This window comes from Neoarius graeffei, chromosome 2, assembly GCF_027579695.1.
Source record: "Neoarius graeffei isolate fNeoGra1 chromosome 2, fNeoGra1.pri, whole genome shotgun sequence".
Lineage (NCBI taxonomy): Eukaryota > Metazoa > Chordata > Actinopteri > Siluriformes > Ariidae > Neoarius > Neoarius graeffei.
The window spans coordinates 107,032,607-107,320,964 of record NC_083570.1 but is presented as its reverse complement, the minus strand read 5'-3'; the positions used below and the strand labels follow the sequence as shown (position 1 = coordinate 107,320,964).

The following is a 288,358-nucleotide window of genomic DNA, read 5'->3' as shown; positions in this document are numbered from 1 at the left end:
TCATAAAAATGGTACCTACTGCCATCTGGCAAGGCACGCTGCAATATAGATGCGAGTGGGGAGTCAAACTTTCACGGTTACCAGAGGACCCCCCCCCCCACTGTAACCCTAGCTATGTAATAGGCTGAGGGCTATGGAAATGGAGATCAGTGCCGCCACATGGTGTGGGAAGGACTTTGATTTGATTGATTGTGGCAAAGCAGCTTTACAGAATTGTAATGACTAACATAGCTAATTTTATCCCTAATCTATCCCCAATGAGCAAGCCTGTGGTGACAGTGGCAAGGAAAAACTCCCTCAGACGACATGAGGAAGAAACCAGACTCAAAAGGGAACCCATCCTCATTTGGGTGATAACAGACAACATGATGATAACATTTTTAACAGTTTTAACATGAAGTCTATTTTGTTATGTCAAATATGTCAAATTCATTGAGCAAAACTGTAATAAATGCTGTAAAATGCTTCAAAATGCTCAAAACATTGAAACACATTTGAGTTATTCTAGAATTTGGGGTACATTTCTCATCTCTGAGATAAACCCTTTGTTATTTTCCACAAAACAAATCTTTATTGAATCAGTTTCGAACAATAATGCAAATTATGATAAACTATCACCAATAGCAATGCTTTATATACATTTTAGACCCAATTTATCTATAAAACATTAACTAAATGACTCCCACCCCTCTCCCCACATTACTGGCTGTCTTCAAATCCTGAGTCATACATTCAACTCGAATAAACATGAAATGATTCAGTCTAACAATCTGTTTTTTGGGGCTTATTCTTTTAATTGTTATAAAATCAATTGCATAGAAAGTCTAGTTTCTGTATTATATGAAATTTCAGTCATCCATCCATCCATCCATTATATGAGGAATTGTGCTCCACTGATTGAAAAAAAATGTATTCTCTCCTCTGGATTTGACCCCAAGTTCTCATCTGCATCACATCTGATATCCTGTCTCACAATACATCTAGTGTAGTATGTCTTAGTATGCCTGACCCATTCTTGACATTGCTCTGTTGAAATATCTTGGCATCCAGCATTCATAGCAGCTAGTAATGACGTGATGATGTGGACGGTGGTCATAGTGAAGCTCCCCAAGCGTAAAGTGGACGTACCAAAGTTCCATATTTAAGAGAATATGGCCATGTTAGTCATATGGAAGACAGTCGAATCCCCGAGGACCTCTTGTACGGGGAGCTGGAACTGGGGTTGAGACCTGTCGGCCGACCTAAGTTACGTTTCAAGGATGTCTGCAAGAGAGACATGCGCGAAATTGATTTACCACCTGCAACTTGGGAATTTCTCGCTGTGAATTGAAGCGAATGGAGGACTGTGTGTAATCAGGCAATCGAAGCGGGTGAGCGCAAGCTTAATGCTAAAGCAGATGCAAAGAGGGCAAGGCGGAAGGCTAATACCGGGGTGGCACCAACAACATCGGCATTTATTTGTGAGATCTGTGGCCGTATCTGCCTCTCAAGAATTGGCCTGGTCAGCCACCAAAGAAAGTGTTTGCAAAAGCACTAAGTCATGGACCACGTCCGATGACTGTCTACTTGTATGTCTTGGTATGCCTGACCCATTCTTGACATTGCTCTGTTGAAATATCTTGGCATCCAGCATTCATAGCAGCTAGTAATGACGTGATGATGTGGACGGTGGTCATAGTGAAGCTCCCCAAGTGTAAAGTGGACGTACCAAAGTTCCATATTTAAGAGAATATGGTAATACATCAACCTGATTTTTGATGGCTTTTGTGACCGTACGACGGCCATACATACAAACAATATCTGTGAACCGTCACAGGGAACCTGAGTGCAAGTGTAAGTGCAAGGCAACATATCCTATAAACACTTGACCACCTGACAATGAAATTTGTGTCTTTATGGACATAAGATAGATGGGTTTTTATCCAGCGTTTATTACCTCGCCCAGGACAGAGTCCACCAGGGGCAAGGTATTGTTTTCGGTGGGGTTTCTCCATCCATCCATCCATTATCTGTAGCTGCTTATCCTATTCTACAGGGTCGCAGGCAAGCTGAAGCCTATCCCAGCTGACTATGGGCGAGAAGCAGGGTACACCCTGGACAAGTCGCCAGGTTATCGCAGGGCTGACACAGAGACAAACAACCATTCACACTCACATTCACACTTACAGTCAATTTAGAGCCACCAATTATCCTAACCTGCATGTCTTTGGACTGTGGGGGAAACCGGAGCACCCAGAGGAAACCCACGCAGACACGGGGAGAACATGCAAACTCCACACAGAAAGGCCCTCGTCGGCCACTGGGCTCAAACCCAGAACCTTCTTGCTGTGAGGTGACAGTGCTAACCACTACACCACCCTGCCACCTGGTGTGGTTTCTTTGTTTCTTTATTTCTTTGGTTTTTTGTTAGCAACATTACAAGAAAACAGCTGGACAAATCTTCATGAAAATTTCAGGATAGATGGGCATTGGTCTCAAATAGAACCTCCAACATTTTGAGGGTCATCTGGTCAATGTCATGGTCACCAAAAAGGTCAAAATCATTTCTTTTGCGATATCTTCCTGCATAGATTAGATTAGATTAGATTAGATTAGATTAGATTAGATTAGATTAGATTAGATTAGATTAGATTAGATTAGATTAGATTAGATTAGATTAGATTAGATTAGATTAGATTAGATTAGATAGAACTGTATTGATCCCTTTGAGCGGGTTCCCTCAGGGAAATTAAGATTCCAGCAGCATCATTACAGGATAAACAGAGAATAGAAAATAGAGAAAAAACTTCTAGATAAATTAAATTAAATTAAATTAAGTATTTACATATACAAATAAAAAAAGAATAAGATATGGGGAAGAGAGGAAGGGGGGGAAATAAAATAATAATAATAAAAAAGGGGCCAGCAGGAGAGATATTGCAGATTATATTGCACATTGTCCAGTATTGCTTATTGTTGGGCTAGGCTACTGCTCCTTCCCATCCTCTGTCCTCCTGTTACCCCTCCTCCCCTCCAGAGAGGAGTTGTACAGTCTGATGGCATGAGGGACAAAGGAGTTTTTAAGTCTGTTAGTCCTGCACTTGGGAAGGAGCATTCTGTCACTGAACAGGCTCCTCTGGTTGCTGATGACGGTGTGCAGAGGGTGACTGGCATCGTCCATGATGTTCAGTAGTTTATCCATAGTCCTCCTCTCTGCCACCGTCACCAGAGAGTCCAGCTTCATGCTGACTACAGAGCCGGCCTGCCTGATCAGTTTGTCCAGCCTGGATGTGTCCTTCTTGGATGTGCTGCCCCCCCAGCACACCACGGTGTAAAACAGGACACTGGCGACCACAGACTGGTAGAACATCCACAGGAGTTTCCTGCAGATGTTAAAGGACCGCAGCCTCCTAAGGAAGTATAGCCTGCTCTGTCCCTTCCTGTACAAGTGATTGGTGTTGCCAGTCCAGTCCAGCTTGCTGTCCAGCCACAGCCCGAGATACTTGTAGGAATCCACAGCCTCCACCTCGACTCCCATCAAATTTACTTCAAACCAATTACAAAATTTTCATCTTTCAATTCTGCTTCCATCTGCTTGATATGCTACATGATGGGGTATCTCTTATAGTTTTCTTTCAAACTTTCATTTGTTTGTGTGTGTGTGTGTGTGTGTGTGTGTGTGTGTGTGTGTGTGTGTGTGTGTGTGTGTGTGTGTGTTAACAATCTAGCATCTAGACGGTTGCACCGATTGACTTCAAATTTTTAGGGTAGGTGGGCAATGGTCCATAGATTACCTGATTAAGTTTTGGGGGTAATCAGGTCAAGGTCAAGGTCACCGAAAAGGTCAACCTTTTGGTCAAAATAACATATTTTCCATTATAACTCAAAAACGGTTGCCAATAGACAGATGTTTACTATTATGAGCATATAGGAACTCGCATATGGCCTTTCATTTGGCACAAAGATCTTTGACATTGAGTGACCTTGAAAGGTCAAACTCAAGGTCATGGAATTTCAGAAGTCTGTAACTTGAAAACGGTTGATGGTAGACAGATATTTACCATTATCAACTTATAGGAAGTGCCATATGGGCTTTCAGTTGGCACCATGACCTTTGACCTTAAATGACTTTGAAATGTCAAACTCAAGGTCATGGAATTTCATAGGACTATAATCTGGCAGCTGATGATTGAGAAATATTAGCATTATCAACATACAGTGGTGCTTGAAAGTTTATGAACCCTTTAGAATTTTTGATATTTCTGCGTAAATATGACCTAAAACATCATCAGATTTTTACACATGTCCTAAAAGTAGATAAAGAGAACCCAGTTAAACAAATGAGACAAAAATATTATACTTGGCCATTTACTTATTGAGGAAAATGATTCAAATATTACATATCTGTGAGTGGCAAAAGTATGTGAACCTCTAGGATTAGCAGTTCATTTGAAGGTGAAATTAGAGTCAGGTGTTTTCAGTCAATGGGACGACAATCAGGTGTGATTGTGATCGCGTTTGTGGAAGTGTATCATGGCACAAACAAAGGAGATTCCTGAGGACCTCAGAAAAAGTGTTGTTGATGCTCATCAGGCTGGAAAAGGTGACAAAACCATCTCAAAAGAGTTTGGACTCCACCAATCCATAGTCAGACAGATTGTGTGCAAATGGAGGAAATTCAAGACCATTGTTACCCTCCCGGCAGCACGGTGGTGTAGTGGTTAGTGCTGTCGCCTCACAGCAAGAAGGTCCGGGTTCGAGCCCCGTGGCCGGCGAGGGCCTTTCTGTGTGGAGTTTGCATGTTCTCCCCGTGTCCGCGTGGGTTTCCTCTGGGTGCTCCAGTTTCCCCCACAGTCCAAAGACATGCAGGTTAGGTTAACTGGTGACTCTAAATTGACCGTGAGTGTGAATGGTTGTCTGTGTCTATGTGTCAGCCCTGTGATGACCTGGCGACTTGTCCAGGGTGTACCCCGCCTTTCACCCGTAGTCAGCTGGGATAGGCTCCAGCTTGCCTGCGACCCTGTAGAACAGGATAAAGCGGCTAGAGATAATGAGATGAGATGTTACCCTCCCCAGGAGTGGTCGACCAACAAAGATCACTCCAAGAGCAAGGTGTGCAATAGTCAGCAAGGTCACAAAGGACCCCAGGGTAACTTCTAAGCAACTGAAGGCCTCTCTTACATTGGCTAATGTTAATGTTCATGAGTCTACCATCAGGAGAACACTGAACAACAATGGTGTGCATGGCAGGGTTGCAAAGGGAAAGCCACTGCTCTCCAAAAAGAACATTGCTGTTCGTCTGCAGTTTGCTAAAGATCACATGGACAAGCCAGAAGGCTATTGGAAAAATGTTTTGTGGACGGATGAGACCCAAATAGAATGTTTTGGTTTCAATGAGAAGCGTTATGTTTGGAGAAAGGAAAACACTGCATAAGAACCTTATCCCATCTGTGAAACATAGTGTGGCAGTGGGGGCATGGGTGAGCGTAGGTTTATGAATGGAGGGTGGAGTCGGGGAAGGTGAGTGGCCAAATCGCTACACCTGTTGTCAATTAATGTGTGTTTGTGTGTCTCTTGCAGTGATGGCACTCCATAAAAGGAGTAAGAGAGCAGAGGATGAGAGATTTGGACCAGAGCATGATGATGTGTGTGTGTGTGTCTGAGTGTCTGTATGACTGTCCCAAGTGAGAAAGTATTGTGCTGAAAAGCCAAATAAAAACAAATCTGAACGCTAACAACAGCCTGCTATACTTCTGTGCTCCACCCACATCCGGGCAGCTTTGACAGTGGTGCAGAAACCTGGGAGTGCAGAAGGGAACCCCCCCATGGAGTCCTCACCCTTTAAAGACCTCATCCATGCCCTCACCACGGCACAGCAGAACCAGCATCAAGCGCTGATTGCCCTCCAAAAGGAGCAGGAACAACAGTTCAAAGCTTTGATGCTGGCCCAACAAGAAGACCACCAGGCATTCCGGCACCTACTTACGTCGGCGGGGTCCACGACAGCCACTGTAGCGGACCCTCCCCACCTCACTCTAACAAAGATGGGTCCTCACGATAATCCAGAAGCCTTCCTCGCACTCTTGGAGCAAGCAGTGAAGGCATGGGGTTGGCCAGTCAAGCAGCACACAGTGCACCTCCTTCCCCTGCTGACTGGTGAGGCACAGCTTGCCGCGCTGCAGCTCCCCACCGACAACCGGCTCATATACACGGACCTCAAGAAAGCCATCCTCCAGCGTGTCAGCTGCTCCCCGGAGCAACAGCATCAGCGCTTCTGCTCGCTGCGCCTGGAGGAGGTCGGCCGGCCGTTTGCGTTCAGCCAACAACTCCAGGGCACCTGCTGGCAGTGGCTGAGGGCAGACGACCGTGACACCAAGGGAATTATCAACCTGGTGACACTGGAACAGTTCATCATGCGACTTCCAGAAGGAACGGCAGAGTGGGTCCAGTGTCATTGCCCGGCATCGGTGATGACTTTGAGAAGGAATAATTATCCTTTTCAAACATCAGTTTCAACACATGACTATTATTTTTGTCCCTTGTTTGGGGATACTAACCAATTTCTGATTGTTGCACCAGACTAGTACACCTGTTATTCAAACCTTTTTGGAGCCTTTGGCTGCAATTACAACTTCTGGAATATGTCTGTATCAGCTTTGCACATCTGGATGTTGATATTTTTATAATTAATGTTGCTGAAGCTCTTTTAGAGTGAATGGAGAATTCTGGTGAACAGTGCACAGTGAACGGCTTCTTTGCTGACTGACTGTATTTTGTTCTAAAATGGGGTTGAAGGTAACATGATCAAGTGGGGTTTTTTTCTGCATAGTTATAGCAAATACACAGTTTGGTTAAATAGCATCCATGGCAATGACATAAGGATATTATAGGCATGCTAATGATTGAAATACTGTACATTAACATAATTATTAGCTCATCCAGCTGACAGATGATGAGTTTATGCCATCGTGTGTTGTCCATTGTCCACATTTCACAAAAATCACTTTGTCTCTCTCAGTTCTTCACCGAGTTCTATTCTTTTTGGCAGGAAGGTAAGTCTGCCGAGGGTGCATATAGCTTCTACCCAAATTTGCATAATTGCAGTTAATAATGAAGATATGGAGTAATTAATCAATCCCTAATGAGCAGTTTCCACACAAATCACTTCTTCTCCCTCAATTCTTCACTGATTTTGATTCTTTCTGGCATGAAGATAGGGGTACCTAGGGTGCATATAACTTCTACCCAGATTTGCTTAATTACAATTATTAATGAAGTTATGGACTAATTAAGCCTTAATGAGCAGTTCAAGAAAAATTGCTTCTTCTTGGTCAATTCCTCGCCATTTTCGATTCTTTCTGGTAAATAGGTCAGTATTCCTAGGGTGGATATTGCTTCTATATATAGCTTGTATATAGTGTATATAGCTTGCAACATTTATTGCGCAAGGTGGCCCACTTTAGATTGTTCCTTCTGGACTAGACAGGGCCGGAATGAGCTACACCGTCATTGATGGGCTCATTGTATAGTTCAATAGCAATATGAACACCTTTCATTAGTTTTAGATCATCTAAAATTACGGTGGATTGATATCAATGAGTTCTTATGTTTGGTAATATTCAATAGTTACTCTATAGTATTGATATACAGTGAAAGTGCTGGTTCACTGCTGTCCACCAGGCACCCAGCAGAGTCACACTATAATAATATGATGGTGTTGTTTCTGGCGCATGGCATGCGGTGTCAAAGAAAGGAATACAGTGGTGCTTGAAAGTTTGTGAACCCTTTAGAATTTTCTATATTTCTGCATAAATATGACCTAAAACATCATCAGATTTTCACACAAGTCCTAAAAGTAGATAAAGAGAACCCAGTTAAACAAATGAGACAAAAATATTATACTTGCTCATTTACTTATTGAGGAAAATGATCCAATATTACATATCTGTGAGTGGCAAAAGTATGTGAACCTCTAGGATTAGCAGTTAATTTGAAGGAGAAATTAGACTCAGGTGTTTTCAATCAATGGGATGACAATCAGGTGTGAGTGGGCACCCTGTTTTATTTAAAGAACAGGGATCTATCAAAGTCTGATCTTCACAACACATGTTTGTGGAAGTGTATCATGGTATGAACAAAGGAGATTTCTGAGGACCTCAGACAAAGCGTTGTTGATGCTCATCAGGCTGGAAAAGGTTACAAAACCATCTCGAAAGAGTTTGGACTCTACCAATCCACAGTCAGATAGATTGTGTACACATGGAGGAAATTCAAGACCATTGTTACCCTCCCCAGCAGTGGTCAACCAACAAAGATCACTCCAAGAGCAAGGCGTGTAATAGTCGGTGAGGTCACAAAGGACCCCAGGGTAACTTCTAAGCAACTGAAGGCCTCTCTCACATTGGCTAATGTTAATGTTCATGAGTCTACCATCAGGAGAACACTGAACAACAATGGTGTGCATGGCAGGGTTGCAAGGAGAAAGCCACTGCTCTCCAAAAAGAACATTGCTGCTCGTCTGCAGTTTGTTAAAGATCATGTGGACAAGCCAGAAGGCTATTGGAAAAATTATCAATGAATTCTGAATTATACCAGCAAATTCTGAAGGAAAATGTCAGGACATCTGTCCATGAACTGAATCTCAAGAGAAGGTGGGTCATGCAGCAAGATAATGACCCTAAGCACACAAGTCATTCTACCAAAGAATGGTTAAATAAGAATAAAGTTAATGTTTTGGAATGGCCAAGTCAAAGTCCTGACCTTAATCCAATCGAAATATTGTGGAAGAACCTGAAGCAAGCAGTTCATGTGAGGAAACCAAGTATAATATTCTTGTCTCATTTGTTTAACTGGGTTCTCTTTATCTACTTTTAGGACTTGTATGAAAATCTGATGATGTTTTAGGTCATATTTATGCAGAAATATAGAAAATTCTAAAGGGTTCACAAACTTTCAAGCACCACTGTATGTACAGTATTTGTAACTGTGATGCGTATCTTGTTATTGGTATCGCTGTCACAAGACAATGCAGCAGGCTTGTCGTACTCGAGTCCAACTTGTGCCCTAATTTTAAGGACTCGTTACTTGACTTGGACTTGAGCACTAATGCCTCGGACTTCAATTGTCATTTGGTAAGACTCCACCTAGAGAACGAAGTGACACGCTATGTTCATTGCCCTGTTGATAGTGGGTGGGGCTTGATGAGCAATGAAGAAGCTTTTTATCTGTAGCCTATTAACTACAATGGGGCAGTCGAGCAGTAACGTTAGTCCAACACAGTAGCAGAGACAATTTCATATAAAGGCAGCAGCAGCCACCGTCAAATGGTGCAGGTGGGGTCATGTTCTCGGACTCGACTCGGATCAATAGTGGACTTGTCCCGAAATTTTCTTTAATGACTCGAACATTAAACACTGCAATGCAGTAATTTATTGAGGTGAAATACACAACACTACACAATTTGATGGCTCATTCATGGTGCTATAATATTATTATTCTATTCAGGTTGATTTTGTGCCCCTGCAAACATTTTGCTCATACACTCATCAGGAGATCTGCTTTTAGGCAGTGACTAAATATCTATCTATATATATATTAAAACTCCAAATTCCATGAAAAAAAGAGCTTCTCTATGGGCTTTAGGAAGTAGGGAGTAAGGACATCCTTGGGTGTGCTGGAAACCACTCTGTGACTCTGACTATCTTGTAGATTTCATGAAGGAATGAAACGAGGAGCTCTGTGTTATACGGGCCAATGACTGGTTTATGTGACAACATCCATCACTGAATATTGCTGCACACATTATGATGTTGGCTCCTCTTTGTCCTCTTCACCATATCCATCCTTGCCAGGTTGTTTTGCCAGGTTATAAACCCGGCTTCCTCCACAAAGATGAACACATGGTAGTATTACATTCGTAAATACATTCGTAATCAACTGAAATGGATACCTGTTGTGTTTGGGTTCATTTTCCATCCATCCCATCCATTATCTGTAGCTGCTTATCCTGTGTAGGGTTGCAGGCAAGCTGGAGCCTATCCCAGCTGATTATTGGCGAGAGGCGGGGTACACCCTGGACAAGTCACTGGGTTCATTTTAATTTTATTTACTGTACATTGTATTATCTATCATTTTTACAACATATTTCAAAAGGGTCATGATAGTAATTGTTAAAAAAAATTGATTTTTAACAGTTTTGATGACGGGATGTGTGTCAGTATGTGTAAAATGGCCTCTGAAACATTTCGTGAATTTTGAGTGAGAAAACAATTAAATGCATTTTGTATGAGAGCAATGAGAAATTATTGGCATAAACCGATGTTATAGCAACTGTGCAAAAGCATGTACCATTTTGACCATGTATGACTTTTCATCATCCCATCATAAAGTCATGTCACATGACTTTCAAGGGCAGATTTCATGTCAGCACATCTCTGTCCGATCTCACGGAAAACTCCAGAGCTAAGAATGGCTGCTTTATGAATAAAGGTGGAAAGTGCAGAGAGAGAGAATTTTTTTGTCCCTAATTCTGCAGAGTGGGAGGGACAAACAGACTGTGCTTGTATATAATGCTAAAAAAAATCTTTTTGCATCAGGAGAGAGCCTCAGAGCATCAGACTTTCAACAAAGAAGGTAAAGAGATCTGTTTACCTCATAGAGCAATGTTTTTACAAGCATTTATATGTAAATAAAAACATTGCAGGCATAATTACACAAATCGAGAAAATGTACATGTCGTTTTTACACGTCACGTTATGTTGCACACATTTTCACACGAGTTGTCTTTTTGAATTTTTCAGTCGTGCTTTTGCAGATAATTTGCTTGTTTTCTTTTTTGCAAACAATTCAATTATTCACAAATGTGATTTATTTTCCCCAGACGATCCATTAATTTGAAGATATCATTTAATTTTTTTTACAAATGATTAATTTATTTTTAAAATGATTGTTTTTTTCATATGTTTTTTTTTTTTTACAAATTATTCATTTATTTTTGCATGCAATTTTTTTAAACAAATAATTTGTTCATTTTTACATATATGTTTTATTAATACCTGGTTAGTTTATATTCACCTGTGGGTTTTTGTTTTTTGTTTTTTTTGCAAATGATTAATTTATTTTCATGTGATTTTTAAATTCTTTTTAATATGGGTTTTTTTTTTTTACAAAGAATTTGTTTATTTTTACATGTATTTTTTAAATAACTGATTAGTTTATGTTCACCTGTTTTTTTTTACAAATGATTCATTTATTTTCACATGACATTTTTTAAATTGTTGTTTTTGCATGCAATGTCTTTACAAAGATTTTTTTTGTATTTTTTAATCACTGATTAGTTTATACTGACCTGTGATTTTTTTTTTACAAACAATTCATGTATTTTTACTTGTTGTTTAATTGCATGATTGTTTTAAAGCAATTCACTTTTTCACATTTATATTAAATATACAATATTCTATTCTACCATAAGTTCATTACATGATCTTTTTTTTTACAAATGATGTGATTTTTTTTTTACACGTTGTTAAATATGATGTCTTTATTTTCATGTGTTTTTACACATGATTTGCAAATCACATTTTTACATGTTATTTTTATTTCACTTTTTCATATTATTCACCTGATGTCATTTGATCACACATAATTGAGTTGTGTAATTTCAGGGGGTAATTACATGCTGAAATGGACCTTCACTTGTTTTTTTCAGGTGATGGCGTATTATCCCATAATCAAATGTTAAATGTTATGAGTTGCTGTTCAAGTGTGAAAACAATTCCATGTCTCGTGAGTGTTAATTGTATAGCTAATTATATAGATATGGTTTTGAATATGACGACTGGAATGTAAAACAGTGTTGTGGAGCTGTTGTGGGTCTCAAGGGCATCTCTAGTTGCACGAGCATGCCAGAGCAGATTCCACATAAGATTAGGAGGACCTTAATGGGAGCCTGGAGAAAGGTCAGTCATGAGAAATTGCGCAGGGCTGCTGCTGACAAACTCCTGAAAGCAGCTTTGTTTCACTCGCTGCATTGTTCAAAGAAACAGCAGCCAAGATCTGGAGCTGTCCACCGTGTCCTACAGCAAGATACTCGAGTCCCGCTGCTCACAGACAATGTGGGCTATTGTTTACCCTGAAGAGCTCGACGGTCCATACAGGCTCTTCCTGGACATGAATAGCCCAAGTTTTTAAACTAACACTGACACATTATCAGTTTTAACAATTTCACTAAAGATAAAGAGGGAGAGCCTTCTGTCACAAAGTACTGTTTCAAAAAGTGACCAGGTTCAGTCAGGACTTGGAGAAACACATGTTTAAAAGTGTTTGTGTGTATGATTAAAGTAACGAAAGAAAGAAAGAAAGAAAGAAAGAAAGAAAGAAAGAAAGAAAGAAAGAAAGAAAGAAAGAACATTTATAGATTTGCTAAACAGACATAAAGTGAGTCATTTGTGTCGTCCTTGTGTTGTGGTGAAAAGAGCAGTGTAGTAAACGTGAACAGGACTGAGAGGACATTCCTGGAACTGTCCCTGGTGAACTGTCACTCTGTTTATCAGTGAAGTGAAGAAACATATTTACCACTTGATATGGAATTAATACTGATATAAGTAATGTTAGTAATGTTAGTAATATTAATAATTTCAGTGATGTTAGTGATGTCAGTAATGTTACTAATATCAGTGATGTCAGTAATGTTAGCGATGTTAGCAATGTTAGTAATTTCAGTGATGTTAGTGATGTCAGTAATGTTACTAATGTCAGTGATGTCAGTAATGTTAGCGATGTTAGCAATGTTAGTAATTTCAGTGATGTTAGTGATGTCAGTAATGTTACTAATGTCAGTGATGTCAGTAATGTTAGCGATGTTAGCAATGTTAGTAATTTCAGTGATGTTAGTGATGTTAGTGAAGTCAGTAATGTTATTAATGTTAATAATTTCAGTGACATTAGTGATGTCAGTAATGTCAGTAATGTTAGTGATGTCAGTAATGTCAGTAATGTTAGCAATATCAGTAGTGTCAGTGATATCAGTAATGTTAGTAATATCAGTGATGTCAGTAATGTTAGTAATGTCAGTGGTGTTAGTGATGTCAGTAATGTTAGTCATTTCAGTGATGTTAGTGATGTCAGTAATGTTACAAATGTCAGTGATGTCAGTAATGTTAATTATTTTAGTGATGTTAGTGATGTCAGTAATGTTAGTAATGCCAGCGATGTCAGTAATGTCAGTGATGTTAGTGATGTCAGTAATGTCAGTGATGTTAGTAATGTCAGTGGTGTTAGTGATGTCAGTAATGTTAATAATGTCAGTGATGTTAGTAATGTCAGTGGTGTTAGTGATGTCAGTAATGTTAATAATGTCAGTGATGTTAGTAATTTCAGTGATGTCAGTCATGTCAGTGATGTCAGTGATGTTATCAATGTCAGTAATGCTAGTGACATTAGTAATGTCAGTAATGTTAATGACGTTAGTAATTTCAGTGATGTTAGTAATGTTAGTGATGTCAGTAATGTCAGTGATGTTAGCAATGTCAGTAATGCTAGTGACATTAGTAATGTCAGTAATGTTAGTGAAGTTAGTAATGTTAGTAATTTCAGTGATGTTAGTAATGTCAGTAATGTTAGTAATGTCAGTAATGTTAGTAATGTTAGTGATGTTAGTAATAAAAAAGAAGAAGAAACCTTTATTTGTCACATGCACACTTCAAGCATAGTGAAATTCATCCTCTGCATTTAACCCATCCGAAGCAGTGAACACACACTCAGAGCAGTGTCAGTGATGTTAGTAATGTCAGTGATGTTAGTAATGTCAGTAATGTTAGTGATGTTAGTAATGTTAGTAATGTCAGTGATGTCAGTAACGTCATTACTTTTAGTGATGTTAGTGATGTCAGTAATGTTAGTAGTAGTGTATAACAACACTTCCTTTCTCACTGTGTTTAATTTGACTACAGTGACACTGTGTGAAATAATAACACACTCGGGCTTTACTGAGACCATGAGTGCCACACCACAGTGTGAGTGTGATATTTTTTATGCCAAGATCAAGAGTTATCTTTTAACTTCTTTATCTATTTATCTTACGATTTTAAAATGAAACCTTTTTTTCCCTTCTTTTAGTAACTCCAGTCTGGTAAGAGGACTAAATAAAGGTAAGCATCATTTACCTCAAAGATCATCCATCCATCCATCCATCCATTATCTGTAGCCACTTATCCTGTACAGGGTCGCAGGCAAGCTGGAGCCTATCCTAGTTGACTATGGGCGAGAGGCGGGGGACACCCTGGACAAGTCACCAGATCATCACAAGGCTGACACATTGAGACAAACAACCATTCACACCTACAGTCAATTTAGAGCCTCCAGTTAACCTAACCTGCATGTCTTTGGACTGTGGGGGAAACCGGAGCACCCGGGGGAAACATGCAAACTCCACACAGAAAGGCCCTCATCAACCACTGGGCTTGAACCCAGGACCTTCTTGGTGCGAGGTGACAGTGCTAACCACTACACTACCATGCTGCCCCTCGAGGGTCATGTCTTTCTTATTTTCTTTCTTTTTACAGGAAAATAATTTAGATGTACAAATATGCAGTGAATAAGTATCATTCTGATTTTGATCAAATTTGGAGAAAAGGTCAGCTATAGGACAAGGAAGAATTGATTAGATTTTAATGCAAATCTGGATATGTATGTGGATCTAGGATTTTTTTTTTTTTTGTCTTACCAACCTAACTCAGAAAGTAGTGAACGGATTTGGATGAAGTTTGGTGGGCAGCTTTAGTATTATCCTTGGTTTGAGTCATTTGATTTTGATGTTGATAATATGTGGCTTGGCAGAGGTATGCAGTCTATCAATTGCCCTTCTAGTTTTTAATTGTGACCCAAAACTTACAACCTCTGCTGAGATATGTCTCTATCAGCTTTGCACTAATATTTTTTCCCTGCTCTTCTTGGTAACACTGCTCAAGCTCAGGTTGATTGGATCACTGGTGAACAGCAAATTTCAAATCTCCCCATAGACCTGCAACTAGATTTAGTTCTTGGGTTTGAAGCCCTCCAGTGTAGCTTTGGCAGTGTGTTTCAGGTCATTGTACTTCCATCTTTCCCTCAACCCTGATCAGTTTCCCAATCACTGCTGATGAAAAGCAGCCCTACAACATGATGCTATCATCACCATGCTTCACATGCTTAATCCCAATAAAGTCCACATAAAATTTCAATTTGTAATTCTACAAAATGTGAAAAAGTTTAAAAGATTATGCAAGGTGCGGTATTTGCATTTCACCTTCCCCTCTTAAGAGCCAAGCAGCTCTTTTCTTTATTACTTTGATACCCAATTCCTTTATGTAACTTGGTCTCAGGTGTTCTCAGATACAGCTGGTTTAAAACATACAGGACAATGCTACAAGTGTTCATCTGACAGTGCACAAGTTCACACACACATCACTGATTCCCTTTATAGAAGTGGATCATGTCCTGGCACAAGGTCAGATCGTTCCTGTACAGTCTGTCCCGCAGGAAGCCTCTAGAGCCAAAAGGTGAAGTGTCCACATTCCGGCGTTGTCTCAGCACAGTAGACCTGGTGGCCTTTGGTGTGGGCAGCACACTCGGGGCTGGCGTCTACGTGCTCTCGGGTGAGGTTGCCAGATATCTGTCTGGCCCCAGCATCATCATCTCATTCCTCATCGCTGCTCTGGCCTCCTTCTTCTCCGGACTCTGCTATGCTGAATTCGGCTCCCGCGTGCCCAAGACAGGATCAGCCTACCTCTACAGCTACGTGACTGTGGGTGAGGTGTGGGCTTTCATCACTGGGTGGAACCTGCTGCTCTCCTATGTCATAGGTGGGAAACTCAACTAAAAAAATTTAATAGTTTGACATAATAGAGCTGTGTTATAACTACAGTAAAACTGTAAATATAAGCACAAAACACAGAGTAACAGTGGCGGCTCCTGAATTTTTTTTCGGGGGGGGGGGGCAATTTTCCCCCGTTATGTCTACACGGACCATAAATCTCCACAGGACTGAAGTAAATTGACCTAGGTAGCAAGTCAACTGTTCTACAGAATGTTCTGTAAATAGATTTTGTACTTCAAACTCCATGACCAGCAAGAATTTTACAGACTGTGCAACTTAAGGACAAACAGGAAAGTGCACTTACTGTAACAAAACATTGTAAATAGTTGGCTAACATAACAATAGCAGTTGAATAAATAGATGAGTGGATCTTTAGATCTTGCAATTACTGGTATTTACCAAGGATATTACCAAAGTGCTAACTCTCAGAGCAAAGTGTGGCAAATATAAAAATGCACATTGAAAACATCAAAAGTGAACAGATTCTGTGACTGTGTGTGTGAGTCATGAAGTCAACCAAACCCAGAAAAACACCACGGTGACTGGAGCCCTCAGTTTCGTCTTTGCCTCGTAGAGCTAACTCAAACACTCCACAAAATTTCACGCATTGGGTGAGCCGGTTTAATATGTGCCTGTTCTTGCTCACCTCATTGTTGTGGCGGTGAACTGCTAGCCTGTAGCCCTCATCCGGTTGTGTAGCGATGTTCACGCTCCCAAAAGCCGAAAATTTCAGGCAGCTGCCCATGTGAATCTTTGATGACTCATGTTTTTTTATTTTCTCCGACAAATGATGCATGTCCGAAACTCCAGTGACCGTCCAAGCAGTGTTGTCCGTGGAGCCACCTCCAGGGTGGAAAAGTAATCAGGGGGAGCAGAAAACCACCGAGGCATCCTCGCAGCCAGCTCGCCAGGATTTGCGCTGGGACCATGTTGAAGTAAAACCTCGAGTATATGATTTCCCCCCCTTGTCGAAATTTGTTTTATGTTTAGATTTGGTCGAGGGGGGTCCAGCTTGTTTTGTTGCCAATTTAACTCGATTTGATCACTGACTAAATGGAACTTCTTTTCAGGACCGCACTGAATTGCTTTCCACATCCATTTCACCTCAGAAACTGAGCGGATCGAACGCAACTTTGCCGCGCTTTGCAGTGACGTAAGCACGTTAGGGCAAGCCCCCCCGGAACCCATAGAGATTGCATTGAAGTGTCAGTCAGGAGAAAAAAAATATATTAACATGGGACTCTATCAGTGAACTCTTGGGCGATTTTCAGCATGACTGAAATCGCCCCAAAAGGGGCGGTACTCTAGAAGCAAGACCACCCTGATTGGACAATGATACCCAGAGACCTCGAGCAGCGCTGGTGAAAGTTTGTTTTAAAAAAAGAAAAAAAAATTTTTTTTCCATTTTGGCAGTGCGTCGCCCAATCGCCCTTATGCACCAGCCGCCCTTGCAGAGTAATACAATTAAACTGGGGGGAAAAAAACATTAAGTTTCAAGTATATGTTTTGTAATTTTCACCCTTTTTGCCATAATACAAAGTGACAACCTGAGAATTGTTTACTAAAATGTTGAATACAAATATTTATTTCAATGAAAGTTTATTGTATTTTTAACATTTCACACAGACGTGCACACACGAGTGCTTTTTAACACAATTCAGTGCTCAAGTTTCAATTTATCCAAGTATGTTTTATTCTAAATATTTTTAATTGATCAATTTTTTTGCCTTTGTAAAAAGAACATAAGGATTTAACAAGGTTTTTTAAAGCCTTAAAAGGCTAAAAATGTAAACAGTTGTAAAAAGTAAAAAAAAAAGTATAAAAAAACTGCTAAAACTTTTACTCAGTTTTTTTTTATCCATCCATCCATCCATCCATCCTCTGTAGCTGCTTATCTTGTGCAGGGTTGTAGGCAAGCTGGAGCCTATCCCAGCTGACTACGGGCGAAAGGCGGGGTACACCCTGGACAAGTCACCAGGTCATCACAGGGCTGACACATAGACACAGACAACCATTCACACTCACATTCACACCTACGGTCAATTTAGAGCCACCAGTTAACCTAACCTGCATGTCTTTGGACTGGGGGGGAAACCGGAGCACCCGGAGGAAACCCACGCGGACACGGGGAGAACATGCAAACTCCGCACAGAAAGGCCCTCGCCGGCCGCTGGGCTACAACCCAGGACCTTCTTGCTGTGACACGACAGCGCTAACCACTACACCACAATGCCGCCCCTTTTTTTATATTAATAGATAATAAATAATCTTAAAATAATTTTTGAAAAGATCATCCTGGGTTTTGTTTGTTTGTTTGTTTGTTTGTTTGTTTGTTTGTTTTAGATTAGATTAGATTAGATTAGATTAGATTAGATTAGATTAGATTAGATTAGATTAGATTAGATTAGATTAGAACTTTATTGATCCCTTTGGGAGGGTTCCCTCAGGGAAATTAAGATTCCAGCAGCATCATTACAGGATAAACAGAGAAAAGAAAATAGAGAAAAAACTTCTAGATAAATTAAATTAAATTAAATTAAGTATTTACAAATACAAATATAAAAAGAATAAGATATGGGGAAGAGAGGAGGGGGGGAAAGGGGGCCAGCAGGAGAGATATTGCACTTTATATTGCACATTATATTGCACATTGTCCAGTATTGCTTATTGTTAGGCTAGGCTACTGCTCCTTCCCGTCCTCTGTCCTCCTGTTATCCCTCCTCCCCCCCAGAGAGGAGTTGTACAGTCTGATGGCGTGAGGAACAAAGGAGTTTTTAAGTCTGCTCGTCCTGCACTTGGGAAGGAGCATTCTCTGTCACTGAACAGGCTCCTCTGGTTGCTGATGATGGTGTGCAGAGGGTGACTGGCATCGTCCATGATGTTCAATAATTTGTCCATAGTCCTCTTCTCTGCCACCGTCACCAGAGAGTCCAGCTTCATGCCGACCACAGAGCCGGCCTGCCTGATCAGTTTGTCCGTGAAAAACACCTGTTTTACACCATGGTGTGCTGGGGGGGCAGCACATCCAAGAAGGACACATCCTTCTTGGATGTGCTGCCCCCCCAGCACACCACGGTGTAAAACAGGACACTGGCAACCACGGACTGATGGAACATCCACAGGAGTTTCCTGCAGATGTTAAAGGACCACAGGCTCCTCAGGAAGTATAGCTTGCTCTGTCCCTTCCTGTATAAGTGATTGGCGTTGCAAGGTTGTTTGTTTGTTTGTTTGTTTGTTTGTTTTTGAGGCAGCTTTAGAATCTACAGTAAAACTGCACTTGTGTTTCAGTTTATTCAACTTTGCATTGCGTATCAGAGCTCAAGATTAATTTACAACCCCAATTCCAAAAAAGTCGGAACGCTGTGTCAACTGTAAATAAAAACAGAATGCGATGATTTGCTAATTATGGAAACCCTATAGTGTATTTCATTAAAAATAGTACAAAGACAACATATCAAATTTTGAAACTGAGAAATTTTATTGTTTTTTGAAAAATATATGCTTATTTTGAATTTGATGTCAGCAACATCTCATCTCATTATCTCTAGCCGCTTTATCCTTCTACAGGGTCGCAGGCAAGCTGGAGCCTATCCCAGCTGACTACGGGCGAAAGGCGGGGTACACCCTGGACAAATCGCCAGGTCATCACAGGGCTGACATATAGACACAGACAACCATTCACACTCACATTCACACCTACGGTCAATTTAGAGTCACCAGTTAACCTAACCTGCATGTCTTTGGACTGTGGGGGAAACCGGAGCACCCGGAGGAAACCCACGCGGACACGGGGAGAACATGCAAACTCCACACAGAAAGGCCCTCGCCGGCCCCGCGGCTCGAACCCAGGACCTTCTTGCTGTGAGGCGACAGCGCTAACCACTACACCACCGTGCCGCCCTATGTCAGCAACATGTTTCAAAAAAGTTAGGACAGGGGCATGTTTACCACTGTGTTGCATCACCTCTACTTTTAACAACATTCTGTAAATGTTTGGGAGCTGAGGAGACCAATTGTTGTAGTTTTGAAAGAGAAATGTTGTCCCATTCTTGCCTGTTATACAATTTCAGTTACTCAATAGTTCAGGATCTCCTTTGTCGTATTTTGCGCATCATAATGCCTCAAATGTTTTAAACGGGAGACAGGTCTGGACTGTGGGCAGGCCAGTTTAGCATCCGGACTCTTTTACTACACAGCCATGCAGTTTTAATATGTGTACAAAGTGGTTTAGCATTGTCTTGCTGAAAGAAGGAAGGCCTTCCCTGAAAAAGATTTTGTCTGGATGGCAGCATATTGCTCTGAAACGTGTATATATCATTCAGCATTAAAGGACCCATGGCAGGGTGGTTTGTTGATGCTTTAAACGGGCTCGTGGAGGTTTCCGGATGTTATATCCGCAGCCTTTCTCGAAATGAACCCTCGGCACGTAGATATAGCCTCCTGGGAGAAAGCCCCATTTCAGCCCTTTTCCCAGTGCGTCGTTTTGCTAATGAGAAGCATGGAGGCGGGGAAGGGTAGAGGGTGGGGGCGGGCCATGGGGGGAGGGGGAGGGGCTTGACCAAGCTGCAGGCATGCTACCTGTGTGTGAACAGTAGCAATGGCAGGTCAAGCAACAGTCCAAGCTTTCGCTTTTGACCCGGAGTCCGACCCTGGTTTTGTAGCGCAGAGTACCTGGCTAACTGCAGGAAGCGGTTAGCTGCACAGCTAATGTAGCCATTGCAAGGCTAATGCACCGATTTTAAAACACAGCAAAACGACTTAACAGTTATACACTTACTTGTTCGGTGTTTGTGGCTGATGCGGCAGGGATGCTTGGTACGGACCCAGGCTTCAGTGACAGTTGATGTGCAAAACCTGCCCTGCACTGTCCCAAGTTGTGGAAACATTCATCAGGAAAATGCTTCCGACAAACATACACTGTCTTAGGTAGACTCGATGGTGTATTACTGGAGTAAATAAAATTAAGCCACTGCGTCTTCAGGGGCTCTCCCGTCGGCAGTAAAAACAGACTCCTTTCTGTGTTGTCACATCCATGTACAGCGCAATTTCCATGTTTCGCTCGCTTAGGTGGTGCCATGTTGTTGTGTCCTCTATGGTCTCCTCACTACAAAATTGAAGTGACGTATCTATGGTGGCAACTTTTGAGCTGGGTGGGCAATCCATACAGTGGGTGGGAATCCAGAGGGGGGGCGTGGGGATCATCTCCCTTGCTGACGTAATAAAGGGAAGAGCCTATCAACACGCCATTTTGACACGCCATTCTCAAATGTTGACAAAGGGTGGGCATAGTTTGGTTTACACATTATGACATTTCTAGCCACTGGGGTGACTTAAGAAGGTCAGAGGAACTCATTTTAACGTTAAAAAACCTCAGAAAGTGAAAATTTCATGCCATGGGACCTTTAATGATGCCTTCCCAGATGTACAAGCTCCCCATGTCATGTGCACTAATGCCCCATCATACCATCACAGATGCTGGCTTTTGAACTGTGCGCTGATAACAATCCAGATGGTCCCTCTCCTCTTTAGCCTGGAGGACGTGGTGTCCATGATTTCTAAAAAGAATTTCTACTTTTGATTCATCAAACCTCAGGACAATTTTCCACTTCGCCTCAGTCCATCATAAAAGAGCTTGGGCCCAGAGAAGGTGGCGGTGTTTCTGGATATTGTTTATATCTGGTTTTAACTTGTATTTGTGGATGCAGTAATGAAGTGTTTTCACAGACGACGGTTTTCTGAAGTGTCCCTGAGCCCATACAGTGATTTCCACTACAGACGCATGTCTGCTTTTAATGCAGTGTCGCCTGAGGGCCTGAAGATCACAGGCATCCAATGTCAGTTTTTAGCCTTGTCTCTTGCATACAGAGATTTCTCCAGATTCTCTGAATCTTTTAATGATATTATGGACCATAGATGATGTGTTTCCCAAATTCGTTGCAATTTTACATTGAGGAATGTTATTCTTAAACTGTTGCACTGTTTGCCCACGCAGTCTTTCACAGAGCGGTGAACCCCACCCCATCTTTACTTCTGAGAGACTCCGCCTCTCTGGGATGCTCTTTTCATACCTAATCATCTTAATGACCTGTTGACAATTAACCTAATTAGTTGTTGTTGTTTTTTTGCATTACACAACTTTTTCAGTCCTTTGTTGCCCCGTTCCAACTTTTTTGAAATGTGTTGCTGACATCAAATTCAAAATGAGCATATATTTTTCAAAAAACAATACAATTTATCAGTTTCAACATTTGATATGTTGTCTTTGTACTATTTTCAATGAAATGTAGGGTTTCCATGATTTGCAAATCTTCACATTCTATTTTCATTTACAGTTTACACAGCATCCCAACTTTTTTGGAATTGGAGTTGTAATATGATCCACTGAGAGTTTATTGTTTACCACAAAAGCTCAACAGTTGGGTTTCTGAGTCAGTCCAGTTTTAAATATGATGACTTCTGTACACAATGTGATGTTTTGGTAAAAGCAACATGTTCCTCTTCTTCCTGACGTAGGTGCCTCCAGCGTGGCCCGAGCCTGGAGTGGCACATTTGATGGCATGATTGGAAATGTGATGTCAAATTACTTCAGCAAACATGCAGCCATGTACGTGCCAGGCTTGGCTCCTTACCCGGACCTGTTTGCAGCTGGCCTCATTATGCTTCTCGCTGGTATTGAAAGCTATGCCATGTCTTCTGTTACACAGAGTCTATAAACCAAGGGGCTGATATCAGTTCTTCTGTGCCGTAGGTATTCTTGCATTTGGTGTGAAAGAATCAATGACTGTCAACAAGATCTTCACAAGCATTAACACACTGGTATTGGCGTTCGTCATCCTCAGTGGCTTCATCAAGGGGAAACTGGTGAACTGGTACATCAGCAAGGAAACGTTAGTGAACGTCACAGCAGAACTTGAGTAAGCCTGAACTCCTGAACTGCTCTAAAGATAAATAAAGGACATAAAGAAATCACCATACACACATCTGCACTGTTGACTTTACAGAAACCTGACATCCACACTGAACGTGACCTCTGAGTTTGGGCATGGCGGGTTTTTCCCCTACGGCTTTGAGGGCACGCTGGCTGGAGCTGCGACTTGTTTCTATGCATTTGTAGGGTTTGACTGCATTGCAACTATGGGTAATTTTAATGCATATTCTGTATGCAGTGTGTGCTGCGGTTTGAGAAAACACTTCACATGGGAACATTTTGACATTTTCTACTAAATGAGGTCATTCATGAAATTTTAAACACAAGCCTTGTCACCACTGTTTACTCGGCTGATTACAGTTGTGAGATAATGGCTGACTGATTCAGTACATTTTCTTCATTTGCCTGAATATCTCATATTATTGATTAGAATTCAACCAATATTATATTATATTATATTATATTATATTATATTATATTATATTATATTATATTATATTATATTATATTATATTATATTATATTATATTATATTATATAGACCTGAGTGTTTTACTGGGGAATACGCCACTTGTGTTTCTAATCTGAGCTCCATTCGGGACATGGAGAACCAAAAACCTGTCACTCGTGAGGAAATCGATAAATTGTTTTGATAAATTTGGGGACTTTTTGTTTGTGAATGTGTCAATATAATAAAAAGAAAATCACACATTGGCTTGAAGATATGAAGTTTATCTTCTCGTGTTGAAAAACGCGCATTTTTCATATGAAATACATCATGGATTTGAGTGACATATTTGAGAGTTATTCCACGAAATCAAGTCGTACATGAGCTGATAGCCGCCGAGGCACGTAGCACCGAGTTGGCTATAAGTGATGTACGATGAGATTGAGTGGAATAACTGTTTTATTCTATCCACATTCACTGGATTTTGAGAAACACAGCATTTTTATTTTTATTTTTTGCAAATTCGATAAATAAAAACTTTATACAAAACATCCGACAAAAACATTTCTGCTTAGAATGTAAACAAATCGGCAAAATGGCAGTAGCAATTTGTGAAAAATGCGATGATAATAATAATAATTATTGAAAAATAAAAAAGATATGTTCTTACTATCAAATACTCTTATTCCATATTTTGTTGCTTTTTTTGTATTGTTTGGGGTTTTGTTTTCGAGTAGTTTTTATTTCATCCTCATTTGATTCAGCAACACGCTCCACCATTTTGTTTTTCTCTACTCACGATATATGAGCTGATAGCCTAGTAGCAGAGTAGTCAATAAGAGTGCACAATTGTTCATATCCAGTGACTGTGGATAGAATAATTCCTGATATTTCACTTCGATGACGTCACTCCCAGTGTTTTCCCACTAATGAGATGTGAGTTTCAAAATGGCGAACCGGTTCAAAATTAAAATTCTTTTGATTAGCTTGTAGATTTTTTTGTGGATGTGTCCATATAATATAAAGAACATTACACGGGGGCGCAAAGATATGAAGTTTATCTTCTCATGTTGAAAAATATATCACTTGCTTGCTTCACTCACTCATGATATATACATTCACCACTCTAAGATCAGCTTCGTATCTTCTCGCCACTGTGTAATGTCCTCTATTTATTAATTATATATAAAGTGGACATATAAGCACAAAAACATGCAGAAATAAAAATTAAATGGAAAAAAATTATATTTAGAATCTAATAATAACAAAAATGAAGTAGCAATCAACAACTGTTTTGTTAAAATTTTAATAAAGAAAGATTATTTTAATGATGAATTTTTAGATGCATATTTTACATTGGTTTTATTTTATATTAATGTTGAAATTGCATATTTTTAAAAATTGTAATTCATTCCTCAAGTATCAACCTATCCTCATCCCTGTCTTTGACGGCCAAAATATGATCTCTATGTTTTATGTTTTACACTCAAATTGAAGTTCATTTTTTAATTCCCTCTGCCAACTTTGTTGAAGGAGGTTATGTTTTCACCTCCATTTGTTTGTTTGTTTGTTCCCAACATAACTCAATAAGTAGTAACTGGATTTGGATAAAATTTGGAGGAATGGTGAGCCATGGGCCAAGGAACAACCAATTCAATTTTGATGCAAATCCAAATATGTGGCTTGACAGAGGTATGGACTCCACTGAGTGCCCTCCTAATTCATTATAATGATTTATTATTAATACTTTTTGCATTTATAAAAAAGGAGTTATAACTTTGCAACTCAGACTGTTTACAAATTGAATCTGTAAGGCATTGTTTTGGTGAAATCTACTTCAAGTACAAGTCTAAAATATAGCAAAGGTAGAAAAACACATTTCTAAACTTGAATGGCACTCGGTAGAGTGTATACCTCTGCCAAGCCACATGTTAGCAACATCAAAATCAAGTCAATTAAACCTAAGATAATACTAAAGCTGTCCAACAAATTTCATCCAAATCCGTTCACTACTTTTTGAGTTACGTTGGGAACAAACAAAAAAATCCTGGATCTGCAAACATATCTGGGTCCTGGATCCACATACATATCTGGATCATGGATTGACATACCTACATGGATTTGCATCAAAATCTAATGAATTGTTCCTTGGCCCATGGCTCACCTTTCCTCCAAATTTCATCTAGATCTGTTCACTACTTTTTGAGTTATGTTGGGAAAAGTCAAACAAACAAATGGAGGCAAAAACATAACCTCCTCCAACACAGTTGGCAGAGGTGAAAAAAACCAAAAGCATTTTTGACTATTTTGCCAGAATTCAGCTACAGTGACATCTGATATATTTTCCCAGACCACCACATATACTACCATTCAAAAGTTTGGGGTCACTTTGAAATGTCCTTATTTTTGAAAGAAAAGCACTGTTCTTTTCAATGAAGCTCACTTTAAACTAATCAGAAATACACTCTATACATTGCTAATGTGGTAAATGACTATTCTAGCTGCAAATGTCTGGTTTTTGGTGCAATATCTCCATAGGTGTATAGAGGCCCATTTCCAGCAACTCTCACTCCAGTGTTCTAATGGTACAATGTGTTTGCTCATTGCCTCAGAAGGCTAAGGGATGATTAGAAAACCCTTGTACAATCATGTTAGCACAGCTGAAAACAGTTTAGCTCTTTAGAGAAGCTATAAAACTGACCTTCCTTTGAGCAGATTGAGTTTCTGGAGCATCACATTTGTGGGGTCGATTAAATGCTCAAAATGGCCAGAAAAATGTCTTGACTATATTTTCTATTCATTTTACAACTTATGGTGGTAAATAAAAGTGTGACTTTTCATGGAAAACACAAAATTGTCTGGGTGACCCCAAACTTTTGAACGGTAGTGTATAACACAAGAGTCATTAACTCCAGTATTGTTTCATTAATTATTTAATGAATACCACCCTACCGTGAATGGGCAAACAGAAAACTGTCATCATTAGGAATATCTGCTCAAGAATACATGTAAGGAGTAAAACACTATTGGGCAGAACGAAATCAATTATGGATTGGTATGACACCATTACCACCCAGAAGAATGACAAATCTTACTTTTTATCCATTTATAGTTATATTTTAATGCTGTGGAATGATCTTCTAGCACGTGATTACCCGTAATCAGTCACCAGCATAGCATTTTTTGTAACGTTACTAAGAAACTGGAATTTAGAAACTTCTCTGACCTCAAGACATTTCCGAGCCTATCCTAGGAAAACTGGGCATGACCTGGGAATACATCCTGAATACATCTTTTTAGTTTTGATTTGCATTATTTTCGTACTGTTGAAATATCTTGATCATTGTGGTAAATTGTGAATGTGTTATTGCAGGCGAGGAGGTGAACAACCCTCAGAAGTCCATCCCGCTGAGTATCGTTTTTGCACTGCTCATCTGTTTCCTGGCTTATTTCGGCGTTTCAGCCGCTCTGACGCTAATGATGCCCTACTACTTGCTGAATGTTCACAGCCCTCTGCCAGTCGCCTTCGCCTATGTGGGCTGGGGCGCCGCTAAGTACGTCGTTGCTGTGGGATCCCTGTGTGCACTTTCTACTTGGTAAATAGGATTATAGGAATTCCTTCCTGAATCATACACATTTGAATTTTCTCATTGGATAGCAAAGGAAACAGTGAACTGTGTAGTTTAAGGGACTGGGAAACAGTAATAAATGTAAAAAAAAAAAGTCCTTCCCATGCTAGGACCTGGCCTTCCCAGGCAGTCTCCCATCCCAGTATTAACCAGGCCCTTAAGGTGCATCGGGCAGCACCGATCTCTTTTTCTATAATCCTCAGCCTCTTCCATAGCTAGGGTTACAGTGAGGGACTGGGCTTCTGGTAGAGTTTGACTCCCTATTCATATCTGTATTGCAGCAGGTACTATTTTCATGAGGGTCTTTGGTATGACCCAACTCACAATCTCGAGGCAGACACACTAACCATTAGCCCAACTCGCAGTGTACTAATAAATGAGTGAAAGTGAATCGAGTTTATTTATTTATTGATGTAATAATGACTCAGTGTGTGTACAGTTTGCTGGGATCCATGTTCCCGATGCCTCGAGTGATCTTCGCCATGGCTAGAGACGGCCTCCTGTTTAAAGTGCTGTGTAAAGTCAGCTCGAGGAAAAGTCCTACCATAGCCACCATCGTCTCTGGATCTGTCGCAGGTCAGGAAAGAGACTCTGAAAGAAATTTTTGGCACTGTTCTCTAAAATTATACCACACTCACAAATATGAGTGATATTTTGAGTGTCATGACCTTCTCACATCAATAGACAGAAAAAGGTCGAAAAAATGAAATGTGTGCTCTGCTTTATCCTCAGCTCTAATGGCGCTGTTATTCGACCTGAAGGTGCTGGTTGATATGATGTCAATTGGGACTCTGTTCGCCTACACACTCGTGGCCATTTGTATTCTCATACTGAGGTTAACATTCCAGCTCAGTGACTCGGACACACACTTGTGATTCAGCAGTAATTTTATTCAGATTTTAATGTTTCTTTTGTCTTTTTACTCAACCAGTTCATTTCTCTTCAGGTACCGTGAGCATGAATCTGCACAGAATGAAATAAACTTCATTTCAAATGCAAAGTTTGGATTTTTAAAGCCTCCGTCATACCCAACCAAGGAAACCTCAAACACTGTCAACATCTGCACCATGTTTATCAGTATGTACCAGAACCCATTAAACAGACTCATATTTACACACATAACACTATTAGATACTTCAGCGACTCTGTGTAAAATGTAAATAAAAACGGGATGCAAAACCTTTTCAACTTATATTCACTTGAATACAACATGAAGGCAAGATATTTAACATTCAAACTGAGAAACTTTCTTGTTTTTGCAAGAATACACTCATTCTGGATTTGATGCCTGTGACACATTCCAAAAAGTTTGGGACGGGGCAACAAAAGATTGGGAAAGTTGTGGAATGCTCACAAAACACCTGTTTGGAACATTCTACAGGTAAGCTGGTTAACTAGTAATTGGAAAGAATCAGTCATTCATAAGCAAAGATGAGGTGAGGTAAGGTTCAGCATTTTGAGAAAAATTGCATGGGCCTAATAGTCTGACAATTTAAGAACAATGTTTCTCAATGTACAATTGCATTTAGGGATTTCACCATCGACAATCCATTGTACCATCAAAAGATTCAGAGAATCCAGAGAAAACTATGCACATAATGAGCAAGGCTGAAAACCAACACTGAATGCCCGTGACTTTCAATCCCTCAGGTGGCACTGCATTAAAAACCAATGTGATTGTAGCATAAAGGATATTACTACATGGGCTCGGGAACTCTTCGGAAAGCTGTTGTCAGTAAACGCAGTTTGTTGCTGCATCTGCCATGCAAAGCAAAAGCCATATATATCAACAACATCCAGAAATGATGCTGAATTCTCTGGGCCTGAGCTCAACTGAGATGGACTGATGCAAAGTGAAAAAGTGTCTGATGAGTCCACATTTCGAATTGCTTTTGGAAATCATGCATATTGTGTCCTTTGGGCTAAAGAGGAATAGGACCATCCAGATTGCTACCAGCACAAAGTTCTAGAGCCAGCATCTGTGATGTAGTATCCACGGCATGGGTAACTTGCACACCTGTGACGGCTACATTAATACTGAAACGTGCATACAGGTTTTGGAACAGCATACAGCCATGCACATGATGTCTTTTTGAGGGATGTCCTTGCTTATTCCAGTAAGTCAATGCCAAGCCACATTCTGCATGTGCTACAACAGCATGGCTTCATAGTAAAAGAGTGTGGGTGCTAAACTGGCCTGTCTTCTTCCCAATGAAAATGTGTGGTGCATTATGAAGCCCAAAATATGATACCGGAGACCCCGGACTGTCATATATAAAGCAAGATTGGGAAAGAATTTCACATTCAAAACTTTAGCAATTAGTGTCGTTAAAAGAAAAGGTGATGTAACACAGTGGTAAACAATTTTTTGGAACATGTTGCAGGCATCAAATACAGAAAGAGTGTATATTTACAAAAAACAATAAAGTTTATCAGTTTAAACATTAAATAGCTTGTCTTTGTATCATATTAAATTGAATATAGATCTAAAAGGATTTGCAAATCATTGCATTGTCTGTGAAGATTCTCAGTCATCCAGGTCATAGTAACTGTGGGTGGTAAAAGAGAGCAACTGGACTTGCTTGAGGAATTCTTGAAGATGTTTCACCTCTCATCCGAAAGGCTTCTTCAGTTCTGTCTGACTAGTAACACCCTGAAGCAAAAACTGGTCCACCCTAAGGACAGAATACCCAGACACAAACAGGACAACGTAGTGTATGCTATTCAGTGCAGTGAGGAATGCACGGACGTATATTGGGGAAACTAAACAACCGCGCCACAGGCGTATGGCTCAACACAGGAGACCCAGTTCCTCAGGCCAGGACTCTGCTGTCTACCTTCATCTTAACAACAAAGGACACTCATTTCAGGATTGCAATGTACTCATTTTAGCCAGAAAGGATCGTTGGTATGAGCGAGGGGTTAAAGAAGCCATTTTTGTCAACCTGGAACGGCCATCACTGAACAGAGGTGGGGGTCTAACGGCCAATTTATGCTGACAACCCAGTCCTCGCAGATAGCGTCGCAGACAGTGTCTGCGTAGCCCCCCCACCTTCGCAGACGCTCTGCGCGCACCTCCCAAAAATTGTGACCACCGCAGAAGCCTCGCAGACAGCGTCGCAGACAAGAGGGCTCTGATTGGTCCACTCTACATCCGCTGTACATGCACTTCCGCTTCCCTACTTTCCCGGTTTGGTTTGTTTTCACGACTGGCATTTTTAAAAACACGAGCAAAGATGGAGCAGCATGAAGAGCGGTTGATTGAGGAAGTACGTACACCTATACGACTCCAGTTCTAGTCATTATAAAAAAAAAGTTCTAGTCATTATAAGTAACCGGAGGATAAACACTCCACTAACCACACCCACCAACTACTCCTAGCGACTTCGCGCCCCCTTGTGTTGTGCCGGTGAATAACATCGCGCACGCCTATTACTCCCCGCTCAACGATAAATTACAACTGTCTGCAAAAAGCTATCTGCGAAAGCCTTGTCGCAAGAGCATGCAGAGGCCTTAAGACATCATTTATCAGCCACCTACAATGCAGTCCTTGGCAAACTTCCCAGACAACTGAATGCACACCAAAACCCAGCTGTCTTCAGTGACTCACAGGAGGACAGAGAGAATCAGCATTCCATTGATCACCTTAACGGGCAATCCACTGATCACCCTAACGACTCTCGAGGCTGTTCACATCCAGCCCCCAGTGACCCACACCAACAGGATGACTCAACGACACCTTAGATGAGCTTTTCATCCATGAGAGGATAAATAGAGATCTTGCAGTCACGTGACTGGAAAGTACACAGCCGCCATCTTGTCGGTAAAAAACACCGCTGAATACTGCTGCACTCGTGTACAGAATGGATCAATTTCAAACGACGGACTACACGGCTCATTTTTCTAATGAACAGATAACTAGATATATGTCTAAAATAAATGATCTACAGATTAGTGACCCTTATCGATTACCGGACGTAGTTTTCACGACCGTGTCAGTGGATTTTGAACTGCCAGCGGAATACCCAGACGTGTATAATTACCTCATCAACTTTCCCTCGCTGTTCAGTGGTGAAGCACTGCATGCTTATAAATCTCTGGACAGTTACCTTTACAGAAATTCAGGATTTGTCAGCGACTCAGATGTGGCATCTTGTAAACAAGAAAATAATCCTCATTGGACGGGTAAGTCACTTAAGTATTGAGTATAGCACTGACCAGCCGATTATAGACTAGAATAAGGTAATTCCAGCTGTAATTCCAAATCGTCCGTCTTGTTTACCATGGATCTGGCGTTGGAGAGGTAGAGGCTTGGCAGTGGAGATTTGAGTGGCTGTTTTCTGAGCTTAGTCAACAGGCCGGCTCTGCCTGCAGCCTCGCTTTTGCTTCCGCTCCCGACGCCGCCTCCTTCGCCTGCCAGACCCGATAACAATCCACGGAGACCCCGCTGGTCTCGCTATCTCGTCCGGAATGTTGTGCATGCGATGGAAATCGCTACAAACCGTCATTTTCTGCTGGAAACCAATGTCCAGTAAGTCCATACGGTTGTAGTGGATATTGAAGTCCAATACAGACGAATAACACGCAAAAATACACACAAAAAAAACATAAAAAATGTGCACAGGTAGGGAGAGCTTGTAGCCGCAGCCGTTGTAGTAGAATTGTATATAGTAGGGTTTTCCAGAAGAAAAGGTAGAAGTAGAAGCAGAAGTAGAACCAGAAGTAGAAGTAGAAGGCGGAAAATGGCGTTTGACTGACAAGATGGCGTCTGTCACAATCTGGATCGGCTGTGACGTCACATGCAAGTGCTCCATACCTGATATTCCCTACTAGTCAGACAGAACTGAAGAAGCCTTTCGGATGAGAGGTGAAACGTCTTCAAGAATCTTCAAGCAAGTCCAGTTGCTCTCTTTTACCACCCACAAATCATTGCATTCTGCTTTTATTTATGTCTTACACAGCGTTCCAACTTGTTTGGAAACAAGGTTGTAATTTATTCAAATAGATTACAATTGCCTTGGCTTGATATTTTAATTCTCACAACTTACTGTTATTCATTCATTCATTTATTTATCCTAACCACTTTATCCTGGTCAGGCCCACCTATCCTGGGATTACTGGGTATGAGTATGGGGAATACCCTCTGGATGAGATACCAGTCCCAGATCTCAGGCCACTATGCACTCACACATGCATATGTCTAAAGTCCTTCCCACACCATGCCCTCATCTTCCCAGGCAGTCTCCCGACCCAGTACTAACCAGACCATTAAGGCGCACCAAGCGGTGCCGATCTCTGTTTCCGTAGCCCTTGACCTCTCGCCTATAAAGCTAGTGTTGCAGTGGGGGGCTAGTCCTCTGGTAACCGTGAGAGTTTGACTCCCCACTCACATCTGTATTGCAGCATGCCTTTTTTATGATGGTCTTTGGAGTAGAACTCGCGATCTCCTGATTGAGAGGTGGACACACTAACCACTAGGCCAGCTTGCGGTACACATGTATATGTCCCTAGGGCTAATTAAGAGCACTAAATTCACATGCAAGCATGTTTTTGGGAAGTGTAAGGAAACTGGAAACCCAGAGGAAACCCTTTCAGACACAGAGAGAACATGCAACTGTCAGGTGTCAGGTGAAACACATGGACAAAAATATCTAGAAAATGAACCATACCTTGGTAAACATGGAAACATCCATGAACCGCAAAGTAAAGGTGACAAAAGCAAGACAATGAGTTCTACCAAAGACAAAACTTATACAAGTGCTCATGAAATGACATCGTGACTCAACTTTGTGTGATTACCATGAGTTGCTGAGGCTGATGAGAAACATAGTTCTGTGTCACTACTGGTGTTAATCTGACAGCAGCTCAGCTCAGGATGAGAAACTGTAGACTCTAGGGTGCTTACTGTAACTGTATAGCAAAATTTATAATGTGCACACAATTCATGTGTTTGTTTTACCTCAAATATTTTCAATCAGACATGTTTGGTGTCTGAATTTTCTTTTCCATGCTTAGGCTAATGTAATGTAGCTAAAGCTATGGTCACACTACTGCTCGTGATGGACTTGTGAATACTTGGTGATGAAAAACTGGTAGCATCAACACCAATCGTGCGATGCGTGGTGAATATTCTCCAAGCTTTGCGAGTTGTTTTTTTTGGTGTATATCCGCCTCGTGAGTGGCCAAAAATGTCATGAAAAATTTCAATGCATACAGTACATTTAAATTTGATGGCAATGTTTTTGTTTTGAACATTTTCCGAAGCTCGGGGAAGCATCGCCACCAAATGTGTCATTTTCATCGATAACCCATCGCAAAGCATCGCGAGCTGTCATGTGACCATAGCCTAACAAGTAATGTAGTGTGTCTCAACCAAAATTTTCATTCAGATTTCAACTGTATAGCTTCTGCCTCCAAAATTTGGGTGGCGTGTACGGGGAGGTGGAGTCATATTATACGGTGTTGAAAAATGTTTCTGGTTGTCCAAGATGGCCACCACCATAATGTTACATTGTTCAGCTACAGATTGAGGTTTTGTTCATAGAAGACAATAATAATAATAATAATAATAATAATAATAATAATAATAATAATACAGAGTGTAATTTAAGAGTCAAAATGATGTTTTATTGTGGAGATTTGTTAAGAAGTTTGTCATGTCACTCTCGGTCTGGTTCTCTGCAGTCGTCATGGTGGTGGTTATGACCCTCCTGCTGTCCAAAACCATTGCATCACTACTGCTGCTGGAGGTCTGGATTCTGGTGTGTGTGTCTGTGATCCTCTTCATAATGGTCCTGTGCATACTGCTGATCTGGAGGCAGCCTCAGAATCCCACTAAAGCAGCCTTCATGGTGAAAACACACACACATCCTTACAATCCAATTTAAACCTCATTAATAAAAAAAAATTAGAACATATTCCAATGTGGCGGCACGGTGGTGTAGTGGTTAGCGCTGTCGCCTCACAGCAAGAAGGTCCGGGTTCGAGCCCCGTGGCCGGCGAGGGCCTTTCTGTGCGGAGTTTGCATGTTCTCCCCGTGTCCGTGTGGGTTTCCTCCGGGTGCTCCGGTTTCCCCCACAGTCCAAAGACATGCAGGTTAGGTTAACTGGTGACTCTAAATTGAGCGTAGGTGTGAATGTGAGTGTGAATGGTTGTCTGTGTCTATGTGTCAGCCCTGTGATGACCTGGCGACTTGTCCAGGGTGTACCCCGCCTTTCGCCCATAGTCAGCTGGGATAGGCTCCAGCTTGCCTGCGACCCTGTAGAAGGATAAAGCGGCTACAGATAATGAGATGAGATATTCTGATGTGACACTACTTAATAATTAGCAGCCCTTCAGTTTTGGGGGGCTTTTTGGTGTTTTTTTTTTTCTTTTTTAACCAACCCAATGACCAGAAGTCACTTAGGTGGCCGACAGGAAGTTAAAGTAACCAGCAAATTCATGTCCTGTGTCTTTTCCCCTTCAGTGAGTTGGATTTTTGTATTTGGTCTACCTGTTGCTTTAGCTGAAAAAGCAGAAAAAGTGTCTCGAAGGAGCAAAGAGTCATAAAATCGTAAATCTTATGGCAAAACTGTAGACGTTGCCAGCTTTACTAACTACACGAGCAGTCTATCCCCTTGTACATGCAAATTAGTGTATCATGGCTTCAATTTTAGAGTTTTACATACAGTAGATGCTTTAAGGGACAACTACAGTGGACTTTCTGAAGAATGTACTGTGAATTTTCCAAAACGTTCTCTACAGGTGCCTTTTCTGCCTTTACTTCCGGTGGTGAGTACATTCATCAACACTTACCTGATGGTTCAGCTTGGAGGCGCCACCTGGATTCGCTACGCCGTCTGGATGGCTGTGGGTAAGTAAGTCCTGGAGTGGCATTAGGATTTCAGAGTTAGTGGTTACTCTGTGTTTCTAGTGTTAAGACTGTAATATTTACCCTGAGAGGAAACAGTGTACACTACCGTTCAAAAGTTTGGGGTCACCCAGACAATTTTGTGTTTTCCATGAAAAGTCACACTTTTATTTACCACCATAAGTTGTAAAATGAATAGAAAATATAGTCAAGACATTTTTCTGGCCATTTTGAGCATTTAATCGACCCCACAAATGTGATGCTCCAGAAACTCAATCTGCTCAAAGGAAGGTCAGTTTTATAGCTTCTCTAAAGAGCTCAACTGTTTTCAGCTGTGCTAACATGATTGTACAAGGGTTTTCTAATCATCCATTAGCCTTCTGAGGCAATGAGCAAACACATTGTACCATTAGAACACTGGAGTGAGAGTTGCTGGAAATGGGCCTCTATACACCTATGGAGATATTGCACCAAAAACCAGACATTTGCAGCTAGAATAGTCATTTACCACATTAGCAATGGATAGAGTGTATTTCTGATTAGTTTAAAGTGATCTTCATTGAAAAGAACAGTGCTTTTCTTTCAAAAATAAGGACATTTCAAAGTGACCCCAAACTTTTGAACAGTAGTGTAGATCTGCAGATCTTGAAGTGTGTATGGATTTACCATCTACAGGATTCCTGATCTACTTCGGTTACGGTGTGAGGAACAGCGTCCAGAAACAGAGGCTGCTGGGAAACATGAGCAATGTGGAAACGACAGGGGAACTCCCCTAGAAAGAAGTGATCAATGGATAACACTCAAAACACCAGCAGATTATGATATTGTGCTTTTGTAAAAAAATTTCATTTTTTTGAACAGAGCTGTCGACATGATGTGTTTTGATAATTGATGCTTTATGGACTGATTTATTGAAAATACTCACCAAAGGAAAAAAAAGGACAAAGCTTTATCAAAATGTACTGTAGTAAAGTAAAGTGTGTATATTGTTATCATTATAAAAAAACATTCCTGTATCATTATCCAAGTTGTTTTGGAAACCATCATAAACATTTTAAATAAAACTCGACCATGAGTTCAGATCTAAGCAAATAATCACTGGCATGCTTCATGAAAATTATGACAAAGCCCAACAGGGTTCTTACTAAACCCACTTTAATGCTTTAAACCAACAAGAAAGTAAGCACCGAACCCCAACTGCTCCCCACTGTTTATACTTCAACACACACATATACCGTATAAACACCCAGACACACTTTAACCAAAGAAGGGTGTCAACTGGAACAGATGGCAAGAACAACACATGAACAGATGAAACTACACATGAACTACACATGAAAAATGCCCTGAACAGATTGTTGGGCATTTTCACGGTCTGTTTTTCTCCAGCTGGGTAAACGTGAGCACTTCCTGAGTGAAGCCTGAGGAATTTGGAGTGTAAATGCTGTCTTTGAGAGCAGGAATGTGTGTCGAGCCTGTCTCACTTCACTCTCAGTCTGCCTTGCATGGAGAAAAACTGACAGAATTAAAAAGAGGTTTTGTGTGTTATTTTTTGTGGGCATTTCAGTGTTATTTTGTGAAAGCGGTGTATCATGAAGCTGGTTGTGGTGGTGTTTTCTTCCCTGCTGGTCTGCACGTTGCTTTTTCAGCTGGGTGAGTGTCTCACTGGCAACATCAAAATCCTATAGCTAAATTCAGACTTATTCCAAAGAATCCTTGTATGGTATTGTAGAAAGGTCTTAGGCACATACTGTGGACTCAAAACAACTGAAAAATAATGAAATGGGGGAAAAACGATAAACCGTAATAAGTAAGCCATAATAAATGAAAAAGTCAGTATTTGGTGTGAGATGACCCTTTACTTTTTAAAAAAATGGTAGTTTCAGGTACAATGAGTGCAGTTTTCTAAGGAAATGAGCTGTAGGTTTTACTGAGCATCTTACAGAACCAGCCACAGTTCTTCTGGACACTTTGACTGTCACACTCGCTTCTTAATTTTGCACCAAAACCCAGTAGCCTTCATTATGTTTTCTTTTTTAATCTGAAAAGTGCTCTCTTATGTAATATGCTGCTCAGATACAAACATTTTTTTTCTGTAATGTTTAATTTTGTGCTGGAAAATGAACATTTGGACTCTAAAATGTTTTTGTACTGACTCGATAATGTAAAAGTCATAAAATAGAAATCTATAACAAAGTTTGTATGGAAAAAAATAGGGTACCTAAGACTTTTGCACAGTACTGTACTATAACTAGATTTTTCTTGATGGTAATAAGACAAAAAGCAGCTTGTCGTGTTATTGATAAAATGCTAACTCCTCTGTCCTGAAAACGGAGCTTCTAAACACGTCCTCAGCTCCTGATACAAGACACAGACAGACAGACAAGACAGACAGACAAGACACAGACAGACAGACAGACAAGACAGACAGACAAGACACAGACAGACAAGACACAGACAGACAGACAAGACACAGACAGACAGACAGACAAGACACAGACAGACAGACAAGACACAGACAGACAGACAAGACAAGACAGACAGACAAGACAAGAGACAGACAGACAAGACACAGACAGACAGACAAGACACAGACAGACAGACAGACAGACAGACAAGAGACAGACAGAAAGACAAGACACAGACAGACAGACAAGACACAGACAGACAGACAAGACAAAGACAGACAGACAAGACAAAGACAGACAGACAAGACAAGACACAGACAGACAAGACACAGATAGACAGACAAGACACAGACAGACAAGACAAGACACAGACAGACAGACAAGACAGACAGACAAGACACAGACAGACAAGACAAGACACAGACAGACAAGACAAGACATTCCCTTATTGATCCCTATGAGAGGAAATTCAGAAGTTACAGTCGCTCAAGTACAGAGTAAAATATAGATAAATGTAGACTAAGGAAAAAAAGAAGCAAATAAAATAGAATAAAAACAGAACTAAATAAGGACAATTGCTCACAAAAGACAGCAACAAACAATAAGAAATGGAAGTGGCACTACATGCACTAGTGATGTGTATAACCCACTGGTGTAGAGCCGTATAAAGTGACACAATGAAGTGAGGTAGCAGTAAGTGTTCTGAAACATAAGTGGTGGAACTGTAAACAATAATAGTACAATATGTGATAAGGTACATGATAATAGTGCAGATTTTTTAAAAAAAGCGCAATTTGGCAATAGAGAATAAAACAGCCTCAATGAGGAGCATACCTTGGCTCATACTGGCCAAGATACCCATAAAATTGTAAATATGACAGGTGGCACCACCAGCTTGATGACTTTTATGCACACCCACCTGGGGAACATTGTTTGTAAGTTTGATTGACATCCGATCAATCCTGTAGGAAGAGTCGTGATTTTTGTAAGTTGTGGATGGACAACGGATGGACGACAGACGGATGACACGTGATCGCATAAGCTCATCCAGCCTGCCCTGCAGCCAGATGAGCTAAAAAGGGCAAAATACACAGAATATATACATGTGTGTGCTGTGTGCAATGTTCCACATGAGTCCAGTGCAGGAGAAAGTGTTTGTGTGGGCAGCACTGGTCAGCATGATGGCAGTCTATATTCTCCACTGTGATGGCAGTGGGCACAAATAAGCATCTGAAGCGCTCAAAAAAAATCTCAAAATATGAGAAAAAAAAATCTCAAAATATGAGAATATTTAATTTTGAGTTTGAAAAAAACAGTAGAAATATCATGTGTCTCTCAGTCTAGTTCAGTCCGCACAACCACAATCATGGGGAAGACTGCTGACTTGACAGTTGTCCAGAAGATGACCATCGACATCATCTACAAGGAGTGTAAGCCACAGAAGGTCAGTGCTGAAAAGGCTGGCTGGAAAAGGTGCACAAGCAACAGGGATGACTGCAGCCTTGGTAGGATTGTCAAGAAAAGTTGATTCAAGAACTTGGGAGAGCTTCACAAAGAGTGGACTGAGGCTGGTGTCAGTGTATCAAGAGCCTCTATGCACAGACGTCTTCAGGAAAGGGGCTACAACTGTTACATTCCTAATATTAGGCCCCTCCTGGACCAGAGACAATGTCAGAAGTGTCTTACCTGGGCTAAGGAGAGAAAGAACTGGAATGTTGCTTAGTGGTACAAAGTCCTCTTTTCAGATGAAAATAAATAAAATTTTGCATTTCATTTGGAAATCAAGGTCTTAGAGTCTGGGGGAAGAGTGGAGAGGCACAGAATCCAAGGTGTTTGAAGTCCAGTGTGAGGTTTCCACAGTTTGTGATGATTTGGGGTGCCATGTCATCTGCTGGTGTTGGTCCACTGTATTTTATCAAGTCCAAAGTCAATGCAGTGTCTACCAGGAGATTTTAGAGCACTTCATGCTTCCATCTGCTGACAAGCTTTATGGAGATGAGTTCCTTTTCCAGCAGGACTCAGCACCTACCCACAGTGCCAAAACTACTACCAAATGGTTTGCTGATCATGACATTACTGTGCTTGATTGGCCAGCCAACTTGCCTGACCTGAACCCCAGAGAGAATCTATGTGGTATTGTCAAGAGGAAGATGAGAAACACCTGACCCAAAAATACAGATGAGCTGAAGGCTGCTATCAAAGCAACCTGGGCTTCAGTAACACCTCAGCAGTGCCACAGGCTGATCGCCTCCATGCCACGCCACACTGATGCAGTAAGTCATGGTAAAGGAGCCCCAACCAAGTACTGAGTGCATAAATGAACATACTTTTCAGAAGTCAGACATTTCTGTACTGTAAATCCTCTTTTGATTGATCTTAGGAAATATTCTAATAATTTGAGATACTGGATTTCTGATTGGGCAGCATGGTGATGTAGTGCTTAGCACTGTCACCTCACAGCAAGAAGGTCCTGGGTTCAAGCCCAGCAGCTGACGAGGGCCTTTCTGTGTGGAGTTTGCATGCTTCCCCGTGTCTGCGTGGGTTTCCTCCGGGTGCTCCGGTTTCCCCCACAGTCCAAAGACATGCAGGTTAGGCTAATTGGTGGCTCTAAATTGACCGTAGGTGTGAATGTGAGTGTGAATGGTTGTCTGTGTCTATGTGTCAGCCCTGTGATGATCTGGCGACTTGTCCAGGGTGTACCCCACCTTTCGCCCGTAGTCAGCTGGGATAGGCTCCAGCTTGCCTGCGACCCTGTAGAACAGGATAAAGCGGCTAGAGATAATGGATGGATGGATTTCTGATTTTCATGAGCTGTAAGCCATAATCATCAAAATTAAAACAAAAAAAAGGCAAGAAATATTTCACTTTACATGTAATGAATATAGAATACAGGCAGTGTTGCCAGATTGGGCGGTTTTAAGTGCATTTTGGCAGATTTGAACATGTTTTGGGCTGGAAAACGTCAGCAGTATCTGGCAACACTGAATACAGGGCTCGAAATTTGCGGTGGTCCGGTCGCCCGAGGCGACTTAATTTGTCATTTGGCAGGTAATTCCTGTCACTAGCCAGCCCGGCTGGCTAGTTGAAAATAAAAAATATATATGAAGCGAAGATTCAGACTAGGGCTGTGCGATATATTGAATATACTCGATATATCTCCGAAAATTCTGTGTGGGATATGTAAAATTATTATATTGTAACTATCGAGTATTTTATGGTCATCTGCCAACCTGAGTTTGTTTCGTGTTTGTTGCGTTTGTTTAAAACCTTTTCCGGTGGTTTTCTCCCTGTCCCTCAGGCAGTAACGTGAGAGGCTGCCTAAGGGTAAAAAAAAAAATAAAACAAAACAATAATGTCACACACTCGCCAACCAATCCCGGGTGACATCTTGGTGCTGAAAGGAACTTGCGGGAAGATTTTCTAGTTTCGGTTTACAGCGCTGACTCGGTTCGTGCAATCGCTGGTGTTGCATCGGCTACCGTGTAAGCTCTGTCAATTTCAGCGACAAATTAAAAATGGAAGCGGACAAATTGGTTCCTAAAAGAACTAGTAAGGGGTCAGTCATCTGGCATTTTTTTGGATATCGTGAGGAGGACGTGGAACAGCAAATGCCAGTTTGTAAAGTGTGCAAAAAAAACCTGTCATCACGAAAGGCAGCAGCACTACAAAGCATGTTGGGCATGTTTTGGGTGCTATAGTCATGATAGTAAGTATATTTGTTTTCAATACTCATACACCAAGTTGCCAAGTTTTCCAATATATTATTATTTGTTGATATTATATTATGGTGCTCTGTGTTGTTCTCATTTATGTATTTAACAACAGTATCAAAATACTCGGGTCTTGAAATAAATGCACATTAGTCATGAACAATGGTAACTACTCTCTTTTGCATTATTTTTGACAGGAGTAAAATTCATACATGAACAAATTTTGGTGAGTTGATTTTGTTTGGCGAGTTACTTTGGAAGGTAACTAGTCCGGCTGGCTGATGAAAATATATATATGAATTTCAAGCCCTGGAATATATATGAAAGTTTACCTTTTTGATTTAAATTATGAAAAACAATTAACTCTTTCATGATATTCAAATTTTTTGAGATGCACCTGTAATAGAAAAACTATAATAGGTATAGAAGCAAGAAAGAAGGTTCTGGGTTCGAACTTCATGGCTGACTGGGTCTTTTCTTTATGAAGTTTGCATGTTCTCCTCATGCTTGTGTGGGTTTCCTCCAGGTGCTCTGGTTTCCTCCCATAGTCCAAAGACATGTGGATTAGGTCAACTGGCTACCCTAAATTGCCCATAAAGGTGAATGTGAACCCCAGCTTGAACATGAGGTGGGCTGGGATTGGTTCCATCTTCCACCACAACCCTGACGGATAAGCAGGATGGATAATGGATGGATGGATGGATGGATACTATATGCAAGATGATATCATTTGAAGGAAGCACTGCATAAAAGGCATTCTTTAATCAATATTATTTTCTTCTTTTAACCCAAACCTCAAGACCTTCATGTTGCTTGCACACAAATAATACAATATACTGTATAAGGAATAAAACACTATGTGGGATGTGCTGTAATAGGAAAATGATCAAGGAAAATGAAGTTATAATGTGATGTGGCCCGATATGAAGTAGAGTTACTGTTACTGTCTGTGAAGATTCTCAGTCATCCAGGTCATAGTAATTTGTGGGTGGTAAAGAGAGCAACTGGACTTGCTTGAAAATTCTTGAAGACGTTTCACCTCTCATCCGAAAGGCTTCTTCAGTTCTGTCTGACTAATAGGGAGTATCAGGTATTTATCCTCTCATGGATGAAAAGCAATCCTAAGGTGTCATTGAGTCATCCTGTTGGCGTGGGTCACTGGGGGCTGGGTGTGAACGGCCTCGAGAGTTGTTGGGGTGATCAATGGATTGCTGGTTCTCTTTGTCCTCCTGTGAGTCACTGAAAACAGCTGGGTTTTGGTGTGCATTCAGGTGTCTGTGAAGTGTGCCAAGGACTGCATTGTAGGTGACTGATAAATGATGTCTTCGACCCCCACCTCTGTTGGCACACTTCACAGACAACTGAATGCACACCAAAACCCAGCTGTTTTCAGTGACTCACAGGAGGACAGAGAGAACCAGCAATCCATTGATCACCCCAACGACTCTCGAGGCCGTTCACACCCAGCCCCCAGTGACCCACGCCAACAGGATGACTCAACGACACCTTAGGATTGCTTTTCATCCATGAGAGGATAAATACCTGATACTCCCTATTAGTCAGACAGACCTGAAGAAGCCTTTCGGATGAGAGGTGAAACGTCTTCAAGAATCTTCAAGCAAGTCCAGTTGCTCTCTTACCACCCACAAGTCACTGTTACTGCATGAAAGTGGATTATTTTCCTATAACCTCATGTCCTGAAGTGTTTTATTCCTTTTACACCACAACAAAAAGGTAACAATTCCAAAGTTTTATTTACTAAATCTCTATAGTTATGAAACCAGTTAGTTCAGGATATTACTTAAATCGTAGCAGATATAAACAGCCATTCCCTCACCAGCCTCTCTTTTTTCCTCTTTTAAAGTTAAGACAAAAAATGCAGCTTCTTACGTTCCTGAGAAAATGGAAAATGGAAACATCTCTGTCCTGAAGACATTACAGTTGACTGTTACAAAATGCTGACACTGGAGACTCTTTCCATAAATGTTAAATCTTCTTCTTCTTTTGGCTGCTCCTGATCAGGGGTCGCCACAGCGGATCTTTCATCTCCATTACACCCTGTCTTCCACCTCCTTCTCTACCACACCTGCCACTTTCATGTCCTCTCTCACCACATCCATGTATCTCCACTTTGGCCTTCCTCGTTTTCGTTTGCCTGGCAGCTCCATCCTCAACATTCTCCTTCCCACATGCTCTGCATCTCTTCTCAGGATGTGCCCATACCATCTCAGTCTCATCTCATCTCATCTCGTTATCTCTAGCCGCTTTATCCTGTTCTACAGGGTCGCAGGCAAGCTGGAGTCTATCCCAGCTGACCACGGGCGAAAGGCGGGGTATACCCTGGACAAGTCGCCAGGTCTTCACAGGGCTGACACATAGATACAGACAACCATTCACACTCACATTCACACCTATGGTCAATTTAGAGTCACCAGTTAACCTAACCTGCATGTCTTTGGACTGTGGGGGAAACTGGAGGAAACCCACACTAACACGGGGAGGACATGCAAACTCTATACAGAAAGGTCCTCACTGGCCACAGGGCTTGAACCCAGACTTTCTTGCTGTGAGGCGACAGCACTAACCACTACACCACCGTGCCGCCCCAGTCTCATCTCTCTTAGCTTAATTCCCAAGCTCTCCACATGTGCTGTCCCTCTGATGTGCTCGTTCCTTATCCTGTCCGACCTTATCACTCCCATCGCAAACCTTAACATCCTCAACTCCGCCACCTCCAACTTTGCCTCCTGTCTCTTCATTAAAGGAACAGTCCACCGTACTTCCATAATGAAATATGCTCTTATCTGAATTGAGACGAGCTGCTCCGTACCTCTCAGAGCTTTGCGCGACCTCCCAGTCAGTCAGACGCGCTGTCACTCCTGTTAGCAATGTAGCTAGGCTCAGTATGGCCAATGGTATTTTTTGGGGCTGTAGTTAGATGCGACCAAACTCTTCCACGTTTTTCCTGTTTACATAGGTTTATATGACCAGTGACATGAAACAAGTTCAGTTACACAAATTGAAACGTAGCGATTTTCTATGCTATGGAAAGTCCGCACTATAATGACAGGCGTACTAACACCTTCTGCACGCTTCGGCAGCGCATTGATACGGAGCTCAGATATCAATGCACTGTCGAAGCGCGCAGAAGGTGTTAGTACGCCTGTCATTATAGTGCGGACTTTCCATAGCATAGAAAATCGTTACGTTTCAATTTGTGTAACTGAACTTGTTTCATGTCACTGGTCATATAAACCTATGTAAACAGGAAAAACGTGGAAGAGTTTGGTCACATCTAACTACAGCCCCAAAAAATACCATTGGCCATACTGAGCCTAGCTACATTGCTAACAGGAGTGACAGCGCGTCTGACTGCGTCTGACTGACTGGGAGGTCGCGCAAAGCTCGGAGAGGTACGGAGCAGCTCGTCTCAATTCAGATAAGAGCATATTTCATTATGGAAGTACGGTGGACTGTTCCTTTAAGGGTACGGTATCCAATCCATACATCACAGCTGGTCTCACTACTGTCTTATACATCTTACCTTTCACTTTTGCTGGGACTTTCCTATCACAAATGACTCCCAAAATCCTTCTCCAACTGCTCCACCCTGCCTGCGCTCTCTTTCTCACCTCACTATCGCAGCCCCCATTTTCCTGCACAGTTGACCCCAGGTACTTTAATTCACCAACTTTCTTTACATCTACTCCTTGCATCTTCACTACACTCTCATCCCCATTCTCACTGATGCACATGTATTCTGTTTTGCTACTTCTCACCTTCATTCCTCTTCGTTCCAACGCTCCATCTCTCCAAACCCAACTCAACCTCCTTTCTACTTTCACCACATATCACAATATCGTCCGCAAACATCATGTTCCATGGTGACTCTTGCCTCACTTTGTCTGTCAAGCTATCCATCACTATGGCAAACAAAAAAGGACTCAAAGCAGATCCTTGATGGAGTCCCATCTTCACTTGAACCATTCACTTGTTCCAACTGCACACCTCACTGCTGTTTCACTGTTCTCATACATGTCTTGCACCACTCTAATATACTTCTCATTCACTCCACTTTTTCTCATACAATACCATAACTCATCTCTCGGCACTCTATCGTATGCCTTCTCCAGGTCTGCAAACACACAATGTAGCTTTCTCTGGCCTTCTCTGTACTTCTCCATTAACATTCTTAAAGCAAAAATTGCATCCGACGTGCTCTTCCTTGGCATAAACCTGTACTGTTGTTCACAGATTGCTACCTGTCTTCTCAATCTCGCCTCCAATACCCTTTCCCATAGCTTCATGGTGTGGCTCATTAATTTTATCCCTCTGTAATTACTGCAGCTCTGTACATCTCCCTTATTCTTGTATATTGGGACTAGCACACTCTTTCTCCATTCATTTGGCATTTTCTCATTTTCTAGGATGTTATTAAACAATCTCGTTAGGAACTCCACAGCCGTCTCACCCAAACATCTCCAAGCCTCAATCGGGATACCATCCGGTCCGACTGCTTTCCCAGTCTTCATTCTTTTCATGGTTGCCCTCACCTCATCCTTACTAACCAACTCTGCTTCCTGATTTGCTGTCTCCAATGAATCTGACCTTTTCTCTCTTGGATTCTCCTCATTTAATAAATCCTCAAAGTACTCTTTCCACCTTCTTAATACACTCTCTTTGTCAGCACATTTCCATTTACATCTTTCATCACTCTTACCTGCTGTACCTCCCTCGCTTCCCTGTTTCTCTGCCTAGCTAGTCTGTACAGGTCTTTCTCTCCTTCTTTGGTCTCCAGTCTTTTATACAACTCCTGGTATGCATCTGCTTTTGCCTTCGCTACCGCTCTTTTTGCCTTCTGTCTCGTCTCTCTGTATAACCGCCTGCTTTCCTTGTCTCTCTGATCGTCCCAATTCTTCTTTGCTAGCCTCTTCTCTTTTATATTTTTCTGCACTTCTTTGTTCCACCACCATGTCTCCTTGTCTTCCTTCCTCCTTCCCGATGACCACCCTAGCACCTTCCTTGCTGCCTCTCTTACTAGTACAGCAGTAGTATTCCAATCTTCTGGCAGACTTCCATGACCACTCAATGCTCGTCTCATTTCTTCCCTAAACTCCTTCTGATGTTCAGCCTCTTTTAGTTTCCACCACTTAATCTTCGGCTCCGCTATTTCACGCTTCCTCTTTTTCACTTTCAAGCTCATCCTGCACACGACCACTTGATGTTGTCTAGCTACACTCTCCCCTGCCATCACTTTACAGTCTCCAATCTCCTTCAGGTTACCTCTTCTGCAGAGTATGCAGTCCACCTGTGTAGATCTTCCTCCACTTTTAAATGTCACCCTGTGCTGCTCTTTCTTCTCAAAGTATGTATTGACTATTGCCAAATTCATCCTTTTTGAAAAATCAACCACCATTTGCCCTTCCGCATTTCTCTCTCTTACACCATATCTGCTCATCACATCCTCATCTCCTCTGTTTCCCTCGCCAACATGTCCGTTGAAATCTGCTCCTATCAGCACGCGCTCCTCCCTCGGTATACTTTCTACCACTTCATCCATCTTTTCCCAGAAAGACTCTTTCTCTTCATTCTCATATCCAACTTGTGGGGCGTATGCACACACAACATTGATTACCACTCCTTGAATCTCCAACTTCATGCCTATCACTCTGACACCCTCTTCACATCAATCACACTGTTGACCAACTCCCTTCAAAACAATACCAACACCATTTCTCTTTCCATCAACTCCATAATAAAACAACTTACATCCATCTCCAATGTTCTTGGCCTTGCTTCCTTTCCACCTCGTCTCCTGCACACACAAAATGTCCAACTTCCTTCTTTCCATCATACCTGCTAACTCTCTCACTCTGCCAGTCAATGTTCCCACATTCAGTGTTCCTACCCTCAATTCTAAGCTTCTTCCCTTCCATCTTTCACGCTCTCTCCTAACATGCCTCCCCCCTCTCTTTCTCCTTCTCCGTTTTGGTGCAACAGTAGCACACTTTTCACCGGCACCCTGTTGACCACCAGTACCAGAGGCAGTCGTTGTTAACCCGGGCCCCGACCGATCTGTTATGGTATTTCTCTTTTCATTCCACATGTTAGATTTGGCACAGTTTTATGCTGGATGCCCTTCCTGACGCAACCCTCTCCAATTTATCCGGGCTTGGGACCAGCACCAAGAGTACGCTTATACACCCCCAGTGGCTGGATTCTTTTCATAAATGTTAAATAATCTTCATATCAACAATTTCCTTGGGTTTTTTTTAAAATTCATTTATTTGGAGCATTTGCTGTACAAATTGCTAAGAATGGGCTGTTACTATAGAAACGATAACATATTACAGCAAGCTGCTGAGCACCTTCTGACCAATCAGAATTGAGAATTCAACAGCTCTGTGGTATACAGGTTTAAATGAAACAATAACATGATATCCTATAAACATACAGTAATGAGCCAAAAGGAGCCGAAGCCAGCAGGAGACAAGAAGATGAAAGAGAAGGTAAAGGTGAAGAAAGAGGCCGAGAAAAAGAACAAATCCACATCAGTCAAAATTAAAGCCACGCCCCCAGCCAAGCCTCTGCCATACCTGAATCGAGTAGTGGGGAAGGGGAAGTTCGAGAAGGTGGGGAAGACACTGTCGGTCCCTGCAGGGGACAAACTGGAGCTGAGGTGTAAAGGCAGTCGTGTGCAGTGGGACGTCCCATTTTACCTGCAGGAGGACGATGAAGGACGACTCAGGTACGTGACTGCTTGCAATAAGTATTCACACACACACCAACACCCCTCTCCCCACCATTTCTCCAATTTGTAGTTTTATAACCAGGAACTGAAATGGACTTAATTTGGATTTTTACCATTTGGATTATGTGTAACATTTGAAGGTCTGAAATATGTTTAGACTCTGTCAGGATGCAGGGGAGAGCAGGGAACGCAGACTGGCAAACAAATCCAAAACGCTAGACAAAATTGAAGTCGAGGGACAGGCAGGGGTTGATCAGTCGGCAGACAGAGTAATAAGGGCTAGACTAAAGAGTAGCGAGAACAAGACAATAACGAGGGTCGAGAACACAATAAGGCAGGCAGAATAACAAGGCTTGGTATGACAGGTAAGACACTGAATGATACTTCGCGTTGAGTGAGTGTGGGAGAGGTGTTTATAGTTTATATAGCATGAGCTGATTAGCCAGGAAATGAGTGACGGGTGTAATTAATAGACAGGCGATAGAGGGCGCTGTGGTTCTTGGGTGTTGTAGTTCAGATCGGCCATGTTTGTAGTCTGACTGGAAGTGGCGCTCTCTATCATGTTACTGACACTCCACAATTGTGCATTCATAATTTATTTGATATCTATATATATACATCCATCAACTATAACATTAAATCCACTGAGAAGTGAAGTGAATTACACTGATTATCTCATGACAATGGCATCTGTCGAGGGGTGGGATATATTAGGCAGCAAGAGAACAGTCGGTTCTTGAAGTTGATGTGTTGGAAGGAGAAAAAATGGGCAAGCGTCAGGAGTGACTTTGACAAGGGCCAAATTGTGATGGCTAGATGACTGCATCTGAGCGTCTCCAAAATGACATATCTTGTGGGATGTTCCCGGTATGCAGCCATTAGTACCTACCAAAAGTGGTCCACTGGACAACTGGTGAACCAGCAACAAAATTTGATGCCTGCAACTCATTCAAAAATATAAAATAAAAAGTCTGGACAAAGGCATTATTACCACTGTATGATATCGCCTTTTCTTTAATAACACTTTTTAATCGTATGAGATCTGAAGATACTAATTGTTGCAGTTTTGCAATTGAAATTTTTGTCCACTCTTGCTTGATACAAGACTTCAGCTGTTCAACAGTCCGTTATCGCCGTTGTCTGATTCTCCTCTTCACGATGCACCATACATTCTTAATAGGAGACAGATCTGGACTGACAGCAGGCCAGTCAAGTACAAGCACTCTATGTCTACAAAGCCACACTGTTGTAGCCCATGCAGAATGAGGCCTGGCATTGTCCTGCTCAAATAAGTATAGACTTCCTGGGAAGAGACACCGCCTTAATGAATACATCTCTCTAAAATCCCAATATACGCCCCAGTATATCAATGGTACCTTCACAAACACACAGAAGAGCGACTGTAGCACAAACTGCTGAAAAAGTTAATACTGACACCTTTCTGTTTTAGCCAGCATTAACTTATTCAGCAGTTTGTGCTACAGTAGCTCTTATTTGGGATTGGATTATATGGGCTAGCCTTTGTGCCCCATGCGAATAAAGTGCGTTTGTCCCCACCAAACGAATAAAGATTTATCCCAACAACAAGCGATTTGTGTCTAAGGACATTAAAGACATACAGTGGTGCTTGAAAGTTTGTGAACCCTTTAGAATTTTCTATATTTCTTTATAAATATGACCTAAAACATCATCAGATTTTCATACAAGTCCTAAAAGTAGATAAAGAGAACCCAGTTAAACAAATGAGACAAAAATATTATCCTGGGTCATTTATTTATTGAGGAAAATGATCCAATATTACATATCTGGGAGTGGCAAAAGTATGTGAACCTTTGCTTTCAGTATCTGGTGTGACACCCTTGTGCAGAAATAACTGCAACTAAACATTTGCAGTAACTGTTGATCAGTCCTGCACACCGGCTTGGAGGAATTTTAGCCCATTCCTCCGTACAGAACAGCTTCAACTCTGGGATGTTGGTGGGTCTCCTCACATGAACTGCTCGCTTCAGGTCCTTCCACAGCATTTCGATTGGATTAAGGTCAGGACTTTGACTTGGCCGTTCCAAAACATTAACTTTATTCTTCTTTAACCATTCTTTGGTAGAACAACTTGTGTGCTTTGGGTCGTTGTCTTGCTGCATGACCCACCGTCTCTTGAGATTCAGTTCATGGACAGATGTCCTGACATTTTCTTTTAGAATTCACTGGTATAATTCAGAATTCATTGTTCCATCAATGATGGCAAGCCGTCCTGGCCCAGATACAGCAAAATAGGCCCAAACCATGATCCTACCACCACCATGTTTCACAGATGGGATCAGGTTCTTATGCTGGAATGCAGTGTTTTCCTTTCTCCAAACATAACGCTTCTCATTTAAACCAAAAAGTTCTATTTTGGTCTCATCCGTCCACAAAACATTTTTCCAATAGACTTCTGGCTTGTCCACGTGATCTTTAGCAAACTGCAGACAAGCAGCAATGTTCTTTTTGGAGAGCAGTGGCTTTCTCCTTGCAACCCTGCCATGCACACCATTGTTGTTCAGTGTTCTCCTGATGGTGGAGTCATGAATATTAACATTAGCCAATGTGAGAGAGGCCTTCAGTTGCTTAGAAGTTACCCTGGGGTCCTTTGTGACCTCGACGACTATTACACGCCTTGCTCTTGGAGTGATCTTTGTTGGTCGACCACTCCTGGGGAGGGTAACAATGATCTTGAATTTCCTCCATTTGTACACAATCTGTCTGACTGTGGATTGGTGGAGTCCAAACTCTTTAGAGATGGTTTTGTAACCTTTTCCAGCCTGATGAGCATCAACAACACTTTTTCTGAGGTCCTCAGAAATCTCCTTTGTTCGTGCCATGATACACTTCCACAAACATGTGTTGTGAAGATCAGACTTTGATAGATCCCTGTTCTTTAAATAAAACAGGCTGCCCACTCACACCTGATTGTCATCCCATTGATTGAAAACACCTGACTCTAATTTCACCTTCAAATTAACTGCTAATCCTAGAGGTTCACATACTTTTGCCACTCACAGATATGTAATATTGGATCATTTTCCTCAATAAATAAATGACCAAGTATAATATTTTTGTCTCATTTGTTTAACTGGGTTCTCTTTATCTACTTTTAGGACTTGTGTGAAAATCTGATGATGTTTTAGGTCATATTTATGCAGAAATATAGAAAATTCTAAAGGGTTCACAAACTTTCAAGCGCCACTGTAATCAATAAAAGGAAAGTAGCTTTTAAAAACAAAGATGCCGTCAAATGCAAACAATTGGCAAGGGTTTTAAAAAACAAACTAAGGGAAGCTAAACAAGTGCACAGAGATCAGCTGGAGGAAAACTTCAAAGAAAAAAACCCTAAAAGAGACTGGGACAATATGAAAAAAATGACTGGAATGTCATCCTCCAACAAACCCATTGTGCTGGAAATGAACTCATGTTTGCAAATGAATTGAATGACTTTTTCTGTAGGTTTGATTCTTCCTCCCACCTCAATGACTGTGAAAACATAGTAAAGACCATTAAACTGTCCAACTCCGACAGAGTTCTTTTAACTGTGGAGGAGGTCAGAGGTACCTTCCAGTGCAATAATACAAGGAAAGCCTTAGGGCCTGACCACAGCAGCACACTCATTCTAAAAACCTTTGCCAGGGAATTAGCTCCTGTATGGCAACCCATTTTCCAGCAGTCTCTAGACACCCATCATATACCTTTAGCATGGAAAACATCCCACATTAAGCCTATCCCTAAAAAGAAATGTCCTAAGGAACATAATGACTATCGGCCAATAGCTCTTACATCAGTGATCATGAAGTCACTAGAGAAAATCATAGTTCAACATCTAAACAGACAGATGGGGGGGCTTCAAGACCCATACCAGTTTGCATACAAACAAGGCCGTAGCACAGAGGATGCAGTGGTTACACTGGTACACATCATATCTAAACATCTGGACAAACCCAACACTTATGCCAGGGCTCGTTTCCTTGATTTTTCTTCAGCGTTCAACACCATTCAGCCAAACATACTTCTGTCCAAAATGATTAAGTTTCAGATAAACCCATACATTATCCACTGGTATTTTTCTTTTCTCACAAATAGTGTCCAGCTGGTTAAGGTAAACGACACACTATCTTCTCCCATTACCACCAATGTTGGAGTTCCCCAGGGTTGCATAAGCTCCCCTAGGTTGTTTACCCTGTATACCTCTGACTGTACCACCAATGTGCCTAATCAATATCTTCTCAAATACTCAGACGATTCCACATTAGTGACTCTTTTCACAAAATCCGATGATCACACTCAGTACCAAAGCAATGTGGATTGGTTAATTGAATGGTGTGATAATAACTACCTCATCATTAATACAGTGAAGACCGAGGAGGTCATTTTTGGAAAACCACCCAATCTCCAACTACTTCCAGTAAAAATCCACAACTCAGACATCACTCAAGTCCCATCCTACAAATACCTGGGTGTCATGATTGACCAAAATCTGACATGGACCGATCACATAGACTTCACATGTAAAAAAATACAACAGCGCATCTATTTCCTGCGAAGATTAAGATCCTTTGGGGTTAGTGCCCAAATAATCTTTTTATTTTTTACTTCTGTGATCCAGAGCGTTATGCTTTACTGCAGTACAGCTTGGTATAGTAGCCTCTCTGTCACAGATAAAGCTAAACTCCAACATCAAATTAAAATCTGCTCTAAGATCATTGGGCTGCCCATAGCACACCTTTTCCAGGAAGCCCACAATAAGAGTATGCTCAGACTGGCCACATGCATCTCCACTGACGTCACACACATCCTACACCAAGAATATCAATTATTACCCTCAAATAGGCGTGTCAGAGTTCCCTTCTTCAACCGCAACAGACTTAAACATTCCTTCATACATCAATCAATTATTTTGTTGAATCTGCAGTCTTAATTGACTGTATGTAGTGCAATCATTCCATAGAGAAAATTGTCCCCATGTTATGTATGTATGTATGTATGTATGTATGCATGCATGCATACTGTACAGTACTGTTTGTGCAGTATGTATGTATGTATGTACAGTATTTATACTGTAAGTAGGTCTGTGTCTTTTGTCTTGCTATATTTGTAACAGGCTGTGGGCTACTGTGGTCCCAGGCTCCATGTTTGTTTGTTTGTTTGATGGTGCTATATGCTCCACATGCATGGCACTAATGTGCAATAGTCCTGTGATGTTATATGTATGTCCTGTTTTTTTTAAAACGAGTCTTGTTCAGGGATGCAAAATGAATTTCAGTGAAAACTGACAATAAAGTAGATATCGTATCATATCGTATCGAATCAATGAGCCTTCGACACCCATGACCTTGTTGCTGGTTCACCGGTTGTCTTTTGGATCCTTGGACCACTTTTGGTAGGTACTAACCACTGCATACCAGGAACACCCAACAAAATGTGCCATTTTGGAGATGCTCAGACCCAGTCATCTCGCCATCACAATTTGGCCCTTGTCAAAGTCGCTCCTTACGCTTGCCCATTTTTCCTGCTTCCAACACATCGACTTCAAGAACTGACTGTTCTCTTGCTGCCCAATATATCCCACCCCTTGACAGGTGCCATTGTAATGAGATATATATCACATTTATTTTACATGCCGTCCACTTTGTATATGCAATTACAGGGCATGACGTATATTACAGGGCATGACATATTACTCACATGATCACATGTGAAACATATATGATTTTTCCATAAAGGATGTCCTTGTGATTTATGATTTTTGTTGTTGTTGATTAGGACGCTGCAGTATGATCGATACGGCGTGCTGATTTTAGTCAATTCTTCAGGAGTCGATACAGGAGAGTACACCTGCTACCCGCTGTACTGCGAGGACTCAGACTGCAGGAAAGAGTACGATAAAGCCCTCAAAGTCTTCATCTTCTTCCCTGGTAATGTAAATATTACACTTTAAATGTGTCCGGCTGTGTAAAATAGTGCTGTTAGGAATGACATCATGTCCTGTACAGTGGTCTAAAGTTACAAGCAACCAAACTATAATTGAAAATGAAGCTCCATTGAGTCCATGGGGACACTGAGTCCTGTGTGTATGTTATAAAAGCTTCCTGAATTTTTATTAGTGGAAATGCATATGAGTAGTGAACATAAAATGTGAGTATGCTATAAAACGCTTACCAAAAATGTATTTTAGCATCAGCAGCTTTTTCTGTCGGATACATCTGATTGAAAAATGTTGAAAATATTTAATGTAAAGCAAATATATATCATAATTTAACATCATTTTCAAAATGTATAGTTATTTTTCCATCTATTTTTTGATATGCCAGCTTTTCAATTTCATAATATCCCCAAAATCTGCAATGTTTACATTTCCTAATTTACTATTACTCTCACACTGCATGACATTTTGCATATTTCTGTTTAAAAATAATAATAAAAGGTTATATTTTTCTTCAAGAAACCATGAAAACATACTGTCCTTTATTATAAATTGAACTCGGAGCTGACAATACATTTTATTATTTTTAAAGTTTTAATCATTAACTAGGGGCGGCACGGTGGCGTAGTGGTTAGCGCTGTCGCCTCACAGCAAGAAGGTCCTGGGTTTGAGCCCCGGGGCCGGTGAGGGCCTTTCTGTGTGGAGTTTGCATGTTCTCCCCGTGTGGGTTTCCCCCACAGTCCAAAGACATGCAGGTTAGGTTAACTGGTGACTCTAAATTGACCGTGAGTGTGAATGGTTGTCTGTGTCTATGTGTCGGCCCTGTGATGACCTGGCGACTTGTCCAGGGTGTACCCCGCCTTTCACCCGTAGTCAGCTGGGATAGGCTCCAGCTTGCCTGCGACCCTGTAGAAGGATAAAGCGGCTAGAGATAATGAGATAATTAACTATGACATGAGTTTTCTACTTTTCTTTTTAAATCAAAACAGCTATTTTTTCAGCAAAATTTCTATATTTAATTAACAATAAATTAAGTCAAGGATGTATATAATAGATAAGATGCAACATATATACCGTATGAGATGTTTTCATAATTTTCTTCTGAATTTATTGTATCTATAATTAATACGTTGGCTTTTTGTCATCTGACAACTTGTATAAAGTCATAATGTTTATGTTCCTGTGTATTTTCACAGGAAATTTGTCGATTTTAAGTTTAGTAAGCAGATTTTAAAGGACATTTTTCCTTTGAAAGTTAACTGAAAGCACATGGTCCTTCACCACAATTCACTTTGGAACATTGTTTTTTGAATATAAAGTGCCTTTCATTAACTCTCAACTCTTACAGAAGTCTCGTTAAAGTGTTTGGATGTGAATACAAATAATAAAACGTCGGGTGTCCCTTGTGTCAGACCCTCAGGAGCTCTTCGTGCCATCATCAGATTATTACAAGGTTATCCATCTCAGAAGTAACTGGCCCACAGTGTTACCGTGTCAGGTCACAAACCTGCAGGCCAAAGTCACCCTGCACCGTGAGTTCCCGCCCGTGGAGGTGAAGGTGGACGGATCTGAGATCTCATATGATGTGACACGTGGTTTCACCATCCACAGACCCAAAGCGTATCATGCCGGTTCTCTGTACTGTGTGGCCAGTGTGGGGACCCTGCGACAGAGCTCCATCAAGTACATGCTCATCTACGTCCACTGTGAGTGCACGACCAACACATCCTACACATCTAACACGTCCAACATGTCTAACAGAGCCAACACAGCCAACATGTCCAACACATCCAACATCTTGAACACATAACACGTCCAACGTGTCCTACATATCTAACATGTCCAACATGTCTAACACATCCAACATATCCAACAAGTCCAACATGTCTAACACATCCAACATATCTAACACATCCAACACAGCCAACATGTTTAACAGCTATAACACGTCCAACACTTCCAACATGTCTTACACATCTAACACGTCCAAGATGTCTAACACATTTAGCACATCCAACATATCCAACATGTCTAACATATATAACACATCCAACATGTCTAACACATATAACATGTCCAAAATGTCCTACACATCAAAGTGTCTAGCATATCAAACATGTCCAACATGTCTAACACATCTAACATGTCCTACACATCTAACATGTCCTACATATCTAGCATGTTCAACATCTCTAACACATCGAACATGTCCAACATATCCTACATATCTAACACATATCAAATATGTCCAACATGTCCTACATATCTAGCATGTCCAACATCTCATCTCATCTCATTATCTCTAGCCGCTTTATCCTGTTCTATAGGGTCGCAGGCAAGCTGGAGCCTATCCCAGCTGACTGCGGGCGAAAGGCAGGGTACACCCTGGACAAGTCGCCAGGTCATCACAAGGCTGACATATAGACACAGACAACCATTCACACTCACATTCACACCTACGGTCAATTTAGGTGGTGTTTACATTAGACCGTATCCGTCTCGTTTTCGTCGCGGATGCACTGTCCGTTCACATTAAAATGCTGGGAAACGACTCCACAGGCGGAACAACTTGAATCCGCCAGGGCCCACGTATTCAACCCAGTTCGTATCTGATCCGGTGGTGTGTAAACATTGAGATACAAGGAAACGCAGTGCTGAGCTCTAGCTGACGTCGTCATTGGACAACGTCACTGTGACATCCACCTTCCTGATTCGCTGGTGTTGTTCATGCCACGTTGGCCATGTGACGCGACTGCTGAAAAACGGCGCGGACTTCACTTCCTGCTATTGTTTCTGCCTTGTATCACCTTTTTGTTGTCCATTAAAGAGTATAAAAGTATGAATATAATGCTTTGCTTTGTCATTCTTAATGTTGTTCATGGTAAGATGCAAATACTGCCCATTGTGTAGTTATGACTGTCTTTAGGCTTGCCATCCTTCCACTTGCAAGTGGTGAGTGACTTGCGCATGCCCGATATGCACTGGGATCACACACACAGCGGCTCAGTCCCGAATCACTGCTCGTGCGCTTCACTCGCGCGCTCTGTGAGCTGCGCAGGGCCAGAGTGCGCACCCTCCAGAGGGCACTCGCTGTTCAGGGCGGAGTGATTTGGAGCGCAGCCGCTGAGGAGGAAGCGCTGAGCCGCACTGACACATTTCAACTTATGTGCCGTCTAATTAGTCATGTGATTAGCGTATCCGTGTGTTGGCGTTGCTGTATGCATGCGAATCGTGTATTGGCGTTGCTGTGTGCACGCGAATCGTTTTAAAAACGTTAATCTGATGATCCGCTGATATGGTCTAATGTAAACACCACCTTAGAGTCACCAGTTAACCTAACCTGCATGTCTTTGGACTGTGGGGGAAACCGGAGCACCTGGAGGAAACCCACGCGGACACGGGGAGAACATGCAAACTCCACACAGAAAGGCCCTCGCCGGCCACGGGGCTCGAACCCGGACCTTCTTGCTGTGAGGTGACACCGCTAACCACTACACCACCGTGCCGTCCCCATGTCCAACATCTCTAACACATATAACATGTCCAACATGTCCTACACATCTAACATGTCCTACACATCTAACATGTCAAACATGTCCAACATGTCTAGCATGTCCTACATGTCTAACACATATAACATATCCAAGAAGTCCTACACATCTAACACATCCAACATGTCCTACACATATAACATGTCCAACATGTCTAAAATGTCCTACACATTAAACATGTCTAACACATCTAACATGTCCAACATGTCCTACACATCTATGTCCAACATGTCCTACACATCTAACATGTCCAACATGTTCTACATATCTAACACATAACATATCAAATATGTCCATGTCCTACATATCTAGCATGTCCAACATCTCTAACACATATAACATACCCAACATATCCTACACATCTAACACGTAAAACATGTCCAACATGTACTACATGTCTAACACATATATCCAAGATGTCCTACACATCTAACACATCCAACATGTCCGACATATATAACACATATAACATGTCCTACATATCTAGCATGTCCAAAATGTCTAACACATATAACATGTCCAACATGTTCAACATGTCTTACACATCAAACACATCCAATGTGTCTAACACATAACATGTCCAACATGTCCTACACATCTAACACATCCAACATGTTCAACATGTCCTACACATCAAACACATACAACGTGTCTCAAACATATAACATGCCCAACATGTCCTACACATCTAACACATCCAACATGTCCTACATATCTAACATATATAACATGTCCTACATGTCCAACACATCTAACACTTCCAACACGTCTAACACATATAACACATCCAACATGTATAGCGCAGCCAATATGTATAGCACATCTAACACGCCCAACATAGCCAACACGTCTACCATGTCCTACATATCTAGCACATCTCACATGTCCAACATGCATAGCACATCGCACATGTCCAACATAGCCAACACACCAAACACATCCAACATGTATAACACATCTAACATGTCCAACGCATCCAACACAGGCAATATGTGTAGCATATCCAACACGTCTAACACCTCCAACACATATAGCACATCCAACACGTCTAATAGATAAAGCAACCCACATTTCCTTGTATTGAAAGAAAACAATACAGTTTAGTAATTCGAGGTAGTTTTGTAATGTGGTTGAAATTATTCAGGTTCTAATTTCTTCTTCTTTGAGGAAATAATCCATATTTTGTATATGCAATCAACTCCAGAATTATCGGCAAGCAAGAATAAATATATAAAAATTATTTACACGTCTTGGATCATATTTACAGTTTCAACATATATCTACAATATTTATTTGTTTGTTTATTAAATTATGTTCTCAATTATTTTGGCATTTTTGGGTTAAACATAAATTTAAAAAACACTTATTTATGTATTTGTTTGTTGAGATATTTATAATAATTTTTGCCTGGTACGCGGCTATGGATGCCAGTAATTCTGGAATTGGCTATAGGTTGATTGTTTGGATTTTTTTTTTTTACTTAACTGTTTGCCTTTTACATTAAAGAGTCATTAAATTTCAGTTAAGCAGAAACTAATTCATTATTGTTAGATTTATAAAGAGTAACAATGAAAGTTTTTGAAACTATGATTTCCTGTAAAAACCGTAGAGTTGTCGATGACCCTGTGATCTTATTCCCCTGTCTGGTCCAGACCCGGCTACTCCTCCTGTCCCTGTGATCCAGGCCTCAGCTTCCTCAGTGGCTCTGGGTGTGAACCTGCAGCTCTCCTGCACAGTGGTGGGAGAACAGGGCGTGGTGGTGGACTTCACGTGGGAGTATCCTGGACAGAAGGTCAGTCCATAGAATGATGGCTCATACAGGAAACATGCTGTGAGTTGTAAACAGCAGTGTATGGGACATGTGCATGTGTGTGCTTGTTTTCAGATCGGCCGGCCACTCTACACGCAGGAGACTGTGCAGACGGTGCAGGTGGACGGACTCAGCCGGCAGCGCTCTCAGTCAGTCCTGCAAGTGGATGAAGTGCGGGAGGTAGATGAGGGAACCTACGCCTGCACTGCTCAGAACCTGCAGGGGTCTCGCTCCGTCTCCACCAATGTCAGCGTGCAGAGGAAACGCAAGCCCACCAAACCACACACAACCTGAGAGCTGCACAAAAATCACAACTCATCATTCTTCTTTCATAGGACAAGATGTCACCCATGTTAGGTGTCCAAGAACCACCAATTATCCAAAATGAAATTTTAAACAAAAGGTACAACAAACGAACGTCACATAATTGAGACCTGTAACTCCGCCCAAAATCTTTTTATATGATTTTTTATCTGCTTTTATAACTTTTTTCGCCCATTTTCACCCAATTTGGTCACCAGACATTTCTCACCCACTATCCAGCTCTCTCTGATCCCAAAACAGCTCCCAACTGGTGAGGCTCAAGGTTCACACGTGATTCCTCAGACACACATGAGGCCAGCCGACTTTACCTTCTGTTCGTGCAGCATCACAGAGAAACGTAACACACTCGGAGGAAATCGCTCTCTGCCTTCTTCCACATACATCAACTCACAGACACTCATGATTGGTTAGTGTCATTTTGATTGACAGGTGAGAGACAGCCTGCTCTTCCCATTCAGAGACCACGGTTAGTTTTGCTCCTTTGGGATTCAAACTTGTGATCTTCCAAACTTTTTGACATATTTGGCCACACTTGCTTTAAGATTTTAAAAGGGTATAGATGAGAGATGGAACAAAATGTCTCGTCGTCTTCCGCTTTATCCGGGACCGGGTCGCGGAGGCAGCAGTCTAAGCATGGAAGCCCAAACTTCCCTTTTCCCAGACACCTCGGCCAGTTCCTCGGGAAGAACACCGAGGCGTTCCCAGGCCAGCCGAGAGACATAGTCCCTCCAGCGTGTCCTGGGTCTTCCCCAGGGCCTCCTCCTGGGGGGACATGCCTGGAACACCTCCCCAGGGAGGCGTCCAGGAGGCATCCGAAAAAGATGCCCGAGCCACCTCAGCTGATTCCTCTTGATGTGGAGGAGCAGCGGCTCTACTCCGAGCTCCTCCCGAGTGACTGTGCTTCTCACCCTATCTCTAAGGGAGCGCCCAGCCACCCTGCGAAGGAAATTCATTTCGGCCGCTTGTATCCGCGATCTTGTTCTTTCGGTCATTACCCAAAGCTCATGACCATAAGTGAGAGTCGGAACGTAGATCGACTGGTAAATTGAGAGCTTCGCCTTTTGGCTCAGCTCCTTCTTCACCACGATGGACCAGTAAAGCGACCGCATCACTGCGGAGGCTGCACCGATCCGCCTGTCGATCTCACGCTCCATCCTTCCCTCACTCGTGAACAAGATCCCGAGATACTTAAACTCCTCCACTTGAGGCAGGACTTCTCCACCAATCTGGAGAACCTGGAACAAAATGAAAATTCTAAAATTCAGGACACACTGGGCCAAAAATATTTTTAAAAATCTCTTTTTTTCTTCTATTTTGTTAACTACATCTACACTGTGCATTTCTGTTAGATATGCGTAAAATATTTCTGACAAATATCATGCATAAGGCAAAGAATGTTGACGGCAATGAGGTCCATTTTTTTATTTAGTTATGATATAATTTGTGCTTTGGCATTAATGAATTTTCTTTTTCCCTTTTTTCTTTATCTTTTTTGCTGTGTTTTGTTTTGTTGTATTCTGGATATGAAGCTGGAGCTGTGTCTAAGTGGTGTATGAGACCTGTACTGATTATCAGTTGCTCATGTTACATTGTGAAATTAACTTTGTAGAAAAATGAAACATCCTCTTTTTTCTGAATCACATGATTTGATGAAATATTTTAGAAAACATTTTACAATAAAAATTTTGGATAATTTACACTTTACCATACTGCTGGAACTATGTTATATATAGGGTGAAGGAAGTATTTAGCCTGTGCCAAAACAAAAACAGTAAGAGATAGAAGGGTTAGGGGTTAAGGCCTCGGGGTTAGGGGTTGGGGTTAAGGGTTAGGGGTTAAGGGCTAGGGGTTAAGGATTAGGGGTTGGGGTTAAAGTGCATATCACGGGTAAATTCAGAAGCAAGATCAATGTAATTCTCCTATTTTATATTAAACTTTGGTCAAATATCTGTCACATTTTGCATTTTGTGCAATTTTTTTACCTTGCGCAATACCAGAAAAATTCAGTTGAAATCAAGCCATTTGAGGCGAATTGGTCCGCCTCTGAAAAAACTTGCCATTTGGATTTCCCGGGAAACATTGATTTTCGTGACGTCGCGTGCGGGACGCCTCCCTCTGAATCCTACGTCAGCGCTGGTTTGTTTATGAGAAAACGACCTGGTGGTTTTCTGCAAATTTCTTCATTACCGCGTAATTATTAAAATGGTTAACAGATGTATCGTAGGAGGGTGTAGCAACACCAATCTTGACGGGATTAGCACTCATCGTTTTCCAAAAGACCGGACAATGAGAGAGAAATGGGAGCGCTTGGTCTACACAGGCTGTGCACTGAAACCGTGCAAAGCTCACGCAGCCTGCTGGCGCTTCCGCAGGTGACGTCACGAATCTGGCTCCAGACTCCCTTGGGATTTTTCCAGACGCATTTTATTATTTTATTTTTTTCTGCTGTAGACAGATGGCCTTGTGCAAAATTACCCTTCTGGATGAGTGTGTAAAGGGACATTCTTTCATATTAAAAAAAAAATGAAATTGGTCCAGAATATGCACTTTAAGGGTTAGGGGTTAAGGGCTAGGGGTTAAGGGCTGGGGCTAGGGGTTAAGGGCTAGAGTTATCCCCCATGACATTTCTGAATATGCCGTACGGTAAAGTGTAAAATTTCCAGTTTTAAGTCTGTTTTTGTCTGCTCTCTGCTATCATCTTTGCCATTTTATAATGAAAACTAGCACTGCATAATTATGTAAAAAAGGATGAATAACAAATATGTAGATATTTTACTGGTGTTACTATCCAGACATTGAGGATAATAACGGTATAAACGCTTCACGGCCAGCAGGGGGAGACAAAGTACATCTGATGTGAGCTCAATTTCCATTTCTGCCTCTTAAATTAAGCTAAAACTAAAGTATTTATATATGTTTTGTACTCAGACACTTGATTCTAGCTTCTTACAGCTTCTTACAGGGGTTCTAGCTGAATCTGTTTCTGAAAAGGGAAACCAAAGAAGTCTTAATTAACCATTTTATCTCAGTGTGTACATGTTTTTGTCTAAATATCTATTACTAGTTTATAATCAAAGTGGCTCCTTTTAAAGTAGAAAAAACATTAAATATTCTTATTTTCATCAAACTTTGTGTGTCTCTTTGGTCCTATCACTAAAGTATGGCTGATTATCGTACACCAAAGCACTGTTGAATTCTTGTTTCTGATTGGTCACAAAGTGTTGATTAGTTTTCTAAAGCAGCAGTTCTGACCATAGTGCAGCTTCATATCACAGGTTTATAAGACATTATACTATATTTCTATAGTAATAACTCTTTCACAGGGACTCGTATGGCAGATACAAATGTGTGTAATCATCGGGATGGTAATGTATCCTGTAAGGAGTCTCCAGTGTCAGCTCTTTGTAAGAGTCAGAGGTAAAACTGTAGCTTTAAGGGATAAGATTTCTTTTAAATGATTTCTTCAGTACAGAGGAGTTTACACTTTGCAATTTCTTGCTAAATGATGAATTTGTTTTCTAGTGAAGGAACAACTGTCTATCATGAAGTGATAACAGGAATTAAGTATTTCACAGATGTTCCATAACACAAAATGTTACTATAAATAGATAAAAAGTATAATGTGTTCTTTAATAAATTAATAATGTAATCATTGTCATATTGCTGCGGTATAAGAGGATGTGTATGAAAATAATCAGCTTTGGGTTGGAAAGGGTGCCTCTGTTTAACACACCACCACGTCGTTGATTAATTTCTAATTACAGCACAACATGGAGTGGTTTCTTTCTTTATGTAATGCACCCTCAAAATCCTTTTTAACTACCTTAGCCACAAATATTGCACAAAACATTTTAATTGAGCTAAATAAAGTTAAAAAAGAGACCCCAATATTTTAATTAGTTTATGATTCACTGAAGGCATGCTGTAACCTGAATCTTACTGCATTTTTTAAGGATTTTCCGAGACCAACTGGTCTGGGCAATACAATCACAGGCCCCAGAGTCCATGCAGCTGCACCGCTGCGGCATATTCTGTGATGCAAATTGCCGCATTACGAATCCTCGTTTCAGCCAGCATAATATCAACATAGTTAATGCAGTGCCAAGTTACCATAACTTCATCGTAAGTATGGTAAAATACTAAAATTACACTATGAGTTTAAGTTATTATTTTATCAACTTTCATAATATTATGTATTTTAAGAAACAGTGAAAAATAAGAAATAAGAAAATCTTCAATTTTATTGCTCAATGTGAAACATAGTATCAAATAACTGTATATTTAGTCTTTAATTTGGAAATTGGAACAGTCTTGACAACCCAACTTCAATATTTCTTAAACATTCCAATCCAAAGAAAACAGTCTTATGAATTTGGACCAGCAATTCAAGCATCTCCCATAATTCAATTTCAGTTTTACCTTTCAGCATCAATCTAACATAACTTGGTTTAAAATTTGGTCTCCCAGTGAAGCTGGTTTGGCATTGACTAGGAGACCAAATCTGTTAAAAAACATATGTTAAAAATGCTCTGTATATATTATGTGCATGAACTTTTTTTTTTTCCTGTTTTATTACTGAAAAAAAAAATGAGGCTTTCCACAGAGAAAATATGCCCTTTGCATTCAAATAAATCAATGGTATTACTTCAGATAGATAGATAGATAGATAGATAGATAGATAGATAGATAGATAGATAGATAGATAGATAGATAGATAGATAGATAGATAGATAGATAGATAGATAGATAGATAAAACTTTATTGATCCCTTTGGGAGGGTTCCCTCAGGGAAATTAAAATTCCAGCAGCATCATGACAGGATAAACAGAAAATAAAAAGTAAAGAAAACTTCTAGATAAATTAAGTATTAACATATGTAAATAAGGGCGGCACGGTGGTGTAGTGGTTAGCGCTGTCGCCTCACAGCAAGAAGGTCCGGGTTCGAGCCCCGTGGCCGGCGAGGGCCTTTCTGTGTGGAGTTTGCATGTTCTCCCCGTGTCCGCGTGGGTTTCCTCCGGGTGCTCCGGTTTCCCCCACAGTCCAAAGACATGCAGGTTAAGTTAACTGGTGACTCTAAATTGACCGTAGGTGTGAATGTGAGTGTGAATGGTTGTCTGTGTCTATGTGTCAGCCCTGTGATGACCTGGCGACTTGTCCAGGGTGTACCCCGCCTTTCGCCCGTAGTCAGCTGGGATAGGCTCCAGCTTGCCTGCGACCCTGTAGAAGGATAAAGCGGCTAGAGATAATGAGATGAGATGAGATGAGATATGTAAATATAAAAAATAAAATATGAAAAAAGTCCAGCAGGAGAGGTATTGCACATTATATTGCACATTGTGTATATATATATATATATATATATATATATATATATATATATATATATATATGTTGCTTACCAGCTGAGAGGTCCATATGGTGAAATACCGTGACCGAGGTCTTGGGCCCTCTGGGCCAAGGTCAGTATTCAAGGCCGAGGTCAAGGTATTTCACCATACGGACCGACCTTAAGCTGGTAAATAATATATTTATTTTTTTTCTCTTTACCAAATTCTAACAGAAAACGAGAGGGCCCGAAAGGGAAAACCGAGCCGAGCCGCCATTTTGAATCCTCATTCACGGCTGTAATGAAAATGGCTTCCTCCTCGGTATACAAGTGCACTTCCATGGCAGGAAAAAAAACTACATTTTGCCGCCTATGTAGTCCCATATTTATACAAAATTGAGTCATTCAGGATTCAGCCATGTTTTTGCTCGGCGTTAGCAACAGTTACAGGTTTTTAGCTTTCTCCTGAAATGTTTTCTTTTATTTCGTCTTCCTCAGGGTAGTAAAACTTGCTTTCGCTGTGAAGACTGTCGTTATCGCTATCCATGCTGTAAAATTAATGCTATTCTCCTGAGAAATGCGAAAATAAATGTTGACAAAAATTGCTACGATGTTTGTTGCTGTTGTGAACGTAACCGGGGTCCGTAACTGGGGTCCGTATTGTAGGATACGGACCCGCTCGCCAGCCAATCAGAGCGCAGGATTTGATGGAAACTGGACCATGAAAAAAATAAAGCATATTATTATATATGGATAAAGATATATTATGTATGGATATATTATATTGCATATTTATACTTCAGGTAGATATTTATGTAATATTTTCAGGAGATATTTAATAAATTTTCGTGTATTATTTTATCATAATTATAATTTTATCATTTTTAGATATTTTATAACTTTTAGTATTACTTCAGGTAGATATTCAGACAGTATTTTCAGGAGCTATTTTATAACTTTTAGTGTAATTGCTTCTTGTGACCAGCAAGAGTCGCTGTTTCGTTCCAAGTGCCAGTCAGCCTCCTACACTGTGATTGGCTGCACTCACTGTGTTTGAGAGTTGTCAGGGAAACATGAATGGCAGTTGAACCGTCCATTCATCGCCGTGCTTTTTAATCTTCTAGCCAATCGGAGATCAAGGGGTGGGGTTTCAGCTCAGGCTGAGTCCTGAGTTTAAATGTCGGAGAGGGAAAGCGAGAGAGAGAGACTCTGACTGTGGAGCCGCTCGGATGTTTGTGTTGGAGGGAATATTTCATTTTTGATTTTGAAATAAAAGGCAATAAGGAGCTAATATATCACGAGAAAGACTTTAGGTTCATCATCAATCGATAATGGTGAGTTATTTTGTTTTTAATTGACGTACTTCCGGTTTTGCATCTAGCTTTAATCTATATGCATGAAAATATCTAATTCGTTTTAAAACTTCATTTTAATTAAATGGCACAAATATTCATCATTTTTTATAGATCAATATCAATAGGCTAACCTCCTTTGTGTCTTTCAAAGATTAAAAGAAATATATTTGTTGTTGTTGTTGTTGTTGTTTCTCATCTTCATCAGATTATTTGCTCTCAACACGTTTTAAAGCTACACAGCCTTTCAGATTTTTCAAGCGTAGGTCATAAAAAGAATTTTCCCTGACTGTTTAGTGAACCGAAAACTACTGAATGCGAATCACAGACTTCCAATTTTATTTATTTTTTTTAAACAGAACAATTAATGAATTTAAGGCCATGTGGCTCTAAATTCACCACTATTTTTTTTCCTGCTTCACCATGACACAGTTCAAGATACTAGGTCATGCATCACGTGGTGGGCTTTCCCCGTTCGCACAAGGCATTGTCAAGTCAAGTTTATTTGTGTAGCGCTTTTAACAATAAACATTGCAGCTTTACAGAATTTGAACGACTTAAAACATGAGCTAATTTTATCCCTAATCTATCCCCAATGAGCAAGCCTGTGGCAAGGAAAAACTACCCCAGACGACATGAGGAAGAAACCTTGAAACGGGAACCCATCCTCATTTGGGCAACAACAGACAACATGACTATAACATCAGGCCAAAAAAAAAAAAAAGATACTGTGTTTCAGGTAACGTGAAATACTAAAATAAGGTCGGTAGGTAGGAAAAAGTTTTTTTTTTTTTCTTAATTTTTTTTTATTTTGTTCGAAAAAATTAACACAAGTAAACATCTTACAAAATAATATTTTGGCACAGAATCCTTTATACCACACATCATAATAAAATAAGTGTTTTAAATCTTTAAACGAATAAAAAAAAAAATCGCAAGAGTTCGAGTTATGATCTACGGAAGCGTATTGCTGCCACACTCAAAAAAAAATTGGCTTAGAATCAAGTAATTACGTGAAAAGATATTGTTAACAAAGTTATCACGTTTTTACAATATATTTATCATGTAATAACATAACATCATGTAATTTCATGATACGAAATTATCACGTTATTTCATGATATTTTCATGTAATAACATGAAAACACCTTATCAAGAAATAACGTGAAAATAACGTCCTAGGCTAGGCTACTTCCATTAAAAGCAGACAGCCTAGCCTACTGTAGAACTTAGGTCGAGCAAAAACACCGAGCAAAAACATGGCTGAATCCTGAATGACTCCTATTTGTATAAATAGGGGACTACATGGGTGACAAAATGTAATGTTTTTCCCTGCCATGGAAGTGCACTTGTATACTGAAGAGGAAGCAATTTGCATTACAGCCTTGAATGAGGATTCAAAATGGCGGCTCGGCTCGGTTTTCCCTTCCTCCTTCAGTATACAAGTGCGCTTCCATGTTTATCCAGGAGGGCTGATAGAAGTGGCGAAACATTTTACTTTTTATCGTTTCTTTCACAACTTGAATGCGTTGAAACAAAAAAATTATGACAAACTAACGCCGCTTACACTAAAATATCGAGGGAAATTTGTAATAAAAACTTTACGGTCGGCAATTTCACCGCCGAAATTCTCGGTCGGTCGGGTTACCGGAAACACACTTTTTTTTTATTTGGCCTTAACAGTTTTAACATGAAGACAGTTTCGTTGATGTTATAAACTCTTCATTGATGGAAACTTGAGTGCAAAACTGTTCATGACAACTGCAGTCCTAAAGTTAGCAAGTCAACTGTAGTCCTCAGCCATAAAAGCATTACTGTAAGAGTCCAGAGCATCCTCCAGGTGTGACTTTCAACTGTCCACATGGGGCCGTCCTCCACAGGAGTGATGCGATGAGACTCCAACCAGACACAGGGCACCAGGTTGGATCAGGCAGGTCCGAGGAGAAGAAGTAGTCAGCATCTCGATCTCAGGATTGACATGTAACTCAGAGGGATAGATATTTTTTGGGGGGGGGAGAAAGAGAAAACACAGGTTGTTAGATATTTTTGTATCCCATTGTGGGATACAAATTTGAAACAGAAGAGAAAAATGGAGGACGTGAGTGTGCGAATAAAACGTGAAAGACTGACTGCAGTAATGGAAAGAAAGCGAGAAGAAAAGATGTTTTGTTTATATATGAAGGAAAGGAAACGCAGGACCAAACTAATAAATATCGGTAGTCAGCGAGCACCTCGGTGTGATCAGCTGTTCGTTTAGCGACAGAATGATGGAACTGTCAGTGCACTCTCAAAGGTAAACCTGCGCGTGCGTGCACACAAACACTTCATCTGCCTGCTTGACTGCGCAAAGCGAGCGACTTCATGCATGTTATTTGTTTTAATCCCCTCAAATTAAATAACTTCCCAGTCACAGAATGGCCTGATATTTTGAGGGATATTACAGAAATAAACATGTATCACAATGACCAAATTTCAGAGGGAACTAAATTTCACTGATTTTATGAAATCGAAAGGCCGTCTCGCTTTAAAGTGAATTATTTGGGATTTTTGTGGAACCGAGAACAACAGCACCACCAACCAGTGTAAACTAAACAAGTGAGTAGGAAAGCTGGGGCTGATTTCTTTCTAACCCAGACTGTAGATTCATCAGTAACAGTCATGTCAGGTGATTTCACAGAGTGACATGCCCATTCTTGCCAACTGCTTGAGAATGAAAAGCAGTGGCTCAGATTATGTGATGCACTCGTGCCCTTCTAGGGGGTCTGGGGGCATCCCCTGCCCCCTGGAAACTTTTGAATAAAACAGTGTAAAATGTGCATTCTCCTGCATTCTGAGTGCCATGTTTGAAGAAAGTTAATCGAGTAATCTGACCAACCAACATACTTCACAAAATGCTGCTTCTCACCTTGCGTCGGTGCTGGATGATCCGACGACCAAGTCACCTTGAACTTGTTGTCATAGCGAATCTTTTTTCCTTCGGAGTTTTCATTGTTCGTGATCACCAGAGCATGTTTGATTTTTGCAAATATATGTGAGCTCATTGCTGATTGCCCAGAACCAGATTGCCTAGAATAGTGCAGTAGATTAGATTCAACGGTGTCATTTTGCAGAGTACAGGTACGAAGCCAGTGAAATTTGGGGGGTGGGCATCCATGGCCAATCACGGTGGTGTAGTGGTTAGCACTGTCGCCTCACAGCAAGAAGGTTCTGGGTTTGAGCCCAGTGGCCGACGGGGTGTGGAGTTTGCATTGTTCTCCCCGTATCTGCGTGGGTTTCCTCCGGGTGCTCCGGTTTCCCCCACAGTCCAAAGACGTGCAGGTTAGGATAATTGGTGGCTCTAAATTGACCGTGGGTGTGAATGTGAGTGTGAATGGTTGTTTGTCTCTATGTGTTGACCCTGCGATGATCTGGCGACTTGTCCAGGATGTACCCTGCCTCTCGCCCATAGTCAGCTGGGATAGGCTCCAGCTTGCCTACGACCCTGCACAGGATCAGTAGTTATGGATAATGGATGGATGGATCCATGACCAATAGACCCTTCCCACTGACGTCACCGGAAACCAGAAGTAAACAGACCCTGCGCCATATTGGAAGACCAACAAACTCGTGATCAGGGGGAAATAACGGCAGCGCGCGGAATTTAAACCCACGAGGCACTTGATTCATCATAAACCTACAATGGTAAACTTTTGTGCTGTGTTAGGGTGTTCCAACAAAGCTGATGGGAAAGGTGAAAAGAAGTTGTTCTTCAGAATACCAGCTGTGATTGAGACACAAGGGGAGCAAACTAAGGAGCTTTCTGCCAGGAGACAGAGAATAAGTGCATTACTGAGTGTCTCTGAGCGAAGGAGAGCCTGAACGTTGCAACCTCCCTATTGGCTGTTTATTGGCTGTTTGTAAAAATGTATCAGTTGTTGCCCTTCCCACGGGAATCATCGCAGACTCGAGAGACGAGACCTGACGAGTTAGTTCGTTGGTAGCAGAACAAAATGTCTGGACACAAATCGGGTTTTCAGAAAAGGAAAGAAAATAAACAGAGGGTCGAAAATACAAAAAAGGAGGCAGAAAATGCAAAACGAGTTTTAAGGTAGGACAAATGGTTACTTTTCTGAGGCAGCCCGCCGTGGCTGCAGGCTTTCAGTTGTGTCATTGAATGGTTACTTTTCTGAGGCAGCCCGCCGTGGCTGCCTGCAGGCTTATTGATTATAGCTCATTTAGTTAAAATAGTTTATCTAAAATGTTTATAGTTATGTGATGGTTGTCCTCAGTATTCGAACTATGCCGATATTTTCGGGGGGTCCCTTTTTTTCCCTGGGGGGTGCTTGCACTTGTTTCGGAGCGCGGATCTCCAAACACATGAGAAGCCTATCTTACGCACATATCACGCAGACTCCACACCTCCACACACGCATCGCGTCTGAAGTCATAACTCATCAGGGGAAATCGTGTCCGCATTGGCATGTTCAAAAAACAACCTCGCGTCAACAATGATACCACACGCAAGAACAAAAAAAACAGTCAGGCTACTCAACAACCAACCTGGCAGCAGCAGTCGTTGTCATATCGGTTTATTTTATCTTTGATGTAAACACAACACTTCGGATATGCAAATGCTTCCCGTTACACACGATTGCTATGTCAATAAACATCATTTTGCCAATATTTTAGAGACACCCCCCCCCCCCCCCCCCCCCCCCCAACATTTCCCAAATCATGTTTTCAAGGGATCTCATGTCTGTTTCAGCGGATCTCGGATCCCCCGAGTACCCCCGTAGTTCGAACACTGGTTGTCCTGATTTAGACTGGTGTGGTTTTTTGTTTTTTTTTTGGGGGGGGGTTGCGCGATGTTGCACCCGGGTCCAGATTAGGGCAGAACCGGCCCTGGCTACATTTCAGGTGTAGTTTGTTTTATGTATGTATGTATGTATGTATGTATGTATGTATGTACTTGCATAGATGTGTACTTGGTCTTCCAATATGGCGACTACCAAAATCTCGCGGCGCGGTGACGTCATAGGTTCGAGAAACAACCTTGGGTCCAAAGGGTTGCTGATTCAGTTCCCAGGACCAGCAGGAGAAATGCAAGGGACGTTGAGTGAATAAACAGCACTTTCTCTTACCTCTGTATCATGGCTGAAGTGCCCTTGAGCAAGACACCTAATGCCCAACTGCTCCCTGGGTGCTGTAGTATCGCTGCCCATTGCTCTGTGTGTGTGTGTTCACTGTTTAAGATGGTTGAATGCAGAGGAGGAATTTCACTGTGCTTAAGTGTACACGTGACCAAATAAAGACGACGACTTCTTGAAATGCAGTTAGCATCTAACCAGAAGTGCAGAATAGAGTTTTATTTACAAATTAGTGCCAGAAGTAAGTACTGCAGTCACAATATGCATCCATCCATCCATTAGCCGTATTATATGGGCAAGCTGGAGCCTATCCCAGCTGACTATAGGCGAGAGGCGGGGTACACCCTGGACAAGTCGCCAGATCATCACAGGGCTGACACACAGAGACAAACTCACATTCACACCTACGGTCAATTCAGAGCCACCAATTAGCCTAACCTGCATGTCTTTGGACTGTGGGGGAAACCGGAGGAAACCCACGCAGACAGAGGGAGTACATGCAAACTCCACACAGAAAGGCCCTCGTCGGCCACTGGGCTCGAACCCAGAACCTTCTTGCTGTGAGGCGACAGTGCTAACCACTACACCACCGTGCCGCCCTACAATATACAGATATGCCTGTAAATATTTAACTGCAGGGGAAGCCATGGTCTATTAGTTAGAAAAGCAGCTTTGGGACCAAAAGGTTGCTGGTTCGATTCCCTGGACCAGCAGGAATGGCTGAAGTGCTCTTGAGCAAGGCACTGAACCCTCAACTGTTCCCCAGGCTGTTCTGAGTGTGTTGTACATCATTCTGGATAAGAGCTTCTGCAAAATGGAATGTCATGTTTACAGAGGAGTTTTGGTTCTCGGCTTCACGTAATATGACTATTTGACGCCGTATACTTGTATCCCCTGTACTGAAATCAGGAGAGCGAATCCAACCGTGTTCGCTGATTATTTTGTACTGTGTTATTTTATTTTGTACAGGTTGAAGTCGGTACAACAGACTAAAAACTCTGCTCGCATGATGTCGGGAAACTGCCGGTGCTTTTCTTTTTGAGTCACGGGAAAGCGGTCAGGCGCTTGCGTTCTTTCTTTCTTCTGATCGGTTTCCCACTGGATTACTCATGAATATCAATCAGATCACTTTTATAGGGATGTTCTCTCGCTGTTTCTGATGGAGGATTCAGCAAAATTTTCCATCCGCTAGTTTTGATGTTATGATTCACAGGAGACTTTGAAGTGAGTTTTACCTACTTATTTTTTTCAAATCGAACTGATTCCTGTAAATAAACAATTATTTTAGAATATAACTGGAGTTGTTTTGATGAAAAATATTGAGATCTTAGTGGTCGGAATGAGATTTAAAAAAAAAAAAACGGAAGTCAGAAACGCGAGTGTCAATTTCGAGTCAATTAATTGGTTGTCAGCTGTCCATCACTAACGATGATGACTGCTTCATTAGGATGCACAGAAATGCAGATGGGCTGTGAGGCCCACACCAGAACGACAGTGTCGCCCACATTGGTGGCACGGATGGCCCGGCCAAGCCGCCACGGAATGTCTGGCCTTATGAACTCTTGTATACTATTCTCCTCTCCTAATCAACTGCCTTGCACAGTAAGGTAAGACAAACAATATCGTGCCCCCATCGTGTTATCTCTCTGGACCTCCAGACCTGATGCCAAGTGGTGCACAAAAGTGCCACAGACCTGATGGGTATGGAAGTTGCCCCGCAGTGACAACTAACTTGCCAAGTGATGCAATCCGTTGGCCATTTGCGTGGTTCTTCCGCATGCCATCTGGTGGTGCGCATTGACCCTGTTGGGTTCATCTGCTACATTGCCCTGAATCAAACTGATTCCTGTAAATAAATAACTATTTTAGAATATAACTGGAGTTGTTTTGATGAAAAATATTGAGATCTTAGTGGTCGGGATGAGATTTAAAAAAACCAGAAGTCAGAAACACGAGTGTCAATTTCGAGTCAATTAATTGGTTGTCAGTTGTCCATCACTAACGATGATGACTGCTTCATTAGGATGCACAGAAATGCAGATGGGCTGTGAGGCCCACACTAGAGCGACAGTGTCGCCCACATTGGTGGCACGGATGGCCCGGCCAAGCCGCCACGGAATGTCTGGCCTCGTGAGCTCTTGTATGCTATTCTCCTCTCCTAAAACGGCTCGGCCGGGCCATCCGTGCCACCACTATGGGCGACACTGTCGCTCTGGTGTGGGCCTGACAGCCCATCTGCATTTCTGTGCATCCTAATGAAGCAGTCATCATTGTTAGTGATGGACAGAATCCATTTTTTAGAACTAAAATCAACAGGTGGTATTCACCTGTCAAAATCGGTAGAGTTGGCCAGTATGCACGCTCACTAGATTTGGGCGGAACTTTTTCAGACGTCATCAGTAGCGACTGAGAAGGCGAACGTGAAATACAAATGTGAATACTGAATGTGAATGAGGTGGAATATTTACACAATCGTTCCGTTTTCCCCAAAATGCCTTTGGTGGAGAATGTAGAAGCAGATAGACGAAGCACACATCACATCATCTAATCAAAGTATAAATTACACTTAAGGACCGAGGTGGACAAAGTACCCAAGTTCATTACTTAAGTCAAAGTACAGATCCCACTGGCTAAATGTTACTCCGATGCAACTGAAAGTTGCCCAGTCAAATTTTTACTTAAGTTAAAGTACTGAAGTACTTTCTTTTAAAAATACTTAAGTATTAAAAGTACATTTTCTGTCAACGCATCGTTGTATTATTGCCACAACGCTTACAAAACCTAATGCCGTTACCAAAGATAGAAATGTGAATTCACAAAATGAACGCATGCTGTGCCATCATGGTGGTTTAATGTTAAGCTAGCTAGTCAGTGAAGCTCCACCTGACATGCTAGCAAACTCTTTTCAAACTTGAAATCTTATTGGGTAGCTAACGCTACTAGAAAATAAAGATGTTTATTTGGCAAGATTATGCTAAAACATTTCTGAAAGAACTTCAGATAAGTTAACGTTATTCATGTTGGCGTAACTCCATTTTTATACATTAACTAGCTGTGTGTTAACGTTAGTCGTGGACAAGGCTACGGCAATTTGGCAGGCAAATCTATAGAAAGTCATTTGACTAACCAGACCGCATAGCTATTGTAACGTTATCACTAGCTGTAAACGCACAGACAAGCTTTCTCTTGGGATAAAACTTTTACAGACCTCGATATGCTTCCGCAGGTCGGACGGCGAGTTTTTGGAGATCATGATGTGGTTCGTTTTCGGCAAACAAAACAAACATTTAAAATGAAATTAATCTTTAATGCTTTAAGAAAACTGAAACATGGGTTCATGGGCCATGAGTGTGTGCGTTCCCCAGAAGAACCGCCTCCTTCCATTCTACCATCAACTGATCGTGTTCAAATAAAGCTGCTGAGAAATCACTGAACTTGATTTTATACGGTCTGTGGACGTGACGTGACCCTAGTGATTACTGATCGGCTGTCTCAGTGTCACCTGGGGAAAAAATCAATCACGTTTTAGAAAAGAAAAGGAAAAAAACATCCACGTTCAAAGCTGCTTCATAGTAACGAGTAACGAGGACCTTGATAGAAATGTAGTGGAGTGAAAAGTACGATATTTGCCTTTCAAATGTAGTGAAGTTAAAGTCATAAGTTGCCAAAAAAATTAATACTCAAAGTGCACTCAAGTACAGTACTCAAATGTACTTCGGTACTGTCCACCTCTGCTTAAGGACAGATGACAGAACTGTAAGTTTAGGTTCCTTTTTTTTTTTTCAGGGGTGAAGGGGGGGTTTGGGGAAAACTGTTTGGAGAAAAAACACCATGAACCCTGTAGAGCATTACAGACTTGTAACACTTTAAAAATTCAACTCAAATGATTAATGTAGCTGTTGATCTGCCTTGAAGTGTGTGTAGGTGCGTGAGAAAAGAAAGAGGTGGAAAAGAAAGCTGTAATGGCTCTAATCATTAAAAAAACGGATAAAAAAATACAATAATGGCGCACGTGTGTTTAGCATCTGAATAACTGGATCTTGCTCACTTACAAAATAAATTTGTCCTGTGATCATGAAGGTGAATAATACTAAAAGAAGTTCCTGGTTGCGGAACCGTCGTAGTGATTTGCTGACGTGATGTATGATCGGTCACTTAGCCTCAGGACAGGGTGAGGCGAGGCAAGGCGAGGCGAGTTGAGTCAGTGAGGATTTTTACAACCTCGGAGATTTCCGTGTTGTCCACGTCTCTGGAACAGAGTTGTTGTTTTTTTGTTTGTTTTAGCAAGTAATCCTCCTCAAACTTCATAAACCTGATTAATAGATGCAGAAAGATGCATACAGAAATGGATCATGATTTCGGTGTTAATAATTGGTTGCCTAATAATGAGTTCATGTTGGAAATTACACAGTCCTTATAAACCTAAAAGTGTCATTTTAATCATAATTTTTTTTTTTTAATTAAAAGCATCTCATCTCATTATCTCTAGCCGCTTTATCCTGTTCTACAGGGTTGCAGGCAAGCTGGAGCCTATCCCAGCTGACTACGGGCGAAAGGCGGGGTACACCCTGGACAAGTCGCCAGGTCATCACAGGGCTGACACATATGGCCCTTTTCCACTACCCTTTTTCAGCTCACTTCAGCTCGCTTCAGCTCACTTCAGCCCGACACGGCTCGCGTTTCGACTACCAAAAACCAGCACGACTCAGCTCGCTTCAGCCCTGCTTAGCCCCTAAAACTCGCACGGTTTTGGAGTGGGGCTGAAGCGAGCCAAACCGTGCCGAGTGAGGCTGGGGGCGTGAGCAGACACTCCCCTGTGCACTGATTGGTGAGGAGGAGTGTCCTCACACGCCCCGCGAGCACGCTGGGATCTGTAAACATCGTAAACCCGGAAGAAGAAGAATTACGAATTACGAGAATTTCTGAAGCCTTATGCGCCTCGCCTCATCTATACGCTCTTGCCAGTATCTGTTGGCGTTGTCGGTGACAACAAGCCATAGAACCAAGACCAGCAACACTAACGACTCCATGTCCTCCATGTTTATTGTTTACTATCCGGGTCGTGAGACTACCGCTTAAAAGCTCACTGATGTCACTGTTTGCGCCGCCTAACGACATCACCTGACGTCCACCCACTTTCGCTAACTCCACCCAATGTGTCCACCCACTTCCAGCCAGCACGGTTCAGCGCGGTTGTAGTCGAAATGCAACTCCAACAGCCCCGCTCAGCCCGACTCAGCACGGCACGGCTCAGCCCGACTCAGCCGCGTTTGTAGTGGAAAAGCGGCAATAGACACAGACAACCATTCACACTCACATTCACACCTACGGTCAATTTAGAGTCTCCAGTTAACCTAACCTGCATGTCTTTGGACTGTGGGGGAAACCGGAGCACCCGGAGGAAACCCACGCGGACACGGGGAGAACATGCAAACTCCACACAGAAAGGCCCTCGCCGGCCACGGGGCTCAAACCCGGACCTTCTTGCTGTGAGGCGACAGCGCTAACCACTACGCCACCGTGCCGCCCTAATTAAAAGCATGTTTGATTTAAAAAAAAAAAAAAAACTCATTCCTTTTGTGTTGGATCATTATCATTAAAGAGATCTGTTTAAATCTGGTTCCTTTTATCATTATGACTGTGATTTTAAATGAGTTGCTGTAATCAGAACAACAAAAGTCGATTATAATTTTTTTTTTTTTTTAAACAGCCTTAGTTACCGCTACAGGTTACTAATTAACAATTATTCGCAGAAGGTGAAGTGGATATCGGTGAATAATAACGGAGATGAAGTCGAGGTTATTATTTAAATAATGCTGAGTGGTATATCAGATATATTCCATTCAGCTAGCATGATATTGAACGAGTCGAAGACAAGTAGCTGAATGGAATATATCTGATATACCATGAAAACAGCAATTATTATTATAATTATACATACACATCCCTTTTGGGTGTTCAATGCGTCTTTCTCTTTCAAATTTCTCTCAAAATCTTCCATATTTAACGAAGCAAATCTGGCAGCCATGTTTGTTTGCAAATTGTCACAGTCGTTCACTTGCTAGCATGGAAGTTTTACATCTCCGACATGTGACAACCCTGCAATATCGTAAACCATATCCAACGCTCATTCTCCATTGGGTAGAGTGACCTAATACACACAGAGTGGTGCTTGAAAGTTTGTGAGCCCTTTAGAATTTTCTATATTTCTGCATAAATAAGACCTAAAACATGATCAGATTTTCACACAAGTCCTAAAAGTAGATAAAGAGAGCCCAGTTAAACAAAGGAGACAAAAATATTATACTTGGTCATTTATTTATTGAGGAAAATGATCCAATATTACATATCTGTGTGTGGCAAAAGTATGTGAACCTTGGCTTTCAGTATCTGGTGTGACCCCTTTGTGCAGCAATAACTGCAACTAAACGTTTGCGGTAACTGTTGATCAGTCCTGCACACCGGCTTGGAGGAATTTTAGCCCATTCCTCCATACAGAACAGCTTCAACTCTGGGATGTTGGTGGGTTTCCTCACATAAACAACTCGCTTCAGGTCCTTCCACAACATTTCCATTGGATTAAGGTCAGGACTTTGACTTGGCCATTCCAAAACATTAACTTTATTCTTCTTTAACCATTCTTTGGTAGAACGACTTGTGTGCTTAGGGTCGTTGTCTTGCTGCATGACCCACCTTCTCTTGAGATTCAGTTCATGGACAGATGTCCTGACATTTTCCTGTAGAATTCACTGGTAATTATAATTCAGAATTCATTGTTCCATCAATGATGGCAAGTCGTCCTGGCCCAGATGCAGCAAAACAGGCCCAAACCATGATACTATCACCACCATGTTTCACAGATGGGATAAGGTTCTTATGCTGGAATGCAGTGTTTTCCTTTTTCCAAACATAACGCTTCTCATTTAAACCAAAAAGTTCTATTTTGGTCTCATCCATCCACAAAATATTTTTCCAATAGCCTTCTGGCTTGTTCACATGATCTTTAGCAAACTGCAGATGAGCAGCAATGTTCTTTTTGGAGAGCAGTGGCTTTCTCCTTGCAACCCTGCCATGCACACCATTGTTGTTCAGTGTTGGACTCATGAACATTGGCTAATGTTAGAGAGGCCTTCAGTTGCTTAGAAGTTACCCTGGGGTCCTTTGTGACCTCGCCGACTATTACATGCCTTGCTCTTGGAGTGATCTTTGTTGGTCGACCACTCCTGGGGAGGGTAACAATGGTCTTGAATTTCCTCCATTTGTACACAATCTGTCTGACTGTGGATTGGTGGAGTCCAAACTCTTTAGAGATGGTTTTGTAACCTTTTCCAGCCTGATGAGCATCAACAACGCTTTTTCTGAGGTCCTCAGAAATCTCCTTTGTTCGTGCCATGATACACTTCCACAAACATGTGTTGTGAAGATGAGACTTTGATAGATCCCTGTTCTTTAAATAAAACAGGGTGCCCACTCGCACCTGATTGTCATCCCATTGATTGAAAACACCTGACTCTAATTTCACTTTTAAATTAGCTGCTAATCCTCGATGTTCACATACTTTTGCCACTCACAGATATGTAATATTGGATCATTTTCCTCAATAAATAAATGACCATGTATAATATATTTTTGTCTTATTTGTTTAACTGGGTTCTCTTTATCTACTTTTAGGACTTGTGTGAAAACCTGATGTTGTTTTAGGTCGTATTTATGCAGAAATATAGAAAATTCTAAGGGGTTCACAAACTTTCAAGCACCACTGTAGGATAAGCAATATGCTAACAATATTGCATGCTGTCAAACCAAATGAATGAAACCCGCTCGAAGGGATTAGAACACGTTTTCATTCCTTCGAAAAAGTGTCCTGTATGGATAATAATTCACGATATTCACTGAGCCTGAGACAGATAATTGTTTTAGTGGCCTATAAATACACAGGTGGTGATATATATATATATATATATATATATATATATATATATATATATATATATATATATATATTTTTTTTTTTTTTTTTTTTTAAATTATATTTAAAACATTTTATTTCAAACTTGGGCACTTTCACACCAAAGGTTGCCTTTTTCAAGTTTAGCTTCTAGGGTCATAAAAGTAAACTAAATGTGACATAATGTTTCACTTTTGTTCACTGTTTTTGTCTGAGGGTCAGAAAGAAGCTACAGTCAGTGGTTCTTCCATCCTATCATTATTGTGGAAATATTAGCCATTTTTAACATGTTTTTGACAGAATCTGCAGTCCCAAATTAAATTTTAAAATATTGCATTGAGTATTAAATAATTTCTGTCCCATGCATGGCTGAGCATGCTGCTTCCTTATATAGGGGGTGAGTCAAGAAATGTCCATTCCAAATTTCATGAAAATCGGTAAATTCGTTTGGCCGCTATGGTGATTTAACTGAATCATGGCATTCCGTGTTAAAACAAATAAAGTGATTGTCCTTTCCTGAACAACATGAGTAACTGATAATGTGTTGTGCATTATCAGTCTAGAATAACATTTAAGAAATTGTTTTTCATCACTGTTTTCACCTCACTTTCAATTTGAACTGTTATTAAGCAGGTAGTGAGTTTTTCAGCTATTCGAAATCCTGATGTAGAATCTGCGTTAAAAATCTGTCCTCTCCAGAACTTAGGATAATCTGTAAAACTTGCCTCAGTTTTATGGAGAAATATTCTTACTGGATTAATTAGGGCCCAACAATATAAAACCAATGAGAAACTATCGCATTCAAATGCATGGTTGAGATACATACATAAAAATGTTGTTAAAGGGGATGTCCTCTCCAGAACAGGATATTTAATATCATAATAGGCATATTTTGACTTTCAGATCAGACATTCTGTGTTCATGGGAATTTCATGGTCAATTATGGCCATTGGAAAATAAGTAGGCATAGTTTTGGTGTTGTTGTGTTTCACTGTTATGTGTTGTTCAGTCACTACGTTTACATGCACATAGAGAGAATCGAATTTCTGCCGTTGCTCGACTGAAATCGAAGTTCAAAATGCCTTGTATACACCTTAATTCGGCTGAAATTGAACCGAACTTGATTTCTCGGAATCGAGCTACACGACCTAGTTTATGCGATTTCTGCCGAGCTACTTTGTGCATGTATACCCTATTGAGCTAGTTGTCGAGCTACTTCCGGAAGTGACGAGACCACAAGCGGGAAACACAACAGCCTCGGTCGGCATGACAACGGCATGAATCTTTTCTTTTTGTGGCATTGTTTGCACTGTTAAAATTTAGCTCACTTACTGTATCACCAAATACATCTGTACAGCTGTTGCATAGCTGTGAATTGTGTACATAAACAAGTCATTGTATTTGTGTGTGTGTGTGTGTGTGTGTGTGTGTGTGTATATATATAATATATGTCCAACATCTGAAGAATGTCAATAAAAACAAAACAATTGAACTTTTTGTGTGTTTATTAAGACATAAGTTAAATTGTAAGCAAAAAAAAAAAATTTTTTTTGTAAGCAAAAAATGGACTTTAGAAAAATATTATTGTGCAAAATAAGTTGTCTTACAAAACAGTGGTCTGCGCCGGACAGTTTGTAGCCATACAGTCTGTTAGAGCAAGCCTAACAGCTTGAACACGGAACTGCTAGTGTTGCCAGATTGGGGGTTTTAAGTGCATTTTAGCGGATTTGAACATGTTTTGGGCTGGAAAACGTCAGCAGTATCTGGCAACACTATAGCTCTTCTTCATGACGACAACCGGAAGTGTACCAACACGATGGGGCGTGTAGCGCCACGTGTGGCTCGAGTGCACAATGCACCTTGCACAATAGCCCGATTTCACTTGTGCATGTAGGATTGGATTTCTCTGGCACCCCTGCTGGGACCCTTTGCTCGATTACCAACAGCAGCTCGATTTGGACGTGCATGTAAACGTAGTCACTGTTATTTGATAAAAAGTGAAGTTTTTGTAGCATTAGGCCTTCTTGACAGGTTTTTCTACTGATGTGTAGGAAAGCGAGAATAGACAGATGAGGAACTTCTGAGATTGAACTAGGTGGCAATTTGAGAGAGAACTTTCACCTCAAAGTTACCATCTGGGGACTAGTACTAGTACAAACAAAGACCTGTCGGTCAGACAAGTCAAATAATTTGGATGTAAATGTGCCCAGGTTACAATATTGGTTAATTTTCTGAGAAAATTAAGCGTTAAAGAAAAATGTCCTCTCCTGAACAAATGCCCAAGACTCCCAACACTATTAATTCTCTCTCACTGACTAGATGTTAAATGTTTGCTCTCATCAAATGCATAGTTTAACATATGAAATTTGTGGCTCCAGGTGTTTTGGATGTAAATTGCTAACTTGTATGTTAAGTACTTTTAGGATAATAAGGATAAATAAACCTTCATTATTGTAAAGGTCCAAGAAATAATATAATGGTCCAAGAAACTGTGCAAAAGGTTCTTTTTTCAATCAGAAAACTTATTCAAAATTGTTGCCATAGTTTTCCTGAGTAATTTTTCATTTGAAAAGTGATGTTAAACATTCTGTCCTCTCCTGAACAGAAATATGGATCTTGTGACCTGATTTGATTTGCGCGGTGACCGGAAAGTAGATACAGTATGAAGTTGAAATTTTCTAGTCACCTACCAGATTGGTGTATCTTTCTAAAAAGGCATTTTAGCTGATTTCCTGGACCTATTTCTCATTTCTAGCTCTATTGATATGTGAAGTGACTCCTAAAATAGACTGAAAAAATTCACCAAAAACTAGATTTTCCAAAATATGTCCACCATTGATGGATATTTTGGTGTCTCTTTGTTCCATTAACATCTCTGCAATAATTAGGTGGAATGTAGGGGACCCAATCCACCAATTAGGCTTAAATCTGAATGATAATGTAAAAAAATCCAAATTTGTGAATTTTACCTTCCTGCTATGTTAAAACTAATAAATTTTGGAATTTGAAATGACTTGTAGCCTTGATACTTGAGGTACATGTTACCCAATATGTATTCTGTGGAATTCAGGATGGATTTTTGCATTACATTGAAGTTCATTTTCAACTGTTTTTGGGACTTTTAAGGCAACCTTTGGTGTGAAAGTGCCCACTTCAAAAGTGGCGTAATTAAAGGCGTGGTGTAGATTTGTCACTTATCTAGTCAAGTCAAGTTTATTTGTATAGCGCTTTTCACAATAAACATTGTCGCAAAGCAGCTTTACAGAATTTGAACGACTTAAAGCATGAGCTAATTTTATCCCTAATCTATCCCCAATGAGCAAGCCTGTGGCGACGGTGGCACGGAAAAACTCCCTCAGACGACACGAGGAAGAAACCTCGAGAGGAACCAGACTCAAAAGGGAACCCATCCTCATTTGGGCAACAACAGACAGCATGACTATAACATTAACAGTTTTAACATGAAGTCAGTTTCGTTGATGTTATAAACTCTTCATTGATGGAAACTTGAGTGCAAAACTGTTCATGACAACTGCAGTCCTAAAGTTAGCAAGTCAACTGTAGTCCTCAGCCATAAAAGCATTACTGTAAGAGTCCAGCGCGTCCTCCAGGTGTGACTTTCAACTGTCTACATGGGGCCGTCCTCTACAGGAGCGATGCGATGAGACTCCAACCAGACACAGGGTACCAGGATGGATCAGGCAGGTCCGAGGAGCAGAAGAGGTCAGCATCTCGATCCCAGGACCAACATGTAACTCAGAGGGACAGATTTGGGGGGTGGGGGAGAGAGAGAGAAAACACCAAGTCACATAAAATCCTTTGTTTTGAAATCGATAAAATGAATCACAGTTCCGCCTTGCCGTTTAATAGTTTTAGACCAAACTTCATAGCATCTTTAATGCTTTTAGGAACAGCATTTTCTTTCATCATTTGCAAATCTTCCTCACTTATGGTGACGAAGCGATCAGCCGCCATTTTGCTGAGTCGCTTGAGGTGATTATCGAGAAATAGTCCAAATTTCTCAACCAGTCAGCACACAATTTTCTATAATCATCTGTGTATTTATATTAAAAGACATATCTCCACCAAATTAAATATGTTTTCACCTCCATTTGTTCGTTTGTTTTTTTTTCGAAATGTAACTCAAAAAGTAGTGAACGTCGTCATCATTGTTCCTCGGTGGCATCGGAAACAGCCTTGGAGTGCTTCTGCTGGAATCGTGCATCCAGTCGTCGCAGGAAGTCAGTCTTGATCATCATTTTCCTTGCCTGCTGTATGTCAACAGCAAGCAGCTTCTCCACTCTATTCCACACTTTCCTTGGAGCCAGAACATCAAATAGCACCTGTTTCTGGAGGTTGTTATTATCCAGTCTGCACACGTGCAAGATATTTCATATGCTGCATCACACAAAAATCACGGATGGGTGGAGTGTCTGTGAGCAGGGCCGTTGACAGCTTTGGCTGGGCCCGGGACAAAATAATCTGAGTGCCCCCCCCCCCCCCCCCCCCCCACACACACACACACACACATACGCGCGCACGCACATCGCCACACAGCAACCACCCACACCCAACCCCTCTTTTCACAGTCTCCATTCACTCCAACCCTTAAATAACAGGTATTCCAAGCCCATTAAAACAGTCAACCATTTTATTTCAACATTTCAACATATTTACAGTTTGAACATTTCCTTAGTCTGCAACTATTCAGGTGCGAAATGCAATGCGCCGGACTTTTGCTGTGGCAAAGTCGTCAATAAGGTCATTGAAGTCCAGCTTCTTTGCAAGTTCGCGCTCTATAGAGAGCATAGCCAGCCCATTGAGCCTCTCCTGTGACATGTTTGAGCGCAGGTAGTTGATAAACCAAAATGATTGTTTACGGGATGGAACTGGGCCTCAATGAGAACGGAGTTATGGCTTTCCCAAAATCTGAACATAGAAGCATCATCACTAGTCACACACGGACTGGCCATTGGGAGTAGCAGGAGTGGTGGGCCGGTGGTTCAGCGTGGGCCGGTGGAGAAAAAAAAAAAAAAAAAACAGTTGCGCGCTGGCCTTTAATATGATAAGCAATGTTAACAGTTTCTTTAAGAAACTGTTAACATTGCTTATCATATTAAAGGCCAGCGCGCAACTGTTTTTTTTTTTTTTTTTTTTTTTTCCTCTCCGCCAGCCCACCGGGAAAACTCCCGCTACTCCCGATGGCCAGTCTGTGTGTGCCACTAGTGATGTGTACAGTGAGTTTTTCAGTGTATTTTTTTTTTTGTCTTGTTTTTCATAAACATCCTTTCCGTACTCGATTTAGAATGTTACAAAAAAAATTGACACCCTCCCAACCACGTAACATTAGCCTATCTGATCTGGGGGCTGACACGTTTATTACGGATAAACCAAAAGGATTACAACATTCCCTGGATATAGAACTGGACCGAGAAGATTTCAAAATCTTAACGTGTAAGCAACAACAATAAAACAGAGGTTGTTTTATTCATTTAGGGCTTATTAGGCTACTTTCATTAATTGCGCTTTTCATACAGGCCTATCATTTTTCACTGGAGCAAGGGAATTGTTTGAAGAGTATCCAGTCTAAGCGAAAGTTTAATGTTTTGCAACAGACTAACCTCAAAACACCCCATTTATAGCCCATTCGTTACATTAAACTCTATCTAGCTGGCAATTTCACATGCCGTCGTATCTACACAGGATGATTTCCAACAAAATAAGGTTTAATTAACAAGAGGCAGCGTTCCACGGGCTTTCAGCTAACCGGAGTCCAGCTCAGCGCAGCTCAGCAAGCGTGCCTAAAACATTTGGATATGATTGCGGGCCAATGTGCTATTCTTTGCTTCATTGAGATATATGCAACACAGTGTTATTAAACCGATATGTTTATGAAATAATTCAATGCCCTGTGCATTTCAGTGTTCACTCAGTGTACCCTGCTATCCCCTACTTTATAATTATGAATGGCGCGTCGCGCGTGCTGGGGTTACATTACGGGGCTGGAAAAAAGTTATCTGTGTCTTACCTGGCTCAGCTGCCCCACTGCCTTCACCACCTGCTGCATCATCAAATCAAATCAAGTCAAGTTTATTAGTATAGCGCTTTTAACAATAAACATTGTCGCAAAGCAGCTTTACAGAATTTGAACGACTTAAAACATGAGCTAATTTTATCCCTAATCTATCCCCATCATCTGAATCTTTTCTAAAATATCTATGCAGTGAGCCCCTGAGGCTCTTGGCTTCTTCATCTCTTTTTCTCTTTTCTTTTCTTTTCTTTGCTCCTGACTTGTGCATGTTGGCAAACGGGCTCACACGCTTATTGTCGAAGCGTTATGATGGAATAGTGCCGTGTTATTTGGTGCCTTAATCAAAGACCAAACCATTTCTGCATTAGGGGTGGTAGGTGGGTTCTTGAATCTATTTTCGAAGACAATAAAGGCAAAAGAACCAGAAATCATTCATTGAATGCAAATATAGCACATTTTTCTCCCCCAAATCAACACATTTTGAAATGAAACAGAATGATTAATGGCATCTTCATGAGGGACCAGTTCTGGGCCCCCCCTCATGCCTGGGCCCGGGACAAAATACCCGGTTGTCCCCCCCTGTCGACGGCCCTGTCTGTGAGGGCACGTAATCTCTCATTTGATATTCTGAAACTCCAGCTTCCGTTCCTTCACGTTCTGCCTGATCCAGAGCATTTTTTTCGTTCGTATCCTCCCCGAACCATTTTTCTCAAGAACCTATGCCAGATGGCTTCAAGCTTGTTCAGCTCATTCTCTGTTATGCCGCTTTTCCACTACCAACGCAGCTGAGTTGGGCTGAGCCGTGCCGTGCTGAGTTGGGCTGAGTGGAGCTGAGCGGGGTTGTTGGAGTTGCGTTTCGACTACAACCGCGCTGAACCGTGCTGGCTGGAAGTGGGTGGACACATTGGGTGGAGATAGCGAAAGTGGGTGGACGTCAGGTGATGTCGTTAGGCGGTGCAAACAGTGACATCAGTGACCTTTTAAGCGTTAGTCTCACGACCCGGATAGTAAACAATAAACATGGAGGACATGGAGTCGTTAGTGTTGCTGGTCTTGGTGCTGTGGCTTGTCACCGACAACGCCAACAGATACTGGCAAGAGCGTATAGATGAGGCGAGGCGCATAAGGCTTCAGAAATTCTCGTAATTTGTAATTATTCTTCTTCCGGGTTTACGGTGTTTACAGATCCCAGCGTGCTCGCGGGGCGTGTGAGGACACTCCTCCTCACCAGTCAGTGCACAGGGGAGTGTCTGCTCACGCCCCCAGCCTCACTCAGCTCGGTTTGGCTTGCTTCAGCCCCACTCCAAAACCATGCGAGTTTTGGGGGCTGAGCAGGGCTGAAGCGAGCTGAGTCGTGCTGTTCTTAGATAGTCGAAACGCGAGCCGTGTCGGGCTGAAGCGAGCTGAAGTGAGCTGAAAAAGGGTAGTGGAAAAGGGCCATTAGTTCCCATGCTTGTATGCTGTACAAAAGCTTTGATCATATACAGGTGGTTAGGAATTTCATTCTAGTTGCTAACTGTATCCGTCTGTCAGTCAGAATATGTTTCAGTTCATTCCATTTCTGGTATGCTGCGCCGATTCTAGTGTGTAAAGATTGTACTGTATGGTACATTCAGAGTTGGTAATGGTGTATCCTAAACACTTAGAACTCCTGACGTTCTTGAGCTTGTTTGAGCCAATGTTAACCAGACTCGGCAGCTCCAGCAGATGTTTGTCCACATTGAAGACCATTGTTTCAGTTTTGGTATACGAGATCTGCATCCCAAACCGTCTAAAGGTGTCATCATAGATAGTGAGCATGTTCTGTAATTCCTCTTGTGAATTGGCAAATATAACCCAGTGGTTGCGTTAGACTTTTTCATTGTCCATCATTTTGACGGACAGGGTCGTAAAAATTCCGTCATTGTCCATTATTATCTGTCATTTTATTTTAACTTTTAAATGACAATGTATATAGGCTATAAATGCTATATATTTAATAACTTGTGTTTTCATGGACTCATTTTCATTTAAAAATTAATTCACAGAACAAGCTTGTATTATTTAATCATTTATTTATGTATTTATGATGCAAAAAGATGAACAGAGATTCTGACGTTCGGTCACTTGTGAACCCATTTTCCCTCCGCTAAAAACATTGCGGCTGTTGTGCCTTAACGGGCATATGAACAATGTTATTTTACAACGTAGCAAGACAATTGCAGTTAAAATATGAACAGTCCACTACAACGATTTAAGTGACAATCTAATTTGACCCGTTTGCGTGAGCTCAAACCTTCCTTCTGGCCTGCATGGATTTAAATTGGGAGCTCGCTTGTGCATAATCAAAGTCGTCAATGGAGACTGCTGCCGAGGCAATTGTCATTAAATTTTGCGTCTTTGCCTCGGACAGACGACTTCTCATTGACGTTTTAATTTTATTCTGAAGGCTGAACCCGCGCTCTGCTGCGACACTGGAGACTGGAATAACCAGCGCCACTTCAGCCAAAGTTCTGAAGTCGGGAAACATTTCTCCCAGGGAAGTGATCAGAAGCCGGCAAGAGCCTCCGAAAGTTGGATTTCCCGACCCTGCTAGTACTCTCTTCATAGGGAGGAAATCCTGCAGCATGCGGTCTTTCTGCACCAGTGGTGCAGCTGCACCCCGCGGAGCCTGGAACCTGACACGGAAGGTCTTAAATAAAACGAAGTTATGTTTAAATGTTAGTTTGTCTACCCGTGCTCTCATTAAAATGATAGTTTAGCAGATATTCGAGCAGTGATGTTCCTAAGCTTCCTAAGCTTGCTGGGGAAGAATACAATAAATCGACATTTGTTTCATTTTAAAAACAAGAAAACAGCTAGCCTAAATGAGCGCTATTGCATTAAGACGTACAGGCAGGGAAACGACACAAACAACCCAGTGCATCTCTTTTTTAATAGCAAAAATGACGTGTCTTCTGCAGAGAAGGGAAACATTAATCCATCTCACTGTGCTAGTGGTTAGAAAAGTGAGAGCGCGGTCAGGAGCGCGATGGGGGGGGAACAGCCTTGCGCAGTGGCTACAAGTATATATGAGTAGACTGCCGCAACGTCGGCTCAGGTTGAAAGTGACGGCAGTGAAGACTATGTATACTGTATGTAAGAAAACTCTGCCACAACTTGCCAATCATTTCAATTGTGTGTTTCATTATGTTTTATTATTGTTATTATTAGGCTATTATTGTTATTGGTAATGGTAACGGTAAACATCCGTCAAAATGGCCGACGCCCTTCAGATTTTTCCGTCATAGCTAAAAAAAAAAAAATCCGTCAATGACGGACAATTGTCGGTTAACGCGACCTACTGTACGATAACCTGATCGTCAGCATACAGTAGCTCGGTGACTTGTAAATGTCCATATGTCGGCGCTTTCTTCCGAAGTTCTCGAGGAGACACTTCATTGGGTACACAGTAAGTAATCTTGAAACCTGCTTTAGGGTTTAATTTCAATATTTCATTTCTGGCCACTCTTGCAACAAAGTCCATGTAGACGTAGAAGATCGTAGGGGACTCCAGGGCACCCTGTCGGCATCCTACAAGAGTTTCATACAAGTTGCTCGATCCTTTTAATGTATGCTTTTGTACCAGTATATAAGGCACACAAAATTGCTATGAGGCGCGGACATCTTAATCGAACAGATTTGGATGAATTTGGTGGAAAGGTGAACCATGGGCCAAGGAACCAGTGTTGTAGTCGAGTCACTAAACCTCGAGTCCGAGTCCAGTCTCAAGTCCCCAGTTTTCAAGTCTGAGTCATTTAAAAAAAAAAATTTCGAGTCGAGTCCACTACTGATCCGAGTCAAGTCCGAGAACAAGACTCTATCCGCACCATTTGACGGAGGCTGTTTCAGCGCCATTAACATTAGTTTGTTCCTGAACATGACGTATGAACAGGTGAATGTGCTTCTCTTTGTCGGGGAGTGTGAAGTATTCTGTCGGAGATGGTTGGGAGACGAATGTAAGTGCAGAAGATGTGTTTTTATTAATACAAGTGAAGACGGTAAACAATCCAGAATGGCAGGCAAAATCGTAAAACGGTGAAACAGGCAATAGGTCGAGCGAGGTACAAACAGGCTATCAAAGATGAGAAACAGGAAATCAGGGATCAGGAAAGCAAATCAGGTTCGGTAACGTGGCAGCAATGCAACTCAATACTTCGCAAAGTAAGTGTGTTTTCACAGTTTTTATATCCGCATGCTGATTGTGTCTTAATCCTGTGCAGGTGCGAGTTGTTTACTGTGTGCGCACTGTCTGAAATGCGCCCAGGAGTCTATCTGATGCATGCACCAAGGTGCACAGGTGTGATACTCTTGCACGAAATTAGTACAAAAATTAATGTAGATATAAATATCGTGGGCGGCACGGTGGTGTAGTGGTTAGTGCTGTCGCCTCACAGCAAGAAGGTCCGGGTTCGAGCCCCGTAGCCGGCGAGGGCCTTTCTGTGCGGAGTTTGCATGTTCTCCCCGTGTCCGCGTGGGTTTCCTCCGGGTGCTCCGGTTTCCCCCACAGTCCAAAGACATGCAGGTTAGGTTAACTGGTGACTCTAAATTGAGCGTAGGTGTGAGTGTGAATGGTTGTCTGTGTCTATGTGTCAGCCCTGTGATGACCTGGCGACTTGTCCAGGGTGTACCCCGCCTTTCGCCTGTAGTCAGCTGGGATAGGCTCCAGCTTGCCTGCGACCCTGTAGAACAGGATAAAGCAGCTAGAGATAATGAGAAATATTTTGTGCAAAATTATGGCACGTTATAAAAAAATAAAGGCAAAAATCCGAGTCCTCGTCTCCAATTTACGAGTCCAAATGCAGTTAATGTACGAGTCTGAGTCATCAGTACTCAAGTCCAAGTCAAGTCATGAGTCTGTAAATTTTCATGTTAAAACTGTTAATGTTATGTCTGTTATCACCCAAATGAGAATGGGTTCCCTTTTGAATCTGGTTCCCCTCGAGGTTTCTTCCTCACGTCGTCTGAAAGAGATTTTCCTTACCACCGTCATCGCAGGCTTGCTCGTTGGGGATAGATTCGGTATAAAATTAGCTCATGTTTAAAAAGTCATTCAAATTTTGTAAAGCTGCTTTGCGACAATGTCTGTTGTTAAAAGCGCTATAGAAATAGACTTGACTTGACTAAAATTAGGGCACGAGTCGGACTCGAATCCGAGTCCTGGAGTCGAGTACTACAAGCCTACAAGGAACAATTTATTAGATTTTGATGCAAATCCAGATATGTATGTAAACATCTGGATCTTCTAATATGTGGCTTGGCAGAGGTATGTACTCTACCGGTTGCCCTTTTAGGTGGGGTTTACATTAGACCGTATCAGCGGATCATCAGATTAACGTTTTTAAAACGATTAGCATGCACACAGCAACGCCAATACACGGATACGCTCGGCTCCGCAGGCATCCTGCGCTCCAAATCACTCCGCCGTGAACAGCGAGTGCCCTCTGGAGGGTGCGCACTCCGGCCCTGCGCAGCTCACAGAGCGCGCGAGTGAAGCGCATGAGCAGTGATTCGGGACTGAGCCGCTGTGTGTGTGATCCCAGCGCATATCACTTACCACTTGCAAGTGGAAGGATGCCAAGCCTAAAGACAATCATAACTACACAATGGGCAGTATTTGCATCAGTATTTGCAGTATTTTCATACTTTTATACTCTTTAATGAAAGGTGATACAAGGCGGAAGTCCGCGCCGTTTTTCAGCAGTCGCGTCACATGACCAACGCCAGCGAATCAGGAAGGTGGATGTCACAGTGACGTTGTCCAATGACGACGCCAGCTAGAGCTCAGCACAGCGTATCCGCGTATTCTCAATGTTTACACAGCACCGGACCAGACACGATCCGGATTGAATACGTGGACCCTGGCGGATTCCCGTTTCCCGGCGTTTTAATGTAAACGGACAGTGCATCCGCGAAGAAAACGAGACAGATACGGTCTAATGTAAACTTGGCCTTAGTTTACTATTAGACACTAACGAGTTTTTTACTTGCACTAAGAATCTGGTGTTTCCACTGTATATCCTTCAAAACTCCCAGAAACTACATATTTCTGGAAATCAAAATAACTTCCTCTTCGCCTCATGATATTGTTTTTCTTTTCAAAGTAAAGACGCTGAAGCGGTTTTAATAGCTGGATGAGTATCATTGAGAAACTCACTTTACACGTCCCTTAACGTGCTGCTACGCAGCTCAGTGAAAGGTGCCGCTGTTTGTTCTTGTTGTCCACGCTGGTGGTTGTGAAGTATTTACCCCCCACATACGCACTCGCACCAGTCCTCACCCGAACACTTTTTCACTAGTGTACTGGAGTCTATTTGCTTGTTGTCGTTTGCAGTTTGGCCGAGATCAGTGGTGTTTGTGTCGCCGCTTTCGATGCCCAGGACAAAAGGGACTGTTGAAGTGTTTTCCCCCTACCGTCCAGTTACCATGGAGACCAGAGGCCACTTCATGACCTTTGACGTCTCCAGCCATGGTGCTTTGTTGACAGCTAGGGGGAGCCACTTCAAACATGTAATAAAGAAAGGAATGAAAATGCTAAGACGAAGAGATTGTTAATGTTTTTAATTGTTGACTTACCCTCAGTATCTCGTGTTTGCAATCTGTTGCAATTCTTTATACCACACAGCTGGTCTGATTGTAATCAGCTAGAATGTGTTGATTGATTTTTGAATAGCAGTAGCCACAGAATTCAAACCAGAGTAAAACCACAATAAATATCTTCATGATTCAGTCATAGAACTGTGTGTGGCAGACAATCCTCATTAATCTAGACATAATAATGTACAAATCTTTTTTTTTTAAATAGTTATTTAACAAATAAAAAAATATGTAATAGTTTACTGTGAGGCGATGTTTATTTTTATATTTATTTATTGGAAGGAGTCTCCAGTGTTAGCACTTTATAGCAAACAGTAAGGAGTAGGTTACGCTTTCTGGATTCTCAGTAATGTGACAAGCTTCATTTTTTTTTCTGTTAATTTCAAGACAGAGAAAAAGAGAGGGTGGGGAGGGAACGACCGTTTACAGCTGCTATAATGTCAGTGAGAACAGGAACTAACTTGTTACATGGATGTTCCATGACATCAAGTGTAACTACAAACGGTTAAAAAGTGCAACAAGTTGTTCTTTTCTAAAATAAAAGCAGTAATCATTGGAAAATTGATGTTTGGGGGGGAACCACTTGAGGGATTTGCCGTTTTCGGGAAAAAAACAACAACTCCGTTTTAGGGTGCTAACGCATCGCACCGTCCTGTTGATTATTTTCCTATTACTGCTCACCCTGGTATGTTTGATTTATTAAATATGGTGTGTTTAAGTGAGGGATCAGTTAAAAGCATGGTAGATTTCAGCGTAGACTTGGATTTGCTAATGAAACTGCAGAGCTATAATAGTATGTTAAAGGTAGACTGCCTTTCAGATTTTTTAAGTGTAGGTCATAAAAAGAATTTTCCCTGACACCTAATTATTTTTGTTGAGTGGACCGAAAGCTGCTGAATTTGAATCACAGACTTCCAATTTTATTGGGTTTTTTTTTAAAATAGAACAATTAATGAATTTAGAGCCACATGGCCCTAAATTCTCTGCTATTTTTTTTCCGGCTTCACCATGACCCAATACAAGATACTACATCATGTATCACGTGGTGGGCTTTCCCCGTTCACGCAAGGCCTTGTGGGATACAAATTTGAAACGGGAAAGAAAAATGGAGGACGCAAGTATGCGAATAAAACGTGAAAGACCGACTACAGTAACGGAAAGCGAGAAGAAAAGACGATATGTTATATACGAAGGAAAGGAAACGCAGGACCAAACTAATAAATATCGGCGGTCAGCGAGCACCTCGGTGTGATCAGCTGTTCGTTTAGCGACAAAATGATGGAACTGTCAGTGCACGCTCCAAAGGTAAACCTGTAGATGGCAGTAATGCAACACTCACTGTGGATGCCAGCTGACGTAAAACCCAAAAGAAGAAGGTAAACCTGCGCATGTGCACACGGACTTCCTCTGTCTGCTTGATTGTGCGAAGCGAGCAATTTCATGCACGTTATTTGCTCAGGAATCCCCTCAAGTTAAATCACTTCCCAGCCACAGAATGACCTGATATTTTGTGAGATATTACAGAAATAAACATGTATCACAACGACCATTTCAGAGGGAACTAAATTTCACCGATTTTATGAAATCGAAAGGCCGTCTAGCTTTAAGTACTTAGCAAGGCAATATGATGCTCGTCCTTACATCCTGGTTCACAAATGCGGAGGCATCAAATCCTAACTTCGCTTATATTTACAAAATACAATTAAGTTGGTCAGTAAAGCTATTGGAAATCTTTTCTTTGTACTTTTGTCAGTTAAATAAAGGTTCATGTGAATTAACAAATCACAGATTTTGGTTTTAATTGCATTTTGGAAAATATCCCAATTTTTCTGGAACTGTGGTTCGTAGTTTATTACTGTCACTTTTTTTTATTTATGTGATGTTAGACCGAATGAACCCAGTCCTATCTCATATCAGTTGATGTATTAGTACTTATTTTGGACAAACATAAGAGGTCAATTTGATGCAAATTCCTGAGCTGATTTTTGTTCTCGGTCTCTGGTTAGTGTTTGCAGTCAGTATAATGGTGCACAGTCTGAGTGCTGAGTGAATGCTGTAATGTTGGGGATTGATATAAATGGGAAAGCAGGATGTGTGTAGGAGGGACGGATAAAGAAAAATGTGGCAGAGATACGTATTGTTGACCTAATACAGAAATAGACTGAGAATCTACAGTAAAAGTCTGAAGAAAGAGAAGGTGAGGAGTCAGTAAGGCAGAAATTTGAGATGGAGAGGATTGCAAAGGCTGGAGTAACATCATCTTTTCCCTATAGCCTGCAAGGGCTGTAAGGGCACCATTGATGACATTTTAACAGTCCATCATTGGTGTGTCTTGAGCATTTAAACTTGGTGGACCCCATCCCTCTCCATGCTTGATCAATGGACAATTTAGAGCCACCAATTAGCCTAACCTGCATGTCTTTGGACTGTGGGGGAAACCGGAGCACCCAGAGGAAACCCATGCAAACTCCGCACAGAAGGCCCCCATCAGCCATGAGGTTTAAACCCGGAACCACTGTGAGGCGACAGTGCTAACCACTACACCACCGTGCTGCCCAGAGTAACTTCAGAAGAGTCATTATTACTACTTGCCTGCACTCTTGGATGGAAAGGTACCAAAAATAAAGGCACTTTTCATCATCACTGGAGAGTTACCATCAACCATATGCATCCTTCACCTGGAAATTTCCATATAGCGTACCCTGTTGGTACCCCAACAACAAGGAAAGTTCAGTTAAGTACCTTTATTTCTGAGAGTGTATGCAGGGTTGCCAGTTCCAATTCAAGCCCAATTCCAATAACCTAAAGTCTGAGCCTCTCAAACTGTATGAAAATCCAAAATCAAAGTTCGCTAACAGTCTAGATGAAGCCATATCTGACCTTCATCCAGTCCTGGCAAACTATGATCAGTTCATCCAGTCAGTTCAAGAGATCTCCAGAAAGCACATTCCACGTGGATGTCGGGAGTACTGCATACCTGTTATATCGGCTGACCATTCCTCGCTGTACAAGAAATACTCAAAGCTGTTTGAGGAAGATCCCTTCTCAGAGGAAATGCTAACTGCAGGGGAGTTGCTTATGGCAGCATTTTCAGAGGAACTGAGAAAATCCTGGCAAGATTTTCTCGAGAGTGTAGATATCACATAACAGTAAGAAAGCATGATCAAATATAAGGAAAATTAACATTGACACCCCCCCCCCCCCCAGAAGACGACACAGCACTCTAATGTTACAGCTAATCAGATTGTTCATCAACTACTCCTGAATTACAAACGACCACACAAGAAACGCTATAAAAGCAGCATGGTGGTGTAGTGGTTAGCACTGCCACCTCATAGCAAGAAGGCTCTGGGTTCAAGCCCAGTGGCTGATGGGGCCTTTCTGTGTGGAGTTTGCATGTTCTCCCCATGTCTGTGTAGGTTTCCTCCAGGTGCTCCGGTTTCCCCACAGTCCAAAGAATCTAAATTGCCCATAGATGTGAATATCTGAGCTGCGGTCAGACATGAGTGGTATGGCGGCTGCCAGCGGTGCCTTTGTATGCCTTCGATTCAGCCATGTTCAGCTGCGTCCTTTGTAATTCAGCTGCAACAAAGGATGATCAGCCACTCCAAACTTCAAAAGGAGTCTTTGGCAACAAGGCGACGCAAAATCTATCTGGTTATTTCACAGCAAGGAATTCCAGTCAGCTATCAACTTCCTCAAGAATGGCAAAGCAGTTGGCCTTGTTGACATTTGCACAGAACAGATTAAACATTTTGAGCAGATTACTCAAGATTGGCTACTCTTGCTATTCAACAACTCTCCCAGCTACCCAGAATATGGCAGAAGGCTTGTGTAATTGCTGTCCTCAAACCAGGAAAAGACCCCAATGAAGCAAAAAGCTACAGACCATTCTCCCTGCTGTGCCATCTCTTCAGGCTCTTTTGCCGCTTTTCCACTACAAACGCGGCTGAGTTGGGCTGAGCCGTGCCGTGCTGAGTTGGGCTGAGTCGAGCTGAGCGGGGCTATTGAAGTTGCATTTCGACTACAACCGCGCTGAACCGTGCTGGCTGGAAGTGGGTGGACACATTGGGTGGAGTTAGCGAAAGTGGGTGGACGTCACGTGATGTCGTTAAGCAGCGCAAACAGTGACATCAGTGATCTTTTAAGCGGTAGTCTCACGACCCGAATAGTAAACAATAAACATGGAGGACATGGAGTCGTTAGTGTTGCTGGTCTTGGTGCTGTGGCTTGTTGTCACCGACAATGCCAACAGATACTGGCAAGAGCATATAGATGAGGCGAGGCGCATAAGGCTTCAGAAATTCTCGTAATTCTTCTTCTTCCGGGTTTACGGTGTTTACAGATCCCAGCATGCTCGCGGGGCATGTGTGGGCATGTGAGGACACTCCTCCTCACCAATCAGTGCACAGGGGAGTGTCTGCTCACGCCCCCAGCCTCACTCGGCTCACCTTGGCTCGCTTCAGCCCCACTCCAAAACCGTGCGAGTTTTAGGGGCTAAGCAGGGCTGAAGCGAGCCGAGTCGTGCTGTTCTTTGGTAGTCGAAACACGAGCCGTGTCGGGCTGAAGCGAGCTGAAGTGAGCTGAAAAAGGGTAGTGGAAAAGGGCCATTTGAGTGCCTCATCTTGAGCAGACTGGGCCCAATCACAGAACATCTTATACCAGAGCAAGCAGGTTTCTGGCCTGGGAGATTACACACAGCCAAGTGCTCAGTTTACCTCAGCATATCAAGGATGGTTTTGAGAAGAATGAACCAACCAGCATTGTTTTTTGTTGATCTGACAGCTGCCTATGATGCTGTGAACCATTGGCTACTTCTCCACAAGCTTCATGACAAAGGACATCCAAGTGCTCTTAGAAAACAAATGCTTCTATGTTGAGCTAAATGGTAAACGTAGCAGATGGAGGAAACAAAGAAATGGTCTACCTCAGGGTAGTGTTCTTGTACCTGTGCTGTTTAACGTTTACACCAATGATCAGCCAGTGTTTCCAGGAAGAAGCTGCTTTATTTATGCTGACAACCTAGGCATAGCAGCTGAGGCCGCTCACATAGAAAGATATAGAAGTCACCCTTTCATCAGCCCTTGACAAAGTACCATAAGGAGAACCAATTTAAGTCCAAACTGCCAAGACCCAAGTTAACTTATTCTACCTCTGTAACCATGATGCTAGGAGGAAGCTGTCCCTGACATGGAACCGTGTCTCCTTGAAACATTGCGATTGCCTTGTCTACCTCAGAGTCACTCTGGATCAAACACTCTCCTGCAAGCAACATATTGAAAAAGTAAAGGGTAAAGTGGGGACATGAAACAACCTCTTCCACAAAGTGGCAAACTTGTCATGAGGTGCCAGTGCTTCCACACTGAGGTCTATTGCCCTTGCACTATGTTACTCTGCTGCACGATACGCCTATAATGTCTGGGAGATCATCTCACACAAAGAAAGTAACTACAGCCTCTCATTACCACTGCAGATGCATTGCTGACTGCCTAAAGGCCACAAATGTAGACAGCTTGTGTGTCCTGGCCGACATTGCTCCACCTGAAGTCCGCAGATCAAGTCCGCAAGTAGAACTGAACACAGCAGGCAAGTTGAAGATGCCCGCCACCCTCTTCTGTCATCACCTAGCCCGAACTGGTTGAAGTCAAGGAAGTGCTTCCTCCACACAGTCTGGCCACTTTCACAACCCTCTCAAGCAACCAGAGAAAACGAAAAAAACATCACTACGAAAGCTGCCAATTCCATCCAAAGAACAGCTGCTACCTAGTGATAGAACAGAATGGAAGACCTGGAAGTCCCTTAACAGACTTCACACAGGGGTGGGATGGTGCAAGTATAACATGAATAAATGGGGCTATACAGAAGACACTGACTGTGATTTGTGGAACAGCTGGGTAATCTATGTCCCACCTGCTAAGATGCCCACTCCTAGATGACCAATGCTGCCTGCAAGATCTGATGGCAGCAAACGAAAAAGCTCTTCACTGTGCAAGAACCTGGCCGAACCCTTAACTGAGCAAAGATTATGGACACGAAAGAGAGAGACTCCAAAATCATGACTACTGTTCTCAAATACATAGAAAATATTACATGGTGGCATGAAGATATGAAGTTTATCTTTGAGTGGTGAAGGTATATTTCATGAGTGATCTAAGCAAACGAGAATCCACCTTTTTGGTGAAGTTGCTTCATTTCATGCTGAAAAAATGAGAAAAGTCCAACCTTTTAATAGAAATAAATTTATTCAGAGAAAAACGTCAAGAAATTTATTATTTTTAACAAAAACTACATGTGCCACTATTATTGGCACCCCTGGAAATTATAGTGAACAGTGTAACTGAAGCATGTTTCCTATTTAAATTGTACTTTTTTGAGTTGATTGGCGTGTGTAGGAACTTTCCAGCTGTAATCTATGACTTCCTGATTAACTGGGGTACAAAAATGAGGTGACGCAGAGGCCTTTAGTCATCCATCAGTATGGGAAAGATAAAAGAACAAAAATAGCTATAAATAGATTATAAAAATAGCTGCTCGCCTGAAAATGCCCATTTCTACTGTTGGGACAATAATAAAAAGAAAAATGTTGGACACCAACTGGAACTGTTACAAACTTGCCTGGAAGAGGAGCTAAGTTTATTTTGGCCCCATGTACAGTGAGGAGGAGGGTAAGAGAGACCAAAAAAATCCCCAAGGATCACTGTTGGTGAATTACAAGGAAAATAAAAAATTTGGGGTTTCCAAGTCTCCAAAACGTCCATCAGACTCCACCTCCATGCCAACAGATTATTTGGAAGGTCTGCCAGAAAAAAAGCCTCTTCTGTCAGTTGTCCATAAACATAAGCACCTGAAGTTTGCAAAACACTACTACAACTTTGACTGGAACCAATGAAGCTTTTTGTCAGTAAACACTCAAGGTGGGTTTGGTGTAAAAAGAAGGATGGCTATAAGGAAAAGTACCTAATCCCAACTGTAAAATATGGTGGAGATTTGGGGCTGTTTTTCCTCCAAAGGCCCTCATTGGATCTTCCAGCAGGGCAATGATCCAATGTCCAAATCAACACACACAGTTCGCTGAGCACAGAATCAAGCTTCTGCCATGGCCATCTCAGTCCCCTGAGCTGAACCCCAGTGAAAACCTGTGGGATGAGCTGAAGAGGAGAGAGCATAAGAGAGGCCCAAGGACCCTGGATGATCTGGAGAGATTGTGTCAAGAGGAATGGTCTCGGATGCCCTGCTCTGTATCTCCAGCCTTCTAAAATGTTATAGGAAAAGACTCAATGCTGTTTTACTGGCAAAGGAGAGTGTACAAAATATTAAATGCAGGGCTGTCAGTAATAGTGGTACATGTGTTTTTGTCAGGGCTTTGAACCAGAATTTTTTTCCTATTGGCTCGTTCCGAACAGAAATGGAATTTTAACGTTTCCGGTTTTGGGTTCCACCATTAAATAGACGTTCCCGAACCGGTTAGAACAAAAAAATTTCGTTCCCGGAACGGTTAATTACGTTCCCTGTCAGCTGTTTAACAAATGGCTATAAAGTTATGTCTCTGTCTCATCCGGCTTAAGCCAAATGTAGGCTAATTCTTTTACAACCTTCATTAAATAAGACAAGAAATAATTCAAAACAATTATTTCAAATGTTGGTGATTTGGATTCTCAGTATGTCTTCCCATCTACACAAACAGAAAAAGTGCCAAAAATGAAAGAGAATTCGTTTAGTGTGTTACCAAAGGCTAGTCGGGCCCTATAGAGGGTTCCCGCATGACGTCACCACGCCGCGAGATTTTGTTAGGCGCCATATTGGAAGACCAAGTACACATCTATGCAAGTACATACATACATAAAACAAACTACACCTGAAATGTAGCCAGGGCCGGTTCTGCCCTAATCTGGACCCGGGTGCAACATCGCGCAACCCCCCCCCCCCCCCCCCCCAAAAAAAAAAAAAACACCAGTCTAAATCAGGACAACTATCACATAACTATAACTATAAACATTTTATATTTTAACTAAATGGGCTATAATAAATAAGCCTGCAGGCAGCCACGGCGGGCTGCCTCAGAAAAGTAACCATTCAATGACACAACTGAAAGCCTGCAGCCACGGCGGGCTGCCTCAGAAAAGTAACCATTTGTCCTACCTTAAAACTCGTTTTGCATTTTCTGCCTCCTTTTTTGTATTTTCAACCCTCCGTTTATTTTCTTTCCTTTTCTGAAAACCCGATTTGTGTCCAGACATTTTGTTCTGCTACCAACGAACTAACTCGTCAGGTCTCGTCTCTCGAGCCCGCGATGATTCCCGTGGGAAGGGCAACAACTGATACATTTTTACAATCAGCCAATAGGGAGGTTGCATCGTTCAGGCTCTTCTTTGCTCAGACAGTAATGCACTTACTCACTTATTATCACGTGGAGACGTGATAGCAGTCCACCTTCCCGCTCTCTCCATTCAGTCAGCGAACGTCACACAGGAAGTGAACCCCAGCGGGTCATAGAAACTTGCGCAGAAGAAGAATGGCTTTTTTATGTGTAGGCTACGGAAACTTTGAGGAACGAAATAAAAACCGGTATTAACCGGTTACCATTATTTTTAATAAGCGTTTCTGTTCCGGAACATAAAAAATAATAAAGTTTCTGGTTTCGTTTCTGTTCCATGTGAAATAGAAAAAGTTCCCGGTTTTCGTTCCTTGAACCGGTTCAAAGCCCTGATTTTTGTTGAAAATAATAATTTATAGATGAGGGATTTGTTTTTCTCTGAATAAATGTTTCAATTAAACATTGGATTTTTCTCAGTTTTTCAGTGTGAGATGAAGTGACTTCACTAAAAGGTGGATCGAAGTATACTTCAAGTTCATTTTATTAAGTATACTTAAGTAAAGTTAAAGTATATTTTCTTAAGTGTACTTTTGTGTACCAAGTATACTGATATCAGTGTACTTGCAGTATACTTGTAAGTCAACTAATCTAATACTTTTTGGGACTAAATTGGCCCACTTTTAGTTTATAAAAAGTATACTTTAAAGTGCACCTGACCCCCAAAAACATGTTTTGTTAATTTCCGCCATATTGAGTTGAATAAAATGACAGATTTACTTCACACATCGCGCGACAGAATAGTAAGAAACATGGTTTTGAATGGCCCGCCACGCAGATAAATCGATATCACGGCGAGGCAACCCACGGCCGAGGAAGAAGGCGGATATGATGTCACATGCAGAACCGCTGACAGACATTTTCTCAACTTCTCGTTGTTCACCAGTGCTTTGCAAGTGAATATTTTTTGCGTCTGAGTGGTTTATTTTGGTGAATATGCCTGCTCGTTGTGTGGCTGGATTTTGCTCCAACACCAGTGAAGCCAGGTATAGTCTGTATATACCTTTCCCAAGGATCCCATCAGACGCGAAGAGTGGGCAAAACAAATGCGCCGGACACGGGAACTGTTTGTGTAAGTATCAATATTTATAACAACAAAATGATATTTTCATTTGAAAACAGATCTCATCTCATTATCTCTAGCCGCTTTATCCTTCTACAGGGTCGCAGGCAAGCTGGAGCCTATCCCAGCTGACTACGGGCGAAAGGCGGGGTACACCCTGGACAAGTCGCCAGGTCATCACAGGGCTGACACATAGACACAGACAACCATTCACACTCACATTCACACCTACGGTCAATTTAGAGTCAACAGTTAACCTAACCTGCATGTCTTTGGACTGTGGGGGAAACCGGAGCACCCGGAGGAAACCCACACGAACACGGGGAGGACATGCAAACTCCACACAGAAAGGCCCTCGCCGGCCCCGGGGCTCGAACCCAGGACCTTCTTGCTGTGAGGCGACAGCGCTAACCACTACACCACCGTGCCGCCCTTGAAAACAGATACTCCAAAATATTTATTATATGTAGTAATCCTGTTATATTGTCACAAATTACAGATTGAATGAAGTATGAGGTATTTTTCACATGTATTCTGTGTCCGAGTCGGAAATCTCGCCTTCTGCAGGCAAATCTCCAGATACGGCTCAAAACGATAAGGCAAAATGCCACCCACTGCTTCGTCTTCATGTAATCCGACATGTCTAGTGTCCACCTCAAAAAGGGCCTCAGTTTCTGAAGACTGGTCAGAAAATCGCTCTGTTTCGTCGGCCATAGCTGCATAGAAGGCCGAGCAGTCGTTCTGCATGTGACGTCACGGCAAATATGGCGGCCACTGACAGCGGCTTGGTGCTTTGGCCAGATTGATGCAGCTGCGCACAAAGAGTTTCGTTCTGTTGGTGGTTAGTTCTGTCATGAAAGTCATCAGTGGTGTTTGTAGTTTTATTACAGAAACCTATTTTAGAACATAATTTTGCTGTCAGGTGCCCTTTAAGTCTATGAGAAGTAAATTGAGTATACAACAAGTGTTTTTTTTTTTTGTTGTTGTTTTTTGTACTGCAAGTATACCACAAGTAAACTTATAGTTTACTAGTTCTGTACTTGTAGTCCACTCTTTAGTTTACAAAAGCATACTTCATAGGATACTGGAAATATACTACGAGTTTACTTGTTTTATACTTCTAGTCCACTTTTTAGTTTACTAAAGTATACTTTGTAGTATACTGGAAATATACTATTGGTTTACTTGTTACACACTTCTAATCCACTTTTTAGTTTATAAAAGTATACTTTATAGCATATTGGAAAAATACCATTAGTTACTGGTTATATACATCTAGTCCACTTTTTAGTTTTGAAGTATACTGCAATTACCCTTCTAGGTATACTATTAGTTTTCTAGCCCGAACCCTTACCTCATGCACACTACCAGTAGGCAACTTAAGTGTTTTGTACCTTAAGTTACAATGAAGTTATAAAGGAAAGAATTCACAAAATAACAGATACTCAGGATTAAGAGCATATTCATTTTCTTTAAAAATCAAAATTTAAAGTGCATATCACGGGTAAATTCAGAAGCAAGATCAATGTAATTCTCCTATTTTATATTAAACTTTGGTCAAATATCTGTCACATTTTGTGCAATTTTTTTTTACCTTGCACGATACCAGAAAAATTCAGTTGAAATCAAGCCATTTGAGGCGAATTGGTCCGCCTCTGAAAAAACTTGGCATTTGGATTTCCCGGGAAACATTGATTTTCGTGACATCACGTGTGGGACGCCTCCTTCTGAATCCTACGTCAGCGCTGGTTTGTTTGAGAAAATGACCTGATGGTTTTCTGCAAATTTCTTCAACATTATCGCGTAATTATTAAAATGGTTAACAGATGTATCGTAGGAGGGTGTAGCAACATTACATTCTTCATCCAAAAGTGAAGTAACATTGCGCTCAGGTGACAATTCCATATTTCAGTGCAAAATCGCTAGCTGCTAAACTTGGTCTACACAGGCTGTGCACTGAAACCGTGCAAGCTCGCGCAGCCTGCTGGCGCTTCCACAGGTAACGTCATGAATCTGGCTCCAGACTCCCTTGGGATTTTTCCAGACGCGTTTTATTTTATTTTTTTCTGCTGTAGACAGATGGCCTTGTGCAAAATTACCCTTCTGGTTGAGTGTGTAAAAGGACAGACTTTCATATAAAAAAAAAACACGAATTTGGTCCAGGATATGCACTTTAAAGCAACATTGTATGAAATGCCAAAGTATAAAAACATGGCAATGACAACTGAAATCGACATCCAAGCTCTAAATGAAAAAGAAATTTAAAAAAAATTAATTATCCCACTCAGGAGAAATTAAAAAAAAAAAAAAAACTAAGTCAACAATGCTGAAGCACAACTACAGGGCAAGTCCACTTAAACATAAGGCGCAAATATTTGAATACTTTATTACACTTTTTTGTTAAGTATATCTTGATCAAAAGTTTTAGTATAAGCTTAATGTATTTCAACTTTTCTATATACTTTTCAGTATAAGCCAAGTATACTTATGTGTAACTTTATGTCTAAGTAAATAAAGCAGGGGTCACCAAACTTTTTTTTTTCTCTGGGGGCCACATTGTCGTTCCTGACTGTGATGGGGGGCCGGGGTCGGGTCAGCTATAGACCCTTTTCAGTCACGTGACCTTCGTAAACGCCACCGCCATTTTGGACATGTAGTGGACTTCGGCTCGAATCAGTTTGAATGCGAGGAAGGCGACAAACGAAAAACATAAAAGAAAAAGGAGCGAGATGCAGAAAACACCTTCACTATCCAGCGACGTAGGGCATTTACAGGGCGAGCAGAGGGAGAGGTATTTGCAAAAATTGAGGTTAGCAGGCTTAGATAACGACGTTTACCTGCTTCCACCAGGATTGTTCACTGACGTACGGAAGTACACGAAGCCCTCGTCTTTACCTGACTTCGGCCCACATGATCTGTATACCTATGTCGTTAAAAACCCATCGCCATACACATACACGCCAACGTCCGAGGTTCCGGAGCGCGCTCCGGCTTGCTCCAGGAGTGCTCCGGCCAAGGTTACGGAGCGCGCTGCTTAATTTGAGGGCAACCTCGGCTGGAGTGTGCTCCGGAACCTCGGCTGGAGCACTCCGGGAGCAAGCCGGCGCGCGCTGCTTAATTTGAGGGAGAGCAAGCCAGAGCGCGCTCCGGAACCTCGGACGTTGGCTCCGGCAGCTATTTATACTGGATCCGGTGTAAATAGCTGCCGGATCATAATTACAGTAAACTAGTAAATCCAGGAAAGGAAAAATTTGAGACTGAAAGGTTTTAACAGTCATCCAAATGACTGAACGTAAACATTGCTACAGTAGCATACCAGCTACTTGTTGACATTAGCTAGTCAACAATAGCTACTACAGAAGAACAAAGAGGTTACAATGGGTTATTTTAGCCTATTTGGTTACACACTCGCCGCCACAGAATGTTAACAGCAATGTAATGCCTTTTCTGGCTAATTTTATTCGTCTTACCTCCAACAAAGTGGTCACTACACAAGCGTTGGTATGCCGAGGGCTGCCAATCTTTCCTGTTAATGGCCGCTATCCATCTTCTCCGTCGGGATCCAATAAAATGATAACCCTTGCCTTGTTTGTTGATGGTTACTACATCCAGGTGCACAACAATATAGTGGCATGATGGAAGTCTTGCTGAAAGTAAAAGCTTTCTTTGCTGCCGTTCCTCAATGTTGGCTGTGGTAAACTACTGGTAGTACATATCCAAAATGGCGGCCGCGTTTGTCGTGACGTCACGTGAAAAGGGTCCACATAACATAGAATTGTATGACCCAGACAAATATGACCACCAGCAGGCCTCATTGTGTAGTAGAGATTACTAGCCTGGCACAGCCATCCCCACTACTATATCCCCACTACTATATCCTCCACTACTATATCAACACTACTATATCCCCACTACTATATCAACACTTGATTCCTGGCACATATTTGTTTATCTTTACTAGTGGTTTGCAAAAGTAGTAATCAAGTCTTCACACTTTGTTTTAATTTGAAATACCACAGATATTCCATTTATTTATTTTCTAATAAAAATAACATCAAAGCTGTCAAGGTAAGAAACATCTGCCTATTTGAGGTGATTGACACTGGCAAAGGTGAGTGGAAAATTATAAATTGTAGGTAGGCCTGTTGATATTATTAATAATAATTGTGTGCAGCACTTAAGGTCAAATAAATAGGCCTATAAAATAAATACATTTTTAAAATCAGTGAAATTATAATATGAGCAATAGATCACAGCAGTTGTGCTGTGTCCTGCACGTCATTGCTCTCATCCATGGCCAAAGCAAAAAACTCGAATTCTGACACTTTCTCATTCAGCTGGTCATACACGTTGTCCCCCAAATCTTCGGTTCGCCTGGTCATAGTAGGTGCGGAGAGACTCACCGCGTTGAGCGCATCCTTCTTGTCGGGACACACCTCCTCGGCCACAGCAAGCATGCATACTTTAACAAAGTCCCCATCAGTAAACGGCTTTCCATGGGTAGCTAGTAGGTGAGCTGCCTTATAGCGAGCTCGGACAGCAGCCTGGTTGATCTGGGTTTGGTGAAGGAATACATTCTGTTGTGCAGCCAGTCCACGTTTCATCCTCCGAATCCTGTCTTCTCTTGTTTGCCCTCGCAAACTAGCATACTCTTTGTGGCGGGTTTCGTAGTGATGACGCAGATTATATTCTTTGAAAACCGACACACTTTCTTTACATACAAGACAAACTGCACGGTCCTTACACTGAACGAAAAAATAATCGGTGGTCCACTGTTCTTTAAAAACTCTGCACTCTGTCAGCTTTTCGCTTACCGCTAGCCATTTTACTGTCCTGAACACTGACAGTTCTCTGCGCGTGCACTGCCTGTCACTGCTTGATCGCGAGCATATGACGAAAATTCGGAAAATATGAATAGTTCATTTTATAACTAAATATCAATTTTAATTGATAAAATCAACAAAATACAAGATGCAGACATGTTATTATTTGCCAAAAAGCAATTTAAAAAAATAGGCCATGACCACTTTTGGGGATTGCCTCATAGGGCCGGTTCAAGTGGTGGGGGGCAGAGGGGCTGGGGGGCCGGTCGAAGGGGGGTGGCGGGCTGGAGTTGGCCCGTGGGCCGTAGTTTGATGACCCCTGAAATAGAGAGTAAACTGAAGGCATCCTCTATTATTTTTAGTTTAAACAAAGTATACTAGAAGCACACTTGAATAAACTACTTTTTTGGAAAGGTTGGTTTGATAATGTTTTATTTACTCCATCGAGTTAGCAAGACGATAGCTGACTAGCAGCTAGCTAGCGGAGTTTGAAGGAAAAATGCCAAGGAAATCACTTTAACGAATCACTCTAACTTGAGTATTCTTTGTTTTACAAGCGGATGCTAATGTGAGGTAGTTGATGCACACTTGAACGTGAGGAAAGTCAACAAGGTTGTGTTAAAAAAATGTGTGTGTACACAAACGGGTATCTTGGTTGCATCACTTCCTGTTTTGCCTTCAGTGCTTGTAGCCTTAGCTAGTTACTTTTTGTATTTATTTATTTTTACTTTTAGGGTTGTTTTAAAATCAGGGTTCGCAAGCTAAAAATCACATTTAACACTTATTATCTTCAATATCAAAAGGCTCGACTAAATAAACTTGGTTGTTTATTGTAGCCCTGTGATAGCTCTATTTACCATGCAAAAAACAATTTGGTCATAACGTTATTTTTGGTGAATGTATGGCAATATGTGTCATATTTAGCAAATTTACTCATGTCATTTAGAAAAAGTGCTTTTTTGACCACAGGTAGCTCCAAAAGGGATGCACTTACATCATTCTTTATGGACCCTTTTCACATGACGTCACGACAAACGCGGCCGCCATTTTGGACGTGTACTACCAGTAGTTTACCACAGCCAACATTGAGGAACGGCAGCAAAGAAAGTGTTTATTTTCAGCAAGACTTCCATCATGCCACTATATTGTTGTGCACCTGGATGTAGTAACCATCAACAAACAAGGCAAGGGTTATCATTTTATCAGATCCCAACGGAGAAGATGGATAGCGGCCATTAACAGATTGGCAGCCCTCGGCATACCAACGCTTGTGTAGTGACCACTTTGTTGGAGGTAAGACAAATAAAATTAGCCAGGAAAGGCATTACATTGCTGTTAACATTCTGTGGCGGCGAGTGTGTAACCAAATAGGCTAAAATAACCCATTGTAACCTCTTTGTTCTTCTGTAGTAGCTATTGTTGACTAGCTAATGTCAACAACATCATAGCTGGTACGTTACTGTAGCAATGTTTACGTTCAGTCATTTGGATGACTTAAAACCTTTCACTCTCAAGTTTTTCCTTTACTGCATTTACTAGTTTACTGTAATTATGATCCGGCAGCTATTTACACCGGATCCAGTGTAAATAGCTGCCGGAGCCAACGTCCGAGAATTAAGCAGCGCGCTCTGGCTTGCTCGCCCTCAAATTAAGCAGCGCGCCGGCTTGCTCCCCCTCAAATTAAGCAGCGCGTGCCGGCTTGTTCCCGGAGTGTTCCGGCCGAGGTTCCGGAGCGCGCTCCGGCTTGCTCGCCCTCAAATTAAGCAGCGCGCGCCGGCTTGCTCCGGAGCAAGCCGGAGCGCGCTGCTTAATTTGAGGGCGAGCAAGCCGGAGCGTGCTGCTTAATTTGAGGGGGAGCAAGCTGGAGCGCGCTCCGGAACCTCGGCCGGAACACTCCGGGAGCAAGCCGGAGCGCGCTCCGGAACCTCGGACGTTGGCGTGTATGTGTATGGCATGGCGATGGGTTTTTAACGACATAGGTATACAGATCATGTGGGCCGAAGTCAGGTAAAGACGAGGGCTTGGTGTACTTCCGTACGTCAGTGAACAATCCTGGTGGAAGCAGGTAAACGTCGTTCTCTAAGCCTGCTAACCTCAATTTTTGCAAATACCTCTCCCTCTGCTCGCCCTGTAAATGCCCTACGTCGCTGGATAGTGAAGGTGTTTTCTGCATCTCGCTCCTTTTTCTTTTATGTGTTTCGTTTGTTGCCTTCCTCGCATTCAAACTGATTCGAGCCGAAGTCCGCTACCTGTCCAAAATGGCGGTCGCGTTTACGAAGGTCACGTGACTGAAAAGGGTCTATACCATAAAACACATATTTGGTTCCATATCATTGGAAACATAGTTAAGTTTTAATGTTGAATGCCAGTAAGTTTTCAGACTATTTTGATCAAATTAGTATGGAATTGTGTCAAAAAAATGTCCTCTCCGAGACAGCTAATTTTTCGATATAAAATAACATATCTAAAATGATTATTTTCATCCTAAAATGTGGTCAAGATATTGGGACATAAATATTAGAGACGACTAACACAAAGCTTGCAGCCTTATTAGGGGTGGCATGGTTCACAAAAGTCGCGGTTCGGTACGTATTGCGGTTTGAGGTCTGCGGTTCGGTACGTATTGCGGTTTTTTTTTTTTTTTTTTTAAATCTTAAGTACTCTGTATTTGGGCATATAGCCTACTATTTACCTTAAGTAAACATAGTTTAGGATACAGCATTTAAGAGAGGTTAAAATTATAGTTACAATGAAATAATCATGCACAAACTGAGTTTGAGTTGACATAAGCACATTTTATGAACAATCTCTGATGAAAAGCCAGGTAGTATTTTGAAACAGCAAGAGGGAAGACATGGATGATTTCAACAGCTTTTTTATTTACTACAGTATTTATACAAAGTGTCAGGAGTGTTTGCTGCCATGTTGTGGCATCTAGAGGAACCAGGTGTCTTTTGTCACATACAGAGTTTTCATAATTGGAAGAAATAAAAATGAGTTCTTAAAGCTTACTTTTGAACAGATGTGTGTGTTAAAACTTAAACTTTTATGTGGCGACCGACCAACCACCTATATACAAAAACCGAATCAAAAACTCTTCTAATCCCTGAGAGTGAGGATGTATTTTTTCACTTGAAATTAAAGTGCAGTGTTTTGAAACGTATGGCTGGATTTCTTATCTAATCTTAAAGTGCCACTGTATTCTTAGAACGATTTATAACAAAATACACACACAGCCAATATAAAATATTGCAATAAAACCAATCACTGCACTGTTTAAAACAAACCTCCCCTCCCCTCGCCGGAAAAAAAAAAGGGATTCCGAATTCCCTTTACTGTCTATCTGCGCATCTCAGAATGACACAGGATAATGGGCGAACTAGATTTTTTTTTTTTTTTCCGGCGCCGCGGTACGCCGGAAATCCGGCGCGGCGCCGGAACGCTATCACCCCTATTCGCGCGAAAGAGAACCACGTGGTTTCATACGGGCATTCGGCTTTTTTTTTTGGCGAACGTCTTAAATGGGGTACCGCGGTTTATATGCGTATTGCACCGCAACAGGCGTATCGTACGGTTCGGTTTTTTTCCCATAAGCGTGCCAAGCCTAAGCCTTATATTTAAAAGCACTATGGAAGTAGTGGATTCTGAATTGTCCAAAAAAAAAGTCCTCTCCGAGAATCACTTCATTTGTTTCTCCCAGCCCTGCTTAAAGCTACACTTAATCTTGTTATAATACAAACTATTACACATGCCTATGTTCATATGTGTATTAATTTCCAAAAGTGCAGATCTGATAGTTGTTTTTTTTTTTTTTTTTTATTAGAATTTTGGACCCCTGTGACACAAACTTTGTACCCTGATTGTAAAACAACCCTTTATCTTAACCTTTTTCAGCACATTTCACTCGCGTAAAGATAAATTTGCTAACCGTCAGCCAGCTAGTAGGTATTATGTGTTTGTCCACAGTGTATGTGTGTGTTTTTTGTTTACAAAGCCAACATGGAGCTTCCATTATCTTGCAGTCCTTTATCCGTTCAAATGTTAAAAGAAATCCTTTACTCAAGGATTTCTTGATCATTGACACTGTAAGATTGAAAGCTAGTATGCTAAATACCCAAATAAGCAGCTCAGACTAGCAGCTCGATCTGTTTTAAGGAAGAAAATCATACACATTGCCAACGACATCACTTCAACTAAAGTAGTGGGTTTTTTTTGTCTTTTTTTTTGTTTTTCCCCCCGCTGGACCTTGGATACACACATCTAGGATGTGAGGAAAGTCGACAAGGGTGTGTTAAAATCCCCGAGCTAACATCCTTGGTGACTTGTCAGTTTCTCGTTTACATCACCATCATGGAGTGTATGTTTCCCGACAGAAGCACGCGATCTAGCGTGAGTAACTTCCACGTGTGAATATTACATAAGCAGGAATGTCAGCGTGAAGGATTATCACCTGTGTAGTTCATGTCCTCAGGGCTTTTAATACAGCACCAAACTAGACATTATCACATTCCTCCTCTAATCACAGGGTTGTGCGACATTACTCTGTGTACTTAGCCAGTGTGGTGATTAGTTCTAGGCCAAGGCCACTGCTGAGATACTTTACCAGTGCTGGTAAACATGTGTGTTATTAGATTTATTTTTAAAAAATAGCACTTCAGAACTCCGAGTATCAGCTGATCCGATCCTGATCCTCTTAGTCACCGAGTGACTCGATTTTTATCCTCTGTTGGCAAATTACAGTATGTCGAACATCAAAGGCATAATTGGCGACAAGTTGTGTCCTGTGTTCATGTGCAAGTTCTCATGCTCTTGTCATCGTGTCAATCAACACAACACGCAGCTCTTGGCATGAAATCAGTGAATCAGAAGATGCGTTAGATCTGATTCAGGTATTGGCGTCGATACCGATATTTAGAAATGTCAACATCAGTCATAAAACACACACGATTGGTTCTAATGACTCCTCTGAGCAATGCTATTGGGTGTGTGGTGTGACGGTTCTTCAGTTCCACACTCACAACTTTAAGTTTCTACCTGCAATTACTTCCCATGTACTGTCTGCCTTGCAAAAATGGAAGAAAAACTTCTCACCATGGTATTATCTTTTCCTGTCATCTACACCCTCTCATTAAAGGTGAAGAACATTTTAAAATGCATATCCTGGACCAATTTTTTTTTTTTTTAATATATGAAAGCATGTCCCTTTACACACTCATCCAGAAAGGTAATTTTGCACAAGGCCATCTGTTTACAGCAGAAAAAAATAAAATAAAACGCGTCTGGAAAAATCCCAAGGGAGTCTGGAGCCAGATTCGTGACGTTACCTGCGGAAGCACCAGCAGGCTGCGAGAGCTTTGCACGGTTTCAGTGCACAGCCCGTGTAGACCAAGTGCTCCCATTTCTCTCACTGTTGCCCCTTTTCCACCAAAGCAGTTCCAGGGCTGGTTCGGGGCCAGTGCTTAGTTTGGAACCGGGTTTTCTGTTTCCACTGACAAAGAACTGGCTCTGGGGCCAGAAAAACCGTTTCCAGGCTAGCACCAACTCTCTGCTGGGCCAGAGGAAAGAACCGCTTACGTCAGCGGGGGGGGCGGAGTTATTAAGACCAACAACAATGACAAGACCGCGAAAGATCGCCATTTTTAAGTGACGAGAAGCAGCAGCTGTACAAACGCGAAGTCATCCATTATTATTATTGGTGGTGCTGCTGCTGCTTCTTACGTGTTGTTTTTGCTTCGATATTCGCGCCAAGGTTTATGCAAACGTAGCGACGTAACTGACGTATACAGCGACGTAATGACATGGCTTCCCTTAGCACCGCGAGCGATGGAAAAGCAAACTGGTTCTCAGCTGGCTCGCAAGTTGAACGAGTTGTGAACCAGCACCAGCACTGGCCCCGAACCAGCCCTGGAACTGATTTGGTGGAAAAGGGGTCTTTTGGGAAACGATGAGTGCTAATCCCATCAAGATTGGTGTTGCTACACCCTCCTACGCTACATCTGTTAACCATTTTAATAATTACGTGATAACGTTGAAGAAATTTGCAGAAAACCACCAGGTCGTTTTCCCATAAACAAACCAGCGCTGACTTAGGATTCAGAAGGAGGCGTCCCGCACGTGACGTCACGAAAATCAATGTTTCCCGGGAAATCCAAATGCAATGTTTTTTCAGAGGCGGACCAATTCGCCTCAAATGGCTTGATTTCAGCTGAATTTTTCTGGTATTGCGCAAGGTAAAAAAATTGCGCAAAATGGGACAGATGTTTGACCGAGGTTTAATGTAAAATAGGAGAATTACATTGATCTTGCTCCTGAATTTCCCGTGATATGCACTTTAATGCTTGGAAAGAAGAAACTGAGCATGTTCAAGTCTCTGGTGATTGTACATGCATGTAGCTAGTAGTTAGCTTGCTTTGCTAATCTGTCAACGAAGCAGAGGGGAACCGTCAGGGCTTTCTAGGTGTTCAGAGAAGGCCCAAACTTATCAGCATTTCAAATGTTGTACTGAATTTCTTTCAAAATTTCATTATAATTATTCTCTTCCAATTCGGCCTCATTTTCTATCAAATTTGCTTCAGAAATGAAAGGGTTACTGACTGTCCTGAAAACATTAAAATCAAGTTCTCCAATGAGATTTTTTTTTTTTTAATTTGTTGTGTCTAGGCTGAGAAGAGTTTAGAGCTGCTCACACATTGGTTAGGACTTCATTGCCGGGACAGAAGGCCATGGCAGTGTAGCATGGCATGCAAAAGTTTGGGCACCCTTATTGAAAATGTCTGTTACTGTGAATAGTTAAGTGAGCAGAAGATGAACTGATCACCAAAAGGCATAAAGGTAAAGATGAGACATTTCAGCGTTTTCTGCAAGATTTGTGTATTATATTTGTTTTTGTACAATTGGAGAGTGAAAAAAAGAAAAGGAACGCCATGCGAAAGTTTGGGCACCCCAATACATTTGAGTTCTCGGGGAACTTTTACCAAGGTTCCAGACCTTAATTAGCTTATTGAGCTGCGGCTTGTACAAATTCTTTGTTCAGAAAGGTCAGATGATGCAGATTTCAAAGCTGTATAAATTCTCCGACTCCTCAAACTTGTCCCTAAAATCAATAGCTATGGGCTCCTCTAAGTAACTCCCTCGCATTCTGAATAATAAAATAATTGATGCTCACAAAGCAGGAGAAGGCTACAAGAACGTAGCAAAGTGTCTTCAGGTAGCTGTTTCTTCAGATTGTAATGTTATTAAGAAATGGCAGTTAAGAGACGGTGGAGATCAAGGCAAGGTCTGGAAGATGAAGAAAACTTTCTGAAAGAACTGCTCATTGGATTGCTAGAAAGGCAAATAAAAACCCCTGTTTGACTGCAAAAGACCTTCAGAAAGATTTAGCAGACCCTGGAGTAGTGGTGCACTGTTCTACTATGCAGCGACACCTGAACAAATATGACCTTCATGGGAGAGTCATCAGAAGAAAACCTTTCCTGCGTCCTAGCCACAAAATTCAGCGTCTGAAGTTTGCAAATGAACATCTAAATAAGCCTGATGCATTTTGGAAACAAGTCCTGTGGACTGATGAAATCAAAATAGAACTTTTTGGCCACAATGTGCAAAGGTATGTTGGGAGAAAAAAGGGTGCCAAATTCCAGGAAAAGAACACCTTTCCAACTCTGAAGCATGGGTGTGGATCGATCATGCTTTGGGGTTGTGTTGCAGCCAGTGGCACAGGGCACATTTCATTGGTCGAGGGAAGCATGGATTCGAATAAATACCAGCAAATTCTGGAAGCAAACATCACACCATCTGTAAAAAAGTTGACATTAAAAAGGGGACGGGTCCTACAATAAGACGATGATCCAAAACGCCTCAAAATCTACAATGGAATACCTCAAGAGGCACAAGCTGAAGGTTTTGCCCCGGGCCCTCACAGTCCCCTGACCTAAACATCATTGAAAATCTGTGGATAGATCTCAAAAGAGCAGTGCATGCAAGACAGCCCAAGAAACTTGTAGAACTGGAAGCCTTTTGCAAGGACGAATGTGTGAAAAATCCCCCAGGTAAGAACTGAAAGATTATTAGCTGGCTACAAAGTGTTTACAAGCTGTGATACTTGCCAAAGGGGGTGTTACTAAGTATTAACCATGCAGGGTGCCCAAACTTTTGCTTCAGGCCCTTTTCCTTTTTTGTCATTTTGAAAATAGAAAATGAAAATAAAAAATTTGTTTTTGCTTAAAATGCCTTTTGGAGATCATTTCATCTTCAACTTGCTTAACTGTTCACAGTAACAGCAATTTTGACCAGGGGTGCCCAAACTTTGCATACCACTGTATGTTTATGTCAGAAGTGACAGATGAATTAACCAAACAGATTTTGATTTATAGTAGGAGGGATCAAAAATGTATAACCCTAGGCCTTCTCGAAGTTCAGCATGAGCTTAACCACGAGTCGGCGCCGTCAGCGCAGCAGTGGAGTCACCTTCCAGCCAGTGCAGCGTTCGTCAGTAGTGTTGGCAAATGCTAATAAAGCGGTCAAGCCAGCGCTATCGAGAGCAAGTAGCACAGGCTAACGACTGAGAAACTAAGATTTCTGTCTCCAGACTCTTCTTGCAAGCTCACTACGGTATTTTTCACTCCGACTTAAGTATTCATTTCTCTGCGTAATTTACGGGGTTACTTTTACAATCAACATCGACAGCTACACACAACAGAGCGACCTGGCAGCCTGCTGCTAATCCCGTGCAAAATCTTTTGCCCTGTTGCTTTTTTTGGTGTCTGGCTAAGTTTTGGCTGAGCCAAAGTTACGGTTCGCCACTGCAGCGAAGCATAGTATATAAATCAAGCAGCCAGTTTTGACACTGATTAGGACATTTATTTAATTTGTGTTTAACTAGTTAGCTTTAAAAGCTACACTATATGGCTAAAAATATGTGAACACCTGACCATCTCATGGTCCACCGTATCTGGTTCTTCCCCAAACTGTTGCCACAAAGTTGGAAGCACATAACTGTATAGAATGTCTTTGTCCTTGTACGCTGTAGCGTTACAGTTTCCCTTCACTGGAACGAACAGATCCAAACCTGTTCCAACATGACACTGTTCCTGTGCACAAAGCACAGAGCTCCGTGAAGACCCGACTGAAGTCAACACTGCTGAGCACCTTTGGGATGAACTGGAACTGGATCCTTCTCACCCAACATCAGTGCCTGATATAGTCACTAATGCTCTTGTAGCTGAATGATCTCAATTCCTCACAGCCACGCCCCAAAGTCAAGAGGAAAGCCTTCCCAAAAGAGGGGTGGAGCTTATAATAAGAGTAAAATGGGAACTGAATCTGGAATGGCCTTGTTCAATAAATTTTGTTTTTTTTTTCGCGGTCCAAATCCTGCGCTCTGATTGGCTGGCGAGCGGGTCCGTATCCTACAGTACGGACCCCAGTTACGGACCTCTGGCGACTCGCTCGTTCACAACAACAAACAACATAGTAGCATTTTTTTGTCAACATATTTATTTTTTTAAAGATTTATTTATAAGATTATCAAAAATCTTATAAATTTTTGCCAGCATTTCTCAGGAGAATAGCATTAATTTTACAGCATGGATAGCGATAACGACAGTCTTCACAGCGAAAGCAAGTTTTACTACCCTGAGGAAGAAGAAATAAAAGAAAACACTTCAGGAGAAAGCTAAAATAGGGGACTACATAGGCGGCAAAATGTAGTTTTTTTCCTGCCATGGAAGTGCACTTGTATACCGAGGAGGAAGCAATTTGCATTACAGCCGTGAATGAGGATTCAAAATGGCGGCTCGGCTCGGTTTTCCCTTTTGGGTGCTCTCGTTTTCTGTTAGAATTTGGTAAAGAAAAAATAAATATATTATTTACCAGCTTAAGGTCAGTCCGTATGGTGAAATACCGTGACCTCGGCCTTGAATACTGACCTCGGTCATTTTCACAAAGGTTTATCCATATAATGTGTTTCTCATTGGAATTAATAAAAATTGCACACTGTACAGGCCACGCCCACAATTGATAACAGTTGTGGTTGCGAATTGCTTGTTGCTTGCTAACGTATGGTATGTGATACATTTGTATGCGCATATCTTAGGCAGGGCTTTGAACCGGTTCAAGGAACGAAAACCGGGAACTTTTTCTATTTCACATGGAACAGAAACGAAACCAGAAACTTTATTATTTTTTATGTTCTGGAACAGAAACGCTTATTAAAAATAATGGTAACCGGTTAATACCGGTTTTTATTTCGTTCCTCAAAGTTTCCGTAGCCTACAAATAAAAAAGTCATTCTTCTCCTGCGCAAGTTTCTATGACCCGCTGGGGTTCACTTCCTGTGTGACGTTCGCTGACTGAATGGAGAGAGCGGGAGGGTGGACTACTATCACGTCTCCATGTGATAATAAGTGAGTAAGTGCATTACTGAGTGTCTGAGCAAAGAAGAGCCTGAACGTTGCAACCTCCCTATTGGCTGTTTGTAAAAATGTATCAATTGTTGCCCTTCCCACGGGAATCATCGCGGGCTCGAGAGACGAGACCTGACGACTTAGTTCATTGGTAGCAGAACAAAATGTCTGGACACACATCGGGTTTTCAGAAAAGGAAGGAAAATAAACGGAGGGTCAAAAATACAAAAAAGGAGGCAGAAAATGCAAAACGAGTTTTAAGGTAGGACAAATGGTTAGTTTTCTGAGGCAGCCCGCCGTGGCTGCCTGCAGGCTTATTTATTATAGCCCATTTAGTTAAAATAGTTGATATAAAATGTTTATAGTTATAGTTATGTGATGGTTGTCCTGATTTAGACTGGGTTTTTTTTTTTTGGGGGGGGGTTGCGCGATGTTGCACCCGGGTCCAGATTAGGGCAGAACCGGCCCTGGCTACATTTCAGGTGTAGTTTGTTTTATGTATGTATGTACTTGCATAGATGTGTACTTGGTCTTCCAATATGGCGCCTAACAAAATCTCGCAGCGCGGTGACGTCATGCGGGAACCCTCTATAGGGCCCGACTAGCCTTTGGTAACACACTAAACGAATTATCTTTCATTTTTGGCACTTTTTCTGTTTGTGTAGATGGGAAGACGTACTGAGAATCCAAATCGCCAACATTTGAAATAATAATTGTTTTGAATTATTTCTTGTCTTATTTAATGAAGGTTGTAATAGAATTAGCCTACATTTGGCTTAAGCTGGATGAGACAGAGACATAATTTTATAGCCATTTGTTAAACAGCTGACAGGGAACGTAATTAACCGTTCCGGGAACGAAATTTTTTTGTTCTAACCGGTTCGGGAACGTCTATTTAATGGTGGAACCCAAAACCGGAAACGTTAAAATTCCGTTTCTGTTCGGAACAAACCAATAGGAAGAAAATTCTGGTTCAAAGCCCTGATCTTAGGATATGTGATCATCTAACTACACCCCACACATAAATACAGTATTAACGTTTCTTCCAAAGACACTCACCGGCCACTTTATTAGAAACACCCAGACAAACCCCCGCTGTTTCATGCAAGTTCTGTAATCAGCGGATCCCTCGACAGTGCGTAAAATCATGCAGATACAAATCAAGAGCTTCAGATAATGTTCAAACATCAGAATGGGAAAAATTGTGATCTCATGGTGAAGTGTGACTGACTTTCACTGTGGTACGGGTGTTTTGGTTTCAGCCAGATGGACTGGTTTGAGCATTTCAGAAACTACTGATCTACTGGGGTTTTCTCACACAGCAGGTCTCAAGAGTTTACACGAAATGGTGCGAAAACCAAAAAACATTGAGTTGAGTGAGCGACAGTTCTGCGGGTGGAAACAAACGCCTTGTTGAGAGGAAAATGGCCAGATTGGTTCGAGCTGTTTTTTTTTTTTTTTTTTGCCAAAAAGGATATAATAACGAATATAATCACTCTTTGCAGAAAAGCATCTCCTTATGCGACAGCAGAAGAACACATTGGGTTCCAGTCCTGCAGCCAAGAACAGGAATCTTAGAATCAAGAACAAGATCCTATTAAAGTGGCCATTGTGTGTAAATGTAATAAGTGACGATACAAAAGGACACCATATCTACAAAAGCAGACGTTTCTCCCTGGCCCAGTTAAAGTTATCTGATTAGAGAGCTAAAATTGGCCTCGGATTGCACAGGGCCTCGTTTAACAGCTGAGGTGAAGGTCTCGAACTAGATCAGGATTAGACGGATTTGTCTCTTGTACACACAAACACGCACAATGAGACACACTTACTGCTTTTCGATAAGTTTATCTGTTGAGAGAAACGTCTGACATTGGAATTAAAGACTTGGAGGATAAGCTCATTCTACGCTTCCACTGAACATTCAGTTTCTAAAATTACAAGACGTTGAGCAGGATATCATTCTGTACCTGGTTTAGTAATAGTCAGGTGACTCGGGAGTGCATACTCTTGAAAGCGAGCCACTCTTTGCTCCGATTTCAGCGAACTAAAAACACACACGATCCTAAAATAGACTGACCGCTATTGTTTGGAGAAAGATTTGCTGTTGAAGTTATTTGCTTCAGAGACTATTGTTCATTGAAAAGGTGAAACAAACCCAGCTGTATTTTAACCTTGGACTATTCAAACGTGGAGTCGGGTGACATTTTAGTTAACCTTGACTTTTTTTTTTTTTTCTTCTCAATGTGCAAGGTTTGGTTGCAATTATAACTTTGATACCTTTCTCTCAGATCCTTCCTGCATCACATAATCTGCTTTGTGGTCAAACAGGCTGTAATATTGCACCCGCTTGGCAACGAGTGTGTTTACAGCTTCAGACAAAGCCTTTATTATTGCTCTGATGTCCCGAGATTTCTCTCTCGGAGCAGGTTTGCAGGGCACATCCTGAGGTCAAGAGCCAAACTTAAGAGCTGCTTTTTATAGCCTCATAAATACAACCCCGATTCCAAAAAAGTTGGGACAAAGTACAAATTGTAAATAAAAACGGAATGCAATAATTTACATATCTCAAAAACTGATATTGTATTCACAATAGAACATAGACAACATATCAAATGTCGAAAGTGAGACATTTTGAAATTTCATGCCAAATATTGGCTCATTTGAAATTTCATGACAGCAAGACATCTCAAAAAAGTTGGGACAGGGGCAATAAGAGGCTGGAAAAGTTAAAGGTACAAAAAAGGAACAGCTGGAGGACCAAATTGCAACTCATTAGGTCAACTGGCAATAGGTCATTAACATGACGGGGTATAAAAAGAGCATCTTGGAGTGGCAGCGGCTCTCAGAAGTAAAGATGGGAAGAGGATCACCAATCCCCCTAATTCTGCGCCGACAAATAGTGGAGCAATATCAGAAAGGAGTTCGACAGTGTAAAATTGCAAAGAGTTTGAACATATCATCATCTACAGTGCATAATATCATCAAAAGATTCAGAGAATCTGGAAGAATCTCTGTGCGTAAGGGTCAAGGCCAGAAAACCATACTGGGTGCCCGTGATCTTCGGGCCCTTAGACGGCACTGCATCACATACAGGCATGCTTCTGTATTGGAAATCACAAAATGGGCTCAGGAATATTTCCAGAGAACATTATCTGTGAACACAATTCACCGTGCCATCCGCCGTTGGCAGCTAAAACTCTATAGTTCAAAGAAGAAGCCGTATCTAAACACGATCCAGAAGCGCAGACGTCTTCTCTGGGCCAAGGCTCATTTAAAATGGACTGTGGCAAAGTGGAAAACTGTTCTGTGGTCAGACGAATCAAAATTTGAAGTTCTTTATGGAAATCGGGGACGCCGTGTCATTCGGACTAAAGAAGAGAAGGACGACCCAAGTTATCAGCACTCAGTTCAGAAGCCTGCATCTCTGATGGTATGGGGTTGCATTAGTGCGTGTGGCATGGGCAGCTTACACATCTGGAAAGACACCATCAATGCTGAAAGGTATATCCAGGTTCTAGAGCAACATATGCTCCCATCCAGACGACGTCTCTTTCAGGGAAGACCTTGCATTTTCCAACATGACAATGCCAAACCACATACTGCATCAATTACAGCATCATGGCTGCGTAGAAGAAGGGTCCGGGTACTGAACTGGCCAGCCTGCAGTCCAGATCTTTCACCCATAGAAAACATTTGGCGCATCATAAAACGGAAGATACGACAAAAAAGACCTAAGACAGCTGAGCAACTAGAATCCTACATTAGACAAGAATGGGTTAACATTCCTCTCCCTAAACTTGAGCAACTTGTCTCCTCAGTCCCCAGACGTTTACAGACTGTTGTAAAGAGAAAAGGGGATGTCTCACAGTGGGGAAACATGGCCTTGTCCCAACTTTTTTGAGATGTGGTGTTGTCATGAAACTTAAAATCACCTAATTTTTCTCTTTAAATGATACATTTTCTCAGTTTAAACATTTGATATGTCATCTATGTTCTATTCTGAATAAAATATGGCATTTTGAAACTTCCACATCATTGCATTCTGTTTTTATTTACAATTTGTACTTTGTCCCAACTTTTTTGGAATCAGGGTTGTAACTGCTTTTCAGTGGTCAAGAACACAACTGTACGAGTCACCAGCTCTGATGTGCTGCTGACTAAGGCTACTATCACATGGTCTCGTATCTTGCCATGTAAGTGGCGTGTGGGTCAAACGCCAAGAAATGAGGCGTATTTTGTCCGAAATTAAAGTCCTATGACGTACACGGCATATGTGTGGCGTTCCTGTGGTTTGTATGGGGTTCAAGGTACGTAAAGTTATGGTGTACTGAGGCGCATGTGTGGCATAGCCATTTCGTTGGTGTGGCGTTTCGTTCTTACGTGTGACATTGCTTCTGCATACCTGCGGCGTTCACAGGTGGGTATAAAAGGGGGCCCCCATGCTGCGTTCGTTGTCGTTAGTCACAGTCAAGAAAGCATCGTGCCAGCAAAGAAGTCAGGACCCAAGAAGGTCAAGGGAAGAGGGAAGACATCAGCTGCATCCACCCAGCCAGCCCCGGAGCCACCTTCATCAGACACGTCAACTAAAGTGTTCACACAGTGTAATAGGTGTTCGAGCAACATTTCCGCTGCGTCACTGCTGCGTAGCTTTCGTTTTTATGGAGTACACGTCATGTACGTATGACGTATCAAAGCTGCTACGGATTTTTAAGTGCGGACTTAGAAATGCGCCATATCCTGGCGTACAAAGAGTTTGTGTTACGCATCCTAGAGTATTTAACCTTGGACACCAATGTGTGAACCAAGCAGAAAGCTCCAGAGTCATCAGTGTCTCTGAGCGACTGAGTCTCTGTTTTTGAGATGTGAACGTATTAAAGACCCACTGACAGTCATTTTGTATTAATTTGTAAACAAACGATATATGACTCCAAAGATAAATTCTGGTTTTAATTCTTGGTTTAACTGTCCGTTTTAAACATCAGAAGTAATTTTAAATTTCGCGCAGGGAGATTGACCTGGATATGAACTGGGCTCATTCAGAGATGCCGGAAGTGACGTCACATCAGTGTGTCGTTTTTGTTTACAAGACACTATGTTGGTTCAGTTCTCACAAGTCTTGTGATATTGAGCTGTGGTTTTGTTGTGATTTCCTTGTGTGAAAAAGTTAAATGGCGTCTAACCGAAAAGGGATTATATGTGTGGCTTACAGGTGTTCTAACACCACGTCAGAAGGAGTGAAACTCCATTCCTTTCCTTGGAAAAAACACCCTGAAATAAATAGCAAAAGAGTGGGTAAGAAACATTTCCAAAACAGGTGCGAACTGGAAGTCAACAAAATGGTCACGTCTCTGTTCAGCACATTTCGAGGAGCACTGTTTCACTTTGTCGTCCAGAACTCGAAGAACGTTTGATCCAACTTATCCACTGGTGTTGGAGGAGTCGGCTGTGCTGACGTTGTTTGACAGGCCCGGGCCGAATCAATCTGTCAAAAGAGAAACAGATGACAGCAGACCCCCCGAAGGGGCGGTCAAAAAGCAAAAGTCCGGTGGTGCCTTTGCCAAAAGAGAACGAGCCAGGGTACGTGGCTATGTGTTGTTATTCAATACATGTATGTTTAAAATTTGTTGTAACGTCACAAATGCGTCTTATACCATTGCATATTACTTATCAATAGGCCAAAGCAGCTAATACCAGTAATGTACAACAACTGAAAGGCCAATACCTTGTTTCTTAGTTAGGATAACATACATGATATATGTGTGGAGTGATAGATACAAGATGTCATCCGGCATGTTTTGAAAGTTTGTGAACCCTTTAGAGTTTTTGATATTTCTGCATAAATATGACCTAAACTTCTGGTAGCTACTGTATCTAACATGATCTAACAGGAGCTTAGACATGATGTTTTTTGGAGTGGGACCAATAGTGTGACGTGACCAGGACCATATGTTTAAGACATTATGCTGTTTAAACCGAATCTTTAATAGACGTGAGGGCAGACAATCTCGATAGCTTCCCTGCTTCATGTTTTGTTTTCATGCAATCCAGAACGACATATACTGATGTGACGTCACTCGCCCTAGCGGCAAAAACGGGCAAATGGCTCATGGCGCTTGTAGAAGCCGGGGCAAAAAACACAAAATCGGCTCTAAAATTCTTGATTTTCTACAAAGACGACCCTTTATTCAAGTTGAGTTTTGGATATTTTATTTCACGATACAGCAATAAAACAATAAATGCACATATTACGTGGTGTAAAAAGTTGTGTCAGTGGGTCTTTAAACTGTGACATTTTAGGAATTTGGGGAGCAAAATGTTTATCGGACGTGCAGTAACTGCAAAGTTATGTTGTTATCATAGTCATAATCACGAAGACACAGAGAGCAGGTTACACGATTGAGTGAAAATATGAAGTTTATCTTCGAGTGGTGAACATATTCGTATGTGACCCGTAGCAAACGAGTGATATATTTTTCAACACGAGAAGATAAACTTCAAGTCTTTGCACCGTGTAATATTCTTTATATTATATGGACACATCCACAAAAAATACACAAGTTAATCAAAAGAATTTTAACTTTGAACCGGTTCACTATTTTGACAACGTGCGTCAAGTCAGCGGGAAAACACCGGGAGTGACGTCATCGGAGTGAAATATCAGGAAGTAGGTCACTCAGGTTCGCAATGTATTTCATATGAAAAATGTGAGTCTTTCAACACGAGAAGATAAACTTCATATCTTCAAGCCAACGTGTGATTTTTCTTTTGATTATAGAGACACATTCACAAACAACATCCCCAAATTGATCAAAACAATTCCTCGATTTCCTCACAAGTGACAGATATGTATGTTATTTACCAGCTGGGAGGTCCGTATCGTGAAATACCGGGACCGAGGTCTTGAAAGTACTGACTGAGGCCCTCTGGGTCGAGGTCAGTATTCAAGGCCGAGGTCACGGTATTTCACCATACGGACCGACCTTAAGCTGGTAAATAATATATTTATTTTTTTCTCTTTACCAAATTCTAACAGAAAACGAGAACGCCCGAAAGGGAAAACCGAGCCGAGTCGCCATTTTGAATCCTCATTCACGGCTGTAATGCAAATGGCTTCCTCCTTGGTATACAAGTGCACTTCCATGGCAGGAAAACCCCTACATTTTGCCGCCTATGTCGTCCCCTATTTATACAAATAGGAGTCATTCAGGATTCAGTCATGTTTTTGCTCGGCGTTAGCAACAGTTACAGGTTTTTAGCTTTCTCCTGAAATGTTTTCTTTTATTTCTTCTTCCTCAGGGTAGTAAAACTCTTTCACTGTGCACACTGTCATTATCGCTATCCATGCTGTAAAATTAATGCTATTCTCCTGAGAAATGCGAAAATAAATGTTGACAAAAAATGCTACTATGTTTTTTGTTGTTATGAACGAGCGAATCGCCAGAGGTCCGTAACTGGGGTCTGTATCATAGGATATGGACCTGCTCGCCAGCCAGTCAGAGCGCAGGATTTGATGGAAACCGGCCCGCGAAAAAAAAATAGAGATTTATGTCCCAGATGGAGCTTGGATGAAAAATGAGTGGCGTATTTTCCCAGTAAAACACTTGTCCATATAATATACATTTATTCTATCTACAGTCACTGGATATGAGCGATCATGCACTCTGATAGCCTAGTAGTAGAGCGCCAATTAGCTCATATACCGCAAGTAGAGAAAAACAAAATGGCGGCGCGTGTTACCGAACCAACCGAGGATAAAATGGGCGGCACGGTGGTGTAGTGGTTAGCACTGTCGCCTCACAGCAAGAAGGTTCTGGGTTCGAGCCCAGTGGCTGACGCGGGGCCTTTCTGTGTGGAGTTTGCATGTTCTCCCCGTGTCCGCGTGGGTTTCCTCCGGGTGCTCCGGTTTCCCCCACAGTCCAAAGACATGCAGGTTAGGTTAACATGGGGCCTTGCAGGTACTTAACCCCTGACTGTTCCCCGAGCGCTGTAATGTGGCTGCTCACTGCTCTGGGTGGGCGTGTGTGGGACATTCCACCAAATGGGTGCCATTTGCTTGTTGTACCACTCCCAAATTAAACTTAATTTGTTATATCTTTTCAACACTGATTATAATAACACACGTTTAACTATTCAAAATGTGTATTGGTCAACCTCAGGCTACGTTATTTATTTTTTTACAAAGTTTGGAAGTCAAAGATGGCTGCATACTCTTTATACTGTATGAGTAACAGGACTGAAAGTAACAGGACTGAGATTTTAGCCTAGGATTAGCTAATACATGGAATTAAGCCACATAGCGTCATCGCTAATAGCATGACCACACTTGGCACATTCTAGTGATTTTACCAAAAATCTGTATTTTTAAAATAAACAAATATCATCTAAGAAATAATTTAAGTAACAGGACAGTATGTTGACATTGACCTTATCAGTCAAAGTTAAAAAATCATCAAATATACAGAAATGTAAATGAGAGAACTAACTTTTGGTCTTCCCATGGCCTTCAGAAGACACAACTGATGTAACTTCCTGTTGAGCATGTGATTTATGGAATGTTCCAAATTTGTCAGATGGGGTAATATGTTTGGGTAACAGGACTGAGTGAAAACCCAGGGGCACGACTAAAATGTGTATTTTAACTACGGTATTGTGGATTTCTTATGAAAAAAATATATTTAAACCATGGATAGGATATGGAGTCACACAACAGTACAAAAGAAATACTGTTTCTGAAGGATTTTAATCATAATATTTCAGAGTTAAGTATAAAGTTAGAGTGCAGGGACGGGTAACACATGCTATTTTTCAGTGTTTTAGGTAGTTTTTATTAATCCTTACAATTATATATCTTAAATTTGAAATCAGATCAATGTGCAGGACATTCTGCATAATAAGGAACTGTATTTTAAAGTACATTTTTATGTGCATTTATACATATAATTTTCTAGGGACGGAAATGGCACCGATTCGGTGGAATGGCTCGTGTGTGTGTGTTCACTGCTTCAGATGGGTTAAATGCAGAGGATGAATTTCATTGTGCTTGAGTGTGCATGTAACAAATAAAAGCGTCTTCTTAAAATAAAAACTCTACTAGAAAACAAAACCCCAAAAAATGCACAAAAAAAACAACAAAATATGGAATAAAAGTATTTGATGGTAAGCAGGTATCCTTTTTATTTTTCATTATTATTATAGCATTTTTCACAAACTGCTTGTCATTTCACCAGCTTGTTTACATTCTAAGCGGAAATAATTTTTCAGACGTTTTGCATAAAGTTTTTATTTATCAAATTTGCAAAAAATAAAAATGCTCTGTTTTCTCAAAATCCAGTGAATGTGGATAGAATAAAACGGTTATTCCACTCAATCTCATCGTACATGGATGATAGCCGACTCGGTGCTACACGCCTCGTCAGCCATCAGCTCATGTACGACTCGATTTCTTGGAATATTAAATATATGATTATAGCATATGAGTTGCCTTTGAATTTTTAAATGGTATATATGAGTGAACGTAGCTAAAGTTAGACTGTTGACTAAAATTTTCAGTTACTCTTGGAGAGAAGTAGCTTACTTTTGATGTAAATGCATTTGAGTGAAGTTAAACTATACTCTGAAAGAAGGACACTAGTTTTGAATATGACGCGGTACGCGGTGGTCCGGACTACCGTTGTGGTCCGGACCATGCCGTTTTCAGGTGTGGTCCGGACCACCAAGTTCAGAAGACAAATAAATTTTAAATTTTCAGCTACTTCTTCCCCTAATTTAGAATAAATTCTTTCCTTTGCCCTTTCTTCTGTTGCTTTGTAGTCTCTAGCACATTTTTTCTTATTCCTTAGAAGCTGTTCATAACCACCCTGAGACATAATGACAAAAGTTGGTAAAATTATTTTTCACTTCCCTCGTGGCAGCTCCCGCTTTTTTACATGCGTTAGAACTGGTATCTTTTATTGCGCGTGTGTTTTACGCATGCATTTCTCTTCCGGTTTGAGAAAAAATAACAAATGATGTACGACTTTGTAAAAAAACTCGTATTAAATGACAAACACAGTATGATTTTGGTAAGTTTTTATTTATATCGTAATATAATACAGCATACGGTGAACCGGACCACAATCCAGGAAAAATAATTAATTAATGCCCTCGTTTTGTATGGAAAATACGGTGATCCGGACCACCGCGTACCGCGTCATATGCAAACATAAGTCTTTCTGGAAAGACGCGTGTTGAATAAATATTTTGATATACTAGGATTTTTAAATATTTCTGGACAGAAATGTAGTAGTTTACTTTTGATATATGAACATTTCTATGAAAACTTGGACAGAAGTCCACTACGTTATTTTCGATATACTAGAATTGAGTATTTTTTTTAATAGATCCATAATAATTTATTTTATATACTATATCAGTATTTGACATAACTATGCTAGTTTACAATTGATAGACTAGCACTTCTGTGTATATTTGGATAGAATTGTACTAGTTTACTTTAGATATACTATTATTTAGAAGTGTACTCAGAAATGTACTAGTTTACTTTTTATAGTAGTGTTTTATAAGTATACGTCGAGAGATATGCAAGTTTACTTTAGATACGCTAGCATTAAGTATATTTGGTGAGAAATATACTAGTTTACATTTTAGATACTAGAATTTAGAAGTATTTAGGACAGAACTGTGATGGTTTAGTTTTGATATCAGCATTTCTGTGTATATTTGGACAGAAGTATACTAGTTTACTTTCGATACGTTAGTAGGCGTATCAGACGCTCGCTGGCCGTGCTGTGAAAATTGTCCATGCATACGCTCATCTGAGTGTCCAAATCTGTCATTGCTTAAATCTTGAATATTTTCTGTCGTGAATAGTGTCATTTAAAAAGCTTATCTCTGCTTTCCAAAAAAATGTATCTCATTAAGACCTGTTCAGTACTTTGGGACGAATGGCAGGTTGAAGTCGGTACAACGGAGTAAAAACTCTGCTTGCGTGACATCGGGAAACTGCCAGCGCTTTTCTTTTTGAGTCACGGGAAAGCAGTCAGTCGCTCTTCTAATTGGTTTCCCACTGGATTACTCATCAGTATCAATCAGAGAACTTTTATTTCTAGGGACGTTCTCTCGCTCTCACCGTTTCTGATAAGATATTCAGCAAAATTTTCTGTCTGCTAGTTTTGATGCTTTGATTCACGGGAGACTTTGAAATGAGTTTTTGTAGCTTTACCTACTTATTTTTTCAAATCTAACTGATTCCTGTAAATAAATAACTATTTTAGAATATAACTGGGGGCGTCACGGTGGTGTAGTAGTTAGCGCTGTTGCCTCACAGCAAGAAGGTCCGGGTTCGAGCCCCGTGGCTGACGAGGGCCTTTCTGTGTGGAGTTTGCATGTTCTTCCCATGTCCGCGTGGGTTTCCTCCGGGTGCTCCGGTTTCCCCCACAGTCCAAAGACATGCAGGTTAGGTTAACTGGTGACTCTAAATTGAGCGTAGGTGTGAATGTGAGTGTGAATGGTTGTCTGTGTCTATGTGTCAGCCCTGTGATGACCTGGCGACTTGTCCAGGGTGTACCCCGCCTTTCGCCCGTAGTCAGCTGGGATAGGCTCCAGCTTGCCTGCGACCCTGTAGAACAGGATAAAGCGGCTAGAGATAATGAGATGAGAATATAACTGGAGTTGTTTTGATGAAAAATATTGAGATCTTGGTGGTCGGAATGAGATTTTAAAAAACGGAAGTCAGAAACGCGAGTGTCAATTTCAGTTCAGTGAATGTGAATTGTTTATTGGATGTGACTCGCACAGTTTTTTCAAGGTTTGCCTTGAAAGCTGTGAATATTAATTGAAATAATCATTTTTTATTTTTTTTGTGGTGCGGTTTTCATCAAATCCTGCGCTCTGATTGGCTGGCAAGCGGGTCCATCCTATGGTACGGACCCTGGTTACGGATCTCTGGCGACTCGCTCTTTCACAACAACAAAAAACATGGTAGCAATTTTTGTCAACATTTTATCTTTTTTATAAGATTTATAAGATTTTTATCAAAAATTTTATAAAATTTTGCCAGCATTTCTCAGCATAATAGCATTAATTTTACAGCATGGATAGCGATAACGACAGTGTTCACAGTGAAAGTGAGTTTTACTACCCTGAGGAAGAAGAAATAAAAGAAAACATTTAAGGAGAAAGCTAAAAACCTGTAACTTGCTAACGCCGAGCAAAAACATGGCTGAATCCTGAATGACTCCGATTTGTATAAATAGGGGACTACATAGGCGGCAAAATGTAGTTTTTTCCTGCCATGGAAGTGCACTTGTATACCGAGGAGGAAGCCATTTGCATTACAGCCGTGAATGAGGATTCAAAATGGCGGCTCGGCTCGGTTTTCCCTTTCGGGCGCTCTCGTTTTCTGTTAGAATTTGGTAAAGAAAAAAAAAAAAAATATATATATATATATATATATATATATATATATATATATAAGTGATTCCACGCTTATGGGTACTGAAATGGGGACATGAACTTATTCACCTAAAACCATTTCTTTTTTTACCATCAGGTCACAAAACATGTAATCTTTAATGAATGATATGTTAAAAGATAACTTTAATTTTCTGAGATGCAATAAAAACATATTTATATGCCAAAGTCAAGCCTATGAGTTCCAAAATGATGTCTGTTACATTACTTCTGTTACGATTGTCCATCTCGCGTCTGTTACAAATTAATTACAATCTAGCTATATACCATGTTAATCTTATTGAAAGAATGTGTATGTTTATTCTACTACACATGTTTATTAATTATATTTGCTAAAACGTCACCTTCCTATGTTTCAAAAAGTAATTGTACATTGTTAAAATTGAGAATATATATGTCCACAACACTTCTGTTACGTTCTGACTTTGGCATATAAATGTTTTTATTACATCTCAGAAAATTAAAGTTATCTTTTAACATATCATTCATTAAAGATTACATGTTTTGTGACCTGATGGTAAAAAAAAATGGTTTTAGGTGAATTTTTAAAAATAAGTTCATGTCCCCATTTCAGTACCCATAAGCGTGGAATCACTCATATAATATTATTATTATTATTATTATTATTATTATTATTATTATTATTTACCAGCTTAAGGTCGGTCCATATGGTGAAATACTGTGACCTCGGCCTTGCATACTGATCTCGGCCCAGAGGGCCTTAGTCAGTACTTTCAAGACCTTGGTCACGGCGATACGGACCTTCCAGCTGGGAGGCATAGATAGATAGATAGATAGATAGATAGATAGATAGATAGATAGATAGATAGATAGATAGATAGATAGATAGATAGATAGATAGATAGATAGATAGATAGATAGATAGATAGATAGATAGATAGATAGATAGATAGATAGATAGATAGATAGATAGATAGATAGATAGATAGGGCCCTACTTTTGAGTAATACAAAGGCCTACAGAGCACACGGGTTACAAATCTTTAAATTTTTTTTATTTATTTATTTTTTAAATCGAGTGCACTGATTTAACATTTTAACCTAATTTGCATAATTTGTTTTTACTAGTTTTTCAAACTTTGTATTCAGTATACAACCATCTGTGTGCCTGCCAATGTCCATGCAAATATCTTGAAAAACAGAAACGTTATTAAGAAAAAAACATTTGATCTCATTGGTTAATGAGGCCCATTATGGGCCATGTGATTCTCGTACAGAATATTACGGCAGTTTTTGAAAAATTAAGCCGGGTTTTTTTTTTAATCTTTGATTTGTTATATCTGAAGAACGGATAAATATATTTTAATTCTGTAAAAAGTATGTTGTTCTGCATTCAATTCTGAACTCAATGAGAGCAGGTTCAAGCAATTTGGACTGAATTTGAATTTTCATCTGATACGCCGAACACTAGCCTAAAGGGGAACTGAAGTCGTTTTTAAACTTTAAGCTTTATTTCTTAATTAACATGTTCTTCAGTTACGTTTTCTTTTTCAGTAACCTTATATCTTGACTCGTATTGGCAACTAATCGCAATTAAATATTATACTTATCGGCCTGTTCGGTTTTTAGCCGTGTTGAATTTAGTTCGTTTGGTCGACGGCAGGCGGCGCTTATCCGCGCGATCTTCACGAGACTTGTGCGAGACTTCGAAACGTCAAGTGTCAGCCAGGTGTCAGTGCCGCCATTTTGAAAACTGTTTTCCAAACGAAATATCGCACAAAAACGAGTTTAAATGATGATTACTCCCTACTTTTTTCAAACTTTCCTGATCGCTATCAAAACAAACAAAACTTCTGGCTTGATTACGTCAGCATTCGAAAGAGGGCGCGCGTGTCTTTTTCCGCTGTCTGTTTTACTTCCGTCCTATGACGTCTCGCACCGGTCTCGACGAATCTCGTTTACCGACATTGCTTTGACATGTGGGCTGATATATTACATACAGTTGTGCTCATAAGTTTACATACCCTGGCAGAATTTTTGCTTTCTTGGCCTTTTTTCAGAGAATATGAATGATAACACAACTTTTTCCCCACTCATGGTTAGTGGTTGGGTGAAGCCATTTATTGATAAACAACTGTGTTTTCTATTTTTAAATCATAATGACAACAAAAAACATCCAAATGACCCTGATCAAAAGTTTACATACCCCAGTTCTTAATACCGTGTATTGCCCCCTCGAACATCAATGACAGCCTGAAGTCTTTTGTGGTAGTTGTGGATGAGGCTCTTTATTTTCTCAGATGGTAAAGCTGCCCATTCTTCTTGGCAAAAAGCCTCCAGTTCCTGTAAATTCCTGGGCTGTCTTGCATGAACTGCACGCTTGAGATCTCCCCAGAGTGGCTCAATGATATTGAGGTCAGGAGACTGAGATGGCCACTCCAGAACCTTCACTTTGTTCTGCTGTAGCCAATGACAGGTCGACTTGGCCTTGTGTTTTGGATCGTTGTCATGTTGGAACGTCCAAGTACGTACCATGCGCAGCTTCCGGGCTGATGAGTGCAAATTTGCCTCCAGTATTTGCTGATAACGTCCTGCATTCATCTTTCCTTCAACTCTGACCAAGTTTCCTGTGCCTTTGTAGCTCACACATCCCCAAAGCATCAGCGATCCACCTCCGTGCTTTACAGTAGGAATGGTGTTCCTTTCATCACAGGCCTTGTTGACACCTCTCCAAATGTAACGTTTATGGTTGTGGCCAAAAAGTTCAATTTTGGTCTCATCACTCCAAATTACCTTGTTCCAGAAGTTTTGAGGTTTGGCGTAAATTTTTGTTGGTCTACCTGACCGTGGTTTGGTTTTAACAGAGCCCCTGATTTTCCATTTGTTAATCACAGTTTGAACACTGCTGACTGGCATTATCAATTCCGTGGATATCTTTTTGTATCCCTTTCCTGTTTTATACAGTTCAACTACCTTTTCCCGTAGATCCGTAGACAATTCTTTTGCTTTCCCCATGACTCAGAATCCAGAAACGTCGGTGGCTGGATGAAAGATGCGAGAATCTGTCTGGATCCCAGAAACTCTCTCAGCTTTTATGCACACACACTGATTACAAGCGAACAGATGGGCAATTCCATGTAAATGTCAACCTCACCATGCAAAAATAAAGCAACAAGTAATACATCAAAACCACTCCCAGAGATATCACCTAGGCCTGTATTTTACAGATGTGAATAAGTTGAACCAATTTGTCACAAGAATTGTTCCCTTCGCCTTCACTACTTTAGCTAATGACACGAATAACTATGATCATGTACAATTCTATATTATTGCCACAAGCCACAGAAATGTATGCTAAAATCCACAAAACAGCAAAACAATAGCCATCCTAAATATCATTTAAGAACTTTGATAGTTTTAGCTGATATTTAGAGAGTTTTTCAAAGGGTTATGGTGGTTAAATTGCTGATTTTCTAAACATATGCCATGTCTATTTCAGACGCGTCACATCCATAACAGAATTTCGTCACATCCATAACGCTGACTTTTCCTTCCGAAACTCTGCATGAAATACAAAATATTTTAAAGATTTTTTAATATTCACCTTGGACCCCTCTATCAAATGGATATCTCCATTTCGACATTAGGTTTACAATTTCACAGAGTTTGATAAAAATGTACAGTCACCCAAGAAAAGTGATACTTTTTCTGTCACATCCATAACACATCTTTTATTGGCGTTTTCTGGCATGCCCTAGATGTACTATGGGAATTGTTCTTGTTCTATCACTTCTCCAGTATGGTACAGCCTTAAAATATGCAACACCTGTTTAAATACTGGGAGACGATAAAACATGCACTGGGTCATTTGTTGCCATTTTGAGTTCAAGTGTCACGTCCATAACGCTGGAATTGCTCAGATCACAGGTGAGGACGCTACCTTTAGTAGCCATTCAAACCCATTTGTGTCAACTTCTGCGCATGTTATCAGGCCAAAATCACCAGGGTATGTGAACTTTTGATCAGGGTCATTTGGGTAGTTTCTGTTGTCATTATGATTTAAAAAGAGAAAACACAATCGTTTGACAATAAATGGTTTCACCCAACCACTAAGCATGAGTGGAAAAGATGTTTTTGTGTTATCATTCATATTCTCTGAAAAATGGTCAAAGAATCATAGATTCTGCCAGGGTATGTAAACTTATGAGCACAACTGTAGCATATTTCACTCATAACTTGCTATAGCAGCGACAAAATATGTATCAAAAATGCGTTCCTATGTTTAATAAAATGAGATAAATAGAAATTAATGATGCATTTGCCTTCAGTTCTCCTTTAAGTATATTTGGAGAGAAGTCGAGTCATTTTTTACTTGAGATATATTAGTATTTTTAAGTGTGCTTGGAGAATAGTCCAGTACATGCCAATTAAATCTTTAGATTTCTTTTAGGTGTGCTAGTGAGTATTCTTTGATGAACCTGATTTCTGGTACACCAAGTACTCCGATCTAATCGAGACAAGTTATGTCCAGTACCTACGCTTTGTGGATTATATAATGCACTCGGGGGGGGGGATGTGAAGAATTTTAGTTGGAGTCTATTTTGATTTTGATGTAGAAAAATGTGAACTTGACCAGCAGCCAAAAATAAAATGTATTTCCCATTTCCTCATACTTGGCTTGATGTATCACAAATGGCTGTCACGGCTGCAAGATCGGACCGGCCACGTCTTAACGCTGAGAGCTTTTATTTCAGGTCTGTGATTTCTGAGGAATTCTTGGTGGGGTTTTTTTTTTCTTATTTTTTTTTCCAGTAGTTTCCTCAAGCGTATTGCATTTGTGAGTCTGTTGCATTGAGGACGCCAGTCTGGCTCAAGGAGTTACATCTTCTCTTTGGTCAGGAATGTAAGATGGGGCAGGTTCGGACTCGGCTAACCCACCACACACACAAAGCATCCATCCATCCATCCATCCATCCATCCATCCATCCATCCATCCATCCATCCATCCATCCATCCATCCATCCATCCATCCATCCATCCATCCATCCATCCATCCATCCATCCATCCATCCATCCATCCATCCATCCATCCATCCATCCATCCATCCATCCATCCATCCATCCATCCATCCATCCATCCATCCATCCATCCATCCATCCATCCATCCATCCATCCATCCATCCATCCATCCATCCATCCATCCATCCATCCATCCATCCATCCATCCATCCATCCATCCATCCATCCATCCATCCATCCATCCATCCATCCATCCATCCATCCATCCATCCATCCATCCATCCATCCATCCATCCATCCATCCATCCATCCATCCATCCATCCATCCATCCATCCATCCATCCATCCATCCATCCATCCATCCATCCATCCATCCATCCATCCATCCATCCATCCATCCATCCATCCATCCATCCATCCATCCATCCATCCATCCATCCATCCATCCATCCATCCATCCATCCATCCATCCATCCATCCATCCATCCATCCATCCATCCATCCATCCATCCATCCATCCATCCATCCATCCATCCATCCATCCATCCATCCATCCATCCATCCATCCATCCATCCATCCATCCATCCATCCATCCATCCATCCATCCATCCATCCATCCATCCATCCATCCATCCATCCATCCGCTTTTCAGTGTTCTGATTTTTCAGCTAAAATGGTCGAAAACTTATGGTGCAATAAAAACGTGTCATTCAAGTAGGTGTGAAATTGAGCTAACATAAACAGTTTGTGGAGCTAATGTCAACCGTTTGTTACCAACAGGTAGAAGAAATCTCCATTTTCGCTGTGCGTAATATTTTGCAAAGCAAAATCTGAACCAAGAGGGAAAGTTAAAGGTCAAGCGGAATTGTATAATCAGTTATTTAGTTCGAACATAATGCACAAAGGAAAAAGTATACGTTTGTACATCTGGAGGACTAACTATGATGTCCACTGGGGGCAGAACATACCTCACCAGTGCTGGAATACCTTCTCTGACCACTTCCTGTGATTTTTGGACAACAAGGTAAACAGTGAAAGATGAAGATGGCTCGTCCGTGGGATAGAGTTGGACCTGATCCAGCTCCTTCTACCTGAAAATCGAGCCAAAAGTCCAGGTGGAGTGTGTTTCAGCCTGGATAATTGTGTTTAATGTGGCGTTTCACGTTATGAGGCGTTGTCTGGGTTCGGGGTAGGCCCATGGGAGGAGTTAGAGAAGATCCAGCTCCACCCGCTGGATTTTTAATTCCGCAGTGAGGACTGTCTCAAAGATGGCAGGAGTTAAGGAGACTATGATAATGTGATGCTATTGTAGGTGGGATGTATAGACGATATATCAGGCTACAGTCACAACAGTGGATGGTGTACAGTGCAGGCCATAATTATTGGCACCCTTCCTAAAAGTTTGCTTTTCAAACAGTAAGAGAAACTATCTTTCGTTCTAGCAAACACATTCTCAGATCAATAAAAACGTCTTCCAGAAAATTTATGACGTTTTAGTCCGAGCGTTCGGACCTACGGTCCATCACCAGGGACAGAATGGAATGTGTGCTTACAAGTATATGTATTGTAATGTATTTTTTTTTTTTTTAGGTTTGGAAATGCACATTCCATTCTGTCCCTGGTGATGGACCGTAGGTCCGAAAGCTCGGAATAAAACTAAAAAAAAAAAAAAAATGTGGAAGACATGCTTTTATTGATTTAATATGATTCCCATATACTAACAAACTTTGGAAACACATTCTCATTCGAATTTTACTTCAAAAATATACGTGCCCAATGCGTTGACATGTATAGGGAACATTTTTTTAAATATATGCAACTAAGTGGTCAGTCTTTATTAATTTGCGCTAGCGCAAATCGTTACTCTCACTCAGGATCTTTCTTCTTTTTTTTTTATTCTTATTATTATTCTCCTAACATTTTTTTAGGATGCTATTTCTCCCTCAGTTTTCAACCAATCATCACCAAATTTCGAAGAATACCTTTGGGCTGAATTACGTTGCTATGACTTTTGGTACTGTTCCGGATCACTGATCCGGAATGAGCCATGAAAAACGGGCGCTTTTTTTTCCATCACTTGGAACCCTGTCAATTTTCATGATTCACTCAGTGTTGTGGGTTTTTTTTTTTTTTTTAAATCCCTCACTGGCCGAAAGGCCTAAAGGGGAATTATGTCGTTGCGATGTCCGTCCGTCCATCTGTCCGTCCCAGGAAGGGTGCTCACCTTCTGAAATCAACTCTTCCCTCAACTTTTGGAGGAATTTCACGAAACTTGACAGGATTCTTTGTTGCATGTTAGTAATACGCATATTGCAATTTCATTCAATTCAGTCGCATTTTACCAGACTTATGGCCCTTGATTTACCAAACTTGTACTTTTGACAATTTCACAAGGGTGTATTAAGAACTTGTAGCATAGAGATATAGTTGCCAGCGGGGGATATTGTGCTCTCGAAGCACTCTTTTGTTTTGTTCAGGGCGACAGGGCACAACTTTTCCTCACTAAGCGTCATTTCTCTATCTCTTACCGTTCCAGATCTGGGCAATTCCATGTAAATGTCAACCTCACCATGCAAAAATAAAGCAACATGTAATACATCAAAACCACTCCCAGAGATCTCACCTAGGCCTGTATTTTACAGATGTGAATAAGTTGAACCAATTTGTAACCAACCTAATGTGTCACTGTCAGTCTTTCTTTCTTATAATGTAAACCCCAAGCTAAAATCAACTATGATCATGTACAATTCTATATTATTGCCACAAGCCACAGAAATGTATGCTAAAATCCACAAAACAGCAAAACAATAGCCATCCTAAATATTATTTAAGAACTTTGATAGTTTTAGCTGATATTTAGAGAGTTTTTCAAAGGGTCATGGTGGTTAAATTGCTGATTTTCTAAACATATGGCATGTCTATTTCAGACGCGTCACATCCGTAACGGAATTTCGTCACATCCATAACGCTGACTTTTCCTTCCGAAACTCTGCATGAAATACAAAATATTTTAAACAAAGATTTTTTAATATTCACCTTGGACCCCTCTATCAAATGGATATCTCCATTTCGACATTAGGTTTACAATTTCACAGAGTTTGATAAAAATGTACAGTCACCCAAGAAAAGTGATACTTTTTCTGTCACGTCCATAACGCATCTTTTATTGGCGTTTTCTGGCATGCCCTAGATGTACTATGGGAATTGTTCTTGTTCTATCACTTCTCCAGTATGGTACAGCCTTAAAATATGCAACACCTGTTTAAATACTGGGAGACAATAAAACATGCACTGGGTCATTTGTTGCCATTTTGAGTTCAAGTGTCACGTTCATAACGCTGGAATTGCTCATCTATAGGGTACGGTGACCTTACGTCCCGGTTTGTAACAGCTAGCTCAAATTACTGTGATTTCTATCTAGTTTTATTTTTGTCATTTGCTTTCAGTTCCCGGGAACTCTGTTCCCTTTAACCGTGTTCATCATATTTAGATCCCGAGATATGATGTTGCATGCAGCACAGTGGTGCAGTGGTTAACATTGTTGCCTCACAGTAGGAAGGTCCTGGGTTTGGACCTTGTGGTTGATGGGGCGTTCTCCCCATGCCTGTGGGGGTTTTCGGTTTTCTCCAGGTGCTCTGGTTTCCTCCCACAGACTTTGTCAACTGGCTACTCTAAATTGTCCATAGGTGGCTATCGGTTTGGAGGTATGCTTGGGTACTAAAGCTCAAATGTGGATCATGACATTGGGTGAGTAAGTAGTAATGATGTGCACATATAAAATCTCTTTGCCACCTTGCACAAATCCAGTAATGGATATAAAAATAGTATACACAAGTAGTTAAGCATACCATTTAAGCACAATTAGGGCTGTAAGGAAAAGATTCATAAATCCAAAAGAGCTGGAAATTTACCAGGATTGGACTCATGAGCACACTGAACCCCTGGACATTGAGGAAGAGGAGGTTAGTGAAGGAGAGGAAGAAAGAAAACAAAGTTTGACGTTTTAGACTGCAGTGTTTAGGTGATTTCTTATGGTTATGTGATTTTAAGTTGCAAAGTCAACTATTAGATTCCACTTTCATAACACTCTTGTTTAAAGTGTTGCAACAAAGTTGGGTGTTTAACTCTTTTTGGGGATATTACTCAGCATGGTTGGATAAACAGGTCCCTCCTGAAAGCGTTTGTCAGAACTGGACCTTCACCAGCACTAATTCTGAGTATTCAATCCAAACTGATATTGCAGGTGACTAAACATGTTCCAGAAGGTGTGAATGGCTTTTCTTGGCACTATGGGCCTCACTTTCACACACAGACAGAAGACGACGAAGAGCAGGTTGTGTCCCCCCCGTATTTATAAACTGCCAAAAACTTGGGCTTCTTGTTGTTGTTATTCAACCCCAATTCCAAAAAAGTTGGGACAGGGGCGTGTTTACCACTGTGTTGAATCACCTCTATTTTTAACAACACTCTGTAAACGTTTGGGAACTGAGACAACCAGTTGCTGTAGTTTTGAAAGAGAAATGTTGTCCATTTCTTACGTGATATACAGTTTCAATTGCTCAACAGTTCGGGGTCTCCTTTGTTGTATTTTCTGCTTCATAACGCACCAAATGTTTCCACTGGGATACAGGTCTGGACTATGGGCAGGCCAGTTTAGCACCCGGACTCTCTTACTACGGAGCCATACAGTTTTAATATGTGCAGAAAGTGGTTTGGCATTGTCTTGCTGAAAGAAGGAAGGCCTTCCCTGAAAAAGATTTTGTCTGGATGGCAGCATATTGCTCTGAAACGTGTATATATCATTCAGCATTAATGATGCCTTCCCAGATGTACAAGCTGCCCATGTCATGTGCACTAATGCACCTTCATACCATCACAGACGCTAGCTTTTGAACTGTGCACTGATAACAAGCCAGATGGTCCCTCTCCTCTTTAGCCTGGAGGACCATGATTTCTAAAAATAATTTCTACTTTTTGATTTGTCAGACCTCGGGACAGTTTTCCACTTCACCTCAGTCAAAAAGACTAAAAGAGCTCGGGCCCAGAGAAGGTGGCAGTGTTTCTGGATATTGTTTATATCTGGTTTTAACTTGCATTTGTGGATGCAGTAATTAACTGTTTTCACAGACGATGGTTTTCTGAAGTGTTCCTGAGCCCATACAGTGATTTTCCACTACAGACACGTGTCTGCTTTTAATGCAGTGTCTCCTGAGGGCCTGAAGATCACAGGCATCCAATGTCAGTTTTCAGCCTTGTCTCTTGCATACAGAGATTTCTCCAGACTCTCTGACTCTTTTAAGCCAGTATCTCACTGGGCTGCGACAAATTGCGAACGTTATTCGCAAGAGAGTTTCAAAAGTATCTTGAAACATTGGCGGGGCTTCTCAATTTTCTCGCATGAGTCGCAAAGTGTCGCTCTTTCATCGCTGAAATTTTGAACATGTTCAAAAAAATCTGTGCAACAAAATTTCTCACAAAATAGCCGCAAATGCATCGCTGGTGTCGCAAAGCCGTCACGAACCCTTCTCAACTCAGTTTCCGTGAGACAGGAAGTGCGAGTGTCCCTCGCTGGGCTGCGACTAGTTGGAGACACAACAATTGTGATAAAATATGCGAATATCAATTCAGTGTGATTCCAAGTGAAAATTGTCGCTAATTCGCATATTTTATTGCAATTGTGTTGTCTCCACCTAGTTGCAGGCTGTCGCAGTATGGACCATAGATGATGTGATCCCCAAATTCTTTGCAGTTTTACACTGCGGAACATTATTCTTCAATCGTTGCACCGTTTTCCCTACGCAGTCTTTCACAGAGCGGTGAACCCCTCCCCATCTTTACTTCTGCGAGACTCCGTCTCTCTGGGATGCTCTTTTTATACCCAATCATCTTACTGACCTGTTGACAATTAACCTAATTAGTTTTTTTTTTGTTTTGTTTTGTTTTTTAGCATCGCACAACTTTTTTTTTTTTTTTTCAATCTTTTGTTGCCCCTGTCCCAACTTTTCTGAAACGTGTTGCTGACACCAAATTCAAAATGAGCAAATAGTTCTCAAAAAACATTAACATTTTTTGTTTCAACGTTTGATATGTTGTCTTTGTACTATTTTCAATGAAATATAGAGTTTCTATGATTTTGCAAATCCTCACAATCTGTTTTTATTTGTTTTACTTAGCGTCCCAATTTTTTTGGAATTAGCGTTGTATATTTTCCATCAGTTTGTCAGACGATTGGTACAGTGATGTGACATCATCATCATAGCACATCATGTTTTTACGCTATTGACTCGACATTTTTAAGACCCCTCTGGAGACACACGTTTGGAGCTCGGGCTGCACAACGTTTGTTTTGTTTTGTTTTTTTAATCAGTATTAAATTGCTATAGTGCAATTCTAGCGGTGGGGAAAAGTTACGAAATTGTTGAAAATGTCACTTGTTAGTGTTTTATATCTGGAAGAATCACACCACTTTCATGATTCAGCATAGTTTTGGTTATAATACTGCAGGCTGATCATAAATGTTTCATGTCATGTGACTCAGATTGCTATGTCAAATTGTTATATCCCTTTTATTTGCTTGGATCACATCCCTGATTGTCTCTTGGTGCCTGATCCGTCTCAGTTGTCCTACGTTTCTTTAAAATGATCTGTTAAAAATGGCATCACGAACGTGTTGTCTTGATGTATACTGTTATGTCGGCTTTCTCAAAGGAGGCTGGTACTTTACACGAATAAACGTGGCGAAGAACTGACTCATTTCACAAAAGGAGGCCATTTGACTGACCGTGCAAATGACCAGTCAGCTTTATCTCCGACTGAATGTTTGGAGGATTTATATGGAGTTATGACGAACTGATTAGATTTTGAATCGATCCAAACGGGGTCAAGGTCAAATACCTGAAAAAGATTTTCTTCAAAACTAGTGCGTCCTTGCTGTTGAGGCCGACAAATTGGCTGCAAAGAAGCACTTGTTGGCAGCAGATGCTTCCCAGTCAACGCCATCGGTATCGAGTTCTACTTGTTTCAATCCAGTGATTTTATATCTTGCTCTGAAAAAAGCTCCTTGTGCTGCAGCATTTTGTACCAGTGTACAGATGTGTGCATCTCCAGAAGTATGAAGAGCCAATCAGATTCCAACCTGGAAGACCCTGAAGCTTGTGGCCAGAAAAGTGTAAAATAAATAATCACATGCTTTTAAAGCTGAAACTACATGCATACAAACAAGGGAAGCCATGGCCTAATGCAGCAGTTCCCAAACTTTTTTGGCCGCGCACCCCCTTCTATACTCCAACCAGGTTGACGCACCCCCAGTTCCCCAGTTTCAAAAAACACACACTCTCTTATAAAAGGCAGCATCTTTAATCGTGCTAAAATGATAACGAACATCGTTTGCCACACCTGCAGGAAACCACAAAAGTGAAAAAAAAACACCAAAGCTTTCTTACAAAGGCAGCACGTCGTGCTCGAATGAGAACATCGAATCACATTAACATATTATGCGCTCTCGTATTTGAATTAGATAGAATTTGATTGAAATGTAACAGTTTTAAAACGTTGCAACACGGTAAATGCGCAAATTCATTACAAAGGGAGATCACATCGAGGCATGTAGTCTACCAGCCAGATATGGGGAAAATATATGATTTTCATCCGAGTTTAAAACACTAGCAACACAACCCTGTCATTACAAGGTTATGAAAATGAATTGAGAATGCATTTAATTTGCAAAAAAGTTAACATATAATAACAGTAAAAATAGCAATGATAATTATGAACATATGCATTTTAAAGAGATACAACAATTAAGGAGCATATCAGGAACAGATAAAGAAGAGGATCCATCTGATTGTGAAGTGCAGCGCTGGCGGCTCAGTCTGCAGCGAGAGACAGACAGACAGACGGTGGGTGGGTCAGTAGGCTATATAGGTCCTATTTTCAGTAGCAGTATATATTTTTAGCAAGATCAATGCCATTTGGCCAAATACATACCAATATTAATGCGACGGATGGGCCTGAACCTTGGCACAGAGCTCTCCGATGTTTGGGGTAATTGAAGACAGTCTCAGCCTCAAATCTTTCTCAACATCTCCCAGTCTTTGCCGATGTTTAGTTTTAATTGCTGCCAAAGAGGAGAACCCAGCTTCGCACGGATAAGTTGTTGCGAAGAGCATCAAAACTCACAAGGCCTGTTTTGCCAGGACTGAGTATGATGCAGTCCAGAAATCCACAAGTGCCTTTCGCTTGAACTGCAACTGCAGCGCTCCATCTGTTGACAGTTCGATCAGCTGTTCCTGCTGGTGAAACGTCAGCTGCGGGACAGGGAGGGAAACTTCAAAGGGGTTGCGAATCCAAGCTTGAGATGCATCCATAGGTGGGAAGTATTTCCGTAGCTGCTCGGCGAGAGAAACCCTATCTGTTGGGGTTTCTCCTCCTTCATCCCTGATTTCTGGTGGCGCATTTAGTTTTGCCGATTTCAACCAGTTGAGCATCGCGAATGAATAAAGCCACAAACTACTGCAGAACTGTTACGGTGTAGAAGAGTTAAAAATCGCAATTACATTTTTTTAATCTTGCGCACCCCTGGGGGTGCGCGCACCACACTTTGGGAAACCCTGGCCTAATGGTTAGAGAAGTAGTTCTGGGACAACAAGGCTGCCAGTTTGATTCTCTCATCATCACTTCCTACTTGGCTCAATAGTGGCCTCAGGGCGCTTCTGTCTGAATCGCTGATCCAGCGGTCGCAAGTAGAATGCTTTCCTGAGCTTCGTCCTCCTAGCCTGCCGGACGTCAATATCCAACGGCTTCTTGATCCTATTCCAAATCTTTTTAGAAGTGATTGGATTGAATAAAACCTGTTTTTGAAGTTCACTATTGTCAAACCAATAGGGGCAAGTCATAGCTTAATGGTTAGAAAAGCAGCTTTGGGACCAAAAGGTCACCGGTTTGATTCCCTGGACTAGCAGGAATGGCTGAAGTACCCTTGAGCAAGGCACTTTAACCCCTAAATGCTCCCCAGTCTGCTCTAGATAACTGTGTCTCCTAAATGCCATTAATGTAATCAAGCCTACATATGTGACCTACATACTTTTAGATGTTGTAAATAACAGAAGTCATGAATTCGGAGGTTGTTTGTTAGAAATCTTAAAGCGAATTTAATGTTCCGAAACCACCCTTTTTTTTTTTTTTTTTTTTCCTTGTACAAAGCAACAATCATTATGTTGATTGACCGTGTGTTTTCGAACCATAGCTGATCCAAAAGGCCATAAATTGATGGAAAATCAATAAGCTCAGCCAATTTTCATGGAATCTGCCGAGACTGATCCAGAAGATCCCGAAGCAGTGCGTGACATCACTGTCACAAATGTAACAATCCCGGTATCAATTTCGTTCCCGTGCGCAACAGTGGTTAGACCAGTCTCGATGCGGAATCACGTTTTGGAGAGAATTCTGATAGTGATTGGGGTTCTTGTATATCGGATGAAGGTGCAGACAATTATCAAGGGTATTCTGGAGGAAATGGTTATCTTTTTGAGCCCCCAAGACAAGAAACAGATGCCAGTTCACGACAGTCCCGCTCACCGCCGATAGCGCACCACCAGCCAGAGAGAATTGGAAACACAGATTGGTTTGTGGATTTTTATTCTAAGCTGGCCACTGCAAAATATAGGGAAAATATTTACATGTACCTCAATAAATGTGGAAATATAATCTTTAAAACGTACACTTCAGTGTAATTATTGAAAGAAAAATATGAAGTGGGTGATGATAAGGGAATCGACGAACTGTCCAAATGTCAGCTCAAATGTCATTTTATGAAATAAACGGGTTTCTTTTTTGTTCCAGTAATTCCCATGTGGTCATTCTGGTGGTGATGAACGCTTGATGAATCAGATTTTTTATATTATTAGTAGGCGAGACGAAATCTGTCCGCTTCGTTTGCACAGACCTCACCCACTGTCGCTTTAGATTAGTGCCATTTCTCGGAAATTTGTGAACTGAATGTCCTGCTGTATATGGGTTTGAGCATCCAAACACAACGCAGTGCTTTCACATCGGTATTTCAATATCCAATTTCAGCGAGCATGGAGTCAAATGAACCAAAATGACCCAGATAACCGGGGTTCCATGTGTGACGACGTGCAAGATTAGCTCTGGGGCAAGGCTGCCTTTTTCCGGGATCCGGATGCTGTGATTTATTGATTAGTTTTGTGCTTGATGATAAATAATTAATAATATTTTTCCCCCTGCTTTATGAATTCATTTTGGTCGTTGCTAATGATATATATTTCATTTTAAGGCATTACAGTAAAGCATTACATACACTTTAAAGCTCCAGTCCAGGTCATCCTCAACTTGTTTGAGGGTCCATATTCTTTCTTCAGTCTCTCCGACTGGGAACCTTCTTGAGTTCAAAACCCATTTTCCTTCGGAAACCACGCCATATCACTTCAACTCTAAGTTCATATTCCGAAATTTGGCACACTTGAACGCTACATCGCAGGTGTGACCGTACACTAACACCGTAGTTAAGAATTTCACTCGAGTTACGAGCCGTGTACGCTAATCAGTCAGGACTTGTTTTAAGTCCTTCCATTGCTGGAATGCAGCACCAATTCTTGTGTGAAAGGAAGATGAGGTGTTTTCAAAGCTAATGATGGGATATCCAAGGTGCTTGAAGGTCCTGGCGTCTTTGAGCTTGTTTCCCACAAGATTTATTAGCCTCGTCTGTTTCATTAATCCTTCAACAACGTCGAATACCATTGTTTCAGTCTTATCTGCGATGGATCCAACCCGAGAATCTGACAGATGCACCTTTTGCAGAAATGTTTTCACTAATTTGACCGGATCGCTATGGATTTTCACAGGGGCGTGGAGCACGCCGAGCCCTTTCCGAAGAGGGCAGCCATGGCCCGCTATGACCAGGGCTCGGCCCGCTATTCACCCCCGAAGCCCCGCGTGAGCACGACTAGCCGTAAACTTTGGCTGGAGCCAGGGCTCACACGCATGCTGGGATTTAAAAGTTCATAACTCGTCCACCAAAAGTCCAAGCCCCACCACCTCCCTCTCCCCGAGACCTTTCGAAACAGCCTGCTATGACCGTGGCCATGGCTCGGACCGTTATTTGCGGCGAATTTCAAATTTGACCTCTTTCTGGAGCACTTTATTGGTTTGACCTAGATTCTTTGTCTCGGGTCACGCTATACAAAGCATCATGAGAACACAGGTAATTGGGTCAGGCAAGCATCACTGCTCACCCCAGGTTGTCGGATCCTGAACCACTGGTTTGTTGGTTGAGCATGGCTATGGACCCTTTTCACGTGACGTCACGACAAACACGGCCGCCATTTTGGACGTGTACTACCAGTAGTTTACCACAGCCAACATTGAGGAACGGCAGCAAAGAAAGTGTTTATTTTCAGCGAGACTTCCATCATGCCACTATATTGTTGTGCACCTGGATGTAGTAACCATCAACAAACAAGGCAAGGGTTATCATTTTATCAGATCCCGGTAGATGCTGACCGACGGAGAAGATGGATAGCGGCACACCAACGCTTGTGTAGTGACCACTTTGTTGGAGGTAAGACGAATAAAATTAGCCAGAAAAGGCATTACATTGCTGTTAACATTCCATTCTAGTTTACTGTAATTATGATCTGGCAGCTATTTACACCGGATCCAGTGTAAATAGCTGCCGGAGCCAACGTCCGAGGTTCCGGAGCGCGCTAGCTCGCGGCCGGCCGGACGTTGGCTCCGGCAGCTATTTACACTGGATCCGGTGTAAATAGCTGCCAGATCATAATTACAGTAAACTAGTAAATACAGTTTTCTGCATCTCGCTCCTTTTTCTTTTATGTTTGTCGCCTTCCTCGCATTCAAACCGATTTGAGCCGAAGTCCACTACATGTCCAAAATGGCGGTCGCGTTTATGAAGGTCACGTGACTGAAAAGGGTCTATAGCCCATGTCGCCAGCTAGTGGTAAAGTAAACAAACGCCCCATGACCGACGCCAAGTGGTGCACATATATTTCTGACCGATGCACATGCATCGGTCTGGATCCGTCCCTGCTTACCATATGACGTCTGCATTCCAAATCATTTGAATGTCTCATCCTCTCTGGACCAGCAGGAATGGCTAAAGTTCCCTTAAGCAAGTCACCTAACCTCCAACGGCTCCCCAGGCTACTCTGGGTATGTTGTATGTCGTTCTGGATAAGAGCGTCTGCTAAATGCCTGAAATGTAACGTAATGTTGTGTGATGCTCTATCCAGAAACCAGGAACAAGCGCTAGTGCCAGATCTTCTCCTCAGGCGCTGTTAGATCTTGCCGGTACGTCCTTTTCCAGCACCCTGCTTGTGCCGTGGAGAAACATCCTGAGCGAACAGGACTATCTTTCTGTTTACGTTGCTGTTTAGAATGAAGTGTTTTTTCCACCAGCAGTGTGTCATTTGATCCTGTGGATGAACACGTACGAGTGAATGCAAGAGGATAAGATCAGAACAACATCCTCGGTCCTTTTATAATACTAATGATTATAGTACATTAGCAGAATAAAGCACCTTTCATGAATCCCAAGCAAAAGCTTGAAAAAACAAAACAAAAGCCATGTTTCATAGATAATATTCAGAATCGGCCTCCTGTTGCTAATCCTGCATCCACGAACAAGGAGAACAGGTCCTGCCACACCGGCGGATAGAATGGCGCGCTTTCAAACAAAGGGGCCGAGAAAGTTAGATAAGAGTAATCCGAGACGCTCGTCGGAACAGGGAAGTTTCTCAGGGAATTTTTCGAAGCCGAGAGCGACAGTAGCTCTGCAAGATTAATGCGACAGCAGAACGTTTAGAGGCTGGGGAAGTGTTCGGAAACTGCGCTGAAGAAGGGGCAGGTATATATACACACACACAGAGCGAGCGAGAGAGAGAGAGAGAGAGAGAGAGACAGACTAGCAGGGGATCGGACTTCTCAGACTTCACACAGACGACACAATCTGCTTCAGGTAAACGCACCGTCTTAGATTTAATTTTCAACTTCAAATTTAAATCCGTGTATACAAGCTTGCTAATGGGAACTTTTTTTTTAATTTACAAAGCTCTTTTTGTACAACATTTGCTCTGTAAAGCAGATCTATGAAGAAAAGCGAGGCAGAATTGTACATTTTATACATTCGGTCTGAAATTGATAGTGATAATATATTGACATGATTTAATAAATAGTTTAACAGTGATGTGTTGGGTATATGTGTATACAGGACACCTTCTGTCTAATTCAAAACTATTTCTTTATTTTTATTAATTAAAAGACACTTCTTCATGTCTGCAAGTAATGATGGATGTCGTTTCTGTTTACTTATTTGAGCGGTTCCTGACATCATACATACGGATTACTACAGGTCTGGAATAGGGCGCTTTTATTATTATTTTTTATTTATTATTTTTTTAATTTACTGTTTGACGCGTTAAGAAGCAAGAAACTCGTCCGCTAATTAACTTTTGACGAGGACACCTGTTAATTGAAAAGCATTCCAGGTGACTACCTCATGAAGCTGGTTAAGATAACGCCAGTGGCGTACGAAGCGTCAAGGTAAACGCTGGATACGCTGAAGAATCTAAAATATGAAACGTTTTTTGGGTTTTTTAACACGTTTTTGTTTGCCGCATAATTCCATACATGTTATTTCATAGTTTTGATGTCCACTACGATGAAAAGCCTACGAACGAGTAGGGGTAAGGGTGCACAAACTTTTGACTGGGACTGTATATGTGAAACTTTCTGCTGGCTTGCTGGAGTGTACAGAGCCTCTGAAATCTTATTCATGTATTTATTCCCTTATGTTGACTTTCAAAGCAGAGAGAATGGACGCGAATTTGTTTTAGCACTCGAGAAGCTGATTTGCAAGTGAAATGATCTCGAACATTACGTTTCGGTCACAGATGCCAGACTACAGCATGAGGCTTATTGACTCGTTTCCCTAAACGTCCTCTGACGTCTTTGTAATCCATGTATCAGGAGTTATAAGCAGTGTAAAAATGTTTACTACAGAGGGCCGCCTCAAGTTCAAGCGTCATTAATGTGACAGGCAAACAAGCTGAGCATCGCTGAGGGAGTTGGTTGATATTTTGAAACGCATGCATGCATGTGGAGTTGAGGTTAGACATTTACATACTGTAGCCCAGTGTTTCCATGACAGTAAAGGGGAACTGAAGTCATTTTTAAACTTGCTTTATTTCTTAATTAACGTGTTCTTCAGTTACGTTTTCGGTTTTAGTAACCTTATATATCGTGACTCGTATTGGCAACTAATCGCAATTAAATATTATACTTATCGGCCTATTCGGTTTTTAACCGTGTTGAATTTAGTTCGTTTGGTCGACGGCAGGCGTCGCTTATCCGCGCGATCTTCACGAGACTTGTGCGAGACTTCGAAACGCCAAGTGTCAACCAGGTGTCAGTGCCGCCATTTTGAAAACTGTTTTCCAAACGAAACGTTGCACAAAAACGAGTTTAAATGACGATTACTGCCTACTTTTTTCAAACTTTCCTGATCGCTATCAAAACAAACACAACTTCCGGCTTGATTACGTCAGCATTCGAAAGAGGGCGCACGCGTCTTTGGACAACCCCTGTGTCCGAAACCGCTCCCTACTCACTATATAGTGAGGACGCCGTTTTGTAGTGCTGTCCGAAACCTTAGTGAGGATTATTTACACCCTGTATAGTGCACTCAAAGTATCCCACGAGAAGTAGTATACAACGATGGTCACTAACCAAAGCAATATATCCCATCATGCATTGCGGTCGCGCTGAAAGAAATCAAATTAAAAGTCTGAAATGTGATTTAATAAAAGGCAGCGGCGAAGAAGAAAGAAAGGATTCAGCCTTGATTTAAAAGAACTGAAAGCTGCAGGTACTTTGTATTGATTAATGTGGGAAATGCGCTCAGTATAATATGGATTTATCACACAAACACGCGTGTATTTATTATTTTGAAACCCACCAGCCGACTGATCTGGCACGTTTTAATTGTGCGACAGTAATGGCGTAAATACCAGCGCGACGGAGTAGTGTCCGAAAGAGTTTTTACATTTTACCAATGAGCTCACTGTATAGTCCTCTATACAGTAATTCCCTATATAGGGAGTAGTGAACGAGCGAGCGATTTTGGACACAGGGAATGTTGGCAGACATCAGTCACTTTGACTTCCGCTGTACGTTTTACTTCCGTCCTATGATGTCTCGCACAGGTCTCAACGAATCTTGTTTACGGCCGTTGCTTTGACATATGGACTGATATATTACGGAGCGTATTTCAAACACTCATAACTTGCTATAGCAGCTACAAAATAGCTATCAGAAATGCGTTCCGATAAAATAAAATGTGGTTTATATATAAAAAAAGGAAGTATAAAAACATTGTCCACCCTGAAGTAGATTATTTTCTATTCACAGCACATCCCAAAGTGTTTTTTGTTCTTCTCACATCAGCAGAACTACTGTCCAGACCGTGGTGTTAATCAATCAATTAACCATCCACTTCTGACCAATCAGAATCGAGCATTCAACAGCGATGTGGTATAAAAGGTGTACAGCAGTTTATCGGTGTTATAAAATGTGGAGTTACACGTTTCTAACAGAAGTTACAAATTATCAAGACCTTTGTATAAATAGAGGATATTACACAGTTGCTTCTCTCACTCGTGATATATTTTTCAACATGAGAAGAGCAACTTAATATCTCTGCGCCACCGTGTAATATTCTTTATATTATACGGACACATCTCATCTCATCTCATTATCTCTAGCCGCTTTATCCTTCTGCAGGGTCGCAGGCAAGCTGGAGCCTATCCCAGCTGGCTACGGGCGAAATATACGGACACATTCACCAAAAAAAGAAAATTACGCAAGTTAATTAAAAAAAAATTTAATGTTGAACCGGTTCGCCATTTTGAGAACTGAAAACACTGGGAATTACATCAGAGTGAAATATGGGGGATTGTTATCCATACAGGGCACTTTTTTTATGGAATAAAAACGTTTTCTATTCCCTTCTAGCGGGTTTCATTTATTTGGGTCGATAGCATGCAATATTGTTACCATATCGCTTATCCTACGTTAGGGCTGTGCGATATATCGAATATACTCGATATATCACCGAAAATTCTGTGTGCGATACATAAAATTATTATATCGTAACTATCGAGTATTTTATGGTCATCTTCCGACTTGCGTTCGTTTCGTGTTTGTTTAAAACATCTCTCTGTCCCTCAGGCAGTAACGTGAGAGGCTGCCTAAGGGTAAAGAAAACAATAACGTCACGCACTCGCCAACCAATCCCGGGCAACATCTCGGTGCTGAAAGGAACTTCCGGGAAGATTTTCTAGTTTCGGTTGTGTTGCCAGATTGGGCGGTTTTAAGTGTGTTTTGGCGGGTTTTGAACATATTTTGGGCTGGAAAATGTCAGCAGTATCTGGCAACACTGCGATTTCCTGGTTCCGGTTTACAGCGCTGACTCAGTTCGTGCAATCGCTGGTGTTGCATAGGCTACCGTGTAAGCGACAAATTAAAAATGGAAGTGGACGAATTGGTTCCTAAAAGAACGAGTAAGGGGTCAGTCACCTGGCATTTTTTTGGATATCGCGAGGAGGACATGGAGCAGCAAATGCCAGTTTGTAAAGTGTGCAAAAAAAAAAACCTGTCATCGCGAAAGGCAGCAGCCGGAATTCTACACATCTGAGAGGCAGAGCCAGAAAACATTCAGTTCAAAAGTGTGCAAAGAGAAAAATGATGTTTTGCAGATCTCTCTCTTCTCTCCCTCAATCTCTCTCTCTATTGTGAATGTTCCAGTGGTTCTCAGTAGTCAGGTTAATAGCTTGGAGATCTATTTTTTTAAATAATTTAATGAAAGAGCACTTTTCTTATTTAGGCTAAATGTCTCAGTGTCGAGCTTGCACTTTATTGGTTTGAGCTCTGAGCAGCTCTGTATTGTGTTGCCCCTTTGTTGCAATTTCCAAGATTGTTTTTGCAGTTTGTGCCACATCTTTGTTGAATAAAAATAGTCTTATTTCAATTCAATTGTGATTAATCACCAACATGACAATTTAAAATGTGTTGTTGAAACCCACCTGTAAAGTTAACCAAGAATGTTATTTAATCTGCAGGGATTGTAGTGAAAACAGTAAAGAGTAAAAGTTAGATTTCATGGGGTCCTTTAGAGCAGATTTAAATATATCGAGATATATATCGTATATCGTGAAATGGAGAAAATGTATCGGGATATTCATTTTTTCCCATATCGCACAGCCCTATCCTACGTGTATTACATCACTCTACCCAATGGAGAATGAGCGTTGAATACACTACCGTTCAAAAGTTTGGGGTCACCCAGACAATTTTGTGTTTTCCATGAAAAGTCACACTTTTATTTACCACCATAAGTTGTAAAATGAATAGAAAATATAGTCAAGACATTTTTCTGGCCATTTTGAGCATTTAATCGACCCCACAAATGTGATGCTCCAGAAACTCAATCTGCTCAAAGGAAGGTCAGTTTTATAGCTTCTCTAAAGAGCTCAACTGTTTTCAGCTGTGCTAACATGATTGTACAAGGGTTTTCTAATCATCCATTAGCCTTCTGAGGCAATGAGCAAACACATTGTACCATTAGAACACTGGAGTGAGAGTTGCTGGAAATGGGCCTCTATACACCTATGGAGATATTGCACCAAAAACCAGACATTTGCAGCTAGAATAGTCATTTACCACATTAGCAATGTATAGAGTGGATTTCTGATTAGTTTAAAGTGATCTTCATTGAAAAGAACAGTGCTTTTCTTTCAAAAATAAGGACATTTCAAAGTGACCCCAAACTTGTGAACGGTAGTGTATGGTTTACAATACCGCATGGTTGTCAAGACAACATGTCACGCATCGGAGACGTAAAGCTTCCGCGCTTGAGTGCGCGACCGTGAGAATTTGTAAACAAACATGGCCGCCAGGTTTGCTTCGTTAAATACGGAAGATTTTGAGAGAATTTCGAAAGAGACACGTTGAACACCTGAAAGGAATGTATATAATAATAATAATATCGTCTGGCGCTTTTTTCGTGGTCTATCAGATATATTCCATTCAGCTACTCGTCTTTGACTCGTTCAGTATCGTGCTAGCTGAATGGAATATATCTGATATACCACTCAACACCAGCCAATATTATTTAAATATGTCACTCAGATCCGTGATCTATTTCATATGCAAAATGCAAGTTTTTCAACACGAGATGATAAACTTCATATCTTCAGGCCAACGTGTGGTTTTTCTTATTATATCAACACATTGAGAAACAAAAAGTCCCCAAATTTATCAAAACAACTCACTCATCGATTTCCTCACAAGTGACAGATATGTTATTTACCAGCTGGGAGGTCCGTATGGTGAAATACCGTGACCGAGGTCTTGAAAGTACTGAGCGAGGCCCTCTGGGCCAAGGTCAGTATTCAAGGCCGAGGTCACGGTATTTCACCATACAGACCGACCTTAAGCTGGTAAATAATATATATATTTTTTTTTCTTTACCAAATTCTAACAGAAAACGAGAGCACCCGAAAGGGAAAACCGAGCCAAGCCACCATTTTGAATCCTCATTCACGGCTGTAATGCAAATGGCTTCCTCCTCGGTATACAAGTGCACTTCCATGGCAGGAAAAATACTACATTTTGCTGCCTATGTAGTCCCCTATTTATATAAAATTGAGTCATTCAGGATTCAGCCATGTTTTTGCTCGGTGTTAGCAAGTTACAGATTTTTAGCTTTCTCCTGAAATGTTTTCTTTTATTTCTTCTTCCTCAGGGTAGTAAAACTCGCTTTCGCTGTGAACACTGTCGTTATCGCTATCCATGCTGGGAAATTAATGCTATTATACTGAGAAATGCGAAAAATAAATGTTGACAAGAATTGCTACTATGTTTATTGTTGTGAACGAGCGAGTTGCCTGGGGCCCGTACCGTAGGATACGGATCACGAAAAAAAATAGAGATTTATATCACGGTTTTGATTCTCCATGTCCTGGATGGAGCCCGGATTAAAAAATACGAGTGGCGTATTTCCCAGTAAAACACTTTTATCTTCATAATATTATAACGTGTATAAGAGAGTTGAATGAACACGAGAAGCACCGAGTTATGGATGTGAAGTGTCTGAAAGAGACCTTGGACATGGATTTTTGAGCTTTGATGCTAGTTGAAATATAAAAATTAAAAATGTAGAGATTTAGATGTAGAGTGGCTGGAAAAAGTGATTTTTTTTTTTTCTCCTCAGTGCACACAGTTTAAAGTTCAAATTTGCATGAACTTTTATTATTGATAAACCACTTAATCATTAAATATTGAATAAATAAATGAGGAATTTTTTTTTCAGAAAGGAGTGATGACAATCAAATGATAAATTATTACCAACATAAAAATACTTTCATATTTAAATTAATGTTAATATTTAACTTGTACGGTTTACAAGTGCAGGTTCTTAGCAAATAGCTATTACTAGTGTCGTAGTACTTGGGTTCGGTCTCAAGACAACGTTTTGAAGGTCTTGGTCTTGTCTCGTCTCAGTCTCAGACATAGAGGACTCTGGATTTTCTTTCAAGACCACAACCGTGGGGATTTCACTAAACTGCCTGTGCATTGTTCGATTTATTTGTTACGTCGCAACCAATAACGTGACTCATTGCTAATTTGAAATTTTTCTTCTTGTTAACGTATGTTGCCCCTCCCCCACCCCTTCACATCTGGTTCTGGTCTTGACTCGGTCTCGCCCTGCCTCGGTCTCGGTCTTGACTCGGTCTCGCCCTGCCTCGGTCTCGATACACTCTGGTCTTGGTCATGACTTGATCTCTGTTTAGGTGGTCTTGATTGCAACACTAGCTGTTACTCTGCTATATGTAATAAATGTTAATTAATAACCAAAAGTACGTGAAAGAAAACCAGTCAGAAGTATTGTCGTTTTACACAAGCCTCGAGATTTTCGTGTGTGATTTGAGTGGTATATAAACGTACTAATCCTAATGCATTGTTGTCACTCTAAGGGTTTAGGTTAAAAAAAAAACCCATTATATTAAATGATCATCACTTTCATTAGTATAACAGGCAGTTTATTTATATGTGAATATAAGAGCCAATCTGGCTGGTTGAGTTCCTCTCTGTTCTGCTTATCTCATCTGTACGGCTCGTATTAATGATTACCCAAGCTGTAATGTGAGGAATGCCATTTTTTCCCCAGCACTTATCTTCCTCTCTACCCATAAAGAATGCATCTCTCCACTCCAAGCTTTCCAGACGCAGTGAGAAAGACAGACGGACGTTTACTTATTTCTGTACAACCGCTAAACAGAAAGAAAGATGGTCAGATCAGCCTGCTAAGCTTCTTGATACAATATACAGAAACTCTGGGATAAAGTTTGGAAATGAATCTAAACTTTTGAGGTTCAATTTTTTACAAGTAATAGCTGTGTAAGCCAATCAGATGGCGTGAGTAGGTACGAATGGAGCAAACAAGGGTGATGTGGTTTAATTTACATGAATTTAAATTAGAAATAGTAACCCTGACCTTAACTTTATTACTTGTATCTTTTCATCGGACCCTAGTTGCGTGTGTTTAGACGAGTTTGCAAAAGACCATGTTAGCACTTTACACTGCACTGCCTTTCTGAAAAATAGTTTAAACCAGCATAAACCTTCTTGTTAGCATGGATTTACTCGTTTCTATCTATCTTTAAATATTTAGTTGTTTATTGATATGGTTTTCCACAATTTTATCTACAACTTGATCACCTGCTGATTCTCAGCCACCAGCTAGCTCTATAAATACATGTCGACCACTGTATGCAGCCACCATTATACTGGGACCAGTCCATGACATCAGCTACCATTTTTTAAAAGTTTCAGAACTAACAATTAGATATTTGAGATCTCTAGTTACATTACACTTTTGAAATAGTGACACAAACATCTTTGACGGAAAATATTGAGAACTGATTGGTTGGGAGTTTGATTGATGGAGCGTATTGTGATCCAACGGGTTGGGAGTCTGGTCGGCTGAACGTACTGCGACCCGACTGGTCGAGAGTCTGCTTGACTGAACGTATCGTGACCTGACTGGTCGGGAGTCTGGTTGGCTAAACGTATCGCGACCCGACTGGTTTGGAGTCTGCTTGACTGAACATATCACGACCCGACTGGTTGGGAGTCTGGTCGGCTAAACGTATTGCGACCTGACTGGTCGGGAGTCTGCTTGACTGAATGTATCGCGACCCGAGTGGTCAGGAGTCTGCTTGGCTGAACGTATCGCGACCCAACTGGTCAGGAGTCTGCTTGGCTGAACGTATCGCGACCCAACTGGTCGGGAGTCTGATCGGCTGAACGTATCGTAACCCGACTGGTCGGGAGTCTGATCGGCTGAACGTATCGTAACCTGACTGGTCGGGAGTCCGATCGGCTGAACGTATCGTAACCCGACTGGTCGGGAGTCTGATCGGCTGAACGTATCCCGACCCAACTAGTCAGGAGTCTGCTTGGCTGAACGTATCGCGACCCGACTGGTCAGGAGTCTGCTTGGCTGAACGTATCGCGACCCAACTGGTCAGGAGTCTGCTTGACTGAACGTATCGTAACCCGACTGGTCGGGAGTCCGATCGGCTGAACGTATCGTGACCCGACTGGTCGGGAGTCTAGTCGGCTGAACGTATCGTGACCCGACTGGTCGGGAGTCTGGTCGGCTGAACGTATCACGACCCGACTGGTCGGGAGTCTGCTTGGCTGAACGTATCGCGACCCGACTGGTCGGGAGTCTGGTCAGCTGAACGTATCGTGACCCGACTGGTCGGGAGTCTGGTCGGCTGAACGTATCACGACCCGACTGGTCGGGAGTCTGGTCGGCTGAACGTATCGCGACCCGACTGGTCGGGAATCTGCTTGGCTGAACGTATCGCGACCCGACTGGTCGGGAGTCTGGTCGGCTGAACGTATCGCGACCCGACTGGTCGGGAATCTGCTTGGCTGAACGTATCGCGACCCGACTGGTCGGGAGTCTGGTCGGCTGAACGTATCGCGACCCGACTGGTCGGGAGTCTGGTCGGCTGAACGTATCGCGACCCGACTGGTCGGGAGTCTGCTTGGCTGAACGTATCGCGACCCAACTGGTCGGGAGTCTGCTTGACTGAACGTATCGCGACCCGACTGGTCGGGAGTCTGGTCGGCTGAACGTATCATAACCCGACTGGTCGGGAGTCTGCTTGGCTGAACATATTGCGACTTGATTGGTTGCGAGTCTGGTTGGCTGAACTTGTTGCGACCCGATTAGTTGGGAGTCTGCTTGGCTGAACATATTGCGACCCAATTAGTTGGGAGTTTGGTTGGCTGAACATACCGCAACCTGATTAGTTGGGAGTCTGCTTGACTGAACATATTGCAACCTGATTGGTTGGGAGCTTGCTTTGCTGAAATACTGTGACCTGATTGGTTGGGAGTTTGATTGACGACTTATTATGAGCTGATTGGTTGGGAGTCTGCTAGGACATTTAGGCCTATGTTCACACTGCAGGCTGAAGTGACTCAAATCCGATCTTTTCGCCCATATGTGACCTGTATCCGATCTTTTATTGACAATATGAACGACAGATCCGATTTTTTCAAATTCGACCCAGGCCGTTTGGATATGTGGTCCTAATTCCGATTCCTATCCGCTCTTTTCATATGCGACTTCAGTCTGAACCGCCAGGTCGCATTCATCCGACTTACACGTCATCAACAAGCCACAAACGTCACTATTCTGCGCTGAAGTAGGCGGCGGGTCTCTCAAAAAAAGTTACAACAACATGGCGCATAATCGCGGGCGCAGATAGAGGGTGGGACTCGTCCCACCCAGATTTAAATTCACCTCGTTCGGTCCCCCCACTTATAGGGAGGAAAAACGTCTATGCTGTCTTTCTTTGCATAAGGCAAACCTCACAGAAAAATCAAAAGACTAATTACCATTCGGTTTATTGAGGTGCACAGCAGTGTATACATAGTTGCAACAACTCACATAAAACAAAACAAAGACTGATATTCGGTTGGTTGAGCTGTGCAGACTGCACAGGTTGCGAGCTCGAGCTTGGTTGCTATGGTTACTAACAACAAGTTTGACAGGCATATCGGGGTTGGGGTTGGTTTGCTGGCAGCTTTGTCCCCCCCCAGTTCAAAAAACGTATCTGCGCCCCTGCGCATGACATCAATGCGAGGGACGCTTCGGGCTGTGAAGGTTCTGAATCTTCTCAATGGAAGGACGCAGAGGTTAGGGAGCTGATTTCCATTTGGGGGGATGCAGCTATTCAAGCTAGATTGGATGGGTCATACCGCAACCGGGCGGTTTTACTTCCGTAAACACTGGCCATGCTCACTGCGTGTGACGTCGTCGTGTCCTGCAATGCGCATGCGGAACACTTTTAGGTCGCTTTTCGTTCATACTGAGGATCACATACAAGTCGCATATATTTGTTAATGTGAACGACCTCACAAAAAAATCGGAATTGAGCATTAAGCCTTGCAGTGTGAACGTAGCGTTACTGTCCATGCTATTTACATTGGTACTACACAGTATACACGTGTCTGTCTCGTCTTTTTTTTTTTTTTGACATGAACGATCAATGCACTGAATAAATGTGGAAAACACGTGGCAACCATCTTTATATACATATACACATAGCTGGTGTACAAGACAAATACATCCCAGACCCTGCTGAGAAGCATGAAAGTGTGGTTTGTAGGCTCTGTTCAGAACAGCACCACGAATCAAAGTGTGACAGGATGAAGTCCAGAATGATCGATTGTGTGATGAAGTTTCAAAGCCTTAACCACTTAAGCTGCCAGGAACCATCCACAGATTCAGACTCGCATTCTGGCTCTATCACTTTTACTGTATGATTCATAATAGACCTCGTGTTTTATGATGAATACCTGAATAATAAGTTGAGTTATGCGACAGAGATCTGTGATCACTACACCTGGCACGTCAGTTATCGGTTCTTATCACCTTTCAGTTATCTTAATAGCAGAGATATTTGAACAGCAATGATGGTCATTAACAGATGCTGAGTGTGTTTTGTGCTTTTCTCATACATGCCTTAAATCAGTTTTCTGTTTCAACTTAATATCGTAGGCATGCAGAGTAAACGCGGGTGTCTGGAAAACTTACTCGAAAACACAATCCATTTCATTAGACTTCCTTTGCGCAGTAATGGATGTGCCGTGTAACTGCCAGAGCTTCACTTTGCTGAAGTGTGAGGTGATGTAGAAGGATAAGTGCTCCTGTGCTTTCACCTGCACTTGAGTAATGAAACATGTGGAACTCTGCTCCTGTCCAGATTTCTCAACATGTTAATTAGAAAAGTGGTCATGCATTTCATCATGGAGCCTTTTAAACCACTGATGTGGAGTTTTGATCCTTGAGTTTTTCAGTAATACAATTTTTCCAGGGAAATTTGAGATACCAAGCTGACCACAGAGTTTTTGTACAAAATATTTCATCAATGATTTGGGATTTTTGTGTGCGTGTGTGTGGGGGTGGGGGGGGGGGGGGTGGGGGTGTTCTCTGGATATTATTAGTTTTGGACGAATATATTCTTTATTGAGTGATCTATATTCATGAAGCTGTGCTAAATGTGCAGATATACAAAATAGCCAGATCACGCAAAACTGTAATATGCAGATCTCGAAAACACCCACACTTCTACTGAAGCATCTAGGGTTTGAATCTTTTCCTTGTTTGTACTGTATTATAAGTAGAACTCAGATCCAGTAATCCTAACAAGCTGGGAAATGTGAAAAGAAGAAATTCGCTGTACTGTAATGCGTATGAGACAAAAGCTTTCTTAATCTTTCTTCTTCTATAGTTTATCCATTTAGATCCATCACGATGTGGAACAGCCATCTGAACAAGTCAGTTCCTGTTCTTTCTTGTGTTAAAACATAAATCAGGCTCGCTGTCTTGAAGAAAAAAAAAAAATACAGCCTTTTACAGAGAAACCAAAAAGTTGCAGCTTTACCTCTGACTGTTAAAGTCTCTAGACAAATTACCTATGTTAAAAAAAAGCAAAAAAAAAAGTTGGTACAAACAGTTTTGCATCACCATAATTGAACAGTTGATAATTTCAACACAACAAAGTTCTTCCCGTGTCAGGACCTGGTCTTCCCAGGCAGGCTCCCAAAGCAAGTACCAACCTGGACCTGATCTTCCCAGGCGGTCCCCCGTTCCCAGTAACCAACCAGGACCTGGTCTTCCCAGGCGGGCTCCTGAAGCAAGTACGAACCAGGACCTGGTCTTCCCAGGCGGGCTCCTGAAGCAAGTACGAACCAGGACCTGGTCTTCCCAGGTGGTCCCCCGTTCCCAGTAACCAAACAGGACCTGGTCTTCCCAGGTGGTTCCCCGTTCCCAGTAACCAACCAGGACCTGGTCTTCCCAGGCGGTCCCCTGTTCCCAGTAACCAACCAGGGCTTAGTCTTCCCAGGTGGTCCCCTGTTCCCAGTAACCAACCAAGGTCTTAAGGCACATTGGGTGGGGCCAATCTCCCTTTCTATAGCCCTTGGCCTCTCACTTATCATGTAGCCAGGGTTACGGGGGGTGGGGGGCTGCTGGTCCTCTCATAACCACAAGAGTTTTAAATCCATACTTTCATCTGTGTTATGGCACCTCACCCCAGATATCTTGTTGGCTCCTTCGATCTTGAAAGATCATGGTGATCTGCGCCAAGGGTCATCCATCAGTTGTCGAGTTGCAGCACCTAGTATGACTGTATAGCCGATGCGTGAGCCGCACGGTCTGCTACAGTTGCTGCAGGTGAAGTTGCTTGGTCGGGTGTCTGCTGATGCCGTCTGAGCATCCTCTCCCCCCACCGGGTCTCTCTCCTTTCCTCGGCTTCCCCAACGACGGCCTTGGTGGTGGACCGCCAGCCGGCGTGGTCTGAGGCTGCTGTCTCCAGGTCTGCGGGGTTGAAGCCGCCTGCCCTCAGTTCGCGCTTGTGCACGTCCTTGTAGCATAGTGCGGGTCGTCCTGTGGGTCTGGAGCCTGTGGCCAGCTCACCATACAGCACGTCCTTTGGGATGCGGCCGTCATCCATGCGGCTGACGTGGCCTACCTAGCACAGGCGTCTCTGGGTCAGCATGGCAAACATGCTGGGCATCCCTGCCTTGGCCAGGACATCGGTGTTGGTGACACGGTCCTGCCAGGTGAAGGCCCAGATATCAGTAGGTACCATTTTTTATGATGGTCTTTGGTACAAGTAGAACTTGCGATCTCCTGGTCAAGAGGCAGACATGCTAACTCAACACAATAGAATTCACATTAAATCTATAGCGAATTAAAAAATGACTAATGCTCATACTCGTTCATAAGTTGTTCATACGTTTCTTTTAACACAATTGCACTTTCTCACTTTATACAAGTAGTATACAGTACTTGTAATCTGGTGTCACCCTGCTGAGGATGGGTTCCCTTTCGACTCATGTCCTCTCAGGGAGTTTTTCCTTGCCACCATCACCTCTGGCTTGCTCATTAGGGATACATTTATAAACGTAAAATTTATATCTGGAATTGATTTAGTTCTGTAAAGCACTATACAAATAAAATTGAACGGAATTAAAATAACATGCTATTTTTATATCGTTCAGTTGCGTGTAAGGAAAACAAAGAAAGCCTCAGAGTGGTGGAAGTGAGATCATTTTAGCTGAAGTGTCCCAGTCGCAGAAAATAACAGACTTTGTGTTCGAGCATCCTTTATGACAACCTCCAAGAAAGAGTGTTGATTTATCTTTAACACAATCAGCAAACATGGTGCTGTTATCTTGGCTACTTCAAAAACACCATTGCAGTACTAGCATTCTTTTAGTAATGTACGTGGGCATGTGTCTTAGTTTTGTTTTTTGTTTTGTTTAAACAGTATTGTGATTTTATATCAATCTGTATGAGGTAACTATTGTTAAATTGAAGATTAGATATGTGCTGATGCACTGTATAATCAGTCCTCTGTAACTATCTCGAAGCGCTGTCTCGACCAGGTGAGTCAGAACAGTAACCTGGGTGGCATGTGACTGTTCAGGTTCACTGTAAAGACACGAACATTTATAGACAGGCTGATGCACATGCATGTCATAACATCTTCGATAACTACATAGATTAAAGCCTCACATCCATCAGGTTCTTGAATAAGCGACTCTCTGGCCGACAGGGTGGCGTTGTTATTGTTGTTTGTTCTTGTTGCCTGGTTGTAGTGGATAAATGAAGAGAGACGGACGCACAACGAAACTACCCATGCCGAGTATCGCCGTCATGACCTTGTTGATTCTAAGGGACGGTATGACAGCAACACAGTGAAACTCAGCCAGCATATAAGGGTACAACACGGCACAAGTTTAACCCTTTCAGTTTTAGCGTTCACACTTTAAGGCTGTTTTTAGGGAAATATAAGATGTACGTCACCTCCAGATCGTGTGACGTTCTTACTCTAATTTAACAGAAATCATTTCAGTCACTCTCTCGCCAAAATCCCAAATGAAGAAAGTGAAAAAAAAAAAAATTGAACACGTTTGCGCTTTTGAAACTAAAAACTGAAGATTTTTTAACTGAAGATAGATGTCTTCTCAAATCAGCTACATCATGCATAAATTTTCTTGTTAAGAATTATTTTCTATAATTTGAGTATTTTGTTTCACATTTTAGACCTCAACGTTAACAGTTGTTTGTTTTTGCTAATCCAGAGATAATCCAAAAGCGGCAATCCAGTTGCTTTTACTCAAGGTGGGGGTCACAGCTCTAATAATCCGGATCCGTTTGTATGTAATGTATGCATCCAAAGGTTATGGAACAAAAATGCTTGTTTGTTTGTTTTTATAAACATTATTTTAATAGCTCTGGAAGGCAACATTATTTTGAGGCCTTTATTACTAGTTAATGATGTTATACTCGAAGTTTGACCCCCGTTTTACCCCAGTTTGGTCATGTCTCAGTTCCTGGATGGCTGGAGCATCGTCAAGATTCAGAAACGAATCTCATGGTCTCTCACTGACGGAGCGTTCATTTTGTTTTTCCTTTGCATCACTCAATAGCATTACACTAGCTAGGCTAGCTAACTAACCAGAAATTGTAACTGGATATTATCCGGTTCCGATAGAGTGTTTTTGTAAATATAAAACTGCACAATGTTAAAATATAAGGGTCAATCCATGTGAAATCACCAGAGGCCTCGCCACTGACCATCTCAGATTTGCTTCATACTTTCTGGAAATATTGTCAGTGTGCCCAATAAAAAGTGTACAAAATTCTAGGCTCGTACCTTCATTAGTTTCTGAGATATAGGGGCTTTAAAAAAGGAGCGTGGCCCCAATTTCACTGTTAGAACGCGTGCTACAGAAAACGGACCTAACTTCCATAAGTCATTACTTTTAAACTATTCATGCAAGATACATGAAATTTTCAAGGATTGTTCTTCAATGCCAGACGCCTTTAAATACTAAAATAGAAAGTTCACAGTTCAATATTTGCCAAGTTATGGCTTGCTGAAAATAATAAAAAAAAATGTGCTTTGGAGCAACTTTGACGCCCCATGTCTCCACATTAAAGCACACCAGATCTTTCAAATTTTCTTATTTATTACTCATGTTCTAGTACTCTTTAGGCAACTAGGTATGTGTTCAAAAGAAATCAAACTTTCTGATTTATTAGGCTTTAAAAATTAAAAAAAAAAATTTGCGCCTATAAATCAAGTGCATATTACAAAACGTATGACAAGGTCTACCATAAAAACAATTATACCATTGGAAAGAGCTTGTTTTGATTAGCAAATGCACAAAATATGAAGTTGGTACCCTAAACCAAACTATAAATATTAAGGTATCAAGTACGGCATGTTTTACGATAGACGGAAATGCTGTTTTAAGGCATATTATCTACTAGCAGACAAACTAGCAAAACATCATTTCATTGCCAAACACCAGAGTGGATATTTGAAGGAAAATCTGTCAGCGGATGAATGTATTATGCTTTTGGATTTTGCCGAAAACTATTCGTTCTGTGTACAGGATTCTGCCCAGGGATACCACTGGGACAGCAGCCAATGCACTCTTCATCCATTTGCAGTGTACATTAGAGCAAAGAATGAAGATGGTACAAAAGTAACGAAATGCATCTCTATCTGCATAATAAGTGACTGCCTTAAGCATGATACAGTGGCCGTGCATGCATTCTTAAAAAAGGTTTTACCATATGTATACCATTTACATCCCCAGCTGAAAAAGGTCATTTACTTCAGTGACGGATCAGCAGCCCAATACAAAAACTATAAAAATTTCACAAATCTAATAAAGCATGCAGACGATTTTGGACTTTTGGCAGAATGGCATTTCTTTGCCACTTCTCATGGTAAATCACCCTGTGATGGTATTGGAGGCACTGTAAAGTGCTCAGCAGCTCGAGCTAGCTTACAGGCAGTCACGAGTGATCACATACTCACCCCATCTGATCTGTTTTTGTGGGCAGAAAAACATATCAAGAACAGCCATTTCATCTGGGTTGGTACAGGGGAAGTTATGGAGAGTGGAAAAGCATTGGAGACTAGATTTTCAAGGTCAGCTACTATTCCTGGAACAGGAGACAACCACTCATTCGTTCCAATCATGTCCAACCAGCTGCAGGTCAGCAGGGTGTCAGGTGGTCCTAGCTTCATTGTGGATATGAGTGGGGATCGGCTACAAGTAATGCATAAAACCCCTGTTAAATCAGCAGTCTCTCTGGCAGATAATTCCTGGTAAATATGTCATATGTTTGTATGACAGATAGTGGTGGATAGGCAACATTCATGCATTATCAGAGGAGGAACAAGATGTACAAGTAACATTTATGCATCCTCATGGTCCCTCTCAGGCTTACAGCTGGCCCAGTAGAGAGGATAACTGTTGGGTCCCTCTGGTGCATGTCATGAAAATCATTGATGCCCCACTTACATCAACTGGCAGGCAGTATAAACTTCCATCTGATGTGGAAAAGCAAATCAATACACCGTTTAAGCGCTTCAAATAAAGTAGTTTTAAGGTTATTTTTCCTACACTGTAGGTTTGTAATTGTATTGTACTATGCCTTAAAACAGCATTTCCACCTATCGTAAAACATGCCGTACTTGATACCTTAATATTTATAGTTTGGTTTAGGGTACCAACTTCATATTTTGTGCATTTGCTAATCAGAACAAGCTCTTTCCAGTGTTATAATTGTTTTTATGGTAGACCTTGTCATACATTTTGTAATATGCATTTGATTTATAGGTGCAAATTTTTTTTTTTTTTTTATATTTAAAGCCTAATAAATCAGAAAGTTTGATTTCTTTTGAACACGTACCTAGTTGCCTAAAGAGTACTATAACATGAGTAATAAATAAGAAAATTTGAAAGATCTGGTGTACTTTAATGTGGAGACATGGGGCGTCAAAGTTGCTCCAAAGCACATTTTTTTTATTATTTTCAGCAAGCCATAACTTGGCAAATATTGAACTGTGAACTTTCTATTTTAGTATTTAAAGGCGGCTGGCATTGAAGAACAATCCTTGAAATTTTCATGTATCTTGCATGAATAGTTTAAAAGTAATAACTTATGGAAGTTAGGTCCATTTTCTGTAGCATGCATTTCAACAGTGAAATTGGGGCCACGCTCCTTTTTTAAGCCCCTATATCTCAGAAACTAATGAAGGTACGAGCCTAAAATTTTGTACACTATTTATTGGGCACACTGACGATATTTCCAGAAAGTATGAAGCAAATCTGAAGTGGTCAGTGGCGAACATTTTTCTAAATCTGGTGATTTGGTGCGGAATTACCCATAACTAAAGGTTTTGTGAAGAACGTTAGAACAAATGGGCAAACTTTTCAGAACAAAAAAAAAAAATCCAAGTAGCTAGAATCCTTAATCATTATCCCTGTCTCTTAGACACTTTTTTTTTTTTTTAAACTACAATTTGAAATTAAGCATTTGGCCTGAAGCCACTGGATGTTGGTCATGATTGATCTAGACCTCATAACCTGAAGATACTTTGAGTGACATACATTTGTGATCAATAAACTGGTGACGACCTACTGGTGTGTGACGCTTGCATACCCTGAAGCTATTGATTTAGTTTAGATCTATTCTCCAAGACAAACCATTTTAGGATTCATATCAGCATGTTTTACTTTTCCCTTTAACATCAATCAATCATGTGATGCCTCATTGGCTCTGGAAAGCCTTTTCTTTGCAGCGTCGGCATCCCCACTGCATTGTTTACCTCGTCGAACACACTACAGCCGATCAATACCAGTGGCCTTTTTCTTGCCGAGGGTCAGCAAATCAGCCCGGGTGAACTGGCAGCTGATTGACCAGCACCATGTGCAATGAGGCAATGAGTTGATGTGTTGATTTCTTAGAGAACCGTGCATAGACCTGCGAGCTTCAACGTGCATCATTTCTTGTGTGGAATTTTAGTTGAACTTATCAGTCAAGGTGTCCCAAAGCTCGAGGCCAAATTTCCAGGGAAGTCTTGTACTTCAGAACGAAAACAACATGATGTAAAACAACACCAGGAAATGAAATGGAGATATTTTTCTAAGAATCTGACACCAGTAGGTTGTGAAGCAGTTCTGGGCAGCAGGTTTTAACTTGTATTCTTGGAAGCATGTGTGGAATTTGAATGACTTCAGGCCCCACTAAACTTCAGGTGCTTCTCGTACATTGGGCCAGTGGAATCTTCTTGTGGTCATGGAACATCTCAGGGAGGAAGCTTGTTTGAGAATATTAAGAATTTAGTGAGACATTGAGATAAAGTGTCGATGTATGAATTTCACAGGTGGCACACACGGGCAATTCCATGTAAATGTCAACCTCACCATGCAAAAATAAAGCAACATGTAATACATCAAAACCACTCCCAGAGATATCACCTAGGCCTGTATTTTACAGATGTGAATAAGTTGAACCAATTTGTAACCAACCTAATATGTCACTGTCAGTCTTTCTTTCTTATAATGTAAAACCCAAGCTAAAATCAACTTTGATCATGTACAATTCTATATTATTGCCACAAGCCACAGAAATGTATGCTAAAATCCACAAAACAGCAAAACAATAGCCATCCTAAATATTATTTAAGAACTTTGATAGTTTTAGCTGATATTTAGAGAGTTTTTCAAAGGGTTATGGTGGTTAAATTGCTGATTTTCTAAACATATGCCATGTCTATTTCAGACACGTCACATCCATAACGGAATTTCGTCACATCCATAACGCAGACTTTTCCTTCCGAAACTCTGCATGAAATACAAAATATTTTAAACAAAGATTTTTTTAATATTCACCTTGGACCCCTCTATCAAATGGATATCTCCATTTCGACATTAGGTTTACAATTTCACAGAGTTTGATAAAAATGTACAGTCACCCAAGAAAAGTGATACTTTTTCTGTCACGTCCATAACGCATCTTTTATTGGCATTTTCTGGCATGCCCTAGATGTACTATGGGAATTATTCTTGTTCTATCACTTCTCCAGTATGGTACAGCCTTAAAATATGTAACACCTGTTTAAATACTGGGAGACAATAAAACATGCACTGGGTCATTTGTTGCCATTTTGAGTTCAAGTGTCACGTCCATAACGCTGGAATTGCTCACACCAAGTTCTGCTCAAATCATTGTCTTTGAGACCGAGACTGCATCTGAATACTCGGTATGAGCTAACGTCGGTTAAGTACCTACTACACGACCGTTACAGTAGTACATTCTGTGAGTATGTGAGGAAATACTAAAGGACACAATTTGGATGTACTCCATCACCTTACTCATCCTCTGACCCAGATGTTTACAGACTATTCTATGGTTTCTTCTCCAGTTGTTGTTTCTGCTTCTTCAGTTTCTTCTCCTTCCCCTCCAGTTGTTTCTTCTTCTTCAGTGGTTGTTTCTTCTTCTTCAGTGGTTGTTTCTCCTTCTTCTTCAGTGTTTGTTTCTCCTTCTTCCCCAATGGTTGTTTCTCCTTATTTTCCTTCCCCTCCAGTTGTTTTCTTCTTCAGTTTCTATTTCTTCTACAGTTGTTTCTTCTCCTTCTGTTTATTCTCCTTCGACAGGTTTCTTCTACAGTTGCTTCTTCTTCTTCAGAGCTACATTACATTAATGGCATTTAGCAGACGCTCTTATCCAGAGCAGCCTGGAGAGCAGTTGGGGGTTAGGTGCCTTGCTTAAGGGCACTTCAGCCATTCCTGTTGGTCCAGGGAATTGAACCGGTGACATTTTGGTCCCAAAGCTGCTTCTCTCACCTTTAGGCCATGGCTTCCCCACAGAAAAGCTACTGTAGCACAAACTTCTGAAAAAGTTGATGCTGGTTAAAACAGAAATCTGTCAGCATTAACTTTTTGAACAGTTTGCGCTACAGTAGCTCTTTTGTGCGATTGGACCATATGGGCTAGCCTTCGTGCCCCATGCAAATCTACAAGCCTTCAACATCCATGACCTTGTCTCCAGTTGTCCTTCCTTGGACCACCTTTTGGTAGGTACTAACCATGCATACCGGAAACACCCCACAAGATGTGTCATTTTGGAGACGCTCAGACCCAGTCATCTAACCACCACAATTTGTCCAAGTTGCTCAGATCCTTATGCTTACCCGTTTTTCCTGCTTCCAACACATCAACTTCAAGAACTGACCGTTCTCTTGCTGCCTAATGTATCCCACCCCTCGACAGGTGCCATTATAAGGATATATAAAATCATCTAAAATGCTGAATAATCTTATAATTGATTGATTATAATTCCATAATAAATTGTTCATACTGGAGATGTATTTACTTGCTAATGCAAGTTTGTTTGTTTGTTTGTTCTTTGAAGTGTTTATTAGAATCAGAAGTTTGAGCAAAGAATCTCAGTTTTTAAAGAGTTCAGCCACATCGCTCAAATAAATAAATCACCTGAAGAGCCCAATTATTGTGCTCGAGTTGAGGTGACTGTAATATTTCTTCCAAATCAGAAAACAGGATGCGTGTAAATGCATACACGTGTCTTTACATGTCTGTGCACGAAGCATTAAGAGGACAATAAAAGTGTACCATCACTCCATCTCTCTCTCACTCACACACACACCGAGACAAACATGAATCACTTCATATCTGTTGTGTCAGTCAGTCCTGACGCCGTCTCGTCTCTCGTCACTGTATCTCTTCAACTGGACATGCTCTACTTCGAACAGTGTCCCCGTGAACTCATTTCCCTTTGCACACCGACACTTTATCCACACTACAAGTACAGACCTGATTCACTCTCAGGCTCCATTCAGGACATGTCCAGAACGACTGCACTGCATAAGTGCACAGTTTCACACACTGAGTGCTCCGAGTTCTCTCATGAATAAAGTCATGAAGCATCTTTTTGATCTGGCCACTCTAATGTCCTTCCTCTTGAGCCATTTGTTCTGAGAGAGTTTCAGTTCTCACACGGAGACTGCACTGGGCTCCAAGTTCCAAAAATCAATCAGTATTTCCTTATCCGAACTGAAATAATGCCAACACGGTTCCACAACGTACTGGTTCTCGTTCGTTGTTGGCCGTGTGACGCTGGGATATTGTGCAAGGTTGCAGTAAGCACATGGTGAAGTTCAGTCTTCAGCTAGAGAACGGTACTTATGTCGATTACATTAGCGAGAGAATGTTACTTCTCGGATATTAACGAAGGAACATGGGACATTAGCAAGAGAGAGCAACTTGGCTAACATTAGCTAGAGATTTGTTACTTAGTTGACATTCTCTAGCTAATGTCAGCTACGCAAGTACTGTTCTCTAGCTAATGTTACGAGGATGCTACTTAGCTGACATTAGCTAAACATGTTACTTATCTAACATTAACTAAAGAATGATACCTATGTGACCAAGAACAGTATTTAGGTAGCTTATATTAGCTAAAGAAAATTTCATACCTGACATTAGCATTTTTTTTTAGCTAATTAGCTGACATTAGCTAAAAACATGTTTCTTATCGAACATTAACTAAAGAATGATACCAATGTGACATTAGCTAGAAGAGTACTTGTGTAGCTTACATTAGCGAGAGATTACCTACCTGGTGCTGGTGAGATAACATTACGTACCTGACATTAGCTAAAGAACAGTACTTATGTGGCTTATGTGGCATTAGATAGGGAAAATTACCTACTTGGTTCTGTGAGATAGCATTACGTACCTGACATTAGCTAGAGAATGCTACTTAGCTGACATTTAACTAGAGGACAATACTTTTAGCAAATGTCAACTACGGAATGTTACCAATCTGACAATTAGTAAACAATGCTACCTATCTAGCATTAGCTAAAGAACCATACTTATGTAGCTTACATTAGCGAGAGAAAATTACCTGCCTGATACTGGCTAAATAGCATTACGTACCTGACATTAGCTAGAGAATGCTACTTAGTTGACATTAATTAGAGGACAGTACTTTTTAGCTAATGTCAGCTATGGAATGTTACCAATCTGACAATTAGTAAACAATGTTATCTAGCTAGCATTAACTAAAGAATGATACCTATGTGACATTAGCTAGAGAACAGTACTGACAGTGCTGAACGTAAATGAGTGCACCCCCTTTGAAAAGTAACATTTTAAACAATATCTCAATGAACACAAACAATTTCCAAAATGTTGACAAGACAAAGTTTAATATAACATCTGCAGGGATCGAAACGGGAATTTGGGAGCACTGGTCCATTTGGACCAGTGCCTCTCAGAGGTACTGGTCCGTATTTATAATTACAAATTTCAAGCCGATTTTATATATTTATTCATATAATACAACCATATTGTACATGAGTGATCAATTTCAACTGTCTATAAACTTCTTCCTCAATCATCTCCTTATCACAATCTTCGAAACCCTCATCCAGATCATCATCATCATCTATCGGGTCATACACCACATCATGCTGCGCCTCCTCATCATCTTCATCTTCCACCTCCTCATTCTATCTCTCCTGGGGCTCTACATCTCCTGCCACATACTCCCTCTCATCACCTGCAGGCTGCTCTGGCTCATCATCACCCTCCTCATTGGCATTGATGTCCAACTTCCTCCTCTTTGGAGTCTTGGTGTCCTTGAAATTTGGCCTCCTTGAGGTTTTCACACCACACATCCATTTGTAAATAGCTGGTTCTTTCGGCTCATTCTGATTCCTTGATGGATTGGTGGATGATTTGGGTGGAATGGTGGATGACTTCTTGTGAACACTCTTGAATAAGGGCCACATACTTGTTGAGCGATATCCGTTTGTTTTGACAGCTGTCAGAAATGTCAAGCCAAGGACTTTTAAACGTCGCGGGGGTCTAATCTATCTGACCAATAGCGGTTCAAGTTACATTTGTCTTCACGGGCAGCAACGAAAATGAACGGGAAGAAACGAAACTTCGCGCAGCCATGCTGCATGTAGCGGTGTATACTGTGCACGTAAACAATATGGCGGCGCCCGCATCTATGCCAACTTGACAAATGTCTCACAAAATCTATTGAAATTATCGTAAAAAACGGTAAAATAGACCAAGTTCTGCTTAAAATGGGCGAGAATCATTGATAGAAACCATCGAGGCAGTGAGTAGTTTGATATATATATATAGCGTGGCGAGCCAGTCGCCCACTCGGTCGAGTACATGTTGTCACTAGTCGCCCGTACCCTTTCCAACTCGCATTGGCGAGTGGGCGACCGCCCGTTTCGATCCCTGCATCTGTTTAACTTATAACGTGAAAGTAAGGTTAATAATATAACTTGGATTACACATTTTTCAGTTTTACTCAAATTAGGGTGGTGCAAAAATGAGTGCACCCCACTGAAAGTCTCTGGAGCAAAGTTAATTGTCGACTACAAATGTCTAATTTAACAAGAATGCAATCACAAGTGAGTCTAATTAGTCATTTACACAGGTGTCCAGTAGACAGTTGACTATAAAAGGGTGTTATTTAAAGAAAACCCCTCCCCATTTCATGCTGTCAGCAATGGCACCACATGGAAGAGAAATGAGACAAGACCTGAGAGAGAAAATAATATCTTTCCACCACAAAGGTGAAGGCTACAAGATCAGCAAAGCAAAAGTCGTACAAAAATTTAAGAAAGATGGAACTGCAACCATCTCACAGAGACGTCCAGGTCGTCCACGGAAGTTAACACCTCGACAGGAGCGTCTTCTGATGAGAAGGGTTGAAGAAAATCGGCATGCAAGTTCACTGCAGTTATCTAAAGAAGTAGAAAGCCAAACTGGGGTGACTATTTCCCGTGACACAATACGGCGTACACTGCAGAGGAATGGCATGCATGGATGCCGTCCACGAAAGAAGCCTCTCCTAAAGCCCAGGCACAAAAAAGCCCGCCTAGAGTTTGCCAGGGCCCATGCTGACAAAGATGAAGACTACTGGGACTCTATACTCTGGAGTGATGAGACCAAGATAAATGTTTTTGGAACTGATGGCTTCAAAACTGTACGGTGTCACAAAGGTGAAGAAAACAAAGAGAAATGCCTGGTGCCTACAGTGAAACATGGTGTTGGCAGTGTCCTTATGTGGGGCTGCATGAGTGCTGCTGGTGTCGGGGAGCTGCATTTCATTGACGGCATCATGAATTCACAGACGCATTGCTCTATCTATACTGAAAGAGAAGATGCTACCATCACTCCATGCCCTTGGTCATCGTGCATGTTTCCAACATGACCATGATCCTAAACACACATCTAAGGCCACTGTTGGATTTCTGAAGAAGAACAGGGTGAAAGTGATTCACTGGCCAAGTATGTCTCCTGATCTGAACCCAATCGAACACCTACAGTGTGGGGAATTCTGAAGAGACAAGTTGAGCATCATTCTCCATCCAGCATCCAGTCACTAAAAGAGGTCATTGTTGAAGAATGGAAAAAGATTGATGTTGCAAAATGTCGCCAACTTGTTCATTCCATGCCTCGAAGACTTGGTGCCGTCATTAAAAATCATGGAGGCCATACAAAGTACTAGATGTAGTAGTTTTTGTTGTGGGGTGCACTTATTTTCGCACCAACCTAATTTGAGTAAAACTGAAAAAATGTGTAATCGAAGTTATATTATTAACCTTACTTTCACGTTATAAGTTAAACAGATGTTGTATTAAACTTTGTCTTGTCAACATTTTGGAAATTTTGTGTTCATTGAGATATTGTTTAAAATGTTACTTTTCAAAGGGGGTGCACTCATTTACGCACTTTATGTAATTTACATTAGCGAGAGAATGTTGCCAATCTGATAGCTAGAGAAAATGACCTACCTGATGCTGGCTAGATAATGTTACGTACCTGACATTAGCCAGAGAATGCTACTTAAATGACATTTACCTATCTGACGTTAGCTAAAGAAAATTACTTACAGAATATTACCTACCTGACAGTACATGCAGAATGCTTTTCAGCCGTTTTCTAGAGATTAGCTGGCTGAAATTTGCTAGATAACATTACCTGTCTAACAGCAACTTTTCCCCCACTGTACAGTAAAGTGAATTATGTTGCATCATGCTGTGCAAAAGTCTTAGCCCCCTATTTTTTCATACTAATTGTGTTATAGATTTCTATTTTATGGCTTCTACATTGAGTCAAAACATTACAAAAACATTTTAGAGTTCCAAACATTAGGGTTTTTGTTTTCCAGCACAAAATTAAATGTTACAGATAAAACTTTGTATCTGAGCAGTATATTACATAAGAGACCATATTTCAGATTAAAAAACAAAAGAAAACCTAATGAAGGCTACTGGGTTGGGATGCAAAATGAAGAACTGTGGCTGGTTCTGTAAGATGCTCAGTAAAACCTACAACTCATTGCCTTATAAAACTGCACTTATTGGACCTGGGACTTTTTTTTTTTTAAGCAAAGGGTTGTCTCACCAAATATTGGCTTTGTTTCATTTATTACAACTTACTGATTATAGCTTTTTTTTTTTTTTTTTTTGATGTTGAAACATTTCATTTCATTATTTTAAAGCCATTTTTGGTCTTCGGCATTTCTTTACACGTGCTTAAGACTTTTGCACAGGACTGTACATCTTTGCTAGATGATAGAAAATTAAATACAAACTGATGGTAAACCCGTGAATGGGACTTGAGCCTGTGGATGACAAGTTTCACTGATAATAAAACTGAAAGTATTTCAGATTGCATATTACAAGTAGTGAACATTTGAACAGTCCAACTCAACTATTTATACAAACCGGTGTGTTTCTGACCATTTGGGCCGACGTTAGTGCCGTCAGTCGACAAACAGGACAGTTTTGGATCATTTAGGTCAAGTTAAGCATGAAGCTTTTCCTGAATGAAGTCATTCGGATTCAATCAGAGGCTCTTTCATTCAGACTAACGTGCACGTCCCAAACCCAAATGGAAAGAAAGCATTCATTGCTTTTCACTCACTGACTGCAGATGCAAAAGCTGCTCAGTTGATGAAGATGAAGCGTAATTGCCCAGCTCAAACAGGAAGCACTTGTTTTTTAGGTGCCACCCAACTCCGTGAGGGCAAATCGCCACGCTGAACTAGACTCATTAACGGTGACTCAAGACGAGTCTCAAGAAATTGCTCAAACTGGGTCATTATATTATTGTTGAACACATTTGCAGGGCTGGAAAAAGGATTGAGAAGTTATACTCAAGTGGGTCAAAAATGTTCTCCGTTACAAGCATCATCCAGCAAAAGTGTACAAGTTGCTACTATTAAATGTTCATGTATTAAAAAGTATATACACTACCGTTCAAAAGTTTGGGGTCACCCAGACAATTTTGTGTTTTCCATGAAAAGTCACACTTTTATTTACCACCATAAGTTGTAAAATGAATAGAAAATATAGTCAAGACATTTTTCTGGCCATTTTGAGCATTTAATCGACCCCACAAATGTGATGCTCCAGAAACTCAGGCCCTGTCCACACGGCAACGGATTCAGGTGAATCCAATACAATTGTTTATCATTTTGGCCTGGCGTCCACACGGCACCGGCGTTTTGGGTGCCCCAAAACGCAATCTTTTGAGAGCGGGTTCCAGAGTGGAAAGATCTGGCAACGTTGCCGTTGCGAAGTCATCTGGATGAGTAGAACGGATTTGTTTACGATGACGTCACAACCACATGACTGTGAGTGCTTCACGCCGGGTAGAAGTGTAACGAACTCGATGCGAGTTGTCAACAAATCCTATAACTTGGTTCATGAAACGCGCTTACAAAATATTTTCACTGTGAATATATATTGTGTAATGGTGCAAAGTGAGAGAGAATAGCCCTTAGGGCAGAGTCAATCCCGCCAGCAAAAATAGGGAAAAAAAGGAGCGATCTCACCTCTTCAGATGTTGGTTTAAGTCCTACAATACATTCCTCAAAAAGGGCGTAGAAGAACAAATTAATCCATCAACATGTAGCATTCAATTTATTCCGGTCCATTAAAGACGCCGCCTTCCGCGTAGAATCATACGTCATCCTCGCCGCCATATTGGATGGGTCAAAGCGGAGAATAAAGATGCCTCATTCATGTGCTGCGTTTAACTGTACCAACAGGTTTACCGTCCAAACGAGATCACATGGGATTACCTTTCACAGGTGAGACTGGAAAAATACTTTTCATTGTATTTGGTCATTATAACGTAATTTTACGAACAGATTTTTCTGACTTTGTGGCTAATATGAAGTCTCGCGCATAATAGTTTATGCGCATGTGTCCTTACTACTTCTATTGTTCTGGTGTCTCCGAAGGGACCGTATTACAGCGCCCCTAGAGGTGTGGCATGTGTATTGCATCATTTTCAGCAAGCATTGCGTTGCCATATGGACCTGATATTTTACTGATCGTTGTCCAGGTGGACGCGATATTTTTTTAAATAACATCTCGTTGCCGTTGTCGTGTGGATGTAGCCTCAATCTGCTCAAAGGAAGGTCAGTTTTATAGCTTCTCTAAAGAGCTAAACTGTTTTCAGCTGTGCTAACATGATTGTACAAGGGTTTTCTAATCATCCATTAGCCTTCTGAGGCAATGAGCAAACACATTGTACCATTAGAACACTGGAGTGAGAGTTGCTGGAAATGGGCCTCTATACACCTATGGAGATATTGCACCAAAAACCAGACATTTGCAGCTAGAATAGTCATTTACCACATTAGCAATGTATAGAGTGGATTTCTGATTAGTTTAAAGTGATCTTCATTGAAAAGAACAGTGCTCATCTCATCTCATCTCATTATCTCTAGCCGCTTTATCCTTCTACAGGGTCGCAGGCAAGCTGGAGCCTATCCCAGCTGACTACGGGCGAAAGGCGGGGTACACCCTGGACAAGTCGCCAGGTCATCACAGGGAAAAGAACAGTGCTTTTCTTTCAAAAATAAGGACATTTCAAAGTGACCCCAAACTTTTGAACGGTAGTGTACGTTTCACAATTTCAATTACATTTTCATGTTTATTAAAAAAAAAAAAAGAATCTCCAAACCACACCAGAACGTCAAGGACGTAGGAGCTCATCTGGCCTGCCATCAAAACAACCATGACTCCCAAAACATCACACAGAACTGAAATGTGACGATGTGAGAGAGGACCAACCTCCACGGCTAATGGTCTACAACAGGAAAATCAACAAAGGACAAAATTTTGTTCTTCCCGAGGAAAGATCAACCCAAAACATCGATGAGAAATGAGAGAGGAGATGCAATTCTCCTCAGAACAAAATGTGTTAAGTTGACCTACTTATTAATTTGTTAGCAAAAATTTGACAATACAATGACTAAGTGTTGTACAGAAGGTCTAGTTCTTTCAAATAAAACAAATCAGAACTGAAATCAATTGAGAACTGAGGGAGGTGATACGATTTAACTGGAAATAAACAAGGTTGTAAACAAATTGTTTACAACAAGAAAATCAAACTACCAAGTTTAGTTCCAAGGAAAGATCGACCGAAAACACCGATCAGAACTGAATTCGCATGATAAATGAGAGAGGAGATACAACTCTAATGAGAAGTCTGGAAACTCGTTAAGGTGACCTAATTAGCATCTCAAAGTTTCATTCAGTTGGTTGATTACTAATCTTAAAGTTCTTCTTACACACAACTGAAGAAATTTTCACTTATGACGTTTCAACATCTTTCTTAGTTGACATCTCGATCACATCTAACACTTAACGTCTCTGGCCACCGCCAGATGGTGTACATGACCGAGAAATCAGCTGATCCCATGTATGGCTGAGTTGGAAACCATGTGATTGACTGGGGGGGGGGGGTCAAGATGATCGACTAGCTAGCATGATGGTGAACGAGTCGATACTGATTGATCACCTTGACCCCCCCCCCCCCCCCAGTCAATCACATGGTTTCCAACTCAGCTGATCCCATGTATGGCTGATTTCTAGGTCATGTGCACCATCTGGCGGTGGCCAGAGACACCAAGCGTTAGATGTGATCGAGATGTCAACTAAGAAAGACATTGAAATGTCATAAGTAAGTGAAAATTTCTTCAGTTGCGTGTAATAAGAACTTTAAGACCTAATTAGCAGTTCGTTAGCAAAACAAATTGACAATACAATGACCAAGTGTTGTATAGAACATCTAGTTCTTTCAAATAAAACAAATCAGAACTGAAATCCATTGAGAACTGAGGGAGGAGACACGATTTAACTGAAAATAAAAACTGTAAACAAATTGTTTACAACAGGAAAAATCAACAAACAAATGACCAGGTTTTGTTCCTCAAGGGAAGATCAACCTAAAACATCGATCAGAACTGGAATTGGATGAAAACACGTGTCTGTAGTGGAAATCACTGTATGGGCTCAGGAACACTTCAGAAAACCATCGTCTGTGAAAACAGTTCATTACTGCATCCACAAATGCAAGTTAAAACCAGATATAAACAATATCCAGAAACACCGCCACCTTCTCTGGGCCCGAGCTCTTTTACGATGGACTGAAGCGAAGTGGAAAATTGTCCCGAGGTCTGACGAATCAAAAGTTGAAATTCTTTTTAGAAATCATGGACACCACGTCCTCCAGGCTAAAGAGGAGAGGGACCACCCGGCCTTTTATCAGTGCACAGTTCAAAAGCAGCATCTGTGATGGTATGAGGGGGCATTAGTGCACATGACATGGGTAGCTTGTACATCTGGGAAGGCATCATTAATGCTGAATGATATATACGTGTTTCAGAGCAATATGCTGCCATCCAGACCAAATCTTTGTTAGGAAAGGCCTTCCTTCTTTCAGCAAGATAACGACAAACTGCTTTCTGTACATATTAAAACTATTAAAACTGCATGGCTCCGTAGTAAGAGTCCGGGTGCTAAACTGGCCTGCTGCAGTCCAGACCTGTCTCATAGTTAAAAAATTTGGCGCATTATGAAGTGCAAAATACAACAAAGGAGACCCCGCACTGTTGAGCAGCTGAAATTGTACATCAGAAAAGAACAGGACAACAACATTTCTCTTTCAGATCTACAGCAATTGGTCTCCTCAGTTCCCAAATGCTTACAGAGTCTTGTTAAAAGTAGAGGTGATGCAACACAGTGGTAAACACGCCCCTGTCCCAACTTTCCTGATATGTAATGCTGACATCAATTCAAAATGAGCATATATTTTTCAAAAAACAATAAAATTTCTCAGTTTCAACACTTGATATGTTGTCTTTGTACTATTTTCAATGAACTATAGGGTTTTCATGATTTGCAAATTATTGCATTCTGTTTTTATTTACAGTTTACACAGTGTCCCAACATTTTTGGAATTGGGGTTGTATTGTTAATCAGTAATAATTAAAATAAGTTAGCGCGGATCGTGGCGAATTTCTGTTCGGGTATTTTCGTGACCACTCGGTGCGTGACGTCATTTAAGCCAAACAAACCGCTTAAATTGAGTCCACTTCCATTTACTTACATTGCCATTCGGCTTGAGTGCAGACGTGCATTTGGGAATTTTCAAAGAAAAAACATGCCTTATTGTTGTGCAGTGAACTGTAACAACGGGACCGGTTCAGGAAGAAGTTTTTACATTTTTCCAAGAGAGGAGAAGAGGCGGAGCGAGTGGGTTGGCTTTTTCCGGAAGAGGAGACGAGGCAGAGAGAGTGGATTGTGCAAGTGAAGCCAGAGGGTTGTTTTTTTCCGGAAGAGAAGAAGAGGCGGAGAGAGTGCATTGTGCGCGTGAAACAAAATCAAGTAGTCAAAGAAGAAACGGAGCAGCAACGCTCAAGCTAAAAGGAGAAGATTGGAGGTAAACATTTTTACTTTTGCTTGCAATTGACAAGTCAAGAATCCTGAGGGATCCTGTACAATCATTGTGGAAATGAGACAAAGGGATATTTCCTCGCTTAGAGTAGGCTATAAATAGTATAATGCCGTGGGTGTCAGGCTAATGTGGCCTACCGGCACACTGTCCAGTAATCGTTCCCTATATCCACTAGGGAGGGTGGTTTAATTATTCTTCAGAAGGGTTCTTATTTAGTATTACGACGAAATAACCAGGATAAATCGTTTGGGTGCGAGTCCTGTTGAGGTCCGGCGTCACCGCGATCAGAGTCGGCCAAGTCGCTGTCCGATTCCGAGGCTGCACGGTCAAACCAGTGAGCCACATTCACCGATTGCTCCCCAACGGCCATAGGTTCATATGGTTTCACCTCTCAGTATTCAATTTGGAGAGTTCCTACTTCAAAATCGCTATCGCTTTCAGACATTTTACACAACCTCTCACGACCAAAGTCCGTACACGTGTGCTCGGTTCGCAAGTAAACACAGAGCTGCTCCCGGTCTGTTTGGCTTAAATGACGTCACGACGACGGTCCCCTGGCACTGAAAGTGCGCACAAGTGAGATGTAAACAAACCTTCGGAAATTGGGCAAAACAGTATATTTTAACCGTTTTATTCAATTTTAGGGTGCAGATTAGACATCAGGAAGATTGAATTCGCTTTTTGGGTCATTCTTCTAGACAATAAAGTTGATATTCTACGTTTCACCTCCAACCGTTGCCTATGACCTTTAAAGCAACTGCAGTGTTTCTCTGGGGGGGGAAATAAATCAAAGTGTGCTGCTCATCCTCATGACTCACGCTACAAAGTTTCATGAATTAATTAGAAGTAAAATATCTAAAAATCAACCAGTATTTGCTTGAATTTGACTTGCTGTCTAGCAAATTAGATTAGCACCTGAGACCTATGCTAGCATTAGCAAAGGAAACAGGCTAACTTTGTTTAATATTAGCAGTTATTGTTAGAAAATGAGTGAAACGTGTTTTTTTTTGTTTGTTTGTTTGTTTTTTAATTAGAGCTCATGGGAGGTCTAGGCCTCATTTTATACGAGTCTTTGTTTACTGTGGTAGGTCCAGGGCCGCTTATCCGTCTTCACACAAAGCGCTAACTACGTTGTGTAGCATGAGAAGAGAGCAGATGATGAATCAGCACAATTCTTGATTTTTCTTTTTTTTTTTTCGCAGTTGATGAATTTGATTGGATGCTAAAGTGAAATGATTGGATGTTTTGGAGTCTGTCATCAGTTGGATGAGAAACGAGAGCCTTGAGATTTGTAATGAGTGTTTTGAAGGTATAAAGAAAACAAACTAATCATTTTTTATGAACAAAAGAAACCAAGTATTCATTTAATGTACAGTATAAAATTTGGCAAAATAATATTTGCTAATTACTTCATAGGGATCCTGCTATGTCCGAGGGGTACAGTTTTTTTTTTTTTTTTTTTTTTTTTTTTTTTTTTAAGCTTGATACACACGTGTGTGTGTGTATATATATATATATATCTCGTCTCATCTCATTATCTGTAGCCGCTTTATCCTGTTCTACAGGGTCGCAGGCAAGCTGGAGCCTATCCCAGCTGACTACGGGTGAAAGGCGGGGTACACCCTGGACAAGTCACCAGGTCATCACAGGGCTGACACATAGACACAGACAACCATTCACACTCACATTCACACCTACGCTCAATTTAGAGTCACCAGTTAACCTAACCTGCATGTCTTTGGACTGTGGAGGAAACCGGAGCACCCGGAGGAAACCCACGCGGACACGGGGAGAACATGCAAACTCCACACAGAAAGGCCCTCGCCGGCCACGGGGCTCGAACCCAGACCTTCTTGCTGTGAGGCGACAGCGCTAACCACTACACCACCGTGCCGCCATATATATATACACGTATACATATATATATATATATATATATATATGTATGTGTATATATATATATATATATATATATATATATATATATATATATAGTGTGTGTGTGTGTGTATATATATATATATATATATATATATATATATATATATATATATATATAAATAATGTGTGTATGTGTATATATATATATATATATATATATATATATATATAGTGTGTGTGTGTGTGTGTATATATATATATATATATATATATATATATATATATATATATATATATATATATATATAATGTGTGTATGTATATATATATATATATATATATATATATATATATATATATATATAAATAATGTGTGTATGTGTATATATATATATATATATATATATATATATATATATATAGTGTGTGTGTGTGTGTGTGTATATATATATATATATATATATATATATATATATATATAAATAATGTGTGTATGTATATATATATATATATATATATATATATATATATATATATATATATATATATGTGTATATGTGTGTGTGTGTGTATACACATTATTTATATTGCATAGGCACAAGCGTTTTACTGGGAAATACACCACTCGCATTTTTCATATGAGCTACATCCGGGACACAGAGAACCAAAACCATGACATAAATTGCTGAATTGTTTTGATAAATTTGGGGATGACTTGTTTGTGAATGTGTCGATTTAATTAAAAGAAAATCACACATTGGCTTGAAGATATTGAGTTTATCTTCTTGTTGAAAAACTTGCATTTTTCATACAATATACATCACAGATCTGAGTGACATTTAAATAATATTGGCTGGCGTTGAGTGGTACATCAGATATATTCCATTCAGCTAGCATGATACTGAATGAGTCAGACGAGTAGCTGAATGGAATATATCTGATGTACCATGAAAAAAAAGTCAGCCAATATTATTATTATTATACATACACACTCTTCATATCCGCATTCTCGAAGGCCAACGCTAGTTTACACATGACTCTGCGCCATCAGTGCGGCAGTGAAGTCACCTTCCAGCCGGTGTAGCATTCATCAGCAGTGTTGGTGAATGCTAATAAAGCAGTGCTATCGAGAGCAAGTAGCACAGGCTAACAACCAAGAAACTAAGATTTCTGTCTCCAGACTCTTCTTGCACGCTCACTACAGTATTTTTCACTCAGACTTAAGTATTCATTTCCCTCTGTAATTTACGAGTTACTTTTAAAATCAACATCGACACACAACGGAGCGACCTGGCAGACAAAATTCTCTTAAAATCTTCCGTATTTAACGAAGCAAATCTGGTGTCCATGTTTGTTTACAAATTGTCACAATCGCTCACTAACACGGAAGTTTTACATCTCCGACGTGTCTCTTTTCCAGTTTTTATGTCCGTTGGTATGTTTTTCTCTCATAAATATGCGTGAAGAATATCGAATGAAGTTTTTGTTGCCTTTCAGGTGTTCAATGCGTCTTTCTCTTTCCCAGCGAACAAAGAAATACTTCTATGCCTGCACAGCCGAAAACACTCTCAGCTCCAACATGTTACATCATGTTGCCTTGACAACCATGCAATATCGTAAACCATATTCAATGCTCATTCTCTATTGGGTAGCGTGATGTAATACATGTAGGATAAGCGATACGCTAACACTATTCCATGCTATCAAACCAAATGAATGAAACCTACTGGAACACATTTTTATTCCATTGAAAAAAAGTGTCCAGAGGTATAATAATTCCTGATCTTTCACTGCGATGACGTCACTCCCAGTGTTTTCCCGCTGACTAAACACGCGTTGTTAAAATGGTGAACCGGTTCAACATTAAAATTCTTTTGATTAACTTGTGCATGTGTCCATATAATATAAAGAACATTACATGGTGGTGTGAAGATATGAAATTTATCTTCTGGTGTTGAAAATATATCGCTCGCTAGCGTCACTCACGTGTGATATATGCATTCACCATTTCATATCTTCACGCCACTGTATAATATCCTCTATGTACTTGCTGCATATTGAGGACTGGAACACTTACCAACAGAGTGAGGACATTTTGGCTGGTCCTCACTTCTTCAAAGGGCTGTTTGAGGGTTTGGACTTCAGTTTAGGGTTTAGGTTTGAATAAGGAGCTAGAGAATGCATTGTCTGTGTGTGTGGGGGGGGGTGGTACTCCTACAAGGAGGAACAGTTGCGTGCATTGTGAGTATTCTTACTTTTATGGTCTTGCAGAGGCAATAGACTATATTTATAGAGCAGAAGAGAAGAGAGGGATCAAAGTGAAATCAATACACAGCTTTAATGAGGTGCTCAGGAAAGCTGAGATGGCGTGAGAGAGAAAGCAAGAGAGGGGTAGAAAGCAGTGGAGGGATCGAACTCTGTGGGGACACCTGGGTCGTCTCCTCAGTAATAAGTTTCCCCGCTGTGACTGAAAGAGAAACTCGGACTACAGCCGAGCGAAAGTCATTGCACAAGTTCAAGCTCAACTTCTGTCTGAATCATACACAGCCTCGTGCTCGGATACATTTGTGGAATTTTTTTTTTTTTTTTAAAGGTTCTGGGTTTGTGTGGGTGTTTATTATATAAGTAAGGAAAATCCATTTAAGGTTGTGCTGTTTATAGGAAAATAAACTCAACAAAAACGGTGGTGATGGAGAGTTACTCTTACCACCTCGAGGTTTATTTTCTAATAACAGCACTTCACAAAGTGGTATTTTATTTAAAATAACTATCTAGCTAACAGTACATTGTAATTTATATCCATTTAATGCTTCTTCCATAACTGTTGAATAAACTTCTCCTTACAAAAGCTACAGCATATCAGAACAACAAAGATATATTTACAGTGTTTGTCCTGTTTTGGGGTTTTTTGCATTACAAGCTGGAATTAAAATGGATTTTTGGAGGGTTAGCACCATTTGATTTACACAAGATGCCGACCACTTTTAAAGGTGCACATTTATTTATTTATTTTTTTGTGACACAAATAATAAGATGAAAAAACAGAAATCTGGAGTGTGCATAAGTATTCACCCCCTTTCGTATGAAGCCCCGAAATAAGAGCTGGTCCAACCAATTCACTTCATACCGTAAGTCATATAATTAGCTGATTAAGAGCCACCTGTGTGCAATCAAAGTGTCACATGATCTGTCACATGATGTCTGTATAAATCAACCTGTTCTGGAAGGACCCCGACTCTGCAACACTACTAAGCAAGCAACATGAAAACCAAGGAGCCTCCAAACAGGTCAGAGACAAAGTTGCGGAGAAGTATAGATCAGGGTTGGGTTATAAACAAATATCCCAAACTTTGACTATCCCACAGAGCACCATTAAATCCATTATAGCAAAATGGAAAGAATATGACACCACTACAAACCTTAGAAGAGAAGGCCCCGCCCACCAAAACTCACAGACCGGGCAAGGAGGGCATTAATCAGAGATGCAACAAAGACACCAAAGATAATATTGAAGGAGCTGCAAAGATCCACAGCGGAGATGGGAGTATCTGTCCATAGGACCACTGTAAGCCATACACTCCACAGAGTGGGCGGGGCTGTATGGAAGCGTGACCAGAAAACACGTTTGGAGTTTGCTCAACAGCATGTGGCAGACTCCCCAAACACACGGAAGATGATTCTCTGGTCAGATGAGACTAAAATTGATCTTTTTGGCCATCATGGGAAACGCCATGTGTGGCGCAAACCCAACACCCTGAGAACACCATTCCTACAGTGAAGCATGGTGGTGGCAGCATCATGCTGTCGGGACATTTTTCATCTGCAGGGACAGGAAAGCTGGTCAGGACTGAAGGAAAGATGGATGGCACTAAATACAGGGCAATTCTGGAGGAAAACCTGTTCGAGTCAGCCAGAGGTTTGAGACTGGGACGAAGGTTCACGTTCCAGCAGGACAATGACCCTAAACATACTGCAAAAGTTACACTGGAGTGGTTTAAAGGGAAACATTTAAATGTCTTGGAATGGCCTCGTCAAAGCCCGGACCTCAATCCAATTGAGAATCTGTGGCATAACTTGAAGATTGCTGTACACCAACACAACCCATCTAACTTGAAGGAGTTGGAGCAGTTTTGCCTTGAGGAATGGGCAAAAATCCCAGTGGTAGATGTGCTAAGCTAATGGAGACATACCCCAAGAGACTTGCAGCTGTAACTGCAGCAAAAGGTGGCTCAACAGAGTATTGACTTTGGGGAGTGAATACCTATGTACACTCCAGATTTGTCTTTTTATTTTAATTCTTGCTTGCGTCACAAACAATTTTCATCTTTTAAAAATGGTAGGCATGTTGTATAAATCAAAAACGGTGCTAACCCCCCAAAAATCCATTTTAATTCCAGCTTGTAATGCGACAAAACAGGACAAACACCAAGGGGGATGAATATTTTTGCAAGACACTATTATTCAGAATGGATTGTGGCATATCATTGTGAATAAGTAGTCACTACAGAGGTGTAAATAAACACACTGCTAAAGTTGCCATCGCAAAAAATTAAAATCAACATCCTCCTCACCAATCAGATTCATTACATTAATGGCATTTAGCAAACGCTCTTATCCAGAGCAGCAGTAGGGGGTTAGGTGCCTTGCTCAAGGGCACTTCAGCCATGCCTGCTGGTCCAGGGAATCAAACTGGCAACCTTTTGGTCCCAAAGCTGTTTCTCTAACCTTTAGGCTGTGGCTTCCTCAACAGTACTGTGGTATCTGACTTCTCATCTCATTATCTCTAGCCGCTTTATCTTGTTCTACAGGGTCACAGGCAAGCTGGAGCCTATCCCAGCTGACTACGGGGACAAGTCGCCAGGTCATCGCAGGGCTATCTCAGACTTGTTTCAAACAAAAAAACAAAAAAAAAACATGCTTTTTCTTGATTTTTGCCACATCACTTGCCCCACCCATTTTTTTCAACAACTTTTTCACTCCTGTTACTATACATCCATCACAAGCACTCTTAAAACTAATACCCTCTGATTACGAATGGTGTTCTGGAGATCTACCTTCTTACTACCAGGGAATTTAGAACAATCTAGAATTCAAGACCAAAAAGTCTTAATGAAAGAGGTTTGTGGTGGTGGTGATGGAGAACATTCACACGGACCACACAGTTAGCAGCAGAATGTAAACCATAGGAGGAAAACACCATTCTCTCCATGGCAGGAATTTCAATGAGCAAGTCCATGAAAAATAAAAGGGACGAGAGGTAAGATAGTGGGTGGGCTTTGATCGCTTCCAGCCATAAAGTCTCTCTCATCGTGAATGTGTGGGAGATGTGTTTGCTCTCGAGTTCAAACATTTTAGCGCAGTGGCCATGAGGGCATTCTGCAATCTGGGGAGGTTGTTTGATGTATAGTTGCGAGTAAATCTCGGCCTTTTGAGTACGCGCTGCTGCTTGCAAATGTACACGTGGCCTTGCGCTTTTGTTTTTCTCGTTATGTGGGTGCCACTGCTGATTTTGATTTCAGAGGTCTTTACCACCTACACAGCTGTAGGAGATCAAATCCACCCACATTCTGCTGCCCAGGTTCTCGCTTACCTAATAATTACTTTTTTTTTTTTTTGGAGCACCTTACCTTACCTCACACCCATGGATACATTATGATAATACAGAAAAGCATTTCCATGAGAAATCCATACCTCACATCCTTGGTTTGAAAGGGACCTCTGGGGTCAAGTGTAACTCCAAGAATACAAACCCTGGAGGGAGGAAGTGGACAGGGGTGGTACCTTGGATGCAAAAGACTGAAATGATTAACCTTCTAAACCTTCTCCATTTTTGCTGTTAATACATATACACTTGGTATATTAAGTCAGGACTGGAGTTATAGAACATTCTCACCATACATCCAAGGAGTATCGGTTCTTCATCAGTTCCTCATATCCCTTTACCTTTGAATTTCAGACTTCCCATTGGCGCTACCTGATCCTATAACCAATGGCAACAGTCCAGGCCCTGCCTTTGACCCGAGATCCCAGCACCATTTATTCAGCATCCTCTCTGCCATCTGCTGACTGTGTTATGGGTAGTGTGGGCAGTCTAATCGAGAAGCACGATGAGTCACCCGACAAAGGCAACAAGGCTGTTCCTCAGGTCCCACAGCGGCAGAGCAATGGGCAGAACAGGAAGGGCTTCAGCCAGAGAGAGCTGCTGAACTACCTGAACATCACCAGGAAAGAGCCGAAAGCAGGCAAACACATCGTCTGCAGCAACTCATCCATAAAGAGGGAGCATTCCAGAGAGGAGGAGAACCTCTACGCCAAGGTTTATCATAAAGACGGTAAAGAGGTGGACCTGGGGAAGAACTCGCTCCCGATAGGCGGCAAGTTTGACAAGGTAGGAAAGGAATGAATTGATTGGGGGGGCAATGCAGTTATGACCGGTCAACCTGTTGCATGGAGACTAGAGCAAAAATTATTCTAGTTAAAAAGATACTCTGATGCTCGAAGAAATCTTAACCCTAATTTACCATAGAGCAGAAGGTAAAATGTAGATGCTTTTGAAGACGTTGGTTAGTTTATTTCTATTCTGGTCTGTTCAGTCAATTCCTTATTAGATTCACAATCACTTAAATAATATTGAGTGGTACCTCAGATATATTCCATTCAGCGAGCATGATATTGAATGAACGAGTCGAAGACGAGTAGCTGAATGGAATATATCTGATGTACCATGAGAAAAAGCCAGCCAATATTATCATCAGACGTGCACGTTCCTTTCGGGTGTTCAACGCGTCTTTCTCTTTCAAAATTCTCTCGTGTTTAACAAAGCAAACCTGGCGGCCATGTTTTGTTTACAAATCGTCACAGCTAGCGCGGAGGTTTTACGTCTCTGTTGCGTGATGTCATGTTGTCTTGACAACCGTGCAATATCGTAAACCATATTCAACGCTCTTTCTCCATTGGGTAGAGTGACGTAATACACATAGGATAAGTGATATGCTAACAATATTGCATGCTAACAAACCAAATGAACGAAACCCACTAGAAGGGAATAGAACACATTTGTATTCCGTCGAAAAAGTGTCCTGTATGTATAATAACTGTTATTCCACGAAATCAAGTCGTACATGAGCTGATAGCCGACAAGACGCGTAGCACCGAGTTGTCTATAAGCCGTGTACGATGAGATTGAGTGGAATAACTGTTTTATTCTATCCACATTCACTGGATTTTGAGAAACGGAGCATTTTTATTTTTTGCAAATTCAATAAATAAAAACTTTATGCAAAACATCCGACAAAGTCATTTCCACGTGGAGTGTAAACAAACCGGCAAAATGACAGGAGCAATCTGTGAAAAATGCTGCTATAATAATAATTCTTGGGTGGTGGTGGTGGGGTGGTTTGTTTTCGATTAGAGTTTTTATTTCGTCCTTTGCCATTCTGTTTTTCTCTACTCACGGTATATGAGCTAATAGCCTAGTAGTAGAGTAGCCAATCAGAGTGCACGATTGCTCATATCCAGTGAATGTAGACTGAATAATTATATTTATTTCACTGAGCCTGAAGCAGATAATTGTTCTCGTATAAATACACAGGGTATTTTTTTTTTTTTTAAATCTTATTAAAAAAACGTTCAAACTTCAAAAGCGGTGTGCAAATGTAACAATGGCGTGGCGCAGACTTGTCACTTATCTTCGCCAAGTCACAAAAAATACTTTGTTTTGAAATCGATAAAATAAAATCACAACTCCACCTTACCTTTCAATAGTTTTAGACCAAACGTCGTAGCATCTTTTTAGTGCTTTTAGGAACAGCATTTTCTTTCATCATTTGTAATTCTTCCTCATTTACAGTGACGAAGCGATCGGGCGCCGTTTTGCCGAGTCACTCGATGTGATTATCAAGAAATAGTCCGAATTTATCAACCAATCAGCATGCATGATTTTCTATAATCACCTGTGCGTTTATACTAAAGACCTTTATGTTTACCTTGGTCATCTTAACTTTTAGAGAGTGTTCGTATGACGCTAACGCTACCATTTAACTGTAACATTTGTACCGCGATGCTTTTACAACTTGAGAAACTAATGGAATGGAATAATCAAGGCCTTACGACAAATTTTGACCGCGAGTTGGTCGAGTGGTTAGCTTGTCCACCTCTCGACTGGGAGATTGTAAGTTCTACACGCAGTCGGGTCATACCAAAGACCATCATAAAAATGGTACCTACTACCATCTGGCAAGGCATGATGCAATACAGGTGTGAGTAGGGAAGTCAAGCTCTCACGGTTACCAGAGGACACGCCCCCTACTGTAACCCTAGCTGTATCGGCGAGAGGCCGAGGGCTACAGAAACGGAGATCGGAGCCACACCCATACACCTTAGAGTTTGTTAGTACTGGGACAGGAGACTGCCTGGGAAGACCAGATTCTGGCATGAGAGGGACTTCGAATTGGCCGACGCCAAATTATGTGCCAGAATTGTGTTTCCAATTTCATCCACCTGCTCAGAGAATACTTTCCAGAGATCGTAAATGAAATGAAATGTCCAATCTGCTGCATAAAAAAGCAAGTAAATCGTTCTAAAGGGATTTTCCATTATAACTGAGCAGCTACTGCATCAGACCATAGTAACTCGCATCAACTCTGCAGGTCTGTGCAGCCTGTCTGGCGCGTGTCCGAGTACATTTAGCCCTGGGCTCGGACACTGGAGCAGATTTATTGAGTGTGCAGTACGCAATAAAAAACGAAATACAGACTCATTCATGTCATTTGGCATAGTTTCAGGACATGATCTCTCGCTGTACAGTAATCTGTTAAAAATGAAAATGTTCTCATAGCCGAGACAATAATGGACTTTCCCCCTCCCCTATCCCCCTCCAAAGCCTCGTTTCAGGTCGTCTGCCTTTAAGCCAGTGACGCCAAAGAGCTTTAGCTCCATGCAGAACCTTCACCCGTCCAAATCCGAGGAATTGATGAATAGCAAGCACTCGTTCTACTCCAAGACGGCATCCAAATCTCTATCCACATCTTCCTCGTCCTCTTCGCCTTCACAGGTTGGCACCAGCGCCAACAAGGGCGTCCTGGCAGTGCCCCATGAAGAGGAGACAACCTCAGACTCGGGCCATAACTCTATGAGCAGCCTGCCACCGTACCGCCCTCCGTTCCGCCCCCACCTGGGGCAGATCAGCGCCTCCATGGGTCATATCGAGCACATCGGCTCCCTCGAACAGACCTCAGCGGGCAGCAGTGCTCTGAGCATGGCCCCTGATTCCTACGAGCTCTCGCACTCTTTGGAGGACGTGGTGAAGGACCTGGAGGAGCGACTACAGGAGAAAGAGCACGAACTGTGGCAGATGAGGAGGAACCTGGATGAGAGCGAGGATGCCATTGCACAGGTGAGGGGATTATTACACATGAAGGCTGAGCACGTACGAGTAGAAGCAGCTGCATACTGAACTATACGGAGTTTTACAAGCTCACCGAGGTCTTTCAGAAATATTACAGCTCTAGGACAGTTCAGGAGTCCGAACCCTGACGAGTGCCAGAGAGAAATGGCTTTCGAGTCTGGTTCCTCTCAAGGTATCTTCCTCATGTCAGCCCTAGCTTGCTCATTAGGAATAAAGTCGTTTTAGACCCGTTTAATCTTTTTAGGTCAAAATTATCTTTTTCTCCATTCATGGAAAAAAAACCGAGGTGTTGGTTTGACTGTTTTTAGCCAAAACCTCTCCAAAACATTCAACAGCTTTCTTCAAAACATTCTGGATGTCTCTTCCCCCCCCCCCCCCCCCAAAAAAAAGGTTTTGGAACCTTCCTCATAGATTCAGGAGCTGTCTATGAAACATTCTAGAACTTTCAATAGATTCTGGATCCTTTTTCTTAAAAAAAAAAAAGTAGGAACCTTCTCCAAAACATTCTGGAATCATTTTCCACAAGATTCTAGAACCTTACTCATAAAATTGAGAACCTCAGCTTCTGAAGGGTTGGTTTGTTTGTTTGTTTGTTTGTTTGTTTGTTTGTTTGTTTGTTTGTTTGTATGATTTATTTATAAGACTTGCACAATAGTCCTCACAGATAAGAAATGAGAAGAATACATAAGACATTGAAATGGTGAGGATACACAATAGTGACAATACAACCCCCCACCCCCTCCCGGATCAAACAAACAGCTAAAGCAATTTGACACAGACAGAAAAGAAAACAAAAAAACAAATAAAAATAAAAAAAAAGGAAAAAACACAACAACTGGCTGTTAAATGCTAGCAGTGGCATATTGTAGAAAGACAAGCTTATACTCGTACACTCTCCCTCTCTCCGACCCTTCAACTCTCTCACCCATATCTACTCACGTACACACACACACACACACATAAGCACATCCACTTGCATTAGGTGAGCAATGTAAAGACTGTAAATAAGTAAACAAAAACATATAAAAAATAAACAAACACACTGCAAAAAATGGCCTTTCAAAAATAAGAAATAAAAGATTAAAACAAGGGGTGGCACGGTGGTGTAGTGGTTAGCGCTGTCGCCTCACAGCAAGAAGGTCCGGGTTCGAGCCCCGTGGCCGGCGAGGGCCTTTCTGTGCGGAGTTTGCATGTTGTCCGCGTGGGTTTCCTCCGGGTGCTCCGGTTTCCCCCACAGTCCAAAGACATGCAGGTTAGGTTAACTGGTGACTCTAAATTGACCGTAGGTGTGAATGTGAGTGTGAATGGTTGTCTGTGTCTATGTGTCAGCCCTGTGATGACCTGGCGACTTGTCCAGGGTGTACCCCGCCTTTCACCCGTAGTCAGCTGGGATAGGCTCCAGCTTGCCTGCGACCCTGTAGAACAGGATAAAGCGGCTACAGATAATGAGATGAGATGAGATTAAAACAAAGCATATTTGCTTGAATCAGGTGAAAAAATCTGCCAATGGAACTAGTCAAATTTGACTTGATAAGATTTCTTAAAGTAAGATGAAAAATCTAACCTGTTTTTAGATGAAATAATTCCAAAATAAGATTGGGGAACTTATTACGCGAGATCTGATTAACTCAAAATAATCAAAATAGTTCTTATAACAAGATCGTACTTCTTACATTTAGCCATTCAAGTCATTTTTATTTATTTCATTTTAAGGGTATTTCACTTAAATTCATGACAAAGTCTCAGCAGTAAAAACTGAATTGAAGATAAATATACTAATATTAGGATTGTTAAATTCTACAACTAAGCATTGCTAGCTTAAAAGATTCTCCTTTTGGGACCTGTAATTAGTAAAATACTCTAGATATGAGACCAGAGACTATCTTGAATCAAGTTGACGACACGTGTAGCATTGCAATAAGGTTTTTTTTTGTTTTTTTGTTTTTTTCCCCATTTCAGCATTCAAACATTAAAACATCTCTTAAGATTCCACTTCCCCAGGACCTCAGGCACCAAAAATAATAATAATAAAAAAAAGTCTACGCATTTTGACTTAGTGCTTACACAACGCCAAAGCAACAGTGCATTTTGGGGGCACTGACTATTCATGTGTACGAGGGGTTTACAAGATCAGGCACAAAAAACAACAAAAAAAAACACTGAACTTGACTCGCAGCATTCCAAAAGACCTCACTAAAACGCCCTCCACTCACGCAAACTTTTTGAAGGCACTTGTCCGGTCTAGAATATGTACAGCATCTAGAAGGAGCTCAATCTGAATGACTGAGTAAACAGTCGCAGTAAACTAAGATTCAAAGATTTCAGTAAAGTTCATTTGTTCCCAAAACAAGCATACTTTTTTTTTCTTGAAACAAGATGAACCGCATTTGACAAATGTCCAAAATGTACTTACTTGTTTTAAAAAAACTTGTTTCATTTTCAAAGGTGCTCCAAATAAGACTTTTTCAAGACATTTTGTCTATACAAGATTTTCAAGATGGACTGTCTAAAAACTAGCCTTTCTAGCTAAATGAGGTTTTGCTTGTTGGGCAATTATGTCTTATAATAAGAGTGGCTAGATGTTTTGACTTGAAAATAGACAAATAAACTTCCTAAGATTTTTATTTTTTGCAGTGCAATATTAAAATAAATATATAAACCAAGAAAAAAATGAAAAAAAAAAAAGAGTAATGCTACATGCTGCTAATATGTGCTACCAAAAGGCTAGTTGAAACAGGGCATTGGTGCGTTGGTGGAGCGACTCAATCAGTGGTGGCGGTATCTAGTTGTTGAGACCTAATGTGCTCTAAGAAGGGCTCCCAGACCTTACTAGAGGAGCCACGCAAAGAGTACTTAATTTTTTCCAGAGTCATAAAATGAAGAGCATCCCTAATCCATTGAGAGTGGGAGGGGGGGTGAGAGTTCTTCCAATGTAGCAATATGTCACGCCTCGCTAAGAGTGAGAGAAAGGCCACAAGTTCACAAAAGTAGGATGGTAATGAATGGCCAATAGGTAGGACACCAAACAAGGCAACCAATGGTGAGGGACAGATGTTGGTAGACGTGATAGCTGAGAGAGTGTCAAAAACACCCTTCCAGAATGGCGCAAGGACAGGACAAGCCCAGAACATGTGACCAAGACTAGCCGGTCCTAAATGGCACCGGTCACAGCTTGAATTTACACCTGGGTAAATACGAGCTAGTTTACTTTTGGACCAATGAACCTTGTGCACTACTTTGCATTGTAAGACTCCACGCTGGATACAGACAGAGGATGAGTGGACCCATCCCAGAGCGTGCTCCCACAACGCAGGGCCTATCTCTATATTCAGATCAGCCGACCAAGCAGTGCGTAGGGCATCAGAAGCTGAAGGTTTGTGCACAAGAAGAGTGTAGTAAATCCTTGATATGGTACCTTTCCGGTAAGGGTTGATTTTGAGGATGGTGTCTATAAGCGTGGGAGAAGGTATGGTGGGGAAACTGGGAAAACGGTTCCGTACAAAATCTCGTATCTCCAAGTACCTGAAAAAGTGGGTTGAAGGCAAGTTCTAGGCCTGTGTTAACTGACCAAAAGAGGCAAATTTACCATCAATGTAAAGATGGTTGAAAGATAAAATTCCTTTGTCTCTCCAGATCAAGAAAGCATTATCAATAATGGATGGATGTTTTTTGTTTTTTAATTATTTTTAAAACCACCCACCCACACCCAACAGGAACCTTCTTTTTAAAAAAAAAAAAAAAAAGTTAAGAACTGTCTTCAAAACATTCTAGAACCTTTTTCCAAAATATTCAGGAACCTTCCTCATAGATTTTTGAGGACCTCCTTCAATAGATTCTGGATTCTTTTTCTGAAAAAGTAGGAACCTTTTTGGTTTGACCATTTTTAGGCGAAACATTTTACTGACGTTTTGAATAAATATAAAGAACATTTTATAACCGATATACAAGAATACATCTCTAATACACACAGTCTTTTACTGGGAAATATGCCACGTGTGTGTGGTTTTTTTTTTTTAATTATCCAAGCTCCATCCGGGACATGGAGAACCAAAACCGTGACATGAATCTCTGTCACTCGTGAGGAAATCAATGAATTGTTTTGATAAATTTGGGGACTTTTTCTTTGTGAATGTGTCGATATAATAAAAAGAAAAATCACACGTTGGCTTGAAGATATATATGTTGTTTACCAGCTGGGAGGTCCGTATCGTGAAATACCGTGACCGAGGTCTTGAAAGTAGAGGGCCTCGGTCAGTATTCAAGGCCAAGGTCACGGTATTTCACCATACGGACCGACCTTAAGCTGGTAAATAATATATTTATTTTTTCTTTACCAAATTCTAACAGAAAACGAGAGCGCCCGAAAGGGAAAACCGAGCCGAGCCACCATTTTGAATCCTCATTCACGGCTGTAATGCAAGTGGCTTCCTCCTCGGTATACAAGTGCACTTCCATGGCAGGAAAAAAACTACATTTTGCCGCCTATGTAGTCCCCTATTTATACAAATAGGAGTCATTCAGGATTCAGCCATGTTTTTGCTCGGCGTTAGCAACAGTTAGAGGTTTTTAGCTTTCTCCTGAAATGTTTTCTTTTATTTCTTCTTCCTCAGGGTAGTAAAACTCACTTTCGCTGTGAACTGTCGTTATCGCTATCCATGCTGTAAAATTAATGCTATTCTCCTGAGAAATGCTGGCAAAAATTTATAAGATTTTTGATAATCTTATAAATAAATCTTATTTAAAAAAAAAAAAAAAGATAAATGTTGACAAAAAATGCTACTATGTTTGTTGTTGTGAACGAGCGAGTCGCCAGAGGTCCGTAACCGGGGTCCATACCGTAGGATACGGACCTGCTCGCCAGCCAATCAGAGTGCAGGATTTGATGGAAACCGGACCGCGAAAAAAATAAATTGTTTATTTTCTTGTGTTGAAAAACTCACATTTTTCATACAAAATACATCAGGGATCTGCGTGACATATTTAAATAATATTGTCTGGCTTTTTTCGTGGGATATCAGATATATTCCATTCAGCTAGCACGATACTGAACAAGTCGAAGACGAGTAGCTGAATGGAATATATCTGATGTACCACAAAAAAAAAGCCAGACAAAATTATTATACATACACATTCCTTTCAGGTGTTCAACGCATTTTTCTCTTTCAAGATTCTCTCAAAATCTTCCACGTTTAATGAAGCAAACCTAGCGGCCGTGTTTGTTTACAAATTGTCACAGCCGCTCACTCGCTAGCGCGGAAGTTTCATGTCTCCGATGTGTGACGTCATGCAATATTGTAAACCATATTCAATGCTCATTCTCCATTGGGTAGAGTGACGTAATGCATGCAGGATGAGCGATATGCTAACAATATTGCATGCTAACAAACCAAACAAATGAAACCTGCTAGAAGGGAATAGAACACATGTTTTTATTCCATTGAAAAAGTGTCCTGTCTGTGTAATATTTCCTGATATTTCACTCCGATGACGTCACTCCCAGACATGTGTTGTTAAAATGGCGAACTGGTTCAAAATTAAAATTCTTTTGATTAACTTGCGTTTTTTGGGGGGGTTCCCTGTTTGTGTCCATATAATATAAAGAACATTACACGGTGGTGATAAGATAAACTTCATATCATTATAAACTTCATATAAATAAAAAAATTTATTTATATATCCTGGTAACTCAATTTTCCCAAAGTCAAACATGCACAGAGTTTTCGTGTCACATTAATGAGTTCAAAACATCCACTGACTCAAATCGAGGAACCCAATGAATCCCAAAAATCATGTGAGATTAGAAGAAGTGGCGGGGCTTCAAATTCAAACACCTGCTCAGATCACTCCAGGTTAATATACTAATCGGCCCATCTCCCATTTTCTTGAGGAGAAAGTGACTGCTGCTTGGATGTATTTGTAAAAGTGATCACTCGTCCTGCAGGTGTTTGAGGGGAAGCAGCGGCTGTGGGAGAAGGAAGTGTCCGAGCTGAAGCAGCTCTACACCACCAAGCTGCGTCAGGTATCCCAGCAGTCTCAGCGCTCCCAGCGTGCCCTGCAGCTGCAGCTCTACAAGGCTCAGCACGAGCGCAGCCGAGTACAGGACGAACTGAATATGTTGCATCGCAAATACCAGAGCCTGCAGAAACAGGGCGGGTCTGGGCGGAGCCACGACTTCCAACCACAGCTGGAGGAGACCCAATGGGAGGTACATGCTCAAATCTGAATAGCAAAAAATACAGATTTGTAAAAATATAATGATTTCAGAATTAAACTTGAAGCCCCTGCTTGGGCAAACTTGTGTAGCTTGAAAGTTTGTGAACCCTTTAGAATTTTCTATATTTCTGCATAAATATGACTTAAAACATCATCAGATTTTCACACAAGTCCTAAAAGTAGATAAAGAGAACCCAGTTAAACAAATGAGACAAAAATATTATACTTGGTCATTTATTTATTGAGGAAAATGATCCAATATTACATATCTGTGAGTGGCAAAAGTATGTGAACCTCTAGGATTAGCAGTTAATTTGAAGGTGAAATTAGAGTCAGGTGTTTTCACTCAATGGGATGACAATCAGGTGTGAGTGGGCACCCTGTTTTATTTAAAGAACAGGGATCTATCAAAGTCTGATCTTCACAACACATGTTTGTGGAAGTGTATCATGACACGAACAAAGGAGATTTCTGAGGACCTCAGAAAAAGCATTGTTGATGCTCATCAGGCTGGAAAAGGTTACAAAACCATCTCTAAAGAGTTTGGACTCCACCAATCCACAGTCAGACAGATTGTGTACAAATGGAGGAAATTCAAGACCATTGTTACCCTCCCCAGGAGTGGTCGACCAACAAAGATCACTCCAAGAGCAAGGCGTGTAATATGGTTAGTTTTTTTTTCTTTTTTATCAGACATCTAGTTTTAGGTTTGTTTACCTGACATGTTTCGACGTACGTAACTGTCGTCTTCCTCAGAGTGTCACCGGATGTTGTTGGTGACGCATCTTATCAGCTGATGTTTCTGAAGGCGTGACCTTCTGTCTGGATTGACAGGTCGGTCACGCCTTCTACTGTCTGTTCGTCCCCTGCAAGATGGCACTGCAGGTGTGGGAGAGCATGTATGCTCCCTCATCCCGGTTGATGGTCCTCGGGCTTCGCTTTCGGATCTCCATGGCCTCCCTGATCCAGCGCTGATGTTTGTTATCTTCTGTGCGGATGACTCTGGCATTCCCCCAGTCCATGATGTGATTTTCCCTTTTGCAGTGATCTGTTATGGCTGACTTGTAATTTTCCTGTTGTGCCTTTTCTTTTATTGTTCGGGTTTGTCTTGTAGCTGTCTCCTTTTCGCACTCTTTCTTATGTTCATTTTTCCTTGTGGTGAAACTCCTTCCTGTCTCCCCAATGCAAGTTTTATTGCATGATTGGCATGGAATCTCATATATGGTGTTACATTTGTTGTCCGGATGTATTCTGTCTTTGGGATGAACCAGGATCTGACGGAGTGTTGTGTGTGGTTTGACAGGTGTGTTAATGTTGTATTTCCTCATTGCTCTTTGAATGCGTTCCGTTATTCCTCTGGTGTATGGTAATGTTATTACTCCCCTGTGTTCTTGTTTGTTGCTTTGTTTTTTCTCTTTCTTCTGTGTTTTATTGTTCTTGACCTGTTCCACCCCTTTGGATATTGCCCATTGTGGATATTGACATGCTTTCAGTGCGTGTTGTATATGTTGTTCTTCCTGTTCTTTGTCCTGTGGATCTGTAATTATTGCTGCGCATTCATGTAATGTTCTAACTACTGATATTTTGTGCATTATGGGGTGTTCGGAAGTCCAGTTTAAATATTGGTCGGTGTGTGGGGGTTTTCTGTGTACTTTTATTTTGATGTCCCCATCTAATGTGTTGTATTTTAAGGTCCAAAAATGCTATTGACTGCTCCGTTTCCTCTTCATGTGTGAATTTTATGTTGCCGGTATTGTCTATGGTGTTAAGATGGTCGGTGAGTTGTTGAGTGTATCCCGTCTTCACTTTTTCCAATACATCATCCACGTAACGTTTCCAGAGTGTTGGCCTGTATTCTGCCGGTATTGTAGTGAGTACTTTCTGCTCCAGATCTTCCATGAAAAAGCTGCACATGATGGCTGATAGTGGGTCTCCCATGGCAAAACCTTCCTTCTGTCTGTAAATTGTGTTCCTGAACTGAAAGTATGTGGATGTGGCGATGAATTGAAGGAGCTGAGTGATGTCTTGTACAGTGGGGTTTGTGCGTTTCTTGAGCGTCCTGTCTGTTTTTAATCTGTCTTGTACTACCTGTATAGTGGCTTCCGTGGGTGTTCTGGTGAAAAGAGATATGACGTCGTGTGATATGAAAACTTCGTCTTGCTGCATTTTTATGTTTTTTAGTTCTTCTGCCAGTTGTTTTGAGATTTTGCAGTGTTGGTCTGTGAGTCCTAGTAATGGTTTAATTATTTCAGCACGTGCTTTTGATAGGTTGTATGTCACTGAGCCAATGCTATCTACTATGGGGCGTAATGGTGTTCCTGGTTTGTGTATTTTTGGTGTGCCGTAAATCCTGGGGATGACGTTGGCTGTGGGTACTTGGTGATTGTATGCCTGTTTATCTATTTTATTTTCATCGAGTAGCGGTTTGAGTAGTACCTTGAGTTTCTTTTTCTTGTCTTCGGTTGGGTCTTTTCTTAATTTCTCAAAGGCGTTGTCACTGAGTAATTCCATCATCTTTTGTTCATATTCATCGGTGTCCATGATAACTGTTGTTCTGCCTTTATCTGCTGGGAGGATTGTGATGTCTTTATTTTTTGCTAATGTTCTCATGGCTTTAGCTTCCTGTTTGGTGATGTTGCTGGGTGGTGGTTTGGCCGTTTTCAATATGCCAGCTATTGCATTTCTTAGTGCTGCTTTTTGTCCCTGATCCTGTATTTTTTCACATGCTAATTCAGTTGCCAGAATGAATTCATCGTGTGGTATGTTGTTCGGTGTGACAGCGTAGTTGAGTCCTTTTCCTAGTATACTGCGTTCTGCTTGTGAGAGTTTGTACCTTGATATGTTGTGGATCCATTTATCGTTGATGTGTGCGTGCTCCGGTTCTGCCTTCTTTCTCTGTGTGATGAGTTTGTCCAGTTTTCGGATTTGTCGGGTTTTTGTCTTGGTGAATTCCTGCTCGTGTATGTCTGCCAAATGTCCGTGTATTGCTATTTCCATGTCCTTGTTCTGGGGAAACCGGCGCTTGAAAGTTTCCGTCTCCCTGTGTAGTTCGCTGTTGATATTTTTGAGTTTGTCAGTTGTGCATCGTATTCATTCTTTTACCAGAGTCATCCGCACTTTCCTGATCATCATCTCCGCGTTTCTGGTTGGAATCGGGTTCTTGATATTCAGGCTGGCCGGTATGACTTCTTCATCCCGGCATCACAGATTGAACCTCAGGTGGTTCCTGTAGCGTGCCCATTCTCGCGTCAATCTTTCTAGGCGGCGAAACTCCTTGATGCTTTTATCTCCATAACTTATTCTTAATCTCTCGATTACGAGATTCCATGCCAATCATGCAATAAAACTTGCATCGGGGAGACAGGAAGGAGCTCCACCACAAGGAAAAATGAACATAAGAAAGAGTGCGAAAAGGAGACAGCTACAAGACAAATCCAAACAATAAAAGAAAAGGCACAACAGGAAAATTACAAGTCAGCCATAACAGATCACTGCAAAAGAGAAAATCACATCATGGACTGGGGGAATGCCAGAGTCATCCGCACAGAAGATAACAAACATCAGCGCTGGATCAGGGAGGCCATGGAGATCCGAAAGTGAAGCCCGAGGACCATCAACCAGGATGAGGGAGCATACATGCTCTCCCATACCTGGAGTGCCATCTTGCAGGGGACGAACAGACAGTAGAAGGCGTGACCAACCTGTCAATCCAGACATGAATGTCACGCCTTCAGAAACATCAGCTGATAAGATGCGTCACGAACAACATCCGGTGACACTCTGAGGAAGACGACAGTTACGTACGTCGAAACATGTCAGGTAAACAAACCTAAAACTAGATGTCTGATAAAAAAGAAAAAAACTAACCATATCTAATATAAGACATAATGAACGTAATCAAGAGAGAAAGGTGTGTAATAGTCGGCAAGGTCACAAAGGACCCCAGGGGAACTTCTAAGCAACTGAAGGCCTCTCTCACATTGACTAATGTTCATGATTCCACCATCAGGAAAACACTGAACAACAAATGGTGTGCATGGCAGGGTTGCAAGGAGAAAGTCACTGCTCTCCAAAAAGAACATTGCTGCTCGTCTACAGTTTGCTAAAGATCACATGGACAAGCCAGAAGGCTATTGGAAAACTGTTTTGTGGATGGATGAAACCAAAATAGAACTTTTGGTTTTAAATGAGAAGCGTTATGTTTGGAGAAAGGAAAACCCTGCATTCCAGCATAAGAACCTTATCCCATCTGTGAAACATGGTGGTATCATGGTTTGGGCCTGTTTTGCTGCATCTGGGCCAGGACAACTTGCCATCATTGATGGAACAATGAATTCTGAATTATACCAGCGAATTCTAAAGGAAAATGTCAGGACATCTGTCCATGAACTGAATCTCAAGAGAAGGTGGGTCATGCAGCAAGACAACGACCCTAAGCACACAAGTCGTTCTACCAAAGAATGGTTAAAGAAGAATAAAGTTAATGTTTTGGAATGGCCAAGTCAAAGTCCTGACCTTAATCCAATGGAAATGTTGTGGAAGGACCTGAAGCGAGCAGTTCATGTGATGAAACCCACCAGCATCCCAGAGTTGAAGCTGTTCTGTACGGAGGAATGGGCTAAAATTCCTCCAAGCCGGTGTGCAGGACTGATCAATAGTTACTGCAAACGTTTAGTTGCAGTTATTGCTGCACAAGGGGGTCACACCAGATACTGAAAGCAAAGGTTCACATACTTTTGCCACTCACAGATATGCAATATTGGATCATTTTCCTCAATAAATAAATGACCAAGGATAATATTTTTGTCTCATTTGTTTAACTGGGTTCTCTTTATCTACTTTTAGGACTTGTGTGAAAATCTGATGATGCTTTAGGTCATATTTATGCAGAAATATAGAAAATTATAAAGGGTTCTCAATTAACTTTCAAGCACCACTGTAGATCAAGACCTCATCTTAGCTTCATTCTTACTTGCCGTGGGTTTGATGTTCATAATGCCTGGATGGATGATGGAAAGTATTTACATGATGAACACGCTTGTGTATAGGTGTGTCAGAAGGCAGGCGAGATCGCCCTGCTGAAGCAGCAGCTCAAACACTCGCAGGCCGAGGTGACTCAGAAGCTCAGTGAGATTTTCCTGCTGAAGACGCAGCTGCGTGAGACTCGTCATGAGCTGTGCACCAAAGACAGCCAGCTGGACATGCTGCAGGTGGCGCTCCAGGCCGCACGTCGCAAGCATTCCCTGGTAAGAGTGGTTGGGAATGATGTGGACTCTTAGAATACCATGATGATGGTTCTCATTTCATTCTTCTCTGAAAACATCTCACTTTTTTGCAGGGGAAGTCACTGCAGAACCTGTCCTCCCACCAGACCCCCGGCGAAGATGGCGGGACGAGCAGCGCCACAGAGGACCGTCTCCGTGCCGAGCTGCTGCTGGAGCGGCGTCAGAGCGAAGCGCAGGCCTCAGCCTTCGAGGCGGAGCGCAGCACGTGGCAGCTGGAGAAGCAGAAGGTGCTTCGCTATCAGAGAGAGCTGCAGGCCAGCTACCTGGAGATGTTTCACAAAAACGAGAGCCTGGAAAGAGAACTGCAGCAGCTCCGAGGAGGTGGGGCTGGAGCTGTGGTGGGCGGGGCTCCAGCAGAGCCCTCAGGTCTTCCCTGGATTGAAAGGATCGAGTCTTCTGAAATCTGAACCTGTGTATACGTGTAGTATACAGCAAGTGTGTATAATGTGTATATCAAGAAAATGTACAAAAGACTCTAAAAGAGTGAAACTATAAAAGCAACATTTTCTTAAAATATTTATATCTATACGAATGTTTTGTTTGTGAAACAAAATACGAACGATTATTCCACAAATGGGGTGTGTGCCAGAGGATTCTGCTTTTTTAAAAAGGGATTTCATTTTCTTTTAACATCCTCTCAGAAGACTTAACACTTGCGTTCCATTCACAATGTTTTATTTCATATATTTCTACCATAGTTTTTTCAGACAAAAGTCCTCTTCGATCTGGGTTTGTTCTAGCACAGGAGGAGGTTTGATGTACATTGTGATTTGAAAAGGGAATCAGACTGACACATTCGTTGGAATAAAATATGTAAATTTCCTCAAAGTATCACTAATATCCTGGATAAACACGTCATGTGCCAGATATCCGTTAGCTGATGCAATAAAATCATCATGACTAAACACGACTCTGTCCATTAAAATTCAATTATCATCAGGTTCTTTACCTTGATGTTCTTGGAGAAACACGTAGAACTGTACAACAAGTAGTTTGAAGCAGAACCACAAGCTTATTAACGTCAACACGACTTCAAAAATAATTCTGAAAATTCAAGGAACATCAAGGATTTAGTATCTTCAAAATCTTCCTCAGATTCAGGAGACTTCTCCAAAACATTCAACAGCTTTCTTCAAAACATTCTGGATCTCTTCCCCCCCCCCCAAAAAAAGGTTTTGGAACCATCCTCATTGATTCAGGATCTGTCTACAAAACATTCTAGAACCTTCGATAGATTCTGGATCCAAAAAGTAGGAACCTTCTCCCAAACATCCTGGAACCTTTTTCCACAAGATTCTGGAACCTTATTCATAAAATGGAGAACCTCAGCTTCTGAAGGTTTAAAAAAAGTGTGTGTGTGTATATATATATATATATATATATATATATCCTACCAGTGGCTGGATAATGCAGGACTGACAGACAGCACAGAGGCACTAATCATGGCAGCACAAGAACAGGCCATAAGCACAAGAGCCATAGAGGCCAGGATCAACCAGAGTAGATCAGACCCAGGATGCAGACTGTGCAAAGAAGCCCCTGAAACAGTCCAGCACATAGTAGCAGGGTGTAAGATGCTAGCTGGATCAGCGTACATGGAGAGGCACAACCAAGTGGCTGGGATAGTATACAGGAACATCTGCAACCAGTATGGAATAGAAGTACCCAAGTCCCAATGGGCCATACCACAGAAGGTGGCTGAGAACAACAGGGCCAAGGTTCTGTGGGACTTCAGCTTCCAGACTGACAAACAGATCCTGGCTAACCAACCGGACATAGTGGTGGTGGACAAAGAGCAGAAGAGGGTGGTGGTGATAGATGTGGCGATCCCAGCTGACGCCAACATCAAAAAGAAGGAACGTGAGAAACTTGAGAAGTATCAAGGGTTGAAAGAGCAGCTGGAACGGATGTGGAAGGTCAAGGGTTGCGTGGTCCCCGTGGTAGTGGGGGCACTTGGGGCAGTAACCCCCAAACTGGGAGAGTGGCTCCAGCAAATCCCAGGAACAACATCTGAAGCCTCATTCCAGAAGAGTGCAGTACTAGGAACATCGAAGATACTGCGCAGAACCCTCAAACTCCCAGGCCTCTGGTAGAGGACCTGAGCTTGAGGATGACATGGATACCACCCCCCCCGCTGGGGGTGAGAAGATTTTTTTTTTTATATACACACACATTATATAAAATATATATATATATAGTGTGTGTGTATATATATGTTTATATATATGTTTATATATATGTATGTATGTATGTGTGTATATATACACACGTGTGTGTGTGTGTGTGTGTGTGTGTGTGTGTGTGTGTGTATACATATATAATGTACAATAGAAAAATTTCACTCTGACACCCAACTTTTGAACATTTATTAATTTATTCTCGACAAACGTTTCGGCCTTCAGCCTTCTTCAGTGTCAAAAAAACAACATGGTGCTATGGGCGTGGTCTTATATACACAAATTGAGTTCTATACACTTTAAAATAAAAGACAAAGAAAAAATAAACTATTAATTACACAATTTAATAATTCAATATTATTAAAATTTATTAAAAAGAATGCGATTTTTAGATTTATATTCTTTTCGCTTGTTTAACCCATAAGGGGCTAAAGTAAACAATTGCGACATCCAGTACGCTTCCCTATTTAGAAGCACGTTGTCTAAAACTATCTTGACCAGCGTTAACTATTGTTTCTATACAAATGAATTCAAAATCATTCAAATTATGGGGAGACTGATTTAAAATCTTTGGCTACTTCACATGTTTTTTGTTGTTTTTCATACTAGATTTATGGTTACGAAAACGTACTTTAAACTCCGTATTACAAGAGCCAACATATTGGAGATTACATTTACGGCAAGTTGCTAAATATACTGTATTGCAGGAAGTACAAGAAAGATGTTGGCGAATTTTGTATTTCCTTCCGGTTATGGAGCTGACAAAAAAATTTGACTCTGCGAAAAAGTTATTACATAAATCGCATTTTTTGCTACACCTAAAGCAACCTTGTTCACGCCCTTGATTATTGACTTCTGTGTCACCACGCTTGAGTTTAGAAGGCGCCAGAATATCCTTAAGATTTTTTTGGCCTTCTAAAAGCCGAAATAATACTACCCTCTGGAAATACTTCTTGCATTAGAGGAATGCAAAAAGCTGAGATTGTTCCCCAAAATCTTACCAATATCTGGAAGGTTAGGGTTAAAGTCAACAACCAAGGGCGTAACCTTACGCTCAGGCTTAATTGCCCCAGGCTTAAGTAACTCACTCCTAGGGAGAGAAGCTACTTGATCAAATTTACCAGAGACCAGGTTAGGGTCATAGCCTTGATCTACTAAATACTTCTTGTATTCTGAATTTCTGCGGTTAAGAAAGCCCTCATTAGAACAGTTACGTTTGAGATGCAACGCAACGCTATAGGGGATGGCGCGCTTGCAGTGCTCAGGGTGATGACTAGTGGGGGGGAGATAGAGGTGACTGTTGGTAGGTTTCGAATAGACATCTGTCTGAACGAAACCATCAACTAGGTGCAGGGTCAGGTCTAATACGTTGAGCTTTTGCTCAGAAAAAAACAATTCAAATTTGATGGTAGGGTACAACCCGGTAATGTAATCCGTAAATTCATGTAATTTATCCTGACCGTGCACCCAGATGTCGACTATGTCATCTCTATAGTGCAGCCAAAGCAAGGGTTTGATCGCATAACCATTTTTAGCTAGGTTATCGATCTCACCCATAGCTATATCCGCACAGCTGCAGGCGTTCTTGGGGCCCATAGCAGTACCCATGCATTGCAAAAAATTAAACTGACCAAATTGTGAGTTATTGTGTAAAAGGCAAATTTCTACTGCTTCCAAAAGGCATTCCGTAGAGGGCTGCAGGACTGTTCTAGAATCAAGGGCTTTCCTAACCGCAGTTAAACCTAATGTATTGTCGAAATTGGGGAACATAGAAATTACATCCCATGATACTAGTAGGGTATCTGAGGGAAAAGGACCTGCCTTATTGATATTTTCAATTTTGTTAAGCAAATCAGTAGTATCCTTAACAAATGATGGTAGCCCTTGGGCAAGATGCTTCAAATGGAACTCGGTAAAGGCAGATAGTCTCTCTATAGCCGTGCCACAGCACGAAGTAATAAGACGTGGTGGGTTATCCGGTTTATGGGTTTTAACATTACCGAAGGCCACACCTGGTTTGGCCTTGATGTCTATAACCCGCTGGGCTATATCAAGACTAATCTGGCCTTCACCGTGCCATTTCTCCCCCCATTCTTTAACCTTCCTTAAATGTAGATCTGTAGGATTGAAATTAAGCTCCTTATAATGAAGGGGATTCTGTAATTGTCCCAGCATCTTACGAGAATATTCAGACTTATCAAGCATTACGAACCTAGAACCTTTATCTTGTATCCGAATAAATTCTATGGTTATCCAATTTGAGTTCATTTAGCGCTAATCGTGCTCCCTTAGATAGATTGTCCTTAGGTTTTCTAAAGTTCTTAGGATTAAATATACCGTCCTTGACTTTAGCGAGGATGAGTTCCAGCTCAGGATGACTGGAGGTAGGTGGATTTCACGTGCTCTTCTTAGGAACTGGGAACTCCTTAGTGTGAACATCCTCAGGGTCTGCACTTTCCTTTTCTTTATTGTGAAGGAACACTTTCAACCTCATCCTCCTTTCAAAGTTGTCCTAGTCCTCCTGGACCTTGAGCCAGTTGACATCCTTCGGAGTAGGGCAGAATGCTGGACCCTTTCGTAACAACTTCGCTTGTTCTTCCGTCAGCGGCTTCTCACTCAAGTTAATTGCTTCCAGATCCAATTTGTCTTCCGACCCCAACTCAAGAGTAGCGCTCCTCTCCTGTGCCGAGTCTGCGTAATAGAACCTCCCTACTCGCTTCTTCGATCTACGCCTTTTCCTCAGTCTGAAACGTCGAGCCTTTCTCTTCGCTCCACAGCCAGTTCCACGTAACCTTCCACCCTCGTCCAAAACTGTAGTTGTATGTTTAAATGAAATGGCTTTAGCCAATTTGGTTTTCTCCTTATTCCTCAGATGGTCCTGTAACTTCCGAATCTTGATACGAATCCCATGCCAAATACTGAGTGCTGTGTTGTAGTCGATGCTCTGAAAAGCTTCTTTTCGTGTCTCTTGCAGTAGGCTCTGTAATCTTGAAACTTCTATCTTGACCGCGCCCCAAACCTCACGGCGAATAATGCTGGATGACTGAAAAGTCTGCTGTTCACAAAATTGCTTTAAGCGCTCATCGTGGCAAACCAAATTAAGGTTGCAGCACATTAAAAGTCCTGAAGGAACAATGTTCCTAGAAATACAATCTTGCAAGAACCGTAGATGGTGTTGATAAAGACAAAGAAAAAATAAACTATTAATTACACAATTTAATAATTCAATATTATTAAAATTTATTAAAAACAATGCGATTTATAAATAGGGAAGCGTACTGGATGTCGCAATTGTTTACTTTAGCCCCTTATGGGTTAAACAAGCAAAGAATATAAATCTAAAAATCGCATTCTTTTTAATAAATTTTAATATTGAATTAAATTGTGTAATTAATAGTTTATTTTTCTGTCTTTTATTTTGAAGTGTATAGAATTCACAAATTTGTGTATATATAAGACCACGCCCATAGCACCATGTTTTTTTTTTTTTTGAGACACTGAAGAAGGCTGAAGGCCGAAACGTTTGTCGACAATAAATTTTTAATAAATGTTCAAAAGTTGGGTGTCCGATTTAAATTTTTCTATTCTACATTATCTATATCTACACTGCTGGGACCCGTGGTATCCTTTGGATCCTTTTGGACAGACTGGTTGTTGGCTGACAGAGAATTTTTTTCCTCTCTCTCTCTCTCTCTCTCTCTTTTGTGTGTGTGTGTATATATTTTATATATATATATATATATATATAAATAAAATGCGCATATATATAAATAAAATGCGCATATATATAAATAAAATGCGCATATATATAAATAAAATGCGCATATATATATAAATAAAATGCGCATATATATATAAATAAAATGCGCATATATATAAATAAAATGCATATATATATATATATATATATATATATATAAATAAAATGCGCATATATATATAAATAAAATGCGCATATATATATATATATATATATATATATGCGCATTTTATTTATTTATATATATGCGCATTTTATTTATATATATGCGCATTTTATTTATATATATATGCGCATTTTATTTATTTATATATATGCGCATTTTATTTATATATATATATGCGCATTTTATTTATATATATATGCGCATTTTATTTATATATATATGCGCATTTTATTTATATATATATATATATATATATGCGCATTTTATTTATATATATATATATATATATATATATATATATATAAATAAAATGCATATATATATATATATATATATATATATATATATATGTTTTATATATATAAAAAGCGCACACACAGTGGTGCTTGAAAGTTTAACCCTTTAGAATTTTCTACATTTCTGCATAAATATGACCTAAAACATCATCCGATTTTCACACAAGTCCTAAAAGTAGATAAAGAGAACCCAGTTAAACAAATGAGACAAAAATATTATACTTGGTCATTTATTGATTGAGGAAAGTGATCCAATATTACATATCTGTAATTAGCAAAAGTATGTGAACCTTTGCTTTCAGTATCTGGTGTGACCCCCTTGTACAGCAATAATGGCATAAATATTTCCGGTAGCTGTTGATAAAAGTCTTGCACACCAGCTTGGAGGAATTTTAGCCCATTCCTCCGTACAGAACAGATTCAACTCTGGGATGTTGGTGGGTTTCCTCACATGAACTGCTCACTTCAGGTCCTTCCACAGCATTTCCATTGGATTAAGGTCAGGACTTTGACTTGGCCATTCCAAAACATTAACTTTATTCTTCTTTAGCCATTCTTTGGTAGAACAACTTGTGTGCTTAGGGTTGTTGTCTTGCTGCATGACCCACCTTCTCTTGAGATTCAATTCATGGACAGATGTCCTGACATTTTCCTTTAGAATTCACTGGTAGAATTCATTGTTCCCTCAATGATAGCAAGCCGTCCTGGCCCAGATGCAGCAAAACAGACCCAAACCATGATACTACCACCACCATGTTTCACAGATGGGATAAGCTTCTTATGCTGGAATGCAGTGTTTTGCTTTCTCCAAACATAATGCTTCTCATTTAAACCAAAAAGTTCTAGTTTGGTCTCATCCATCCACAAAACATTTTTCCAATAGCCTTCTGGCTTGTCCACGTGATCTTTAGCAAACTGCAGATGAGCAGCAATGTTCTTTTTGAAGAGCAGTGGCTTTCTCTTTGCAACCCTGCCATGCACACCATTGCTGTTCAGTGTTCCCCTGATGGTGAACTCATGAACATTAACATTAGCCAATGTGAGAGAGGCCTTCAGTTACTTAGAAGTTACCCTGGGGTCCTTTGTGACTTCGCCGACTATTACACGCCTTGCTCTTGGAGTGATCTTTGTTGGTCGACCACTCCTGGGGAGGGTAACAATGGTCTTGAATTTCCTCCATTTGTACACAATCTGTCTGGATTGGTGGAGTTCTTTAGAGATGGTTTTGTAATCTTTTCCAGCCTGATGAGCATCAACAACGCTTTTTCTGAAGTCCTCAGAAGTCTCCTTTGTTCATGCCATGATACACTTCCACAAACGTGTTGTGAAGATCAGACTTTGATAGATCCCTGTTCTTTAAATAAAACAGGGTGCCCACTCACACCTGATTGTCATCCCATTGATTGAAAACACCTGACTCTAATTTCACCTTCAAATTAACTGCTAATCCTAGAGGTTCACATACTTTTGCCACTCACAGATATGTAATATTGGATAATTTTCCTCAATAAATAAATGACCAAGTATAATATTTGTGTCTCATTTGTTTAACTGGGTTCTCTTCATCTGCTTTTAGGACTTGTGTGAAAATCTGATGTTTTCGGTCATATTTATGCAGAAATATAGAAAATTCTAAAGGGTTCACAAACTTTCAAGCACCACTGTGTGTACACACACTAGTGTAATCACAAAAAATTAGAATACCATTAAAAAAAAGTTAAATTTTTTTCATAATTTAGAAGGTAAACTTTCTTATATTCTATATTCATGACATGAAAAGTGAAATATTTAAGGCCTTTTTTATTTTAAATTTTGATGATTATGGCTTATAGCTCATGAAAATCAGAAATCCAGTATCTCAAATTATTAGAATATTCCCTAAGAGCAATCAAAAAAAGGATTTACAATATAGAAATGTCCAACTTCTGAAAAGTATATTCATTTATACACTCAGTACTTGGTTGGGGCTCCTTTACCATGAATTACTGTATCAATGCGGTGTGGCATGGAGGTGATCAGCCTGTGGCACTGCTGAGGTGTTATTGAAGCCCAGGTTGCTTTGATAGTGGCCTTCAGTGTATCTGTATTTTTGGGTCGGGTGTTTCTCATCTTCCTCTTGATAATACCCCATAGATTCTCTAAGGGGTTCAGGTCAAGCAAGTTGGCTGGCCAATCAAACAGTAATATCATGGTCAGCAAACCATTTGGTAGTAGTTTTGGCACTGTGGGTAGGTGCTAAGTCCTGCTGGAAAAGGAAATCAGCATCTCCAAAAAGCTCGTCAGCAGATGGAAGCATGAAGTGCTCTAAAATCTCCTGGTAGATGGCTGTGTTGACTTTGGACTTGATAAAATACAGTGGACCAACACCAGCAGATGACATGGCACCCCAAATCATCACAGACTGTGGAAACTTCACGCTGGGCTTCAAACACCTTGGATTCTGTGCCTCTCCACTCTTCCTCCAGACTCTAGAACCGTGATTTCCAAATTAAATGCAAAATGTACTTTCATCTGAAAAGAGGACTTTGGACCACTGAGCAACAGTCCATTTCTTTCTCTCCTTAGCCCAGATAAGACACTTCTGACATTGTCTCTGGCTCAGGAGTAGCTTGATATTAGGAATGTGAAAGTTGTATCCCCTTTCTTGAAGATGTCTGTTCGTGATGGGTCTTGACACCAGCCTCAGTCCTCCTTGTGAAGCTCTCACAAGTTCTTGAATCAACTTTTCTTGACAATCCTCTCAAGACTGCGGCCATCCCTGTTGCTTGTGCACCTTTTCCAGCCACCCTTTTCAGCAATGACCTTTTGTGGCTTACCCTCCTTGTGGAGGGCATCAGTGATCATCTTCTGGACAACAGTCAAGTCAGCAGTCTTCCCCATGATTGTGGTTGTGTGTACTGAACTAGACCGAGAGATACACTGTGTTCATACTGTTTTACTCAAACTCGAAATGAAATTTCTAATATTTTGAGATTTTTTGTTTTGTTTTTGTACTGTATGCCATACTGATTAAAATTAAAATAGAAAAATGCTTGAAACATTAGTTTGTGTAATGAGTCTATAACATATTTTCACTTTCTTAAATAAATGATGGAAAATATTGAACTTTTTCACAATATTATAATTTTTTGAGGTGCACTAGTATATATATATACACACACAACCCTGATTCCAAAAAAGTTAGGACAAAGTACAAATTGTAAATAAAAACAGAATGCAATAATTTACAATTCTCAAAAACTGATATTGTATTCACAATAGAACATAGACAACATATCAAATGTCGAAAGTGAGACATTTGAAATTTCATGACAGCAACACATCTCAAAAAAATTGGGACAGGGGCAACAAGAGGCTGGAAAAGTTAAAAGATACAAAAAAGGAACAGCTGGAGGACCAAATTGCAACTCATTAGGTCAATTGGCAATAGGTCATTAACATGACTGGGCATCTTGGAGTGGCAGCGGCTCTCAGAAGTAAAGATGGGAAGAGGATCACCAATCCCCCCAAGGCCAAGTTTACATTAGACCGTATCTGTCTCATTTTCTTCGCGGATGCACTGTCCGTTTACATTAAAACGCCGGGAAACGGGAATCCGCCAGCGTCCACGTATTCAATCTAGATCGTGTCTGGTCCGGTGCTGTGTAAACATTGAGAATACGCGGATACACTGTGCTGAGCTCTAGCTGGCGTCGTCATTGGACAACGTCACTGTGACATCCACCTTCCTGATTCGCTGGCGTTGGTCATGTGACGCGACTGCTGAAAAACGGCACGGACTTGCGCCTTATATCACCTTTCATTAAAGAGTATAAAAGTATGAAAATACTGCAAATACTGATGCAAATACTGCCCATTGTGTAGTTATGATTGTCTTTAGGCTTGCCATCCTTCCACTTGCAAGTGGTAAGTGACGCGCATACCCGATATGCACTGGGATCACACACACAGTGGCTCAGTCCCGAATTACTGCTCGTGCACTTCACTCGCGCGCTCTGTGAGCTGCGCAGGGCCGGAGTGCGCACCCTCCAGAGGGCACTCGCTGTTCAGGGCGGAGTGATTTGGAGCGCAGGATGCCTGCGGAGCCGAGCGTATCCGTGTATTGGCGTTGCTGTGTGCAGGCGAATCGTGTATTGGTGTTGCTGTGTGCATGTTAATCGTTTTAAAAACGCTAATCTGATGATCCGCTGATACGGTCTAATGTAAACCCCACCTAATTCTGCGCCGACAAATAGTGGAGCAATATCAGAAAGGAGTTCGACAGTGTAAAATTGCAGAGAGTTTGAACATATCTACAGTGCATAATATCATCAAAAGATTCAGAGAATCTGGAAGAATCTCTGTGCGTAAGGGTCAAGGACGGAAAACCATACTGGGTGCCCGTGATCTTCGGGCCCTTAGACGGCACTGCATCACATACAGGCATGCTTCCGTATTGGAAATCACAAAATGGGCTCAGGAATATTTCCAGAGAACATTATCTGTGAACACAATTCACCGTGCCATCCGCCGTTGTCAGCTAAAACTCTATAGTTCAAAGAAGAAGCCGCATCTAAACATTATCCAGAAGCGCAGACGTCTTCTCTGGGCCAAGGCTCATTTAAAATGGACTGTGGCAAAGTAGAAAACTGTTCTGTGGTCAGACGAATCAAAATGTGAAGTTCTTTATGGAAATCAGGGACGCCATGTCATTCGGACTAAAGAGGAGAAGGACGACCCAAGTTGTTATCAGTGCTCAGTTCAGAAGCCTGCATCTCTGATGGTATGGGGTTGCATTAGTGCGTGTGGCATGGGCAGCTTACACATCTGGAAAGAAACCATCAATGCTGAAAGGTATATCCAGGTTCTAGAGCAACATATGCTCCCATCCAGACGACGTCTCTTTCAGGGAAGACCTTGCATTTTCCAACATGACAATGCCAAACCACATACTGCATCAATTACAGCATCATGGCTGCGTAGAAGAAGGGTCCGGGTACTGAACTGGCCAGCCTGCAGTCCAGATCTTTCACCCATAGAAAACATTTGGCGCGTCATAAAACGGAAGATACGACAAAAAAAGACCTAAGACAGTTGAGCAACTAGAATCCTACATTAGACAAGAATGGGTTAACATTCCTATCCCTAAACTTGAGCAACTTGTCTCCTCAGTCCCCAGACGTTTACAGACTGTTGTAAAGAGAAAAGGGGATGTCTCACAGTGGGAAACATGGCTTTGTCCCAACTTTTTTGAGATGTGGTGTTGTCATGAAATTTAAAATCACCTAATTTTTCTCTTTAAATGATACATTTTCTCAGTTTAAACATTTGATATGTCATCTATGTTCTATTCTGAATAAAATATGGCATTTTGAAACTTCCACATCATTGCATTCCGTTTTTATTTACAATTTGTACTTTGTCCCAACTGTTTTGGAATCGGGGTTGTACACACACACACACACTTTATTTATAAAAACACATTTTAATATCAGGAGCGATCTTAAAGATTCTAGAACTGTTTTGAAAAAGATTTCAGAAACTTCCTCACAGACTCCAGAACCTTCTCCAAAATAACATTCAACAACTTTCTTCAAAACGTTCTGGAACCTTCCTCAGATTCAAGAGCTATCAACAAAACATTCTGGAACCTTCCTCATAGATTTGAGAACCTTCTTAAAGTTTTTGGATACTCATCTCATTATCTCTAGCTGCTTTATCCTGTTCTACAGGGTCGCAGGCAAGCTGGAGCCTATCCCAGCTGACTACGGGCGAAAGGCGGGGTACACCCTGGACAAGTCGCCAGTTAACCTAACCTGCATGTCTTTGGACTGTGGGGGAAACCGGAGCACCCGGAGGAAACCCACGTGGACACGGGGAGAACATGCAAGAACAAGGCCCTGGCCGGCCACGGGCCTCGAACCCGGACCGTCTTGCTGTGAGAAGACAGCGCTAACCACTACACCACCGTGCCGCTCAGTTTCTGGATCCTTTTTCTTTAAAAAAAAAAAAAACCACACACCATCAGGATACTCCCTCAAACAAACAAACAAACAAACACATACATTCTCGAACCTTCCTCATAGGCTCAGGAGCTGTCCACAAAACTTTCTAGAACCTTTTTCCAAAAACATCCTGGAACCTTCATCGATTTGAGAACCTCATTCCTTTTTAAAAAGAAAAGTGCTGCCAGGTAAAACAAACATCACCCGGTAGCACTTGTGATGAATATGAAGGAAGATGATATCAGGAAAAAATGATTTTGACCTTTTTGGTGACCTTGTGTGTGAACATACTTTGCCAATAAGCATGGTTCTGATTCTCAGCTGCTCTCAGCCAATCAGAACACACCGTGCTGGACAACTGTTACACTCTTACAGCATGATGACATAGTGGCTACCGCCTCTATATGAACCAGTAGCCACAAAAGCCTTGACTGGATGGCCCCCAAAATGTTGACGGTTCTATTTGAAACCAATGTCCATCTATCCTGAAAAGTTTCATGAAGATTGGTCCAGCCGTTTTCCCGTAACATCATTTACAAAAAAAACAAAATTAACAAACCCCACCAGAAACAATACCTCGTCCCCTGGTGGACTCCGTCCTGAGTGAGGTAATAAATTAGGTGCCATCTTCAAAACATTCTAGAAGCTTTTTAAAAGGTTTCTCAGACCCTTCCTCACTGACTCTGGAACCTTCAAGAAAGATTCCAGGAACTTCTTTAGAAGATACTAAAAAGTTCCTCAAAGATTCCGGAACATAAGAACACCTGGTACATTCTATTCAGTCATTCCCCCCACAAAGCAGACAGCGTTTAAGGAGGTTGGGTCTGCATTCAGCAGAGTGACTTATAGTCTGAAAATACACCACATGATCAGTGGGTTTCTATTAAAGTGAGTCAGAACTCAGGAGTCGTCGAAAAAATAAATAAATAAAATCCTGATTTACAGGAATTTAGCATCCAGGCCAGGTCTCTGCATTCAGGCTTCTTCTCTTGTGTCATAAGGATTGCTGCTAAATGCACTAAAGCAAAAAAGGAGAAAAAAAAAAAAACCTCAGTATTGATTTTCATTCCATGGTTCAGCAAAGTGCAGCGTAGGTAAGTGATGAGTCATGGGTGGACTGTCACACGGCTGGAAATCAAAAGACAAACAGCAGGACAGATGCAGGTCTGGGCTTCAGAACAGCGCTGGTACTTTGTACAGACACAGATTATTTTTAGCCCCGAGTGAAAAGGATGCATGACTCAAAACCTTCATAAGTGAAAATTAACAGGAGTTGCATCACAGCATTATCCATGAGGAATCATTCAGACTTTTCCACACGAGCTGTATTAGCATTTTCGCCTGAAGGGCTCTTTTAACGCAGGACTATCCTGCAATCCTACAGAGGCACATGAATGTGTTGGAGGAAAGAAAGCAGAAATGTCCTGCTTTAATTTTGATGTTTGAGTCAATATGAGAGATAATACGGTTTCGTCAGGCTTGGCTAAAAGAGAACGGCCAAGAACAACGAGAAAACTGGCCATAAGCGTAATGGATTTTGCAAAGGAACACACATGCTCCAGGGCTGAGCAGAAATTGCTGAATCAAACTTTTGCTTTTGAAACACATCCTGACTTAGGACTAATGTGGCGGTACAGTGGTGCTTGAAAGTTTGTGAACCCTTTAGAATTTTCTATATTTCTGCATAAATATGACAAAACATCATCAGATTTTCACACAAGTAGATAAAGAGAACCCAGTTAAACAAATGAGACAAAAATATTATACAACCCCGATTCCAAAAAAGTTGGGACAAAGTACAAATTGCAAATTACAAATTTTATTTACAAATGGTAAATAAAAACGGAATGCAATGATGTGGAAGTTTCAAAATGCCATATTTTATTCAGAATAGAACACAGATGACATATCAAATGTTTAAACTGAGAAAATGTATCATTTAAAGAGAAAAATTAGGGGATTTTAAATTTCATGACAACACCACATCTCAAAAAAGTTGGGACAAGGCCATGTTTCCCACTGCGAGACATCCCCTTTTCTCTTTACAACAGTCTGTAAACGTCTGGGGACTGAGGAGACAAGTTGCTCAAGTTTAGGGATAGGAATGTTAACCCATTCTTGTCTAATGTAGGATTCTAGTTGCGCAACTGTCTTAGGTCTTTTTTTGTCGTATCTTCCGTTTTATGATGCGCCAAATGTTTTCTATGGGTGAAAGATCTGGACTGCAGGCTGGCCAGTTCAGTACCCGGACCCTTCTTCTATGCAGCCATGATGCTGTAATTGATGCAATATGTGGTTTGGCATTGTCATGTTGGAAAATGCAAGGTCTTCCCTGAAAGAGACGTCGTCTGGATGGGAGCATATGTTGCTCTAGAACCTGGATATACCTTTCAGCATTGATGGTGTCTTTCCAGATGTGTAAGCTGCCCATGCCACACGCACTAATGCAACCCCATACCATCAGAGATGCAGGCTTCTGAACTGAGCGCTGATAACAACTTGGGTCGTCCTTCTCCTCTTTAGTCCGAATGACACGGCGTCCCTGATTTCCATAAAGAACTTCAAATTTTTGATTCGTCTGATCACAGAACAGTTTTCCACTTTGCCACAGTCCATTTTAAATGAGCCTTGGCCCAGAGAAGACGTCTGCGCTTCTGGATCGTGTTTAGATACGGCTTCTTTGAACTATAGAGTTTTACCTGGCAACGGCAGATGGCACGGTGAATTGTGTTCACAGATAATGTTCTCTGGAAATATTCCTGAGCCCTTTTTGTGATTTCCAATACAGAAGCATGTCTGTATGTGATGCAGTGCCGTCTAAGGGCCCAAAGATCACGGGCACCCAGTATGGTTTTCTGGCCTTGACCCTTATGCACAGAGATTCTTCCAGATTCTCTGAATCTTTTGATGATATTATGCACTGTAGATGATGATATGTTCAAACTCTTTGCAATTTTACACTGTCGAACTCCTTTCTGATATTGCTCCACTATTTCTCAGCGCAGAATTAGGGGGATTGGTGATCCTCTTCCCATCTTTACTTCTGAGAGCCACTGCCACTCCAAGATGCTCTTTTTATACCCAGTCATGTTAATGACCTATTGCCAATTGACCTAACGAGTTGCAATTTGGTCCTCCAGCTGTTCCTATTTTGTACCTTTAACTTTTCCAGCCTCTTATTGCCCCTGTCCCAACTTTGAGACGTGTTGCTGTCATGAAATTTCAAATGAGCCAATATTTGGCATGAAATTTCAAAATGTCTCACTTTCGACATTTGATATGTTGTCTATGTTCTATTGTGAATACAATATCAGTTTGAGATTTGTAAATTATTGCATTCCATTTTTATTTACAATTTGTACTTTGTCCCGACTTTTTTGGAATCGGGGTTGTACTTGGTCATTTATTTATTGAGGAAAATGATCCAATATTACATACATCTGTGAGTGGCAAAAGTATGTGAACCTTTGCTTTCAGTATCTGGTGTGACCCCCTTGTACAGCAATAACTGCAACTAAATGTTTCCAGGAACTGTTGATCAGTCCTGCACACCGGCTTGGAGGAATTTTAGCCCATTCCTCCATACAGAACAGCTTCAACTCTGGGATGTTGGTGGGTTTCCTCACATGAACTGCTCGCTTCAGGTCCTTCCACAACATTTCCATTGGATTAAGGTCAGGACTTTGACTTTATTCTTCTTTAATCATTCTTTGGTAGAACGACTTGTGTACTTTGGGTCATTGTCTTGCTGCATGACCCACCTTCTCTCGAGATTCAGTTCATGGACAGATGTCCTGACATTTTCCTTTAGAATTCACTGGTAGGATTCATTGTTCCATCAATGATGGCAAGCCGTCCTGGCCCAGATGCAGCAAAACAGGCCCAAACCATGATACTACCACCACCACCATGTTTCACAGATGGGATAAGGTTCTTATGCTGGAATGCAGTGTTTTGCTTTCTCCAAACATAATGCTTCTCATTTAAACCAAAAAGTTCTATTTTGGTCTCATCCATCCACAACACATTTTTCCAATAGCCTTCTGGCTTGTCCACATGATCTTTAGCAAACTGCAGATGAGCAGCAAGGTTCTTTTTGGAGAGCAGTGGCTTTCTCTTTGCAACCCTGCCATGCACACCATTGTTGTTCAGTGTTCTCCTGATGGTGAACTCAAACATTAACCAATGTGAGAGAGGCCTTCAGTTGCTTAGAAGTTACCCTGGGGTCCTTTGTGACCTCGCCGACTATTACATGCCTTGCTCTTGGAGTGATCTTTGTTGGTCAACCACTCCTGGGGAGGGTAACAATGGTCTTGAATTTCCTCCATTTGTACACAATCTGTCTGACTGTGGATTGGTGGAGTCCAAACTCTTTCGAGATGATTTTGTAACCTTTTCCAGCCTGATGAGCATCAACAATGCTTTTTCTGAAGTCCTCAGGAGTCTCCTTTGTTCATGCCATGAAACCTTTCCACAAACATATGTTGTGAAGATCAGACTTTGATAAATCCCCGTTCTTTAAATAAAACAGGGTGCCCACTCGCACCTGATTGTCATCCCATTGATTGAAAACACCTGACTCTAATTTCACCTTCAAATTAACTGCTAATCCTAGAGGTTCACATACTTTTGCCACTCACAGATATGTAATATCGGATAATTTTCCTCAATAAATAAATGACCAAGTATAATATTTTTGTCTCATTTGTTTAACTGGGTTCTCTTTATCTACTTTTAGGACTTGTGTGAAAATCTGATGTTTTCGGTCATATTTATGCAGAAATATAGAAAATTCTAAAGGGTTCACAAGTTTTCAAGCACCATTGTACATCAAAATGTTGAACAGGCCACTTGACCCAATTAAAAGTAGGTTAAATATACAGTCATGTGAAAAAGAAAGCACACCCTCTTTCAAGTCTTGGTTTTAAGTGTCCGGACATCATCATAAATCATCTGGTCCTTAACAGGTCTTAAAATTAGGCAAATACAACCTCAGATGACCAATTACACAACATATTCACCATCATTATTTATTTAACACAAAGTAAGCCAAAAATGCAGTAGCAGTGTGTGAAAAATTAAGTACACCCTTACTGCTTCCATAGAAATTATGAAGGCAATTAGCAGCCAGGTGTTGCTGATCAAATGAATTTGATTAATTGATCATCAGCAAATGTGGCCACCTCTTAAAAAGAAGTAGTTTTGGCAGTTTGCTGGTCTGGAGCACTCAGGTGCATCTCAACACAATGCCAAGGAGGAAAGACATCAGCAATGATCTTAGAGAAGCAATTGTTGCTGCACATCAGTCTGGAAAGGGTTATAAGGCCATTTCCACACAATTTCAAATCCTTCATTCTGAAAGATTATTCAGAAGTGGAAAACGTTCAAGACAGTTGCCAATCTTCCCAGGAGTGGATGTCTCAGCAAATTTACTCCAAGGTCAGACCGTGCAATGCTCAGAGAAACTGCAAAAAACCCAAGAACTACATCTAGGACTCTACAGGCCACAGTTAGCATGTTAAATGTTAAAGTTCATGACAGTACAATTAGAAAAAGACTGCGCAAGTATGGCTTGTTTGGAAGGGTTGCTAGAAGAAAGTGTCTTCTATCTAAAAAGAACATGGCAGCACGGCTTAGGTTTGCAAAGAGGCATCTGAACAAGCCACAAGCTTTCTGGAGCAATGTCCTTTGGACAGATGAGACCAAAGTGGAAATGTTTGGCGAATACCAAACACAGCATCTCAGCACAAACACCTCATACCAACCATCAAGCATGGTGGTGGAGGGGGTGATGATTTGGGCTTGTTTTGCAGCCACAGGACCTGGGTGCCTTGCAGTCATTGAGTCAACCATGAACTCCTCTGTATACCAAAGTATTCTAGAGGCAAATCTGAGGCCATCTGTCCAACAGCTAAAGCTTGGCCACAACTGGGTCATGCAACAGGACAATGATCCCAAGCACACCAGCAAATCTACAGCAGAATGGCTGAACAAGAAAAGAATTAAGGTGTTGGAATGGCCAAGTCAAAGTCCAGATCTCAACCCAATTGAAATGCTGTGGCGGGACCTCAAGAGAGCTGTGCATAAACCAATGCCCTCAAACATGAATGAACTGAAGCAATGTTGTAAAGAAGAGCGGGCCAAAATTCCTCCACAACGATGCGAGACTGATAAAATCCTACAGAAAACGATTGCTTCAAGTTATTGCTGCAAAAGGTGGTTCTACAAGCTCTTGAATCATACACATTACACATGGATTCTGCATTTTCACTTAATTTTTGTTAAATAAATAAATGACACGGTGGAATCTGTTGTGTGTTGCTTTACACCCGAGGTTAGATTTGCATAATTTTAGGACCTTGTAGGGTTCAGATGATTTTTTTGTTATGTCTTCATTGGCAAAACCATGTAACTGGAAGAGGGTGTACTTTCTTTTTCACAAGATTGTAGATCAATCTCACCACCAAAGAGTTCCTATTTCCTGACCTTTGACCCAGTAAAAAGTAGGTCAAATCTCGTCGGCATTCGAAATCAAGTAAGATCTTGCCAAGGCAAACCTACATACCACATTTGGTGGGTGAGCATTGATATTAACTACCAAAAAGTTATGTGAGTTCATATTCCCCGACCTTGGACCCAGTAAAACGTAGGTCAAATATAGGTCAATCTCACCACCATTCGAACTCCTACTAGGTCATACCCAGATAGACCTAAAAATTAAATTTGGTACACGTAGGTCAATTTTAGCGGTTAAAAAAAAAAAAAAAAAAAAGTGAGCATTCCAGATGGACGACATAGTGAAATCATGATGCCCCCGCCGACTAAAGTTGGGCTGGGAGCATAATAATAAAAATCAAAAAGTTAACAGTTTAAAATGTATGGGATAAAACATGAGACATGCATTATAAGAAATTATTATACATATGGGCCACTTTTTCCATTGAAAAAAACATGTATTCTATTCCCTTCTCGTGGGTTTATTGATGGCATGCAATATTATCATATCACTTATCCTCCATGTTTTATGCCACTCTTCCCAATGGAAAATAAGTATGCAATATTGTTACAATATTGCACGTTGTCAAGACATGATGTCTCACTTCAGAGCTCGTGCGAAGAGTCGATGACAAAACTTTTCTGCTGCGCAGACAATCATTTCTTTATCGGCCAGTAGAGAGAGAAGACGGGGTTAATTCAGTGCTCGGTTTAAGCACTAAATAAGTAAACTGAAACTAAAAGACCTGTTTAACATCTGAAAGTCTACCAAAACTTGATTCGATAATCTTCACTCATATTTACAAGAGAAAAACATACCAATGGACATCGAAAAACTGGAAAAGAGACACGGAGATGTAAAACTTCCGTGCTAGCGAATGACTGACAATTTGTACACAAACATGGCCGAGGGGTTTGCGTCATTAAAAGCAGAAGATTTAAAGAGACAGACGCGCTGGACACCCAAAAGGCTACCAAAATCTCACTGGTACAAGAGAAAACCATCCCAACAGACACCGAAAAACTGGAAAAGAGAGCAATTGCGGAAATGTTGTCAAAAGTTCTACTTGGAGATGAGGAAAAGTGATGGAGACTTTTACAAGAGGACTTCACTCGTGGACTTCACTCAGTAAAACCCTTTTGTTTTGAACAACTGCAATGTAACAATCAACTCCGACCAAAAGTAACTTTGAACTTGAACTGCCAACCTGGATATAGCTTGTATACAAGTTGGGTTGTTGTTCAGGCTTTTTGGACTCGTACCATTTTTATTGTTAGAACTTTGGCTTTGTACAGTACATTGGATTGACAGAACATTGAATTATATTCGATCAGAATCAGCATTCAGTATTGGTAAGTTACAGCCCTGTTCTTAACTTTTTGTAAAATCTATAATTGTTCCATCTAATGTGTGTGTATAATAATAATATTAATAATAATAATAATGGCTTTTTTCATGGTATATCAGATATATTCTACTCAGCCACTCGTCGTCGACTCATTCAATATCATGTTAGCTGAATGGAATATATCTGATATACCACTCAACGCCAGCCAATACTATTTAAATAAATCAACAGCTCTTACACCCAAGGTTAATTATTTTCCAATAACCCATCAGGTTTTATTCCTCATAAGGCCCGGTTCCACAATAACTAGAACTATAAATAAAATCAGTCCTCTGCAGTTTATGTGGTCGGTGCTCACACTAGACTGATACCGATCCCTATAGCCCAGGCCTGGGTTTATCCGCATCAGTGAGATTCTGGAGCGATTTTTCCAGGCCTGGACCTGATCCAATAAAACATCTGACCAATCAGGGAATTGTTTACATCTGATGTTGTCTGAGCATGTGCTATTTTTTCCCGGGCATCTTTGTACATCCTTGTTCCATCATGAGGTCACGGAATTCACAGAAAATAAAAATATAACACAAAGCACAGATCTTTTATTCATGGATGTGTGATATTTTCTGTGAAATATCAATAGTAAATTAATAAGCATATGAACTTTGGCAGTCCAAATATTTAATTGACTTGAATTTAGACTTCTTAATTTATCCATGATGCATCATTCGTATGAGACCTGTAACCAGTCTGTAATATACTGAAACGTCCATGACCGATCCGTAAATTATCAGTGTCCATGATGCACCCCTATTAAAATCCATAACCACTCTGTATTTTGGATCCTTTTTTACTATATTTCTGTATTCCGTGACTTATCCGTGCTAGATCGACCACTGGAGTGTGTACATGGGTTGTTTTGAAGTCCAAGCTGTACAGTATGACCCGGAATAACGTGTTACTACTTGGAAAAAACTTCTATGACTATTCCTAAGTTGTATGCGTTTATTTCCGAGTGTGAGGACCAAACAATATTATAGTGGAGATTATAGTTGTGGCGGCACGGTGGTGTAGTGGTTAGCGCTGTCGCCTCACAGCAAGAAGGTCCTGGGTTTGAGCCCCGGGGCCGGCGAGGGCCTTTCTGTGTGGAGTTTGCATGTTCTCCCTGTGTCCGCGTGGGTTTCCTCCGGGTGCTCCGGTTTCCCCCACAGTCCAAAGACATGCAGGTTAGGTTAACTGTTGACTCTAAATTGACCGTAGGTGTGAGTGTGAATGGTTGTCTGTGTCTATGTGTCAGTCCTGTGATGACCTGGCGACTTGTCCAGGGTGTACCCCGCCTTTCGCCCATAGTCAGCTGGGATAGGCTCCAGCTTGCCTGCGACCCTGTAGAAGGATAAAGCGGCTAGAGATAATGAGATGAGATTATAGTTGTGGTGTTTCTGCTCCAGACTGGAACTAAATTCAGTGATGGATTTCAACATTAAAATATCTGACAAGGCCATCTCTAATCAATGTTGAATTCAGGTGTCGTCATACATGCACTAGATGATCACAGGTTCGTGCCGTTTGTATTTATAGCTTAGAAGGCGTACCTCAAGGGTCGACATCGGGTCCTCATGGACATTTTGAATCTTGTTCACCAGACTTTAAATAAAAAAAGTCATTATATGCAGGTTGGATGCGTGATTTTTTCCCCTTTCTTTCCGATCCAATGAAACTATATTAACGTACAGAGTATTCGATCTGAAAATCTGACTCCCAGACTAAAGCGAGAGACTGCAGTTTCAAATGGACACTTATTGTTTGAACAATGTTTTGGCCTTACAATCAATCAATCACTCTCTTTTGATATCCATTGAATGTTAACGTTCCTTCCTGCCCTGCTTGTTTTTGTAGATCTTGATTTTTTAAAAATGGATTTTTACTAAACTCCAGGTTAGTAATATCTCAGAAATTTTTGTAGTGATCTAAATCTATTATTCTTGTAGCATAGTTTATTTCTTCATAGTTTATTTCTTAAATGGCTAGAAAATGTATTTACAGGGTTTAAGGGAGATAACAAATACTTACATGGAGCTTCAGTTAGTACCAGATGGAAAGAATCCTAACTATCTAAGAAAATTGGTGTAGCTAATATCTAGCTAGGATAAATATCTTTTAACGAGGGAACACAAGTGTTGTTTGCTTTTAACCCTTTGAAAAACATCAAGAACAACTTCAGATTCGGTTTCTCGGCACAATCTATAGCTTCTTTATCTTTCCTGATCAGTTAATAATGACGTTTCAATCAACTTCTAAAATCTTGCACCGAGTCCGGTTGAGGATGACGCCTGAAAGACAGAACTATTTTCTGTTTTATCCTCCATTAAAACAATGTTTTGACCCAAATCTACACCGATGAACCTCCAATTAGTTCAGGTGGTGCTTTTTTTTTTTTTTTTGAGGCAGGAACTGCAGGCAGTTCAACAAGCACGCACACATGCAAGCTTAAGCCTCTCAGGAGGATCTCTGTGCTGGGTAGATCAAGACGAGACGCTCTCTAGAGAACAATGTAGCCTCTTATTGAGTCTCAGAGGGAGGCGTCTCAGTTTCTTCCCAATACTGAATGAAGAAAAGCTGAACCTCTGCTGACTCTCCTCCTTTATTCAGGACTTTGGTGAACAGCATTGCTTACTTTTATATCTAAACGCAAAAGACTCTAGAAATGGGTCTAACTTTATCGTGAGAGCAGCTACAGCCATGCTATAATGACAAAAGGCAAATGTTTACAATCAAAGATGCATTAAAAATAACAGGAAATACAGATTTTCTTAATTATTGCTGAATCTCAAAAGGCTGGGAGTCCCTGATGACGTCTTGAAGTGACACCAGTGTTTGGTCTTAAAGGGGGCCCCCCGATACCAAAACGCCACATCACCGAAATATTTCATCATCATGTCCAATTTGCATCAGTGTCCATGATTTCAACTGGAGTAGTTTCTTCACCAGGGTTTAGGGCTCCTGAATGGTGCAACAAAAGCGTTCGCGCTATTGTCCATGGATCACCAGTTTGAATTCTGAAGATACAACAGCCATCCAGGGCAGGACAGCAAAATTGGACTTGGGCTCAGGGTGAGAGGGGTGTAATTCTCTCTCTCTCTCTCTCTCTAACATGAGCCAATCAGGGATGTCCAAGCTCATGTATGTGGAAGGGGACAGATGGCCCTTTCCTCCGAATGCATTACACCACCCTGTGATCCAGCACAAACAGCAATTTGAAAACCTGCCAAGGTTGGGTTTGTGTCTCTCAGAGGAAGCAGTCATGTGAAAAAGGAAAATTAGCTCCCTTAGCTAGTGGGTGGAAATTGGCAACCAAACTGGGGAGGAAATACTAACCCCATTTCCAGAAAAGTTGGGATAGTTTCCAAAATACGATAAAGATCTGATTTATTAATTCACACAAACCTTTATTTAACTGACAAAAATACAAAAAAAAAATTTGACAATAGTTTTATTGATCAACTTTGTTTATATTTACAAAATACAGTCAAGTTAGAATTTGATGCCTGCAACAGACACAAAAAAGTTGACACAGAGAGGCATTATTACCATTGTGTTACATCACTTTCCTTTTAATAACACTTTTTAGCCATACAGGATTTGAGGATACTAATTATTGCAGTTTTACAATTGGAATTCCCCCCCCCCCCAATTCTTGCTTGATACAAGACTTCAGCTGCTCAACAGTCTGTGGTCACCATTGTCTGAGTCTCCTCTTCATGATGCGCCATACATTCTCAATAGGAGACAGATCTGGACTGGCAGCAGGCCAGTCAAGCACACATACTCTGTCTACGAAGCCATGCTGTTGTAGCCCGTGCAGAAGGAAGCCTGGCATTGTCCTGCTCAAATAAACATGGACTTCCTGGGAAGGAGACTTCACATTGATGGCAAAATGTGTCTCAAATCCCAATATGCTCCCCATGCCATCATAGATGCTGGCTTTTGCACCTTTCTCTGATAAATTGGATGGTCATGTTCACCTTTGGCATGGAGAACAAGAGGTCCGTTTTTTCCCCAAAACTCATCCGAGATGAGCTCAGGCCCAGAGAAGTCAGTGGCATTTCTGCATAGAATTGATGAATGGCTTCCTCCTTGTATAACTGGTTGCATTTCTGGATGCAGCGGCAGACTGTTAAGTGACAACAGTTTTCTGAAGTACTCCCAAGCCCATGTGGCTATATTTGTCACATTAGCATGACAGTTTCTCAGGCAGTGTCACCCGAGGGCTCGAAGATCATGCCCATTCAGTGATTTCCGACCTCGCCCTTTACACACTGAAATGTCTCAGAATCTTTTCACAGTATTGTGGACTGTAGATTTTGAAAGACCTAAAATATTGCATTGAGAAATGTTTTTTGACTTGACTAACGATTCTCTCATGAATTTTGGCACAAATGAGTGAGCTATGCCCCAGCCTTGCTTGCAAAGATTGAGCCTTTGGTGCTGCTCCTTTTAGACCCAAAATCAGGTTACCAATTAACCTGCTTATTGTGGAATCTTCCAGAATGGTGTTACTTGAATATCCTATAAACTTCAGGTCTTATTTTGCCTCTGTCCCAACTTTTTTTTTTTTGAGTGTGTTGGGGGTATCAAATTCTAATTTCATTTCATATATTTACAAAAATACAATCAAGTTGGTCAGTAAAACTACTGGAAATCTTTTCTTTGTATGTTTCACAGTTAAATAAAGGTTCACGTGAATTAACAAATAACAGATTTTTCTTGCACTTTGGAAGATATCCCACCTTTTCTGGAAATGGGGTTAGTCGGATTAACCATGTAGTTTACAACATGTACTGAAAAATAAGAAAAAAACCCACACAAAAATTGAAAAATCATGTGATCATGGAATCACAAGAATATACGCCGTATGAATTGGTTAAAATAAAGGAATCTAAAAATGATATGAAAGATGAAATCATGCATAAAACACTGCAAGCATAAAAAAAAAAAGCAAAAATCACAAGCGTCCATTGTGTGACGTTCATGTGTCTCTTCTGTAAGGGAAACACGGTACCAAATTTTAGTAACCTAGCTATAAAAACACACAAACTGAATCTTTAACCAAGATGGCCGCCTTCAAATCTTCCTTCAATTTTCTTTACTCGAACACAGTGCATTAACCTCACTTGCGAATCAGAAGCTTTGAGTGTTAGATCTCTGTGGAATGAAGCAGGCCCAACATTTCCCATTAACACACTCGGTTCCTTTATGCATCCGCTCTCTTCTGGAGCAGCGTTTGAGCCTCGAAATGTCTTTCATCACGTTTCTAAACCCAGCCTGGGCACTCACTCACTCATTCTTTCAGCGTTCCTAATTCATGCTAGAAAGCAGGGTCATGTAACTCACAGGAGGGTCTCTGTAACGGCAGGAGAAATGGGCTTTTCCATAGAGATGGTAAATAGAGGAGGGACAGGATGGAGTCTCGAGTCAAGTGCAAAACATAGGGAGGGACTTGGAGAGAGCGAAAGCGAGTGAGCATTAATCTTTGAGATTTATATCCATTTCGAAAAACTCCTGGTGAAAGTTTACCTCAGGATAATTTACATTTAAAAAAAAAAAAAAAAAACACCTCCATTTGACCAAAAATAACCCCAAGTATAGTCGATTATACAGCCTTTGGTGTGTTTTGACCTTTTTGTAGTTACATTTAAAAGGTTCCATGGCATGAAATTTTCACTTTCTGAAGTTTAAGTTAAAATGAGTTCCTCTGACCTTCTTAAGTCACCCCAGTGGCTAGAAATTTCATAATGTGTAAACCAAACTATGCCCAACATTTGAGAATGGCGCGTCAAAACGGCGCGTTGATAAGCTCTTCCCTTTACTACGTCAGCAAGGGAGATGATCCCCACGCCCCCCCCTCTGGATTCCCACCCACTGTATGGATTGCCCCGCCCAGTTGTAGTGAGGAGACCATAGAGGACACAACAACATGGCATCACCTAAGCGAGCGAAACATGGAAATTGCGCTGTACATGGAGGTGACAACACAGAAAAGAGTCTGTTTTTCCTGCCGACGGGAGAGCCCCTGAAGACGCAGTGGCTTAATTTTATTTACTCCAATAATACGCCGTCGAGTCTACCTAAGACGGTGTATGTTTGTCAGAAGCATTTTCCTGAGGAATGTTTCCACAACTTGGGACAGTACAGGGCAGGTTTTGCACATCAACTGTCACTGAAGCCTGGGTCCGTACCAAGCATCCCTGCCGCATCAGCAACAAACACCGAACAAGTAAGTGTATAACTGTTAAGTCGTTTTGCCGTGTTTTAAAATCGGTGCGTTAGCCTAGCAATGGCTACATTAGCTGTGCAGCTAATGCTTCCTGCAGTTAGCCAGGTAATCTGCACTACAAAACTAAAGAGCATGCAGCATGCTCTGTTAAACTGAGTTTAGTCTGGAAATTGACTAACTTATGAGCTTATGTTTGACTATTGCTCCGCAATGCATGTCTTCTGTTGGATAAGCGATATGTTGCTGTAGTTGCTACTTCTATCCTCTTTGGTTATGGAGTGCGTGTTCAAGCCTAGGGTATTATACGTTCGTAAACTACCACTCCGAACACTCTCACTCTCTGTTCTCTGTGTCACGTTGAGTTTACGAAAGGAGTCCGAGGGAGAACGGGGTTTTGTCTTAGCAGCGTGGATACAGGCGCTGATAGCAGCAAGTATGTGTACGCGCAGCTTGGTCAAGCCCCTCCCCCGGGTTCATTTCGAGAAAGGCTGCGGATATAACATCCGGAAACCTCCACGAGCCCGTTTAAAGCATCAACAAACCACCATGCCATGGGTCCTTTAATGCTATGGAACAAGTTAATTCTAGACATCACTTATGTTCTAGCAGCTATAAATGGCAGTTCCAGTTCCATCACCAGCCTGTCTTCCTGGAGTGAAAACCTTGTAGCCTGTTATAAAAGCACCGACACTATAGACTCCTTCCATAAACATTAAACACAGCCTCCCATCATATCAACGATAACATTTTTCATTGCTAAATCCAAACAAACCTTCTTAAAATCTATTTCGCCTTGGTTTTTGTTGCGCGTCTGCTGTACACATCCCTGTGAATGAGCTGTTACTAAAGAAAGAGCGTCGTCACAAATTCAAAAATCTGAAAGAACGAAAAGTTTCACACAAACTTGTGAAATGACTCATTTTTCACGAGCCAAATAACTGAACGCTAACACACAGCCGCTGCAGCGTTCGGTGCCGTTTATATTGTGGCCTCACAGGAAATCTGATAAACGCCGTGCTTCATCAAATATCATACCAGACCATACTATCATTTTTTCCACCAGGCAGCACAGCGGGGGTCATCACAATCCTGAAGCAACACGTGATAAAGATAATTTTCCCTCCATGTGTTGACAAAGCTTCTCTCAACATTAGTACAAATCACACACAGATTCACTGTTCATCTTTACATGAGAGCTTTACGTAAGGCAGCACTCGATAGGATAAGAGCAGTTGGGATGGAGTGAATGTACAGACATCAGCAGTACGTGTGTTCAGAGTTTAAGTGCTTTTGAATTAATGAGATGTGTTGTGTAACGTACACATGAGCACAGGGATTTCACTCACATTGACTGACCTGAGGAGGGAGAAAATAAATAAAGTGAGGGGACTGCTGGGTCTGTTAACGTCAATTCCTCCAATCAGCAACAAGAGACGGTGAGACCGATCACACTACATATAAGAGATTTTTGTATATTACACACACACACACACACACACACACGAGGGAGAGAGCAAGAGAGAAAAGAAAAAGGAGAGCAGGAGAGAAAGAAAAGAGAGCAAGGAGCAAGAAGGGAGAGATAAGAAAGAAGCAAGAAGAGAGCAAAGAAAAGGAGAGCAAGAAGGGAGAGAAAGCGTGAGAAGAAGAAAGGGAGAGCAAGGGAAAGAGGAAAAAGGGGAGAAAAGCGAGAGCAAGAAGGGAGAGATAAAGAGAAGAGCAAAAAGGAGAGAAGCAAGAGCAAAGAAAAGGAGAGATAAGAAGAGAGCGAGAAGAAAGGGAGAGCGAAAAAGAAGAGGGAGGGAGAGAGAGGAAAAAAGAGCAAGAAGAAAGGGAGAGATAGGAGAGAAGCAAGGAGAGCAAAAGAGAACAGGAGAGAAGAGAGTGAGAAGAAGAGAGGGCAAGAAGGGAGAGATAGGGCAGAAGGAGAAGAAAAAAAGAGCACGAGAAGAAAGGGAGAGAAGAAAAAGAGCGAGAGCAAGGGAGAGAGAAAAGAGCAAGAAGAAAGGGAGAGAGAAGCAAGAAGAGAGCAGGAGAGGGAGAGAAAGAAAAGAAAGGAGTGCGAAAGAAATGGAGAGAAAAAGACTTTATCACACACTTGTGAAATTCCTCTCTGCATTTAACCCATCTGAAGCAGTGAACACACACACAGCGGTGGGCAGCCATGCTAACAAGGAAAAAAAAAAAGACAGAAAAGAGAAAAGAAAAAAAGAAAGGGGGAAGTCATATTTATAGGTGTGATGGTGATTTCCCCACGTGGAGAACATTCTGAACGTTGGAGTGACCGTCCCAGTTGACAGGACTGATCGGAGCTCTGTAACTGGTGCATCAGAGTTCAAGATGGCCGACAGCGTGGGGTTCGCTGAAACTGTGGACAGAAAACCTCAGAGCACATCATCAACTGTTACTCAGATCAGTGATGTACAGAACCATCATGAAGGCAGACACTTGGGAACCCACTTAAAGAAAGATACACTTCAGCAAGCAGCTTGAGCAGTGGCGGCTGGTAGTCTTTCAAACAGGGGAGGCTGGTCGGTTACGATATTTCCAGATTTTAAAAGAAAAAACACATCAATTTTGCCCATACTCTTGCCTCTGATCTGGCTGACTGTTGGCAGCGTCACAAACTGTGAAATAACAGGTTCTTTTGGCCCATTAGCCTACTGTCCAATATACATGATGGTGGTGTTGGGGGGGGTATATTTTAACATTTTATATTTTAAAATTGTGGCATGTTGTTTAAAAATTGATCATTATTGAAAGCAGCTCTTTGTCAGGAACCTCAGCAGTAACAGCAGAGTGTTCTGGAATAGGCACAAGCACTGACCTTGGGGAGCCAAACAGAGCTGGGTGCCACACATTTCATTCAGTGACACTTTCCCTATATTTTACTTATTTTGACTGAGAAATGTTTTATTGACAATTTTGATAACCCTTCACTTTTAATCCAGGTCTGTAGTGTGAAATGTTCTCGGCTGTGTTTTTGTTTAAAAATGTTTTCCAAATTGTAGCTGTGTTTAATTCATATCCAGAAAAATATATATTCCAATATAATATACTCAGCATAAACATTTTAAATAGATTCTATATTTTTGGTCCATCCATGACATATTACTAAAGTAGCCTATTTACTGTTGTTGATGTGGGTCACTTGCTGTTAGCCAATTCACTTTCTCGTACCAGGAGAGCTGAAAGGAACGAGTATTATTCCCTACCTTTTTCACCAAGTCAATTTGAGGCGTTGGTCTACCCTGCTCTTTAATTTTAATTTTTTCCTCGAAAGGAAGACTGGCAAATGGCTTCGCCAAAATTAAATCAGCAATGCTTGGCATCCGTGCGCAGCTTTCTTGCTAGCTGACTAGCCCCCTCAAGTTCAAGTTCAGTCACTCAAATAAACGAAATTTCTGGAACTAAGATAGCAAACTTGACAACACTATATTTACAATGAAAATATATACAAACTAAAAAAGCTGGTAGAAACCGTATGTAATGAATGAAATCGAAATGTAAGCTGACAATACACCACAACACTTGCGAATCCGCATGGGACTGAACTGAGATTCACCGCTGCCTGTCTATAGTTGAAATGAGCTGTCAATCAAAGAAAATATCCGGCCACTTTCACCAAATCACCAGTCTCCTTGCAGAAACTGCCATGTCCCTCCCACTGTGAGGCTCGGAGTCCGTAGGCGGGCGTTTTCGCAGTATTTGTCCAATAACCGTCTTGCATTTTGATATTGAAAAGCGCATAGCTCCCAAATGCCATTGAAGTCCACTGAGGCTGGGCTGCATCGCGCTGTCACGAGGGGGAAAAACTCACGCGCACATTTGGCGAACTGGGGAAAGTTATAACGGAATGATTTCGCACTGTAGTTGGATTGAGCACATATATTTCTATGATTCTGGATCTGAAATAGCAATGTTATAACTTGTAACATTGCTATTTCAGATCCAGAATTTTTAGAGGAGGCTGAGCCTCCCTCGTTGTCTTAGTGCAATCGCCCGTGGGCTAGAGATAATGAGATGAGATTTACAAAAAAATATACACAGGACATCTCAACTGATCACACATTTACATCCTTTAATTCATCTAAAATGAACAGGAACATTTGGTGGTTAGATTCAATAGTTCTAATCAAATCCAAGTGGTCAGAAGGTGATGAGTAATTTGATATAAAAGCCCGACTAACAGTCGTTCCAGGGGTAAGAGATATTAATGCACTCATTCTAATTTATTGTTTCTCTCGTAATGGCTCATACACAGGGACTTGTACAGCAGACAAATAATACAGAAACAAAATATATTTGGTGATATGAACTCTTTGTTAAGACAGCGCGTCATCGCTTTGAAAATGTCCAAAACAACAGGAAGTCTTGAGGACAGAGGAATTTATTGGTAGTGACCGCTTATTGTCTTATGAGCATAAAGACGACTCCTCATTCCGGCTTTGGGTGTTCATCCAGAACCAAATAAAGCTGGCATGAAGCCGTGCCAGTGTGTTTTTACATCGCAAGGTGTTGTTCCGCAGCCAGAAGGGTGACCTGTCAACATGGACCATCAGCATCTTGGGTGATGTATCTACACAATGGAGATACAAACTCCCGGAGTATACCGGCACTGCTTTCAAAACAACGATGGGTCAACTGAGTGTTGGTGCTTTTGTTAGCAGTCATATTTATCCAACTCTTCAAACACAAGCATCATTTCTGTTAAACAAGTGTTGCCAGGCAAAACAAACCTCACCCGCTAGCACTTACGATGAAGATATCGTGGAAAAAAAAAAAAGGTACCCTATGGATACATGTGGCTACTGCTTATAAATAAAATTATTTTCTGATACCATGTCCACACACACACACACACACACACACACACACACACAGAGTGGTGCTTGAATGTTTGTGAACCCTTTAGCATTGTCTATATTTCTGCATAAATATGACCTAAAACATCATCAGATTTTCACACAAGTCCTAAAAGTAGACAAAAAGAGAACCCAGTTAAACAAATGAGACAAAAATGTTATACTTGGTCATTTATTTATTGAGGAAAATGATCCAATATTACATATCTGTGAGTGGCAAAAGTATGTGACCCTCTAGGATTAGCAGTTAATTTGAAGGTGAAATTAGAGTCAGGTGTTTTCAACCAATGGGATGACAAATCAGGTGTGAGTGGGCACCCTGTTTTATTTAAAGAACAGGGATCTATCAAAGTCTGATCTTCACAACACATGTTTGTGGAAGTGTACCATGGCACAAACAAAGGAGATTTCTGAGGACCTCAGAAAAAGCGTTGTTGATGCTCATCAGGCTGGAAAAGGTTACAAAACCATCTCTAAAGAGTTTGGACTCCACCAATCCATAGTCAGACAGATTGTATACAAATGGAGGAAATTCAAGACCATTGCTACCCTCCCCAGGAGTGGTCGACCAACAAAGATCACTCCAAGAGCAAGGCGTGTAATAGTTGGCGAGGTCACAAAGGACCCCAGGGTAACTTCTAAGCAACTGAAGGCCTCTCTCACATTAACATTAGCCAATGTTCATGAGTCCACAATCAGGAGAACGCTGAACAACAAATGGTGTGCATGGCAGGGTTGCAAGGAGAAAGCCACTGCTCTCCAAAAAGAACATTGCTGCTCATCTGCAGTTTGCTAAAGATCACGTGGACAAGCCAGAAGGCTATTGGAAAAATGTTTTGTGGATGGATGAGACCAAAATAGAACTTTTGGGTTTAAATGAGAAGCGTTATGTTTGGAGAAAGCAAAAACACTGCATTCCAGCATAAGAACCTTATCCCATCTGTGAAACACGGTGGTGGTAGTATCATGGTTTGGGTCTGCTTTGCTGCATCTGCGCCAGGACGGCTTGCCATCACTGATGGAACAATGAATTCTGAATTATACCAGCGAATTCTAAAGGAAAATGTCAGGACATCTGTCCATGAACTGAGGCCCTGTCCACACGGCAACGGATTCAGGTGAATCCTATACAATTCTTTATCGTTTCGGCCTGGCGTCCACACGGCACCGGCGTTTTGGGTGCCCCAAAACGCAATCTTTTGAGAACGGGTTCCAGAGTGGAAAGATATGGCAACGTTGCCGTTGCGAAGTCGTCTGGAAGAGTAGAACGGATTTGTTTATGATGACATAACCACATGACGGTCAGTGCTTCACGCCGGGTAGAAGTGTAACGAACTCTATGTGAGTTGTCAACAAATCCTATAACTTGGTTCATGAAACGCGCTTACAAAATATTTTCACTGTGAATATTTATTGTGTAATGGTGCAAAGTGAGAGAGAAAATAGCCCTTAGGGCAGAGTCAATCCCGCCAGCAAAAATAGGGGAAAAAAAAAAAAAAAAAAGGAGCGATCTCACCTCTTCAGATGTTGGTTTAAGTCCTACAATACATTCCTCGAAAAGGGCGTAGAAGAACAAATTAATCCATCAACGTGTAGCATTCAATTTATTCCGGACGATTAAAGACGCCGCCTTCCGTGTAGAATCATACGTCATCCTCGCCGCCATATTGGATGGGTCAAAGCGGAGAATAAAGATGCCTCATTCATGTGCTGCGTTTAACTGTACCAACAGGTTTACCATCCAAATGAGATCACATGGGATTACCTTTCACAGGTGAGACTGGAAAAATACTTTTCATTGTATTTGGTCATTATAACGTAATTTTACGAACAGATTTTTCTGACTTTGTGGCTAATATGAAGTCTCGCGCATAATAGTTTATGCGCATGCGTCCTTACTTCTATTGTTCTGGTGTCTCTGAAGGGACCGTCTTACAGCGCCCCTAGAGGTGTGGCATGTGTATTGCATCGTTTTCAGCAAGTGTTGCGTTGCCATATGGACCTGATATTTTACTGATCGTTGCCCATGTGGACGCAATATTTTTTTAAATAACATCTCGTTGCCGTTGTCGTGTGGATATAGCCTGAATCTCTAGAGAAGGTGGGTCATGCAGCAAGACAATGACCCTAAGCACACAAATTGTTCTACCAAAGAATGGTTAAAGGAACAGTCCACCGTACTTCCATAATGAAATATGCTCTTACCTTAGTCAGACGCAGTCAGACGTGCTGTCACTCCTGTTAGCAATGTAGCTAGGCTCAGCATGGCCAACGGTATTTTTTGGGGCTGTAGTTAGATGTGACCAAACTCTTCCGTGTTTTTCCTGTTTACATAGGTTTATATGACCAGTGATATGAAACAAGTTCAGTTTAAAAAATTGAAACGTAGTGATTTTCTATGCTATGGAAAGTCCGCACTATAATGACAGGCATACTAACACCTTCTGCGAGCTTCGGCAGCGCATTGATATCTGAGCTCCGTATCAATGCACTGCCGAAGCGTGCAGAAGGTGTTAGTACGCCTGTCATTATAGTGCGGACTTTCCACAGCATAGAAAATCGCTACGTTTCAATTTTTTTTAACTGAACTTGTTTCATATCACTGGTCATATAAACCTATGTAAACAGGAAAAACACGGAAGAGTTTGGTCACATCTAACTACAGCCCCAAAAAATACCGTTGGCCATGCTGAGCCTAGCTACATTGCTAACAGGAGTGACAGCACGTCTGACTGCGTCTGACTAACTGGGAGGTTGTGCAAAGCTCGGATAGGTACGGAGCAGCTCGTCTCAATTCAGATAAGAGCATATTTCATTATGGAAGTACGGTGGACTGTTCCTTTAAAGAAGAAAAGTTAATGTTTTGGAATGGCCAAGTCAAAGTCCTGACCTTAATCCAATGGAAATGTTGTGGAAGGACCTGAAGCGAGCAGTTCATGTGAGGAAACCCACCAACATCCCAGAGTTGAAGCTGTTCTGTACGGAGGAATGGGCTAAAATTCCTCCAAGCCCGTGTGCAGGACTGATCAACAGTTACCGGAACCGTTTAGTTGCAGTTATTGCTGCACAAGGGGGTCACACCAGATACTGAAAGCAAAGGTTCACATACTTTTGCCACTCACAGATATGTAATCTTGGAATATTTTCCTGAATAAATAAATCTCATATCTCTAGCCGCTTATCCTGTTCTACAGGCGAGCTGGAGCCTATCCCAGCTGACTATGGGTAAGAGGCGGGGTACACCCTGGACAAGTCACCAGGTCATCACAGGGCTGATACAAACAAACAACCATTCACACACACCTACGGTCAATTTAGAGTCACCAGCTAACCTAATCTGCATGTCTTTGGACTGTGGGGGAAACCGGAGCACCCGGAGGAAACCCACGCAGAGAACATGCAAACTCCGCCCAGAAAGGCCCTCGTCGGCTGCGGGGCTCGAACCCAGACCTTCTTGCTGTGAGGCGACAGCGCTAACCACTACACCACCGTGCCGCCAATCTGATGATGTTGTTTTAGGTCATATTTATGCAGAAATATAGAAATTTCTAAAGGGCTCACAAACTTGCAAGCACCACTGTCGATTGACGAGGTTACACATTGACAGGTTATGACATCTTTATCACTGATTTTTGTGCTGCTCTTTTTTAAATTTGTTGTTCACTTCAGTTTCTGACTCTTTATCATCATAAACACCCATAATGTCTAAGGAAACTGAGCCATGTGTCTATTGACTTAATGTCGCTTGTAAAATTATTCGTCAGTTTAATAAAAATATCACTTCTCACTCACATCCCTCTCCTTTAGGATCATACAGACACACATTCTAAGCTACGTTATTATATTACAACATTCAAAATCCCAGATGACATCCAAATCAGTTGTTTTGTATTAATCTCTTATGGTTTTGAGTGTGAAAATACCTGGGGGCTCCCGCCCTGAAACAGAGCTCCCTTCAGTCGCTTGCCGGATAACAGCGCTTTCAGTTTAGTGGTTTGTGTGGTTTTTTTTTTTTTTAAACCGACCCCGTATTACTGACGCTGCCCGATGTGCTCAGGGTTCTGAGTGTGCCTTCACCGTGCCTATTTTGGCCCTTAAATCTTCTTCACTGCTTGAAGAAGCTCGCACTGTGATTGGTCAAAAGTTTGGCGCTCATGTGGTCATTATGTGTAGTTGATTTTTATTGGTCACAAGCATGAGGTCATTGTTTACACTCTGGCTTCCTCACGTCTCTTCACTGGGGTTGGATTTCAGCCAACGGAGGGATTTCAATAAAAGATGACTTATGATAATGACACACATTCGTCACCATGACGACTGCTAGTAATTTTCTTTTCGTCACTGATGGATTATATTCGTCAGTGACTAGTGTGACGAGCGCCAGCAGGAGCCCTGGGCATTAGTTAGTTGAATGAAACTTAGTTTCACGTCGCACGTGGCTCAGTTTTGTACAGATATGTAAAACATTTTTTGCTACTCCCTGAAAAATATAGATGGTGACAAATCCTACTACAGACGGCGATTTGCCGCCGCTGACCTGATACTTTTGAGACCTCTGCTGTAATAAGCATAAACATGTCTGAAAGCAATTTCTTTAGTCAAGTAAAATTTATTTGTATAGCGTTTTTAACAATAAACGTTGTCGCAAAGCAGCTTTACAGAATTTGAACGACTTAAAACATGAGCTAATTTTATCCCTAATCCCCAATGAGCACGCATTTAGTCTAGTCCATAGCAGGCAAACTAATCATCATCATCATCATCATAGCAGGGAAGTGTTTACCAATGGGGTTTAAAAGTGGGTGTGGCCGAACACCTTTATTTGCGTATGTAAAACGAACCAAGAAACCATCCAATTACAGCAGTGTATACAAACGAGGCAGGTAGTGATCCAATCAGCGTGTTTGTGGGAGGAGTCTTTCTGAGGCAACGCTCATGCAGTATGAGCTTAGTTTTTTTTCCCTTTTAAAAACCTTTTTGGTCACCGTGACCTTGACCGGATGACCCTCAAAATGTTGTACATTCTATTTGAGACCAATGCCCATCTATCCTGAAAGTTTCATGAAGATTGGTCCAGCCGTGGCAGCACTGTCGCCTCACAGCAAGAAGGTCCTGGGTTCGAGCCCAGCAGCCGGCAAGGGCCTTTCTGTGTGGAGTTTGCATGTTCTCCCCATATCTACACAGTTTCCCCCCCCCACAGTCCAAAAGACATGCAGGTTAGGTTCATTTTTCTTCTTTTGGCTGCTCCTGATTAGGGGTCACCACAGCGGATCTTTCGTCTCCATTGCTCCCCGTCTTCTGTATCCTTCTCTACCACACCTGCCACTTTCATGTCCTCTCTCACCACATCCATGCATCTCCTCTTTGGAGTTCCTCGTTTTCGCTTGCCTGGCAGCTCCATCCTCAACATTCTCCTTCCAACAGGTTAGGATAATTGGTGGCCCTAAATTGACTGTAGGTGTGAATGGGAGTGTGAATGGTTGGTTGCCTCTGTGTCAGCCCTGCGATAACCTAGCAACTTGTCCAGGATGTACCCCGCCTCTCGCCCATAGTCAGCTGGCATAGGCTGCACAGGATAAGCGACTACAGATAATGGATGGATGGTCCAGCAAGTTTTCTGTTATGTTGAACACAAAAAAACCCCGACCAAAAACAATACCTCGCCCCGCTTCTTAGCAGGTGAGGTAGTAATCCACATTTAAGGGACACAACAGCCTCAATATATAGCGTGCGTGTCCTTGTTCAAGTTGGAGTTGTTGTTTTTTTTGGGGGGGGGGGGGGGGGGGGTTTGGAGTGGGTGTGTGTGTATATAAAGGGTAACATGGAAGGAGTAAAGAGACTCCTACAAGTTGCGTGTGATCAGAAATATATTGAAAAAAAAAAGTAGTAGAAAGTGAGTTGAGGCAGAAAGATGCGCAAGCCTTTGACACTGTAGATGGAGATGTTTGAATTTGTGCTGGTCTCCGAAAGAAGCATCTCATTATCTCTAGCCGCTTTATCCTGTTCTACAGGGTCGCAGGCAAGCTGGAGCCTATCCCAGCTGACTACGGGCGAAAGGCGGGGTACACCCTGGACAAGTCGCCAGGTCATCACAGGGCTGACACATAGACACAGACAACCATTCACATTCACACCTACGGTCAATTTAGAGCCACCAGTTAACCTAACCTGCATGTCTTTGGACTGTGGGGGAAACCGGAGCACCCGGAGGAAACCCACGCGGACACGGTGAGAACATGCAAACTCCGCACAGAAAGGCCCTCGCCGGCCACGGGGCTCGAACCCGGACCTTCTTGCTGTGAGGCAACAGCGCTAACCACTACACCACCACTGTGCTGCCCCTGAAAGAAGCATATTAAATTCTTTAAAAAAAAAAAAAAGTCACACCCCTGTCCCGGCAGTCCCTTTTACACAGAGGATGTCAATTTCTGCTCTGCTACTACCGGGGGTAGATGACACACAATACCTTTATTCTTTCAACCATTTGTTTTTTAAATACTTCATAATTTCAGGGGTTTTGTCTTCAAGTAGTTTTTATTTCGTTCTTGGTTGGTTCAGCAGCACGCTCCGCCATTTTGTTTTTCTCTACTCACAGAGTATGAGATAGGAGCGTGCGATTGTTCATATCCAGTGAACATGGATAATATGATACATCCTACTGTGTTTAGAACTCTGGAGAATATTTATGCCCAAGATTCTAAATAAAAAGTGGTACAACTTACCCTGGCGGCACGGTGGTGTAGTGATTAGCGCTGTCGCCTCACAGCAAGAAGGTCCTGGGTTCGAGCCCCGTGGCCGGCGAGGGCCTTTCTGTGTGGAGTTTGCATGTTCTCCCCGTGTCCGCGTGGGTTTCCTCCGGGTGCTCCGGTTTCCCCCACAGTCCAAAGACATGCAGGTTAGGTTAACTGGTGACTCTAAATTGACCGTAGGTGTGAATGAGAGTGTGAATGGTTGTCTGTCTCTATGTGTCAGCCCTGTGATGACCTGGCGACTTGTCCAGGGTGTACCCCGCCTTTCGCCCGTAGTCAGCTGGGATAGGCTCCAGCTTGCCTGCGACCCTGTAGAACAGGATAAAGCAGCTAGAGATAATGAGATGAGATGACACAACTTACCCCAGTCTCCTCTAACATGTTGGTGCTTTTGTTCTCCATGGTACAGGCAAGATCAACACTACAACAAATTAAATAAAGTGTTTACTCAACAAATCTGAATTGTAAGTGACTAAATTAATCCATGTGTTAACACTGCCCTCTAGTGTAGGAGTGAAAATCGTGGTCATATACTGGTGTTCATGAATGACTACTACTCCAATTCAGAACATCTGATTCACTTCATCCTGAGTACGAGAAACTCTTCACACAATCAGAACCTCATCTAAAAGACAAGAAACCATGAAGCTGTGTATAAACCTCTTTTATTCTGTTTTTGTCTTATATGCAGGTTTAATAAACATACTGTGATGATAGAAGATATTTACAATAAAAGTAGCAGGAAATGCAGATTTGTTTATATATATTGCTAAACCCAAATGAAACTCGAAGGCTGTGACTCCCTGATGCCTTGGTGATGAGTCCCGAACCAGGATTAGAGCATATTACCTTCCTAAAAGTTTGAGGCCCCCCATCTATTCTGCTGAGATACAAATGGTTCAAAAATCAGATCATATTCTCCTCAGTGGAAGAAAAAGCTGGATTAGAAACGGTTTAGTTTAAAGTCAGGATTAAAGATTCGCTCGGTGAGCTGCTGCTTCATCAGATACACACCAACCCCTGGGGTCACGCTGGAGGTGTAACAGTTACAGACTGCAGCATGGGAGCAAATCCTGTCACATCAGTTGAGCAAGACAGCCATGCCAAAGGACCCACATTTTAAAGTTGCATACTTACAGAAATCTACAAGTTCACCGAAATTCCTGTGAAAGGCCTAAAAATCAATTCGCTTGGAAATTTGTTCGAGCATTAAATTTTTAGCTTGTGAATAAAAAGAGCAGGACAATTTTAATCAGTAGCTGAGATTGCACCATTTTGCTCCCTAGTGGAATAACAGACTAGTGATCTGTACATTCACTTCCTGATGGAACCAAAGTCAAGGCTTTCGAGCGTGAACAGTAACTGTACACCTACAACATGACCAAGACAGTGGGAATGTGTAATAAAACAACTACACACCTACGGTGTATTAGAGAAGCACTATGTAGGATCTGTATTGATTTTTTTTTTGTATGGCCAAGTTCACAAGGACATTTTGAAATCACTGGTTAAACACACTCCGGAACCGGTCCTCCACCTAAAGCACACCTGATCCAACTCTAATGCTTCTAGGAATCAAATGCTTCTTTTAATCCAGCAGGTACAAAACTGAGTGAACTCACTCTACACCACTCAGTGTGCAGCTCCAGGGCTGGTTTTACCTCCTGCGACTCTTCTCTGCTCCAGGGATCACAAACCTGATCTCACACAGCCGTAATCAGGACTGTCCGATTGTCTACTGAAGCAAAATGAAGAAGTGTGTAGCGCACTTCTCACTCACACACACACACGAAATGACCAGGTTTGTTCACTTTATGTATTAGGATATCTAACATTAAACACTGATTAAATCCAACCATCCAGGTTAAGCTATGCTGGTTCTTTAATAGTTTGAGATGTACACGATTTCCCCCAGATGTTCCTGATCAACCAGAACATGCCTGGTGTTTGGCCTCTGCTTGAGCAGGCTGACGATGCCCAGCGAGTCAGTCGGTCTTGGAGATCAGACTGGAAGATGTATTTAGCGAGAAACATCAAGCGTTTTGCACAAATCGCTCTCAGCATTTCATATGAAAAATCTGATAGAAAACCACATTTGGACAACTTGTGTATTTTAGAGAAAAAAAAAAAAGATTTACCGAGAGCTGTAATTGTAGTCGATATCAAGAAGTAGATGAAGGGGAAGGGTGAGGAAGAAGAAGAAATATCGTGTCATACAAGAGAGAGGACAGTGACCCAGGATCATCAGGCTGATTTCCCCCCCCCAAAAAAAGGGGGTTGTAAATCAAGCCCCCCACCCCAAAAAAAAAGGGGACCTTAAGGTTCAATTTATATATTTATATAAAAACCACACTTGTTTCCATCCTACAAGCACAACAAACTTGAATTGAAAACATTTTTTTTGTGGAACTGATAGAGGGGTGGAGGGAGAAAAAAAAAAAAAAAAAAAAGAGGGGAGGGGGTTTAATCAAGATTTCCCACAAAAAAGGGGATAACACCCACCCCCTCCCAAAAAAAGGATATCAAGGTTGCATACATTTGACTTTTTTAAATTATAATTTATGCTTTAATATATTTGTAATGAGTGTGTGAAAACTACTTTTATACAAGTCTTTATTTCAGCCATATATTCCCCCCCACATACACACACACACACAATTCCTTCAGTTAATTTTTTTTTTGGGGGGAAGGGGGGAGGAGAGCGAGAGAGAGACAGAAAGAGAGAGAGAACCACCCCACTATATTATGGGTATAGATAGCCGAGTGAGTGTCTCTCTTGAGAATCAAATACGAAAATGTATCCATCTAGAAAGGCTCGTGTTTCACCCAAACAGCTCCCGTTTCATTTAATAAAAAAAAAAAATTTAATAAAAAAGTGGAGAGAAAAGAAATGAAAATGACATGGATTTTCATGTATACGGGAGACCCCAAATGGATTTGTTCCCATCCTATAACAAACTTGAATTGGACAAGGGTTTTTTTTGGAGGAACTGGGGAAGACCAGATTGCATACATTCATGTTTGATTTTTTTTTTTTTTACTATAAATTTACACTAATATATTTGTAATGAAAGTGATTGTATGAAAAACGCAGTTTTGTGCAATTTATTTTTCTCCTTTTTTTTGGGGGGGGGGGGACGAGACAAACTAGGGGTATAGATAATCGAGAAAGTCTGTCTTGTGTGATGGAGATAAAATAGGAAAAATTTATCTAACTAGAAAGATCTATATAGCGTTTCACACTGTCATTTCATATATTAAAGGAAAAAAAAATCATATCAGGAAAGAGACAAGTGAAAACATTTGACAGCTCCTCATGTATTTTCGGGGGGGGGGGGGGGGGTTTAAACTTGGACATGCCCACCATTTTTTTTTTTTGCTGGTATCGGCCTGATACTGACTCTGGGTATCGGATGAGCGCTGTCTGTCTTACAGGACAACCATTTCTTCTTCAGGTGAGATTGGCTGAACCGTATATGGAATCAATTTTGTGCCAAAATGTTCCTACAATACTTTTGAAATATCAAACAAAAACGACAAATCAAAATACAAAAAAAAAGTCAATTTTTTTCGACTGGCAAACAAATTATTCGTGTAATCGTGCAAAACATCAGTCTGTTACTCTTCAGAAACCTTTTATTTTTGTTCCGCGTCTTTCTCAGTTTTGTTTGGCGTAATTTATTTTGGTTGCGATTCCAGCTTTCTCGTTTGCGCTCCCTGACTTTTTGCTTGCAGTTTTGGCACAAACTTCACGTGTGGGTGGGCTGTCCAGGAATGCATTCCCATTGGCTAACTTGTGTTTGACTGACAGCTACGCTCAGCCATTCCCTACTCGGATTCTGGCGGACTGTTTGACGAGTGACCGATCCATTGACGGTAAACGAGGACTTCAGTGGCGACTATGATATTGAATTAATTCAACAAAGTGTAAATTCAATATCGTAGTCGCCACTGAAGTCCACTCGATCCTTGTTTACCGTCGATGGATCGGTCACTCGCCAAACAGTCCGCCAGAATCCGAGTAGGGAATGGCTGAGCGTAGCTGTCAGTCAAACAAGTTAGCCAATGGGAATGCATTCCTGGACAGCCCACCCACACGTCAAGTTTGTGCCAAAACTGCAAGCAAAAAGTCAGGGAGCGCAAACGAGAAAGCTGGAATCGCAACCAAAATAAATTACGTCAAACAAAACCGAGAAAGACGCGGAACAAAAGTAAAAGCTTTCTGAAGAGTAATAGACTGATGTTTTGCACGATTACACGAATAATTTGTTTGCCAGTCTAAAAAATTGACTTTTTTGTATTTTGATTTGTCATTTTTGTTTGATATTTCAAAAGTATTGTATGAACATTTTGGCACAAAATTGATTCCATAAACCTTAAGTATCAGTATTGAGCTCAGGAAAGGAAGCGATATCATGCAAACTCCAGTAAGAAGTTATTACTACTACTTCAGACATTGAGCATGTCCTGGCTGATTGTCTCCATCTGCAGTCAAGGGAACCTGGTGTACATGTCATTTTTGTAGAATTGCTTCTTTAGGATTCTCTCTCTCTCACACACACACGCACTTTAAAAGCATGAAGCAATGTCATCATGTTAATTACCCTGAGGGCTAAAATGGACATTTTCCCCTGCATTAAAAAAAGAAATAAGAGCAGAACGACTCGTCCAACATTCAGTGCAGTGACTAACTTCCTGATGGAGCCAGTCGTCCCTTTAAGGCTCTACAACCTGCTCTGTCTATCGTAGGATGATGGGATCCGTGTTACACCGAGTTACTTTAGAACAAATGAGACAATAAGCTTGAGGGGAGAAGAGAAACAAACAAAAAAAAAAGTCACAGTTCACAGTAGTATCTTTTTTCCCCCTTTTTAAATATTTTCTTAAATATATACACAAAGCAAGACATGTATCCGTTACTCTGAGGAATCCGTTAACGTCAGATCACTGCTCAATTCACTTCACATCTCCGACGATTCATCATACGATTTTTTTTTTTTTTAACCCGGAAATCCGACAGTCTAATCGGATTTTTTTTTCTGCATTACACCATCATGAAGAGCGCTGCGATCGGTTTTACAGCAGTCTTCTCTTCAACAAGCTCTCCACCAACCACCATCTGGCTTCACTCAATACGTCTCGAATAAACTTACCGAAAGCCTCTATAATATGTGTTTAAATATCTTCGAAATAAGCAACTGTGAAAACATATGATGCAGGAAGGTCACACCTGTTCACAAGCATGCATACATCCTGCTCTTCTAAACCATACAGAGGAATAAACTGAAAAGGAAAATTTAAAAAAAAAAAAAAAAAGGGGGGGGGGATCCTTATAAAAGCCTGTGAGTCTTAAATGAGTGATATACGAGCGAATGATCCATGGAGCTCGGTCCTCATGACCGACACTTAACTGACTCAGATCTACAGGGTGTGCGTTGTCATGACCACCGGCCCGTGCCAACTAAAAACTCAGGAAAGGGGGTGTGGCGGCGGCTCCACGGTCCGAGCCGCCGCAGAAGGCCGTGAACATGGATCGTTCCAACCTCAGCCACTCCGAGGAGCCTCCGCTGTGTTAAACCTTCACGCTCCGGGACGTCAGAAATAAATCTGTTTAGCGTCCGAAGGATTCTGCTCCATCGGACAGTACGGACACTTCAGCCTGAGGAGAAGGGAAGGAGGGAAAAGGAAGGACACTAGCATCAGATCACGATTAGAAGCAAGTATTTCACTAAAAGCATTTCAAAACACCATAATTACTCTTCAAATCCATTTACAGTGTTAGATTTGACACTTGAGTGGTTCAGACGGTCCTTTGTCCCCACTGCAATAAGACTTTAAAGTGCATATTCTGGACCAATTTCGTGTTTTTTTTTTTTAAATACACTAACTTTAAAAACGCACATTGATAAAACTTGCTGAATTCGTGCTGAGTTTCTCAAGAAGAAAAGAAATATATCACAATGGAAAAATAACTTCGTTCCGCCCGAATAAGTTCCAAATCTGTGCTCAAATCAGAATTTAAGGGAGTTGTACTCAATAACGTACAATATGACTCGGGTAGTCAATGACATGGGCAGGCTTTAATTTTCAAACAAATTTTGCATACACTGTACACACACAACCTTGCCTATAAATACCCGGGGGAAATGATGGGAAAATTGTCATTATTGAAGATGCCACGCCTAAGCCAAAATCAACGTGAACAGGCCATCGGGATGTTGCGTGCCGGAAGTACACAGACAGAGGTCACCCGGCACTTCGGTGTTCATCATTCGACCATTTCCCGTTTGAGTCAGCGTTACAGACAGACAGGGAGCACCAGGGATCGTCCACGCCCTGGTCAGCCTCGAGTCACGACGCCAGTTCAGGATCAGCACATCAGGCTAGCTCACCTCCGTGACAGATTCCTGACACCCTCAGTCACTGCTGCTGAGACCCCTGGACGACACAGACCCAGAATCTCCAGCGTGACGGTCCGAACATGGACCAACTGTCACTTTGAATTTTTTTATTGTGAATTAATTCTTGAGTTTGACAATAAATGTCCTTTATCGATGTTTCAAGATGTGTGCGCATTACATACGATATCATAAATTTCAAATATATGCATGGATCTAAAGTGATATCGTGTTGAATTCCATTGTGCGTTTTTAAAGTTACTTAGTATATATGAAAGTATGTCCCTTTACACACTCATCCAGAAGGGTAATTTTGCACAAGGCCATCTGTCTACAGCAGAAAAAACTAAACTAAAACGCGTCTGGAAAAATCCCAAGGGAGTCTGGAGCCAGATTCGTGACGTCACCTGCAGAAGCGCCAGCACAGAGCCTAATCTAGGAATTTGAAGATAGGGGACAGATCCCTCACTAGTTGTAAAAACAGGGGACAGAAAATATTAACATGGGTAAAAATGTCCCTCATTTGTTCCAGTTAGTGGGGACAGAAAAATAAGTAATACATTGGTAGATAGCTTCAAGAGTACATCTATAAACAGAACAGTTTTATTAATCTTTACTTTTAGAAGATCATTAACATAATACTAAATTGAACTTTCAACAAGGAAAATTAAACAAATTACTCAAAAAAAAAACAAAAACAAAAAAACTAGCAATCATGTAGAATGTGTAAGATTACCAGGACTACAAAAATGCAGAAAAATAGGCTTTACTTATCCAAATGCACCTGTTGGTTCAAAAGTTAAAGTGCAGAGAACCTCACAGCACAACATGAAGTTACCTTAAAATATAATATAAATGCCTCAGCTTTCATGTAAGAGCAAGGAAAAAAAAAAAAAAAAAAAACTATTAATACTAGTACTGTGTGCAGGCAGTCTCTCCTGAAGACTAAATTAAACAATAATTATAAACTAATAAAATAAATGGCTCAGGCTTCATAGAAGAAAAACATAATTTGAGCAGAATCTCACAGTATGATGCTGAAGCTGCCTAAACAATGGAAAATAAAATACCATTTTGGCAAAAATGTTGGCATCCATTAATTTCTTGTATTAAGTAAAAAAAAATAAAATAAAGTGCGCACAGTCCTTCACTGTAAACATAACACACTTTCAGTAACAGAATTTAAGCCTACATAAACACTGACTCGCACATGCAGTGTTGCCAGATACTGCTGATGTTTTCCAGTCCAAAATATGTTCAAAACCCACCAAAATGCACTTAAAACCGCCCAATCTGGCAACACTGCGCGCATGCTGCTTCTCTTGAACGTATACACGGAAGTAAGGCGGAAGGTAGTTTGTCGACGTCACCGCAAGACGATGCCAACGATTGGATACAATAGTTCACAAAACTGTTTTACCCACTAAATTAACCATTCGGAATACTTCGGTCCTTTCCGATTGTTGTGTAAACAACGCTGTATTTACCGCAGTGCTTGCGAGCGAGTGCTGACAAATTGATACGCACAAGATTCAGTAAAACACGACTACACGCTCTACTTATAAATGCACGACAAAATGAATAGATGCGCGATATCACTCTCGCGCCCAAAAAGTGGATGTGCAACAGACAGATAAAAAAAAGCGCATTATCGCGTGTTACGCGCCCTAGATTAGGCTCTGCAGCAGGCTGTGCGAGCTTTGCACGGTTTCAGTGCACAGCCTGTGTAGACCAAGCGCTCCCATTTCTCTCTCATTGTCCGGTCTTCTGGGAAACGATGAGTACTAATCCCGTCAAGATTGGTGTTGCTACACCCTCCTACGATACATCTGTTAACCATTTTAATAATTACGCGATAATGTTGAAGAAATTTGCAGAAAACCACCAGGTCGTTTTCTCATAAACAAACCAGCGCTGACGTAGGATTCAGAGGGAGGCGTCCCGCACGCGACGTCACGAAAATCAATGTTTGCCGGGAAATCCAAACGCAAAGTTTTTTCAGAGGCGGACCAATTCACCTCCAATGGCTTGATTTCAACTGAATTTTCCTGGTATTGCGCCAGGTAAAAAAATTGCAGAGAATGCAGAAGAATGTTACAGATATTTGACCAAAGTTTAATATAAAATAGGAGAATTGCATTGATCTTGCTCCTGAATTTACCCGTGATATGCATTTTAATGCCCTCTGACCCCCCCCCTCACTTTTTATCCATCATGTTTTTATCTCATCCTTATTTTTATTGTTATTTAATTGTTCTATTTATTTTAGTCTTATGGTTATGACTGGTGGAAATTTTCTTAATGAGCTGCTGGATATTTGAATTTCCCCTTGGGGATAAAGTATTATTTTAATCAAATCATTGCCGATTTTTTTTTTCTCAATACATGTCCTAACCACCTCTATCTTCCATCTTTTAGTGTTTTCAGCAAGTCTCGGATAGGCCATTAAAACATTCATTCAACACTTAATTTCTCTAAAATTCTTGTCCGAGCACAAATTTTTCATTAGCGCACATTTTTATTCACGCTGATTATATGCAGTGCCGATATTCCAGAAGCGTAACATTCCAACACTGTTCACCTGATCTCCAAATTAAAGTGGAGCACTTTGAGCTCGTGCTTGTTTAATTTCAACTCCAATGTACTGCAACAGGTAACATTCAACACCTCAAACACTGACTGGTATTGTGATAAAGTAATCTGGGTTAGGGGTGGGCGATATATCGAGATTTGCGATATATCGTTATGTTTTATGAACACAAAGATTTTGGCATATCGTATATATCGAGATAATGCTCTAAATTAATATGATTTCGCCACTGTGCTTAATTTCCTTCACTGTGCTATGGTGCTGCCCGCCCCGCCTCCTTCGTGTGTTTGTACCCCCTCCCCTCGTGTGTAGGCGGCGTGTTAACTCATTCAACATGGCGGCGCCCACAGAAAGCCCGGTGGCGGCAGAACTCGTACCAAAAAAAGGACAAATGGCTCCATTATATGGAGATATTTTGGTTTTAAACCGTCGGACGAACAGGAAGAGGTCTACTGCCGGGAATGCAAGAAATTGGTGGCAACCAAAGCGTCGAGCACCACGAACCTGTTCAACCATTTACAGGTACGCCACAAACTTTTGTACGAGGAGTGTGCCAGGCTGAGAGTTAATGCAGTGAGATGAGTTTGAGTTTTGTTTTTAAGGAAAAGGAAGGCAATATGTATTATTTCTATAAGTCAAATTATTATTTATGAAATGAGGGTTTTTTTTTGTTATCTTAAAATGTTTAAGACGCACTTTATAAGAACTGCCTACCCTCAGGTTTTATGTTTGTAATTAAAATAAGGCAATATACTACTTCCTTGGTTTGATAATTCATGTTAAAAATGGTGCACAAGCACTTTGTTACTAGTACCTGTCTACCTCTAGACACTTGGCTGCCTACCTGTTTGCACTTCAATTAAAAAAAAAAAAAAAAAAAAAAAAAAAACCTTGCTGAATTTGGTGTGTCTGTTTTTTGGGGGTTGTTTTTCCTGCATAGATATCGAGATATATATCGTATATCGAGATATAGCAAAAATATATCGAGATTTTTTTCTCCATATCGCCCAGCCCTAATCTGGGTCCCTTTGGAAAAAAAAAAAAAAAAAAAGTTGGGCACCCCTGCACTATACTGTAAAGTAAAAGGTGACATACGCATCCATTACTTCTCAAAAACAGACAGGATTTCCTTTAGTGGAGGTGTATACACTACCTTTCAAAAGTTTGGGGTCACCCAGACAATTTTGTGTAGTTTTCCATGAAAAGTCACACTTTTATTTACCACCATAAGTTGTAAAATGAATAGAAAATATAGTCAAGACATTTTTCTGGCCATTTTGAGCATTTAATCGACCCCACAAATGTGATGCTCCAGAAACTCAATCTGCTCAAAGGAAGGTCAGTTTTATAGCTTCTCTAAAGAGCTAAACTGTTTTCAGCTGTGCTAACATGATTGTACAAGGGTTTTCTAATCATCCATTAGCCTTCTGAGGCAATGAGCAAACACATTGTACCATTAGAACACTGGAGTGAGAGTTGCTGGAAATGGGCCTCTATACACCTATGGAGATATTGCACCAAAAACCAGACATTTGCAGCTAGAATAGTCATTTACCACATTAGCAATGTATAGAGTGGATTTCTGATTAGTTTAAAGTGATCTTCATTGAAAAGAACAGTGCTTTTCTTTCAAAAATAAGGACATTTCAAAGCGACCCCAAACTTTTGAACAGTATAGTCCAGAAAATACAGACCACAAGCTCAAGATTTAGAACAAAGTTTAAATACTCGAGCAGTGCCTGGGTACTACGAGCACCTACTTCCCAGCGTTGGTGAGTTTGTTAAGGGCGTCTCTGGAGATGACGTGTCCGCAGATGAGCTTCATGGGCGGGTTACTCTCCGACGTCTGCTGCCTCAGGATGGGACACGCAAACACCGAGTGATACCAGCACTTTTTCCCCAGGTCTATCTCGATCTGCACACACAGTTGAAAATTTACTGGTGAGCAATTCCAGCGTTATGGACGTGACACTTGAACTCAAAATGGCAACAAATGACCCAGTGCATGTTTTATTGTCTCCCAGTATTTAAACAGGTGTTGCATATTTTAAGGCTGTACCATACTGGAGAAGTGATAGAACAAGAACAATTCCCATAGTACATCTAGGGCATGCCAGAAAACACCAATAAAAGATGCGTTATGGATGTGACAGAAAAAGTATCACTTTTCTTGGGTGACTGTACATTTTTATCAAACTCTGTGAAATCGTAAACCTAATGTCGAAATGGAGATATCCATTTGATAGAGGGGTCCAAGGTGAATATTAAAAAAATCTTTGTATTTCATGCAGAGTTTCGGAAGAAAAAGTCTGCGTTATGGATGTGACGAAATTCCGTTATGGATGTGACGCGTCTGAAATAGACATGGCATATGTTTAGAAAATCAGCAATTTAACCACCATAACCCTTTGAAAAACTCTCTAAATATCAGCTAAAACTATCAAAGTTCTTAAATAATATTTAGGATGGCTATTGTTTTGCTGTTTTGTGGATTTTAGCATACATTTCTGTGGCTTGTGGCAATAATATAGAATTGTACATGATCAAAGTTGATTTTAGCTTGGGGTTTACATTATAAGAAAGAAAGACTGACAGTGACATATTAGGTTGGTTACAAATTGGTTCAACTTATTCACATCTGTAAAATACAGGCCTAGGTGAGATCTCTGGCAGTGGTTTTGATGTATTACATGTTGCTTTATTTTTGCATGGTGAGGTTGACATTTACATGGAATTGCCCTGGTAATCACATTCAGCCTGCTTTTCCTTATCACAGTCCTGCTTGATCACACTTAACACATCAGGTAATTTAAAAAAACAAACAAACAAACAAACAAAAAAAACCTCCATTAGAGCCCTGCACTCCCGCGGGACCCGACGCAAAGCAGTGCAGCGCGGGACAAATTTTGAAAGCTCATTGCGGGCGCGGGCGGAGTGCACAATGCAGGAGCGGTGATACGCTGCAGTCCCGCTAACTAAAAACATGTTTAAAATAAAATTTATAAATTATTAATTTATGTCTATCATATATAATAATTTGTGCTGGATATTTCATTTGGCATTAATAAACATTTTAAGATGCCTAAAATTTGCGGGCGTGGTCTAATCTCGCGCATGTTTCCGATTCCTTTCCGCTCTTCCGTGTTTGAGATCTCCGATCATGGCAGAAGAGCAGACCATCTCTGTAAAGCCTCAGCTGCGCATGCCGCCTGGCAACACGCACCCTCGCTACGTGCGCTAGGTGAAGGATTGGTCAGTGGAGAGCTCAGCATGTTTAATTCCCCAAGCCAATGACAAGAACTTTCGTGAGAAATAATGCGAACGTCTGCATTATGCGGGATTTGCGGGCGGGAGCGGGACTGAAAAATCAAAATTCTTTGCGGGAGTGGGACTGCACAATGCGGGAGCGGGACTGAAAATTCTGTCCTGCGCAGACCTCTACCCTCCACCTCTTTCATGAGTTCAATTAAGAGAAAAATAGAGACAGGATTCTTTTTTTTGTCTTGAAGAAAGGGGGGGGAAGCAGATAGACAGATTAAGGCCAAGTTTACATTAGACCATATCTGTCTCGTTTTCTTCGTGGATGCACTGTCCGTTTACATTAAAACGCCTGGAAACGGGAATCCGCCAGGGTCCACGTATTCAATCCAGATCGTGTCTGGTCCGGTGCTGTGTAAACATTGAGATACGCGGATACGCTGTGCTGAGCTCTAGCTGGCGTCGTCATTGGACAACGTCACTGTGACATCCACCTTCCTGATTCGCTGGCGTTGGTCATGTGACGCGACTGCTGAAAAACGGCGCGGACTTCCGCCTTGTATCACCTTTCATTAAAAAGAGTATAAAGGTATGAAAATACTGCAAATACTGATGCAAATACTGCCCATTGTGTAGTTATGATTGTCTTTAGGCTTGCCATCCTTCCACTTGCAAGTGGTAAGTGACGCGCATGCCCGACATGCACCGAGATCTCACACACAGCGGCTCGGTCCCGAATCACTGCTCGTGCGCTTCACTCGCGCGCTCTGTGAGCTGCGCAGGGCCGGAGTGCGCACCCTCCAGAGGGCACTCGCTGTTCAGGGCGGAGTGATTTGGAGCACAGGATGCCTGCGGAGCCGAGCGCATCCGTGTACTGGCGTTGCTGTGTGCACGCGAATCGTGTATTGGCGTTGCTGTGCGCACGCGAATCTTTTTAAAAACGTTAATCTGATGATCCGCTGATACGGTCTAATGTAAACCCCACCTAAATATAGCTTCATTCTTCTAAGGAACTGTGCTTGCTCAGTGGTTTGCTTTAGACCCCCTCGGAGTCTGAAACACATCCAAATACAGAGTGGGGAAAGCAGGGGAGAGAGAAAAGGAAGGAAAAGGGGACGTGAAGTATTTGGAGGTGTTAACACATCTGATTAAAAAAAAGAGACTGAGGTGCCTCCAGCAACATGTGCAGGATTTACAGATGACCACAAGAGGGGGGAGAGGAAAAAAGCACCATTACCATTTAGGCCATAAACTATTTTCTAGTAAATCCCAACAAACTGATGTTAACTCCATACTTATCCAAGTGTAGTCAAGACAAACACCCACAGAGTTTATTTATTTATTTTTAATATTAATGAAATCCAAGCATTCTCCATTCAGCAGGACAGAAATCAAGCGCACCCCATTCATGCACTGGGAAGGGGGCGGGGTCTCCCTAATTCAAAACTAGGCATGTAATGATTCACCCAATTCAGGAATCAATTCACAACTTGATTTAATATTTAAAAAAAAAAAAAAAAAAAAAAAAAAAAGGATATAAAAATGTGACATTCCCATTCGTCAACTTAAATATTCCTTGTCAAATTAACCCCCCACGCTTCATTCCCTTAATAACCAACAATAATTTATCCACATTTGTAAGCAGCGTCATAAAACATTAACCAAAGAAGGCCTTTTATTGAAAATGAAAACACAATTAGGCCTCTTCTTAAACTTAAATTTGTACTTCCTCCATTTGCTTCACTTTTCTTTATCCTTCAGCCATCTTTAAAAAATAAAATAAAATAATTTCTTGTTAAATACATTCGTAGAAATCAGATTATCCCCCCCATTTTAGATCAGTTTGTACATTCCTGAAGCAACAGAGGCTGTGTGACTTCTGCTTACGATGAAGTCACGTGCATTCCCACTATTGTACGTTTATTGCTATTTTCACATAGCCTAGTAAACTAGACCCACCCGCCTAGCGGCCAAAAATATTTTTTGCCTAGCGAGTGGGTCTAGCCTCGCACCATATAAACAAAAACACCCCGGGCATCAAATCGTGCCCGCCAATCACAACGCAAGGTTTTTGTTTGGATTCTTTGGGCGGGCTTTTGCAGGAGTGACGACAAAGCTGTGCGACGCTGGAGAAAGCGCAACAGGAAAGATGGCTACGGCTAGTGAACAGCGTGCGTTTGACTCCGCTTTGGAATCAGTTTTAGAAGAATTAGACTTGGAGTTTTGGTTGAAACATGAGCAGGAAGAGGCTCTCCGCTCATTCCTTTTCAAGAAGGACGTTTTCGCTGTTTTGCCGACCGGCTATGGCAAAAGTCTGATCTACCAGCTGGCTCCGCTCGTAGCCAAAAGGATGGGGCTAGTTTGTGCAGTACGAAGAATTAATAAACAGCTTTGAAACATTACTTTTTGATTGTTTCTTATTTTCCCGTTATTTTAAATTTAAGGGAAATTATTTCACCAAACACCACTAAATAAAAACTCTCAAAAACAGTTTAAGCAAACCCTTGAAAAACACTTGGGGAAAAAAAACTGTGTATGTGGTACAGACTCCAAACTTGTGGTCATTATCTCCAAACTTTTTAATATCTAGAACCTGTTTATTAATTAATACGCATTTTGAAAAATTATTTATTTCAAGACCTCCCCCACTGCTTTCTGTCGCTCTGACTACGTCACAGTTGCGCTGATTGGTCAGAGCGTTGGCCTATACGCACAGACAGTTTGAAAGACAGCGGTTTGTTCCTCCTACCCGCTTCGGAAATGTCTACGGATCGAGGCCAGACTAAATATTCACATTTAGTCTGGCTTGCCAGGCTAATTTTCACAGCAAAGGACGCAAGCACAAGAGTGCTCCAAGAGCACAATATCCCTTGCTAGGAACTCTGCCATAACTCTAGTAAAATATGACTGAATTGAACAAAATTGTAATACGCGCATTACCGACAAAGAATCCTGCCAGGTTTTGTGAAATTCCTCCAAAAATTGAGAGACGAGTTGATTTCAGAAGGAGAGAGAGTAGCCTTTCTGGGACGGACATTGCCACGACATAATCCCCCCTTCGGGCCTTCCGGCCAGCGGGGGATAAAAATTGTGAAGGAATTTGATTTCAGAAACCTTGATGAAATTGCCAAAAGTACAAGTTTGTTAATAATCAAGGGTATAACTCTGGAAAAATTTGCCCAAATTAAACGAAGTTAGTTTTTGTTTTTTTCTTTATCAGACATCTAATTTTTGGGTTTGTTTACCTGACATGTTTCGACGTACAACTTCCGTCTTCCTCAGAGTGTCACCGGATGTTATTGGTGACGCATCTTTTATCAGCTGCTGTTTCTGAAGGCGTGGCCTTCCTGTCTGGTTTGACAGGTCGGTCACGCCTTCTACTGTCTGTTCGTCACCTGCAAGATGGCACTCCAGGTGTGGGAGAGCATGTATGCTCCCTCATCCCGGTTGATGGTCCTCGGGCTTCGCTTTCGGATCTCCATGGCCTCCCTGATCCAGCGCTGATGTTTGTTATCTTCTGTGCGGATGACTCTGGCATTCCCCCAGTCCATAATATGATTTTCTCTTTTGCAATGATCTGTTATGGCTGACTTATAATTTTCCTGTTGTGCCTTTTCTTTTATTGTTCGGGTTTGTCTTGTAGCTGTCTCCTTTTCGCACTCTTTCTTATGTTCATTTTTTCTTGTGGTGAAACTCCTTCCTGTCTCCCTGATGCAAGTTTTATTGCATAATTGACATGGAATCTCATATATGGTGTTGCATCTGTTGTCCGGATGTATTCTGTCTTTGGGATGAACCAGGATCTGACGGAGTGTTGTGTGTGGTTTGACAGGTGTGTTAATGTTGTGAAACTGAACTTCAGAAACAGCAGCTGATAAAAGATGCGTCACCAATAACATCCGGTGACACTCTGAGGAAGACGGAAGTTGTACGTCGAAACATGTCAGGTAAACAAACCCAAAAATTAGATGTCTGATAAAAAAGAAAAAAAACAAAAACTAACTATATTTAATATAAGACATAATGAACGTAATCGACAAATTAAACGAAATTTCAATCTGCGTATAACTGTCGTATAACAAAGCTTTTGGCCAAGTTTGGTGAAATTCCTCCACAAATTGTGAGAGGAGTTGATTTCAGAAGAATGTACACCTTCATGAAATTGTCAAAGAACAAGTTATTTAATCAATGGTCAAAACTACGGTAAAATTTTCACAAACTAAATCGCAATACATGTATTACAGTCATATAACAAGGCCTTTTGCCAAGCTTCGAGAAATTCATCCAAAAATTGATGTCAAGGCGAGCACACCTTCATGAAATTGTGAAAGTACAAGGTTGTTAATCAAGGGCTGTAACTCTGGTAAAATGCGACAGAATTTAACGAAATGTGTGTACTACCAACATAAAGCCTTTTGCCAAGTTCCATGAAGTTCCTCCAAAAATTGAGAGGAGTTGATTTCAGAAGGGGGAACACACGCTCATGAAATTGTCAAATAATTGTTAAAGGGCTGTAACTCTGGTAAAATGCGACTGAATTTAATGAAATTGCAATATACGTGCATTACCGACATATAACAAAGAATCCTGTCAAGTTTAATGAAATTCTTCCAAAACTTGAGGAGTTGATTTCAGAAGGTGAGCACCTTTCCCAGGACAGACGAATATATCGCCATGACAATCCCCCTTCGGGCCTTTCGGCCAGCGGGGGATTTATTACAAAAAAAAAAAAAACCTGCCTGATAAAAGTATTAAATTTTATTACATCCATTCAAATATCACAAATCTGTACCATGACTCGTCACGACAGACCCAATCAAAACACTTGTACAACCTTCATCCAGACCAGATTCAGAGGTCAACTGGTTCATACATAGCCTGGGAAATCCCATGCTGCTTTGCACAATCGTTCCGATCTGAAAAGACAGCATGGAAACTATGGTCTAAAGGCTCGCCTGAGTTAGGGAGCCAATCAGAGAGTGGGGAGGGGTGGAAAGACTGTGACGCGTACTACTCGACAAACGGAAGCTTGTAGTTTATTTGGGACTGTTTACGGATCACATTTAACATGGTGGCGAGCGATACGAACCAAACTTTCAATCAAGGTTTAGACACTGTTCTGAATAGTTTAGAGCAGGGGTTTTCAAAGTGTGGGAGAGTCAGCCCCCCTCGGAGAGCAAATAAACAACAGCGCCCCCCTTACAATTTTTGTTGTTGCTATACTTAATGTTCCATTCGTATTTTAAAAAAAATGGTTGTACACATTTTTTTCTTTTTCACATTTTAAACATCTGTGCTTTTTAAAACATCTTGTTTTACACATTTTAAACATCTCATAGCATCGTTAGCTAGCACCTCTTGGCAGACAACACACTGTAGCAGTGGAGCATCTTCAGATCCAGTCCATGAAAATCCAAACTTTAAATAATCGTGGTCATACTTCCTTCTTTTTTCAGTCCCCCCAGGATTCCGTGGGCCTTTTTTGTGATTGTTGCGGGCTAAAATGTCTGATGTTGCGGGGGTTTCCAAAAAAATTGCGATGAAAGTTGCGGTGTTTAGGTTTTTGTTGCGATTACATTGCGGGAGGAAGTGAAAGTTGCGAGAAATTGTTGCAATTTTCTCTTTTTGTGATTAAAATTGAGTGATATGTTAAATATTAAGTTATTACTGAAAAACTATTGATTAAAAAAACAAAGACACTGAGAAATGGTCCTATAAACAACTTTACCAATATAAAAGACTACCAGGACTACAAAAATGCAGAAAAATAGGCTTTACTTATCCAAATGCACCTGTTGGTTCAAAAGTTAAAGTGCAGAGAACCTCACAGCACAACATGAAGTTACCTTAAAATATAATATAAACGCCTCAGCTTTCATGTAAGAAAAAAAAAAAAAAAACCTATTAATACTAGTACTGTGTGCAGGCAGTCTCTCCTGAAGACTAAATTAAACAATAATTATAAACTAATAAAATAAATGGCTCAGGCTTCATAGAAGAAAAAAACAATTTGAACAGAATCTCACAGTATGATGCTGAAGCTGCCTAAACAATGGAAAATAAAATACCATTTTGGCAAAAATGTTGGCATCCATTAATTTCTTGTATTAAGTAAAAAAAAAAAAATAAAGTGCACGCAGTCCTTCACTGTAAACATAACACACTTTCAGTAACAGAATTTAAGCCCATATAAACACTGACTCGCACATCATGCAGTGTTGCCAGATACTGCTGACGTTTTCCAGCCCAAAATACATTCAAAACCCGCCAAAATGCACTTGAAACCGCCAATCTGGCAACACTGCGCACATGCTGCTTCTCTTGAACATAGACATCCGGAAGTAAGGCGGAAGGTAGTTTGTCGACGTCACCTCAAGACGACGCCAACGATTGGTCAAATTTGCGGGAAAGTTGCGGTGATTGGATATAATTGCAACACCGCCCTGAATTCGCGGGGATTGGTTGAATTTGCGCTGAAGTTCCAAATCGCAACATCCTGGAGGCTCTGTTTTTTTTGCTTGGCCGTCTCCTCACTCCCTGTAGCTTTAGGTATTAAAAATCGATCCATTTTACCTCTCACGTTGCGCCCCCCCTGAAGAACTCTGGCGCCCCCCAGGGGGGGCGCGCCCCACACTTTGAAAAGCCCTGGTTTAGAGCGAAAGTTTGTTTTAAAAAAACAGCGTTTGGCATTTCAGTCTTTCTTCGCCTCTTCATCGCTCTAACTACGTCACCGGGTAGAACTGCCATGATTGGCCATGGGCTACGTATACGCCAAATGATAGACATTCGCAACGTCCAATAAACGGCCGTTGACAATCGTAAACCACACCTCCCCTACGAGAAATTCAATAGGCGGATTCCAGACCATATTTCACTTGTGATATGGTCTGGTGTTAACCAGACTAGTTCATACACATCATCGGCAGGGAAATTATAAGCAGACGTATCCAGCATACTTTTCACACACGACTCCGAGTGAGGTATTTCAGAAAGGCTTCCAGCCTCCTGAAGGAAATAAACACTGAATAAAAACTTTTAAATTAAAACCAACACCAACTCACTGATTAGACCAAACTGACAAGTGGGTGGGTGTGGCTTAATATTCTAACGATTCTAAGGACAGCCCTGCCAGAGACTCCGAACTAAAAACAGCACAAGCATCGCTTTGAGAGTTTAGCTGAGGGTGCAGCTTACACAGGGCTGATCCAAGATGAGGATTGAATAGATTACACCGAGAGAGTGTTAAACTCAAGGGAAATAAACATAAAATGGTCAAAATCTTACAAGTTTGTGAAAAGGTTACTCATCAGACAGGTGTGTGCGAGAGTGAGACTCACAGGTAGCTCGTCCTTGTGTGTCCAGACACCGCTGCACTGCCTCTGCTCGATGACCTGCTTAATGTTCATCAACACAGGCAGGGCCATGCAACCAGACGCAAAACTGAGGGAAACAAAACACACACACACTTAAGCTAATCAAAACAAACAGAACAGCGGTTGCTCACAGAAACGCCCCCTCTTTAGTTTTAGTATCTTCTTTCACAAATTATGAATACTGCTCCAAATTATATAGCCACGTTCTTTGTGACGCCGTTCTGAAATGTTATAACAAGTCCCATTCAAACAACGTGCTACCAGTTTGTCCTTTTGCAGTGTACTGGTTTATATCTGGCTTTTTTTTTCGTGTGTTTGTTTTCTGCTGCACCACAGGTCTTATGGCCCTTTTCCACTACCCTTTTTCAGCTCACTTCAGCCCGACACGGCTCGCGTTTCGACTACCTTAGAGCAGCACGACTCAGTTCGCTTCAGCCTTACTCAGCACCCAAAACTCGCACGGTTTTGGAGTGGGGCTGAAGCGAGCCAAACCGAGCCGAGTGGGGCTGGGGGCGTGAGCAGACACTCCCCTGTGCACTGATTGGTGAGGAGGCGTGTCCTCACATGCCCACACACGCCCCGCGAGCACGCTGGGATCTGTAAAACACCGTAAACCCGGAAGAAGAATTACGAGAATTTCTGAAGCCTTATGCGCCTCGCCTCATCTATACGCTCTTGCCAGTATCTGTTGGCGTTGTCGGTGACAACAAGCCACAGAACCAAGACCAGCAACACTAACGACTCCATGTCCTCCATGTTTATTGTTTACTATCCGGGTCATGAGACTACCGCTTAAAAGGCCACTGATGTCACTGTTTGCGCCGCCTAACGACATCACGTGACGTCCACCCACTTTCACTAACTCCACCCAATGTGTCCACCCACTTCCAGCCAGCACGGTTGTAGTCAAAATGCAACTCCAACAGCCCCGCTCAGCTCGACTCAGCCCAACTCAGCCGCGTTGGTAGTGGAAAAGCAGCATTATAGAAACCCCTGCCACGCAAAAAAAATAAAAAATAAAAAAAGTGAGAAAAAGAAAAAGGAGGAAGAGAGTGGAGAAAGTAGAAGAGACTGGAGAAAGAAAGGAAGAAAAAAGAAAGAAGGAGGAGACTGGAGAGAGGAAGGAAGAGTGGGAAAGAGGAGAAAAAAGTAGTAAGGGGAAGAAAAAGAAAGGAGGAACAAAAAAAAAGGAATAGGAGGAAGGCTGAGAACAGAAGAAAGAAGAAAAAAAACCCAAAGTCCTAAAGAGCAGAAAGAAGAGAAAAAAAAGGACAGAAAGGGGGAGAAAAAGAAAAAAGCAGCTTAATATGAACTGCTGTAAAACAGCTGTTTTTTTTTTTTATATCCTTAGGTATTCGTGCTGGTAAATATCAGAAATCTTTAAACTGCATTGCCTTTAAATGTTAATTAAAAAGAAAAAAAAATACTGATATCGTGATAAATTGCACCACAACACACTTTGACATCATAAACTTTTCCTAAACAATTTAATGTTAAATAACGACACTGATATTTGATGTTCATCTTATTAAAAAAAAAATAATTCAATAGATATTTAACATCAATTATTAATCTGTAATCATTTCCAAACTGATCTCAGAAAAGCGCATCATGACAAACTGGAAATTTTCATTTAATTATGTAGAACTTATCCCCCCCCAAATCATCTTGTCCTGAAACTTAACTTTTCTGTAAATTTGCTTTGTTCCTCTGCTTTGCTTGTTAGTAATATATAACCTACACACCGTGAGGAACGTTACGGATCACAAACATCAGGTATCGATTTACGATATTTCAGTCATATCGTCAGGCCCTAACGTGCGGAGGTGGAGAGCAGAGAAGGGAAGGAAGGGAGGGAGGGAGTGACCATGTGACAGAATGACGGGTCTGACCTGACGCTGAGCGGAGACTCCACGGACAGGCCGAGCAGGGCGCAGGCGTCCCGCGTGAAGATGTTGCAGATCTCAGCCCACTGGTTGGTCTCGAGCAGACTGCGGTATGGAGAGTTCTCGATGCCGTTACGCAGGTAAACCAGGCTGCCCATTAAAACCTGGATATCTACACAAGAACCACACAGACAGAACGATATTACTGGGCTAAAAGGCCATCAACACGATCGCTAATGCGCCAGGTTAATTATTATCCTTGACCAACAGGAAGTTAAAGGAAATCTCGATAATATTAAATCAAAGAGCAACAAGGCACAAAGTCAAATGCAAAAAAGTTCAGGTCTGTTTGTAAAACCTAAAAATCACTGATACAATTGTCCAAATTTGTCCTTTTTTCTCTGTCAATACTGATATCCCGGTCAGCTGTTATAAAATAAAGCATGGCTAAGCCCTTCCTCACTTTCAAGTAAAAACAGGAATAAATCTCTAATTTTGCCATCCACCCATGCGGTCTAATTTGATGTACCACAGTGAAATCTGATTGGTCAGAAAGTGTGGATTATTTTCCTTTAGTATAAATATGAAGGTGGTGATAGAAAATTGTGTGCTGATTGGTCGAGAAATTCAGACTACTTCTCAATAATCACCTCGAGCGACTCGTCAAAATCACGCCCGATCACTTCGTCCCTGAGGAAGAATTACACATTCTGAAAGGGTTGTTCATAAAAATCACTCGATGCTACGGAGTTTGGTCTAAAACCATTCAAAGGTAAGGTGGAAGTGCGATTTATTTTATTCATTTCAAAACAAAGTATTTGTGACTTGGTGTAGATCAGTGACAAGCCTGTGCCGCACTGTTATTACATTTACATGACGCTTTTAAAAAGTTCGAAATAAACTAATATAATTTTTATTTTTGAAATAATCACCTGTGTATTTATACTAGAACAATTCTCCACCTCAAGCTCAGTGAATAATAACCTCGACTTCGTCTCGGTTGTTAATTAACAGCAGGGCTCAGTGACAGGTTTATATTAACGTGTTGGAGCGAGAGCTTTTTTTTAAAGATTTTTTTTGGCTTTTTTCACCTTTATTAGATAGGACAGTGTAGAGACAGGACAGGAAATGAGCGGGAGAGAGAGAGAGACGGGGAGGGATCGGGAAATGACCTCGGGTCGGAATCGAACCCGGGTCCCCGGATTTATGGTATGGCACCTTATCCACCTGAGCCACGACGCCCCTGGAGTGAGAGCTTTAATGTTTCTATAGTAACAGCTCAGTCACAGAGACTCGTACAACCAACACGCCACATAACTCAAGACTGATAAATATAAAACAAAGGTCTCTGAACAAATCACCAAACAATGATTTATACGACTGACGCACACACAGACACACACACACACACACACACAGAGAGACACACAGACACAGAGGAGAGAGAGACACACAGAGACACACACACACACGAGCAAGACACACCAAGACATACAGAGAGAGAGAGAGAGAGAGAGAGAGAGAGAGAGAGAGAGAGAGAGACACGCACACACACAGGAGCGAGACACACCGAGACATACAGAGAGAGAGAGGGAGAGAGAGAGAGAGAGACACACACACACACACACACACACACACCCAGAGAGAGACACGCACACACACAGGAGCGAGACACACCGAGACATACAGAGAGAGAGAGAGAGAGAGAGAGAGAGAGAGAGAGAGAGAGAGAGAGAGAGAGACACACACACACAGGGAGAGAGAGAGAGAGACACACAGGGAGAGAGAGAGAGAGACACACAGGAGCGAGACACAGAGAGAGACACACACAAACACACACAGAAGAGAGGCAGACACACGCAGGTAGAGAGAGACAGACAGGAGTGAGACACACCGAGACCTACACACACACACACACACACACACACACACACACACACACAGAGAGAGAGAGGCAGGCAGACACGCAGAGAGAGGGGCAGGCGCACACAGAGAGAGACACACAGACATACAGAGAGAGAGAGAGAGACACACAGAGAGAGACACACAGAAGAGAAACAGATGCAGACAGACACGCAGAGAGAGAGACACACAGAAGAGAAACAGATGCAGACAGAGAGGCAGGCAGACACGCAGAGAGAGAGAGAGACACACACGCAGACAGACAGGAGCGAGACACACATACAAAACACACACAGACAGGAGAGAGAGAGAGAGAGAGAGAGAGAGAGAGAGAGACGCAGACAGACAGACAGACAACGCACAGCAGTCTCCAGACCTTGTGGTTATACAATAACGTTCTCATGAAACTAGTTTTATACATTAAACCTGCTTCGAGATTTTCAAAATCATAATATTCTGTTCACTGCAACCTTAAGAATTTTATACACATTTGGCTACAAGTGTGATTTTTCAGTGTGCAGCTGAGATGTGATGGTGTAACATGAGCTGTATTTCTCCGTGTCTCACCTCTCTGATGCTGGGCGGCGAACGGCTGGAAGTGGCGAGCGTAGTGCAGCGCCTCCAGCTGGTTTTCTACACCTCCGTTCAGCAGGCTGATGAAGTAGAGCCGGTGCAGCTTGAACTCCAGACTGCTGTTCAGATCCAACAGCCTCTGTCGGTTCGTCACAGCCCATCTGGCAGAGACAAAACACACACGCACGCAAAGCTGAACCTTTCTGGAAGTAGCCCAAGAGTCTGACTCTGCACTCTCAGCGTGTGCACGCGCGCACTAAATTCCTATGCGGCAAAAACAATACTACAATGGCAGATGATGCTTCTCTTCTTTTCCATCACCACACATGCACTCTGGGGTTCTGTGGCGTCAGGAAGTGTACGTTCACAATTAAATCAGTGACTTAATTCCAGAAAAGACCAGAGGAGGTTAAGAGTTCTACGCACTCTAGTGCCGGTCGGAGGTCCTGCATCCGTAAAGCCTCGAGAATGCGGTTGAGCTCCAGAAACGGCTGCTTCATGCTCATGTCGATGACCACGCCCGACTCCTGGCGTGAAGAGACAAAAAGTACTTTTCACTATTAATCCTTCACAGCAGATTTAAATCCTGACCTCAGAATAAAACTCTGTACCTGACAGAGGTCTTCAGCAACGCTCAGCATGCCCTGTCGGTACAGGTGCTCCACGATGGTCTCGCTGAGGTTCCTCTGCTTCTCTGAAGAGTCCCACACGGTCTCGGCAACTACAGCACTCACCTCTGCGTCAAAGTTCTGCAGAGAGTAAAGACTCGTTACACAACGTTATAAACAAACGCCTTGCTTAGATGTCAAATGCTCACGAAATGGGTTATACGCTAAATTTTTGGCACGATTCTTCTCACGAATTTCTCCTTCTGAATCACAATCGCAGTTCACTGACCGAGTTAAAGGATCAAACAGAGGCGAGGATTTCATCTGTTCTGGCAGTGACTGAGGTTACCAATACCCACTGACTCGCTATGTTTTCTAAACCGCCACCATTCACGTGTTGCAAATCACCAATAAGACGACAGTCATCTCTATCCCCCGCCCTATATACCAAGTCTCAAGATATTACGTGGCGCATTTTTCAAGTTCTGCTGCAGGAAACCAACCCTACCTCTTTACACCAATCTCAGCAGCCCATGGCATAAACCCACCGGACCTTTGGTTCAGGTGAGCTAAAAATTTAAATCTCTCATTTCTTAAATCAACACATATACCAACTTTCAAGACCATACCACTCAGTTTTCAAGTTCTGCTCTGGAAACAAAACTGACCCCCAAGACTAACCTGAGAGACTAGATCTGAAATTGCTTCCATGGAAACATGAAAAATTTTAATTTCTCAAGTTTTAGTATGAAAAGGCACATCTACAATCACCTTGTTAACACGTATACCAAGTTTCAAATCAGTATCATGAATAGTTTGGGATATGTGCTCCGGTATTGAACATCTCATCTCATTCATCTCATTATCTCTAGCCGCTTTATCCTGTTCTACAGGGTTGCAGGCAAGCTGGAGCCTATCCCAGCTGACTACGGGCGAAAGGCGGGGTACACCCTGGACAAGTCGCCAGGTCATCACAGGGCTGACACATAGACACAGACAACCATTCACACTCACAGCTACGCTCAATTTAGTCACCAGTTAACCTAACCTGCATGTCTTTGGACTGTGGGGGAAACCGGAGCACCCGGAGGAAACCCACGCGGACACGGGGAGAACATGCAAACTCCGCACAGAAAGGCCCTCGCCTGCCACGGGGCTCGAACCCGGACCTTCTTGCTGTGAGGCGACAGCGCTAACCACTACACCACTGTGCCGCCCTACATTTTTTTAAATTATATTTTTTATATATATATATATATATATATATATATATATATATATATATATATATATATATATATATATATATATATCACCAGAGTAGATCAGACCCAAGATGCAGACTGTGCAAAGAAGCCCCTGAAACAGTCCAGCACATAGTAGCAGGGTGTAAGATGCTAGCTGGATCAGCGTACATGGAGAGGCACAACCAAGTGGCTGGGATATTATACAGGAACATCTGCAACCAGTATGGAATACAAATACCCAAGTCCCAATGGGCCATACCACAGAAGGTGGCTGAGAACAACAGGGCCAAGATTCTGTGGGACTTCAGCTTCCAGACTGACAAACAGATCCTGGCGAACCAACCGGACTAGTCACAGGTGGACAAAGAGCAGGTGGACAAAGAGCAGAAGAGGGTGGTGGTGATAGATGTGGCGATCCCAGCTGACGCCAACATCAGGAAGAAGGAACATGAGAAACTTGAGAAGTATCAAGGGTTGAAAGAGCAGCTGGAACGGATGTGGAAGGTCAAGGGTTGCGTGGTCCCCGTGGTAGTGGGGGCACTTGGGGCAGTAACCCCCAAACTGGGAGAGTGGCTCCAGCAAATCCCAGGAACAACATCTGAAGCCTCAGTCCAGAAGAGCGCACTCCTAGGAACAACAAAGATACTGCGCAGAACCCTCAAACTCCCAGGCCTCTGGTAGAGGACCCGAGCTTGAGGATGACATGGATACCCCCCCCCCCCCCCCCCCGCCAGGGGTGAGAAGGAGATTTTATAAAAATATATTTTTTTTTCCAAATTCAATGATGGTTTAAAACGTTTATAAACTAAGATAAATCCCTACAGATTTTTTTATTTTTATATTATACATCATGAGCGAGGCGGCACAGTGGTGTAGTGGTTAGCGCTGTCGCCTCACAGCAAGAAGGTCCGGGTTCGAGCCCCGGGGCCAGCGAGGGCCTTTCTGTGCGGAGTTTGCATGTTCTCCCCGTGTCCGTGTGGGTTTCCTCCGGGTGCTCCGGTTTCCCCCACAGTCCAAAGACATGCAGGTTAGGTTAACTGGTGGCTCTAAATTGACCGTAGGTGTGAATGTGAGTGTGAATGGTTGTCTGTGTCTATGTGTCAGCCCTGTGATGACCTGGCGACTTGTCCAGGGTGTACCCCGCCTTTCACCCGTAGTCAGCTGGGACAGGCTCCAGCTTGCCTGCGACCCTGTAGAAGGATAAAGCGGCTAGAGATAATGAGATGAGATGAGACATCATGAGCGATAATGGAGGTAACCGTAACGATACATTAGATTCCTCCTGACTATCTTTTACTTAAATTGTCAAACGTACCTTTGTGCTTTTTTGTTTTGATGTGCTCCTGGATGTTTCTAGCTCCTCTGTTTCCATAATTGATCATATCTGAGCACAGGACACACGGAACCTTTCCCGGCACGGCCACTTTTCGGATCCGTCAGGTACGTCGTCACAGTTTGTGTCCCCATCTGCACGGTAACGCTACTATCGAGCCATGCCCATCGGAAACAGTTCTTTATCCCGTTCGATTTATCGATTTCCCTGGCACGAGCCTCATTTTTGCGGTCCAAAACTTGCGCCATATTGGCGAAGTAACTTTGAAAACTAACCAAAATAACTAGAACTTAAGAAGTGATCAAAACCATGTACGTATAGCTTGTTTCTCCGTGAACTGTAGAAGTGAGATGAAACTAGCGCCAAAACGCTGCCAGAAATCGTCGTGAGTTGTCGTTAGCATAAATATTGAAGAAAGCAATGACGATTTCCGTTATCACAGCTGCAACTAATTTTGCGATGAGCGTTGCCGAAAGATGCTGGCAGGCGGTCGGTCGGTCCTGCCTGCTTGTGCCACCACAAGCCTCGCCTTGCGCCGACCCCTACCCCCCCCGAAATTCTCTCAACGGATTTGCACGTTTCACAAGAATGACATTTTCAGCAGGAAAAACTCGGAATTCCGCAGATCCACGGAAAAATCTCATCTCTGTATAGTTAATCGCATTTTTTAAAATCTATGTAAATGAATAAGGCTTTTAAAGTGAAATGTTACAATTAAAATGGTGAACACATTTTATGCTAAAAGTACTTGTTAAAAACTGCTGGGACAAGAGAAAATGGTAAGGGAGTTTATTCACTCACATACTAGGCAGTACTGAACATACAAAACACAAAGTTGGATTTTGTGATGGATTAGGGAGCTGTAGTCTCAAATATAAAACATGTAGTCACATACTACTGTGTCTCAGTTCAGACATGTGTGACAAAAGAAAATAAAAATGAAATAAAACTTCAATTGTGCTGGAGTTGTATTCAGTCACAGCTAGGGCTGAACGATCTATCGTTTTCGACCGAAACTCGCGATCTCAGACAACACGATTTTGGGATCGTCAAAGCCGCGGTTTTTCTCAGTGCTCCTAAACTGACCCATGTTTTGTTTCGTCAATAAATTGTCCTCATTTTTTACACTACAGACAAAAAAAAAAAATTACGTTCAGGAAAGCCTTGTGGCACTCAGTGTGAAAGAATTTTGTGAATATCTCCTTCCGTTTTCGTGTAAATCCCCGTTGTTTGGAAGGAGCACTGTGAGGAAAAAGTGCGCTTTCTCTCTGTGTCTGAGCGCGCGGGTGGGGGAGGGGCAGCTCTCTCTCTCACACACAGGAGGGAGGGGCCCTGCAATTGAGGTATTTCACCTGACGTCACAGGGTCACGTGACGCCCCGGTGTCCGCCATTTTGAACGTCAAGCTAGCTACTGTCAACAACAGTAGCTGGTATGTTACTGTAGCAATGTTTACGTTCAGTCATTTGGATGACTGTTAAAACCTTTCAGTCTCAAGTTTTTCCTTTACTGGATTTACTAGTTTACTCGGCTAGCACGCGCTAGCTCCCAGCTTGGCCGAGCGCGTTAGCTCAGTAAACTAGTAAATACAGTAAAGGAAAAACTTGAGACTGAAAGGTTTTAACAGTCATCCAAATGACTGAACGTAAACATTGCTACAGTAACATACCAGCTATGATGTTGTTGACATTAGCTAGTGCTAACAGCTAGTTGCTAATACACTGCTACAACTACACCGACCCTAATAATACAGTTCTTGGTCATTGCCTGGTAACAGCAAATTTATAACGGGCCATGTCTCAACAGACTAAGAAGTTATTTCAATGACATTTAATAACATTTTGTTTATCCTGAGGACCGAAAGTAAATGAAAATGTGAACAAACCTTAGCTGTAATCAAGATGGCGACCACCGGCTCCAGGGACGACCCGCTGATGTAGGCATGTTACCCAGCCTGACAATATTTTTAGGCATCCAAACTCTTATACGCTTTCAGATCAATACCTGTGTATGGCGATGGGTTTTTAACGACATAGGTATACAGATCATGTGGGCTGAAGTCAGGTAAAGACGAGGGCTTGGTGTACTTCCGTACGTCAGTGAACAATCCTGGTGGAAGCAGGTAAACGTCGTTCTCCAAGCCTGCTAACCTCAATTTTTGCAAATCCCTCTCCCTCTGCTCGCCCTGTAAATGCCCTACGTCGCTGGATAGTGAAGGTGTTTTCTGCATCTCGCTCCTTTTTCTTTTATGTTTTTCGTTTGTCGCCTTCCTCACATTCAAACTGATTCGAGCCGTGATGTCCAAAATGGCAGCATCACATGACTTGGTCACGTGGGTGAAATACCTCAATAGCGACTGCTACAGGCACTGCATCACTCATTTCCCACAGGGGAATTGTTGGCTCTAGTTATAATTTATAATGCTTATGTACATTCTTTTACAAAAGCGCAATATTTTGATGCTGCTGAGCCATTGATCAACCTTTTTTTATGTCTGATATGTTGTAGATGGGAAAAGTAAAAGAAGCAAAAGTTTACTTAAGAAAGATGGCTCTCTTTTTATTATTTTAAGTTATTATAACTTGTTCCTCAGGCACTCAATGTTAATAAACAGGCCTACATTTGAAATCTGTTGACCTCAGTTTTCATTCTTGCATTAGCTTTATGGAATTCACTATTAATTAATTTGCACTGAAACTCGGTTTAAAGAAAAAAAAAATATCGTGGTTGAAATCGAAATATCTGCCAGAAAAATTGCAATTAATTTTTTCTTAAAATCGTTCAGCCCTAGTCACAGCCTATAGGACTTCACAGTGCTGTGCAAACAAAAATAAATTGCAGTTGGACTTCAATAAAGACATTTATTGTCGTATCACAGCGCTACAGCATACTGACATCTCACTTTGCAAAAGTATTTTAGAACTGCAAAGTGCATACCAAAACCAACTCAAATCACACTCTTCTTTTGAAATGAAACTTCCCGTTTAACAGACCTTTCTCCATCACTCACGCGTACTCTTGTCGCGCGCTGCTTCAATAAGCCTCAACAGGAACTACGGGTGACTCGCAGGGCCAAATTAGAATTTGCATTAACGCCACTATTTTTAATTTTTTTTTTTAATCGCGATAAATTGAGATCACGTTAATGCGTTAACTTCGACAGCCCTAATAAAAATCTGAAAAACACTAACCTTCAAAAATCCAAACTAGCAAAGGGCAGCAGTTCACATGTTGCTTAATATGCATAACAAAGTCTCATGAAGACATCTTCAGTAGTTTTAAAGATATGGTCTGGAAACAAAAACGTGACCGGACAGACGGAACCCGTTTCTATATCCTCCACCAAACTTTGTTTGGGCGGGGAATAACGAGGTCATTTAATGTACTGTAGTGCTGGGCTGAGCAGAAGCTGGGGGTTATTTATACATTTTTTTTTTTTAAAAACACCACACACCACTGCCAGTGCGCTTTAACTAGGTGTCAAGTTCAGCAGTGATAAAAGGATGAAATGACTGCTGATATTGTTCGTGTTCGGCCTGTTAAGCCTTTGCTTTATGGCGTTAACACACATTCTTAACTTGACTGCGGACTTGATTACTTCTTGTTTGTCACTTTTTCTTTGGGGGGGGGGCATGGCTCAGTGTATCATGTAAGCAGGCGAGTGATTGACGTAATTACAAGAGTGTATTTACAAACAGGCAAGCAAACAGGTTAAAAACAAAAATGCAGCAGAGTCGTGAAACAGGCAATGGTCACGCGAGGAACAAACAGAATGACCGGGGCAAAGACCAAAGGCAGAGCCCAAATGCACAAAAAAAAAAAAAAAAAAAAAAGTCAAGACACAGATACAAAGGCTTGGTAATGTGAGAAACTCGGTACAGCATGTATACTTCGAGTCTGTGCGTTTAGAGTGTGCTTGTAAGCATGCGCTGCGATTGTGCCCTAATCTGGAGCAGGTGCATGGTACTGTAATTAGTCCAAATGGCACTGCACACTGTAAATTCATGTGGATGTGACAGTGATGCATTTTGAAGACTCCAACTTAGTTCATTACATGCGCAGGGTTGCATGAATAAAGAATTTAAGAAAAACCACCAGTTATAACAAACAAGTCAAAAGAACAAACATGAATCAAAATTTAAGAAAGAAGCAAACAATTATATGGCCAACAGAAAGGCCTTTATAAATAAGAAAAAGAAGAGAGATTTTATACGGTAGTGCGACTCACTCTGTCGATGGCTTTGCCCACTTTGGATACGCTGCCGTGGATGTCTTTGTGGCGCGAGGCGAGCATCTGCACCGTCTCCTTGATTTCCTTACAGCACTGCGCCATCGTCTGAGAAAGCACCGATAAATCCGTATCCTGTACACCTGAGTGGAGGAAAAAAAAAAAAAAACCTTCAGCAGAGGCTCACAAAAATCCAAGCTCTCACGCCATCATTAGGAGAGTAAAACTCATCACATCACAGACACCTGCAGCACCGAGTCCAAGAGCTCCTTCACAACCATCAGCCCATTAATCACGTCCGAGTCGGAGAAGAAAAACCTCGGGTTTGGATTTGCAATACAAACTAAGCAGAATGTCAAGGACGTAGCAGCTCATCTGGCCTGCCGTCAGAACCACCATGATGACCAAAAACAGAACTGAAACGTGAGAGAGGACCAACCGCCACAACAGGAAAAACAACCAAGGACTAAGTTTTGTTCCCCGAGGGAAGACTGACCCAAAACACAGATTAGAACTGAACTCGCATAATAAATGAGATACACAATTCTCGTCAGAAGAAAACGTGTCAAGTTGACCTAATTACTAATTTGCTCTCAAAAGAAATTGACGATACAATGACCAAGTTTTGTACAGAAGGTCTAATTCTTTCAAATAAAACAATCAGAACTGAAATCCATTCAGAACTGAGGGAGGATGCATGATTTAAATGGAAATAAAATTGTAAACAAATTGCTTACAACAGGAAAAACAAACAAACGACGAGGTTTTGTTCCTCAAGGGAAGACATCAATCAGAACTGAAATCAGGTGAGAAACGAGGGGACATAAAAATTCTCGCGAAAGGCCTGGAAAATGTGTTATTTGGCCTCAGGACTAACTCGTTTGCAAAACATTTGACAAAACGGCCAAGTTGTGTGGAGTAAGGGCCTCTGCATGCTCTTGCAACAAGGCTTTCGCAGATAGCTTTTCGCAGACAGTTGTAATTTATTGTTGAGCGGGGAGTAATAGGCGTGCGCGATGTTATTCACCGCCACAACGCAAGGGGGCGCGAAATCGCTAGGAGTAGTTGGTGGGTGTGGTTAGTGGAGTGTTTATCCTCCGGTTACTTATAATGACTAGAACTGGAGTCGTATAGATGTACGTACTTCCTCACTTCCTCGATCAACCGCTCTTCGTGCTGCTCCATCTTCGCTCGCGTTTTTAAAAATGCCGGTCGTGAAAACAAAACAAACCGGGAAAGTAGGGAAGCGGAAGTGCGTGTACAGCGGATGTAGAGTGGACCAATCACAGCCCTCTTGTCTGCGAGGCTTCTGCGGTGGTCACAATTTTTGGGAGGTGCGCGCAGAGCGTCTGCGAAGGGGTGGGGGGGGTGGGGGCTACGCAGACGCCATCTGCGAGGACTGCGTTGTCAGCATAAATTGGCCTTAAGCAGTTGTTTCAAAGAAAGCAATCGGAACGGAAACCCGTGGAGAACTGACAGAGGAGATACGAATTAACTCAATTGTGGATGACGGACGCAACACCATGGCAACAGCTCATCAGCAGAAAGTGGAAGCCGGAAAGGTTGTTTTATTGGTCAGAAATGTAGCAATGAAAGAAATGAAAAAAAAAAAAAAAGTTAATCCAAAGTAAACGATCAGATAATTACCGAACTTATTTGTTGGTCCAAATGTCCAGAACACGACATTTCTGCAGTGCTCCAGCTCGGTCATTTCATCTCAGTTTGCGGTCACAAGTAATAATTCTGAGTTGACTTGTATGCGTAGCAACACCTCAAAACTCGATCGCTCTTGAAGCATCGTGTTCTCACCTGCCTGAAGAACCACAGTGAGGAGGAGAACTCAGCAAGACACTGCTTATATTAAAAGCATGCTGAGAACTCCACACTGGTCCTGCTCTCCAGAAGCTTCTCTGTCCAATTTTTTTTTTTTCAAATAAAATCACTGATGCCACCTTTAAAGGAGAACTGAAATCATTTTTAAAAACTTATTTCTTAACGTCTTCTTCAGTTACATTTTCGGTTTCAGTAACCTTATATCGTGACTCGTATGGGCAACTAATCGCAATTAAACATTATACTTATCGGCCTATTCGGTTTTTAGCCGTGTTGAATTTAGTTCGTTTGGTCGACGGCAGGTGTCGCTTATCCGCGCGATCTTCACATCAAGTGTCAGCGCCGCCATTTTGAAAACTGTTTTCCGAACAAAACATCGCACAAAAACGAGTTTAAATGACAATTACTGCCTACGTTTTTCAAACTCTCCTGATTGCTATTCGAAAGAGGGCGCACGTGTCTTTGGACAACCTGTGTCCGAAATCGCTCCCTACTCACTATATAGCGAGGACGCCGTTTTGTAGTGCTGTCCGAAACCTTAGTGAGGATTATTTACACCCTGTATAGTGCACTCAAAGTATCCCATGAGAAGTAGTGTACAACGATGGTCACTAACCAAAGCAATACATCCCATCATGCATTGCGGTCGCGCTGAAAGAAATCAAATTAAAAAAGTCTGAAATGTGATTTAATAAAAGGCAGCGGCGAAGAAGAAAGAAAGGATTCAGCCTTGATTTAAAAGAACTGAAAGCTGCCGGTACTTTGTATTAATGTGGGAAATGCGCTCAGTAGTACAATATGGATTTATCACAAAAACACACGCACGTATTTATTATTTTGAAACCCACCAGCCGACTGATCTGGCACGTTTTAATTGTCTGACAGTAATGATGCACAACCCCGATTCCAAAAAAGTTGGGACAAAGCACAAATTGTAAATAAAAACGGAATGCAATGATGTGGAAGTTTCAAAATTCCATATTTTATTCAGAATAGAACATAGATGACATATCAAATGTTTAAACTGAGAAAATGTATCATTTAAAGAGAAAAATTAGGTGATTTTAAATTTCATGACAACACATCTCAAAAAAGTTGGGACAAGGCCATGTTGCCCACTGTGAGACATCCCCTTTTCTCTTTACAACAGTCTGTAAACGTCTGGGGACTGAGGAGACAAGTTGCTCAAGTTTAGGGAGAGGAATGTTAACCCATTCTTGTCTAATGTAGGATTCTAGTTGCTCAACTGTCTTAGGTCTTTTTTGTCGTATCTTCCGTTTTATGATGCGCCAAATGTTTTCTATGGGTGAAAGATCTGGACTGCAGGCTGGCCAGTTCAGTACCCGGACCCTTCTTCTACGCAGCCATGATGCTGTAATGGATGCAGTATGTGGTTTGGCATTGTCATGTTGGAAAATGCAAGGTCTTCCCTGAAAGAGACGTCGTCTGGATGGGAGCATATGTTGCTCTAGAACCTGGATATACCTTTCAGCATTGATGGTGTCTTTCCAGATGTGTAAGCTGCCCATGCCACACGCACTAATGCAACCCCATACCATCAGAGATGCAGGCTTCTGAACTGAGTGCTGATAACTCGGGTCGTTCTTCTCCTCTTTAGTGCGAATGACACGGCGTCCCTGATTTCCATAAAGAACTTCAAATTTTGATTCGTCTGACCACAGAACAGTTTTCCACTTTGCCACAGTCCATTTTAAATGAGCCTTGGCCCAGAGAAGACGTCTGCGCTTCTGGATCATATTTAGATACGGCTTCTTCTTTGAACTATAGAGTTTTAGCTGGCAACGGCGGATGGCACGGCGAATTGTGTTCACAGATAATGTTCTCTGGAAATATTCCTGAGCCCATTTTGTGATTTCCAATACAGAAGCATGCCTGTATGTGATGCAGTGCCGTCTAAGGGCCCGAAGATCACGGGCACCCAGTATGGTTTTCCGGCCTTGACCCTTACGCACAGAGATTCTTCCAGATTCTCTGAATCTTTTGATGATATTATGCACTGTAGATGATGATGTGTTCAAACTCTTTGCAATTTTACACTGTCGAACTCCTTTCTGATATTGTTCCACTATTTGTCGGCGCAGAATTAGGGGGATTGGTGATCCTCTTCCCATCTTTACTTCTGAGAGCCGCTGCCACTCCAAGATGCTCTTTTTATACCCAGTCATGTTAATGACCTATTGCCAATTGACCTAATGAGTTGCAATTTGGTCCTCCAGCTGTTTCTTTTTTGTGCCTTTAACTTTTCCAGCCTCTTATTGCCCCTGTCCCAACTTTGAGATGTGTTGCTGTCATGAAATTTAAAATGAGCCAATATTTGGCATGAAATTTCAAAATGTCTCACTTTCGACATTTGACATGTTGTCTATGTTCTATTGTGAATACAATATCAGTTTGAGATTTGTAAATTATTGCATTCCGTTTTTATTTACAATTTGTACTTTGTCCCAACTTTTTTGGAATCGGGGTTGTAAATACCAGCACGACGGAGTAGTGTCCGAACGGGTTTTTACATTTTACCAATGAGCTTGCTATATAGTCCTCTATACAGTAATTCCCTCTGTAGGGAGTAGTGAACGAGTGAGCGATTTCGGACACAGGGAATGTTGGCAGATGTCGGTCACTTTGATTTCCGCTGTACGTTTTACTTCCATCCTATGATGTCTTGCACAGGTCTCAACGAATCTCGTTTACGGCCGTTGCTTCGACATATGAACTGATATTACGTAGCACATTTCAAACACTCATAACTTGCTATAGCAGCGACAAAATAGCGATCAAAAATGCATTCCGATATTTAATAAAATGACATTGAATTGTCTTTTTTTTTTTAAATTGCCTTCAGTTCTCCTGTAAAATATTTACACTAACAGGCAGTTTGTCCCCCCAGCTGTCCTTTTTGGACATTTTGTGAGCAGCGATGTGTTAACCTTAACCACCTCCTCCTCCTCCTGTGTGTAGTGAAGCTCTCACTAACAGCATGAAAATCAAACAAACCGACAACAATCTTCTGTTAATCACTCATGTTAGAGTTGCGTAACCACCGAGTGGAACCTGACGCAATGTTCTGCTGTCTTAGCTCATCTGCATGAAGATTCTGAGATGCTTTTCAGCTCACCATGGGTGTAAAGCGTAATTAGTTTTACCGCAGCCTTCCGGGCAGCTCGAACCAGTCTGGCCTCGGACCCCTTATCAACTGGGTGGTTTTTTTTTTGGCAAACCATTCTATCCATTTGGCAACAACCAAACCAGATCACATTCCTGCCCCGTTCTGATATCTGAAAACCTCTCGACCTGGATCTGCATGAACAAACAAGTGTTCCTATTAAAGTGGCCAGTGAGTGCACAATGACCGCTTACCGAAGGTGACCAGCTGGCTGCGCAGCTCACACACGTTCCGCAGCAGCTCGTCGAGACGTTCCTCTGACTGGTGCCCATACGTCACGAACCTGTGCAGCACCTTCTCCAGCTCTCGCTCCACACACGCACACTGCTCCATGGCTCTGTCGCTCGCTCTCGATCACACGATCACACATACGGCAGGAACGACGACACCAACACCTACAAAACACACACACAGTATGAAGACTGAACATCTTCACACCACCTTCAAAAACACGACAGTTTTAGACCAACAGCATCAGCAGATCATCCCAAGCAAAGTCCATCAACTGATTACTAAAAGGACGACATGCAGCTTACACTTCAAGACCACATGATCTTCAGTGACGCTTAAGATTTTCTTTATAATTATTATTTTTTTTAAGTTAGTGAAAACTTTTCACTCAGATTCATAGTTTCCACCATTACCGAGTGATCATATGGGGTCACAGGGGAATTTTAGCCGTCTACCAAAAAAGAAAGAGATGCAGCAGTGCTGTAGTTTTTTAGTCCATCCAGCTCTCTCACTTCCTCCTCCGTGTGAGTTTTGTAAAGACACAAGCTACAAGTTTTACTGATCGGGGCTCGACATTAACCAGGGATGAGAGTGGGTGGTCACCAAAAAAAAAAAAAAAAAAAAAAAAAAAGCAGAAAACAAGATGGCACCCGAAGCCGGGGGTCTGGGAGGGATATACCTCCCCCCAGGAAAATTTTGAAAAATAAGGCCTTACAAACCACTTTTCCTGCAATCTGAGCTGTAGTAGATAAAAAAAATCTGTTGTCTTTTTTTATATATTTACATGAAAATATGTTTCAAATCAATAGGAGTATTGTTTGAATTCAAAATAAAGTCACATTCTACATTCAAGGGTATGGTTATAATTTATGATCAACAAAAATGACAAAGTAAATTCACATTGAACGCAAGTTTTATTAATTATCAAAACGTTCATATATTAAATACAATTTCTTAGGGAGAAAAGGTCAGTCACCCGATGTCCTCATTAGTTGCATATGATTTCAAAGTCTTTTGAAATATTTAAGTTTTCAAAACTGTCAGCATTAATTCAGATTTACTGACCATCATGTACATGTTCAATGGATTAAATCAAACGAATGCTAAGTTTATGGGATAATGTCTGTGTACACTTTATACAATTATTTATAGTTCAGTCACTTCTCATTTTCATTTAATCATTTCGACGACTTCTTCAGCCTTTTGGCCAAAGACAAAAGCTTGTCAGTCCTCTCTGTTTTTTTTATACCAGCATCGATTTCACGTACCTTCGCTTCGTCTTGCTTGTCAATTGTATTCGGCGTTTTGAGTAAAAAAGCCGATACGAAAGAGAAACGTATTTTCGAAGCGCAGCGATGATGAACATGCGCAAGTTTCGATAAAATAGAACGATGCGGGTACTTTTGTAAGAACTGTTATGATTGGCTTTTGCTCTCTCCCACACTCTTGTAAGAACTGTTATGATTGGCTATCATGCTCTCGCCAGCGATGTTTTGGCCAATTATATTGTAGATAACACGTATTCTACCGCGAGACTTAGCGAGACTAAAGATGGCGAAAATGTAAAACATGTAACATCGTCATACGCTTGAGTATCACGAAGGAACAAACCCCAACCCCCCTCAATGAAAAAAAAAAAATCTCAACAGATTTGGCATAATATCGATTTTCGCTCAGAAAAAGCGGAAATCCGCCGAAAAGCGGAAAACTCTCATCCCTGATTAACTTCTAAACCCACTTGCCCCCCAGGGCAAGTGGGGATTAATTTCCACTTTTCCCCTATTTTGCAAGTACAACTTTTTTTTAGGAAAACCATAGAATTAGTTGTGAATTGCAACATAAAATGAAGATCACATATTGAGTTGAAGTTTGGTTATTGATTAAGTTTATTATTAAGTTTGGTTACTGGTTACTTTTTACTCGTAACTGACAATTTTATCCAAAATAATTTTTCCTGCCTTAGTCAATTTATTTCCATTTCACATACATGCAGCCGTTGTAAAGTTCAGTGTGCTTGTTGTGAACTCTCTCAGACTGTAGGTTCATTACTCGATAATGTAGAAATCATAAAATAGAAATCTATAACAAAGTTTGTATGAACACAATAGGGTGCCAAGACTTTTGAATAGCACTGTGTTTGAGAATATATATCATTTTTTGTCATCATCCACCTCTAGGTTTTTAAAAAAATAAAAATAAAGAGGGCGCCGAGTCATGACAGACAGGATAATGTTTGAGTTTAAAATTGTTTAGTGTGTAGATTGTGGGTGTCTTATACAGACCTGGCAACCCATACCTGAATCAGTGCAGCCGGTCAGTCAGGACGCAGCGCTTTTTTTTTTTTTTAAACCTAGAGGTGGGTAATAAACACAATCCCCGATATATAAAATATTTTGCACAGGACTGTGTTCCTCTGATAACCGAAACAAAGCTCCAGCTCTCTCTGCTTTTAATCTGTTCTTTCAGGATTTATCACGCGTGTCGCTCCCTGTTGAGATTTTTATGCCCAAGTTGTTTGAAACCAATTTGGGTTTTCTGTGTCGAATAAGGAAGCGGCTTCACCTTTAAGAAAATCAAAACACTTTCATGAATGAGCTAACTCGAATGCAAGCAGAAAACGCACACGAGATTCTTAAGCAAACTCTTCCATCCTCACTTCAGACTTCGTTTTTGTAAAATGGGTCAGTCCATGAAATGGGGTTACCAAAATGTGACAGAGGGAGTCACTTAAAACAATTTACAACTGAAAACAACTTTTATTCCCATGAAGCATTGACCATATAAGAAAATATAACATAGTTAAGATAACTCCTGCTCTACAATGTATGATAAAATCCATAAATATTTACGCGGTTGCTAATGTAACAAGGACACGAACAAGCTTTTAAAAATAAAGGAAAAATATTGATAAAATCAATTTTTTGCTTACTTTAAACATTAACACTGAATAAGAATTCATTAGAAATATTAGTTCAACATCATAAACACTGAAAATATGAAATACCAGTATTTCACAAACTTCATAAAATCTCTAAGATTTGAACAATAACAGTCATTAACAGGAAACCGTTTCATCCTATATGGGGTAAATGAGATTATTGAATTCATTACTTTACTTAGTCACACTTATATCTGCACTTCTCTAGAGCACGTGTTGTGGTGTGTGAGATCCCGCGAGAAGTTATCTCGCGCCAGTTCAGCTGACCTAGATTGAGTAAATAGGTCTCGCAGGTTGTGAACGAACCAGGAAGTGAGTGGACGCCAAGTTAGGATGTGAGAAAAAACATCGATAATTTCTTTTATTGCCGTTTGTTTAAATTTCTTTCTACCTACATCGTTTTATAGTATATTCTTCTTTATATTAAAAACATCAATCATGATTTCAACTCGTTTTATCATTTTTTTATAAGCCTGGTTTCTAACGTAACACGGTAGGACATCACAATGTTACGTTCACAACCTATTTTTATTGGATGAATTCGAAGCTAAATAGTTTATAGAACCTTCTTAACTTTATTATGCGAGTGTAAAACTAAATTGCAAGTACCATGAAACTAATTTTATTGAAATTCTCAGAAAGTAATGAAGGTTTATTTAAGCTCAAAGTCAGCAAATATTCCATGTCACAAAAAACGTGTCATCCGTGTCCAGTCACAGGGGAAGAAAATGTTTCACATGTCTTTATTTCAAAAGAAAACTTCATTTTTTTTAATTTATTTTATTTCTTCAAACAATATTTATGGATAATCTGCTAAATATTTCTTTAAATCATGGAAATTAAAGATGAAATGATTATGTAAACCCGGACCAATGAAAAGTAACATCATTTCATGGACTGACCCGTATACATTTTAAATACAATCGTGAATTTCTCTGGAGTTTTCAGGCTGAGCTCCTCTCCTCGTATTCTTTAACCACTCATTTCTTCATTCTTCTTGAAGCATTTGCTTCCATTTGTTAATTTTTTTGATAGTGGGGAGACGGTAATGCCTCTTATCCATTTCTGTTCGAAAACGGCGCAAAAATTAACCAATGTTGAAGACAGATTAAGCTGCTTGCATGAAAGACGGTGTCGGTGACCCCAGCTGTAATTATCACGTGATGCGTGACGTCATGCACAAGGTCTATAAACGGCACGCATGCCATACTACACCAGCAGGGGGATATAAAATAACCTGCAGAGCAGTAAATGAAACAGAGACGAAGAAAACAGCCAAGACATAATGGCAGATACGTAGTGAGGGACGCTTTTAGGAACTGAAATAAAAGCTCAAAAAGCCTCATTTCTGTGGTGCTAGTTCATAAGAAATGCTCATTCCAACATGCCTGTTCGGGCATGTCGGGGACATATCCCACTTGCCTGAATACGTTTCACTTGCCCTGGGCAATCGGGCAGTCCTTAATGTCAAGCCCTGCTGATCAGACCCTTCTTCTGGACACTCATCGCACATTTTTTGCTGCAAAACCCAGAAGCCTTCTTTTTTTTTTTTTATCTGAAAAGTGGTCTCCGATATAATATTCTGCTTTCTTTGCTTACAAAAATATACAAACTTTTTTTGTACTGGAAAACTAATGCCTGGAAACCTAGAATGTTTCTGTACCAAATCATGTAGAAATCATAAAAACAGCTAGAGGGAAAAAGGGGGGGGGGGGGGGGAATGATTAGGCCCTGTGGGGGATTGAAAGTTGGACCCTCTGGCTGGAGGATTATTACTGGGTTGTGTTTGACGTCACATCTGCACCATTCGATATGCAAGACATGAAGTGGTGGTCAGCTAAGCTCAAAGTATCACCGAGACGCCTTGCTAGTCGTTAAAATGCCCTCTGCTTGTGTTTTTTTTTTGCTGCTCAAATCAAACAAACTGTGAAACTGATGCGTTTCTTCCGAGCTCCCCATGAAGTATTTAAAAGAGAAAGCGCAAAGGATTTTACTAAAAGATAACGAGAAAGATTGCTCTTGAACCTCAAAGGGAACCGAGTTGAAGACCACTCGAGTTTGCGGTGATCACTTCGTGTAAGGTTCGTCAATTCCTCCGATTTATTTCCTTTGGATTCGCAAATCACTGACTTGTCGTCATTTTGAAGTTCAGGAGACGCTTTAGTCCTCAGATGCGTTTTTGTTTACTGTTTGTTCATAGTCACCATATTGTAAACTAACGCGTATATAAAACGTATAATCCCCAGGTCTTTAAAATTGTTTCTGTGGATCTTTGTGAATGATTTACCTAGAAGAGAAGAGCAGGGAGGATTGAGAATCGACCCGCTATGGTTTGTTGATACTAAAACCAGGGTTTTTTCTAGAAAAATTTAGTATGAGGGCGCTCACCATGGCGAGGGAGCAAAGGGGGGGGGATGGTGCAGGTTGTCCCCCCCCGCCGTGCAAAGCCTTTGAAAAATGCTCCAATGGGACATTCTGAGGCTATCTGAGAGGGAAATTGTAACAAATTGTCTGTCAACATTGAAAAAGAAAGTAGTAAGGCCCAAAAAAAAAATTTTTATATATATGTTTCCGGTAACATGAAATACTAAAATAAGGTCGGTAGGTAGGAAAGTTTTTTTTTTTTTCTTTTTTTAAATTTTGTTCGAAAAAATTAACACAAGTAAACATCTTACAAAATAGTATTTTGGCACAGAATCCTTTATACCACACATCATCATAAAATAAGTGTTTTAAATCTTTAAACGAATAAAAAAATATATATATACCACGAGAGTTCGAGTTATGATCTACGGAAGCGATAGTTCATGATATTTTCATGTAATAACGTGAAAACACCTTATCAAGAAATAACGTGAAAATAACGTCCTAGGCTCGGCTACTTCCATTAAAAGCAGACGGCCTAGCCTAGCCTACTGTAGAACTTGGGTCGAGCAAAAACATGGCTGAATCCTGAATGACTCCTATTTGTATAAATAGGGGACTACATAGGCAGCAAAATGTAGTGTTTTTCCCTGCCATGGAAGTGCACTTGTATACTGAAAAGGAAGCAATTTGCATTACAGCCTTGAATGAGGATTCAAAATGGCGGCTCGGCTCAGATTATGCAGGAGGGCTGATAGAAGTGGCGAAACATTTTACTTTTTATCGTTTCTTTCACAACTTGAATGCGTTGAAACAAAAAATTATGACAAACTAACGCCGCTTACACTAAAATATCGAGGGAAATTTGTAATAAAAACTTTACGGTCTGCAATTTCGACGCGGAAATTCTCGATCGGTCGGGTTACCGGAAACACACTTTTTTTTTTTTTTTATCTGGCCTAATCTTCTTCTGCCCCGGTCTTTGGCTTTCTTCCATTTCGTGCCGCGGGATGACATCTTTAAATGCCCAAGTGTCAGCAAAAACAACTCGCGAACTACTTCTGTCAAAAGCTCCCGCGCCGGTGGGTGAAAGGTCATTCAGTCTCGAGAAATCTCGCGCTACAAGTCAGCTGACCTTGTATGTAACCCATGTCAAATCTCGCGAGAGCAGCCGCGACAAGTAAACAACATGGCGCCTCAGTCTGGAAAACGCCAATTCGGATTGTTTTTGCACCGTCTGGCGGTGTATCTACTATGATTGGAATATTTTTGGAGCAATTATAACATATTTGATGATCAGACACATTGTCACATGGTGTTGCTGGGATGTTTTCATGGAGTCGGTAAGGGGGCGCACGCCGAGAGTAAGAGGGCGCAGCGCCCCTGTTCCCCCGTTTAGACGAAAGCCTGCTAAAACTTGTAGCATCCAAAAACCCAGAAAGTCCTCCTTACCCTGGCAAAAACGAGACAGGATTTATCCTAGTGTCCTGATCCCCAAATGACACATAAACCCAGCCATATATAAAGAGTCGTACTCCTCCATGCTCGTCCAGGTTTTCATCGGTTTGTCCGTGTAGAAGAACATCTGCCAGCAGCACCAGGTAGTTTGTCAACAGATGGCTTATTTTCCAACTCATAGGAAAAAAAAAAAAATCCTTCTTAACTAGCATGCAAGGATCTAATCCCATCGCAAAGAGCAACTTTCTGAAGGTCTTCTGACCGTGCATTGGCCTCTAAACTGTGAAAAGTGTCAGACGGTTTCATGAGCACTTTATAAACAGTGTCCGAATCGGTTTGCCTGACCACCACTTCATTCATCGGAAGGAAAACTCGCAAGCAAGTCAAAAGTGATCGAATATGAACCTGTTTATTTAAAAATAAATTAAAAGTTGGAAAACTGTTGCACTTTTATCACTGGATTTGATGCCCATTAATTCATAACTGTGTTTGTTTGCTCGATTACACTGTTAGTTTGGGGGGGGGGGGGGGGGGGGGGGGGGGGGCAGTCTTTCTATACACATTAAAAAAAATTATATCTTTATATAATTTAAAAAAAAAAAAAAAAGGAGGCCCAACACACACCTTTCATAAAGTTTGTCCTTAAAGCTCATAGGCAATGGTTTTAATTTTACGCACATTTGAAACTTTATATGTTAAAAAACCCTCTAATTTTCTTCTGGTCCCAAAAAGTATTGTTAATAAGTAATAACTAAAATAAGTTAGCACCGATCGTGGCAAATTTCTGTTCGGCTATTTTCGTGACCACTCGGCGCGTGACGTCATTCAAGACAAACAAACCGCTTGACCTGAATCCACTTCCGTTTACTAACATTACCATTCGGCTTGAGTGCAGATGGGCGTTCAGGAATTTCCAAAGAAAACCCACGCCTTACTGTTGTGCAGTGAACTGTAACAACGGAACCGGTTCAGGAAGAAGTTTTTACATTTTACCAAGAGAGGAGAAGAGGCAGAGCGAGAAGATTGGCTTTTTCCGAAAAAGGAGAAGAGACGGTGCGAGTGGGTTGGCTTTTTCCAAAAGAGGAGACAAGGCGGAGAGAGTGGATTGTGCGCGTGAAACAAAATCAAGCAGTCAAAGAAGAAACGGAGCAGCAACGCTCAAGCAAAAAGGAGAGATTGGAGGTAAACATTTACACTTTTGCTTGCAATTGACAAGTCAAGAATCCTGAGGGATCCTGTACAATCATTGTGGAAAGGAGACAAAGGGATATTTCCTCGCTTAGAGTAGGCTATAAATAATATAATGCCGCAGGTGGCAGGCTAATGTGGCCTACTGGTGCACTGTCAAGTAATCGTTCCCTATATCCACGAGGGAGGGCAGTTTAATTATTCTTCAAAAGGGCTCTTATTTAGTATTACGACAAAAGTAGGAATTTATCATAACTACCAGGATAAATCATTTGGACGCGAGTCTTGTTAAGGTCCGGGGTCACCGCGATCAGAGTCAAACCAGTGAGCAACATTCACCGATTGCTTCCCAACGGCCATAGGTTCATACATATATGGTTTCACCTCTTGATATTTAAATATGGAGAGTTCCTACTTCAAAATCGCTATCAGACGTTTTACACAACCTCTCACGACCAAAGTCTGTACACGTGTGCTCGGTTCGCAAGTAAACACAAAGCTGCTCCCAGTCTGTTTGGCTTAAATGACGTCACGACGGCTGTCCCCTGGCGGTGAAAGTGTGCATAAATGAGATGTAAACAAACCTTACGGAAATTGGGCAAAACGGTATATTTTCATCTCATCTCATTATCTGTAGCCGCTTTATCCTGTTCTACAGGGTCGCAGGCAAGCTGGAGCCTATCCCAGCTGACTACGGGCGAAAGGCGGGGTACACCCTGGACAAGTCGCCAGGTCATCACAGGGCTGACACATAGACACAGACAACCATTCACACTCACATTCACACCTACGCTCAATTTATGCCGCTTTTCCACTACCAACACGGCTGAGCCGTGCCGTGCTGAGTCGGGCTGAGCGGGGCTGTTGGAGTTGCATTTCGACTACAACCGCACTGAACCGTGCTGGCTGGAAGTGGGTGGACACATTGGGTGGAGTTAGCGAAAGTGGGTGGACGTCACATGATGTCGTTAGGCGGCGCAAACGGTGACATCAGTGATCTTTTAAGCGGTAGTCTCACGACCCGGATAGTAAACAATAAACATGGAGGACATGGAGTCGTTAGTGTTGCTGGTCTTGGTGCTGTGGCTTGTTGTCACCGACAACGCCAACAGATACTGGCAAGAGCGTATAGATGAGGCGAAGCGCATAAGGCTTCAGAAATTCTCAGAATTCGTAATTCTTCTTCTTCCGGGTTTACGGTGTTTACAGATCCCAGCGTGCTCGCGGGGCGTGTGTGGGCATGTAAGGACACTCCTCCCCACCAATCAGTGCACAGGTGAGTGTCTGCTCACGCCCCAGCCCCACTCAGCTCAGTTTGGCTCGCTTCAGCCCCACTCCAAAACCGTGCGAGTTTTGGGTGCTAAGCAGGGCTGAAGCGAAGCGAGCCGAGTCGTGCTGCTCTGAGGTAGTCGAAACGCGAGCCGTGTCGGGCTGAAGTGAGCTGAAAAAGGGTAGTGGAAAAGGGCCATTAGAGTCACCAGTTAACCTAACCTGCATGTCTTTGGACTGTGGGGGAAACCGGAGCACCCGGAGGAAACCCACGCGGACACGGGGAGAACATGACCGTATATTTTAACCATTTTATTCAATTTTAGGGTGCAAATTAGACACCAGGAAGATTGAATTCGCTTTTTGGGTCGTTCTTCTAGACAATAAAGTTGATATTCTACATTTCACCGCCGACCCTTGCCTATGACCTTTTAAAGGAAAAAAAAAATTTTTTTTTAGAAAAAAGATGCAAGTTGTTAACTATAAAATCCTGGTCTTTTATTTAAAAAAAAAAAGTCAGTCTTTATATACACACACACACGAGTGATTCCACGCTTATGGGTACTCAAATGGGGACATGAGCTTATTTTTAAAAATTCACCTAAAACCATTTCTTTTTTTACCATCAGGTCACAAAACATGTAATCTTTAATGAATGATATGTTAAAAGATAACTTTAATTTTCTGAGATGTAATAAAAACATTTATATGCCAAAGTCAGAACGTAACAGAAGTGTTGTGGACATATATATTCTCAATTTTAACAATGTAGAATTACTTTTTGAAACATAGGAAGGTGATGTTTTAGCAAATATAATTAATAAACACGTGTAGTAGAATAAACATACACATTCTTTCAATAAGATTAACATGGTATAGAGCTAGATTGTAATTAATTTGTAACAGACGCGAGATGGACAATCGTAACAGAAGTAATGGAACAGACATCATTTTGGAACTCATAGGCTTGACTTTGGCATATAAATATGTTTTTATTACATCTCAGAAAATTCAAGTTATCTTTTAACATATCATTCATTAAAGATTACATGTTTTGTGACTTGATGGTAAAAAAAGAAATGGTTTTAGGTGAATAAGTTCATGTCCCCATTTCAGTACCCATAAGCGTGGAATCATCTCATTATCTGTAGCCGCTTTATCCTGTTCTACAGGGTCGCAAGCAAGCTGGAGCCTATCCCAGCTGACTACGGGCGAAAGGCGGGGTACACCCTGGACAAGTCGCCAGGTCATCACAGGGCTGACACATAGACACAGACAACCATTCACACTCACATTCACACCTACGGTCAATTTAGAGTCACCAGTTAACCTAACCTGCATGTCTTTGGACTGTGGGGGAAACCGGAGCACCCGGAGGAAACCCACGCGGACACGGGGAGAACATGCAAACTCCACACAGAAAGGCCCTCGCCGGCCCCGGGGCTCGAACCCGGACCTTCTTGCTGTGAGGCGACAGCGCTAACCACTACACCACCGTGCCGCCCCAGCGTGGAATCACTCATATATTAAAAAATATATATTTTTTTTTATATCATAAAAAATGAGGCCTAACACACCTTTAATAAAGTTTGTCCTTTTAAAAAAAAAAAAAAAAAAACTTTCTAAAAGATGCAAACTGTTAATTGTAGAATCTTGGTCTTTTTTTATTAAAAATCTAAAAAATAAGTTTTTCTTGAAATACATAAGAGTATTTCAAGAAAATTGTACATTTATGTATTGAAATACATAAATGTATTTTCTTGAAATACATTTATCTTGTTTATTTACTGTAGGACTCAACAGTGCAACCTAATAATAATAATAATAATAATAATAATAATAATAATTTCCCTTCATTCTAATTTTAAATTTAATAAAAAGTTAAATATTTCATACTTTTATCATCATCCCCCCTGCAGTATATTTCTCCCCCCCACACACACTGAGGTAAATCTGAATTAAAACCACAGGCCAGGTTTGCTAGTCAACATTATACCACACTTTTCCCATTTACAGCCACGGAAGTTAAAATTTTATTTCTTTACTAACAAATACAAGACGAATAATTGGTAAATTATGAACCCTGATATTATAATTTAAAAAGAAAAAAGAGACATAGAGAGCAAAACAAACAGAAACAGTGAGCTATGCTAACATGCTAATCAGGACAAACAACAAAAAACCTGAGGGAGGAAAAAGGGTGATTAAAAAAAGGTTACACGATGACAACGGGTGTAAATAACATCTGTGGAATTTCATTGTGAAATTAAACAACCATTCATAACTTATTTGCAATAATCCCGTTTAAAAAAAAAACCTCACAAATAAATAAATAACCCAAGCCGTACTCGCCTGTTGTTGTAGCAGCAGCAATCCTCCACCAGACGTCCCCTGGAAACAGGAAGGGCCTTTTCTACACGGACCGCATCCCAATTATACACCAAGTGCACTATGTAGGGCGCGCGAGCTAACACGTGCTTCCGCAAATAGAGGACGATAATGTAGGAAGCATGGGCGCTATTTGGAACACATCCAGTCGTTTCAGCGCCTTGATTGACTACACTGACTTACTGCCTTCTACTGAGCAGGAGGATGAACAGAGGGCTTGTTCTGCACTGAGTCGGGCTGAGACAGAAATTTATTCCTGGTTTACCCCCAAAATACATTATTATTATTATTTAAAATTTATTAACTACCAGAAAGATTTTTTTTATCCATTTAGAGTTACATATAATGTTCTGAAGGAAGTTAGTTCTTGTTTTCATAGCAGCTACAAACAGTCATTCCTTCAGCCTTTTTTGAAGTTAGAAAAAACAAACAGAAAGAACAACAACTTTATTCATCACACTCTCTGCATTTAACCCATCTGAAGCAATGAACACACACATACAGTTAGGTCCATATATATTTGGACACTGACACAAATTTTGTTTTTTTACCCGTTTACTGAAACATATTCAAGTTATAGAACTATATATAATGGACATAAAGTCCAGACTTTCAGACTTTCATTTGAGGGTATCCACATTAAAATTGGATATGAAGGGTTTAGGAGTTTCAGCTCCTTAACATGTGCCACCCTGTTTTTAAAGGGACCAAAAGTAATTGGACAATTGACTCAAAGGCTATTTCATGGGCAGGTGTGGGAAATTCCTTCGTTATGTCATTCTCAATTAAGCAGATAAAAGGCCTGGAGTTGATTTGAGGTGTGGTGCTTGCATTTGGAAGATTTTGCTGTGAAGAAAACATGCGGTCAAAGGAGCGCTCCATGCAGGTGAAACAAGCCATCCTTAAGCTGCGAAAACAGAAAAAACCCATCCGAGAAATTGCTACAATATTAGGAGTGGCAAAATCTACAGTTTGGTACATCCTGAGCAAGCAAGAAAGCACTGGTGAACTCATCAATGCAAAAAGACCTGGACGCCCACAGAAGACAACAGTGGTGGATGATCGCAGAATAATTTCCATGGTGAAGAGAAACCCCTTCACAACAGCCAACCAAGTGAACAACACTCTCCAGGAGGTAGACGTATCAATATCCAAATCTACCATAAAGAGAAGACTGCATGAAAGTAAATACAGAGGGTTCACTGC

The 288,358-nt window shown here is 41.3% G+C and overlaps 4 protein-coding genes across 7 annotated transcripts; 3 read left to right on the top strand and 1 right to left on the bottom strand.

Annotated features, from left to right (window-relative positions):
* Positions 1 to 15,448: 15,448 nt before the first annotated feature.
* LOC132874804 (cationic amino acid transporter 2-like) lies at positions 15,449 to 35,462 on the top strand. The gene is made up of 11 exons (XM_060911213.1): positions 15,449 to 15,818; positions 22,346 to 22,501; positions 22,581 to 22,746; positions 22,834 to 22,970; positions 26,582 to 26,804; positions 27,277 to 27,413; positions 27,570 to 27,672; positions 27,784 to 27,914; positions 33,522 to 33,688; positions 34,581 to 34,689; positions 35,362 to 35,462. The coding sequence occupies exons 1-11, from the start codon at positions 15,449 to 15,451 to the stop codon at positions 35,460 to 35,462; spliced, it is 1,800 nt and encodes a 599-aa protein (XP_060767196.1).
* An 11,800-nt stretch (positions 35,463 to 47,262) lies between these two features.
* On the top strand, positions 47,263 to 59,163 carry LOC132870662 (platelet-derived growth factor receptor-like protein). The gene is made up of 5 exons (XM_060904419.1): positions 47,263 to 47,552; positions 53,349 to 53,500; positions 54,921 to 55,214; positions 58,712 to 58,851; positions 58,945 to 59,163. Exons 1-5 carry the CDS (start codon positions 47,263 to 47,265, stop codon positions 59,161 to 59,163), a joined length of 1,095 nt encoding a protein of 364 aa, XP_060760402.1.
* Positions 59,164 to 65,711: 6,548 nt separating this feature from the next.
* n4bp3 (NEDD4 binding protein 3) lies at positions 65,712 to 201,700 on the top strand. Of its 3 annotated transcripts, none has more exons than XM_060911188.1 (6): positions 65,712 to 65,853; positions 185,848 to 186,279; positions 188,773 to 189,285; positions 195,239 to 195,502; positions 200,559 to 200,756; positions 200,849 to 201,700. In XM_060911188.1, the coding sequence occupies exons 2-6, from the start codon at positions 185,881 to 185,883 to the stop codon at positions 201,200 to 201,202; spliced, it is 1,728 nt and encodes a 575-aa protein (XP_060767171.1). In that variant the 5' UTR covers positions 65,712 to 65,853; positions 185,848 to 185,880; the 3' UTR covers positions 201,203 to 201,700. The 3 variants fall into 3 exon arrangements, with proteins under 3 accessions (XP_060767171.1, XP_060767177.1, XP_060767164.1); XM_060911194.1 differs by lacking the exon at positions 65,712 to 65,853 and adding an exon at positions 146,350 to 146,694 and having other exon boundaries at positions 188,944 to 189,285; XM_060911181.1 differs by lacking the exon at positions 65,712 to 65,853 and adding an exon at positions 146,350 to 146,694.
* A 42,059-nt stretch (positions 201,701 to 243,759) lies between these two features.
* On the bottom strand, positions 243,760 to 287,165 carry rmnd5b (required for meiotic nuclear division 5 homolog B). Of its 2 annotated transcripts, none has more exons than XM_060911171.1 (10): positions 287,117 to 287,165; positions 275,511 to 275,711; positions 270,300 to 270,442; positions 263,496 to 263,633; positions 263,311 to 263,411; positions 262,879 to 263,045; positions 260,416 to 260,581; positions 258,488 to 258,590; positions 249,653 to 249,807; positions 243,760 to 244,563 (listed from the first exon to the last, which is right to left on the bottom strand). In XM_060911171.1, exons 2-10 carry the CDS (start codon positions 275,647 to 275,649, stop codon positions 244,500 to 244,502), a joined length of 1,176 nt encoding a protein of 391 aa, XP_060767154.1. In that variant the 5' UTR covers positions 275,650 to 275,711; positions 287,117 to 287,165; the 3' UTR covers positions 243,760 to 244,499. The 2 variants fall into 2 exon arrangements, with proteins under 2 accessions (XP_060767154.1, XP_060767146.1); XM_060911163.1 differs by having other exon boundaries at positions 287,113 to 287,141.
* Positions 287,166 to 288,358: the final 1,193 nt, after the last annotated feature.

What these genes read in the sequence shown, in the direction of transcription:
- rmnd5b (XM_060911171.1), bottom strand. Translation starts at nt 275,649, where the DNA reads ATGGAGCAGTGTGCGTGTGTGGAGCGAGAGCTGGAGAAGGTGCTGCAC. An exon ending in CACACAAGGACGAGCTACCT is followed by an intron (nt 249,808 to 258,487) that starts GTGAGTCTCACT and finishes CTGTGTGTGCAG; the next exon opens with ATCGAGATAGACCTGGGGAA. An exon ending in AAACTCACCAACGCTGGGAA is followed by an intron (nt 244,564 to 249,652) that starts GTAGGTGCTCGT and finishes CCTTCTCCTCAG; the next exon opens with GCTGAAGTGTCCGTACTGTC.
- n4bp3 (XM_060911188.1), top strand. Translation starts at nt 185,881, where the DNA reads ATGGCAACAGTCCAGGCCCTGCCTTTGACCCGAGATCCCAGCACCATT. An exon ending in GCGAGGATGCCATTGCACAG is followed by an intron (nt 189,286 to 195,238) that starts GTGAGGGGATTA and finishes CTCGTCCTGCAG; the next exon opens with GTGTTTGAGGGGAAGCAGCG. An exon ending in TGGAGGAGACCCAATGGGAG is followed by an intron (nt 195,503 to 200,558) that starts GTACATGCTCAA and finishes GCTTGTGTATAG; the next exon opens with GTGTGTCAGAAGGCAGGCGA.
- LOC132870662 (XM_060904419.1), top strand. Translation starts at nt 47,263, where the DNA reads ATGAGCCAAAAGGAGCCGAAGCCAGCAGGAGACAAGAAGATGAAAGAG. An exon ending in GACGATGAAGGACGACTCAG is followed by an intron (nt 47,553 to 53,348) that starts GTACGTGACTGC and finishes GTTGTTGATTAG; the next exon opens with GACGCTGCAGTATGATCGAT. An exon ending in AGTCTTCATCTTCTTCCCTG is followed by an intron (nt 53,501 to 54,920) that starts GTAATGTAAATA and finishes CCCTTGTGTCAG; the next exon opens with ACCCTCAGGAGCTCTTCGTG.
- LOC132874804 (XM_060911213.1), top strand. Translation starts at nt 15,449, where the DNA reads ATGTCCTGGCACAAGGTCAGATCGTTCCTGTACAGTCTGTCCCGCAGG. An exon ending in ATTTGTATTCTCATACTGAG is followed by an intron (nt 27,673 to 27,783) that starts GTTAACATTCCA and finishes ATTTCTCTTCAG; the next exon opens with GTACCGTGAGCATGAATCTG. An exon ending in CCACTAAAGCAGCCTTCATG is followed by an intron (nt 33,689 to 34,580) that starts GTGAAAACACAC and finishes CGTTCTCTACAG; the next exon opens with GTGCCTTTTCTGCCTTTACT.